This window comes from Urocitellus parryii, chromosome 4, assembly GCF_045843805.1.
Source record: "Urocitellus parryii isolate mUroPar1 chromosome 4, mUroPar1.hap1, whole genome shotgun sequence".
NCBI classification, from domain to species: domain Eukaryota; kingdom Metazoa; phylum Chordata; class Mammalia; order Rodentia; family Sciuridae; genus Urocitellus; species Urocitellus parryii.
The window spans coordinates 106,070,597-106,352,587 of NC_135534.1; the positions used below are offsets into that span (position 1 = coordinate 106,070,597).

The 281,991-nt window shown below is 44.9% G+C and overlaps 12 protein-coding genes, 1 non-coding gene and 1 pseudogene across 27 annotated transcripts in view; 6 read left to right on the plus strand and 8 right to left on the minus strand.

Annotated features, from left to right (window-relative positions):
- Hinfp (histone H4 transcription factor) overlaps window positions 1-3,786 on the plus strand; it is a 10,891-nt gene extending 7,105 nt beyond the window's left edge. Inside the window, exons 3-10 of the mRNA XM_026403453.2 lie at window positions 134-363; window positions 615-726; window positions 864-1,016; window positions 1,473-1,550; window positions 1,637-1,757; window positions 1,843-1,981; window positions 2,075-2,199; window positions 2,837-3,786. Coding sequence (XP_026259238.1) covers window positions 134-363; window positions 615-726; window positions 864-1,016; window positions 1,473-1,550; window positions 1,637-1,757; window positions 1,843-1,981; window positions 2,075-2,199; window positions 2,837-3,254 — 1,376 coding nt within the window. The 3' untranslated portion in view covers window positions 3,255-3,786. The remainder of the gene's footprint in view (window positions 1-133; window positions 364-614; window positions 727-863; window positions 1,017-1,472; window positions 1,551-1,636; window positions 1,758-1,842; window positions 1,982-2,074; window positions 2,200-2,836) is intronic.
- A 7,189-nt stretch (window positions 3,787-10,975) lies between these two features.
- Abcg4 (ATP binding cassette subfamily G member 4) lies at window positions 10,976-25,123 on the plus strand. Of its 2 annotated transcripts, none has more exons than XM_026403454.2 (15): window positions 10,976-11,183; window positions 11,892-12,164; window positions 16,840-16,957; window positions 17,071-17,203; window positions 17,337-17,387; window positions 17,584-17,729; window positions 18,807-18,930; window positions 19,054-19,168; window positions 19,359-19,501; window positions 20,316-20,414; window positions 20,631-20,799; window positions 20,899-20,999; window positions 22,783-22,941; window positions 23,095-23,213; window positions 23,432-25,123. In XM_026403454.2, the coding sequence occupies exons 2-15, from the start codon at window positions 11,927-11,929 to the stop codon at window positions 23,655-23,657; spliced, it is 1,941 nt and encodes a 646-aa protein (XP_026259239.1). In that variant the 5' UTR covers window positions 10,976-11,183; window positions 11,892-11,926; the 3' UTR covers window positions 23,658-25,123. The 2 variants fall into 2 exon arrangements, with proteins under 2 accessions (XP_026259239.1, XP_026259240.1); XM_026403455.2 differs by having other exon boundaries at window positions 11,907-12,164.
- Window positions 25,124-28,654: 3,531 nt separating this feature from the next.
- Nlrx1 (NLR family member X1) lies at window positions 28,655-40,815 on the plus strand. Of its 4 annotated transcripts, none has more exons than XM_026403448.2 (10): window positions 28,655-29,039; window positions 30,742-30,864; window positions 31,435-31,504; window positions 31,940-32,028; window positions 32,497-33,116; window positions 33,691-34,512; window positions 37,075-37,670; window positions 38,371-38,457; window positions 39,278-39,529; window positions 39,943-40,815. In XM_026403448.2, the coding sequence occupies exons 2-10, from the start codon at window positions 30,795-30,797 to the stop codon at window positions 40,262-40,264; spliced, it is 2,928 nt and encodes a 975-aa protein (XP_026259233.1). In that variant the 5' UTR covers window positions 28,655-29,039; window positions 30,742-30,794; the 3' UTR covers window positions 40,265-40,815. The 4 variants fall into 4 exon arrangements, with proteins under 4 accessions (XP_026259233.1, XP_026259232.1, XP_026259234.1 ...); XM_026403447.2 differs by having other exon boundaries at window positions 28,655-29,009; XM_026403449.2 differs by having other exon boundaries at window positions 28,655-28,975.
- An 824-nt stretch (window positions 40,816-41,639) lies between these two features.
- Window positions 41,640-45,767, plus strand: Nherf4 (NHERF family PDZ scaffold protein 4). The gene is made up of 11 exons (XM_026403495.2): window positions 41,640-41,655; window positions 42,583-42,610; window positions 42,746-42,819; window positions 43,128-43,339; window positions 43,601-43,790; window positions 43,900-44,036; window positions 44,275-44,479; window positions 44,633-44,829; window positions 44,915-45,142; window positions 45,286-45,486; window positions 45,738-45,767. The coding sequence occupies exons 1-11, from the start codon at window positions 41,640-41,642 to the stop codon at window positions 45,765-45,767; spliced, it is 1,518 nt and encodes a 505-aa protein (XP_026259280.2).
- A 971-nt stretch (window positions 45,768-46,738) lies between these two features.
- Window positions 46,739-50,702, minus strand: Drc12 (dynein regulatory complex subunit 12 homolog). Of its 2 annotated transcripts, none has more exons than XM_026403508.2 (6): window positions 50,633-50,702; window positions 50,398-50,463; window positions 49,827-49,946; window positions 49,104-49,196; window positions 47,153-47,283; window positions 46,739-46,879 (listed from the first exon to the last, which is right to left on the minus strand). In XM_026403508.2, the coding sequence occupies exons 1-6, from the start codon at window positions 50,700-50,702 to the stop codon at window positions 46,751-46,753; spliced, it is 609 nt and encodes a 202-aa protein (XP_026259293.1). In that variant the 3' UTR covers window positions 46,739-46,750. The 2 variants fall into 2 exon arrangements, with proteins under 2 accessions (XP_026259293.1, XP_026259292.1); XM_026403507.2 differs by having other exon boundaries at window positions 46,739-46,900.
- A 5,406-nt stretch (window positions 50,703-56,108) lies between these two features.
- On the plus strand, window positions 56,109-157,716 carry Cbl (Cbl proto-oncogene). The gene is made up of 16 exons (XM_026403500.2): window positions 56,109-56,351; window positions 85,284-85,531; window positions 128,676-128,822; window positions 130,497-130,653; window positions 131,410-131,531; window positions 132,449-132,586; window positions 133,620-133,707; window positions 133,979-134,110; window positions 134,450-134,653; window positions 141,577-141,708; window positions 141,797-142,174; window positions 144,267-144,361; window positions 150,723-150,863; window positions 151,226-151,323; window positions 152,249-152,431; window positions 153,396-157,716. Exons 1-16 carry the CDS (start codon window positions 56,160-56,162, stop codon window positions 153,683-153,685), a joined length of 2,745 nt encoding a protein of 914 aa, XP_026259285.2. The 5' UTR covers window positions 56,109-56,159; the 3' UTR covers window positions 153,686-157,716.
- LOC113193127 (non-histone chromosomal protein HMG-14 pseudogene) lies at window positions 100,347-100,645 on the minus strand (annotated as a pseudogene).
- A 97-nt stretch (window positions 157,717-157,813) lies between the features above and the next one.
- On the minus strand, window positions 157,814-173,979 carry Mcam (melanoma cell adhesion molecule). 2 transcript variants are annotated; one of them, XM_026403502.2, is made up of 18 exons: window positions 173,917-173,979; window positions 170,118-170,359; window positions 169,684-169,751; window positions 167,793-167,917; window positions 167,495-167,699; window positions 167,336-167,406; window positions 167,155-167,242; window positions 165,264-165,443; window positions 165,023-165,144; window positions 164,768-164,930; window positions 164,547-164,665; window positions 164,332-164,473; window positions 164,058-164,179; window positions 163,810-163,951; window positions 163,620-163,715; window positions 163,284-163,431; window positions 162,863-162,980; window positions 157,814-162,377 (listed from the first exon to the last, which is right to left on the minus strand). In XM_026403502.2, exons 3-18 carry the CDS (start codon window positions 169,748-169,750, stop codon window positions 162,348-162,350), a joined length of 1,938 nt encoding a protein of 645 aa, XP_026259287.1. In that variant the 5' UTR covers window position 169,751; window positions 170,118-170,359; window positions 173,917-173,979; the 3' UTR covers window positions 157,814-162,347. The 2 variants fall into 2 exon arrangements, with proteins under 2 accessions (XP_026259287.1, XP_026259288.1); XM_026403503.2 differs by lacking the exons at window positions 170,118-170,359; window positions 173,917-173,979 and adding an exon at window positions 170,033-170,063.
- A 12,031-nt stretch (window positions 173,980-186,010) lies between these two features.
- On the minus strand, window positions 186,011-186,116 carry LOC113193131 (U6 spliceosomal RNA). Its single transcript, XR_003302108.1, has one exon. It is a non-coding gene; the product is annotated as a U6 spliceosomal RNA (small nuclear RNA).
- A 5,430-nt stretch (window positions 186,117-191,546) lies between these two features.
- On the plus strand, window positions 191,547-194,246 carry Rnf26 (ring finger protein 26). Its single transcript, XM_026403462.2, has one exon. The coding sequence runs from the start codon at window positions 192,117-192,119 to the stop codon at window positions 193,416-193,418; it is 1,302 nt and encodes a 433-aa protein (XP_026259247.2). The 5' UTR covers window positions 191,547-192,116; the 3' UTR covers window positions 193,419-194,246.
- Window positions 194,247-195,946: 1,700 nt separating this feature from the next.
- Window positions 195,947-198,186, minus strand: C1qtnf5 (C1q and TNF related 5). Of its 2 annotated transcripts, none has more exons than XM_026403473.2 (3): window positions 197,712-198,186; window positions 197,168-197,424; window positions 195,947-196,808 (listed from the first exon to the last, which is right to left on the minus strand). In XM_026403473.2, exons 2-3 carry the CDS (start codon window positions 197,379-197,381, stop codon window positions 196,291-196,293), a joined length of 732 nt encoding a protein of 243 aa, XP_026259258.1. In that variant the 5' UTR covers window positions 197,382-197,424; window positions 197,712-198,186; the 3' UTR covers window positions 195,947-196,290. The 2 variants fall into 2 exon arrangements, with proteins under 2 accessions (XP_026259258.1, XP_026259259.1); XM_026403474.2 differs by having other exon boundaries at window positions 197,168-197,441.
- A 186-nt stretch (window positions 198,187-198,372) lies between these two features.
- Window positions 198,373-203,343, minus strand: Mfrp (membrane frizzled-related protein). 3 transcript variants are annotated; one of them, XM_026403492.2, is made up of 13 exons: window positions 203,290-203,343; window positions 203,070-203,172; window positions 202,848-202,961; window positions 202,606-202,758; window positions 202,265-202,478; window positions 201,761-201,891; window positions 201,512-201,637; window positions 201,190-201,266; window positions 200,473-200,621; window positions 199,882-200,012; window positions 199,615-199,749; window positions 198,900-199,027; window positions 198,373-198,808 (listed from the first exon to the last, which is right to left on the minus strand). In XM_026403492.2, the coding sequence occupies exons 1-13, from the start codon at window positions 203,341-203,343 to the stop codon at window positions 198,584-198,586; spliced, it is 1,740 nt and encodes a 579-aa protein (XP_026259277.1). In that variant the 3' UTR covers window positions 198,373-198,583. The 3 variants fall into 3 exon arrangements, with proteins under 3 accessions (XP_026259277.1, XP_026259278.1, XP_026259276.1); XM_026403493.2 differs by having other exon boundaries at window positions 199,615-199,733; window positions 199,878-200,012; XM_026403491.2 differs by having other exon boundaries at window positions 199,615-199,733; window positions 199,860-200,012.
- A 7,242-nt stretch (window positions 203,344-210,585) lies between these two features.
- Usp2 (ubiquitin specific peptidase 2) lies at window positions 210,586-236,320 on the minus strand. Of its 5 annotated transcripts, none has more exons than XM_077796954.1 (14): window positions 236,235-236,320; window positions 227,893-228,728; window positions 216,451-216,501; window positions 215,483-215,606; window positions 215,166-215,277; window positions 214,960-215,070; window positions 214,707-214,771; window positions 214,157-214,260; window positions 213,989-214,069; window positions 213,776-213,854; window positions 213,100-213,207; window positions 212,804-212,924; window positions 212,272-212,351; window positions 210,586-211,937 (listed from the first exon to the last, which is right to left on the minus strand). In XM_077796954.1, exons 2-14 carry the CDS (start codon window positions 228,685-228,687, stop codon window positions 211,816-211,818), a joined length of 1,953 nt encoding a protein of 650 aa, XP_077653080.1. In that variant the 5' UTR covers window positions 228,688-228,728; window positions 236,235-236,320; the 3' UTR covers window positions 210,586-211,815. The 5 variants fall into 5 exon arrangements, with proteins under 5 accessions (XP_077653080.1, XP_077653079.1, XP_077653081.1 ...); XM_077796953.1 differs by lacking the exon at window positions 236,235-236,320 and adding an exon at window positions 234,096-234,184; XM_077796955.1 differs by lacking the exon at window positions 236,235-236,320 and adding an exon at window positions 233,955-234,028.
- Window positions 236,321-256,156: 19,836 nt separating this feature from the next.
- On the minus strand, window positions 256,157-260,999 carry Thy1 (Thy-1 cell surface antigen). 2 transcript variants are annotated; one of them, XM_026403464.2, is made up of 5 exons: window positions 260,927-260,983; window positions 260,597-260,746; window positions 257,690-257,744; window positions 256,865-257,203; window positions 256,157-256,371 (listed from the first exon to the last, which is right to left on the minus strand). In XM_026403464.2, the coding sequence occupies exons 3-5, from the start codon at window positions 257,724-257,726 to the stop codon at window positions 256,259-256,261; spliced, it is 489 nt and encodes a 162-aa protein (XP_026259249.1). In that variant the 5' UTR covers window positions 257,727-257,744; window positions 260,597-260,746; window positions 260,927-260,983; the 3' UTR covers window positions 256,157-256,258. The 2 variants fall into 2 exon arrangements, with proteins under 2 accessions (XP_026259249.1, XP_026259248.1); XM_026403463.2 differs by lacking the exon at window positions 260,597-260,746 and having other exon boundaries at window positions 260,927-260,999.
- Window positions 261,000-281,991: the final 20,992 nt, after the last annotated feature.

Genomic DNA, 281,991 nt, shown 5'->3' on the forward strand with positions numbered 1-281,991 from the left:
GTGGTCATTAATTATCAGTATTTGTTGAATGAACTCATGATAACTTGATCAGAGTACTACTAAGTGCCTCAGGTGGAAGGCAAGCTGAGCCTTGGAAAGTATCAGACTCTTCCTTCTAAACCCCTTTCTGCAGAGGAAGAATTCTCCTGCCTGTGGCAGGAATGTGGCTTTTGCTCTCTGGACAGTTCTGCTGACCTCATCCGCCATGTCTACTTCCACTGCTACCACACCAAGCTGAAACAGTGGGGGCTGCAGGCCTTGCAAAACCAGGCTGACCTCAGCCCCTGCATCCTGGACTTCCAGAGCCGGAACGTCATTCCTGACATCCCTGACCACTTCCTGTGTCTATGGGAACATTGTGAGGTCAGCTGGCAGTACCAGAAAGAGGGGGGAGAGGAAGCTGGGGATCTTAACTCAAGATACCTTGCCTTGACTCTTTCCAGGGTGCTTTGTACTTCTGCTAGTATTTCTCTAATTCTCTGTAGTGCCTTTCCTCAGTTTCCCATCCCTACCAAGTTAATTTGGGAGAGATCTGAGAAGTCCCCCTTTGGACACATAGGGGTAAGAGTCCCTCCACCCAACCTCCGTCCTCACCCCAAGTTGCCCTGGCACAGAGCTCCTTCGACAATCCCGAGTGGTTCTATCGGCATGTGGAAGCACACAGCCTGTGCTGTGAAAACCAAGCAGTCGGCAAGGACAACCACGTGGTGCTGTGTGGCTGGAAAGGTAGGGCCACCTCTTTGCTCTGGCCTCTGCCAGAAACTTGGGGGTGCTGAGGTGCTAGGGGAGCCAGGGGTAGGACCAGTCCTGCAGACAAGCCTCAAGGGGAGGGGTGGCTAGCCTGACTAGGCCTTCCTTCCTAGGCTGTACCTGTACCTTCAAGGACCGCTGTAAGCTCCGAGAACACCTCCGTAGCCACACCCAGGAGAAGGTGGTGGCCTGCCCCACCTGCGGGGGCATGTTTGCCAACAATACCAAGTTCTTAGATCACATCCGTCGCCAGACCTCATTGGATCGTAAGCAGCCAGAGAGAACAGGGTGGTTGCAGGCTGTTCTGCTTGGAGAGGGGTTGAGGGCATTTTCCCAGGGGAGGTGGCCACTGAAGAAATCTGCACCTTGGCTACCTCCCTATTTTGGGTTCAGGTACTTCCCATAGTCTATGATCAGACATTGTTATACAGTTATCTAAGGAGTCCTCACAACAGCCCCATGAGGTAGGCTTCTTATCCCCCTTTTTGCAGATGAGGAAACTGAGGCTCAGAGAGGTTAAATCAGTTACCTGAGATCACACAGCTAGTAAGTGGTAAAACCGGACTTCCAACTCAGGTTCTCGACTCCAAGTCCCATCCATAGCTCCCTAAGCTCCCTTTTGTTCCTTGGGTGGTTCCTTTCTGCTGGGATGGTTCCCCTCACCTCTCCATGCCTCTCTACTGCTCTGCATAGTCCCCCTCTCTTCTGCTCACCCCACCCAGAGCAGCGCTTCCAGTGTTCTCACTGTTCCAAGAGATTTGCCACAGAGCGGCTATTGAGGGACCACATGCGCAACCATGGTGAGTGGCCTGCTGCCCCAATCTCCCTGCCTGCTCTACAAGTTTCTAGAGTCCTCAAATCTCAGCCTCCTCTCTGTTTCTCTCAGTGAATCACTATAAGTGCCCTCTGTGTGACATGACCTGCCCACTGCCTTCCTCTCTCCGCAATCACATGCGCTTTCGCCACAGTGAGGACCGGCCTTTTAAATGTGATTGTTGTGACTACAGGTAAGAGGAACTAGGGACCAGAAAAAAAGAGCTCATTTTCCATGGTCTCCCACGCCCTTCAACCCCTTCTGACCTCTCCTGGCAGCTGCAAGAATCTGATTGACCTGCGAAAGCACCTGGACACCCACAGCAAGGAACCAGCCTACAGGTGTGATTTTGAGAACTGCAGCTTCAGTGCCCGGTCCCTCTGCTCTATCAAGTCCCATTACCGCAAAGTGCATGAAGTGAGTGGGGCTGGTGGTGGGAAAGGGTTAGGAGCAGTGTGGGGGAACCTGGGGTGAAGAACTAGCCTCATTTCTCCCTCCCCTCCCCGTCAGGGAGACTCAGAGCCAAGGTACAAATGTCATGTGTGTGACAAATGCTTTACTCGTGGCAACAACCTCACCGTGCACCTTCGAAAGAAGCACCAGTTCAAGTGGCCCTCAGGACACCCCCGTTTTCGGTATGTCTTTTAACTCCCACCCCGCATTCACATTTTTTTCATATATTTTCTTTTTTAATTTTATTTATATTTTGGTGATGCTGGGGATTGAACCCAGGGCCTTGTGCATGCAAGGCAAGCACTCTGCCAACTGAGCTGTATCCCCAGCTCTTCATACATTTTCCAACAAGTTAAAAACTTTGAATTTGTTGGTTTGTTGATGTGTACCATCTAGACTAGATGTTAGGCTAGATCCTGAGAATAGAAGTGGAGCAAAGATTGTTTTTCTGATTTTTTTTTTTTTTTTAATATAAGGCACAGTGCCAAACCCAGCAAATGGTACATAAAGTCCTGTGACCAGAACTAGTGTTAAAACCTAAGGATCTTGACCCTTAGCTCCATGGTCTTCTCATAAACCCTTTGATGCTCCTGCCCTTTCACATAGGTGTCTCTCTCTCTCAGATTCAGTTTCTATATAAAATTTTTAATTTGGGGTAACAATTCTTCCCTTTTGTTTTTACTTTTACATAGTCCAATTTTTGACCTTTTGTCCTATCATTTTGAATCCTAGGACTTCCATCCCTCATGTCTGTCTCTTAACTTGCCAATATCCAGGCCATTTGCATCTTGCCTGTCTTTGCTGCTTCTCTTTCATCAGGTACAAGGAACATGAAGATGGCTACATGCGGCTGCAGCTGGTTCGCTATGAAAGTGTAGAGCTGACACAGCAACTACTGAGGCAGCCCCAAGAGGGATCAGGCCTGGGAGCATCACTGAATGAGAGCAGTCTGCAGGGCATCATTCTTGAAACAGTGCTGGGGGAGCCAGGACTTAAGGAAGAAGTGGAAGACCAGGGTAGGGGCAGTGAGGGGACAGCCCTCTCAGCCTCTCAGGACACCCCCAGCCCTGTCATCCATGTGGTGAATCAGACCAATGCCCAGGGCCAGCGAGAGATTGTCTACTATGTGCTGTCAGAAGCCCCAGGAGAGCCCCCCCCAACTCCTGAACCATCTTCAGTGGGCATCATGGAAAAGCTCCAAGGAATAGCTGAGGAACCGGAGGTCCAGATGGTCTGAATGCTTCAGAGCCTTCCCATTCCTTCCCTGGGCCTCAGGGTTTGAGCCAGACAGGTAGCAGTGCCCCTAGTGGGCAGCCCTTGCCAGTGGATGCCTTTAGGAGTGGTGCTGAGAGCAGTGTGGTCCCATCTGGCCCAGGCTTACATCATTTTGCAGACTAAGGACTTCATTTTTTTTGCCACACTGAATTTTATAGGGTATCCTGAGGAGTTTGGATTCTTTGAGGGGATCCTGGATGGGTGTGTTCTTACAGCAGCTGTAATCGGGCTTAACCATGAGCCCCTCAACATGCTGGACCTTGATTAAAATCCTTAGCTCACATCCATTCCCATATTTAGGAGTCCTTAGGCACAGGGATGGTGAGTGAGTGGTCCTGCATGGACCCTTTCCTCACCATCAGCTAAGACATTGAGATCCAGGCAGCCATTTTCCTCTTAAAAGAGTTCCTCCTGCACCCCAGGGACATTCATGGTTATCCTCAGGGACAGGATTGGAGGCACTGAGTATGTGACACTTGCTTTTGATAATAAAAGAAACACTTGGGCTGTTACTCATTTCTTCTTCATTAGGTAATGAGGAGATAAGCTGCCAAAGAGGAGCTGAGTAATTGCGCCTTTTCCCCTTTTAGTGACTCGTGGTTTGTTTAACAGTCATCTGTTGTTCTCCTTTGGTGGAATTTGTCCATTTCTTTTTAGAGCACCTGTCAGCTCCATGGAGGCCCCAGACACTTGACCATGAATGTAGATCTATCAAATGGATAAGAATGGGGCTCACCCAGGAAGGTAGAGCTACTGACCAGGGCTGTACTCTTAGTCTTTATTGGAACCCCTGTTCCTCTTGGATAGGGTTCTTCACCTATGGGACTGCTAAGGAAGCTAGGAAGAGGGTGGATTAGGATGCCTCCCAGGGAATGAATGCCAAGTACTCAAGGGGTCCAGGAACCAAATTAGAAAATTGTGCATCTGGCTGGGCATGGTGGTACACATCTGTAATCCCAGCAACTCGGAGGCTGAGGCAGGAGGATCACAAGTTTGAGGCTAACCTCAGCAGCTAAGCAAGGCCCTGAGCAACTTAGTGAGACCTCCATCTCAAAAAAAAAAAAAGAAAAAAAATTAAAAGGGCTGGGAGTCAGTCTCAGTGGAGCATTCCTGTAATCCCAGCAGCTCAGGAGAATCACAAATTCAAAGCCAGCCTCAGCAAAATAAAGGTGCTAAGCAACTCAGTGAGACATAATAGGGCTGGGGATATGGTTCAGTGGTCGAGTGCCCCTGAGTTCAATCCCTCATACTCTTTCCTCCTCCCAAAAAAAGGGCTGGAGATGTGACTCAATGGTTAGGTGCCTCTGGGTTCAATCCCAAATACCTTAAAATAAGAAAAGACAGTTGTGTCTTGATACATTTTTTCCTGGGGAAAAGATGTTTTTCATTAGATTCTCGAAGAGGTTGAAACCTTACAAAATAATGATTTCGTATCCATGTTCAGTCACTCCTCAGCACTCTGTTCCATTTTTGTGGTCTCTACCGTCTGGAGAGGTCAAGGAAATACTCTTAAGAGGTCTTGGATGAATAGTAAGCCGCCCAAAAAAGATTTCTGGGGGGCTGTGGCTGTGGCTCAGTGGTAGAGCACTTGCCCAGCATTCGTGAGGCACTGGGTATTGCCTGGGCAAAAGATTAGGGAAGAGGAAAGGCTTTACCCAGAAAGAGACTTCCTCCTGACCAAGACCAAATTAAGACTTTAAAAGACAGTCCTGAAAAGATTGTGGTGACCTACATTTCATCTGTATAATTCAAACAAAACATTAAGCCATGAATTATATAATATCTGAAGATTTAAGTAGATACCCTGTCTTATACTTTCTTAAAGGGTGTCAGGCAGGGAGCTTAGGAGTTGGAAGCTGGTGCCTGTTTCATCCTACAAGTCCACAATCAGAGAAGGGCACTGAAGTGCTAAGTGTATATGAAAGAGAAGTGATTCTCCAAGGTGAGAAGAGAGGAATAGTTAATAAGGAATAAGTTATTCCAAACTGTGAGATTATGACAGTGAATATGGGCACTCAATGAATGTTAAATGGATGAATGAATTTTGCTCAAGATTGGGAAGTGAATGAGGAACATACCCATTCCCTGTACAGTAGCAGAAGGAGTTAAGGCTGAGATGGAAAGGTAGGGGAGATTGTGAAAACTCCATATTATGCTAAATAGCTTGGATTTCTTGGTTAGAAAAGAAATGTGGAGGGCAAGTAAGTAAATAAAACTTGGAAAGGAATGGGAATATCTCTGTCCCCATGGAGCTTAGGGTTAAGTTCTCAAGGGGAAGGGACTGGAGTATATTTGAGGGTCAAGGAGAAAAAGCCAGCGAGATTTAGAAAATACAAGAGAAGGAATATTTGATAGAGTAAGATGCTAGATTTTGAGTGGGAAAGAAACAGAGAGGAAAAAGATAATACTTGGAAAGGACTGAAGATTCTCCCTTGAGAAAGAAGGGAAGAATGAAAGTGGGCATAGATTTAGTTTGTAGGAGGTATGAGTGGAATGTCAAGCTTGGTGGTCTCTCTTTACTTGATAAATTAAAGTTATCAAGGGGTAATGTGTTGGATTAAAAAGATTATAAGAAATGTCAACTTTCAGAAATGCTATTAAAAGATGAGTGCTGGGTATGGTGGCGCATACCTGTAATACCAGCAATTTGGGAGGCTGAGCAGCAGGACCACAAGATTGAGATCAGCGTGGGCAACTTAGACTCTGTCTCAAAATATAAAATAGAAAAAGGGCCAGGGTTGTACCTCAGTGGTAGAATGCTCCTAGGTTCACTAGCACCAAAGAAACAAAAAAGTATAGAAGTAGGCGGGGCATAGTAGCACACACCTCTAATCCCAGCTAGCTACTCAGGAAGCTGAGGCAGGATCACAAGTTTGAGGCAAGCTTGGGCAACTTAGCAAGACCATATCTCAAAAATTTTGAAAGGGCTAGGGGGATAACTCAGTATTAGAGCACTTGCCTAGCATGTATGAAGCCCTGGGGTTCAATTCCCAGTACCCCCCCCCCCAAAAAAAAAAAAGAGAAAGAAAGATATAGAAGTAAAACCACCCAAAGACCCAGCTAAGACTGAAAAACAAGTTGAGGCAGTGGCAACCTCAAAACAATCATATGACTTCTTGGCAGCAGGTACTAGCATCTTTGAAACAAAATAGAAGATACACTACAAGGTAGATCTATAGCAGTGGACAGGGCATGGATGATTACATGGTGCCAAGGAGCTGGGCAATTAGAGTAGCTGGAGAGGGATCATGAAGTCCAAACTGGACAGGGAGTGTCTGGGAGACTGAAAGGTAGTAGTTAGAACCAAAGCATGGGAGGTTTCAAAAGGCTTCTAAAGCTTAGCAGGTAGAAAGGAAAGTTCATGGTCAGAAATCAGACATTTTAAAATGGAACTATTTAGGGTCCAAAGGATGACCACAGGGAGGTAAGCTGCTAAGTGAGACAGGGGTCACTGGAGTAGAAGAGACCAAGGGAAATAAGGCATTTTGAACACCTACTAGCAGTGCCCTGTCTCATCAGCCCTGTGTTAGGGGAAGGGCAATAGGCCATAGAGCAAAGCTGGGTGGGAAAACGCCTGATTTAAGGCTGGTTCCACAAAAAAAAAAAAAAAAAAAAAAAAAAAAAAAGAAGCCAAAGAGTGTGGAGGGAGTTCAGGTTCTTTTATTTAAGTTTTAAATTTTTATTTTTATTTTTTGGTACTGGGGATTGGACCCAGGCATACTTTACCATTGAACCACATCCCTAATCCTTTTTATTTTTTATTTTGAGACAGGGTCTTGTTAAGTTGCTGAGGCTGGCCTCAAACTCGCAATCCTTCTGCCTCAGCCCCTGGAGTTACTCGGATTACAGACATGTGTCACCATGCCCAGCTGCAATTAAGTTTTTTTCTGTTTGTTTGTTTTGAGAAGGAATCTCACTAGGTTGCCCAGGATGACCTTGAACTCCTGGGCTCAAGTGTCGTCCTGTCTCAGCCTTCCAAGTAGCTAGGACTATAGTACATATCACTACACCTAGCTAATAAAGATTGAAAAAAGGTAACAGCAAAGCCCACCTAGTCCCCAAGAGATCAGGAAAGGCAATCAGTAGTTGCTCCTCCACAGTCCCAGATTCACTGTCTGCCTCTGGAACCAATAGAGAGAGTAGACTTTGCTGCCTTACCCTAAGATGGGCCTGAAAAAGGAGAGGGCTCTGTCAGTCTCCTTTATCCAGTCCTCCTTTGCAGACCTGGGTTGCACATCCCAAAATGACCAGTAGAGGGCCTTCCCATTGACAAATACTTCAAAATCTTTCTGTCTACAAATGAAATTCACAATGGGGCAAGGGATAAAAAACTTGGGAGTGGTGGAAGCAGAGCTGGGCCAGTTGACAAGTCCCAAGTGGAAGTCCTTTCCAGATCCTATAGGACCTTGTCACCCTCTTTGTACCCACAAGCCTTTAAATCTCCTTACTAACTGCTTCTCCCACAAATCCCTGCCCAGAGCAGCCTGAGTCTGTTAGATTAGCTCATGGCCCTAAGCTAAGACAAGAATTTTCTTCTGCCTTGCTTCTCTTAAGCCAATTATCATCAATCCTTGTTTGTGTGGGTTCAGGGAACATGCCCAGGAAGGATGCTGGGCTCTGGTGTAAGAGTTGTGACTATCTTTGAGAAAAGGGAGGATCAATCTCAGAGAATAGAAAGAAAATTGGGGAGGGTCCATTTGGACATTATATAACACAGAGGGTAGCTATGGTTGACAATAATTAATTGAATATTTCAAAATAGCTAGTAGAGGACTGGGGATATAGCTCAGTCAGTAGAGTTCTTGCCTTGCATGCACAAGGTCCTGAGTTCAATCCTCAGCACCAAAAAAAAAAAAAAAGCTAGTGGAGAGGATTTTGATTGTTTCCAACACAAATATGATAAATTTGTGAGGTAATGGGTATGTCAGTTACTCTGATAATTACACATTGCATACATGTATTGAAATATCACAGTCTACCCCATAAATATGACAAGTATTATATGTCCAATAATTTATTTTTAAATGGAAAAAAAGAATACAGAACTAGTAAAAGATATTGCCAAGGTTACAAAGCATATCTTTTTTTTCTTTAACCTTTTTTATTAATTTATTTTTTTATGTGTTGCTGAGGATCGAACCCAGATCCTCGACACATACTAGGCGAGTGTTCTACTGCTGAGCCACAAACCCAGTCCTCAAAGCTTATCTTTTTTTTTCTAATTTTTTTTAATGTTTATTTTTTAGTTTTCGGTGGACACAACATCTTTGTTTGTATGTGGTGCTGAGGATTGAACCCGGGCCGCACGCATGCCAGCGAGCGAGCTACCACTTGAGCCACATCCCCAGCCCTCAAAGCATATCTTTTGACTGAAGTTCAGGATGCGGAAGATCTGTTCACAAAACAAGGAGAGGGTATCCTAGAGAACAGGGAAATTTGTTCCAGAGAAGAAAGGGTTCTTTAGTGGGGCACAGGCACATGGCAGGTTTTTTGTTTATTTGTTTGTTTGTTTTGTTTTGTTGTGGTTCTGGGGATTGAATCCAGGGTCTTGTGCATGCAAGGTAAGCACTCTACCAACTGAGCTATATTCCAAGCCCTCAGGGGCTCAGGGGTTCTAACCCAAGGAATGGAAGGTTCATCTAGGTCAGTGGCTCTCAGCTTTGTCTGCTCAGCAGGATTACCGGGGGAGCTTCTAAAAATACTAATGTCTGGGTCCCACCCTTGGAGTTAGAATGACTGCATCTGGAGTGGTATTTGGACAACTTTTGAAAATTTTCCACGAGATGCCAACTGTCAGTCAAGGCTGAGGACCACTGTTCTAGGATATGGAGTATAAATCCCACAATGTGGAAAACTGATAGAAGACATGGAAATGTTGGTCTCAGAAGATGGGGAATGGGTGACTACATTCCTCAGAAAGGGTAGAAAATTTTCCTGGGAATTGAAAGTTATGTGATAGGGAATGGGGAGAAATGGTATTAAGAGATAAGGATGGGCTGGGGTTGCAGCTCAGTGGTGGAACACTTGCCTAGCATGTGTGAGGCACTGGGTTTGATTCTCCGCATTGCAAATAAATAAATAAATAAATATTGACAACTTAAAAAAAAAGAGGTGGGGAGGATAAGAAGCCTATTTAGAAAATGAACGGAGATCATCCATTTGGGTATAAGGCTCTTAAAGGACCAATTAGCAGAGTGGGTAAAAGCAGGGGCTTTGGGATTCAAGCCCAGCTTTTGCCTAGATGTTCCCCTTGAGCATATTGCTTAACTTTCCTATGTTTCAATTTCTTTATCTCTAAAGAAGGACTGAAAAACCTACCTCATTCGAGATATTATGAGGATTAAATGAGAAAATGCCTGGTGCATCTGCAGTAGTTGTTAAATAAATCCAATTGTTGGGGGATCAGGGCTTCTATAGTCGAGCACTGAAAGTTAACTTGGAGAATGCAGGGCCTATCTAGAAAATGGGAAGGTTAGTCTTAAGGAATGGTGGTGATATGGGGCAGCGGGTGGAGAGTAGTTAGGAAAAGAAAGGTCCAAAACCCACATAAACTTCACAGTTACAGGGTGGGGCCTGGAGATGCCCTGTAGGGGCCGCTAGCCCATCAAGCTGTGGAGAAGATGCTGTGGGGGGAGTGGAGGAGAAGTTTGACTGCTAGTAACCTCTCTGCTGCTGCAGTCTGGAGAAACCTCAGTGGTAGAAGCAAAGCCAGCAGCCTCTCTCCCATGCGTCTCTGCTGTGTGACAGGTGGGAACTTAAAAGCTCAGGTCACGTGTCTTGGCTGGCTAACCTACTTTACCCCTTGAAGACACAGAGGCTGGGGCAGGCAGGGGCTGAGGGCAATGGGCAAAGGTGAGACTGAGGGAGAGGGAATTCCAACAGCATTGTGGGGACAGAAGGCTGCAAGCTTGTAGGGTGAGGGAGAGAATGCACATGTGTATGATGTCCAAGGCAGTGTCCATGAGCCCTATGCATGTCCTGACACACAAAAGCCTTCAGGATCAACCTTGTGCTTGTTTTGGAGACCTGAATTGGCCTGACAGAATAAAGATTTCTACAGTCAGAGCAGGCTGAGTATGGGTACCAGTTTAATATTGGAGCTGCCTGCTACCTCTCCCCCAAGTCCAATCTTTTTTTTTTTTTTAAGTCTCATACAAGTTTAATCAACATTAATTCCCCCAAGTCCAATCTTAACTAGTGTCCTCCTCCTTAGAGAGGAAAAGTGTCAATGGGGTTGGAGGAAGGATATCCCAATGTCCCAAGACTCCGCTTCTTTGAAACCTTTTGTGCTTGGTTTGGGGATGGGAGAGGCTTTAGCTTAATAGCTAGAACCGGGGAAAATTGATGGGGATGGGCTCTGTGTGCGAAGACTGACAGCTTCACAATCCCTTAGAGTGACGGAATGTGCGCCCCACACCCCTCCACTACCATTGCCTAGACTATATTCCAGAGATCTGTCCCCCCTCACTCTAACATCCTTATCGCCCCCAAGTCGATTCTTCCCCGCCAACCCTCAGTCCTGGGTCCACAAACGCCTCCTCCAACCCTCGCGCCGCGGGCACTGCACTGGCCTTCGCCATCCTCGCGCCCCGAGGGCTGTGGAAAGGCACGGGCCCTTTAAGAGCGGCGGGACAGGCGAGCAGTAGCTTGCAGGAGAACGCAGTCGCCTGGCGGGTTCGGGAGGACACCAGCGCCGGAGACCAGGCTCGGGGATCTGGTGTGAGCAGCCAAGCGAAGCAGGGGCGCGACCCCAGCCGCCCCTCCCCACAACCTTGTCATCTCCTCTGACCTGGGGCCGGGCCCTCCCTTGCTGCTCATCCCGCCCCGGCCCCGCCCCGGCCCGGGCCACGGGGACCCGGAGCTGGGGCGCCGGTGCCGCAGCCCGAGGCAGGTAAGGAGAGCCCGGAGTCTCCATCTCTGGCCGGTGGCAGCGTTAAGCATCTCTGCCCGGCCAGGCCCTGGGGCGCGTCAAGGTGACTGAGCGTGCGGGAGATGGGGCGGGGGGCTCGCCCACCACAGGGGTGCTTACTTAGCGGTGGGGTGCGCCTGTCTTTGGGGACAGTCCGGAACACCCCGGGCCAGGGGCGCCTTCGGGAGGGGCCGGCGGAGGCTTATCGCCAGGCTTGGGGAGGGGGATGCAGTGGGAGCGCAGAGCCGCCTCCTCTCCGCCTCTGCCGGTCCACGCAGTGCTCTCCCTGCTACCCTGACCTCCTAGTGGGCAGCCTCCGCCGGCGCCCTCCCCGCCTCCACCCCTCCAACATCCAGTCCCCGGGGGTTTGCTGGCCTGCAGGGTAAGGAGATTAGAGGCGCGGGGTGGGGGGAGGAGCAGCTCAGGGCTTGGAGGGGCCAAGCTAGGGCCTGACTGGGGCCAGTCTGGGGCCAGGGGGGCTGGGGCTATCCCAGACCGAGAAGAGGTGGGGACTGAGCCTCGCTGAGTGGGGAGGGTGGGGCTAGGGGGAGGCAGATGACCGGACGAAGAGAGGGGTGCTAACAGTTGGGGATGTGTCCTGAGAAGCAGGCGGGGGAAGCGGGGGCTGGGCGGCATTAGACAACAGGGAGCTTTGAACTGGGGTTGGGGGATCTGTCTTAAACAGAGCAGGCCCTCTCTCTGCAGGCCAGCCAGCGGGCGGAGTGATGGCGGAGAAGGCGTTGGAGGCCGTGGGCTGTGGACTAGGGCCAGGGGCTGTGGCCATGGCCGTGGCACTGGAGGACGGGGCGGAGCCCCCTGTGCTGACCACGCATCTGAAGAAGGTGGAGAACCACATCACAGAAGCCCAGCGCTTCTCCCACCTACCCAAGCGGTCAGCGGTGGACATCGAGTTTGTGGAGCTGTCCTATTCCGTGCGGGAGGGGCCCTGCTGGCGAAAAAGGGGTAGGGAGCAGCCTGGTGGGGAACTGTGGGCTCTTGAGGAAGTGCCTCTCAGGAGCAATGAGGCCTGGATAGCCCCTGCTTTGCAAGTTTCTCAAGTTGGGTACTGCTGGGCCCTGTAGGAATGCTAAAATCTGGACCCCAGTCCCTCCCTCGCCATGCACACGGTTGAGGTACTAGGATCCCTGCTTCCCACATCTGTGAACACTTGTGGGCACCAAGTTCAATTAACCAGCTTTCTCTTCTAAATAGACCCTATGACCTCTGATCCTTGAGGGGTCCTTGATGAGTTTTCCTTTGTTTATTTTGGAGGATTCCTGTCTGTGAGGGGTGGTATGTAAAGGGTGTCTGCAGGACACCCTTTTTAACTATCCCCTTGCACCAAGTTTGAAAGATGTGCTTATTCTTGTTATCTTACTTCATTCTTGCCACAGTCCTCCCAAGAGAGAAGGGTGGAGGTTTGGCAGGATAGATGTCATCTTCATGTTACTAATAAGGAAACTGAGGTTCAGGGAAATTGAGTCACTTAACCAATATTGATTCCACAGCTAGTAAGTGGCAGAGCTGAACCAGAAGCCCAGTACAGGAGTTCCACCTCTTTCCCCTTAGGACCAGTTTCCCCATCCCTGAGTCCCTGATCATCTTTTGCATCCCTACTCTGCACATCCTGAGCTGGGAATGGAAAGGCTGGATTTGTTTCCCAGAGCTGGGTGTGGGCCAGGGGTGGAGCCGGGGTATTGTTCTCTGAGGTTTAAGAACTAGGTTTAGGGTGCTTCAGAGCCTGAGCTGTCTCTGCACTCTCCACCCTTGCTTCCATGGGTGACCAAAAGGCCACAGGGTGTGAGTCGATGGAAACTGAGGCTTCTGGGCTCCCTGCCCAGTGCCTGATCCCTGAGCAGTCTCTTTGTGTCCTGAGATTAGCTCTGGGCAAAATGATGAGGTACTTGTTATTTCCTTGGCCCTCTCATTTCTTCATAACTTTAAGCAGAAATGAAGAAAAATTTAGAAATGTGGCTTGATGGGCCTGCTCTCTACCTGCTTCTACTCACCAGCCACGTGTGGGTATCCCTGACCAGGGATTCTGTCTCCTTTTGACCTTGCCAGCCTCATTTCCACTTCATTGGCCATTTTGCCACCCCTTCCTTTGCCCCTTTTTCTGCTCTCTGCCCTCCTCTCTTGAGTTCTCTTTTCTCTGGATTCCTTCTTCCCTTCTCTGGAGGACAGAAAGCAAGTGGGGGGGGGGTGAGAAGGAAGGGATTTGGTGGGGGGAGAGTTCTGTCTCTCCCAAGTAAGGCTTATCACTGCTCTCCCCTAAATGTATATGGCATTTCTTATTTTTCAAAACACTTTCCTATTCATTATTATTAATGATTCACTTAATATTCATAATAACCCTATTAAGTCCTTGGGAGAAGATATTACTATCCTTCTTTTACAGATGGGAACAGGAGGCCCTAGAGATTAAGTGACTTGACAAAATTGCAGAGTTATTGACCGAGGCAGGACTAGAACACTTGATGTCTCTCCAGCCCGAAGGCCTGGCAGGCCCCTTGCAAGCTGAGCAGCTGTGGCACAGCCAAGAGTCCAGACATCCGCATTCCTAGCCACTTGGAAGCTGTGTGACCTTGGGCAGGGTGCTTAGCTTCCCTAGGCCTCACTTTCCCCATCTGTAGATAGGGATGATAATACTACCCACTGCACAGGCTTATTGGGAGAGCTCTGCTGAGTTGGTATCTGTGAAAGTCAAGCATGTATGTAAGATGATATTTATGCTAGACCAGCACCTGGCTGTGACTGAATGAGGGGAAAGTTCATCATCACCATATTCTTCCCTTTCACAAGAAATCACTTCCTGTGAGAGGCTCTGAAAAGCTTAGGCTAGTGCTTGCCACCCGCCCTACTGCTGGGTTTCTGTTCTCGAGACTAAAAGGCTCAGGGGTCACTCCAGTTAAACTGGGCTAACTGGGCTGCACGAAATAACCACACAAGAGACACAAATACCTTTTTCTTTGGGGTCGCTATGACGGCTCCTCTGACCTTAAGGGTCCAAAGAAAGAGAGTGAGACATGGGCTGACCCCTTTTATTGAGGAGAAGCTATTCAAATGAGTCAAGGGGTCAGGTTTCAGGGGGCTGAGTCTATCTTCATGATGTCCACTGTCAGCAGGTTGACTGACACCTGGGTAAGCCACACCCAAGAGCACAGTACGAGAAGGGGACACACACAAGGCACTTCCTTGGAAGATTCTACCCTAAACAGGGCAAGGGGGTATATTACAAAGGAACAGGTGAGCATAGATCCACCCACGGGGCTATAGCAAGACACACCCATGCACGAGACACTGACCCTCAGACCCAAGAAGGATGGGGAAAGCTCTGCCACATTTCTGTGACTGAGCGCCTCAGCACCCAGCCGGGGAGTGTGACTCAGTCACGTGCAAGGATGGTCCCCCACACCCTACATCTTTCTTGTTTCTTTTTTCCTTTTTTTGTTATTGGGGATTTAACCCAGGGATGCTTTGCTACTGAGCTCCATCCACTGCTCTTTTTATTTTTTATTTTGAAATAGGGTCTCTCTAATCTGCTTAGAGCCTCACTAAGTTGTTGAGGCTGGTCTCAAACTTGTATTCCTCCTGCCTCAGCCTCCCAGGTTGCTGGGATTACAGGCACACACCCCTGTGCCTGGCTCACCCAACATCTTTCTGATTGATGTGAGGATGACTGAGGCAGAGGGTTGAAACCCATGACTTTCTTACCCAGAGAATTTGCAGTGTGACCTTGGGTGAGTCACTTATGTGCCTGGTCCCAGTTGCCTCATTCATGTTGTTAAAAGAGCCTCTGACGGAATGAGCACCATCCAACTGATTGGTGTGTTCAGGCCCACGTAGTGGGCAGGAGGTTATTCCCCTTCTAACAGGATGTGCCCAGAGGGACAGCTGGATGGTGGGTTAAATAAGGTACCCATTCACTCTCTCTGTTATAGAGGTAGAGTAAAGAGGGACTGGGCTCTGCAGGGTTGGTGGAGGGTGCTAGGTGAAAGATAGGGGCTTGGTGTCTCCTCCTGACCAAGGCAGGTCTCAAGCACAGTAGGAAAGTCCCTCCATATTGGCTTCATCTTTCCAGGTAACTCTGTGCAGTCTCTGCCCTCTATTCTCTGGAATGAATACACACATATATATTTATACACACACACATACACGTATACATACATGTTTTTTGTTGTTATTGTTTTGTTTTGTTTTTCCTAGAGCAGAACAGCCTCTGTCTTTTGAAATCTTGCTCATCTTTAACTTAACTGCCACCTCTTCCAGGAAGCCCCTCCTGCTTTTCCCCTTCCTTTCTACCCTTATCAATTCCATTTGCTATAATCTCCTGGCACATTGTTTGTACTTCTCTTATAAACCTTACTTTACTTTTCTTCAGATTATCCATGATTTCTTGTCTGTCTTACCTAGATGATGACGCTCTTGAGTGCAAAAACTGTTCTTCCTTATTTTGGGGGTGGGTGGAGAGTTTGGTATATAGTAGATCTCAATAAGCATTTGCCGAGTGAAATTAATGATACAGTATCACCTTTTGTGTATGTGTGTGTGTGGTAGGAGGAATTGACCCCAGGGCCTCACGCATCCTAGACAAGCACTCTACCACTGAGCTACATTCCCCCCAGCCTTTTTTATTTTTATTTTTTGAGCCAGGGTCTTGCTGAGTTGACCAGGCAGGCCACATATTTGCAATCCTCCTGTCTGAGCCTCCCAAATTGCTGGGATTACAATTATGTACTGCCATGCCCAGCACAATGTTGCTTTTAAAAATCACTCTATGTGCCAAGTTGCACTGTGTCATATGCTTTACATAATTATTACATTTAATTTTCCTAACAACCCTATGAGATAGGCACTATCGTCCTCATTTTACAGACAAGGGACCTGGAGCTCAGAGAGGTTAAGCAACTTGCCTGAGTTCACACAGATGGTAAGTTTAGAGCCAGAATTTGAACCTAGATCTGCCTAACTCCATACTGGTGCTCTTTATGCATATCCCATTGAGTAAATGAAAAGTGGGATTTCGTTGGGCCATGTTAGGGGCTGGAGAGACAAGCTTGGAAGAGAGGGAAAACACAAAGAAGGCAGTTTTTCCAAACTGAGGCAAAAGCTCTGAGAATATGTACTTATAGAATGGACACTTACTGAGAATCTACTACATGCCAGACAGACTGTTAAGGTTACAAAGATGAATAAGACACAGGCCTTGCCCTTAAGGAGCTTACTAAGAAGTTGGGGAGGAGGGCAAGTGATGGGCACATCAGTTAACAGACATGCTGGCATACCAGAGGTGCTGTGGGAACCCAGAGACAGTCAGCCAGCTCAGACCGGATTGGTATGAAAACCTTCCCGGAGGCCCTGAGACAGGGAAGAAGAGCAGGGTTCTCTGGACTTTGATTCCTCCTCTACGGCTGTCGGTGAGATGCACAGGTATTCCCACAGCCTTCGGACTTTGACATTAGTGGGTGCCATTTCTGAAAGGGCAGGATGAGGCAAGACTTTGGGTCACTTTCGGGGCTCTGGGGGGTGCCACTTAACCCAATCACACTGAGCAGGAACTACGCATTTCACTGATCACCACAGGGGTGCCTCTGTTCACTACAGCCCTGACCCAAAATTCCTCCCTTCCTCACTACAGGTTATAAGACTCTTCTCAAGTGCCTATCTGGTAAATTCTGCCGCCGGGAGCTGATTGGCATCATGGGCCCCTCAGGGGCTGGCAAGTCCACATTCATGAACATCTTGGCAGGATACAGGTGAGGACAAAGATGGGGAAGGATGGAGACAGAACTCAAAAAGAAGAGTCTATTGGGGATCACAGGTGTCTTGAAGTGCCTTTGACCCTTGTCCTCAATGGATGTCCCTGCAGAGAGTCTGGAATGAAGGGGCAGATCCTGGTCAATGGAAGGCCGCGGGAGCTGAGGACCTTCCGCAAGATGTCCTGCTACATCATGCAGGATGACATGCTGCTGCCACACCTCACGGTGTTGGAAGCCATGATGGTGAGGGCTGGATGGCCACCCCCTCTTCCTAGCATCCCCTTCCATCTGCTGCCTGCATCCCCTTCCTCAGCTGAGGGGTCAAGGCAGTACCATCTCCCACACATGCATCTCTTTCCTGCCCTCTGGGCCCCAGGTCTCAGCCAACCTGAAGCTGAGTGAGAAGCAAGAGGTGAAGAAGGAACTGGTGAGTGGGACAGGGAAGGCCTAGGGACAGCTGCCCTCTGTGGAGCTAATGAATTGTAGGACCCAGAGTCAGGGGTGGAAGTATGGCAAACAAGTGGGGACAAAGGGCTTAAGGGAGATTCTTTGTGAAGTCAGGGTGGTGCCTGGGGGAAACCAAGACTCTGAAGCTGACTTGGGCTGGGTGGGGGTGGGTCCAGGTGACAGAGATCCTGACAGCACTGGGCCTGATGTCCTGCTCCCACACGAGGACAGCCCTGCTCTCTGGTGGGCAGAGGAAGCGTCTGGCCATCGCCCTGGAGCTGGTCAACAACCCGCCTGTCATGTTCTTTGATGAGCCCACCAGGTAGTTCTTTCCCACCTCTCACCTCAACTTCCCCACCCCTCAGCCCAAGCCAGGACCCAAGGCTGCATCCTCTATGTGGCTGGAGACTAGAGCCCCTGTTTGCAGCCTCCTGAAGCCAAGATAAGGGCCGACTCCTCATCTCCATCCTCGCCAATCCTGTTGTAACAAGCAGCCCCATCTTCACCCAGGCAGAGATCTGGATGTCTCCTTTGATTGTTGCCTCCCTCTCCTGTCCCCCACAGCCATTAGTCACCAAGTCCTGTTGGTTACACCTCCTTTTGGTAGCTCTCAGATTCGCTCTGCCCATCCCCAGTGCCCATGTTTGAGTTCAGGACATCATCGACAGATGCTCATCTCCTCACCTCCAGTCTCTCCCAAGCGATCCTTCCTCCAGCCTGCAGCCAGAGCTGACTTTCTAAAGACAACTCTGGCCTGACCCCTCCCCTCCCCTTCAAAATATGCAATGAGTCTCATTTACCCTCAGAACAAAGTCCTGCTCTGAACCCAGTTTGCCAGCCTTCTGTCTTGTATTTTATGCTCTAATAACACTGAGTTGCTTGTAACTCCCTGGTCAAACCATGTGCTTCATGCCTCTAAGCTTTGCCCATGCTGTGTCTTCTGCCTAGAATGCCCTTCACTGCCGCTCCTTCCCTTCCTCCTCACCAGCTCAGCTCTCACTTCTTCCAGACTCACTCAGGGATTTTCTCTGACTTCCCCCCAACTCCGCCCCCACCTGCCTCTCCCCCCTACCCTGCCTCTCCCCCATTGCTCCAGCACCTCCCACATTCCCTAACATCATCCATGAGCTTGTCTTTCTCTCCCTCCAGACCAATGTGGTATTTCTGCATCATCCTAATCACACAATAGGTGCATACAACAGGTGCTCAGTATAGGCTTGTTACATTTTACAGTGCTCTGGGCTTCTGGGGGTACCTCCAAGTGCCTGAGCCTGAAGGTCGTATAGGAGTATGGGGGTGTCCAGTTCTAGCCCTTCACAGCAGTTTCCCCACCGTGCACACTCCCTCTGCTTGGCCCCACCCACCTCACCAGGCCCGCTGGTGGCCTCTCTCTGGACAGTGGTCTGGACAGTGCTTCTTGTTTCCAAGTGGTGTCCCTCATGAAGTCCTTGGCCCATGGGGGACGTACCATCATCTGCACCATCCACCAGCCCAGTGCCAAGCTCTTTGAGATGTTTGACAAGGTGAGTGTCCTTGGGCCTCAAAAGTTGGCCTGAGAAGGAGGGATGAAAGGGCTCAGTGGAGGTGCTGGCAGGGCCCCTGCCTGTCCACTGGTTGTGTTTTCTTCATCCTTCTTTCTGCCTCAGCTCTACATCCTGAGCCAGGGTCAGTGCATCTTCAAGGGCATGGTCACCAACCTGATCCCCTATCTGAAGGGGCTTGGCTTGCATTGCCCCACCTACCACAACCCGGCTGACTTCAGTGAGTGGGGACAATGGCGGGGGTTAACATATAGTGCCAGGCCAAATCTGGGGGTGAAGGTCATGGGTTCAGCCCTCCTGGGGACAGAGGTCTCACTGTTACCTGCCCTAGCCACAGACCCAAGAGTGGTTGACTTGCCTTTGGGAAGCAAGGATAAATGTTAGCTGAGCCCTCTGCTCTGTGTCCCCAGTTATTGAGGTGGCCTCTGGAGAGTATGGAGACCTGAACCCCATGCTGTTCAGGGCTGTACAGAATGGACTTTGTGCCATGGCTGAGAAGAAGAGCAGCCCTGAGAAGAACGAGGTCCCTGCCCCCTGCCCCACTTGCCCTCCGGTAAGTAGGGTGGAGAGGACAAAGAGGGCAGAGCGGGGAGGGGAGATGGGACCATGGGTGATGTCCTGCCACAGAGGGGCACATGATGCTGTCTCCCAGAGGCACTGGGTACCAGGAGGAACCCGGAGTTGGAATGGACCTACTCTTTGTGGCTTATGTGACCTTGGGCACTTTGGCCTCATTGAGCTTCAGTTTTCTCATCCACTTAGTCATTCAGCAAACTCTTTCTGAACATTTGTTGGTGCTGTCCTCAGTGCTGGTACGGGCCCTTCTGGTAGGCAAAACCAACACAGTCACTGGCCTCATGGGCCAGTGTGGCTTTCTGTCATCTCTAACTTGGAGGTGATGATACTTAACTCACAAGGAGGCTGGGAGGACCCCACAGATAGCACACAAAGCTCTTAGGACACCCCAGGTTTTTGCCCAGTGCCAGGTCTCTTCCTTAGATGAGATACCCCTTGGTTATGGTTGTCATTTTCATCATTATTAAATATTATTGTGAAACTGGTGGCCTTAAGGACTTAGCCTTTTGGGTTAATGTTAATGATTAGAGAAGTGACTGTTCTGCACTGGTGAGCTACCACAGGTGTCCTAAGTGCCTTTCCATCTCCTCTCCTCCAAGCTTTTATCCCCTCCTCGCCTCCCTTTCACAGTCTCTCTGAGCCCCGCCTTCAGGTGCCTGCTTCACTGGTGAGGTTCTCCTTCTGTAGCCTGGGACCCTCCTTGGGAAAGGCTTAGGGTTTTCCCATGCACTGAGCTGGGTGGGTGGCAGGTGGGTGGGTTAACCTCACCTGGTCCCATTTCCTCTCCCCAGGAAGTGGATCCCATTGAAAGTCACACTTTTGCCACCAGCACTCTCACTCAGTTCTGCATCCTATTCAGGAGGACCTTCTTGTCCATCCTCAGGGACACGGTGAGGCATCAAGTTGGGGAACAGGAAGCATAGGTCTAGCCTTTGGGGCTATACGACAGCAGCAAGTGGAAAGGGAATTGGGGTCCCTGCCCGCAACCCTCCAATGCACCTCTGGGTCTATGTAACCCCCAGGACAATCCCAAGTTATTACCCTTGTGTTGTCTGCCTATCCCTGGCCTGGGACACATCCCTGTCCTGTGATGGTACTTCCCACAGGTCCTGACCCACTTGCGGTTTGTGTCTCACGTGGTAATTGGCGTGCTCATTGGTCTCCTCTACCTGCACATTGGCAACGATGCCAGCAAGGTCTTCAACAACACAGGCTGCCTCTTCTTCTCCATGCTGTTCCTCATGTTTGCTGCCCTCATGCCAACCGTGCTGACCTGTGAGCTGAGTTGCCTAGGGTGTGCAGTGTGGGTGCTGGAGCAAAAGGCAGAGGGGCCAGGGGGTTGGCCAGTGGTGCCTGATCTGCCTGTGCCCTCAGTCCCCTTAGAGATGGCGGTCTTCATGAGGGAGCACCTCAACTACTGGTACAGCCTCAAAGCGTATTACCTGGCCAAGACCATGGCCGATGTACCCTTTCAGGTGAGCCTTGTACTTCCTACCTGCCCACATTTACCAGCTCTCTTGCCCCCTCCTTCCTTGCTTGCCAGCTCCCTTAACCTTCTGGCCTTCCGCCCTTTCTCTTCCTTCTATTCACTAAGCAAATAGATGGTATATACCTTCATGCACCAGGCTCTACCCAGCCACTAAGGATGCGGCAACAGATTAGACTGATGATAGAAACTTTGTTCTGTGTAACATTTTAGTGGGAACAACTGGCAGTCAACAGAAAATGATGATAATAGTAACCCTGCAAATGACTCTAAATCTTCTTAAGGGTAGGAAGTTTATCTCAGTGGTAAGCTCTTTCTTAGCATGTATGAGGCCTGGGTTCAATCCCAAGCACTGAAAAAAGAAACAAAACAAAACAGATCTTATTAGAGGCAGTAGTATAGACTCTGGACTCTTACTACCACTCGCAAGATGCAAGGCACTGGGCAAGTCACCTTTGCTTCAATGTCCCCATCTATAAAATGGAATGACGACCCTAACTACCTCTGGATTATTTGAGAATGAAATGACTGGATGAATGCAAGGTTCTTAGAATAGTGCTTGGCATATACTAAGTGCTCAAGAAATGTTAGCTAATTTTGTTATTGCCACTATCACCTTGCTCCTACCACATTAAAAAAAAAGTGCTCTTTCCTCAGAGTGGACACTTCACTGTGTCAGAGCTCAGGGAGAAGAATACAAACTGGATCTTGGCCTCTGTTTGGGCATGTTTATGCAAGGAACAACTTGCACAACTGTACCTAGTGATATAGTGGGCTCAGTCCCTGCTTCTAGGAGTTTCTAGTCTAATTTTTTAAAAGTCATCTAAGAAACTCACATTTGTAGTTTATAATTCAAAACTCTACAGGATTTCCAAATCACAGTCTTTCTTTTAAAAAATTATTTTTGGGGACTGGGGTAGCTCAATGGTAGAACACTTGCCTAGCATGCATGAGGTCCTGGGTTCCATCTCCAGAACTGATAAAAAATTGTTTCCTTTTTGAGGTTTACAACATGATTATTTTGGGGGGTGGATACCTGGGATTGAACTCAGGGGCACTGGACCACTGAGCCACATCCCCAGCCCTATTTTGTATTTTATTTAGAGACAGGGTCTCATTGAGCTGCATAGTGCCTCGCTGCTGCTGAGGCTGGCTTTGAACTCGTGATCCTCTTGCCTCAGCCACCCTAGCTGCTTGGATTCCAGGCGTGCACCATGGCAACCAGCTAAAACATGATTTTATGGGAAACATATAATAGCAACATGAAGCAAATCAACATATCAGCTAAAATGTTTCTACTTAATAATATAATTTTATTAATAGTCTCCAGGTTGTATATTATATCTCTGGACTTGTTGTTCCTGAATCTGCTTCTTTGTGTCTACAGAGTTGATAGACTTCAGGAGGAACAAAACACTCTCCTAAGGAGAAATTAATTCATTAATAACATAAGAAAAAAAAATTTTAAAAATATGAGGAATGAGCTGGTGCAGAGAAGAAGGACTTTAGGCACTCAGAGGAGGGAGAAGTCACTGTGCCCAAACCAGTTAGAGAGGCCTCATGGAAGAGATGGTTTGGGAAGATGAGTGAGGTTCACATGGTCAGGGAGAAGGGGGACATGTGTCCATCTGAGGACAGCATGAATAAGAATGGAGGCAGGATAGGCATGGGGAATAGGTGTTCTAGGGGCTCATTCCCAGGTGGAATGGAGGATCTTGGCCACCATGCCCATGGCTCCAAGTTCCCTGCTCAGCTCTTTGCCCATTCTCCAGGTTGTGTGCCCAGTGGTGTACTGCAGCATTGTGTATTGGATGACAGGCCAGCCGCCTGAGACCAGCCGCTTCTTGCTCTTCTCGGCCCTGGCCACTGCCACTGCCTTAGTGGCCCAGTCTTTGGGACTATTGATTGGAGCTGCCTCCAACTCCTTACAGGTGGGAAGGTTGTCATGTGAGGATTCTCAAGCGGGGATGGGGTATCATGTGAGAAATCAAGGGCTGGCGTGAGTGGAATGGACACTTGGGCAACTGGGCCACCCTAGTCCTGGTCACCCCTGTGATGGCCTAGCTCCCTTGCTTCCCCTCCAGGTAGCCACCTTTGTGGGCCCAGTTACTGCCATCCCTGTCCTCTTGTTCTCTGGCTTCTTCGTCAGCTTCAAGACCATCCCCACTTACCTGCAGTGGAGCTCCTACCTCTCCTATGTCAGGTCGGTGCCTCTTTCCCCCTGCCCTCCCTGTCCCTCCCCTCTATGCAGGAGCGCCTGCCCAGCTCCTACTAGGCTGTGTACTGTCTGGTGCCTGCTCCACCACCCTTTGGGCAGGGGCACTCTGGTTGGCCCACAGGGATGAGGTTTGGGGTTTGGTGATTTGTTGAGAGAGCAGGTTTCCTGTGCTGTGTACTGCTCTGATGCCCCTGCCTGCCTAGGTATGGCTTTGAGGGTGTGATTCTTACCATCTATGGCATGGAGCGAGGAGACCTGACATGCTTAGAAGAGCGCTGTCAATTCCGGGAACCACAGAGTATCCTGCAAGCGCTGGATGTGGAGGATGCCAAGCTTTACATGGACTTCCTGGTCTTGGGCATCTTCTTCCTGGCCCTGCGACTGCTGGCATACCTTGTGCTCCGTTACCGGGTCAAGTCTGAGAGATAGAGTCTTGCACCTGGCCTGTGCCCAGCCCCCGCAGCAGTGCACACCCAGCCCTTTGGGACTGTTTTAACCTTGTAGAACTTGGGCACTGGTTGCTGGTGCAGCCACCTCCCCTCCCTCAGCTGCTCCACAGGCTGGCTGGAGGACTGTGCTCCCAGCCTTGGCCCTGGGGGTGGGGGCTCCAGCCCACCCTGCCACACCCAGGAGTCTTCCCAAGTTGATGCGGTTTGTAGCTTCCTCCCTACTCTCACCAACACCTGCATGCAAAGACTGGGAGGCTGCCCCCCCTTTCTGCCCACAGCACCCTCTTCTGTTGTCTGTTTTGGAAACCCAGGTTTTATGGGGCTTCCACTTAACAACTGACCAAAGTGGCTCCCTCTGGGGGGGTCCTCACCACACCAGTGTTTGTAAACCAGGCTGCTGTAAGGTTAGAGTTCCAGGGCTAGGTCCTGGGGGTGGGGTCCCCTGGGAGTCCCATTATGGACATTGGGATGGAATAGAAAGGGACTCTGGAAGTCTCTCCTCCCCACCCCCAGACCCTGGCTTATGTGGACAATCTGCTATGACAGAAGCTGGGCGTTCTGTCTGGGTCACCACTCCTAATCCTGGAGATTGGAGAGGTCATGGGAGATCTCATCCCCCTTCCCTATAGCTTTGGTGAGGGGTAGGGCCTGGTGGCATCTTTGCAATAACGTCTGTGTTTCTTTCCCACCTGTCACTGGAACTGGAGAATGCACTTTATTCTGGGGGGTGAGCAGGCGAAGATCCAACCCTCCTTTCTTGCTGCTCCTGACACACACAGTTCCACATGCTCCCTCCCTTCTCCAGAGTTACAGGCACATATACGCAAACAGGCAATCTCAGCCCCACACATGCATCATCCCCTGTGGTTCAGAGGAAGAGTGATGGTGGCGTGGTGGTGGCGGGTTCTGTGGGGAAGGCAGTGCCAGCCTCCTTCCTGGGGATCCCACTTTGGAAACTCGAAGGATGAGGCTGATTCTGCCCAGGGTGACTCCTCTCCATGGTTGGTAGGAGTCTACCCTCCAGTCTTCTGTCCCTCCAAGCCAGGGGTGGCACACAACAGCAGCTTTCTAGAGTTGAGGACCCCGTAAGCACAAGCATGGGAATAAGTTGGCTTGGCCACCGCCATCCCATGGCCCTCCTTTTGCACTCCAGGCTGGTATTCCACTGTCCTGCCCCTTTCCTGTCCACTTGCTGCTCATTCCAACTCTGTCCATGTCTCTCCACCTCCTTCCTATCAGCAGGTGGCCCCTGGGCAACAGAACACTGTGCCCTGGGCACCAAGGTGGCAGACATACCTACAGCATGTCTGGCTTTCCTGGTGGGTCTAGGCTCCTTCTACTTCTGGTTGCCCCTTCCCCCAGGGTTCTTTTCCCCCTTATTCCTATATACATACCTCTCTGCCTTCCCTCACCCTGCCACAGATTCTTCTCATTACACAGAGATGCCAGTTGTATTTGTGGGATTTCATCCATTATTAATAAAACCTATATTTATACAGTATGCTGTGTGTGAATGTGTGTGGGTTTGACACTCGGTAACACGGGCTGTAAGAGGGTCTTCAGAGCACTTGGTAAGATGTCAGCAGTTTTAGGGAGACTGTGGCAGGAGATGGTCCTGGATTATGTCAAGCTAGAAAATGAATATCTTTTGAAATATTTGTATCATGCTTTCCATCTTACCAATGCTTCATGTTCCTTATTTCAAGGGAGGCCCATGCCAACCCAGTCCTATCTATCCTTCATGACAATCTCACATTGTCATGGATTGACAGATGAGAGAACTGAAACTTGGGCTAAGTAACTTGCCAAGGGCTCTCAGGTAGTGGAGGTGGAACTAGGCCTAGAGACCAGATCCTCTGTCTCCAGTCTCACTCTTGGCATTGATCAAACTCCTTGTCCGTGGTGGATCTGCATGCTGCATGTGGGTACCTTGTATCCGTTACATGGATGTGTTCTTGTTCTTGCCTTAGTGATACATGACTCTCTTCGGGACTCACTGATTTCCAGCTGTGCTCATGGAGGAGGGTAACCTCATCCTAGGATGGGAGTGGCAGGGATCTCACTGGGCTTAATTCAACTTTTCCTTTTCTTCCTACTCAGTGACCCTTCCCAAGGCTGAATCATTGCCACCAGGACTTCAGGCCAGAGGTTTGGAGTAGGTAAGATTTAGAGGGCCTTGAGTACTAGTGGCAGGACAACCCAAGAAGCAGCACATTGTCTCACCCTCTGCTCTCCTTGGCCTGAAGCCTGGAGTTTGAAGGAAGGCACTGGCACCACTCCTGCCAGCTGCCTGGCACCCTAGGACTGTGGTCTAATATGACTGGTTGGGTGCTCAACTTCAAATGGACTCACTTTATATCCTTTGTGGTTTGTTTGTTTGTTTGTTATTTGCATTTACTGGGCATTGAACCCAGGAGTGTCCGGCTCTTGAGGTGCATTTCTAGCCCTCCATTTTCTTTTTTTAAAATATCTTTAGTTGTAGATGGACACAATACTTTTATTTCGTTCATTCATTTATTTATTTTTTTATGTGGTGCTGGGGATCAAACCCAGTGCCTCATGCGTGCTAGGCAAGTGCTTTACCACTGAGCCACAACCCCAGCCCTCCAGCCCTCCATTTTCTATGTTTTATTTTTGAGATAGTTTCTTGTGAAGTTGCCCAAGCTGGCCTTGAACTTGTGATCTTCCTGCCTCAACCTCCCAAGTCACTGGGATTATAGGCATGCATTACGATGGCCACTTTAACCATTTCTTTTATAGTTTGGGGCAAGAGTGGGAAATGGGAATATATCCTACTTCCTGGAATTCTCCTTAGATTTCAGAGACATTCTGGAGACTCCCTTTATCCCTGGAGTGATGCCAATAGATGGCTCCTTACAAGTCGAAAGGCATCAAGTGTCAGTGTCAGGTATTCATCTTATCCGGGAATGGTGGCACATACCTGTAATCCCAGCAACTCAGGGGGTGGAGGCAGGAGGATTGTAAACTCAGGGCCAGGCTTAGCAAGACTCTGTTTAAAAATTAAAATTAAAAAGGTCTGGGATATAGCTCAGTAGTAGCAAATACTCCTGAAAGGGTTAAAAATTCATAAATTCATATACTTATAATTCCTTCAGGAGCTAAAGAAGGCAAACATTCTGGACACTTCAAGGGTCATTCGGCCCAGAGAACATTTGTGGATTGGTATATATATTTGCAAAAGAAGCTCTTTTGATTCCTATAGCAACTCTGTGAGGTATCTCAGATAAGCAGTTTCATCTCCTCCTATTATAGAAAAGGAAACTGAGATTAAGAGAAATGACTAGAGCAAGCTCTCAGGACCCTGTGCTCTTTCCACTGTGACCCATCTGCTATGCTTCCCACTAGTACCAGTAACCTGCTGCATTGGGTCATAAATGTACCCTGCTCATGTAGGTAGGTTTGCAAATGAGTCCTCTTTCCCTAAAAGCCCACCTTTCAGGACTCATCGATCATGTTCATTAACACAACCACCTTCTCTGTGTCAGGGCCTAGGCAGAGTACTGGAGGGCAGAGCTGACCAAGGCAGTTCTCCATGTCGTGGTTCTTAGAGCACCTGGCATTCCATCCTGAGGCCAGACAAGAAAAGACCTGCCCACAGCATGATTCATGGTATTTCTGTCTACAAGGGGCCAAATTATATGTTATTAATAAAACCTATATGCCTGTCATACCCTTGGGGGAGGGGAGCAGCTTGCTCTGAGCTATATCCAGGTGACAGTCTGCCTTGCATGAGTAGGTAAGTGGAGTGATACTAGAGGAGTTTCCCAGGAAAATATCACCCCTGAGAACATTCATAGGGCTGTTCTACCTCCCCTCTCCCTGTTCCATTCAACTCCCCTTAAAGAACTTCTCGTGCAAGTATGCTATTTCCCCCACAGTCTGTAATGCTGGTCTCTTTCCTGACTTGTTTTTTTAACATCCAGTTCAAATGTCACCTCCTCTGCCAGAAGCAGTTAGTAACTTCCTCTTTCATGTTTTCCTGATGCTTTGACTTTGCCTCTGAAGTACATCATTTGTGAACATACTGGTCTGGCCCCTGCATGCCTTCTTCTGACTGATAGCCCAGGGCCTAGTGCTGGGCCAGGTAATTGAGGATGAGGTGCTTACTACTAATTCAATACCGCTGTTCAATGAATGGACAAATATCTACATGAAATATCAACACTGTCTTCAGTTGTTCCAGGGGGTAGACCACAAAGCCTTCTTCCCATTCCTACCCTGGGGAGCCTCTCAGGAGTTCCTTGTTGCACATATCTGTTCTGTGCATATTGCACACTTATGTTTGCATCTGGAGGTGTGCCTTGGCTGAAGGCAATGGGTGGTTCTTCCTGTGAACTAGGTGAGTCCTGGGTGTTCCTCCTGTGGAAGCACAAGTATAAGGGATAAGGGCTTAGAGGACCCGGAAGCCCCAGAGCTAAACCATGATGGGATGTCAGACAGGATTTGCTGGTTGGGGTGGGAACTGTCCACCAGCCACAATTCTTCCTCCTTCCTGATCAAAATGACCAGAAGTCACATACAGAGGTCTGGGGCCTGAAGAGGGCCAGATATAAAAGGGAGGAGCTGGGAAGGGCTCAGGTCTCTGCCTGGAATTAGGCTGAGAAGGGAAAGAATCCCTGGGGATGAGGTTCTCAGGAAGTCCCTGGGGGGAAGTAGGAGGACCCAGGATCCATCGGCTTGTTCTGTCTCCTGTGCTTTACAGTGGATCAACCTGCACAAGTCATTTCACCCCTCTGAGCTTCAGGGTCTTCGTCTGTAAAATGGGCGAATCAACAAGCCCAGCCTGAGAGGTGGTTAATGAGGTCATTGGACGTGACTGGCGCTTGGGACCTGCAGGGGGCAGGGTGACTAGCGCTTGGGACCTGCAGGGGGCAGGACAGCTTCAGGGCTCGCGGGGGTTGAGAGCTGTGCCCACGGAGGGGGCGGGGGCAGGCTGGGTGGGGCAAGAGTCTCCGCCCTGCGCGCCGCTCTCAAGGGCCTCCTCCGTCAGGACCCCGCAGCCCTAGCGCCTCTGCTCGCCTGCTCAGGTCCCGGCTACCCGGGGATGCCAGGGCGGGCGGGGCTCCTAGCAGGCGGGCGGAGGCGGGCAGGAAGCACAGCGCCGCGTCGCATCCAGCGAGCCTGGGACTCTGGGAGCCAGCTGGAGACGCCGGCGTCCGTCCCGCCGGGCCGCGGTGACCAGGCGCGGGTGAAGGCCTAGTTGGCTCGAGCGCCCCTCCGACCCCGGCTGGGCCGCTGCGCTTGGCCCCGGCAAGGGCGGACCGGGAGCCGGGACCGGCAAGTGTCACTGGGAGTTCGCGGTCGGAAACAAGTAAAAACGGAGTTGGGTCGCCGAATGGGGGCATGTGTCCTTTTTTCTCCTCAGTCTCCGCAGCCACCTGATACTAGTTGCCCTCTTTGGGACCCAGACTGGTGGGGCACCTCTGGACTTATGGGAATACTGTCCGTATTCTTTTCCTGCCGCACCCCCCCTTTTTTTAAATACTGTCCTGCCGACCTGGATGATCACTAGAGAACTGTCTCCCCTCAAGCTTCCTCGCGTCCTATGTGGCCCTGGATCTAACGCTAACCCAGAGCTTCCCCAGGTTTCAAGGACTCTCCCTTAACCCTTCTCCAGTCCCTGGAATTCCTGTCTTGAGCCCAGTCAACACCCCAGCCAGCTCCTGCACTGGTTGGCCCTGCTGAGGAAGGTCGCCCAATGCAGCCCCTTCTAAGTGAACCCTCCCCTGATCTTAGGGAAGGAGACCAGGTGCCACACAGGAGCAGGTTGCAGGTTAGGGCTCAGGAAGGACTTCTCAGGAGTGATAATCTTTGAGCAGAATCTTAAGATTGGGTGGAATTCTGGCTGGGTGCGGTGGACACATGGCTGCAATCCGAACAATTTAATAAGTTTGGATGCTGAGGTAGGAGGATCCTAGGTTCCAGGTCAGCTTGGGCAATTTAGCGAGATCTTATCTCAAAAAATATAAAGTGCTGGAGAAGGTAGTTTGGTGGTAGAGCGCCCCCTAGGCAAAAAAGAAAAAAGATTGGATGGGATTCTGAAAAAACAGAAAAGCCATTCCAAGCTGAGGAACGTGTATGAACCAAGTTAGGAAAGTGAGCCAGGGCAAGGAGGTGCCCACTGTGGGCAAGCTTAGAGAAATAGCTTGAATAGACCAGTTTTAAGTTAACCTAGACTTTAGGAAGGTGATTAGCACCTGGAACAAGGGGTTGGAATGGGCGAAACTGAAGTTAGAAAGGCCATGAGAAGATGGGAGTCCTGTAGATCCTGGGAGGTCCCAGTTAACTCTGGGATGATGCATTAGAGAACTAGAAGGCAAAGCAGTTGGGAGGAGTTGGTGTAACTCTTCCCACTGCCTGGAGGGGCATGGGAGGCAGGATTTGAGGGGGGTGAGGGAAGTAAATCCAGTGTAAATCCAGCATTTGGGAAGATCTGTAGCAAAGCACTCAAAGGACAGGGGAATGATGGTTCAGTTTTGCCTGGGTGAATTTGAAGCAGCAGCCGTATATCCTTTTGGAGATGCCAAATAGGAAGTTCGTTCACTCATTCATTTATTATTTATGTCAGCCTCAAAGACAGCTTACATAAAAGTCACAGAGAAGATAAAATGATAAAACCATTAAAACTCAGCTAAAAGGACCTGATGGCTAGGGAACAAAGGCAGAAGGGAGTGGATAATGATTACTGGGAAATGTAGGCCCAGAAAAGCTACTGAAAATGAACATGGGACTCCTATGTAAGCTTGCTAGTAGTCAAGGGGTGGGGGAAGATACCTAAAAGCAGATTATTGGGGTCTGGAACTTAGGACAAAGGTGTTTGTGAAGCCTCAGGGAAGAGGCAAGAGGTGGTAGGAGATAAAATGGGATCACTGTGGTGGTATTTTCAGGGAGGAGAGCTGAAGCTGGTCAGGGCTTCTATGGTGCTGACATCTGGAAAGGCTGAACTCTCCTGGGAGGTGGTCCCTCCTTAACTGGCATGGAGTAGGGGTGCGGGAGGATTGAGGTGGGGTGGTGGCAATGCATTTACACTAGTCTTCTTGCAGGGGAACTGGAGAGCAGGTGGTAAGTCTCCCAGGCTCTGACCTTCTCTCCCAGGATGAGGTGGGGCTGCTATTTGCCCAGAGCCTCTTGGTACTCTGGTCTGGGAAGAACATCTCAGCCACCAGGTAAGCAGGAAGCTGGGGTTTCTTTTCTTTCTTTCTTTCTTTTTTTCTTTTTTTTTTTTTTTACCTCTCCCTTCCTCTTCAGGGTCTTGATGGTGTCTCCAAGAGAGCTGGAATCCAGATACCAAGTGATCTAGTTCACTTGTGGTTCTGTAGCTGTTGACCTTGGGCATGTTACCTCACTTCTCTGAACTTCCTTTTGCCCCATCCTAAAGTAAGGGAGCTGCACTAGATGATTTTCCAGGGCCTCTTATAGCTGCATAAATCCAGGAATATTTGTCTGATTTCATTTTGCATTCAGCAGATATTTGTTGAGCTGGCCATGTGCCAGATCCTGGGTTAAATTTTAGGTATATAATTGTGAACAAAAACAGATGTAATTCCTGATCTCTATGAATGTTAATCAAACAATCATATAATGAAATATAAAATTGCATAATAACTTCTAAAAATGGGCAGTACAGCTGCTTTAAGAGCAAATAAGGGGGGATTTGGTATAGACATGGGGTCTGTGGTATTGGTGGGAAAATGTGCATAGTTTCTGTAGGTGTTGTTGCTTCCTTCTCTCTGTAGATGAGTGTCTCCCCTTCCTGACACACTGGAGTTGGCCCCTTAAAGGGGAGCGTCCCCTTGGACCCCTTAGGTGAGGCCTGGGTGTCATGCCTTAGATGTATCTGAGCTTGCCCTGGAGACTGGGAAGGGTCAGGACGTGGTGCTAGCTTGATCTGCTGACAGAGGGGGTTGGGCTTCTGGGGGCGGGGAGAGTACAGAAGTTGGCTTAGATCATCTAGGTAGAAATCATAGTGGAAGAGGAGTGGAGACCTGTGAGAAGTGGTTGGATCTGGCAGGGGCCAACCTGGGTTCCAGGGTGATGGTCAGCAGTGGGGGCTGGAGGGCCAGGGTCACATCCCCAGTACCTGTGCGGGGAGTCTCCCTAGCAAGAGTTAGACTAGCTCTTGGATGTCCAGTATCTCAGGAAGCTGGAAGTCCAGCAGTGCAGACTGGCCTGGACTCAGAGCTTGTGCAGGGACTGAGCTCTGTATTCTGGCCCCAACCCATCTCCTCTCCTCACTCCCAGGGCCTTTATACGCCACCATGGAAGCTCAGTGGACAGTGCTTCCCCATCAGGAAGGCATGGACAGGTGTTCCGGAGCATCTCTGCAGCTGGTAAAGGATTGTCTGGGATCCTGCTGGAGAGAGGGGGACAAAGGAAGAGGGCATTAGAAGGAGAAGCAGGATCCACTGCCATCCAGTAGTGGTCCCTCTGTGTGTGCATCCCTTCCTGCAACACTCACACAGTGCATACTTACCATGTATAAAGTACTTGGAGAGACACTCTCCCTACCTCATCTGATCCTGGCTCTAGCAGCCAGAGTAGGGTTGTGCACAGATAACCATGAAGCTAGGCTCGCATTATTTGTCTGGAAGTTCTCCATTTTCTGCCATAGGTATTCTAAACTTTCCAGACAATCTGCATTTTCGGAGGGAGTCTGGTGAATCTAGCAGCATTCTGGCCTCAGCATCTCTGGGTGCTGTGTTTTGACTCCCCAGCTAGACCTACCACCCCTGACTGGCCCTAAGCTCCAGCATCTCCTGCCCCTTTCCCTGATCCATGTCCCTTGTCTTCCCATCCAGAAGCTATCCAGCGGCACCGCAGGAATCTGGCTGAGTGGTTCATCCGGCTGCCCAGGGAGGAACGCCAGTTTGGTCCAACCTTTGCACTAGACACAGTCCATGTTGACCCTGTGATTCGTGAGAGCACCCCTGATGAGCTGCTTCTCCCATCTGCAGGGCTGGCCCAGGAGCATCAGCCACCCTCAGCTGGGCTCCCTGCACTGGCCCTGTCTCAGCTCTTTGACCCGGATGCCTGTGGGCGCAGGGTACAGACAGTAGTGCTTTATGGGACAGTGGGTACAGGCAAGAGCACATTGGTTCGCAAAATGGTCCTGGACTGGTGTTATGGGCGACTGCCAGCTTTTGAGCTACTCATCCCCTTCTCCTGTGAAGACCTGTCATCCCTGGGCCCTACCCCCACCTCTTTGTGCCAACTTGTGGCCCAGCGCTATACTCCCCTGAAGGAGGTTCTGCCCCTGATGACTACTGCTGGGTCCCGCCTGCTGTTTGTGCTCCATGGCTTGGAGCGACTCAACCTTGACTTCCGCTTGGCTGGTACGGGGCTTTGTAGTGATCCCGAGGAACCAGGGGCACCAGCTGCCATCATGGTCAACCTGCTGCGCAAATACATGCTGCCTGAGGTAGGTGGTCCCTTACCACATCTTTCCACTGCTGTCCCTTGGCCTGCCCCCTAAGGAGTTTTGTGTCCTGGGCCCACATGTTTCTTGGGTAGGGTAGGCACTAGGTTAGTTCAAATCCTAGCCCTTTCATTTCCCGGTTCTATGATCCCAAGCAAGTCACTAACTTCCCTTAGCTTTTGTTTCCTTCTGTCCTTGAATTGTGCTGATCTAATGAGATGCTGCATATAATACCTGGGACCATATTGATGCTCAGTAATTGTTATAGTTATTTGTAGTCATTGTCCCCTTCATCCTTGGACACTCAGTCCTCAGGGCCTTGAGGCCATCCAGGCCCTAAAGTCTGTCTGTCTTTCCTTCCTTTTTTGTTACTGAGGATTGAATACAGGGACTCTTTATCACTGAGCTACATCCACAGTTCTATTTAAATTTTGAGGCAGCGTCTTCCTAAGTTGCTGAGGCTGACCTTGAACTGAGATCCTCCAGCCTCAGCCTCCTGAGGCTCTGTGATTACAGGTATGGACCACTGCTCCAGACTCCTCAGGTCTTTCTTAACTCTCAATCATGCCCTTCCCAGGCCAGCATTCTGGTGACAACCCGCCCCTCTGCCATTGGCCGCATCCCCAGCAAGTATGTGGGCCGATATGGCGAGATCTGCGGCTTCTCTGACACCAACCTGCAAAAGCTCTATTTCCAGCTCCGTCTCAACCAGCCAGACTGTGGGGATGGCGCTGGGGGTGCCGGTGTCTCAGCCACACCAGCTCAGCGGGACAACCTGGTACAGATGCTCTCCCGAAATCTGGAAGGGCACCACCAGATTGCCGCCGCCTGTTTCCTGCCCTCCTATTGCTGGCTTGTCTGTGCCACCTTGCACTTCCTGCATGCCCCCACACCTGCCGGCCAGACCCTCACAAGCATCTATACCAGTTTCCTGCGCCTCAATTTCAGTGGAGAAACGCTGGAGAGCACTGACCCCTCCAATTTGTCCCTGATGGCCTATGCAGCCCGAACCATGGGCAAGTTGGCCTATCAAGGGGTGTCCTCCCGCAAGACCTACTTCTCTGAAGAGGATGTCCGAGGCTGCCTGGAGGCTAGCATCAAGACAGAGGAGGAGTTTCAGCTGCTGCACGTCTTCCGTCGGGATGCCCTAAGGTTTTTCCTGGCCCCGTGCGTGGAGCCAGGCCATCTGGGCACATTCGTGTTCACCGTGCCTGCCATGCAGGAATACCTGGCTGCCCTCTACATTGTGCTGGGTTTGCATAAGACGACCCTGCAGCGGGTGGGCAAGGAAGTGACTGAGGTCGTGGGCCGTGTGGGAGAGGACGTCAGCCTGGTACTGGGCATTGTAGCCAAGCTGCTGCCCCTGCGGATTCTGCCTGTGCTCTTCAACTTGCTCAAGGTAACAGCCCTGAGCTCCGACCCTTGCTCCTTCCCTCCCCAGGATCCTGTGTGCCTCATGGCTCCCCCTTCACCCCTTCCCCTCTCCCAGGAGGAAAGTGCTGCCTCTTACACAGGTGTGAATCCTCTGCTGGGCTCTGGTTCAGCTCTGGGCAGTTGGGGCCTAAGGAACAGGGAAAGAGAAGACACAGTCTGGGGAAGGCTTGGGGGCTGGAGGGTGGAATTTGAGGGCATAGGGACCTAATAACAATCCTACAGGATTCCTAACAAGTTTCCATTCTGCACTTCTCCTAGTCTTTGTTGCTGTGAGGCAGGGGTCACTAGAGTTCATGGTCTGTCCTTCGCTTTGTAGACCCAGAAACTCCATTGTATCTCTTTCCCCAAAGGTGATTAGGCTCAGGGAGCGATGACTCATCCAAACTAAATCACCGAGACAGGTTTATAAAGCAGATGCCATTTTATTCATTTATACTGGGAGGATGAATGGCATCTGTAATTGGTTTAGGACAGTCCATGCTGGGTGCAGGTCTGCTCCAGAAATCAAGTGTCAGGCCTGAGGGCTGGTGGGGAACTGGGCACTGGGCGGAGGCAGGAAGTTCCTGAGGGATGGAGGAGCCACTCTGCTGAGGTCTGCCCGGCACTTCCTCAGGGTTCTTGCTTTTTTTTTTTTCATTTTCAACCTTGGAAATGAACGACTATTGTGGCCTCTTTTTTAAGTGAGGAAACTGAGGCTCAGACAGGAGAAGGAACTTGTCCCAGGACACTCAGCAAGTAGAATAATTAGGATATGAGTTCGGGGTTTTGTGATTCTGAGTCCTCTGCTCTTTTTGCCTAACCATTCTGATGGTATTAGGAATATTTCTGTCAGGCCATGGTCCCTTGCTGGGGAATCCTGGTTTTCTAGGAACATGTTAGCAACTAGTCTTGAGAAGGCAGAGCCCTGGTTAGATCATCAGTAAGTGTTACATTTTTGTTTTTTCTGTTTTTTTTTTTTTTTAATACTGAGGCTTGAACCCAGGGATGCTTACCCCCTGAGCCACATCATAGCCATTTTTTTTTTTTTTTTTTGGTACCAGGGATTGAACTCAGGGGCACTTGACCACTGAGCCACATCCTGAGCCCCATTATGCATTGTTAATTAGAGACAGGGTCTCACTGAGTTGCTTAGTGCCTTGCCACTGCTGAGGCTGTTTTTGAACTCATGATCCTCCTGCCTCAGCTTCCTGAGCTCCTGGGATTATAAGCATGTGCCAGTGCACGGGGCATCCCAGCCATTTTTATATTTTAATATTTAAATTTTTATATTTTTATATTTTAATTGCTGTAATAATGAGGACGTTGAAGAAGGTAATATAGGGGCTGGCGTTGCGGCTCAGTGGCAGAGCGCTCACCTAATGAGTGTGAGGCACTGGGTTCAATCCTCAGCACCACATAAAAATAAATTAGAAATAAAGGGTTTGTGTCTATCTACAACTAAAAAAATGTTTAGAAAATGAAGGTAATGTATTTTTAACACCTATCCCAATCTCAAACTAATGGCATAATATAGCTGGCCTTCTGCATGCACTGGTTCCACAGCCATGGACTCAGCTAACTACAGGTTGGAATTATTTGGAGCTAGGCATGTGTAATCCCAGCGATGGGAGGCTGAGGCAGGGGGATCATAAGCTCAAGGCCAGCCTGGGCAAATTTAGTAAGGTCCTAACCAAGTTAGCAAGACCTTGTCTCAAAATAAAAAAGGGCTAGGTGATGTAGCTCAGTGGTTAAGCACATCAGGGTTCAATCCCTGGTACAAAAAAAGAAAAGAAAAAATTGCATTAGCCAGGCACAATGTTTCCTGCTTGTAATCACAGCAACTCAAGAGGCTAAGACAAGAGGATCATAAGTTCAAGGCCAACCCAGCCAACTTAGCGAGACCCTATCTAAAAGTAAAAAATAAAAGTATAGTTTACTATCTCAAAATAAAAAATAAAAAAGTATTTTTTTCATATTATTTGCATAGCGTGGTTATACTATAACAACTATTTACATAGTCTTTACATTGTACTAAGTATAATAAGTAATCTAGAGATGATTTAAAGTATGCAGGAGGATGTAAGTAGGCTATATGCAAATGCTGTGTCATTTTATATGTGGAACTTGAATGTCCATGGGTTTTGGGTATCCACAGGGGTTCACGAACCCATCCCCTGTGGAGACTGAGGGACAACTGTATATGCTCATTCCTTTTCACAATTAGAAAATGGATGGGTGCTTGGAAAAAATTAAAAAGTTCTTAATGTCTGGAGTGTATGAGACAAATGTTTGAGAGATGACCCTGGAAAAGTCAGACAGGCCAGATTATGAAATGTTTCATGTTCCACGCTAAATGCTTGGAGTTTGCCACGCAGGCAGTAGGGAGCCTGGAGAGTACTGTAGCAAGGGGTAGTGTGATCAGACAAATTGTGCTGCTCCCTCCAGGGAGATCATGAGGCTGGAGCAGTCTGGGTGCACCTTAAGCTGAACCTTGAAGACTGAACAGACTCATGGGAGGCCACTGCAACATCCCCTGCTTCTTTTCCAGGTGGTTCCACGAGTGTTTGGGCGCATGGTAGATAAAAGCCGGGAGGCAGTGGCCCAGGCCATGGTACTAGAGATGTTCCGAGAGGAGGACTACTACAATGATGACGTTCTAGACCAGATGGGTGCCAGTATCCTGGGTGTGGAGGGCCCCCGGCGCCACCCCGATGAGCCCCCTGAGGATGAAGTCTTTGAGCTCTTCCCCATATTCATGGGGGGCCTTCTCTCTGCCCACAACCGTGCTGTGTTGGCTCAGCTTGGCTGCCCCATCAAGAACCTGGATGCCTTGGAGAATGCCCAGGCCATCAAGAAGAAGCTGGGGAAACTGGGCCGGCAGGTGCTGCCCCCGTCGGAGCTTCTTGACCACCTCTTCTTCCACTATGAGTTCCAGAACCAGCGCTTCTCTGCTGAAGTGCTCAGCTCCCTGCGCCAGCTCAACTTAGCAGGTGTACGTATGACACCTCTTAAGTGCACAGTGGTGGCAGCTGTACTGGGCAGTGGAAGACATGCCCTGGATGAGGTGAATTTAGCTTCCTGCCAGCTGGATCCTGCTGGCCTGCGCACTCTCATGCCTGTCTTTCTACGTGCTCGGAAGTTGGGGTAAGGACCCATCCTCATGTGTAGGCATGAAGAGAGGATTGGAGTTTAAGAGGGGAAGAGAAATTGCCAGGGAAACAGGTACTCAGGTACTGAGGAAGGACCAGAAAGTCTGAAAGTCTGCTTTCTCTTGCTATAACAAAATACTTGAGGCTGGGTACTTTATAAAGAAAAGAGATTTACTCATCTCATAGTTTTGGAGGTTGAAAGTCCAAGATTGGGTACCTGGTTTGGTTTAGCTTCTGATGAGAGCCTCTTTGGCCCTTGCAACACGGCAAAAGAGCTGAAAAGGAAACAGCTGTATGCAAAGGAGGCTGAGAGCATAGAGTGGCCTTGTTTTACAACAACCCACTCTCATGAGGACTGACTCTCTGAGTCCAACATTCATCCCCTCCAGGAGCACCCCAATGACCTAATAACCTCATACCAAGCCTCATCTCTCAAAGGTTCTGCTCCCCTGAGCACCTCATATTGAGGATCAAGCCTCCAACTCATGAACCCTTGGGGGAAAAACTACCCAGACCGTAGCAGGGTGGGATGGTGAAGTCTGATGTGGTTGGAGGGATAGGAACAACAAAAGAAGTAAGGGCAGGTATGGATGGCACGAGGCAGGCTGGTGAGGAAGGGGCACGGGAGATGGAAACGTTCCATCTGATCTCCCTTCTTGGCCTCTCACCTCCCCTCTGGCCACCTTCTGCTCCAGCTTGCAGCTCAACAGCCTGGGCCCCGAGGCCTGCAGGGACCTCCGAGATCTGCTACTGCATGACCAGTGCCAAATTACCACCCTAAGGTGAGTGCCCTGGGAGAGGGGCTGGAGGGAGGCTCTGGCTATTGTGGGTGGCCAGCTCAGGTCAAGGGCGAGCTCCCTGCCTTACAACTTACCTGGCGCAGGCCCACCCATGCTGTAGTAAAGGGGGTGAGAGCTGAGGCCCTGATCTGTCCCTCCACCCCCAGTCCGGTCCATTATAAACCACAGGACAAAGGGAAGGATGCCATGAGTTCTAGGTGCTAAGAAAGCCTCTCTGGTGGCTAATGTCAGCTCGGGGGACAGGGAGGCTGCTCTAATACCTAGGCTGGTTGCCTGGTGACAGAGTCACGGATTCCCTCCCAGTATTTTCCCCCACAAGGCTGACTGTAATGCCGGGCAGTCTCACTAGCTGCTCTCAAGGTGTTGGTTGATTTTCTAGGACCCCAGATGTCTGGTTTTCCAATTTCTGGATGGAGTAAGGGGAGGTGAAGGAGGGAGGAGAAAGGAAGGACAGAAGGATGGTGTGACTAGAGGGGAAAGAAGAACAGGGACTGGGAAGAGGATGGGAAAGGGGGAAGAAGGGAAATAGTACTGTGAAGAAGAGGGAGGGAGTGGGAAGGAGGGATGATGGAGAATAGGAGATGGAAAGGATGGAGAGAGGAAAGGAGAAGCCAGCTTTCCCCACTCTTCCTTCTCTGCAGGGACTATAACTGGGTTTATCTGTCTCCTTCTCCTGGGCCGACACTTTCTTATTCAGTTTTGTCTCCACCCCAGGTTGTGCCCTTTTAAGGCCCAAGTCTTAAAGCCCAGCACAGGGCATTTGCAATGGGTCCTTATAACCTTAGGTTGCTTGTGGCCCTAGGTTGTCCAACAATCCACTGACTGCAGCTGGTGTTAGCCTGCTGATGGAGGGCCTGGTAGGAAACACCTCGCTGACACACCTGTCCCTGCTGCACACGGGCCTTGGGGATGAGGGGCTAGAGCTGCTGGCTGCCCAGCTGGATCGCAATCAGCAGCTGCAGGAGCTGAATGTGGCCTACAATGGTGCTGGTGACACAGCAGCCCTGGCCCTGGCCAAGGCTGCCTGGGAGCACCCTTCACTGGAGCTATTGCAGTGAGTCCTGCCCGTGGTCCCATAGGTCCCTGGCCGCTTGGTCTCCTCTCTCTACTGTGCTCTTCCTACCTCAGGGAGTGCTCTGGGCCTGGTGTCTGTCCTTTCTTTCTGGAATCTGACTGATCCTTGTTAACCCAGTTCTGAGCTGGTTCACCCACTTTGTGACTGGCTTTCACCTTGCCCCTGTTCCCTACCACCGTTTCTCTTAGGGGTCTGTTGTCACTGGTCCTGCTGAATTCTTACGTCAATCCTGCCTCCCATTGGCCACCACCCTCCTCCTCTAGTTTGCTGCAGACCCCTACCCCATCATGTCTGGCAGTAGGGGAGGAGCTGTGGGGCTCCTGACTGTCCATCCACCCCGGGCCCTCCTTTCCACACCCCTGATGAACGTCTACCCTTCTCTTTCCTGCTAGTCTCTACTTCAATGAACTCAGCTCAGAGGGCCGCCAGGTTCTTCGGGACCTGGGAGGCACTGCTGAAGGCAAGGCCCGGGTTGTGGCATCGCTGACAGAGGGGACAGCAGTGTCGGAGTACTGGTCAGTGATTCTCAGTGAAGTCCAGCGGAACCTCAACAGCTGGGATCCGGCCCGGGTTCGGCGCCACCTTGAGCTTCTGCTGCGGGACCTCGAGGACAGCCGAGGTGCCACCCTTAATCCGTGGCGCAAGGCTCAGCTGCTGCGAGTGGAGGGCGAGTTCAGGGCCCTCCTGGAGCAGCTAAAAGGCCCTGGAAGCTGAGACAGTGGCAGCTGAGACCCGGCTGTGGGATCACTGGCTCCAAAACCCTTCCTCTATGACCTCCCGGCTTGTACTACTCCTTCTAGAATGATCCCTTCAAGGCTGGTGACAAAGCAATGGGCACAGCTACATGGGGTGCCACCACCCCAGGACATATCCAACTAAGTCTAGATTTCCAGGGTCAAATACGGTCCATTGATACCACGGTCTTAAAAATCGAGTGTGTCTCCTCTCCCTTTGGCTAGAAGAACTGAGGATGTGGCATTTGGGTGACCAGATTGCCCTGTGGCATCACCACCAATTTTGATTCTCTCTCTGCTCAGAGAGCCTCTGATTGTACCACCAAAGGGTTCACTTCTTAAACCTGCCCTGCTGGGGGTGTTGCCATTCAGGAGATGTGCTGGAGGGCCTCTCCTCCTGCCTGTGCTTACTGTGACACTGAGGACGCCCTCACGTTGGTGCTTTCCCTCACACACATGCTTCTGTATCACACTGGTTCCATGGCTTGGTGGCCCAAGGGCCAGGTGTACCCAACTTGCTGCTATTAAAAAGCCTCATGTCTTCTACCTATTGTGGCCTTCTCTTCCTTACCTGATGCTCCCAAGAAAGGGCACTCTTCCTGGCCATTCTGGGTAAACTACTGACCACTTTGTACAGGCCACTTTTAACAACCCACTGATGGCAGCAGGTGTCTCCTTGTTTTTGGAGGGGCCAGCAGGAAATACTTCACTCACACTGTGTCCCTGCTATGCAGGGGCCTTGGGAATGAGGGGCTGCAGTTGTAGGAGCTGAACATGACCTACCTGGTGCAGGAGACACAACTCTAGGTTCTGAGGCCAGCAGTGGCTGGAGGGACCTATGTAGAAGATATTGGCCAGGCTGGGCCATAAAACTGCTATCACCCTTTTCATACCCTTCCCCCAGGCATGGGGTCACAGTGACCAGCAGTCTACCTTTCTCTGTCCAGAGGAGCAACTGGGTCAGCTGTAGGATCTCTGGAGAAAGTTGAAGCCCAGAGACTCCAGAGGCTGAGTCATAGAGGCTGAGTCTGAAGGATCCCACATTCTAGGCCAGCCTCAGCAACTTAGGTGAGACCCTGTCTCAAAAAAATTTAAAAGACTGGGGATGTAGCACCATTGGGTTCAATGCCCAGGACCAAAAGAAAAAAGAAAGAAAGAAAGTTAAAGCCCAGGAATGGGTGCAAGAGAAACAAACACTTCCCAGAGGATAAGAGTCTCATCTCCGTTAACCATTACCCCATTGCTTCCATAACAGCGTCTTCAAGGAGGCGGGACTTGGGAGGGGGCAGGTGGGAGGATCAGCTGGTTACGATGGACCTTGTCCCTACTCTTGAACACTGGTTGCTGATCTAACTATGGAGGCAGCTGCAGGTAGGAGGCTGGGAGATATAGCGGGATGGGACTTTGGGGGCAGTGAGAGGCCTGATTTGGAGGCTATGGGACTGGGGCACACTTGATATTGGGGCTTGCAGCCCTGAGGCAAACAGAAGTCAAGAAGAAGAAAGAGGTGAGTTGATATGTTTGTCTTCCTGGTCCACACCCTGTACTGATATGCTCAGATTTATGTGTCACAGACTTGGGGGGAGGGAAAAGGAGAGGGATATACGACATCCCTTTAAGTGTGACTTTAGTAAGAAGGTGAAACTTTGGGAGCAGAGCAGAGCACTAGCTCTGAGTTTGGGTGTTTCCCTAAGTCCTTTCAGTTTATGAATGTGGAAGAGGTGATATAGCTGGTTACCCTGCTGAGTCCTTGCTTCCAGAAAAGCTTAAGTATCATCCCTCCCCACCCCACTCCAGGAAGAGGGGATAGAAAGGCGGAATCCATGGGATGGGGAGGTCCTATCCCTTTTATATCTAAGGTCTTCTTTTATCCCCCTACATTCCTGTCCTTTATCTGGCTTATTTTCCTCTTTCCTTCTTGTGATTGTGGGGGAGGGGATGCTGGTGGGAAGGTGAAAAGGTGAAAAACTGGTGGGCCAATGGGGTGGGGGAGGAGTGATCTGGGCTGGAAGGTCCTAGGGTGATTTGATTAGCACCTCCCTATTTGCTGGGAGCTGCTTCACTAACAATTCTTTAGGATGGCCTGGGGCCTTGGGGACATTAACATTTCAATCTCCCTGGTGTAGTTCTGACCCCACGGGCTCAGATTGCACTCCATTTTCTTTATGGGCTCCATTTTCTTTATCAGACTCATTCCCTAGCTACCTAGCTACACTAACTACCTATCTTAAATCTGGCTTCAGAGGCATCTGGGGGCAGGAATGTGCCTCTCCTCTTACCCACTTCTTTGTCCAGTAGATCTTCAGGACACAGCCTCCTTAACTCTGTAAGTGGCTTGAGGGTTGGGTAAGGGGAGGGATGACCTGAAGGTGGGGCAGCTCTTCAGATGCCATTAGCTCCTGAGCCTGGGACTCAAGTCCAGCTGCCAGCTTCTCCTACCACTTCCCCTGCCTCCTTGCAGAAAGTTCAAATTTAACCCGAAGCTGGGCATTGACAATCCTGTTCTCTCCCTGGCCGAAGACCATGACTGCTCTGGTAACTCCCTCACCCCTTGGCAACCATTGCCTTTCCCTGGAGATACCACAGCTCCATTCAGCCTCCCATCTCCTTGGTAACCACTCTGCCTCCTTCTAATATCAGTAACTATGTGGAGGTAGGAGGGGGTCAGTGCTTCCTCTGTCTCAGCCACTCTGCCCACTTGGTGTTCAGCCACAGTGCTGCACCTCTCTCTGGGTAGACATCTGCCCAGTGCCCTGGCAGGAGGCGGGGCTGTCAGGTCAATCAGGCACTTGGGCTGTGCTCCCCTTCCCTGTCTCTTTTCTGCTGTCCATCTTCCCCTCCAGATCCATGGAACCTGAAGAGGCCTCGCTTCTGTTTGCTGAGCAAAGAGGAGGGCAGGAGTTTTGGTTTCCACCTGCAGCCCCAGTTGGGCAGGCCTGGGCATGTGGTGTGCAGGGTGGAGCCTGGCTCCTCTGCCCAGCGCCAGGGTCTCCAGGAAGGAGACCTGATCTTGGCGGTGAACAGTGATGTCGTGGAACATGAGGACTATGTGGTGGTGAGGCTGGGCTGGGGCTCCCAGTGGTAAAGGAGAGCATTCCACAGCATCTCAGGGGGAAAAGCCAGTGAGCCTCCTCCCTGGGCACTATAGCAACAGGGCCATAAATCTACCTACACCCTATGATTTAGGGGTGCCCAGGTAGGAAGGGTGGATGCATCTAGAGAGCTGGTTCCCCTGGTGAATAACACAGGTCCCCAGGAGGCCCTGGGAGTTGGCAAGAGGGGCCATCGCCCTTATCCTGATGTGCTCTCTATTTAGGTGGTGCGCCACATCCGGGCCAGTGGTCCCCGGGTTCTGCTGACAGTCTTGGCAAGGCATGTTTATGAAGTGGCCCGAGTTCAGCAAGGGAACAGTGGCCACCTCTGTCCTGTTCTAGACTCAGGGGTCCGGCCTCGGCTGTGCCACATAGTAAAAGATGAAGGTGGCTTTGGCTTCAGTGTCACCCATGGTGAGCTTAGAGTCTGGGAGAGCGGGGAGGCGGGGTAATCAGTCCTTGTTCTGGGTAAGTAGCAGTCTGGAGCTTGTGGTGGTTTTTTGTTTTTGTTTTTTTCTTCCAGGAGCTCAGGGTCCTTTCTGGTTGATGCTAAGTGCGGGAGGAGCGGCGGAGCGGGCAGGGGTGCCCCAAGGGGCTCGGCTGCTTGAGGTGAATGGGCTCAGTGTGGAGAAGTTTACTCACAACCAACTCAATAGGAAGGTATGGCTGCCCACTTCCCTCTCTCCCCAGTCATTGGCTGGGTCCATCACAGGTGGCAGGCTCCTCCCCATGTACCCAACCTCCCAATCTGATGGTCTGCGTTTGTTACCATCCCTCCTTTCAGGCCCTCCTTTTAGTGCCTCATTCCTGTGCCTTGGGAGGGGGTACCGTGAGGAGGTGCCCACCTCATCCCTCCCTACCCAATGGGTAATGCTGACACCCTGCTTGGTCCCCACAGCTTTTGCAGAGTGGAGAGCAGGTGACCCTGCTGGTGGCAGGGCCAGAAGTGGAGGAACAGTGTCGCCAGCTAGGAATGCCCCTAGCTGCACCCCTGGCAGAAGGCTGGGCACTGCCTGCCAAGCCTCGATGTCTGCACCTAGAGAAAGGGCCCCAGGGCTTTGGGTTCCTTCTGCGGGAGGAGAAGGGCCTCAATGGTCGCCTTGGTGAGTAGGAGCTTGCAGGTGGATGGGGAAGGTGTGCCTTGGAGTGTGCACTTGCTCACTTCTCAGTGCACCTGGGAGGGGCTGAGGGTTATTCCCTGGGTGTGCACCCTGGAGGTGAGGGGAAGAGGAACAGTGAGGATGTCTGTGTCCCAGGACAGTTCCTGTGGGAGGTGGACCCAGGACTACCAGCTGAGAAGGCCGGGATGCAGGCTGGGGACCGGTTGGTGGCTGTGGCTGGGGAGAGCGTGGAGGGGCTGGGCCATGAGGAGACAGTGTCCAGGATCCGGGCGCAGGGTTCTTGTGTTTCCCTCATTGTCGTCGACCGTGAGGCTGACCGCTTCTTCAGCATGGTGCGCGCTGAGGGACGGGGCAAGGGAGGGGGCAGGAATACAACAGGGCTCGGGTGAGACAGGTTTGCTCTGTCGGCTGGTCTAGGTTCGCCTATCCCCACTCCTCTTCTTGAAGTGCACAGAAGCTGCTGCCTCCCCCCAAGACACTGGCTCAGCTTTTCTGGTTGAGACCGAGGACCTACCAGATGAAAACACAACCATACCTCCTGGTCCTCTCGGCTCCTGCAAGCGCTTCCTGTACCCTGGGCCTGGTGGCGGCTATGGTTTCCGACTCAGCTTTGTGGCCAGTCGGCCTTGTCTTTTTGTCTCCCAGGTGACTGATGCCCCCGTGGATCTTGGATCCTTTCTATTATTTACCTCCTGAACAGCCTTCCTCTGTCTCCCTCCCAGAGTCCTAGAACACATAGCAAACATATCCATGATGTTCTGTGTTCCATCTGCCCTTTATACCACCAGGTGACCCCAGGAGGTTCAGCTGCCCGGGCAGGGCTGCAAATGGGAGATATGGTTCTGGAGGTGAACGGGTATCCTGTGGATGGAAATGATGGCTTGCAAAAGCTTCAGCAGCTGGCCGAGGCCAAGCCACCCCTCTGCCTAAAGCTGGCAGCCAGGTCTCAACAGAGCTTGGAAGCCTGGATTCCCCCAGGGATTAGAAAGGTAAGGAAAAGAGACATATGGAGGTGTGAACCACCAGAGAAGGGCAGAGAGGAGCCAGAGAGAAACATAGATTGGGAGGATTACTAGGTGACAGTGTGGGGTGTACAGGTGGGGACTTCAGGTCATGGGAGGTGAGGACAGAAGAATCCATGAAAAAAGTCCCATAACTGGGCATTCCAGGGCAGGTTGGGGGGAGGGTAAAGGAACTCTTCTAGCCTTAGAATGACCTTCTCCCTCTTCTATCTCTGTAGGACTGGACTCTGAACTCAGATCTGCTATAGGACACCCCTGCTTGCCGTAGTTCTGCCAAGTGGTTCTCCTGACTTCTCTCTGCAGCCTGAAGTGGTGGGAGCAGAGATGGTTTCTCTAATCCAGAAGTGGGAACTAGAGGTCTAGGACACCATCGATCACAGGAATGGCCAGGGACTCCCTCCCTTCCCATGGCATACCTCCCAGGAAAGGGTGTGGTCAGAGACCTCAGGGAGGGCCCTGAAGGAGCCTAGACTCCAGAGGATGCCAGGTGGGAGCTTTGCAGAGATGTGTCCCAAGGATGAAGTTCTGCCTGAGAAGGGGATGCTGTCGGGCTAGTTGTGGGGATGGATTGAAGCCATCTGGAACTTGCCCTAGTATGACTCCAGTGTAATACGCTACAAGAATGTGGAGAACAGCTATACCCTCCCTCCATGGATGCCTTAGACTGTGGGGGCTGATATCTGGTAACTGTTGGGTTTTATTATAGAAATGTACTTTCTCTATGAATCTGGCTGCCTGTGTTTCTATAGATGGGGACAAAAGGAGGTGATTTAAAGGGACCACAAGGGCCCTAGACCCTATCCCTGAACAGTCTCCAAAGGTACTAAAGAGGTCGTCTTGAGTGGGATTATTCCAGACTCCCCAGTTTCATTAAAGGGCGAAACCCAGGTTCTGTAGGAGAGGGATTGAGACCTTGTCAAATTTCTCTCCTACCTCTTAGTCTTTTTTTTTAATATTTATTTTTTAGTTGTATACAATACCTTTATTTTGTTTACTTATTTATTTATTTTTTTTTGTAGTGCAGAGGATTCAACCCAGGGCCTCATACATGCTAAGTGAATGCTCTGCCGCTGAGCCACAACTCCAGCCCACCTCTTAGTCTTCAGGATGTAGAGATGTTCCCAGAGGATGGGGATAACTCCTCTCTGCCAAAGACCACAGCCCACAGCTCTGCTGGGTTCAACATTAAAACACTTTATTACTGGGCCTCAGAGAGTAGAGGCTGGCAGCCTCAAAGATCCAGAGGGTTGAGGCCAAATTGGCGCAGCTGCTCCTTGTGCTTGGCATGAAGTCTCAGCACGGCCCCATCCCAGTGAGGCTTAACAGCTCTCAGTTTGGCCAAGAGCTGGTCCAGGCTGCCCTGCAGACACCAGGCTTTCAGCTCCCAAGAAGAGAGGATGGAGATAAGGGTTGCCCCAGGTTGGTTTGTAAGCTTTCCTTGCTTGCAAGGATTTCTTACTCTGCGCTGGTAGGCACAGCTGTATCCACTCTGTCCAACTTGAGGATAGAGCAGTGTTCCTTGGGGACACTTCTCCTTTCCCTTGGGTTATTAGTCATCACACTAGCTGTGGGCTGTGGGGATGGAGGAGTGCTGGGGTATTAGAGCAGCTGGGCCCTGGAGGGAAGTGCTTACATGTAAGATTTCCTGGTACTTGGCCTCCATGTCCACCACCTGGGCCCTAAGCTGAGTCAGGGTCTGGTCCCGCTCTCTGAGGGCTTGCTCAGCCTCTTCCCTTTCAGCCTTAGCCTCCTTCTGGCACATTTCTGGGGAACAGAAGGGAAGGATGAGAGGACAGAATGGTGGCACTCTATCCCTGAACAGTCTCCAAAGGTACTAAAAAGGTCGCCTTGAGTGGGATTATTCCAGACTCCCCCAGGTTCATCAAATTTCCTACAGTCCCAGTAAAGAGCTGAAGATACATCAAGGTATGATAGAGTGCAGAGGGCTTGATACAGGAGATGGGTCCAAAGTCTGGTCATTACTTACTCTTTGTATATTGTCAAATATGTCTCTTTCTGAGTCTCAATTTTTTAATCTTTCAAACCTCATGTATGTTGTGACCCTTAAATGTGAAATGGAAGGCAAAGTGCCTGGTATACAAGAGGTATTCTATAAATGTTGGTTGAATTTGAAATTGAAATAAGGCAAATATTGGGGAAGGAACCTAGGGACTACATGACAGATAAACAGCTCTTGGATATCTATAGCTAAACTGAAAATGAAAATATTTTAAGATTATAAAAAAAAACCTCAACAACTTTGAGGGCTGAGTTGTGGCTCAGTGGTAGAGCGCTTGCCTAGCACATGTGAGGCACTGGATTCGATTCTCAGTACCAAATAAATAAAGATATTGTGTCCATCTACAACTAAACAAATAAACAAACAAGCAAACAAAATTGAGGGTGGGGATGTAGCTAAGGGGTAGAGTGCTTGCCTGGCATGCATGAGCCCTAGATTCCATCCCCAGCAACACACACACACACACACACACACACGCGTGCAGGAAAAAAAGAAACGAAAGAAAACTTTGAGGCTAAAATTGTGAAAGAACTCATGTGCTATGCTGAGATATTTCAACTTTGTCCTGTAAGCAAGAGGAAAGGAAAGCAAAGGCTTCCTGTTTTTTTTTTTTTTTTTTTTGCTTATTTGGAAAGCTTATTCATTTATTTAGTAAGTGGTTTTTTAGGGCCTATCAGGTGCTAGCCTTGAAGATACAGAAGTAAATGACTAATATTTTCCTTAGTTTCTTTTTTTTTTAAATTTTTAATATTTATTTTTTAGTTTTCGGCGGACACAACATCTTTGTTTGTATGTGGTGCTGAGGATCAAACCAGGGCCGCATGCATGCCAGGCAAGCGCGCTATGGCTTGAGCCACATCTTCAGCCCTTCCTTAGTTTCATTACAAAAGTTAGCTTAATTTAGGGAATATGTTTTGCTCAGTAGAGATGTAGATTCAAGGCAGTGGAGAAGAATAAACATTGAATTTGGAGACACTAAGCAAAGGGGGAAGTCAGGTATGAGACCTTCTCTCTGTTGGTGTTTCTTTATTCCTCTCTCTCTCTTCCTTCCTCTCTTTCCTCCCTTCCTCCTTCCTTCTCCCTCCCTCTCTTTCTTTTGATTGAACTCAATGCCTCACACATGCTAGACAAGTGTTTTACCACTGAACTACATCCTGAGCCTGAAACCTACCTTTTCTTTACTTACATCTGTTTTTTTTATTGTTTGTTTGTTTAGTACTAGTGATTGAGCCCAGAGGCCCTTTCTCACTGAGCTCCATCCCCAGTACTTTTTATTTTTATTTTGAGACGGGGTTTCACTAAGTTGCTGAGGCCTTGTATTTGTGATCCTCCTGCCTCAGCCTCTGGAGAAGCTGGGATTACAGCCATGTGCCATCACTGGGGCTTCTTTACTTACATCTTAGAATTTCTTGTTGTCCTGAATTCTCTGCTCAGAGAACAGTCCAGAGAAAGGCATCTAAATTCAAATTCAACCAACAGACTGCAGCTTTCTAAGGAAGGACCCTCTAAAACCATCTGGACCTAGTCAATGACCTTTGGAGAAAAAGACCTGGATGGAACCTACCTAGCTGCTCCCGAAGACCCCTTACTTCCTCTTCCAGCTGATTGCTGCGGGTTTCCAACTTCTCCTTCAGGGCCTGATGCTGGCGGCTCATCTCTGAAGCAGGGGTAGTGGGTGGCCAGGAAGCCGTGTAGGCATGGAGACATGGAGAAAGGAAAGTTGTAGATGGAGAAGACTTTACTTAGTCCAGAGAGGCCGGAGCATAAGGACCTTCTTAATTTTTCTTGTGATGATGCTGAGAAGGTGGAAACCCCTGAAAATCTGGGGAAGGGATAGAAAACCGGACCCCTGCCTGATGCTGAAGTGCAAGCCTGTAATTCTAGCTACTCAGGAGGCTGAGGCAGGAGGAGGATCACAAGTTAGAGACCAGCATGGGCAACTTAGTGTGACCCTGCCTCAAAAATTGAAAGAACTAAGGATATGGTTCAGATTTTTAAAAAGAAAGAAAAGGAGAAGAAGAAAAAACAGAAAACCAAACTGCCTTCTCCCATACAGTTTGGGATGAGGAACCTAGCTTTTCTTTCCACTTATTCTCATTGGATAAATGAGATAATGGCTATGACTGGATTTTGTACCCCCACAAAGCAACACATGGCATCAGGGATTCTGGAAGGTGCATGCCTGGGATGCCAGGGATCTTCCTTGGATTCTTTGCTTCCTTGGGGCCCTTTGGTTGTCCTCTTTTAGGGCCTTGTCTTCTGCCCACCTGCTCACCCCGTCACATACCTGCATATATAGCCTTCTCTTCACTTCGGGCCTCTTTGAGTTCTGCCTCTAACCCTTGCAACTTTTGCTTCAGCAGCTCTTCGGAAGCCTTGGCTCTACGGGACTCATCCCTCCGCAGAGCTGTGAACAGCAGCAGAGCTGCCTTTAGGATTGGCTGTGACACAACCAGTCCCCATGGGCTGGATAAGCTCTTCCCACCCCTGAAGAACTGGTGGCAGGGCTTCCAGCCCTTTGCTCTGTTTGTTCCTCTAGAATCTCACAGGCTCTTCATTACTATGAAGGAAAAACTCCTTCTCTATTCTGGCCATGGAAAATAGCTTCCCTGGTACGTTGGCATAGCTCAGTGGTAGAGCCCTTGCCTAGCACATATGAGGCCCTGGGTTTGATCCCGGCCAGGGAATTTGGGAAGAAGCATCCCTCATCAACCCTCACTGCCTACCGCCCCCCCCCCCATAGTCCTTTTCCATTAGGGGCCGGTTAGAATTTGGCTTAGCCCTGTGCTTATCCCTTCGATCCCCCAAGGACCCAGAAATGCCACTTATGCTGTCCCCAGAGCCTTCACCCTTCTCACCCAAGTGGTCCAGGAGCAGCTCCTTCTCCAGCACCATCAGCCTGTGCTTGGCCTCGGCCTCCACATCTGCCCTGGCAAGTCAGCAGAGCCTTAGCTTATCATAATCTCAGTCCCACCCCCACCTTACCCCACCCCTGGACTTTCCTTCATGAGATCAGAGGACCACCCAAAGAAGGGTGCCTCCCTGATAGGACATGTAGAAGCAGGGGTCCCACCTGTACCCACTGTGACTTACCAACACTCAAGTTCTTTTTCTTCTTCTGTGTCCCAGATTTCCTACCTTTTTCTTTGGTCTTAGGTGGCATGTCCTGGCTGTCCTGAGGGAGGGGGGACTTTATAGTTCTAGACATAGGAATGCTTTCCTAACCCCTAGACTTAACCAGGAGACTTGAGTGATTTAGAATTCTAGTTTTCAAGTCTGTCTCACACTTGTTGGAAGCTTTACTTCTTGGTTTCCTGGGAACCCTAGGCAGGGCTGGAGTCTGCAGGAAGGGCTGCTCTATATAGAAAAGTCATTCCTCCCAATCCTCTGTTAGGGAAAATAAATCTCTGTACCAGTTTGCTCCCTTTTCCCTCCATCCTCACCCTACCTTTTCCTACCTATAGGATGTTTTCTTGCCTTTGTGGGGTCTCCTTGTGGAGTGACCCACTCACAGGGAAGGGCAGAGAGAGGCCCAGATAGAGCCTGAGGAGGAGCCTGTGTCCTGGAAACCAATCCAGGCTGGCAAACTTCCTTCAGGGGCAGGACAGAGAACCAGAAGGTTGGGTTTCTGGAGGCTACATGTTGTCCAGGCAACTGGAAAACACGGAATTCAAAGGAAGGTATAATGGGCTGTCAGCTCACAAAGCTAAAAATACAAAGATCCTTGAAGGTCACTTCTCCCCTTCTCCCAAAATCTTAAATATATTTTGAAGTGAAAGGGCTTTGGAGCTGATTAGCTAAGATGTACTTCCAGGTGGGTGCTGCCTGCAATTTGGAGAGTAAGGAATTATAGATGTACATAGTGTTGTGCTGATATAGAAGAAGACTGACATGGCCATCCTGGCAGTTTTCATCTCAAGATCCCACTGGCAAGAGGACATTAAACTTACAACTGAATATTCCCCTTCAGAAAGGCATTTTACAGTGTCTGAGGGAAATAATGCAGAAGCAGGTAGTTAAGAGAGTTTTCCACTTTAGAGAAGTGAGAACGGAGGAGAGGTGGATCCATGGACTCCAGGATATTGACCCAAAGGGATGCAAATGTCAAGGAAAAGGCAGTGGTTAGAGACAGGAGACATGAGTCCTAGTCCCCTCAATGGATGTATAAACTTGGGCAAGCTACTTAAATTTTCTCAGACTCTTTAAATCTTTGATTTTGAAACTCCTGAAAGTCCTGGATTTTTGCTGGGCATTTACAAGACCATTTTCTCTCACAGTACTTAATCTATGTCGGCATTTCCCCTATTCCTATATATAGATGATCTGCAGACAGCTGTTGAGAAACTACCTCTAGAGGTTCCCTGCCACAGAGAGTTGGTTGGCGCTCCCTCTAGTGGACACACTTGGCCTCCTGCATCTCCTCCATTTTTGCTTTATATTTATAGGACAGCGTTCTGGTGACTCCCTTTTGGGGATGCTTCCTAGAATCCTGCCAGAGTCACAAGTGGTTGGAAAGATAAATTTGGGGCAGAGAGTATGAAGGGTGGCTTGCTCTTGGCAGGTGGCCCCCACCCTCCCCCCAGCCCCGGGGGTGTCTGGAGCCATGTCATCTGTCAGTCACTTGGATCTCTGGGCCATATAGTAGGAATTTCAGAGCTTTTCTCCTTGCAGACTCTTTTTATAGGTACTTCTCTCTATCCCTGTTCCCCTAAACCTTTTTGGTCAATTGCCTATTGTCAGAAGTAGATCTTCAGAAATGAACATGAGATCTGGAAATGAAGTCTTGTCTCTGAGAAGCAGGCAGATGCAGGCAGAGGCCAATGCATATTTATTTGACCCTTTGGGCTGCAGGGTACTTCTCTGACCTTCTGGACATTTTATAGAGCAGAGGGAAGAGCCAGGTGTGTCTTTCCAGTGCTTACAGCTCCTGTAACTTAAGGCCAATTAACCTTGTACACATTTCCCAAATTTGGAGAATACTTTTATTTTGAATTTGCAGCATTTCTTCATTTACTCTCCCTCCAGAATCCCCTCCCTCTGTCCTAGAATATAGTGGGTGTTCTCAGTGTTTCTTCCTAGGAGCCTGTCTGGGGACTTATTCCACAGAATGATTATGTCTTTGTTTATGCTGATGCATAGAACGACATATTGAGGGTAAAAATTACAGAATATAAGCAACATATATGCCTCAGAAGAGCATTTACTTTACAAATATATTTACTCAAATAACTTTCAGGTGCAGAATGAGGATGTGGTTTGGGATGAAGGTGAAGTGGAAAGAAAAATGCCACATGTCACGTGATGTGATACAAGATGAAACAGCTCTAGCAAAACCCAGAATGTAAATGACATTATGATCAGCAATCCAACCCTATCTCTAGTACATTTTCAAAAACAAGCAAAATACAGTAAAAAAAAAAAACCAACTATAATGCACCACAAAAGAAAAAAGTCAAATAAAAAATGTGAGATAAAGGTAGATTTGTCTTTTTGCATTAAGTTTAATTTAGAGGGCTGGGGCTGTAGCTCAGTGGCAGAGTGCTTGCCTAACATGCATGAGGCACTGGGTTCGATCCTCAGCACCACATACAAATAGATAAAATAAAGGCATTCTGTCCATCTACAATTTTTTTTTAATTTAATTTAGGGCTGGGGTTGTGGCTCAGAGATAGATCGCTCACCTAGCACGTGCGAAGCCCTTGGTTTGATCCTCAGCACCACATAAAAAATATATATATATATTGTGTCCATCTACAACTAAAAAATAAAATATTATTTTTTTTTAAATTTAGAAGCAAAAATAGGAAAGATTATTCCAGCAGAAGTATCTTCCTTTGAATAAAATCCCACACATCTGTGGAAAGAAGGCTCATCCTTTCTCCTTTATTCAAACGTGAAAGATAGGCCATTTGTATATTAAAAGAAATAGGGCCTGCTACAGCAGATACCAAATGCACATTATTTAATTTTCTGTTATGCAGACCTTACTGAAGAGAATACAAATTGGATACCTTAAACCAAGCCAGAGAAGTGTACTGTATACCTAGACATGCACATTCACAGCTCCATGGGTTAACATTTTACCTGTATTCCTTTAAATCAAGGATTTAACTATGAAAAATACCCTGATAAATCTACCCTGTGTTAGGTACTGTGAAAGACCCAAAGTTGACAAGATAGTACAGCATAAATTAACATGTGGTATAAGAAATAAATGACTATGGGGCTGGGGTTGTGGCTCAGTGGTAGAACATTCACCTAGCATGTGCAAGGTGCTGGGTTCAATCCTCAGCACCACATAAAAATAAATAAAATAAAGGTATTGTGTCCAACTACAACTAAAAAAAAATTAAAATAAATAAAGTTTTTTAAAGAAGGAATAAATGACTAGGGAAATTTATAAGAGTGAAGGATTATTTCTAGCAGGAGGACAATATTTGAGCTGAGTTTTGAAGAATGAATTGGATTTTAGAAGCACACTTCAGGCAGAGGAAAAGCTCTGAGTAATGGTGATGAAAAAAGAAAGAATTGTGGTATTTTGTGACTTGATGAGTCACCTAGCACAGGATAGTTGTATCAGGGAGTAGTACAAAACTGCAAGATAGTTTGTTTATTTGTTTATTTTGTCATTCTGGGGATTGGACCAGGGCACTCTCACACTGAGCTATATTCCTAGCTCTTTTTATTTTTTATTTTTGAGACAAGGTCTTGCTAATTTTTGAGGCTGGCCTTGAACTTATCCTCCTGCCTCAGCCTCCCCAGAAGCATTGCCACTGTGCTCAGTGCCAAACACTGTGGTTTACTTATTTAAAAAAAATGTTTTTTTCAGTACTGGGGACCAAATATAGGGCCTCACCCTGGTAGGCAAGTACTCTATCATTAAGTTACATTTTCAGCTTTGCAAAGGAGTTTGGTTTTTGGGTTAGAACATGGCTGTTAGTTTTATTCCAGAGGCAATGGAGAGTGTTTAGTTTTTGTTTTTGTGGGGGTGTGATGCTGTCTTAACTATACTATAGGAAGCATATGGTGGCAAGATGGAATTAAGGCAGCAAGGAAACCAGTGAGAAAAATTTCAGTATCCCAGGGGAAAGAAAAGGAGGGCCTGCAGTGAAGGTAGTGGCTCTAGGGGTGGAAAGTTTTGACATTTAGGAGTTTGCCTAGATTCTCCTTTTTTTTTTTTTTTTTTTTTTTTTTTGAGAACTGATAAAAGGTAGGAACTGATAAAAGACATTCTATTGGTAGGAAATGATAATGTAGGCTTCTAAATCAGTCTTAGAGAAAAGCAATTGACTTGCAAACTCAGGATGACTGGCTGAATGATCCTCTAGTTCAAAGATATTTTGCTCTCTTGAAGTACTTGATGAACTTAATTTCCAAATCAGCCAAGGGCTTTGTGGAAGAGCTAGGAGGAAGATACAAAGCAGACCTAAATACTTATTTACACACCTGGGCCTGCAAACTCACAAAGCTGAAGCTCAGAATTAACAAATTAGGGCAGGGCACTTCCTTCTTTGGAAAGGAAGTTCCTATTTTTGTTCTTCCAACGGAATTTTTAGATTAGAGAAGTGGGAGTGATTGGGAACTACATTTCTATTCCCTAGACCGAGTGAGAGCCGCTCTGGCCACCACTTGCAGAGGTCTCACGATTTGTGGGCGGTGCAAGGGGTGCAAGGGGTGCAATGAGCTGAGCAGAAGATTCTTAAGTACATATTCAATTCCCAGAAAAGGGCAACTCCCCAGAAGCAGAAAGGGAAGTGCTTTGTGTTAAGAGGTCAAAAGCATGGAAGAAGTGCTCGTGGCCTGAGGGTTCCCAGCTTTTGAGCCTTTCTGGGGCCTAATCAGGTTGGAACAATCTTCAACGTTCTTTTTTCTGTACTCAGTCGCGTCTAATGAAGAATCTAAAATGCCAGAGAATGGAGACATGTTTCTTTTTTCTTCCATTTCCCACAATATGAAGCAAATAACTATAAGTTCAATTTCCACATTTGTCAGGCTTGAGGAAAGGACTTGTAAAGATTCTTTCCACTATGAATTGCTACCTGTCAATGACCCTCTCCTAAAGCACCAACCTCCAGCCAGCCCACAAAGAACATGGAGGTCTCGGCTTCCGCCTAGTGCGCAGGCTTCACATTGGATCCCACCCGCTTCCTTTTCGCGCGTCTCCAGCAGAGGGCGCAAGCACTGAGGTTTTGCTGGCCCCGCCCCCTTCCCGCCCTCGGGGATAGGGGCGAGGGAGGCGGGCACGGAAACTTGGCGGCTGCTTTCCCCGAGCTGTGGGCACGTGGGCGCTGGCGAGGGGGTGGGGTGGGGCGGGAGGTGGGGGGGGGGTCTCTCCCGGGTTCGGACGCTGCCGCCTGCTTTCCCCAGCTTTGGGATCAGCCGTCAGTCCCTGGCGCGCGCCCCCGCGCTCCGCCCGCCGGGCTCGTGCTCGCTAAAGGGGCGCGCCCTGCACCCCCCACTGCCGGCACCGCCCACTCCCCTCCCCGGGGCCGCTCCTCCCACCGCTCCGAGAGCCGGCGGCTGCTGCGGCCGCGAGAGGCCCCTCCTTCACGCCCTCCTTTCCCTCGCTCGCTGCCGAGCGGAGCCGGCCGTCCGGCTGGGCCACCGACTCTCCCCGGCCATGGCCGGTAACGTGAAAAAGAGCTCTGGCGCCGGGGGCGGTGGCGGCTCCGGAGGCTCGGGCTCGGGCGGCCTGATCGGGCTCATGAAGGACGCCTTCCAGCCGCACCACCACCACCACCACCTCAGCCCCCACCCGCCGGGGACTGTGGACAAGAAGATGGTGGAGAAGTGCTGGAAGCTCATGGACAAGGTGAAGGGCCTGCCGAGGACCCGCGGGAGCAGGGTGGGCGTGGGCGGAGGGCCTCGGCCAGCGCTGGGATCGGCGGAGGAAGCTGGGGGAGGTCTGGAGGCCGGGAGCTGGGGTGACCCGCCGGCCGAGGGGGGCTGGGGGCCGGGAGCCGGGGCAGGGGAGGAGGCAGGACGGTGGGTCGTTGGGGGGAAGGGCTGCCGTTGGGAGTTGGGGACGTTGAGGTGTTCGGGGAGCGAGACAAAGATGGGGTGGGGGCTGGGGTGAGGGTTGACTGGGAAGCCACCGGGGCGGAAGTGCAGTGGGGTTTGGGGCTCGGTGCGGGGTGTGGGGATGTGGGTCACGGAATTGGCCCTGGGAGACCGTCGTGAGGGGGTTAAGGAAGCGTTTGATTTACCGGCTGGTTCTCCTGCCTGGGTGAGGAGTGGACATCTGACTAGGGAATTGGGTTTATGGGCTCTCACTGAGGGACCTGGGGGCAGGACAACTCCACAGGCTAACTGTATTCTGGGTGAGCGTGAGGTTTTTTTCTCTTTAGGATGTAATACCAGGATAAAAGAAAGAGGGAGGTTTAAATGGGGGCAAGGAAGGAACTTTCCTCCACATCTAGCACTAGCTCAAGTTTTTTGACCCTTCGAAGCATTGGGATGTGATCCATTGCTGGTTTTGAGATAATGCACTGATTAAACCACAAGTTCTGGTTAGAACCATTATCTTCTGGAAGGTGGAATGACCGAATATGCCAAGCAGCAGATTTTGACTTTTTCATAACTTCCTCCCTCACCGCTTTTAGCTTGGCTCTACATTTTCTTGTAAGGGCCTACCTCCTTGTTATTGCAGGACCTGACTTGAGTTTGTTCCATGAGTCTTTTTGATTACTTTTTTTTAAGCAAGGCAAAAAAAAAAAAAAAAGACGTTATATTTAGTCATTTAAGTATGTCATGAGGGAGAATTTTACTTCCTTATAGTTGTGTCTATATAATTAAACATATTAAGTAACAGTCCCTTATACTTAAAAAGTGTATAAGCAGTCTAATGTTCTGTTAGAATTAAATATATCTTGATATTTATCATTCATTAATAACATTTTGGCAAAACTTATACTTCAGATTAAAAGTGGATAGGAGGATCTAGCATGCAAGAGAATGCTGTTATTTCCTCCAGGGTAAAATTGGTTTTCTTTGGTTCCTCTCGGGACCTAGGTTCCTCTTCTGAAAGTTTTTCATAGGTTGTTTGGACTAAAAACAGCTAATAAAATGATTATGAAGTACTTGGCAAATGTAAATGTGCTATATAATGCTTAACAAGTCCTGTGTAAGAATTAACACTCCTATAGTGTATACCAGTGATTTCAGAGCCACTTTTTTTTTTAAGTTGTTGATAGACCTTTATTTTATTTATTTATATGTGGTTCTGAGAATCTAACCCAGTGCCTCACACATGCCAGGCAGAGGGATGATTTTTCTCATGGTTAAATAATTGGTATTGCAAGAAGCTCTGGGTTCCATCTGCAGCACCGTAAATGGACAGACAAATTCGTATTGTAATTAATGACACAAATATTTGTTGATTATATCGGTGGTGTAGTGCTAATTTTATTATTAGAAATTATAATAAAAAAGGAAACTTTAAATATGTTGACATCTTTTAAAAAATAGTGTATTTAAAATTTGAAGTTTGTAAACTTGCGTTTTGGGGATTTACTATTATTAAGGACTAAAAGATTCCTCTGACAGAAAAATTATTTGCTTTTCTAATCAGTTTCTCATATAGGCCCAGTTGGTGAAGTGTATCAAAATTATGCCAATTTGTGACTTCTCCTTAGAAATAATGAACTTTTAATCAAACTTTTGTGTTTTGGTAAAGGATAAATGATGGTCCAAATAAAGTCTTCCCTATGTCTTATTGCTTCATCTCTTTGAAGTGTATTTAATTGAGTTCTCCTGCAGGTTGTTTAATTGTTTGGATGGAATAAAGAGGACTCAAAAGTTTTTGAGTTAAAATGCTTTTAGGTATAGGTAGTTTAAAGGACAGTATGCTTTTAGCTTTTCCATTTTAGTCTAGGAAAGGGATATTTATTCTTATACTCTGCTTGTCTTGGAAGATGGCTTCGATACTGTGTCCTGTATCACATATTACTAGCTGTGCTGAAATGAAAATTCAGTGTTTTCTGATGTGTTAGTCCTGTAGGTTAATATTGCTCTCTAGAGTATTTCTGAATACTTCTCTAGCATTGCTAGATTGTACCATGTCTTTACCCTTGATGTTTTAAGCATGGTGGGTTCTCTTTTTCTACTTTATTTTTATTGTTGAAAGTCTTTAGTAGGGTCGTTACACCTCCTTGACTTCATGTGATATTATAAAGGTAGTAAGAACTTACTGTCACAGCCACAGATGTACCTCATATTCATTGAATTTAGTCTTAAGTCATGATTTCATACCTGTTTTGTACTTGGTTGATTTAGCACTGGAAATTGTTAGTTTCCTCCCCTTCCCTCTGTTGGATATATGCAGTTGAAGTTGGTGTAAATCCTGGATTCTGGTCAGTATAAACTCAGTTTACTAATTTACTAACCCATTATAGATTAGTTGAGCAAAATGATTATGATAGAATGTTTGTTATTAAACAAAAGACATAGCCTCTAATAAATTTTTCTGTTTTAGTTTTTTTTTCCCATCCCCAGGATGTTGTAATAAATATTTGTGTAAATATTTCTATGTGAAGAAAAATAGTAAATAAAGAGACACATTGGGCATGGAGCAGAGAATGGAAAGAAAAATTGTACATATTGCCTTCAATGTAAATTTAAAAGTATCAAGGTTTAGTGAGAGATGTAAAATGCCATTGTGAAGTAGAGATTGACAAACTTTTTCTGTAAAGGGAGGGATTGTAAATATTAGGTTTTGCTGGGCACATAACTTAATACCATACTCTGTTGTTATTACAACTTTTTAAACATGTAAGAGCCATTATTATCATGCTGATGTACTGGAGGATAAAAGGCTTCTTCGGGTCATCTTCCCACCCTTGAAACTGAGCTGGTAGTATTTTGGATCTGTACTGTTTTATTTATTTATTTATTTTTATGATGCTGGGGATTAAACTCAGGGTCTTACCGTACTAGGCAGACATTCTACCAGTGAGATACACCCTCAGTCCTGTTTTATTTGAAATTAGCTGGCATCATTAAAATATTAAAGTATTGATTATTTTTTAATTGGATGTAACTTATTAAAAAATCCTTTCTTTCTTTCTTTCTTTCTTTCTTTCTTTCTTCCTTTCTTTCTTTCTTTCTTTCTGTTTTTTTAATATGGAGGATTGAACCCCAGCCCTTTTTAAATTTTGAGACAGGGTCTTGTTATATTGCTTAGGGACTTGCTAAATTGCTGAGGCTGACCTCAAACTTGTAATTCTCCTTCTTCAGCCTCCAGAATCACTGGAATTAAAGTTGTGCACCACCACACCTATCTAAAATTCTTCCCTTTAAAGCATGTGTTTATTTTATTTTTGGTACTGGGATTTGAACCCAGGGGCACCTTTATCACTGAACTACATCTCTGTTCCTTTCTATTTTTTATTTGGAGACAGGGTCTTGCTGAGTTACTTAAGGCCTCACTAAATTTTTAGCTGAGGCTGGCCTTGAATTTGAGATTCTCCTGCTCAGTGTTCTGAGTCCCTGGGATTACATACCTGTGCTACTGTGCCTGGCAAAGCATATGTTTAAGAAAGTATTTTTAGCTGGCTATAATGGCATGTAGGCCCAAAACTCTGGGAGGCTGAGACAGGAGAATGACTGGAGCCCAGGAGTTCAAGCCTGTGTGGGAGACCCCTTTTATTGTCTGTTAGTTTTTATTTTGGTACTAGGGATTGAACCCAGGGATGCTTTACCACCGAATTCCCCATCCCTTTTTAATTTTTTATTTTGAGACAGGGTCTTTTTTTTAAAATTCGTTTTAGTTATACATGGACACAATATTTTTATTTTGTTTATTTATTTTTATGTGGTGCTAAGGATTGAACCCAGTGCCTCACATATGCGAGGCAAGTGCTCTGTCACTGAGCCTGAGCCCCAGCCCCAGCTGGAGAACAGGTCTTGTTATTGTTAACTTGTTTCGGCCCTTGCTAAATTGCACAGCCTGGCTTTGAACATATAATCCTCCTGCCTCAGCCTCCCGAGTCCGTATGATTACAGACATAAACCACTATGGATGTCTTGTTTGAGTTTAAAAATGTATCCTCAAAAGATTATTTTTATTGGGCATGGTGGCACATACTTGTAATCCCAGTGGTCTTGGAGGCCTAGACAGGAAGAGGAAGGCTACAGCAGGATTGAAAAAAATTTTTTTGGGGGGGTACCAGGGATTGAGCTCAGGGGCACTCAACCACTGAGCCACATCCCCAGCCCTTTTTTGAAATTTTATTTAGACATATGGTCTCACTGAGTTGCTTAGCACCTCTCTGTTGCTGAGGCTGGCTTTGACTTGCTTCCCGACTCAGCTTCCTTGAGCTGCTGGGATTACAGGCGTGCACCACCGCACCCAGCAAGGTTGAAAATTTAAGGCAAGCTTGGTGACACACTTCTATAATCCCAGCAACTAAGGAGAATTGCAAGTTTGAGGCCAGCCTCAGCAAGTTTTTGAGACCCTGTTTCAAAATAAAAAATGAAAAGGGCTGGGGATGTGGCTCATTGATTAAGCACCACTGGTTCAATCCCTCGTACCCCAAACCAAACTAAAAAAAAAAAAAAGAATAGGGAAAATTAGTGGAGTTGAGGAAGGAGATTTATGGGGGTGGGAGGAAATGGGGAATGAAATTGACATATTGTACGTATGAGACCATATCACAGAGAATTCCACCTTTATGTGTATCTGTAAGGTACCAATTAAAAAAAAAACTGTTATGAAAGGAAGATCAGTGAAGTAGAGGAAGGGGAAATAGGTGGAGGGAGGAAGGAACTGGAGTCAGAAATGGAGCAAATTCTATTTTATTTATGTATGACTATGTCAAAGTGAATCCCATTATTATGTATAACTACAATATATTAATAAAAAAATTAAAAGACAGCCTGGGCAATTTAGTGAGGCCTTGTCTCAAGATAAAAAGGGCTTGGAGTGTATCTCAGTGGTAGAGCACCCCTGGGTTCAATTCCCAGTACTGCAGGGAATAAAACAACCATCTCCTTCTTCATCTACTGCTAACCCTACCTGTGCCCTGTCCCCAAAAGAATCTTAGGTAAATTCCTGTATTTTGGTAGTAAGAGGTACTTAGTTAAATTTTGTTTTGTTTTGGTACTAGGGATTGAACCCAGGGGTGCTTTATCCAGCCATTTTTTATTTTGAGGCAGGGTCTTGATAAGTTGCTTAGGGCCTTGCTGAATTGCTGAAGCTGACCTGAAACTTGAGATCCTCCTGCCTCATCCTACCAAGCTGCTGGGATTTTAGGCATGTGCCATCATGCCTGGCACTTAGTTGAATTTATAAATAAATATTTCATCTGTCTTCTTGCTCACTTCCTCCTTTCCTCTTTTTACATTTTTTTCTTCCTATGTTTGCATGCTCACTGAGTCCCAAGCCAGGTATTAGGTGTAAGTTCTTACATTCCAGGAATTGCATTATAAGTGATACATGTGATAAGTGACTACCAGAGAAGCATGTCCAAAGTGAGATCGCATCTCTTAAAGAGTTTACGCATGGAAACATATTTCTTCTGTGTTTATCTTAACCGCTGAAGCTTGTAAACTCCTGAGGGCAGCAGTATAACTGACTTATCTCCTGCAGTATCCAGTTAAGGGGGTTATTCAATAGAAGGTACTTTTTAAGTATTTGTTAAATTAATTGTGTGCCCCCGTGGAATTAACTGAAAGGAAAAGATATGGGGTTGAGAATTAATTTTAATCACATCAAGTTAATTTATTGCAGTAGCCCTTTATGGGTGTCATCCTTGTTTTATAGATGAAGATATTTAGGTTCAGAGAGAGTTAATAGTGGAGCCTAAATTCAGGATTACCCACTTCCAAGGCTAGTAAATTCTTCCATAGATTTCCTTCTCACATATTCAACAAAGCCTCAATCACAAAAGCCACCATAGTTATGTGCTACATAACAACTAGTCAGTCAACCACAGACCACACATACCTTGCTGGTCTCAGAAGATACTAATGAAGCCAAAAATTTTCTGTCTCCTTGTGAAATAATAGGGCAGTGCATTACTCCCATGTTTGTGGGGATTCTGGTGTAAACATACCTACTGTATGTCATTTGTACGAAAAGTATAGCACATGATACCATATGTTAATGAGTATGTTACTAGTTTATGTATTTACTGTGCTTTTTATTTTAGATTGTACTCCTTTAATCTACTTAAAAGATAACTAACTATAAAACAGTATGTCCTGTTAGCCCTGCATCTTGTATTTATTGTGTCTCTTCATTGTATCAAGAGGCCACAATGAGTGATTGACCTTCACCATGCCACCTAGGTCTATGTAAGTATACTCTGATATTTATACAGTGGTGATCTCCTCAAGATGCATTTCTCAGAGGGTAGTCCCATTAGGAGATTGTATTTAGAAGGTATCCTCTGCAGATTCAGAACAGCAGTCCTTACCCCCCTCACCCCCTCCACCCCCATTCATTAAAGCAAAGTGGACATTCTCTTTAATGATATGTCAAGATAATGTTTAAACTAGTACCATTTGATGAAATAACTGCTACCAAATGTATGTATGTATGTATGTATGTATGTATGTATTTATTATATGTGTGGTGCTGGGGATTGAACCCATGCTAGGCAAGCACTGTACCACTGAGTACATCCCCAGCCCCTGCTGTTGCCTACTTTTAAGTTAAGGATTAGTGTTTTCTTCAAATTAAGTGTGCTGATTATTTTTCATGGTGAACATAGAAGCTTATATATATAATTTTCCCATTATAGTTAATTCATGTTATCTATGGTGATATTTACCACTTTTTAATTTCAGTTTATCAATACATCTATCTCTTCTTCCACTAGAGCTCTTCAGGACTAAGGCATTGTCTTAACATAGTCCTTCATTTTCTGTCTTATTGGAAGAATCAGTCAGGAATTTGTTTTTGAGGGTTGAATTAAAGTAGCATTTACTTTATCTTATAAAGGTAGTATAACAGTCATCATAAAACATGAGTGTATTATTTTTATGTCTATTAAGAACTCCCCAAAGGATATAAAATTCTTTATAATTTTCTTACTGTGTGTGAAACATGAGTCAGTTCATGAGATTAGTGACTTTTTTTTTTTTTTTTTTTGGTACTACAAATTGAACTCAGGAGTGCTTTACCATTGAGCTACATCCCCAGCCCTTTTTATTTTTTATTTTCAGAGTAGGGTTAGGTCAGGAGAGAAGATAATCTGCTTTGTTCACTTGTGACTTTGGTTTTTGGTGACTCTGGTTATAGGAAAATCTATTTTTTATATGTTGTTTGCTAGCAGTATACTTACAGAGGACTGATAAATCGTGATCAGTTATTTCCTCAGTCGAATTCATGTTATGTTCAAATATACAGTAACATACTGTGCAAAGTTATTTTCCTAATGGTTAATTTAGAGCATTAACGGAATAATGAACTAAGTATTAATTTGAAAACTGAATCCAAATTCCACTTTACATTTTCCAATGAAGTTGCTAATTCTGATCTATATTAGGTTTGTTAGGAGAAGGGGATTATAACAAGCAAGTCATTGTGAAATGTTTTCATGATTAGCACATTTTGTGCTGGAAGGAAATAGGTGGGAGTAGTCAACCAGGAGCACTGGAAGCCAGCCTCAACTCTGTCCCCACAATGTTCCTTCCTGCAGAAGCTTCCAAAAGGAGGGAGAAAGGGTGCTAATGATGACATTGGCAGTGCATATCCACTGGGGAGATATGGTGCCACTACCATGATATAGCTGTCAGAAATCAATAGTGATTCTAGTTTTCTCTTTGCAACTTTTGGAATGGGCAGTGAGTCGTGCTTAGCATACTTCGCTGCCTGAGTACCTTCTCACAGCCACTGCTGACTGCTTGCTGCCTTCCCTCTGGCTTGGATTTGCCATGGAAGAATGCTTAAAATGAGGCCAGTTCATTGGTGCTTCATTGAGTGGGATTGGACCCTGATTCTTGACTCCTCTTTGTTCAGATTTATTTCGAACAGCAGTACTTAGCTGTAGCACTCTTTGAGAAAAACAAAAGCTATTTATGATTCATAAAATATACAGAACAAAATGTAAAAGTCCCCATTTCCTCTCATTCTCAAACGACTACCCTTTCCAGACATATCCAGTGTCTACAGTTGAATGTCTCTTCCTCTAGCCAGCCCTTGTATCTTTTCCTAAATGGCTCTGAGAAAATTGCATGGACAGCATCATCTTTGAGAGTGATTTATTGACTTGAGCAAGTAGTTGACCTCTTAGCATTTGCTACTTAAGACTGACAACCATTATTAAGTCCATATATTGTAGCTCAGTTTACAATTTCACATCTGTTAATATATAAGGAATTTCAGTGTATCTTATGAGATTTTTATAGATTAAGTAACCTTTCCAACTTGTTCAGCTTCTATTTAATGTGGATCTTGAACAGGTGTTCAGACAATATCAAGTGATATCTTGTAAAACTAGTGATTCTCAGACTGTGATGTGAATTCAGATCATTTGGGGGTTTTGCCAGAATGGAGAATCTGAGTAGGTCTGGGGTGGAGCCTGAGATTCTGCATTACTTACTGGCTCCTAGGAGACATGAATGCAGCTGGTCAAGGGACCATAGCTGATGTAGCAAGGCTCCATACTGCAGTTAGCTTTTATTTTAGAAAAATTTGGCAGTTTTTTTTTTTTTTAAGAAAACAGCAGTAAAATATTTATGTTTAAGATTTTAAAGACGAGGTGGGAGGGAGGGGGGAAATGCTGGGGAATTATATTGGCCAAATTATGTTTGTACATGTATGAATATGTAAGAATAAATCCCATCAATATGTACAACTAATGCACCAATAAAAAAAGTGGAAAAAGATCCACATAAAATATTGTTTTAGTTGTAGATGGACACAATACCTTTATTTATTTTTATGTGATGCTGAGGAGTGAACCCAGTGCCTCACCCATACGGACAAGTACTCCACCACTGAGCTATAACCCCAGTCCTGGAAAAAATATTTTAAAGACAATGTTCTTAAATTATGAAATTAATACATACTTAAACATTTTTAAGCAGAAGTAAAGATTTTTCTTAAAGGGTTCTGGAATTTGAAAAAATATTTGCTAAATTATAGCAAATTATTAATATGGAAATGTTATTAATATATATAGGTGTCCCTGAAAAACATTTTCTTTAAAAAAAAAAGGCTGTATAAGGGGCTGGGGATATATATAGCTCACTTGGTAGAGTGCTTGCCTTGTGTGCACAAGGCCCTGGGTTCAGTCCCCAGCATCAAAAAAAAAAAAAAAAAAACCACAAAAACACCAAAAGACAAAAAACTGTATAAAATTAAAGACTGTATAGAACTTAATGATGTGAATATATGTAGATTTATTTAATAAATTCATATTGATGATTTTCTAAGTTATTTCTGAGTTTTTTTAATACCTTTATTTAATTTATTTATTAATAGTTGGGCTGGGGTTGTGGCCCAGAGGTAGAGTGCTTGCCTACCATGTGTGAGGCACTGGATTCGATCCTCAGCACTACATAAAAATAAAATAAAGATATTGTGTCCATCTATAACTAAAAAAATAAATATTAAAAAAAATTAAGTGGTGCCAAAGATTGAACCCAGGGCCTCACATGTACTAGGCAAGCACTTTACCACTGAGCCACAACCCCAGCTCCCTTAATATTAGAAGCAATATAATAGTATTCATCATAGTTTCTTTCTTTTGTGAGTACTGGGGATTGAACCCAGGGGCACTTTACTACTAAGCCACATCTCTATAGCCACAAACTTGCTGAGGGCCTTGCTGAGTTGTTGAGGCTGGATTTGAACTTGCGTTCCTCTTGTCTCAGCCTCCCCAGTCTCTGGGATTACAGGTGTGGACCACCATGCCTGGCAGTATATAGTTTTAAAGTATTTCCGTTTCTTTTCTGAACTGGGCTTTAAAGCCAGGGCCTTGCACACTGAGTCCTTTTTATTTTTTATTTTGAAAGAGTTTCACTAAATTGCAGAGGTTGGCCTAGAACTTGTGATCCTCTAACCTTCGCTTCCTGAGTAGTTGGGATTACAGGTGCATGCCACCATGCCCAACTCTTAAGTATTTGCTTAGAAAATTCCTAGGAATGCTATTGTTGGGTTACAGGAATCATATATTAGAATTTTTAAAATCCTTATTTTGGCCAGGCACAGTGGTGCACATCTGTAATTCTAGCAACTCTGAAGGCTGAGGCGGAAGATTGCAGGTTTGAGGTTCAGCGACTAAGGGATCCCTGATTCAGATTTGGAAAGTAAAAATGACTGGGAATGTAGCTCAGTAGTAAATGCCCTGGGTTCACATCTTTTACCAACAAAACAAAACATATTTTACCACATTTCCCTCCAAAAAAAATCTGCTTCCACCATCATTTCTTGTCTGGCTTGTTGATTTAAATAAAGTAGCTGGTTCCTTTAGGTGAAAATTAGGTTGGGACCTCTCCACAGTCACAGGTTTTTTTTTTTTTTTGGTACTGGGATTTGAATCCAGGGGTCCTCTACTACTGAGCTATGTCCCCAGTTCTTTTATTTTTTGGGACAGGTTCTCATTAAGTTGCTGAGGCTGACCTCGAACTTGTGATCTTCTTGCCTCAACCTCCTGAGTTGCTGGGATTACAGGCATTGGCCTAGTTCACGTTCATGTTTTTATTGAGTACAAACCAGGTGTTGGGGTGTTAAAGATGAGCCAGGGTTCACAATTAACAGTTTGTGGGTATAGCTGAAGTGTGTAAACAGCTCTGGGGCTCCTCTGTGGGGTCATGAGCCAAACCATTACTTAATCCCTGAGGAGATAAGAGAGAAGATTGGGGAATGGAGGGCATAAACCAAGCTGGCACCTATGCAATGCTTTGATCCATATTTGTGTTGAAATTATTATATAGCATCCAAAAGCATTGCAAAATCATTTAACCTGTAGTTCATGTTAAGTATTTGATTTGAAGTTGTATTGATAACTCTGGATAAAGAATTATATTTTCCTTTTAAAAATAGACTCTATGGAGCTGGGTTGTAGCTCAGTGGTAGAGTGCTTGTCTAGCATGCATGAGGCGCTGGATTCAATCCTTGGCGCCACATGAAAATAATAAAGGTTCTGTGGGCTGGGGTTGTGGCTCAACGGTAGAGTGCTTGCCTAGCATGTACAAGGCTCTGGGATCAATCCTCAGCACCATGTGCAAATAAATAAAGTAAAAAAGGTGTTGTTTTCAGCCACAACCTAAATAAATATTTTAAGAAATAAAGAAAGGTATTGTGTCCATCTCCAAGTTAAAAAAAAATTAAAAAAATAATCCATGTATAAAAGCTGCAAGCTTAATCTATCAGAACATGTCAGCTATTTAATTTCATACATTATAGTGAATGTATTTTTTCTGCAGTTGATGTGATAAATGAAAGTAATGAGATTGGTATTGAGTTATAAATGGCATGGTGTTTTAAATAAACGCTCATGGGTAGTATTTGAGAAGTATTATGTAGTAATTACTATTCAAGAGCCTGAATGGGATTTTGATAAATCAGTAATGGAGAATAGTAATTAGAGGTGTAAGGCTTTTTTCTTAAGGCCATTATATAGTGATAATACTTTTTTTTAAGTATAGGTTTCTGATTTGTCTTTGAAAAATATGAATCATGAGTTGTTGTTTAAAGCCTTTACTTTATATTTGTACTTGTAAGACTATTGAACGTATTCAAATTTCTGAGATTATGGAATTTGTAAAATTTGAAGCTTTAAAAGACATTAGAAATAAATTGATTACTTTCATTTACAGGTACAGAAATTTAGATCTTGGGTGGCAAATAACAAATCTAAGGTCATATAGTTGGGAAATGCCAGTCACCAGACTAGATCCCAGGGCTCTGGACTTAAACACTATTATCCTTTGCCCTGTCCCTCCTGTTCTCTTGAGCAAGGTTGATTCTTTTAAAATGGTAACAAATTTTTACATGGTATATATATATCTCCACATCATGAGTATACATATATTTTTCATTTTTATTTTTTATTTTTGGTTTTACTAGAGATTGAGTGCAGAGCCATTCTATCACTGAACCACAACCCCCTAGACTTTTTAATTTAACTTTGAAACAGGGTCTTGCTCAAGTTGCCCAGGCTGGCCTCAAACTTGCAACCCTCCTTCATCATCCTCTGGAATCACTGGGATTACAGGCATGCACTACTGTATCCAGGTTTCTTCTTATTTTTAATTTTTTGTTCGTTTGTTTTTGGGTAGCAGGGATTGAACTCAGGGGCGCTTGACCACTGAGCCACATCCCTAGCCCTGTTTTGTATTTTATTAGAGACAGGGTCTCACTGAGTTGCTTAGCGCCTCACTTGAACTAGAGATCCTCCAGTCTCTGGGCTGCTGGGATTATAGGTGTGTGACACCATGCCCAGCCTCTTCTTATTTTTGTAGCATAGCACTTTAGGCATTTTTTTTTTTTTTTTAGATATGGAAAACTTTGAGATAATGAATAATTCTTCCACGGATAAGTTGGGGTCTACAGAGATAAAAGTACTTAAAGCAAAAACCCCACCTCATTCGTGAATTATGATAAGTGAATATTCATTCTCAAAATATTTATTGAGGTAACACTGTGTGTCATGTGGTTCTTGGAGCTGGAGTGCTCTTGTGAAGACAACAAATAAAAGTTCTCAACCTTAAAAAGAAGTCCTATAAGCATATAGTTCTGCCTAAATGGAAATAAAAATTCCTTAGTGTTAGTAAAATAACAGTAACAATAAAAATAAAATTAAAACAGATAACCCAATCAATAAATGGGCAAAGGAACTGAATAAGATTGCAGAAGAAATATAAATGATCAGCAAATATATTAAAAAATGTTTACCATCTCAAGCAGTTAGAGAAATGCAAATTAAAACTACACTGAGATTCCATCCCACTCTAGTTAGAATGGCAATTATCAAGAATACAAGTAAGGACTGGGGTTGTGGCTCAGTGGTAGAATGCTTGCCTCACATGTGTTAGGCACTGGGTTCAATTCTCAGCACCGCATATAAATAAGTGAATAGAATCAAAGTCCATCAACAACTTAAAAAAGAATATAAGTAACAGGACTTGGGGTGTGGCTGAGTGGTGGAGCACTTGCCTAGCATGTACAAGGCCCTGGATTCCATCCCCACATATCCATCAGCTGCAGTGAATCCACCTAATTTGAGTCCTGATTGAAAAAAAAAAACAGTAATAATTTAAAAAAAATACAAGTAACAATAAATGTTGGTGAAGAGTAGAGAAGAGGGCTGGGGATGTGGCTCAAGCGGTAGCGCGCTCGCCTGGCATGCGTGCGGCCCGGGTTCGATCCTCAGCACCACATACCAACAAAGATGTTGTGTCCGCCGAGAACTAAGAAATAAATATTAAAAATTCTCTCTCTCTCTCCGTCCCTCCCTCCCTCTCTCATTCTCTCTTTAAAAAAAAAAAAAAAAAAAAGAGTAGAGAAGAAGGTACACTCATACATTGCTGGTGGAACTGCAAATTGGTGCAACCACTCTGGAAAGCAGTGTGGAGATTCCTCAGAAAACTTGGAATAGAACCACCATTTGACCCAGCTATCCCACTTTTCCGTATATGCCCAAAGGACTTAAAATCAGCATGGAGTATCACAGCCACATTAATGTTTATAGAAACTCAATTCAGAATAGCTAAGCTCGGTGCCCTTCAAAAGATGAATGGATAAAGAAAATGTCGTATATCTACACAATGGAGTATTACTCAGCCATAAAGAATGACTTTATGACATTGCCAGCAAATGGATCTGGAGGCTATCATACTAACTCAGTGAAGTAAGTCAGTCCCAAAAACCAAAGGTAGTTTTCTTTGATATGTGAAGCTAACCCACAAAATGGCGGGGGGGGGGTGTAAAGGAATGAGTAGAAGTGCAGTAGATCAGACAATGGGGAATGGAGGTAAAGGAGAAGGGGATAAGCAAAAGGAAGACAGTGGAATGAATCTCATGTACACATATGAAAACAACACAGTGAATCCCACTACCATGTACATCCATAAGAATGAGACTCTAACTAGAATAAGATATATTCCATGCTTATATAATTATATCCAATAACTAAAAAGAACCAATAAATAAAAAAGTCATGATTGTGCCTGAAAATGGACAAAAAAGTTAAGCAATAACAAGAAAAGACATACTTTTAAACTGAAAACTGTTAACATTATTGTCCCTTATCTTGTGTAGTGATGACCAACAGACATTTATTAAACATCTTTATGGACAAGGAAGTTGTGAAACACTTGTGATGCTTGGTTAAATAAAATGGAATAATTGTCCTTGAAATTGAACATTTCACATGCATACAAATATAATCAAAGAGTCTACCCACTGTAATGCTGATGAAGGAGCTGGGCACAGAAAGTGAAATTAGTATCTATAGAACTTTTTCCTATGAAAAATGTGATAGGTCAAAACATCAAGTTTAGATATGTGATGTTTGTAAAGCTGCATTATACTTTTTGTGTATTTTGGCATACGGTAACGTTGTACTATATAATTATATAATTTGCGTAAAAACATTCTGCATTCAAAACAGAATTAGGTATAGATACTGTTGCTTATGTCTTTTGCTTTTTGTGATCATAACACTCTTCAATTTTTTTCTTTTGACCATTTAGCCTTGGCAGAAGCAAAGGGAGGAATGAAGCCAGTGAGAGGCTATTATGAATGTAGTATGTGGCAGCTGTACAAGGATACTCTTGGTTTCCCAGAGCTAAGCACGTTTCTAAATTGTTCTGAGTGATGCTGTAAATATACAGGGAAAAGTAAACAAAAAGCAGCCATTTTTGCTACTGTGAGACTTGGAAAGTGAAATAAAGTTGACCAAATGGAGGCCAAACTAAGCAAGAAAATATTTTATTATATTTTAGAAATTTTTTGGTGGATGTTTGTTAAGCTCAGAGGTTAACTGCCAATTTAAAATTCACTAAGTCAGCAAGGCAGGTCATTTTGACATTTGATGTTTGTTAACTATTCACTTGAATTACTCAGGTCCTTTTTTTGCAACCTTATTTTAAAGGTTACATATTTATGTTATTTTTTTCCCCCCAGAGTATATTCTAGGCCTCTTTTCCTTTCCCCTCCCCCTTTTCCCCCCAGTGCTGGGTTGAATCCAGGGCCTTGTAAACACTGTGTCACTGAGGTATAACTCCAGCCCTCCACTTTTTTTTTTTCCCCCTCCCTGGATACTGTGAATTGAACCCAGGGACACTTCACATATTGAGACAAGGTCTCACTAAGTTGCTTAGGGCCTTTTAAGTTGTTGAGGCTGCCCTTGAACTTGGAATCCTCCTTTGTCATTGGGATTACAGGTGTGTACCACCATGCCCAGCTCCAGCCTTTTTAAAAAAGTTTTATTTTAAGACAAGTCTCACAAAGTTGCCCAAGCTGGCCTTGAATTTGAAATCCTTCTGCCTTAGCCTTCTGAGTAGCTGTGATTACAGGTGTGTGCCCATCACACCTAGTTTATATCTTCTTTATGGTCTGTGTTAGTGTTCCATAGTTCAAGACTTGGTGGTGTTAGTGGAGTACTGATTTCCCTGGTCCTGCAATGATTCATCTTAAAAAGATCTTGAGTAAGTGGATGTTTTATCTTCAAATGATCTTTTCAAGGTCACATTCTAAGGAAGCACAAGTTTGTGGAAGGCACATTGCTTTAGTTTCAAAATGCATTTGAATCAAGTGTTTTAGAGACATTTTGTGGTGTAAGGGCTGGTATTTTTCAGTTCATTGTCATTAAACACTGATTGATTGCATATTGTAGGCTCACATTGTACGTGTAACACCAGAGCAATTTTAATTCAGTATTTTGGCAGTGTTGTTGAAGGGTAAAGGATAGTATACTTCTTTCCCAGAGATGTTAGACACATTTTAAAAAAATATTTATTTTTTAATTGTAGTTGGACATAATGCCTTTATTTACTTATTGATTATTTTATTGGTACTGGGGATTGAACCTAGGGCCTTGTGTATGTGAGGCAGATACTCTATCAATTGAGCTATATTCCTAGCCCCTATTTATTTTTATGTGGTGCTGAGGATTGAACCCAGGACCTTGCACATGCTAGGCGAGCACTCTACTGCTGAGCCACAATCCCAGCCCATGTTAGACACATTTTTTTTTTTTTAAAGAGAGAGTGAGAGAGGAGAGAGAGAGAGAGAGAGAGAGAGAGAGAATTTTTATTATTTATTTTTTAGTTCTCGGCGGACACAACATCTTTGTTGGTATGTGGTGCTGAGGATCGAACCCGGGCCGCACGCATGCCAGGCGAGCGCGCTACCGCTTGAGCCACATCCCCAGCCCTAGACACATTTTTTTAAAAAAATGTTTATTTTTTAGTTGTAGCTGGACACAATACCTTTATTTAATTTATTTATATGTGGTGCTGTGGATTGAACCCAGGGCCTCGCACATCCTAGGTGAATGTTCTACCACTGAGCCACAACCCCAGCCCCTAGACACATTTTAATTACATATTATGGCGTTAGCTGCATATTATTAGCCTGTATTTTAACCTCAGCTCTGGTGTTAATACATTAGGGGGAATATGGGTTGGTATGTGTATCTCTGGATATAAATACAATTTTTTTTTTTTTTTTTAAATATTGGAGATTCAACTCAGGGTGTTTTGTCACTGAGCTACATCCCTAGCCCTTTTTATTTTTTTATTTTTAGACGAAGTCTTACAAAATTGCCCAGGCTGGACTGCCAACTTGAGAGCCTCCTCCTTAGCTTTCCAAGACACTGGGATTATACACGTGTGCCTAGCTAAATTTAAATATTTTTATTAGGAGCTGTACTTCGTTTGGACCTTTGAAGGGGTGGATACCCTAGCTTTTGCAGGTTGTTGATTACCTTTTCTTGTGTTGCCTGCTTCCTTTTGCCTATTCCTTGTTTGCTAGAGACTGTAGGCTATATGCTCTAGGATGGTAGGAATAATGTTATCAGCTTTAGGGAGTTAACAGAAAAGCTGATGTGAGGTCTACCATTCTACCTTACCTCTCTCTCTCTCTCTCTTTTTTAATGTACAAATCAGTAAACTTCTGAATACATAAAAATCCAGAAAACAAACTTTTCTTAATTTTGAAGACATTGTTCACTGGCAAAGTGCCCTACGTCAAAAGAGGTGCAAAAGAGATGGGTATTGCTATATTACCTGGGCTGGAGTTGTAGTGGCTATTCATAGGTACATTTCCACTACTGATCAGCACAGGAGTTTTGTTTTGCTTCTGGCCTGGGCCAGTTCACCACTTCTTAGGCAGCCAGTGGTTCCCTCTCCCAAGAAATCACCATATTACTGCCAAAGTTAGTGTGGACGTCCCTTCTGCATCTGTAGAGCACCCTATAGCCTGGTACTCCTAGGCTCAAGTGATCCTCCTGAATAGCTGGAATAGCCAGTGTACACACTGCTCCTGGGTATTATTTGTCTTTCTATCAGCTCTTGCAGATAAATCTGGTCAAGTTCTAAGGAAATGGGGAGGGGAATTTATGGGTGTCAACCTTACTGGCAAATTTCAGGCTTTTCATAAACATTTTGTTATGAGATAGGCATTATCTTTCAGATAAAAGAACAGGCTCAGGTTAAGAAGTTTTCTCAAGGTTAATGACCTACGTTTTGATGTGGTTGTTTGATGCAGGTATTTTTTTGTTTGTTTGTTTAGTACTAGGGATCGAACCCAGGGGCACTTAACCACTAAACCCCATCACTATTCTTTTCTAATTTTTTTAAAAATTAGAATCCTTTAAACTTAGAATCCTTCTGTCTCAGGCTCCCGAGTTGCTGGGATTACAGTGTGCCACCACCACACTGGCTGTTTGATGCAGTCTTGTCAAAATATTAAAACTTTATTTAGTCCTTTTAAATTTTAATTGGAAACTTAAATTTAGGGCTTTATCATAATGTCTTCCTGGCAATTCCCTGCCTGTTCCACAAATCTCTTTTTTTTGCAGGGGAGGTGTTTATTGGGGGTTTAACCCAGGGCAGTTTACCACTGAGCTACTTGCTAAGTTGCTGAGGGTCTTGCAAACTCTGGCCTTGAACTTATGATTTTCCTATCTCAGCCTCTTGAGTTGCTGGGCTTACAGTTGTATGCCACTGAACCCAGCCACAAATCTCTTTTTTAAAAAATATTTTTTAATTGTCAGTGGATCTTTTATTTATTTATCTGTCTGTCTATTTATATGTGGTGCTGGGGATTGAATCCATGACCTCACACATGCCAGGCAATCGATTTACCACTGAGCCACAATTCCAGCCCCCACAAATCTCTTAGTTGGTCTCTCCACCTTATTGGCTACTGACCTTTGTATTGCTCAGACATATTCAACTTTTTCTCACTTGAGGATTATTGGAGTAGTTGTTTCCTCTGCTGGGGCTACTCTTCTGATTGTGTGTAGTTGTGTCTTTCCTGGAATTTCATCTCAGCCTCAGTGTCACTAGAGAGTTTTCCCTACTTTAAAATAGTCATCCAAGATCTTTTGTTACATTGCCTTAATTTAATTCTCAGCTGAGAACTGGATATTTTTCTTGTTGATTTCCTTTTTATTGTCTGATGCCTCTCAGATTCCGGACCTTGTACCTAGCCCCTGGTATATATTTGTTGAATGGGTGTGTTGAGAAAAACCACATCCTTTAATTTACTGGTCTCTATATCAGTTGTCTCTATCTGAACCTCACTCCCCCCACTTTTTTTTTTTTTTTTTTAATTGTACTTGGGGCTTCGGTTGTGGCTCAAAGTAGAGTGCTCACCTAGTATGTCTGAGGCCCTGGGTTTGATCCTCAGCCCCATATAAAAAAATAGATAAAATAAAGGTATTGTGTCCATCTACAAGTAAAAAATAAATATTAAAAAAATTGTTCTTTTTAGGTATACATGGTAATAGAGTGTATTTTGACATATTATACATACATGGAGTATAACTTCTCATTCTTTTGGTTGTACATGATATGGAGTTACACTGGTTGTGTATTCATATATGAATATAGTTATGTCTTGATTCATTCTACTGTCTTTCCTATTCCCACCCCCCTTCCCTTTTCTTCCCTTCATTCCCTTGTCTAATCCAATGAACTTCTTCATTGTGTGTTAGCATTCAACATTTTCAGAGAGAACATTAGGCCTTTGGTTTTTTGGGACTGGCTTATTTCACTTAGCTTGATAGTCTCCAGTTCCATCCATTTACCAGCAAATGTCATTAATTTCACTCTTGTTTATCGCTAATATTCCATTGTGTATATATACCACATTTTCTTTTCCATTCATCTGTTGAAGGGTACCTAAGTTGGTTCCATAACTTAGCTATTGTGAATTGAGCTGCTATAAACATTGGTGTGGTTGCATCACTATATATATAGTATATACTGATTTTAAATCCTTTGGGTATATACTAAGGATTTAGATAACTAGGTCAAATGGTGGTTCCATTCCAGGTTTTTTGAGGAATCTCCATACTACTTTCCAGAGAAGTTGCACCATTTTGAAATCCTACCAGCACTGTATGAGTGAACCTTTTTTCCCACATCCTTGCTGACATTTACTATTACTTGTGTTTTTGATAATTGCCATTCTGACTGGAGTGAGATGAAATCTCAGTGTAGTTTTAATTTGCATTTCTCTAATTGCTAGAGATTTTGAACATTTCTTCATATATTTGTTGACCTATAGTATTTCTTCTAACATGAGGTAGAAGAATGTATGTTTATAGTGCCCTTGTCTATTATGAGATAACTGTATTTATATGGGTTTATCTCTGTGTCTTCTATTCTGTACCATTGGTTTTCATGTCTGTTTTGGTGCCAGTACTATGCTGTTTTTGTTACTATAGCTCTGTAGTATAATTGAGGTCTGGTATTTGCCTCCTGCTTCACTTTTTTTTTTAATATATATTTTTTAATTGTAGATGGACACAATATTTATTTACGTGGTGCTGAATAACGAACCCAGTGCCTCATACATGTGAGGCAAGCACTCTGCCACTGAGCCACAATCCCAGCCCTTCCTGCTTCACTTTTCTTGCTAAGGATTGCTTCTGGGTCTCTTTATTTTTCCAAATGAATTTCATGACTGCTTTTTTCTTTTTCCATGAAGAACATCATTGGAGTTTTAATAGGAATTGCATTAAATCTGTATAGTGCTTTTGGTAGTATGGCCATTTTGACAATATTAATTCTGCTTATCAAAGAACTTGGAATATCTTTCCACCTTCTAAAGTCTTCTTCAGTTTGTTTGTTTCTTTCTTTCTTTCAGCTTGCTGACAGGCAAACTTTTTTTTTTTTAATTTATTTTTATGTGGTGCTGAAGATTGGCATGCCTCATGCATGCCAGGTGAGTGCTCTACCACTGAGCCCCAGCCCCAGCTCTTCAGTTTTTTTCTTTAGTGCTCTGTAGTTTTCATGTAGAAGTATTTCATCTTCATTGTTAGATTGATTCTCACATATTTTATTTTTAACACTTTTTTTTTAAATTGGTGCATTGTAGTTATCCTGGTTCTTTTTCAGAATAAAACATGTTCAGTTTTCTCTGAAAATAAAATAATCAATCCAAATCTTTCAATACTTTTCTTAAATTGACATATAAAATATTATATATTTATAGGTATCCTGGGTCCTTATTTCTTGGTTTTAATGTTAGACTCTTCTCCTGTATGAGCTAAACTAGGGATCTACTATATAAATATTTTTATTAACTATTTCTAAATTATCACTTGACTTTCAAATGAGGTTTTGGAATGTAACACTTCTTAATTGGGAACTGTTTGTTTTATTTATTTATTAGAGCTTTATAGTTACACATAGTATTTGGGTTCATTCCGACAAATTCATATATGCATGGACATTAATTTCAGTTCACGATAACCCCAGTGTTAGTTTTATTCTTAACTCGGCAGTTTTTAGAATATAATTCTTCTGTGATGGAGCCTTTTTTCTTAACTAAGTTGGTCCCTCTTGGTTTGAATACTGCATAAGATGAGCAGCTTCCTAAAATACAGTGAAAACATTCATGCATTGAATATTTTTGTTGATTCAACCTTTTATTTGCTGGGCTTATATAGGGCAGTTTTTCAAGATTTCTAGATATAGTCTAGGTGGAATGTCATGGACATCATTATACAAAATACATGTATGAAGACTTGAATTGAGTGTCAACATACTTTATATACAAACAGATATGAAAAATTGTGGCATATACGTGTATTAAGAATTGTAATGCAAAAAAAACCCAAAGTACATGTATAAAGGCATGAATTGGCAAGAACATACTTTATATACAGAGACATGAAAACTTCTACCCTATATGTGTAATAAGAATTGTAATGCATTCCATTGCTGTCGTGTATTTAAAAAAATGAAATCAATAAAAGATAAAAAAGAAGAAATAGTCTAGAGAGAATAATATACCTAGTTTTAAATTTTTCATATTGCCTTAACATTTGAAGAGTCCTTAACGATTAGTTAGTAACTGGAAATTTTGCAGTTGTTCTTTGTGTTCTATAAGCACATAGTTCACTTCTGAGGAATCTATTCTAAGGAAAAATCTGATGTATAGAAGAATAAAACGCCTTAGTGTGTTGATCACAGTAGTAATTGTAATAATGAAGACTTTAAAACAACAAAAGTATTTAGAAAAGATAATTAAAGATATGTTTTGGTATATCTATAGAGTGAAATCATTCAGACATCTTTTTTTTTTTCTTGGTACTGAGGATTGAACCCAGGGACACTCTCACCGAGCTATGGCCTCACTCCTTTTTTATTTTTTATTTTGAGACAGGGTCTGGCTAAGTTACTGAAGGTCTTAGATGTGTGATTGTCCTGCCTCAGAATGTGGATTTTCTGGTGTTACAGCCTTTGCCACCACACCTGATCTCATTTAGACATGTTAAGAGTTTGTAAAGAGTTTTTGATCACACAAGAAAACAGCTTTTTAAAATTTTTATTTTGTGATACTGGGGATTGAACCTGGGGATGCTTTACCACTGAGCACCTTAAAACCCTTTTAAAAACATTTTATTTTGATTCATGTTGTAAGTTGCCCAGCCTGACCTCAAATTTGCAGTCCTCCTGCCTCAGCCTCCTAAGTAGCTAAATAGGGGTGTGTTACTACATCTGGCTCAAAAACAACTTAAAAAAATTTTTTTTTAGAATGCATTTTATTTTAAATTAGCACAATAATTGTTAATATTATAAAATATGTACATATTTATTAGATACAGTGTAACATTTCAACATGTTTATAAAATGTAGTGATCAGATCAGGGAAGTAGTCATATTATTTCAAACGTGTATGATTTTGGGGGGGTCATAGAAAATTCTTCTTAAATTAATTATTAGTGTATATTGAACTAATTAATGTGTTTCCTTGCAAGATTTTTTTTCCCCTTAGTTCTGACAATTGAATCTAATGGAATTCTGCCTCTGAGCTACATTCTGAGTCTTTTTCATTTTATTTTGAGACAGGGTCTCACTAAGTTGCTGAGGCTGGTCTTGAACTTGTGATCTTCCTCCTTTAGCCTCTTTGAGTAGCTGGGATTACAGGCATGTGCCATTGCCCTGGGCCATTGCAAGATTTTCATACATTTCTATTTTTGTGGTGCTGGGAATTGATCCCAGGTCCTTGTGTATGCTTAGTAAGGCAGGTGCTCTACCCCTGAGTTATATGCCACCCTATTTGTTTTTTAAGGTGAAATGAGGATAATATCAGATGTCTGCTTCCATCAATATTAGGTTAGGTCATTAGGTCGTTTTGAATCAAATATACTCCTGACAGCTAGAAAAAACGTGAGAAATTTCAAGGTCAGGTTCTAAAAGGTGAGTGTAGCTATGAGAGGTAAATGTCCTATTTGAGGTTATCTTTCCCCTGGATGTCATTGCTGCAGCTGGAAGTGACAGCTGAGAAACTGAATAGACTTTCAAAATATTCATGTCAAGGAGGACTGAACATTGGAATTAGGATTTGCTAAGATGGAGGGCCTAGGGAAACACTAGGATTTGTTTGGTCCCAAAGGGCCTAAATCCTAAGAGTAAGGAAGGGATAGAGGTACACCAGTTGGTATAGGTAAATAAACCCAGTCTTTAATTTTCTCAATTCTGATTTGGAGTAGATGATCTGGGATTCCTAGTGTCCCTAGCCTAGCTGCTTACTAGAAGCAAAAGTAGATCCTTTCTGAATAATAGCAACCATAGCCTCAAAATGTCTCTAATTTTTTGTATATAATGTCCAACCTTCAATAAAAAAATAACTAGGCATATAAAAAGATAATCTGCAAGATCTAGCAGATTATCATGAAGAAAAATTGGCAATAGAAACAAAAAGGAATGGGGATATTACTTAGTGGTAGAGTACCCCTGGGTTTAGTTGCCAGTACCATGCATGTGCATGCATGCACATACCAGAACATAAGGAAACAAAATATAGATATAATTGTGTATTATGTGATATATTACTCTTAAATATGATTATATAGTATCTGCTTATATTGTATATATGTATACATATATATATGTATACATATATTATATATATATACTTAAAGCCTAAATTTTTAATTTTGACAGACTTGATAAAAAAGAATGAAGTGGGAATTCTAGAACTGAAAAAAAATATATGACTGATTATTAAAAGTCAGTGGATGGATAGACTTTGCAGCATAGATATAGTTGAAGAGAATTGTTGAAGTAGAAGGTTAAGTCAGGAAAAAATATTGATACTGAGATAGAAGAGTAGAGAATACTGAAAAGCATAAAGAGACAATAGGGTATATGTAATTAAAGTTTTAGAAGAGAAGAAGAAGAAAAAAGAAAAGGAGAAAAAGAATGGGGCAGAAACAATATTTGATGAGAATTTGGCTATGGATTTTCCCAAACTGATGAAAATTATCAAACCACCAATTAAAGCTGATCAGTGGTATCAAGCAGGAAAAATATCAAGAAAATCCGCCTGGGGAACATCATAGTAACATTGCAGAAAACAGGTCAAAGAAATCTTAAAGGCAATAAGAGAGTAAGGCATTTTACCTTCAACAGAGCCAGTAAGGTCGACAGCCTGACTTTTTAAATAGTAACATGGCATAGAGAAATAATAGCATTAAAGTGGTGACAGCGAATAACCACCAATCTTTACCAGTGAAAACATCCCTTAAAAATAGAAAGTAAAGATGTGTTCAGAGAAACAAAAATTGAGGAGAATGTGTAACCAGCAAAACCACCCTTAAAGGATATACTAAAGGTTGTTTAGAATGGAGGAAGATGATTCCAAATTGATGAAAATGTTGGGAAGGGACTGTTATGTGGGTAAATATGAGTGAATTTTAGTTGTATAAAATAATAGTAATAATGATGTGGACTTTAAAGGAATTATAGTATGTAACAGTAATAGCGCTGTATTTGAAAAGAAAGTAAATGGTGATAAATGTGTTCCAATGCCCTTGTATTGTCTGGGAAGTGGTAAAAGTGCTAATTTTATGGAGGAATTTGTAAATGAGAGATATATGTTATAATCACTTAGGTAACCACTGAAAGAATAGTAAAAGGATATGTATTTGATAAGCTAGTGGTGGAGAAAAATGGAAAAATAAAAATTAAAAAAATGTTTAAAACAAGAGGGCAAGAAAGGAGATACAACAGGCAAGGCACATAGAGAACAAATAGTAAATTATTTTATTATTTATATGAGGTTCAATACTTACTAGGTGAGCTATGTAAAATTGGCAATATTTAGCATAAAAATAGCAATTTTATAATACATTAAATGTAAATAGATCAAATTAATTAGAACCAGAGTATCTAATTAACTAACTATATTCTGTGTATAGAGTCACACATTAAATGTGAAAATACAGTGAAGTTGAAAGTAGAAAATGGAAGAAGATATATCATGTAAACACCAAGGTGAGAAAGTTGGTGAGAAATGTCAGATGAATCAAAAGATAAGATAAAAGATAAAATAGACATTAAGGCAGAAATGTTATTAGAGATAAAGAGAAATATTTAGTTGGCAAAGGGTGTATATAACTTTATAATTGCATTATTTAAAAAAAAAGAATGCAAAAACAGGAACTAACTCATTAATCCTTACATGTTACCATGACTTTGAAGGATTAGTTTTGTTAAGTTAACCAGTTTGGGGGATTGCATATGAGGCAGGTGCTCTTCCACTGAGTTATGTCCTACCACTTTTTAAAATTTATTTTGAGGCACAGTCTTTCTGAGTTGCCTACGCTGGCCTCTTAAGTAGTTGTCCTCTTGCTTCAGCCTGTCAAGTAACTGTGATTACAGGTGTACACCACTGCACCTGGCATGATTTGTGCTTTTTGTATTATTAAAAATCTTGCGCTGGGGCTGTGACTCAGTGGTAGAGCGCTTGCCTCACACATGTGAGGCACTGGGTTCAATCCTCGGCACCACCTAGAAATAAATAAACAAAATAAAGGTATTGAGTCCATTTTCAACTAAACAACAACAAAAACAAAAAAACCTTTTGAGATATAAAATTCAACTAATTCTGTTTTTTTCCTGAAAGCTTTAAAGTTTTTTCCTTTGAAATCTTTTGATTCATCTGACATTTGTTTATATAATGCATAACACACAATTTCATTTTATTTCCTGTAATTTGTCTCTTGAATTCTTGATTTGTAATGTCACATGATACTGAATTTCCATTTCTGCCTGGATCTCTATCAAGTTTGTCTTTCTGTTCCGTTTTGACCATTTGCCTTTGGCCAACATCATGCTAATTTTAACAATAAGTCTTGATAGCACTTTGGGTAAATACCTTATGATTTTTCAGAGTTTTTTGGCATGGGCTTTAGAATCACCTTAAGTTTCATTCTTTTTTTCCACCTTAAGTTTCATGGAAAATGTTGAAATTTTGATAGGTAATATAATGAATTTATATACTAATTTGGGAGATAATTGCAATTTTTTAAAATATAGAATCATTTTACCTATAAACAAGATAGATTTATTTGTCTTTTATCTTCCTCAGTGAAGTTTGAGTTTTTCTTTATAAAAGTCTTTTTTTTTTTTTTTTAAATACTGGTGATTGAACCCAGAGGCCCTTTACCATTGAGTCACATACTCAGCCCCCACCCCTTTTTAATTTTAAATTTTGAGACAGGATCACTAAATTGCTTAGGGCCTCACTAAATTGCTGAGGTTGGCTTCAAACTTGTGATCCTCCTGCCTCACCCTCCTGAATTGCAGGAATTAGAGGTGTGTGTCACCATGCCCAGCTTTAAAGTCTTTTATATCTTTTGGTAGATGTATTCTTAGAAACCTTAAATTTTTATTTAAATTTTAGAGCTGGGGCTGTAGCTTAGTGGTAGAGTGCTTGCCTAGCATGCTTGAGGCACTGGGTTCGATCCTTAGCACCACATAAAAATAAACAAGTAAAATAAAGGCATTCTGTCTATCTACAGGTACCAAAAAAAAAAAAAAAAAACCAATAAATAAATAAAAAGATTTTAAATGACAAAGTTATATTTAAAATTATTTATATAATATTTAGGGATGCTGTTGATTTTGGTGTGTCTATCTGAAATCACACTTCAACTAAACTCTTTTATCATTCTGATGTTTTGTTCTTTGATTTAATTTTCTTCATGATAAATTATGTCATCCACAAATAAAATTTATTTTTCCTTTCTATTATTATTTCACCACCTTTATATTTATACCTAAATAATATAGTCTAGATAGATATCTTTGAACAGTAATACATTCATGCATATGCAAATATTATATGTATTTTCTTTTTGGTTTATTTAGATCAACTAGGAAGGAGAAGTATCCATGTTTAATAGTTAGGCAGCTGCATATTTTAACGAATATACCACAAGTTTATGTATGTGTTGTTGATGGATATTTGGGCAGTTTCCTGTTTTCATGACAATGCTTTTTGTATGTTCTTGGGTATTTTTTTTATGACTTTCCATGCATGTTATCTGCAGGTTCATAAGAGTATACAAATCTTTAACCTGACAGTATAGTGCTGAACTGTTTTTCAAGCTGTTTGAATCAATTTAGATTTCCACTGACAGTATTTGAATGTTCCTTTTGTTCCATATCCTTGCCAGTGGTTGATGTCGCCAATTTGGTGTTCATGTAGCTGTGATCTTAGAATTTTCATTTTCCTGATTGATTAACGAGGTTAAACACTATTCATGTGAATGTTAATTGGTTATTTGAATATCATCTTTTGTGATGGTCCTATTCAAATCTTTTGTCCATTTTTGTATTAGATTATCTGTCTTACAGATTTTTAGATGTTCTTTATGTATTTTTCATACATATGTTTGGGTACATATTCTGGATATGTTCTGCACATGTCTTCTGATTCCATAACTTGTGTTTTTACTCTTTGTGATGTCTTGATTAAAAAAGTTAAATTATTTTTGTTTTAAATTTTTCCCTTTAAAGTAGTAGAATATAATTAATATTTTCCTTTATGATTAGTGCTTTTTATTGTCCTAATTTAAAAAGTTTAAAAAGGAAGTGATGCAGATAATTTTCTTCTACTATTTGCTAAACCTTTCTAGAGTTGCCTTTCACATTTAGGTCTCTAATGTATGTACATATATATGTATGTATGGTATAGGGTGAGAGTTTGGTTTTTGTTTTTTCCCATATGGATACTCACTTGTTCTATTTTTTTTAGGGGGGTGGGGGGAGAATAACACATATTTGTCATAAATATATCTGTGCTCGTGTAGATATATTTCTGGACTTTCTGTTCTGGTAGTGTCTGACACAGAAATCCACCTAAATGAAGCACATGCAAGAAGGTGGGAATAAATTACAAATTCAGTCATTGTAACTGATACAAAATGGACTAAATCCACCAGTTTAGAAACAGATTTTACATTGGATTTTTAAAACATGAGAACTCAGAAAAGTTTAAAGCAAAAGATGGGAAAAAGAATTAGGTAAATTCTGAGTGTCTTTCTCTTCTTTGGGAAGGAACAAGTGTCTCAATTCAACTTCATACATTGTTGGGTCTAAGGCCTCTCTGCTCCTGTCCCCTAGTGTTTATTAAAACTCAAGCCCTAACAGGTGCTGTGGCATATGGCTTGGGAGACTGAGGCAGGAGGATCACAAGTTCAAAGCCAGCCTTAGCAGCTTAGCAAGGTCCTAAGCAGCTTAGTAGACCCAGTCTCAAAATAAAAAGAGCTGTGGATGTGCCTTAGTGGTTAAGCGCCTCTGGGTTCAATTCCTGGTACCCCCCTAAATAATAATAACAATAAACAAATAAAAACAAAACTGCAAGCCCAAAGATTACAGAAATTTACCTCCCAGGACAGCCTTTTTTCCCCCCTGCCCCTGGAAATTTTCTTTATTGTGGGGTCAGCCATGTATTTAAAGCCCAATTTGCCATGTTTTATCTATCATGTTTTAGGCATTTGTAGGGACATTTTTCTCCTGTTTACTTCCAGTCATTTAGTCTGCTGTGTATTGTCTACTCCATTAGTCTTTTATAGAGTTTTTTGCTTTTTTTAAAAAAACTCTTGTTGCTAAGAATCAACTCAGGTCCTTGTGTCTGAGAATTTTAAGAACTAGAAATACAGTGATTGCCTGTGGTTGATAGGTTATGGATTATTTCTTATATTCGTGTGTTTTTCATGTTTCTACTACAGAGCACATATTTCATAACGTTATCTTAAAAAAAGAAATTGTCCTTAAGATCCTTCAAGTAATAGCCTTTCTTTTACATTTGTTGCAGGTGGTGCGGTTGTGTCAGAACCCAAAGCTGGCGCTGAAGAATAGCCCACCTTATATCTTAGACCTGTTGCCAGATACCTACCAGCATCTCCGTACTATCTTGTCAAGATATGAGGGGAAGATGGAGACACTTGGAGAAAATGAATATTTTAGGGTGTTCATGGAGAATTTGATGAAGAAAACTAAGCAGACCATAAGCCTCTTCAAGGAGGGGAAAGAAAGAATGTATGAGGAGAATTCTCAGCCTAGGTAATGGAGAAATACTACACAAATATTATTTAAGGTCTGTGACTGCCTGAATGGATAACCATACAAGTAGTTGAGTTTGTTTGAATTTTATATTATCTGGAATGGAACATGACAGTAGATTTTAAGGTGTGCTTTATGATGTAAAGGTTCTTTTGGAGGACATTGCACCATCTTCAAGTCTGGTATACTTGTTTTCCTAAAGTTATGGAAATGGTTGCAGACTGTAGACCTTTGAAGACCTGGGGGAACATGAAAGTTAATTGTATGTTGATGTTATTGTGTTTGGTTTTGACCAGTTGGAAAAAAAATTTAACTCATTTAGAACAAGTAACAAAATATAAATTCTACTAGGATTTTTTTAGTGAGTAATTTACTCTTGAGGGACACTTAATTGGAAGGAATAGTAATTTTTGAAGGCATTAAGTAACTATGCATGACTCTAGCAGTAATGTACTAATGGTATTTTTGTAGTTTACTATTTCTTAGTCTCTGATGGCTTCAATTTTGGCAACTCTGTCCCACTTAAAATTTTTTCCACATCATTACTCATATACTTTGACTGTAACTAATTATTCAGGTTTAATTCAAGTATCAATCTTCTTGAAATGATTTCTGGTGACTAAATTCAGTCTGTAGGAATTTATAACTTCTGGTTTACTTGCAAATGAACTTTATTCTTATTAAATGTAAAAGGGCTGGGGATGTAGCTCATTGTCTAGCCTTTGTAAGGCCCTGGGCTTGTTGGGGGTGGGGGGAGAAAGAAAAAGGAAGAAAGCAAGTAAAAAAGAAATGTTGAGTATATGGAACTCTAAGCTAACTAGTTATTTCATACTGCAGATTTCTTTTATTTCTTTTACAGCTCTGGGTACCGAAGTATTTTTTTTTTTTTTTTTAAAGAGAGTGAGGAGAGAGAGAGAGAGAGAGAGAGAGAGAGAATTTTAACATTTTATTTCTTAGTTTTCGGCAGACACAACATCTTTGTTGGTATGTGGTGCTGAGGATCGAACCCGGGCCGCGTGCATGCTAGACGGGCACGCTACCGCTTGAGCCACATCCCCAGCCCCGGTACTGAAGTATTTGAGAGTGTTTCTTTACCCTCCCTTCCCCCTGTGCTAGGGATAGAACCCAGGGCCTGGCACATGCTAGGCAAGAGCTATATCCTCAGCCCTTTTTATTTTATTTTAAAACAGCATCCCACTAAGTTGCTCAGGATGGCTTCATATTGGCGATCCTTGTGCCTCAGTCTCATGAGCGGCTGGGATTACAGATGTGTGCTAACAAGCCTGACAAGAGTTTTAAAAAATATAATCTCATACTACAGGGACACAGCCACATCAATGTTTATAGCAGCACGATTCACAATAGCTAAACTGTGGAACCAACCTAGGTGCCCTTCAGTAGGTGAATGGATAATGAAAATGTGGCATATATACACAGTGGAGTACTATTCAGCATTAAAAGAGAATAAAATCATGGCATTTGCAGGTAAATGGATGGAGCTGGAGAATATAATGCTAAATGAAGTTAGCCAATCCCAAAAAACCAAATGCCAAATGTTTTCTCTGATATAAGGTGGCTGATTCATAATGGAGTTGCGGTGGGGAGGGGAAGAGCATGGGAGGATTAGAAGAACTCTAGATAGACCAAATGGGAGGGAGGAGGTATGGGGGTAGGAAAGACATGGAATGAGATAGACATCTTTACTCTAAGTATATGTGAATGAAGACACGAATGATGTGACTCTACTGTGAGTACAACCAGAGATGTGAAAAATTGTGCTCTATATGTGTAATATGAGTTGTAATGCATTCTGCTGTCATTTATAACAAATAAGAACAAAAATATATTTGTAATCTCAATAAGTAAATCTTTATTACCTAACAAAACTTTAAAAATTTACCAACTACTATAGACTTTATTGTGGCTAATTCTAGGAAGGGAAAGAATTTTAAAAAGCATTTAAATATGATGTTAAGGGGCTAGGGTTGTGGCTCAGTGGTAGAGCACTTGCCTAGCCGGGTGCAAGGCCCTGGGTTCGATCCTCAGCACCACATAAAAATAAATGAACAAAATAAAGATATTGTGTCCAACTACAACTAAAAAATAAATTTTTTTAAAAAATATGATGTTAGTGTAACATCATCCAAATATGATATAATATGACTCAATAGAGATATATACAGGATGCTACAAGAATAGTTTTGCTTGGTGGCATAGAGTTAGCAGCAAAAAAGAAGTGTTATTTAAACTAGATTTTGTAGGATGTTTTATGAGTTTTCTATGTAGAGAAGTCAAGAGAAGACCTTTAACATAGTTGTATGAAAATACAGACTGCTTAAGGAACATGAGCAGTCTGGTTTGGCTAGAACTATGGTAGCTAGATAAGTGGAAATACAGTTGGAGTCTTGTTATAAAGGGCTGGACTTTGACCTGTAGACTTTCTGTCTTGTAGGTGACAGATTGTCATAAAACAGTTGGTGTGTATGTTGAGGGGAGGGGATTTGGGGGATTGAACCCAGGTTTGTTCTACACTAAACTATATATATATATATATATATATCCCCATCCCTTTTTAAAAATTAAATTATTTATTTATTATAATTTTTTATACATGACGGGAGAATGTAATTCATATTACACACATAGAGCATAATTTTTCAAGTCACTGTACACAAAATATTTTCACATCATTCATGTCTTCATACATGTACTTAGGGTGATGTCTAACTCATTCCACCATCATTCCTACCCCCTTACCCCACCTCATTACCCTCCTTCCCCTTTGCCCTATCTAAAGTTCTTCCATTCCTCCTGCCCCACCATCCCTTTTTATTTATTTTAATTTGGAGACAGGGTCTCTCTGAGCTGCCCAGATTGTCCTCCTTCTTGCAATTCTCCTGCCCCAGCCCGCCTAGTTGCTGGGATTATAGGCATGCACCACTGTGCCCATTCCTTTAATTTTTATTTAGAAACAGGATCTTGCTAAGTTGCTGAGGCTGGCCTTGAACTTGTCCTGCTTCAGCCTCCTAAGTCAGAATTACAGGAGTGCCCCACTAAGCCTGTTTTTTTTTTTTTTTTTTTTCCTTTTTCTCTCTCTCCTGATAAGGGAAAATTTATGAGCTTTAGTGTCTGATATTTTTGATCTATGTTTTGGCTTAGAAGTTTTTCTATTTTTTAATATGGATATAATTCATGTAGTGTAAAACTCACTCTCAAAGTATACGATTCAGGGTGCTGGAGTTGTGGCTCAGGGGTAGAGCGCTCACCTAGCACATCTTAGGCCCTGGGTTCGATCCTCAGCACCACATAAAAATAAATAAAATAAAGGTATTGTGTCCATCTACAACTAAAAAATAAAATTAAAAAGTATACAATTCAGTAATGTATACAAACTTGTGGTTTTTAGTTTATTCAGTTATGCAGTTGTCACCACTCTTCAATTCCAGATTATTTTAATCACCCCCAAAAGAAACCCATACTCGTTAGCAGTCACTCCTTACTCCCTTTTCCACCTCCCCTCTAGCCCATTCACTAATATCTGCTTTCTCTCTCAGTGGATTTACCTGTTCTAGACATTTTATAGAAATAGAATTGTACAACATGACCTTTTGTGTCTGGCTTCTTTTAGTATGCTTTCACAGTTCATACATATTTATATTGTAAGTCATTACTTCATTTTTTTATAGTTAAATGATTTTTCAATGTACGGTCATACACATTTTGATTATGGACATTGGGTTTGTTAACATTTTGGGGCTATTCAGAATAATGTAGCAGGCTGCAGTGGCACATACCTGTAATCTCAGCGGCTCTGGAGGCTGAGACAGGAGGATCACAAGTTTAAGGTTAGTCTGTGCAACTTATTGAGAACCTGTCTCAAAAAAACAAAAAAAGCTGGGGTGTACCTCAGTGGTAAAGTGCCCTTAGATTTGATCCCTAGGACTCCCCCCCCCAAAAAAAAAAAAAACTGCTGTTAATGTGCAAATTTTGTTTATTTATTTTTTTCACTCCTTTTTGGTCTATAACTAGGAAAGGAATTGCTAAATCATATGGTTATTCTGTGTTTAACTTTTTGAGGAACTTCCAAACTGCTTCGACAAGTGACTACAGCATTCTGCCTTCCTCTAGCAATGTATCAGGATTCTAATTTCTTACCAACATTTATTATTGTCATGGTCGTCGTCATCTTCTATTTTTCCGTACTAGGGATTTAACTCTGGGACACTCAAACACTGAGCCACATCCCCAGCCCTATTTTGTATTTTATTTAGAGACAGGGCCTCACTGAGTTGCTTAGTGCCTTGCTGTTGCTGAGGCTGGCTTTGAACTCACAATCCTTCTGTCTTAGACCCCTGAACTGCTGGGATTATAGGCATGCACCACCGTGCCTAGTTTATCATCTTCTTTATTATAGTTATCCTACTGGACTGTGAAGTGGTATCTCAAGGTTTTGCAATGTTTTTCTAATGAGTAATGTGAGTGTGAGCATCATTTCACGTACCTATTAGATATCTTCTTTGGAGAAATGTCTTATCAAAAGTTGTGCCCATTTTTTTATTGGGTTGTCTTTTTATTGTTGAATTGTAAGTTTTTTTTGCATGTTCTGTATACTGGACTACTATCATAAATCATATATACCATATGTAAGATTTGTAAAACTACTCCCATTCTGTGGGTCTTTGCACTTTCTCAGCATATGCTTTGAAACACAAAAGATTTTAATTTTAAATCTAATCCCCATCCTTTTTTTTTTTTTTTAAATTTTGAGACAGGGTCTCATTAAGTTGCTTAGGACCTTGCCAAGTTGCTGAGGCTGGCCTTGAACTTGTGATCCACCTGCCTCAGCCTCCTGAGCTGCAGAGATTACAAGCATGCCACACTCATACCTGGCTTGAAGTCTAATATTTTTTCTTTAATTGTTTGTGCTTTTAAGAAACATTTGCCTAATTTAAGATCATGAAGATTATGCCTTTTTTTTTTCCAGGAGTTTTATAGTTTTTGCCCTTGGATTTAAGTCTTTGATCCATTTTTAGTTAATTTTTGTGTATGGTACGGGATAGAGATCCAACTTCATTCTTTTTCATATAGATATCCCATTGTCTTGTACCAATCTTCCTTTCCTGTCTGGATACATTTTATTTTATTTTGCTTTTTCCTGCCTAATTACCCTGGAGAGACTTCTGTTGAATAGAAACTATGTTGAATAGGAGTGGCAAGAGTAGGCATCTTTGCCTTCTTCTTGCTATTAGGAGGAAAACTTTTAGTTTTTAACCATTGACTATGATGTTAGCAATAGAATTTTTTTTAAATTTATTTTTTAGTGTAGATGGACACAACACAATGCATTTTATTTTTATGTGGTGCTGAGGATTGAACTCGGGTCCTACCCGTGCTAGGCGAGTGCTCTACCGCTGAGCCACAATCCCAGCCCCAGCAATGGAATTTTTACAGATGCATATTTCAGGTTGAAGAAATTTCCTTCTATTTTTTATATATCAGAGTAGCCAGGCACAGTGACTGTGGAGGCTGAGGCAGGAGGATCACAAGTTTGAGACCAGTATCAGCGACTTAATGAGGTCCTGTCTCAAATTAAAAAACAAAAAAGGATGGGGATATAGCTTAGTGGTAAGGCGCTCTTCATTTTAATCCCCAGTACCGCAAAAAAAAAAAAAAAAAAAAAAAAAGGAAGAAGAAGAAAAATATTTATTCATTCATTCATTCATTTATGAATGAATAAATAAATAAATAAACTTGCTCCAGCTGGGCATGATGCATGATGGTGCATGCTTTTAATCCCTCTAATGTGTTATGTAAGACAGCAGAATGCATTACAATTCATTTTACACATATAGAGCACCATTTTTCATATCTCTGGTTATATACAAAGAGTTCCATTTTGAACCCATTTAAGTTTGAGGGTTGTTTGTTTTGTGGTACTGATGAACCCAGGGCCCTTTGCCACTAAACTACATCCCCAGCCCTTTTTATTTTTTGAGACAGGGTCTCTCTAGTTTGCTTAGGGCATTGCTAAGTTGCTGAGGCTGGCCTTGAATTTGCAGTCCTCTTGCCTCAGCTTATTGAGTTGCTGGAATTATAGGCAGGTACCACCAAGCCCAGCTTTAAGTTTGAGATATTCTTACGAACCTTCTAAGGAGAGACATCAGATAAGCAGATGGGTTGAGCCATTAGAATTTGACTTATAGCAGGAGAGATTTAGAATAAAGACAGAAAATTTCGTTTAGTAGAATATATGAGACTTCTCTACAGGATCATCTGGGAGGAGACAAGTCAGGTCAGCAGTGGAGACACAAAGGAAGCACCGCTGAGCGGGAGGAATAAAAACAGGAGAGAACCAATAAAGAAAAATTTTAAAAAACAAAACAAAAACAAAAAAACAGGGACTTGGGTATGTAGCTCAAGACCACCATCTGAAGTAGATATTTGGCAAAGGAAATGAATAGTCCCCAAGGAATACAAAAGGCCAGTGTGAATATGAAAATAACAATTCAGTTTGCAAGGCATAAAGTAATTTTCTTTTGGCTTATAAAAGTGGAAAATGTATGGGCTAGGGCTATAGCTCAGTTGATAGAGTGCTTGCCTTGCATGCACAAGACCCTGGGTTCAATCCCCAGCATCACCAAAAAAGAAAAATTTATAATTAGTGTTTTGAAAGAGGATGCAGGGAAATGAATTCTATATCTCATACCTGGTTGTTGTAGGAGTAAAATTGGTCCAACCTTTGAAAACATTTAGAGTTTTGCTTACTAGGTTCACTTTTAGGATAAATTTATCAATAATTTGTGTTAAAATATCACTATGAAGACGAGACATTTACTAAGATGCTGTCACAGAAAAAAAAATTAGAAACTTATATGTATAGCATCAGAAGATCAATCATATAAATAATAGAAGCTATGGTATATTTAGACATTAAACATTTTTGTTAATGAAAAATGACATGGCAAACAATATAATTAGATAAATATGCTACAAAATTTATGTTTAATATAATCCCTTTTTAATTTATAAGGTCCCATTTTTGTAAAAAAGTATTTTCTAAAAGAAATTATACCAAAATATCATCTTTAGTTTCTGCATATTAGAAATACAATGTTTTTTAATTTTCCTGTGTTTGTGTTCTTTAAATTATCTATAATGACAGACTTGGGGATGTAGCTCAGTGGTATAACACATCCCTAACAAGACTATGGGTTCTGTCCCTAGCACTGCAAAAGACAAATAAGTAAATAAATGTCCTACAGTGAATATGTAATTGACCAAATTTTTACTCTTTTTCTTTTTGCTACCAGAAATTGAACATAGGGACATTTAACCACTGAGCTACATCAGCAGCCCTTTTTATTTTTTGAGACAGGGTCTTACTAAGTTGCTTGGGGCAACTTACTAAATTGCCTTGCTAAGTTGCTGGCTGGCTTTGAACTTCTGAACCTCCTGCCTCAGCCTCCTGACCCACTGGGATTACAGGTGAGCGCCACGGTGCCTGGCTATCAAATTCTTTTTTTTTTCTTCCTTTTTTCCAAATTATTTTTTAAGAAGAAAATAAATTATATTTCTTAGGTAGCAAGGACAATCCTTCACAAGGATACTCCTGAAAAATTTCCTATTTATTTTTCTGACTTAATTGTTAGATTTAAGTGAACTAGTCAGAAATAGGGCTGAGTCTCTATCTTGAGAGGCTGGAAAACTTAGTCAAAATGAACAAGATGGAGTTTATGAAGGTGAAAAGTAATATTTAGTTCTATACTTTTAGAAGATCATAGTATATGTTAAAACAGTAGATCATAAATTAACTGTAGTCTAATTGTTTAAACAAGATCCTTTGTTTTCTTAGAAAATCTAATTAGGGATACAAAATAGGTTTGTGTTTCAAGTACTATTTTTTGTTCATTTTTTGAGGTGGGGATCTCACCAATGAATGTGAAGTTATACACATTTATGTATAATGTGTCAAAATATATTCTACTCTCATGTATAATTAGAACAAAAAAAATATAAAAAAATTAAAAAACCTTTTCAAATAAGACTTTTTTTTTTTTTAAGGGTGGTGAGGACAAAAGCTGCTATAAATGGTGTGTGACTTCCTTCCAAAATTCATGTCTTTGTTATTAGGGTGGTTTTCTTTTGTTTTGGATACCAGGAATTTAACCTAGAGGTGTTTAGCCACTAAACCACATCCCCAGCTCTCTATTTTTATTTTCAATTAATTAATTTTTGGTGCCAGGGATTGAATCACCGAGTCACATCCCCAGCCCTTGTTTATATTTTATTAGAGACAGGGTCTCACTGAGTTGCTTAGGGCCTTGCTAAGTTGGTGAGGCTGGCTTTGAACTCACAGTTCTCCTGCCTCAGAGAAATCCCTTGATTCTTCAAATCCCTTGATTCTTCTAAGGGAATTTTACTGCTGGGCTATGTCCTTAGCTCCCCTCCCCACAACCTTAAAAAAAATTATTTTGAGACAGGGACTGGCTAAGTTTCTCAGGCTGGCCACTGAGCCTAGCAAGTATGTTTCTTAAAAGGTTAATTGCAGTGTGAAATCCAAAAACAGTTCAGTGAGCATTTTGTATTTTGTTACTTTCAAATGCATTAGTTTATTCTGTACATGAGAGTCTAATTTTATTTTATGATTTTGGTGTAACATGTATGTGTCACTTGGAAGCTGCTGGTCAGTACACATGTAGATTTTTCCATATGTTGCTGTATCATTTTGCAATATCAAAACAGTCAACATGCATTAGTTAAGTCTCATTAAAAACTGGGCTCAATGGAGAGTGCTTATAATCCCAGCAACTTGGGTGGCCAGTCACAAGTTCAAGCCCAGCAGAGGCAAATAGTGAAACCCTGTCTCAAAGGAAAAAAATTTTCTCATTAGAAAAGTTTATTGGGAAACTGTTGTTGAGTACAATGGTGGTGGTTAGAAGTTTCAAAAATTTGAATTTAAACTTGAATTGTGTCATTGTTAACAAAACATCAGTTTTTTTTTTTTTTTAAACATCAGGTTACTTCCTTCATTTTGGAGGCAGTGCTATTTATCCTAGTTTGAGTAGTCATAAATTTGACAATTAGTCTTTCTTTTATTTTTTTAAAGTAAAAATGATGTTCTGTGTCATGTGAAAATCCACAGTTAAGGTAACCTATTTATGGTGAAAGAGTGAAAGCTTTTCCTTAATATCAGGAACCAGACAAAGAAGCCCACTTTTGCCACTTCTTTTCAACCTATTACTGACAGTTCTAACCAGAGCAGTCAAACAAGAAAAATAAATAAATAAATAAAAGGCATCCAAACAGGAAAGGATACCTGGTACCTGAGCTTGAATCAAGACAATAATACCAAACTGTACATGTAGTCAGTATTCATTGCCATTTGCACATGAAATGATCTTGTATTCAAGAAAGCCTAAGGAATGCATTAAAAAATTACCAGAGCCAATAAATGAGTTCAGCATAGTTGCAGAATACAGAATCAATTACATTTCTATATACAAGCAATGAACAATCCAGAAAGAGAATCAGCCATGAGTTTACCATGGAGGTAAAACACACACATTGAAAACTGAAAAGCATTACCAAAGATAGGAAAGAAGGTGCAAGTCAATGGAAAGATTTCCAGCGTTGATGAACTGGAAGACTTAGTGTTAAGATGGCAATACTCCCCAAACTGATCTACAGATTCATTGTAGTACCTGTCACAATTCCAGCGGCCCTTTATGCAGAAATTCACAAGCTGATCCTAAATTCAGACAGAAACTGAAGGGACCCAGAAGAGGCAAAACAATCTTGAAAAAGAATAGCAAATTTGGAGGACTCACACTTCCTAATTTCAAAACTTTACTAACAAAGCTATAGTAATCAAAATGGTGTGGTATAGGTATCAGAATAGATAAATAGATAATGAAACGGAATTGAGAATCCAGAAATAAGTCCTTAAATTTATGACCAATTTACTTTTAAAAAATAATTAATTAATTGATTAGTTTTCACAGGGTTGGGATCAAGCTCAAGGGTTCATGTGTGCTGGGCAAGGACTTTTATCACTGAACTGCAGTAGCTCATCAGTTTACTTTGAAAAGAATAATAAATCCATTTGTCTTTTGAACTAATGGTGCTCACATTAAGGGATATCAACATGGAAATGAATGAAGCTGGACCTTCCCTTATATCTTTTACAAAAACTATCTTAATAGATCAAGGAATTAAATTTAAGAGTTAAAACATACAAATTTAAAATCATGGCATTTGCAGGGAAATGGATGGCATTAGATCAGATTATGCTAAGTGAAGCTAGCCAATCCCTAAAAAACAAATGCAGAAGGTCTTCTTTGATATAAGCAGAGCGACTCAAAATAGAGGAGGGAGGAAGAGCATGAGAAGAAGATTACCATTAAATAAGGATGAGAGGTGTGTGGGAATGGGAGAGAAGGGGAATTGCACAGAAGGTGGTAGGAGACCCTCATTGTTATGCAAAATTACATATAAGATGGTGTGAGGGGGAAGAAAAAAGAGAGAAATGTGTCACAGTAGATTGGGTAGAAAGAGGTAATAGGAGGGGAGGGGAGTGGGGGATAGGAAGGGTAGCAGAATACAATAGACACTAGTATGGCCCTATGTATAAACGTGGCTGTATAACCAATGTGATCTTGCAATCTGTACACGTGGAAAAATAAGATTACGTACCCCATTTGAATCAAATGTATGATATGTCAAGACCATTGTAATGTTTTGAGCAACTAATAAAAAAATTTTAAAAAACATACAAATTTTAGGTAAAAAAGTAAATGAAAATCTCTGTGACCTTGGATTAAGCAATGGGTTTTTTTTTAAATTAATATTTTTTTAAATTGTAGTTGAACACAATATCTTTATTTATTTTTGTGTGGTGCTGAGGATTGAACCCAGTGCCTTAAACATGCGAGGCAAGTACTGTATCACTGAGCTACGACCCCAGCCCAAGCAATAAGTTTTTAAATATGACAACAAAAGTATATGTTGTGCAAGAAAAAGTAGATATATTGAACTTCATCAAAATTAGAAACTCTGCACATAGAGTGAAAAGATAGCCCCCAGAATGGGAAAAAAAGTATTTTAAAGTTATATTTCTGCAGGGATTAATATTCCAGAATATATGAAGAATGCCTATATATATAGCTCAACATCATAACAAACCAATTAAAAAATGCTGAAAACATTTAAGTAGACATATCTTCACTATAGGCCCATAAAAAGATGCTCTACTTATCATTAAGGAAATACAAATCAAAACCACAATGATATATTGTTTCATACTCACTAGTATGGATATTATCCCAAAAGTACTAAGTATCGGTTAAGCTATAGAGATACTGGGACCCTCGTGCTTTGCCTATGGAAATGTAAAATGGTACAACCACTAAGGAAAACAATTTTGGGATTTCCTCAGAAAGTTTCCTCTCCCTTCCGCTTCCCTCGGGTACTGGGGATGGAACCAAGGTGGGTCTCATGAAGTTACATAGACTGGCCTTGAATTTGTGATCTTCCTGCCTCAGTTTCTTAAGTTGGGATTACAGGTGTGTGCCACTACTCCTGACTTTTACATGTACCTATGTACAAGTAGTATTTTGTTTTTATTGCAAGTCATCGTTAAGAATACAGAACTGGGCTGGGGCTGTAGCTCAGTGGTAGAGCGCTTGCCTAGCAAGTGTGAGGCACTGGGTTTGATCCTCAGCACCTCATAAAGATAAATAAATAAAATAAAGGTATTGTATCCATCTAAACTACAAAAAAATATTTTTAAAAAAGAATACAGAACTGCTTACATGTACAGTTTGTTGTTATTGTCTTGATTCAAGCTCAAGTACCAGCAGTCTTAACCACCATGGCCTTTGTACCATCGGTATAAATGTACATACACTGGCGAAAAAGTTGTGTGGTGTTTTAGTGGTAATATGGAAGTAAAAATTTTAACATTGTGGACTTCCAGGAAGAACTGTGTATTGTATTTTAAAAACTACTATATTGATGTGCACATTTTTAAAATGCTATAACCATATTATAGAAAATTGAAAAAGTAACACAAGGGGAAAGAACTTAATACTACTGTCATTTGTGGGTAGTTCCTTCTAGTCTCTTAGAGAGTAGACTTTTTGTGATGCTATACTGTTCTGTATTCATAATTCTGGAGAATCATAGGCTAATCTTTTGTCTTTTTGTGGTTGAACCATTGTGCATTTCAAGGGAATAGAGTGTCAAGGCTGGTACATAGGTTTTAGTAAGTGTGCCAAGTCCTGTGGTAGCTGGTTAGGTTGCTGTGTTGAAAGGTTCAGTAGCAAAAAGTCCCAGTAATCCCAGCAGCTCAGAAGGGTGAGGAAGGAGGATTGTGAGTTCAAAGCCAGCTTCAACAATGGCGAGATGCTTAGCAACTCAATTAGACCCTGTCTCTAAAGAAAACGCAAAACAGGGCTGGGGTTGTGGCTCAGTGTTCCAGTGCCCCTGAGTTCAATCCCTGGCACCAAAGAAAAGAAATGTTTTCTGGTGGTCTTGTGAAGAGAGATGAGAGAATTATTATTTGTAATCTGTACTTTCTCTATCTAAAATGTAGAGTTTTCATCACATGTGGAAAAGATTTTACCTTATTATTTCTTCAAGATTAATTTTGTTCCTTCTCTACTTCCAGACTCCATTTACATGTAAATATCTCTTGATATCTCACTGGCCATTGGTGCTGTTCCCGCCCCCCCCCCCAGTGTTTTATTTTGGGTAGTTTATATTACTCTTAGTTATGGTTACTTAGCAATATTTAATTTGCTGAAAATCATTTCCATTAACATTTTCGTCTTTACAAGTTGGATTTTAATCTTTTTTATATCTTCCATGTGCTTAACATCTGCAAGTGATTCTCTGCCCTTTTGTATAAGGAATATAGTTAGAACAACTATTTTGTTATCTTTGTCTGCTAATTATGTTATCTGTGTCACTCATAGGTTTAATACTCTTTATTTTTGTCCTAAGAGTCATTTTCCTGCTCTATTGTGTGCTTGGTGATTTTTTAAAAAATTTTTTATTTTTTTAGTTGTACATGCACACAATATTTTTATTTATTTATTTTTATGTGGTGCTGAGAATAGAATCCAGTGCCTCACATGTGTGAGGCAAGCATTCTACCACTGAGCTACAGCCCTAGCACCTTGGTGATTTTTTTATTTTTTACTGGATGTCAGACAGCATTAGTTTTACCTTGTTGGGTGATAGATACTTTTGTATTTTTTTTATTCTTTCATAACTGAAATTTTATTGGTTGTATTGAGGATCAGTACACAGACATTTTACTTAGAATTATTAATTCATGTATTGAATTAATTATTAATGCATGTATTGAAAATCTAAAAAGCCTTATACTGTGATTCTTTCTCAGTTTTCCCAGTGACTTTCCAGCTTCAAATTTGGAGGCAGATTTTCCTTAGGAGGATCAAGTATGCTGGTGGGGGTTTTGTAATTCAAGAGACTGAGATAGGAGGATGCAAGTTCAAGGCCAGCCTCAGCAACTTAGTGAGGTCCTGAACAACTTAGTGATGATTATCTTTAAATAAAATATTTAAAAAGGGCTGGGGATATAGCTCAGTTGGTAGAGTGTTTGCCTTGCATCTTGCGTGCACAAGGCTCTGGGTTCAATCCCCAGTACCACACACACACACACAAAAAAAAAATAAAGAAAGAAAGAAAGAAAAAAAAAAGAACTGGGAATGTGGCTTAGAGGTTAATGGTTAAGAACCCCTGGATTCAATCCCTGGTACGGGGGTAGGGGTGGGGAATATATATATATATATATATAGTACCAGTATCTTCAAACATTGCTGAGCTGTTACTTAGGTCCCAGCAGTTCACAACTTTTTTATATACACTACATACTACATAAACAAATTTTCTGGTCTTTCATAGACCATTAAAAAAAATTGATTAGGAAAACTGAACTTCCACAACCAAAGATGTTACAGAGTACACATGATTCTATCAGAGCAGTGATCCAGGAGTAGTTTTCTTTAGGAAGTAATTCTACTAAAAAATAATACAGGAATAGAAATATTTTAAGATATTCAAGACATTAAGTACAGGACTGTGACTTCAAACTGCCATTTAATATGCTTTGCATTGTAAGATATAAAATTAACCCCCAACCTATGGAATGTTAAGCTTATACCCCAAGTCTGTCCAAGCCTCCCATAATGCAGTATGCTACTATTTTCTGGTTGTACCCCAAAATAAACAAATAGCAGTTGGTTTCATTTATTTATTTTTCTTTTTAATATTTATTTTTTTAGTTATAGGTGGATACAATATTTTATTATCTTTATGTGGTACCGAGGATCGATTGAACCCAATGCCTCACGCATGCAAGGTGAGCGCTATCCCTCTGAGCCACAATCCCAGCCCCTGGTTTTATTTCTTAACACAATCATTTATACTAAAAAAGTGGGGAAAAATTAGGATTCCTTTCTTTTAAAAAAATGCTTTTGGGGGCTGGGGATGTGGCTCAAGCGGTAGCGCGCTCGCCTGGCATGCGTGCGGCCCGGGTTCGATTCTCAGCACCACATACAAACAAAGATGTTGTGTCCGCCAATAACTAAAAAATAAATATTAAAATTCTCTCTCTCTCTCTTTCTCTCTCTCCCTCTCTCACTCTCTCTTTAAAAAAGATATTTTAAAAATAAATAAATAAATAAATGCTTTTGGAGCTATAAAAAGACTTGCACTTACAAAGTAGTTGATAAAAACATTTCTCTGGGTTGTACAAGGAGGAAGACAAAGACCTCTGATAAACCTATGATTAATCAGACTTGACTTCTTTCTCTTCCACTTCACCAGAGGCTGGAATCTCCTCATTTTTAGTTTCTCAGTTTTCTGAAGGTAAATCATCTTTAGTTTCTTGGTTAACCACTTCAGCCTGTTTTTCCTTTGCTCCCCTTTTCCCTTTTGTTTGCATTTTTTTTTTGCCCTAAGTGTTATCGTTTCCCTCCGCCTTCTTAGGCTTTGTGTCCACTTTTATAGGAGTAGATTTAACCTACAGCTTCACATGGGCTCCTCCTTTGCCACCCTTTTGGTAAAGCTGATCTTCCTCTTGGGCATACCGTGCTGTCTGTCCACTGCTGCTCCTCTGGCTGCCTGAGTTGTTGGTTTTTTTTGTTTTGTTTTGGTGTGTGTGTGTGTGTGGTGTGTGGTGTGCTGGGGATTAGAACCCAGGGCCTTGTGCATGTGAGGCAAGCATTTGCGTACCAACTGAGCTATATCCCCAGCCCCCCCTCTTTTTAATGTTCTTATAAACATTCTTGAACTGTGTTCTGTGACAAATCTGTGTTAGAGTACTTTGATCCTTTTAAACCTTAAGGCAGGACCAAATAGTCTTTAATCTAGGGCAAATTTTCCCTAATACCCACTGAATTATAAGATTTCCCCTTTTCTGCCCCTGTGTGAAAACTGGGGATTATTAATACTCCTTTTGGTTGGTTCTTCCCTGGGTTCAAGTATTTCTCTGTACTGATCAGTGCTCACTTGAAGACTTAGAAGGCCCCCTGTTTAGAACTTCAGAGATGGTTCTTTGTATGCAGTTGTCTTTTATGGAATTCTGCACTGTAAATGTTATCTGTCTCGGCTTCCCCAGACTTGCAGTCCTGTCTCATCCACCCAGGTTGCTTGGGTTCCCATCTTAGTGCTGAGACTTGTAAACTCTTTAGGCAGTAGGGTTAGGCCAGTCATAGGGTTTACCTCACTTGTTTTCCCTCTTCAGGGGTCGATTTCTCTGCTGCCTGATGTCTAGTGTCTAAAAGCCATTGTTTCATATATTTTGTTAAATATTTTTTTAATTTTTCAGGCAGGGAGAATCTATTCCCTGTAGGTTCTTCCAGTCTAAAATTTAATTTAGTGTATTTTCAAATTCAGATGAACTGAATATTTATTATGTTCTTGCTGTGTGAGTGATACATTCAAAACTCTATCTAGCAAGGTATGGATGGGTACACTTGTAATCCCAGCTGCTCAGGAATCTGAGGCAGGAGATTATAAATTTGAGGCCATCTTGGGCAATTTAGCTAGACCCTGTCTCAAAATAAAGAGGACTGGGGTGTAGCTCAGTGGTAGAGCACTTGTCTAGCATGGGTGAGGACCTTGGTTTAATTCCCAGTGGGGAAAAATCCCAAACTCAATCTAGTGTTTACTCTTAATCTTACTGCATACACCAGTTGAACACTTTCTGTGAGTCAGGCATTGCTTATTCTGTTCAGCAAAACAAGATGGCCTTTGTCTATATGCAAGGACAATAGTTTTTACTTTATAGATGTGGAAACTGAGGCTGAGAGAGTTAGAATGTCCCCCATATCCACTTAGCTAGTTAAGTGCCAGAGCCTTTTGTTTTTAAAGCTAGTCTCCAAAATATGTATTACCAATTATATTTTGTTTGTTTGAATGCCAAGGACTTTATTTCATTCCCTATTATAAAAATGATCCCTGGGAGGCCACACTTCAAGCATCACATCAAATGTTAAACTGCACAATGTGAGAGAAGTTAAAACATGTTTTAATAGGTGTGTATTTTGAATACAAAACAGTAATGTGATTTACCAAAGGATCATGTATTCATATAACAAGGAAATTCTACTCAAAATATTTCTGGTGAAGACATAGGCTTGATTATGCAGATTAAAAAATGGAATGTAGGTCTGGGGTTGTGGCTCAGTGGTAGAGTGCTTGCCTAGCACGTGCAAGGCCCTGGGTTTGATCCTCAGCACCACATAAAGATAAACAAATAAGGTATTGTATCCAACTAAAACTAAAAAATGTTTCTTAAAAAATTAATGTAAAGACATTGTCCTACACCTGCTCTGGAAGATTCAGTGATAACTTTTGTAAAACCAGAGCATTATAGAGAAATAGGCAGTGAATATCAAGTAGAATGTGCAAAAGCTTGTTCTAATCACTTTGTTCTAATAGTGCCAACTAAGATTTGGTCTAAATCCATAAGGCTTGTGAGGTCTACAACAGCATTTAAATGAGAACATCTTAAAGAACAAGCTCCAAAGCTGGCTACAAGAATGGAAGAATGTTTTTCTTGCCAGCCTGTTGTATACAAAGCCAGCAAATGCCTGCTAGTGATAACTAGTAGTATGAAAATGTTAGTAGCTTGAGAACTTCAGTCCTGGCAACTAATTTTTTTACTTTGGTTTTTCTGTGTATCAAACTTGAAATTTCTTCAGCAAGCTTAAATTCAGGGAATTAAATTTGTTTACGGAATGGAATAAAAAGCTTTTCTTAGCATTTTTCTTTCTTCTCTTTAAACCTTTTCCCTACTCCTTTTACGTGCAAAACACTCATCCAGCTTAGTATCTAATAAAATGTATGTAGATGGTTGAAATTCGTGTTTAAGTGTTGAGATTTACTGTTTCTTAACCGGTATTCTCATTTTTATGGTATTTTTCTCCAATTAGTATTTTATTTTCTCTGTAAAGTTGGACTAGATAATAGTGATCCCTTTTCTCCTGTTCTGCTAATTTAACTTGATTCAAAAGTCATTTGTAAAGAAAAATTCTTCCCTTGTTGTTTCTGTTAATAGTGACCTAAGTTTTGTTGAAATGAACCTTGGCGCATATTTCTTTAGACCTATGTATGACTAAAATATTATCTTTTTGGGGGGGGTACTGGGGATTGAACTCGGGCACTTAACCACTGAGCCACATCTCCAGCCCCTTTTATATTTTCATTTAGAGAAAGAGTCTCACTGAGTTGCTTTGTGCCTCATTAAGTTGTTGGGGCTGGCTTTGAACCCTATAATCCTCCTGCCTCAGCCTCCTGAGCCACTGGGATTACAGGCATGCACAGTGGCGCACGGCCTCTATTTTGTTTTTTAATCTCAATATCAAAGTTTTATAGATTATGTTCCTTGCAAAACCTAAATGGTTAAGGTACTGTTTCAAAACACTGTTTCCCAATTATTTTTTTACTCAGTGGCACACTTAAAATGTCAGAAAATATGTGGTATTGAAAATTAGGTCAAGTCCGTGACTGTGGAGTTGTTTTGCCCAGATTTAACTCCTTTGCCATTTATTATCTACAACCTTAAACAAGGTACTTCTTTTAAACTCAAATTTCTCATTTTAAAATGTTCTCATAGTTTGATAATTCCACAATGCAAATATATATCAAAACATCGTTTACAGTACATGCCTGTGATCCCAGCTAATTGGTAGACTGAAACAGAAAGATTACAAGTTCAAGGCTAACCTGAGAAATTTAGAAAGACCCTGTCTCAAAATAAAAAATAGAAGGGCTAAGGTTGTAGCTCAGTGATAAGAGTGCCACCAGGTTCAAAATCAAAACCAAGTGTACTTGTAGGATTGTTAGGTTATAGTAAATGTTAATAATATTTTTTAAATTATTATTTTAGTTTTTATGAGATACTGGGGATCAAACCCAGGACCTCTTGTGCATGCTAGGCAAGCACTTTACCACTGAACTATACCCTTAGCTCTAAGAAGATTTTTTTGTTTTTGTTTTTTCATTACTGAGTATTGATTTAATCCATGGCCTTACACATGCTAGGCAAGTGCTCTGCCACTGAGCTTTTACATTCAAGCCCTCCCCCATAAATTAATATTTAGAGAGCCCTTAATATAATCCTTGGTTTACAGAAAGCAGGACATAGGTATTTGATAAAAAGAAATTTTAGAAGAGTGTTCTCATTGATGATAGTCATGGAAAAGCTGGGTGTGGTGGGCACATGCCTGAAATCCCATCAACTCTGGAGGCTGGGGCAGGATCGAAAGTTCAAGGCCAGTCTCCGCATTTTAGCAAAGCCCTAAGCAACTTACAGTGAAACTCTGCCTCAAAATTTAAAAAAAACGGGGCTGGGGATGTGGCTCGCCTGGCATGCGTGCGACCCGGGTTCGATCCTCAGCACCACATACCAACAAAGATGTTGTGTCCGCCGAGAACTAAAAAATAAATATTAAAAAAAAAAAAAATTCTCTCTCTCCTCTCTCACTCTCTCTTTAAAAAAAAAAAAAAATTAAAAAAACGCCTGGGGACGCAGATCAGTGATAAAATGTCCCAATTCAATTCTCCCCCCCCCCATTAAAAAAAAAGGGCATGAAAAGGAGAAAAATATTAAAAGAAAAAAACTATGTGCACTGAATTATACACTTAAAATGGTTAAAATAGTAAATTTTGGGATATATATTTAACTATAATTTTTAAAAATAAATGTCTTAATTTACTGTGTGTGTGTGTGTGTGTGTTGCTGGAGTTTGAACCCAGGACCTTGTGCATGTTAGGCAAGTGCTGTACTGCTGAGCTACATCCCCAGCCTCTTTAATTTACTATTTTATTATTTTTTTAACTTTAAAAAAAATTGTTTTGTAGTTGTAGATTGACAGCATGCTTGTATTTGTTTATTTTTATGCGGTGATAAGGATTGAACCAAGCACCTCACACATACTAGGCAAGTTCTCTGCCATTGGAGCTATAGTCCCAGCCCCTGTTAATTTACTTTTTAGTCTTATTTTAAGAGTACTGGGCATTAAACCCATGACCTTGGGCATGTTAGGCAAGAACTGTACCACTAAGTATACTACCAACTCTTTCTTTAGGTAGGGTCTAGCTAAGTTGCTGGCCTTGACCTTCCAATCCTCTTGCCTCAGTCTCCCAAGTAGCTATGATTATACATATATGCTCTAAAAAGTCCTTTATGTAAGGAAATTTCTTTTTTTTTCCCCTTTATTTCACATATTTATTTGTATGTGGTGCTGAGGATCGAACCCAGGGTCTCACACGTGCAAGGCTCTAACACTGAGCCACAACCTCAGCCCTCTGCAAGTGTTTTTTGAGAACTTGTTTTCAGTAGACTCCAAGTGAGCACCAGTGCATCGTTTATACTGGAATACAGGGGCAGAAGGATGAGCAGGTCTGCAATCTCCTATTATGTTGTCCTGTGGAGAAGAATGCTTGGATTGGGGCACAGCTAGATATAGCATGAAACTGAACTTGGGGAATGGACTCTGCTTTTTCTGCCTCACCCCCCTGCATACTCCACATTATGGGGTTGAATCTAATAAGTCAGATAAAGGTTTGGGTTTGGGTACCAGTTGTTTGCAGGAGTTGCTGAGAATCAGCGACCTGTACTTAAGAGTCTGTGGGGAGGCCTTGGCAAGATGTTGAGGAGAAATTCCTGCCAGAGGTAGAGAAGAGCTCGAGGTTCTAGTTAACTCATTGCCAAGCAACTCAGAAAGAATAAGACCAGTCAGTCAGTTAGGAAATCCGAAGTGAGATGATGGGTGCGTTGCTCTTAGGTGAAAACCGGAGTAAGATGGAGACAGAAAGTTATTGGCATAATAAGATAAGCATATGTTTTCCATTATTGCAGTGAATTGTGTTAATGGGCTTGTAAATACTATCCTTGGAGAACAGGGAGTGTAGTTCAGTGGTAGCTTGTGTGAGGCCCTTAATTCAGTACCTAGCCTTGCAAAAACAAAACAAAAAAACTGTACTTGGATAAATCATAGTTTATAGTTATATATTATGTATATATAATTTTATTATTTTTTAACTTTTTTTGTGTGTGTACTGGGGATTGAACTAAGGGACACTCTACCACTGAGCCACATCCCTGACTTTATTTTGTATTTTATTTAAAGACAAGGTCTCCATGAGATGCTTACTGCCTCACTTTTGCTGAGGCTGGCTTTGAATTTATAATCCTCCTGCCTCAGCCTCCTGAGCTGCTGGGATTACAGGTGGCACCTGGCATATTTTACTATTTCAATGGATTCTATTTATAATCATTTTAATCTATATTTGTAAGAAAAGATAACAATTTTTTCACATTTTGTCTTATTATAGAAATATATTATTATTTCTGTATTTGTGAACAATTTATAGAAGATAAAATTACCTTTTGCAGAGAGTAATTTAACAAAAATTCTTTGGTAATACTGTCACTGTCTAATGTTTGTGCTTGTGTATACATTTATATATGATTGTGTCTGTATTAGGGATGGGGAGTGGGTGTTGGTAATAACTCTATTTAATAGTTACTGGATTACTCTGGGCTTTAAAAAATATTTATTATTTATAGCTTGGGTTTCCCTATGATCTCTTAGCCTCAAAGGATCCTTCTATCTCATCCTAACAAGTAGTTGGGACAACAGGCATACACCACCTGGTTATTCAGGGTTTTAGACTGTTTTCCATTTATTTATACATCTGTGAGTAGTAGCCGAGTATGGTGGTACTTACATACCTGTAATCTCACTACTGGGAGTTTGAGGCAGGAGGATTGAAAGTTCTAGGCCAGGCTGGGAAACTAAGTAAGACCTTGACTCAAAATTGTAAAAATAAAAAGATAGATAGATAGATAGATAGATAGATAGATAGATAGATAGATAGGGCTAGGGAGATATCTTAGTGGCAGAGCACCCCTGGGTTCAATTCCCAATACTCTAGAGAGCATACAATAGTCTTTGCTACATAATAGGCTCTCAAAATTTGTGGAAAGAATAAGTTAATGAATCTTGTTAGAATGGGGTTCACTATGTTGTTATTAAAACACCATCTAGGGCTGGGGCTGTAGCTCAGTGGCAGAGTGCTTGCCTTCCATGTGGGAGGCACTGGGTTTGATCCTCAGCACCACATAAAAAAAATACACAAATAAAATAAAGGCATGCTGTCCATCCACAACTGCAAAAACAAAACAATAAAAAAACCACCATCTAGGCTGGGGTTATAGCTCAGTTGCAGAGCACTTGCTTAGCATGTGTGAGGCTCTGGGTTTGATTCTCAGTATCGCAAAGAAGAGAGAGAGAGAGAGAGAGAGAGAGAGAGAGAGAGAGAGAGAGAGAGAGAGAGAAAGGTCCATTGGCAACTAAAAAGTATTTAAAAATAAAAATAAAACACCATCTATACTTATAGTTGTCTCATTTTAAGTGATTACACATTTTGAAGTTTTACTGATTTATCATGATTTAAGTTGGTATTCTTATGTAGCTTTTAAATTTCCTAAATTTCTGCTCTCTCTCTCTATATATATATGTATGTGTGTGTGTGTGTGAGATTTATATGTATATATTTTATTCTTATATTTCCTCATTTATTGAATGTACCTGTGCCTCATTGACAATATGGCAATTTTGTATGTGTTTATTTCCCTGAATTTAGTGAACACAGTAAATACTGTTTACTTTTGCATGGCGGCTCTAATATGCAAGTTCCATATAAGTTTTCCTGGTGAGAAGTATAATAGATAACTATTAGGTAGATATTAGAACCCCCAAAATTGAGACTCTATGAAATGATCAAGTCTGTATAAAAGTCAATGAAAAACAAAGATTAATTCAGAGGTAGCATTAATTTCTGCTTAGGTAAGAATATTAAAAAAAAGAGTTTTCTTATAAATGTAGCTCATCTGAGACATTGATATTTATCATTTGGTACAATCATATTGGTATCATTGATACCAGATACCAGGTATCTGATAGTTCCAGATACATCTCACATGGATTTATCTTAACCTTTGAAGTAGAAGCCTGTCAGTAGTTGTCTTTCCTGTGCTTCTGATTCTATCCCTCCTACCTGGCTCTACTCCCAAATAGGCAAACTTCTGATTCAATTTGTCTTGTGCAAGGAAATAGCGGATGGAACATTTCATCCCTAATGTTGCCAACAGTCTTACACGATTCAGATATCTGTTTCCCTATCTGTGACCTCTTTCCTAAGCTGCCTGCTTATCATTGCCTGCGAATATTTTTCAAATATCTCACGTCATCATCATGTCTGAACACACAATGTCTCCTCTTTATAGCAAACAAGCTCCCTCTTAGATGTTCCCTTATTCAGTTAGTGTAATGTTTGGTTGCCGCAATCTGGCTGGGCACAATTCAGGAGCCACTTGTCAAAAGAAACAAACTTTATTTTTAAAACTATAAACGCCAAACAAAACAGCTCCTCAGGAAAAACCCTCAGAGCCCAACTGCCACCACCGGCTTCCAGAAGCCTCTCCCACACACCAACAACCACCTCCCACAATCCTCCTGCTCTTGAGGCCGATTGGCTAGGTCGCGTGGGCGGAGCCAAAGAAGTCCCCCAATGAGCAGTTCCGTAGTCTGAAGGGCAGGGAAACAGCCCAATGAACATGACCGCAGAGGAGCCAATCAGCTAGATGTTGCTGGGGCCGCTGTGAGCCAATCATCAGCTGGCAGTCTGAAGGGCAGGGAAACAGCCCAATGAACATCACCACAGAGGAGCCAATCAGCTAGATGTTGCTGGGGCCACTGTGAGCCAATCATCAGCCGGCAGCTGGGAGTTTGCTGGCAGCTGGAAGTTTTCTGGGGCCCCTTTGGCTGTGGCTCTCAACATCTCCCCCTCTCTGTTTAAACAACAAGCATGTGGCTTAGGGACCGTGCCTGCCTTAGGTTGTCCAATACTACATATGGTCCTTACCCGTCTTCGGATGAGCTGACCTCAGGGCGTCAGCCTCCTGTCTTAGGTTGGTACCATTGTAATTGGATCTTACCCGTCATTGACTACCGGTCCAGTATACAGCCACACCTGTGGAGAGGTACCAGCGGGGGGGTGAGGTTCTTTGCCTCACCTCTGTTGGCCCCCAAATAGCTGAACGATCATGACAAGCAGAAGAGAGGAAGATATACCAAGCCAATTGACAGCTCTTGTTGGAAAAATTGTACCACCGATGACATCATCAGCAAAAATACTCCAACACTACCACAAGTCGCTGCACCAACAGATAGTTCACAATGCATACAAGTGAGTTCACAATGCATACATGTGACACATAGTTTAGGCAAGTTCTGTAAGCGGTTCAGTGATGGCTATTGCAGAGATTGTAGATTAGTTTTATCTTTGTCTTCACCGGCACAAGGATGAAGATAGGAATTCTGGCAATAATGGCTAAAGAAAAAATTATATAACATTCTAGAAGGTACTAAAAGAAAACAATTTTCTTAACAATTTACATTGTCTTCACTGGCACTGGGATGAAGATAGAAATTCTGGCAATAATAGCTAAAGAAAACATTGTGTAACATTCCAGAAGGCACTAAAAGAAAACAATTTTCTTAACAATTTACATTATCTTCACTGGCACTGGGATGAAGATAGGAATTTTGGCAATAATGGTTAATATTAATAATTGTGTAACATTCTAGAAGGCACTAAAAGAAAACAATTTTCTTAACAATTTACATTATTTTGAAAAGAATTATTAAATATAATGAAAAGAATAGGTGAAAGTAAACAAACAGATCTGTTAACCTTCTTAACAGTTATTTACCCAATTTAAATTAAACCATTTAAATCACGTGAATAAAAAAAAATTTTGGATCCATTTTTTTTTTTATGAGCGCTCAATCATATATGATATATGGACATATGTACATTCAAACATATAACACAAAACACAAGTGTGCACACATAATATAATACATACAACATATAACATAATAGTAAAGGCCTTATAACTTTTTACAGGTGAAATCTCCATTGCAATGTTTAAAAACTCTATAGTAAAAAAAAAAAAAAAATATATAGAACTGATCAGCAAAACATTAACCTAGGTCTATATGAGCTCAAAAAACAAAATAGAATAAAATAGATATTGAAAAAAGCATCCTGGTTCTGTTGCAGATGTAAGGATAGCCAAATTGGAGTTTTGGATATCAGCTGTTATGGATTTGAGCCAAATCATCTTCTTTTTGGTCTGTAGAAATTGCTTTAATTAATCTCTCTGGAATCCAAATCGGCTGCTGTTCTCCCTGTGGAAACACAAAAACAGGCCCCCGACTCCAGACAATCACTGGGTCAGGACTTTAGTTAATCTCTCCGGAATCCAAATCGGCTGCTGTTCTTCCTGTGGAAACACACAAACAGACCCCCGACTCCAGACAATTACACCAAGCATAGCCCAATCTACACCTGTGGAGCCTAATCCCTTGGAACCTCTTTCTACAACATGACTGGAAAATTTATCATGTAGGCTTGGTATTATTAGTAATTGTGCTATTCTATCTCCTGGTGAAATTACTGATATACCCTTTGGAGAACTGGCTATAATTTTTATTTCACCTTCATAATCGGGATCAATTACCCCAGGACTTATCAAAAGTCCTTTTAGAGTAGAAGAGCTGCGTCCCAATAATAAGCCTACTGTTCCTTTGGGAAGAGGTCCTTTCACCCCTGTGGGAATGATTTGAACTCCCATCTCTGGAGTTAGTACTGCTCTGGCAGAGGCGCAGATGTCCAACCCTGCGCTCCCTCTGGTTTGTCTGATGAGGGATCTGATGCCCTGGGCACTACCCTGATGGGGTTGCTGGGTTCCTCCAGAGCTCCGTATATTTGTGGTTTGGGGCCCCGGAGCATTGGGGCCCCCTGTCCGTTTTTTGGCAACGGAGCCCGATGCCTTTGTCCACGATATTGTGGATAAAAACCTTGTCCTTGTTCGTTTTTTGATAATGGAGTACCCTCTATGGTGGTTTGAGAACGGCATTCATTAGCCCAATGTCTCCCTCTACGGCATCGTGGGCAAATACCCGGTATTCTATTCCTTTGATACCTAGTATTGTTAAACCCTCCTCCTATGGGGCAATTCCTTTTAAAATGTCCTGCTTGTTGACAATTGTAGCATGTTCTTAGCCCGGCATCTAAAGCCTGTTTTACTGCAGCTGCCACAATTTGCCCTTGTTCATTAATGTCTCTGGCATCTAAAGCCTGTTTTACTGCAGCTGCCACAATTTGCCCTTGTTCATTAATGTCTCTGGCATCTAAAGCCTGTTTTACTGCAGCTGCCATGACTTGCTCTTGTTCATTAATGTCTCTACACAATTTAATATATTTGTTTAAATCTTCCTGTTTCCATGGTCTAATGATATCTCTGCACCAACGATTCGCTTGGTCATAAGCCAGTTGTTTTATTAATGGCATTGCTTGTTCTGTATTCCCAAAAACTCTGGTAGCTGTTTGAATAAGCCTATCTACAAATTCAGCATAAGGTTCATTAGCTCCTTGTATTATCTTAGATAATTGACCTTGTAAACCTCCATGTCCTTGTAAAGTCTTCCATGCCTTAAGTGCATCTATAGCAATTTGTGCGTATACACCAGGATCATATGCAAGTTGTTGCTGCCGATCCTCATAAGGTCCCTTTCCTAACAACATATCTAGATTTCTCTGAGGATAACCAGCTGCTGCATTTCCTATAGCTGTCTCCTTGCAAAATTCCTCATTAGCAACCTTCCATAACAGGTATTGTCCTCCAGTTAGCACAGCTTTACACATATTAGCCCAATCTGCTGGCGTCATGTTTAAGTTGGTAATGGATTCTATCAAGCTTACAGTGAAGGGTGCTTGAGGACCATAGGTTGTTACAGCCTCTTTTAGCTCCTTCACTGTTTTGTAAAATAAACCCTGGTGAATTCGCTGCCCTCCTACCTCAAATACAGGGCATACTTGAGATCCTGTCTCAGGATCCCAACTATCAACTGCGGGGGTTGGGAGTCTCTTAGCATATGGAGGTGGTGCTGTTGATTGGACACTTATGCCCTCTGGTGATAGAATGCTATTAGTAGCAGTCTCCTGTAGAGGTGGTGCTGTTGGTTGGAGACTTTCGCTCTCTGATAGAAAGGTGTTATTAGCAGTTTCCTGTTGTAACTTTTCCCCTGATGGCTTTTTCTGCTCTAAACTTCCTTCCTCTGTCTCACTAGCTTGAAAGACCTTCTCTTGTACTTGAATCTTTTCCTCATTCTGACTAACTTGAGAGACCTCTTTTACTTGAATCAATATGTCTTCTCCTTCCTCTACCTTTGTCTGATCTGAAGGCTTTGGACTAAGCAAACCAGATACGTTCGCCCACAATGTCAATGTGCCAACTGGCAGAGTCCCTGGGTTGTACTTTTCTATTCTTTTTAAATCTTCACCATGATGGTTCCATTGTGATATATCTAACAACTCCTCCTTAAAAAGCCATGGGCTATATTTTTGTATTGTATCAACGTATGCCCTGAGTATTCTTGATTTTACTGAGATGCCTCCTTCGTCTAACAATTTACTTAACACTCTTTCGGTTTGTTTTTTACTAATTGCTGATCCCGTATTTCTACTATAATACAACCCAGCAAGATAACACCAAACCAAACCGAGACAGAATCCAATAAAAATGGAACAACAAAATTTCATTATAGCCTTTCTATCCTCCTGACATGTGCATCCGTCCTTTCTCCCTATCTGTTCCTCAGACGCAAATAGTTTTTCCTCAGTTGTGAGCGGTTTTTCTTCCGTCTCACTCATCTCCAGGGACAGGCAACTTAAAACAAAAATGAAGCAAAACAAAAGAGTAAACTTAGAATGGCTACCCATCCTCTCGCCCTGCCCTCAGGGGCGAGCAGTTTACTTACCCTCAGTCGCTCCCCGTGCGAGCCACCAAATGCCGCAATCTGGCTGGGCACAATTCAGGAGCCACTTGTCAAAAGAAACAAACTTTATTTTTAAAACTATAAACGCCAAACAAAACAGCTCCTCAGGAAAAACCCTCAGAGCCCAACTGCCACCACCGGCTTCCAGAAGCCTCTCCCACACACCAACAACCACCTCCCACAATCCTCCTGCTCTTGAGGCCGATTGGCTAGGTCGCGTGGGCGGAGCCAAAGAAGTCCCCCAATGAGCAGTTCCGTAGTCTGAAGGGCAGGGAAACAGCCCAATGAACATGACCGCAGAGGAGCCAATCAGCTAGATGTTGCTGGGGCCGCTGTGAGCCAATCATCAGCTGGCAGTCTGAAGGGCAGGGAAACAGCCCAATGAACATCACCACAGAGGAGCCAATCAGCTAGATGTTGCTGGGGCCACTGTGAGCCAATCATCAGCCGGCAGCTGGGAGTTTGCTGGCAGCTGGAAGTTTTCTGGGGCCCCTTTGGCTGTGGCTCTCAACATTTGGTGATAACCATGAGTTACTTGGCTTGAACTTCTCTTTGTCTAGGTTTTCTCATCCATAAAATGGGGATAGTTAGTGCAATGTATCTCATAAGTTATAAGTAAAAATTAAATAATAAAACATGTCAAGTACTGGTACCTAGTAAGCTCTTAAAAGGGCTTTAGCTGGGGATGTGGCTCAGTGGTAGAGCATTTGGCTACCTAGGGAGACTCTGGCTATAAATAAACCAGTCAAAAATTTTTTTAAACCCAGACTAAACCAGTAACCATTAGAATTGTTACCAAAACCCACTTCCCGTCCCTCATACAGACATACATAAAAACGTGCACAAGCACAAACATTAGCATACATAAGGAACTGACTTCTCCAGAACCCAGAGGGGGGAAAAAAAGAAGTATTAGCTTTTAATGTTATTGATAATACCCTCCTTTCAATTGTGCAGGCTCAGTCACATTATTGATTCTACTTCTTGTGTTGTTTCTCAAATTTATTTTATTTTACTGTCTTTATTTCTTGGCTGTCCTGTCCTAATTGATTTCTCTACTTTTGTAATTTCCCCACTAATTCATCTTGTATACTGCTTTCATTTACAGCCTTAAAACAGATCAGAGGTCACTCCCCAGTTCCAAACCCTTAATGACTCCCCACTGTATTTGTGATATCTCTCACCCTCCCATGGTTTCAGTTTCACATGTTACCCATATCAGTCTTTTTTAAATTCTAATTATTTATTTATTTATTTATTTATTTATTTTTTTAGTTGTAGATGGACATAATATCTTTGTTTTTATGTGGTGCTGAGGATTGAACCCAGGGCCTCAGGCATTCAAGGCAAGCACTTAACCACCGAGCTACAACCCCAGCCCCCATATCAGCCAATTTAGCCAATTTCAGAGCTTTGCTACTGAGCCTTTCCTTTGCCTGGAATCTCTTTCCTATACTGTCTATTTAAATTCCATTCATTCTTTGAAGTCCAAGAAACTTAAATATTGATTATATATTTATTTAGTCTATTGGCACATTCCTATATGTTGAAAAAATGGCAGTGGTGAAGATTTTTCTCGCTTTGATCCCCACAAACAGATCCAGACAAGATATAAAAAATTATATACTCTTGGGGCTGGGGATGTGGCTCAAACGGTAGCACGCCCGCCTGGCATGCGTGCGGCCCGGGTTCGATCCTCAGCACCACATACCAACAAAGATGTTGTATCCGCCGAGAACTAAAAGATAAATATTAAAAATTCTCTCTCTCTCTCTCTCTCTCTCTCTCTCCCCCTCCCCCTCCCTCCCTCCCTCCCTCCCTCCTCTCTAAAAAAAAAATTATATACTCTTTCCCAAATTTTTAAAAAATATTTATTTTTTAGTTGTAGTATTTCACTTATTTATTTTTATTGGTGTTGAGGATCGAACCCAGGGTCTCGAATGTGTGAGGTAAGTGATCTACTGCTAAGCCCCAACCCCAACCCATCTTTCTCAAATTTTTGATAATAGCAAATTTAGTATTAATAGCTACTCTGTATTTGTTAGAAAAACTGTATTTAAATGAAAATTCATGAGTTGAGGGTGTAGCACAGTGGTAGAGCACTTGGCCCTGGTTATTCAATTCCCAGTAGCCCCCCCCCCAAAAAAAAAAGATAGTCTGATGTTTGTATAGTTAGGAATTAAATAATGATTAACTAGATAGACTCTTATATATTTGGTTACTTTCTATTAGAGGTATCTCATGCTCTGTATAATTTGTTTCGTCTGTGTACTTATTTATTTTTAGGTTCATGCCATGAGCCTTCTGAAAGGTACTTAGTGGCATTTGTCATTTATTAGGGATGGGTTTGAGAGTATGTTTATGTATCTCTTTAAGGAACTGGTATAGATAAGCAGTAGCCAGTACTCTGGGTTAATATGCTTTTAGCTGTGAACAAATTCTCCAGTGTATGTAACATTACTTATTGTAGTTCTCTTAGAATTTGAGTTGAGTAAATTCAGAAAGTATGTTGAAATATTGAGAAGTCTATATTCTTGAACTAGGATACACCATAGTATCATAGTATCATGGGTTGATGTAGTTAATTAACAGTTGCTAAATGCTCACAGTTATTCTTGAGCTATTTTTGTTATTTCCTAACCACACCTAAAACCCAAGAGTAGTAACTTAAAATATGCCTTACAAATGTGTGCTTTATTGAGACTCTATCACATTGATCATTTAAAATATAAGTGTAAGCCGGGCATGGTGGCGCACACCTGTAATCCCAGCAGCTCTGGAGGCAGAGGTGGGGGAGGATCACTAGTTCAAAACCAGCCTCAGCAACTCAGTGAGACCTTAAGCAACTCTAAATAAAATACAAAATAGGGTGGGGATGTGGCTCAGTGGTCAAGTCCCCGAGTTCAATCCTTGGTAGTCAAAAATATATATATTAAAAAAAAGTTAAAATATACGTGTAAGTGATCTGTTTAAAGTGAGGAATGTTTATGTGAAACTTTTCTGGCAACGATTGCCAGTGGAGAAGCATGGCAAGCATTACTCGAGTGGTTGAGGTAACATCTTCAATGGTGACATGAAGTTGTGATGATATGAAATGATGAAGGACACTTCACCTCTGTGATATTTTTTGTAAACTCATAACCCCAGTCAAAACATGAAAAAAACATCAGTCTGGCACATTAAAGGACATTCTACAAAATACTGGATCAGTCTTCTGCAAAATACTTCTTAGTATCATGAAAAATAAGGAAAGACTCTTAAGAAACTATTATAGATCATGAGGAGATAAGATGAGTAAATGTAATGTGGTATCCGTGATTGGATCCTGGAAGAGACAAGGATGCAAAGGGAAAGTGAAACCTGAATAAAGCCTGGGATTTTAGCCTAATGTTTTGTTGTTGTTGTTGCTGTTTTTTGTTGTTGTTGTTTTTGTTTTGTTTTGTTTTGGTGTTACTGGGGATTGGATCCAGGAGTGTTCTACCACTAAGCTATATCCCCACATCTTTTTATTTTATTTGAGCACGGTCTTGCTAAGTTGCCCACAGGCTGGCTTTGAACTTGGGATCCTCCTGTCTCAGCCTCCCCAGTGGCTCTGACTCATGGTGGAGTATACCTTCATGCCAGGCTCTAATGTTGATTTCTTTACTTTTTGTACTTTGGTGCTGGAGATTGGTCTTGCTAATAAATGTGCTGTTTCTTAGTTTTTTTAAAAAATATTTTGTTAGTTGTAGTTGGACACAATACCTTTATTTTATTTATTTGTTTTTTTTATGTGGTGCTGAGGATCGAACCCAGTGCCCCACAACATGTGAGGCAAGTGCTATATCACTGAGCCACAACCCCAGCCCCTGTTTCTTAGTTTTCACAAATGTACTGCAATAATATATGGGTAGTATTTGAGAAAGGAAACCAATTCAGTTGTTAAATGTGTGTTATGTGCAAGGCAATGTGCTTACCACCACAGAGGATAAAGTGCATATGAAGACACTTTCCTTGCCTCTGCCTTTAGGGATTATCATCCAAATGGGGAGAATAAGACAACTAATATGAAACAGAACATGACAGAGCCTATGAAAGTAGAAACAAGATGCTATGGGGGTTCAGAAGCTGAGAATAGGGCTGGGGATATAGCTCAGTTTGTAGAGCGTTTTGCCTTGCATGCAAGGTTCAATCCCCAGCACCACCACTCCTCCCTCCCAAAAAAATTTGCTCAGAAGCTGAGAATATATAGTTTAATGTTGACTGGTTAATTGTTTCTTTTCCTCCCCAAGGGGATATCATTTGAGAAGAACTTTGAAGAATAAGCAGGGTTTAGTTACCTTTAGTTACCAGATTCATTGGAAAGGAAATACATGCCTGGGCTCTTCAATATGACCAGCTCTATCACTTGTTAGTTCTGTGACCTTGGGCAGGTTATTTAATGCCACTGAGCCTTTGTTTCTCATTTGTAAGATTGGGTTAGTAACTCCTGCTTGAAAACATTCTTTTGAGAACCAAACAGAGGTAATGTTAGTTTAGTAAGGTGCCCATTATATATTTTTTGTAAAATATTTTTTAATTGTCAATGGACCTTTATTTATTTTTTACTTATTTAAATGTGGTGTCGAGAATTGAACCCAATGCCTCACACATGCTAGGCAAGCACTCTACCACTGAGCCACAACCCAACCCCATTGTAAGTTCTTAAAGCTATATGATATGGAAAGAATCATATATCCCTAAAGGCATGGGGCCTGGAGTACAAGTAGTGTTTAGAAAGGTGAATATGAACCATTTTATGAATGCTTTCATGGATTGAGCAGCTTGAATTTGTGTAGGAGTAAGGAGTTTGTGTGTTTTAAGATTGATTTAGGCTGGGCGAGGTGGCGCACACCTGTAATCCCAGTAGCTTGGGTGGGTAGGTGGGGTCTCTGATGCAGGAGGATCACAGATTCAAAGCCAGCTTCAGCAACTGAGTGAGACTCTGTCTCAAAAAGGTGTGGGGATGTGGCTCAGTGGTTAAGTGCCCGTGGGTTCAATCCCTTAATCCCTAGTACAAAGAAAGAGAGACAACAAGACAGAGACGGAGAAAGAAGATTGATTTGGTGGAGACGCATGTGGGCTGCTGATGCCTTCCTATTTCCTTGGTGAAGATTAGTGTCCCCTTAACATTAGGCCTCAGTAAACAATTAGCCCAGAATCCTCTAGATTATTAAAGGTGATTCATTACAATGTAATTTAGGAACCTCAAAAAACAGGACCATGAATATGCTGTTAGATACACTTAATTTGTATTTAGTAATAAAGGGCCTTTAATATTTTTAGATATATTGGCTGAAGCACCTTTCCTAGGTGATAGTTTTTGTTTTTCTTTTGACAATTTTAGTAGATACAGAGTTAAACAGCACATCATTGACTTCCTGTGAAGCTCTGTTGAAAGAAGTTCCGTTGTATCTATTTTTAAAACTGGTTACTATGAGGAGAGGATTCTGCTACTGAGTTATAAATGTCATCTCAGTATGTTCTCAGTCAGCATTCTTTGGAGGAAACTAGTATTTGTGTATAAGATTTTTGGAGTTTAACAAGAAGAGCAACAGTTGTCTCAGTGAAATGAAGTACTTCAAAGCATTGATCCCTTTGCCCTTCATCAGCAGTACAGTTAATTTACCATCACCTAAATGTGTCTTGGTAAGGAATAGGTTACATTGTAACCTTATTTTGGTGATACTTTACAACCCCAAAATAGTATGTTTTGCAGTTTGTTATTAACTACTATATTAAAACTGAAAGCATTTTTGGAATTTTCCCCTTGGAAAAGGTAGAATCATAGTCCTCAAATATTGTTAAAATAGATTTATGTCTAAATCACTGGGGGTTTTCCCCAATGTTTTGTTATGAAATTTTTCAATTACATGGAAAAGTTGAAAGAATTTTACAACCACTATATTACTGATCTACAGTTAACTAAGTTACTGCTTTTAAAAGGAAAGTTTTTAAAATTTTTTAATTCTAATTATATATGACAGCAGAATGCATTACAATTATATTACACATATAGAGCACAGTTTTTCATATTTCTGGTTGTATACAAAGTATATTCACACCATTGGTATTTTCATACATGTACTTTGGATAATGATGTCCACCATTATTTCTAACCCCTTGCCCCCTCCCTTCTGCTCCAACCCCTTTGCCTTATCTAGAATTCATCTATTCCTCCCATCTCCCCCTCCCTACCCCACTATGAATCATCTTCCTTATATCAGAGAAAACGTTCTGCATTTGGTTTTTTGGGATTGGCCAACTTCACTTAGCATTATATTCTCCAGCTCCATCCATTTATCTGCAAATGCCATGATTTTATTCTCTTTTATTGCTGAGTAATATTCCACTGTGTATATATACCACATATTTTAAATCCATTCGTCTACTGAAGGCCATTTAGGTTGGTTATACAATTTAGCTACTGTGAATTGTGCTTCTATAAACATTGATGTGGCTGTGTTCCTGTAGTATACTGTTTTTTAAGTCCTTTGCGTATAGACCAAGGAGAAGGATAGCTGGGTCAAATGGTGGTTCCATTTCCAGTTAGGGAAAGTTCATATAAAAATCAAACTTCTTCGGGCTGGGGTTGTGGCTCAGTGGTAGAGTGCTCGCCTAGCATGCACGAGGCACTGGGTTCGATCCTCAGCACCACATAAATGAAAAATAAAGATGTTATTTCCACCAAAACTTAAAAAAAAAAAATCAAACTTCTTTGAATCTTTGAGCCATTTTCATGTGAGTCTGATTTGAAATGGCTGAAGTAATTCTTGATGTTTCTGTAATATTTCTTTAGAATCTAAAATTCTTCAAGTAAACTACTTCACACATTCTGGGATTTAGCATATCCCTAGTGTACAAAATAGTATTTTAGTTTAACAGGTTAGATTTATTTTTCAGGCCCCTGGTAGGGTTCATGCAATTAACTGTTCATTTAAATTCAGTAAGACGTAAATTCACTTAAATTTCTAGACAGGCAGGAAGAAAATATATTTGTCGTGCTTGGTTATGAGAGGCTAGCACTGGCTTTCGCTCTCCTGTCTTTCTTTTTCAATTCTCTTATGAAATTAAACTCAATTTGATTCATTTTCCAGTTTCCAAATCAATGCTATGCCATACATTCATAGTTCAAAGAAAAATAACTTTCCTTTTAAAAAGTAGCACTTTAGTTAATTGAAGATCAGTATATAGGGCTGGGGATGTGGCTCAAGCTGTAGCGCGCTCGCCTGGCATGCACGGGGTACTGGGTTTGATCCTCAGCACCACATAAAAATAAAATAAAGGTGTTGTGTCCACCGAAAACTAAATAAAAATAAAATATTAAAAAATTCTCTCGTTCTTTCTCTCTTTAAAAAAAAAGAGTTACTTTCCAAAAAAAGATCAGTATTATATTTACAGTGGCTATAAAAAACTTTTTTCAACTTTTCTGTATAACTGAAAAATTTCATAACAAAACATTGGGGGAAACCCTCCAATAATTTAGGCATAAATCTACTTTAACAATATTTGAGGACCAATGGTATGTCTTTTCCAATGGGAGAATTTAAAAAATGTTTTTTAACAGTTTTAATACAATGGTTAACAAGCTGCAAAACATTACACATTATACCACTTTAGGGATTTTTTTTTTTTAATATTCCCTAAATGAGGTTACAGTGTAACACCTATTCCTTGCCAAGATACATTTAGGTGATGGTAAGTGGAATGAGATCTTTGAGAGTAATTGACTTCCTTTTATCATATCAAATAGAGAGGAGACCCAAAGAGGTTAAAAAATTGCCAAAGAAATAAAAGTTCATAGATCAGCAAATACATGTTAGTCCTCTAGATTTCTTAATTATTATCATACATATATTCAGGCACTGCTTTGTAGAAAGGAATAAGCAGATGCTGGACAATTCTAGTTATTCAGGAGGTCAACATTGAAATTTGAGGTCAGCCCAGGCTCTGTCTCAAAATAAAAAGGACTCCCGTGTAGCTCATTGGTATCTTACTTTCTTAGCATGTGCAAGGCCCTGAGTGATCCTCAATATCGAAGAAGGGGGAAGGAGAAAAAAAGGAGAAAGACTAAATAGACCACACATGTCAGTTGGAAATGTATTGCTGTCAAATGGAGTTTCAAAAAAAATGTAACCTTGATGGAGAATTTCTCTATGAAAACATTGGATTCATTACTTCATCTTACTACTTTTTCTGGAGGGCTTCAATCTCTTAATATTCATTTATCAGCCATCTTTTTCTTCTTGAAACCATTACAGTACTTCCAAAGGATGAAACATTCTCAACAAAGATGGGTGATACTACTCTCAGTACTTAAGTGTTAAATAATAAACACATTTTAAATAGAAGGGGCTAATTTATCTCCTCATGTATGTTCTTTTTTCCATTTCCCCTTTCTATGTTTTTGTGCAAAGCACTTTATAGTCAAGAGTTACATGACAGTTTTTTCAGTATTTTATAAAGTAGTGGGTGCACTAGTTGAAATCATTTGAGGGATTTTCTGTTTCTCTCTTTATTCATACAGAAGCTACTTTTCAGCTTCTCTCTTGCTTTAAATGATGTGGTTCCTGTCAAATTGTATTTATATTTTTACTTTTGAAGCTAAAACAGAAGCTATTATCCAGTTGTTTTTTAGTATACTTGTGTATTGGCATCATATAAATCTTAGCTCCTTATTAGCTGAAGTTTTACACAGAGTGGGATACTGCATTAGACCTGCTGTATAAAAGTGTGTTGGTGGGCTGGGGATATGGCTCAAGCAGTAGCGCGCTCGCCTGGGATGCGTTCGGCCCGGGTTCGATCCTCAACACCACATACAAACAAAGATGTTGTGTCTGCTGAAAACTAAAAAATAAATATTAAAAATTCTCTCTCTCTCTCTTTCTCTCTCTCTCTAAAAAAAAAAGTGTGTTGGTATTAAGAGTAGGATTTGTGATAGGAGGAAAAAAATCTGTCACCATCTTTTTTAAAATTTATTTTTAGTTGTAGATGGACAGAATACCTTTGTTGTATTTATTTGTTTTATGTAGTGCTGAGGATTGAACCCAGTGCCTCACATGGTGAAGCAAGTGCTCTACCACTGAGCTAACAACCCTAACCCAAACCTGTCACCAATCTTGACCTTCAAAAAAAATTGATAATGCATGTAGAATCAGCAGTTGATTTGGGGGAAGTTGTGAGAGGAAAAAAGATGGAGGTTGTAGAAAAGAAGTTGTGGTTGCTTAGATGTGGGTGTTTAGACTTAAAGGTAGTACAGAATGACCTCTTTTCTCAAACGTCTTATACAGAAAAACGTGTACTACTTGTTGCTATTGGAACTTAGGAAAGAAAAGTTCTATCTTCCAGACATTTATAAATTAATCGTTGTGCTTGTGCTTTGTGAAGAATTATAAAAACATGTTGTATGAATTGAAGTAATTGCTGACAAAATATTAAAGTGTTGCTTACCTCATAACAAGGTCTAACATCTGTATGCCTCATTGGTCTGTTCACTTGTTAAGACAGATTCTGGTGATTAAATTCTGCCCTATGCACTGTAGACACTGAACCATAAGCCTAAGGTCTTAAATGTTACTGAACACAATTGCAACTTAGATCAGTTACAAAATGGTCTGACCCATAGTCTTTTATAGATTTATTGTTTCCTTTTAAGAAGTGTGGTGCTTATAGTGCACATCTCTGGTGGTTTGAAGAAATGTATGCTGGCTTTATTTGGGGAAGGGGGATGCATTCTAGAGTAGGAAATGTCTTAAATTGATTTTCAGTAACTATTTCAGTCAGCACTTTGAACTGCTCTTAGGTATCTGGTGCCATTATATCTTTGTGGTCAATAACTTTCCCTTTTTGAGGCTTACTTCACAGATTTAAAAAAGCTTTCAGTCCATTATTATTTTGGTATATATATTTTGTCTCTGATCCAGAGTAATACTAGATGTCTGGTAGATTTTAAGTGGAAAATTAACTTGAAAAGATACATTGAGGCCCAGTTATTCCAAGATTTATTGCCTGTCTTTTCTTCAGATTCAGCTTAAACATCAACACTCTGAGAAGCCTCTAAGACCACCATCCCTGAACAACAACCTGCTCTGTTCTCTTCTCATACTGTTTCATTCCTCAAAACAATTTTCTTCCACCCCTGATACTCTCTAATGAGATCATGAATGCCATGAAACCTGGTATTTGTTTTGATCATTACTTTATTCATCCCCAGAGCCTGTCACATAGTAGACAATTGGGTGTTTTCCTGAAGGTATAGTGAAAGTTAGAAATAGTGCCAGCATCCAGAAATGGATGTAGTGCTTGTGAACACAGAAAACTATATCACAAATTGGATTTAGATGACATAAGAAATATACAGAGAAATTGCCATGATACAGCTTTTTAAAAAAATATTTTTAGATGTTGATGAACCTTTGTTTTATTCATTTATTTATATGTGGTGCTGAGAATCGAACCCAGTGCCTCACACTTGCTAGGCAAGTGCTCTACCACTGAGCCACAATCCCAGCCCCATGTGATACAGCTTAATCATATGTAGCTGGCTTCTTAAGAAATGACAGTTAAGCTGGATCTTATTTCAGACTAGAGAAATAGATGAGACATGAGAAATCAAAGAAGGGTGGTAGGTTTAAGAAATGGTGAAATATTCTGTGGGCTAGAACATACTAGTGAAGAATTAAGAAATTAAGGTTAGATTCAGGTTAGTGGAAAATCTTAAAATCCAAGCTGAGTTTGGATTTTATCCCATTTGCACTTTGTAAATTAATTTTTCCTCCCTCAAAAGGCAGTTCAGGGGCTGGGGTTGTGGCTCAGTGGTAGAGCGCTTGCTGAGCATGTGTGAGGCACTAGGTTTGATTCTCAGCACTACATATAAGTAAAATAAAGGTCCATTGACAATTAAAATAAAAATTTTTTTTTAAAAGGCAGTTCATATGGTTAGATTTGAGAACATAGGAAGAGACTGGAGACTGGAATTTAAATTATGGAAGGTGAAGGGTAACAAGGAATTTATATTAGAATAATAACATAATTCAAAGATAGGATTGACAACACAGTTGTCAGCAAATTGACAAATAAATCAGATATAGAGTACAAAGGAAATACAAGAAGCCAAGGCAGCTCTTGAGATTTTGAATTTGTCAGAAGAAAGACATGTTGCCATTAAATACAGAATAGGAAACCTGAAGGAAGAGCAGATTTGAGAAGGAAGATTAGTTTAATTCTGAGCATGTTGTGTGGTGCTGGCATGCTGGTGGGGAAGTATGTATGGTAGATAGTTGGAAAAATTTACCAAGGCCCAAGATTTGAGAATTATTTGCAAAGTAGCTTTTGATACTGCAGAGGAAGAAAAGAAAGTGCATGGAGAAATAATGGATAACAGCACAGAGCAAATTCTTGGGAAATACCTCTTAGAAAGATGGAGGGAAAGGGACTGGGGATATAGCTCAGTTGGTAGAATGCTTGCCTTGCATGCACAAGGCCCTGGGTTTAAAAAAAAAAAAAAAAGATGGGGAGAAAAGATAAAAAGGAACAAAAGCAAGAGAGGACAATATTTTCAAACGAAGAAAAGTTATCTCCATGAAGAAGTAAGATTCAAACTATTTTCTTCAGAGCTCTGCTGTAACCTAAAAGTGTAATGTACAGTTGTCCCTTGGTATCTAGGGGGCTTGTCCCTTATATAAAGTGGTTTAGTACTTGCATATAACCTGTGTACATCTTCCTGTGTACTGTATAAAGATCATCTCTGGATTATTCAGAATATCTGAAACAGTATAAATGTAACATAAATAGTTGTTATACTGTATTGTTTAGGGACTAATGACCAGAAAAGCCCGTACATATTCAGTAGATATGATTTCCATCCAACTGACCTTTCTTTCCTTCTTTTTTTCCTTTCCCCCAAAACCATAAAATAATTTTATTATACTAAAAATGTGCGCTTTTTTTATGTTGATTACTTTCCCCATTTCCCCACCACTAGAAAGTATCTTCATGGGTAAAATGCAGTCCATTTATTTAGACATACTCTTCTTAGGCAATTTTAACTTCTTCCTCTGTTGTAACACCACTCAATATTTATCACTTTTAGTCTTCTCTTCAGATACTTTTTTCTTCAGGATAATTTGCATCCTTGCCTCCATCTGTTTCTGCTTCGTTGTCCTCTCCAGTGGGAAAAGCCAATGTACCTTCTATTTTCACTTTTCTGCTTTTCTTCATTATTTTCTCCATTCAATCTGAACTCAACTTTTATAGAATGCATCTTCTGCATTATTTCTGCCAGTATCCAGGTCTGTTTTCAAGGTAACATTGTACTGAAAAGACTACAACTCTTTCCAGGTCTTTGTAGTCTGTTGTCACACTAGGGTCATTCATAAACTCCTCTTCCTGCTCACTCCTTGTCATGGTCACCTTTTTAAGTTGTTGATGGATCTTTATTTTATTCATTTATTTATATGTGGTGCTGAGAATCGAACCCAGTGCCTCACACATGCTAGGCATAGCTCTACCACTGAGACACAACCCAAGCCCCAAGTTTATACTACTTTTTGGTCTTATTGAAAATGGAAAAATACATTCTGGAGACATTAAAAGCCCTGGAATCTCAGGAAATATTATGGAAACATGTTTTATAATTTGATGCATTTAGCTTTGTACTAGAAAAAGATAAGTATTGATTCCAGGAAGCAGTATGAAGAAATGTGTCTCTTGAAGTATAACTCATGGTGTAGTCTAAGTGTCTAGCTTTGTTAAACACTGGTGAGCAGTCTGACACTAAACACAACCATAGTGCATATGACCTATGCATCAGGGTCGTTTGTCCCTCTCCAAGGCCCTGCTGACTGAATAGGTGAGTTTTCTTTGTAATGTTTTGGTCCTCAGTTGGTTGAATCCTTGTGTGTGGAGCCCACAGATACGGAGGGCCAACTATGTATTCTACATCTCATACATTATTTTGTTATACGTTTACATTATTCTTTACTCATCATAGTTCTCAGTTTTACACATCTTAAGGAATCATGAGCTTCTGTGCATTTTTTTTTTTCCTCTTCCAACCCGTCTTCCCCATACTGGGGATTGTACCTAGGGGTGCTCAGCTTTCCAATCTCTAGGATTAAAGACATGTGAAACATACCAGCTTCCTTGCCTTTAAATTGCTGAGGCTGGCTTTGAACTTGCGATCTTCCAGCCTCCACCTCCCCAGCCAATGGATTAATATTTGGCAGAATGTTGTATAGATAGTTGAAATCCAAGCCCCTGATTATGAAGTTTAGTGTCCTGTTGCAGAATTGAACATAAATTCACTGGGAGTAGTTTATGCTTGCAGGTTTTCTACCTAGTTATCTGCTTCATATACCATTTGTGATGTATTCTTTCTTTCTTTTTTTTTTAGCCGTGCTAGGTATAGAACTTGGGCTTCACACATGATAGGCAAGCTACACCTCCAGCTCTATGATGTAGTCTTGATCTTGTCTATTTTTGTTTTCTCTTTGGTAAATGATAGAAATTCTAACAGTACTCAAAAGAGCTTGAGTTGTAAGGAGGAAAAAGTTAAAGGGTTCTAGGGATTGGATATATGTATGTATTTTGATCTTACACTTGAATTATTTTAGAAAATCTTCTAAAATATTACTTTTACCAGCTTGGTGGGTGCCTTTGGAAATAAAATAGGAACCTAGAAAGGGAATAGCCTACTGAGCACAGTGTCACAGACCTGTAATCAAGGAACTGAAACAGCTATACAGGATGTCAAAGATGGTATGAAAAAAGAATGAAAAATATCTCATTAATGTTTTAATATTGATTACATGTTTAAATTATTATTGTTTGGGTATATTTGGTTTATATAAAATATATTAATTAACATTAATTTGACCTGTTTATATAAAATAAATTAATTAACATTTAAAAAAAAAGAAACTGAAACAGGAGAATCACAAGTTCGAGGCCAGCCCCAGCAACTTAGGGAAACCCTAAATAACTTAGTGAGACCCTGTCTCAAAATAAAAAAGGGCTGGAATGTGGCTTATTGGGAAAGTTCTACTGATTTCAATCCCCAGTACCAAAAAAAAAGGGGGGGTGGTGAATAGCTTGGTACAAGTGAGAAAAAGACAAAGAAGGTGATTTGTTGAAAAACTGACTAGAAAAATTTTAGCAACAGTTTGCAAAGGAATTAGGGTTAGTTAATTTTTTGCTGCATTTTATCCCGGAAAGACTCAAAGGTAGCACTGATGGTGACCCTCCAGTATAACATTTAAAAAAAAAAATCTGTTATTATTAAAGAGGATTTTTAGGCCATCAATAACTGATCATGACTTGAAATTTTATAGTAAGTCTACCTGTGTGATAAGAATAAAGTTTTGGATACATAAATACAAATTGCTGGGACCAGGGAAAATAAGCAAGAATAATGGATAGCTGGTTTGCTGTGTAAGAGTATCCAAAGCCTCTGTGTCTGATTCTGAATGATAGCAACATTAAAGATAGCATGCACCACCATGTCTATAATCTCAGCCACTCAAGAGACTGAGGCAGGAGGATTACGAGTTCAAACCCAGCCTCAGCAACTTAGTGAGGCTCTAAGCAACTCAGCAAGACCTTGTCTCTAATAAAAGATATAAAAGGGCTGGGGATGTGACTCAGTGGTTAAGCACCCCTGGCTTCAATCCCTGGTACCAAACTCCCTACCCACCCTCAAAAAAAAAAAAAAAAGCCCAGAATAAAAGATAAACTGGTCATAGTATACATCTAAAAGTAAAAACATTATCTGTTAAATTGCAGCATCTTTGCAGCAATTGTAATTATATCCGTTAAATAGGGGTTATTAAAACAAAGTTGACCAATTGTAATTGTTTACAACACTGGTAGCATATGCATTTATGTAGGAATTTTTGTGCGGTTTATCTCTTCAGAATCTGACTTAATGGAAACATTTGTCAGGTCTGGACATTTAATATTTCTTTAGATCAAGATTTTTAAATTTATCTTCAATTTGGGTGAGTTATGAATATATTTTTTAGAAATCCAAAATATCTCATATAAAGCAGGAAATAATACATTTTGCTTTTTTAACATTTCCTTTCTTCTGTGGTTGAGTGGTTAGAGCTGTGCACAAGTTCTTGTCTGTCAAATGAAAAAGCAAATTTACTCATGTTAGTTTATAATTTAGTTATTAGGTCTCATTAGTTTAAGATTCAAAACAGTAGGATATGTGACTATGACTGCCCCCCTTATTTACTATATAACATCTTTGGGCAGTTAAGAGGAAGCCTAGTAAATGCAGCACTCTCCATTATATTTGCATCTTTCACTGATGTTAAAGCAAAAACATTGAAGCCCTTTGTTCAACAAGGATATAACAGAATATTTAAGATTACCAGTAGCACATTCCATCCTTTCTTCTATAGTTTTGTATGTCTTTGAGTAATATTGATCAGAAAGTATATTTGAAAAGTTTCTTTTAAAATTTATTTTATTTATTTGTTTGTTTTTTGTAGTGCTGGAGATCAAATCCAGGACCTTACATGTGCTAGGGAAGTGTTTCACCACTGAGTTACACCCCCAGCCCTTTTTTATTTTAATGTTCATGTTAATTAGACCTCTTCTATAATTAATTCAGTGCATTTAAAATAAAAATAATTTATGAGTTTAATTATTTTACTTCTGATCATTTATAGGCGAAACCTAACCAAACTGTCCCTGATCTTCAGCCACATGCTGGCAGAACTAAAAGGCATCTTTCCAAGTGGACTTTTTCAAGGAGATACATTTCGGATTACTAAAGCAGATGCTGCAGAATTCTGGAGAAAAGCTTTTGGGGAAAAGTAAGTCTCAAAATAGTAAATATGAATTATGAAAAACTGAAACTTAGGAAGTTTTTGTTTACTGTTTTACTAATGAAATATTTAATATGTGAAAGAACTTTGAAAAAAACAAATATGTATACTTCCTACTTTTGATCACTGTTATTTGCCCTAATCATTTTTTTAAAGAAACAAAACTTTCACTTGAAACCTATGCTTTATGATTGATCAGTTCTGCTATTAGTGACATTTACATTTCAAATTATTTGCTCTTGTAAACAATGCTTCAATAAGCATTATCTAAGTTTCTTCAACCAAGATACCAGTTTATGTTTCTATAAGTAGTATGAGTGTAGCTCAGTGGTAGAGTGCTTGCCTAGTTTATGTGAGGTCCTGGGTTTGATTCTTAGCACCGGTAAAAATAAAAATAGAAATTATTTTATACATAAAATATAGACTAGTTGGGGCTGGGGATGTGGCTCAAGCGGTAGCGCGCTCGCCTGGCATGCGTGCGGCCCGGGTTCGATCCTCAGCACCACATACCAACAAAGATGTTGTGTCCGCCGAGAACTAAAAAATAAATATTAAAAAAGTTCTCTCTCTCTCTCTCTCCTCTCTCACTCTCTCTTTAAAAAAAAAAAAATATAGACTAGTTCATAATTTTAAAGGCCTAGTTGGGGGGTTAAAGGTGTAGCTTAAGTGGTAGGGTACATGTATGTGTGAGATACTGTGTTCAATCCCCAGTATTCCGCCTGCTGCCCCATAAAAAGCCTAGTTGAAGAAGATGGGTAGAAATGTTGATTTATTCCTTTAACTCAGTAACTGCATTGAAAAAGGCTTTAAGATGTTTTTTGGTCTCTTATTTTCAGACAGGTGAATATATAAACTTTGCAAAAGCAATAAGACTGTATTTATTTAAAGATCTTAAGAACAGAAATTCATAATATCTCTTGTTAGCCTTATCTGGGGTTTAATCACTCTTAGTTTAAATAATTTCTTCATCTCTGTCAGAATTCTGTTCTTTCAGTACCATAAGCCTATTTCTTCCTATACACCTTGATAATGTGGATTCCTTAGAGAATATAGAATGTTTTATATGTTTTTAAAAAGTTAGTTTAGCCAGGCACATTGGTACAGACCTATAATGCCAGCAACTCCATGAGACTGAGACAGGAGGATTGCAAGTTCAAGGCCAGCCTCGGCAGTTTAACAAGGCCCTTGGTAACTTAATGAGCTCCTGTCTCAAACTAAAAAAGAGAGCTGTGGATGTCACTCAGTGCTAAAGCATCCCTGAGTTCAATCTCCATTACCAAAAAAGAAAAAAAAAAAGAAGTTAGTTTAAATACAAGCTTCTAAATAGTAAAGGTCTGGCCAGTAATTACATTTATTATATTAAAAGGATAATCTCATTTCTCTTCTTTTGTTTCTCTAATAGAGTAGATGTACCAAGAATGATGAGAAAAAGGAATTAATTTGTGCCGTTCTGTAAAAGAATAGTGGAAAAAAACTTGTTACTAATTTACTCATTAGAGAGTTAAATATTCCTTTTTCCCATTCTACTCTCAATCTAAAATATAACTCAAAGAATTGATATTGAGAGCATAATGGGGCTTTTATTTTCCTTGATTATAGCAGTATCTGGAATTATCTCTGTTATCTCAAAATGCTTTCTCTTTCACCCCACCCCCACCACAGGACAATAGTCCCTTGGAAGAGCTTCCGACAGGCCCTACATGAAGTGCATCCCATCAGTTCTGGGCTGGAGGCCATGGCTCTGAAATCCACTATTGATCTGACCTGCAATGATTATATTTCAGTTTTTGAATTTGACATCTTTACACGACTCTTTCAGGTAGGATACTAAAACATACACTAATCTTGCTGTTTCTTCTTTTCTGAAGATAAACCTTTTTTAAAACAAAAAATAAAGTTTGGGGCTTTGTCTATTAAAGTGTTTTAATGCATTTAGAAACTATAAGCAATAAATTAAAACCACCATGTATCATACACACACACATTAATTACTATACAACCTACTTTATTCCCTCAGATCTTTCTTATTGAATATTCTTTTGTATCACTTTAATGGTTATAGAAGTCCCAGAATATGGATGTATTTGTTTAGTTCTCTGTTACTGGGCATTTGTGTTATATTTCCAACTTTTCTTCTATTGTGTCCAAATTCTTTACTTTTAATATCAATGTTGCAGAAAGAACTCATATCTTTCTCCTAAAATAATGTTTTCTCCAGTGTGTGTATGTCAACTTGCATAAGTATTTATTTGGAACTTACTGATTGCACATGAAGGCCCTATTCTATTTTCCTGACTTTTGTTTCTTGGTTAACCTCACTACTGGTAGTTAGAATTGCTTTACAATTTCTTAAGTTTCATTTTGTATAGTTAAATTTCTCCCTATAAGCATATATTCTTCTTAGCTTTTCAAGGTTTTAGTGTCCCAAACATTTGTCTTCTTCAAAATTGACAACATAATTGAGACTTTGTGACCTTGAATTAAAAATTTATAATTGAGAATTGAAGTTGTTGTTCTGTATTCTGAGAATAGTTGTGTATCTGAATAGTCTGCGATTAATCTCTTGTTTCTTTAGCCCTGGTCCTCCTTGCTCAGAAATTGGAACAGTCTTGCTGTAACTCATCCTGGTTACATGGCTTTCCTGACATATGATGAAGTGAAAGCCCGGCTCCAGAAATTCATTCACAAACCTGGCAGGTCAGTGTCATGAAGCAAAGAGGTTTATTCTCAAATTTTTCTCTTATGACTTCTAGAATAGAAGAAACATGATCTTGTTTTAGTTCACCAGTGGCCAAGATTCTGCAATAGGATTCATTCTGCTGGAATTGGCTTGCTTACATCCTATGATTTGATCAGTGTTTTCAAGCCATTCAAGGCCAGGGGCACCACCGTAAGTTCAGCTATATAGTGAGATCCTGTCTCAAACTGAAAAATGGAAAGGACTAAGGATATAGCCCAATGATAAAGTATCCTGTTTCCATTTCCAGTACCAAAAGACAAAAAAAAAAAAAAAAAAATGGGGATTGAGACAGCCTTTTTTTTTGGTCTGGAGTTATTGCTATTTGTTTTCTATAAATGTTATTTGGAGCTAAGTATTGAACTCAAATCCTCAGGTATGCACATACCTTCCCACTGAAATATATCTCCAGCCCCCTGAACATACACACACTCCCCCCACCCCCTTTTTGAGCTACATCCCCAGCCCTTTTTTCATATTTTGAGACAGGGTCTCACTAAGTTACCCAGGCTGACCTCAAATGTGTGATCCTCCTGTCTCGGCCTCCCAAGTAGCTGGGATTATAGGCATGTGTCACAGCACCAGGCTTAGAGAGTTGTCTCTCCCTACCCTAGTACTGTTTTTTCAACCTAGGGATGCTCTACCACTAAGCTACATTCCCAGCCCTTATTTTATTTTTTATTTTGAGACAGTGGTAGAGGCTGACCTCACACCTATAGTCCTGCCTCAGCCTCCTAAATAGCTGGGATTATAGGCATGCACCAACTTTCCCGACTGAAAAGTTATTCTTGATGGTCCTTTTGAATTTTGTCTCTAACTTGCATTCCACTCTAATACCAGAGTATATGTTAAAACTTCTTTTAATCTCTCTCCTCAGTTACATCTTCCGATTAAGCTGTACTCGTCTGGGTCAGTGGGCTATTGGGTATGTTACTGCTGATGGGAATATTCTCCAGACAATCCCTCACAATAAACCTCTCTTCCAAGCACTGATTGATGGCTTCAGAGAAGGCTTGTGAGTACTCACTGATTAGTATCTCCTAGAGTCTAGGAACTTAGGGACTGTAATTTTATCATAAATGACATATTAAGATTCAGGAAACATTAGCAAGTTATATTGATTTGTCCTTCAAATTCTGTAGACTTTTGTTTTTTATTTGATAGGGATTCCATAAGTGAAATTGTCTTTCTCTGTTGCTTCAGTTATTACCAGGAATAAATTTGTCTTTCTCCTTTTCCAAATATTAACTTACCTGCAAATCTGCACTAGATTTGAAAATACAAAATTAGCAGGAAATTTTATCAGTTACTTGACAGCCAAAATTAAAGTGACTAGATGTTCCCAATGAGAGTAGGCAGGCTTCAGTGGCCTGTCTGTCTTCATCTTAATTTCATTTTGACTCAGCAGCTTTTCTTCAGGCTTTGACTTTTGCTAGTAAGTTCTTGTTCCAGAATTGCTATTCCTTTGGAATCAAAGTACTTATCAGTAAGTTTTAAAAATACTAATTCTTTTTTTTTAATATATTTTAGTTGTAGTGGACCTTTATTTTGTTTATTTTATATGTGGTGCTGAGAATCGAACCCAGTGCCTCACACATGCTAGGCAAGCTCTCTACCACTGAGCCACAACCCCAGCCCTAAAAATAACTAATTCTTGACCATGTATTGCCTTCTATAGTTAGTTGGATTGAGTAGCCCCAAATTTCAGAGCAGTTTGATTGTAGAAGCTCCCTAGTTGATGATCTTAAGTGTCTTAATTTGTTTCTTGTTACATTCCTTTTAAATACATGTCTCCGTTTGTTCAACCTGTACACAGAAATACTTGAGATCTTTTTAAAAAATGCAGTTTAAACATTTATATCTTTAGGCTACCCATTGATTAAAATAGGGATTGGAAAACTATGGCCTATATGGACCAACTATTTTGGTATAGTCTGCAAGCCAAGATAGTTCTTTTTTTTAAAGTATGTTTGATATCATTTGTGTATATTAACCAGCACTGACAATTGACTTCAGTAAAACCACAAGGCTGGTTACTCTTTTTGCAGCTATTTGTTTCCTGATGGACGAAATCAGAATCCTGACCTGACGGGCTTATGTGAACCAACTCCCCAAGATCATATCAAAGTGACCCAGGTGAATTATGCTTTGTAATATAACCATATCACTGAAGCCAAGCTTTTGGATACCATTTACAGAAAATATAAGTTATTGAAATGTTTTAATTTTAAAATATTAACTGGATTAATGAATTTATGTGTGAGTGGTTTCTTCTTTAAATTGTGCAGCTTTAAATGGGACCCAAGATTAGATGTTTCTGATATAAATAAGTCTTTATTTTTTTTGTTTATGTTTATAGTTACTGTCATTCAATCAACAAATAATCTCTTTAATTTTTTAATCAAAGGAACAATATGAATTATACTGTGAGATGGGCTCTACATTCCAACTGTGTAAAATATGTGCTGAAAATGATAAAGATGTAAAGATTGAGCCCTGTGGACACCTCATGTGCACATCATGTCTTACATCGTGGCAGGTATAGATCCAAACCATGCATTTTCTCTGCTTTGAATTACTCTGAAGAATTAATTGGGTTTTATATATCCTTTATAGATACAAAGGGTGGGCTTACTTTGTGGGCTAGGCCTAAATTTTAAATCCATCCATCCATCTACTCTTCCTTCCTTTCTTCCTCCTTCTTCCTGTACTGAAGATTAAACTCAGGGCTTTGCAAATGCCAAGCATGTGTACTTTCACTGATCTATACACTCAACCATTTGATTTCATCTTTATGTCTAGGAAATAAATTTACTAGTAGAAAAATGTATTAAATACTTTTAGATGCATTCATTACTAACTTTTGCTTTCTCTGCAGGAATCAGAAGGTCAGGGCTGTCCATTCTGCCGATGTGAGATCAAAGGTACTGAGCCCATTGTGGTAGATCCGTTTGATCCTAGAGGAAGTGGCAGCCTATTGAGGCAAGGAGCAGAAGGAGCTCCCTCCCCAAATTATGATGATGATGATGATGAACGAGCTGATGATTCTCTGTTCATGATGAAGGAATTGGCAGGTGCCAAGGTAAGACTACAATTTCAAAGATTGGCAAGTATCATTATGAACTATTTTCTACAGCCAAGGAGCACTTTATGACATCCAAACTACAAAAGGGCACTAATAGCTGATATTTATTGAGCTCTTGCTGTAAGATACAGTGTTAAGCATTTTACTTATTTTAACTCATAATCTTTACAACAACCCTCTGAGACTATTGTTATCCTCATTTAACAATGAACCATTTGAGCCATAAAAAGAGAGGAATTTTCGAAGGATCACACAGCTAGTTAGGACCTGCCAGACTAACTTTAAGGCCCACATTCTTACTATATGTATCTGAGGGACTGGGTTTTAACACATATATCTTGGTGGAGAAATGGGGAAGGAAATAAAGAACTAAACCCTATTTTATATGCTACTGTGACTAGTACATGATTTTGTTTTTGTTTTTTCCTTCTATGAAGGAATCTTTCATTTGAAAGTCACTTAAGTTGGAGAAGGAAAAAAAGAGTCAGTAGTCAGATGGGTGGTAGGAAGTGCTATACCTTGTGCCCTGTAGAAGCTAAACAAACTGGAAAGGCTCTAGTAAAACAATGGGTTAATGATATGCTGTAGAGTCTATACCTTAGAGTGCTATGTACTCATGGGATACATTTCTGTGATACAAAAAGCTTTCTTTTATATCAGCATATGACTACCTGATGCAAAATAGGTGCTTGATAAAAATCCTGGAAGAGTGAATTTTATCTCCCCTTATTTCAGTTTCTCACCATCTTCTATTCTCCCTGCTACAGAATCGTTGATCTACAACACAAATCTGATCACCTCATCCCTTGACTTCACACTGTTTAATGTCTTCTCATTTCTTAACAACACCTTTATTTATTTATTTTTATGTGGTGCTGAGGATTGAACCCAGAGCCTCCCACATGCTAGGTGAGCACTCTACTGCTGAGCCACAAACCCAGCCCGACTTCTCATTTCTTAATGAGTGAAGTGTGTTCTCCTTTCTAGGTACCTGGCCTTGATAATTTCTTTCCTCTTTATTCTTTGTGGTCCAGCAAGGCTAACTCACTTAGAATTTCTCTCTGCTTTATCTTGGCAATTTCTGTGTAATTTAAAGTATTTTGCATTGTAAAATCTCAGAAGTGAAGAGCCATCGTTTTTTGTTTGTTTTAATTTTTATTTTTTTGTGGTCCTGGAGATTGAATCTAAAGGCCCTCTGCCGTGGAGCCATCTCTCCAGCCCTTTTTATTTTATATTATGAGACCTGGTCTCACTAAAGTTGTCAAGGTGGCCTCCAGCTTGGGATCCTCTAGCTTAAGCCTCCTAGGTCACTGGGTTTCAGGTGTATGCCACCATGCCTGGCATGGTATCTTATTTTTAATTAGCTACTAAAGAGTTGAACAAATATTAATTACTTTCAGTGTTTGACTATAATTGATATTACATCAAGCAGAATTGGATGAATTTATTAATAGATCAATAGTGAGTAATAGGAAATCTGGGCTTTTGAGTGATATATTCTTGGTATTTTGAAGGTGACAGTAGCCTTGGTCCATCACAAGACTTTGTCAAGATTTAAAGAGATTCCTTGACCCCTCATGCATTTTTTCATAGAATACTACCTGGTTATTCATTAAATGTTTACTGGCAGACAGGGGAGGTGGGGCATGCCTGTAATCACTGGGGCTCAGGAGGCTAAGGCAGGAGGATTGCAAGTTCAAATCTAGCCTCAGCAATTTAGCAAGACCCTGTCTCAAAATCAAAAATAAAATGGGCTGAATCAATAAATGGAGTGGACTCAAACTAAAAAGTTTCTTCTCAGCAAAAGAAACAAATCTGTGAGGTAAATAGAGAGCCTACATCTTGGGAGCAAATCTTTACCCCTCACACATCAATAGAGCACTAGTCTCTAGGGTATATAAAGAACTCAAAAAGCTAAACACCAAAAAAAAAAAAAAAAACACACCAAATAACCCAATCAATAAATGGGCCAAGGACGACTAGGAATTAGAGAAATGCAAATCAAAAACACAGTAAGATTTCATCTTACTGCAGTCAGAATGGCAGCTATTAGGCATTCAAACAATAATAAGTATTGGCAAGGATGTAGGGGAAAAGGCACACTCATACACTGCTGGAGGAACTGCAAATTGGTGCAGCCAATATGGAAAGCAGTATGGAAATTTCTTGGAAAATTAGGAATGGAACCACCATTTGACCCAGCTATCCCTCTCCTCAGTCTATACCCAAAGGACTTAAAAACAGCATACTACAGGGACACAGCCACATCAATGTTTATAGCAGCACAATTCACAATAGCTAAACTGTGGAATCAGCCTAGAAGCCCTTCAGTAGATGAATAAATTTAAAAAAAAAATGTGGCATATATACACAGTGGAATATTACTCAGCAATAAAAGAGAATAAAATCATGGCATTTGCAAGTCAATGGATGGAGTTAGAGAAGATAATGCTAAGTGAAGTTAGCCAATCCCAAAAAAACAAATGCTGAATTTTTTGTTTTTGTTTTTTTTTTTTTTTAATATAAGGAGACTGATTCATAGTGGGATAGGGAGTGGGAACATGGGAGGAATAGATGAACTCTAGATAGGAAGAGGGGTTGGAGGGGAAGAGAGAGGGCATAGGTTTATTAATGATGGTGGAATGTGATGATCATTATTATCCAAAGTACAGATATGAAAACACAAATTGGTATGAATATATTGTGTACACAACCAGAGATATGAAAAATTGTTCTCTATATGTGTAATATGAATTGTAATGCATTCTGCTGTCATAAAATACATAAAAGTAAATAAAAAATACTATAAATAAATAAAGTGGGCTAGGGATGTGGTTCGGTGGTTAAGCACCCCTGGGTTCAATCCCTGATACCACAAAAAAAAAAATAAAGAGGTGTATTTATGTATTATTTGAAATTAAAATGCCCTTTTTTCTTCATGGAATTATTATAGACGGGTAACAACACTCATTGTGGAGAAACAGACCTTCCCATTTATTATTGAGATGGGTACAGTTACTTTCATCTCTTCTTTTTTTTTTAAATATTTTTTTAATTGTTGATGGACCTTTTTATTTATATGTGGTGCTGAGAATTGACCCCAGCGCATCACGCATGCTAGGCAAGCATTCTACCACCGAGCCACAACCTCAGCCCCTAGTTCCATCTTTTTGATTGACAGTTTAATATCTGTTAAAATTTAATGTTTGACTTGAGCTGGGTATGGTAGTATATGCCTGTAATCCCAGTGACTCAGGAAGCTGAGGCAGGAGGATTCTAAGTTCAAGGCCAGCCTCAACAATTTAGCCTGAGTTTAATTTCTTGCAGTTATGAGATTAAGAGCCCATGTTCTTTGGTGGTTTTCAGCTAATGAAAACCATTGCCACATTCTAGGGTCTAGCCACATTCCTTGGCTTTGGGGCCCTTTTATCCCTTTTTCAGACCTTTTTGAGGACTGCTTTAAATAATGATTTGTGGTCTTAGCTTGGGCCCACCTGGATAACTTAAGATATTTCTCCCATGTTGACATTCAAGTCCTTAATCAAGGAAATTTCTTTTGTCAAGTTAAGGTCATATATTCACAGGTTGTGGGGATTAGGGGAATCATTGTTCTGCCCACCATATAACGCAATGCTCTGAAGAATGAGTTCAGTTTACTCTACTGGAAAGCTGTTTAATGTGCATTAAGTTTTAAAAGCACCTATAGACTTGTGATGTAGCTCAGTGTTAGCACTTGCCTAGAATGTGAAAAGCCTTGAGTTCCATCCCCAGCACAGCTAAATAAACCTTAAAAAAAAAAAAAAGACGAAGAAGAAGAAGTGAGGAGGGCAACTATATATACTAGGTATAATATGATCTCATTTCTCTGAAAATTTTTACTTATAAATTTTTTTTAATATACTGTTTTAGTCAGCTTTTTTATTGTGACTGAAAGACCTGGCAAGAACACAATTAGAGGAGGAGAAGTTTATTTTGGGGCTTTAGAGGTGTTAGTCCATAGATGGCTGACTTCAATTCCTCAGGGCCCAAGGCAGGGCAGACCATCATGGTGGAAGAATGTGGTGGAGGGGGCTGGGGATATGGCTCAAGCGGTAGCGTGCTCGCCTGGCATACGTGCGGCCCGGGTTCAATCCTCAGTACCACATACAAAGATGTTGTGTCCGCTAAAAACTAAAAAATAAATATTAAAAAATTCTCTCTCTCTCTCCCTCTCTCTTTAAAAAAAAAAAAAGAATGTGGTGGAGGAAAAGTGGCTCAAGACATCTTACCAAGAAACAGAGAGAGAAAGGAAGGGAGGGAGGGAGGGAGAGGCGCAAGCAGGGCAGAACATCATGGTGGAAGAGTGTAGTAGAGGAAAGTATCTCAAGACATCACACCAGGAAGCGGGGAGTGGGTGGGGGGAGATGCTCCACTCTTCAGGGATAAAATATATGCCCCAAAGGAATGCCTCCAATGACCCACCTCCTCCAGCCACACTTTACCTGCCTATAGTTAATGCCCATTTAATCCCCCCCCCCCCAGCATTGATTAGGTTAAAACTCTCATAACCCAAACATTTACCTCTATAATTTCTTGCATTGTCTCACACAAGAGCTCTTTGGGGACATTTAATATCTAAACTGTAACATAAACATAGGGAAAAAATTGGATAACTACACACCAAATTACTGTTATTTCTGAGGACAGAAGTTCTAAGTACTATAATTTTGTGGAATACAGTATTTGCAATTTTTTACAATTAGCAAATGTTAGTTTTGCAATGTGTTTGTTGTCTAGACAAGTAATTTACTGTGAAGTGCTGAATAGGACCAGAAAGCTAGAACAAGGCTCTTAAAGAGTAGAAGACTTTATTTGGGAATAGAATATAGAGGCAGGTGAAACACTGTTCAACACAAGGGAGACAGTGAACTTTATTCAAAATTGTTAGGTATATAATCTTTAAGTAAATAACCTTTTTGTTGAAGAAAAAAGAAATGAACATTTTCCCCCTAGCTGTGTAGAAATTCAAATAGAGAAGAAACAGCCTCATGTATGGATTGTCATTTGACTATTCCATAATTCAGTCTCTTCTTAAGGGACATGTTGATTCTAGGCTCCTACATACTGGCATATTTTGCAATCTGTCTGTAGGGTAAATTTCTAAAAGTGGGGGGCTGGGATTGTGGCTTAGTGGTAGAGTGCCTGCCTAGCATGCATGAGGCACTGGGTTCAATCCTCAGCACCACATAAATGCAAAATAAAGATATTGTGTCCACCTAAAACTAAAAAATAAATATTTAAAAAAAAATTTCTAAAAGTGGAACTGCTGTATAAAAGAAGGTGTAGAGCAGGGTGCACTGGTACACATTTGTAATCTCAGCTGCTCCTGAGGCAGAAGGATCACAAGTTTGAGGGCTAGTCTGGGCAGCTTTGCAAAAATCTCTCTCCAAAATAAAACAAAAAAAGAAGGACTCCCCAGTCCTTCTTTTTTTGTTTTATTTATTTATAGCTCAGAACTAGAATACTCCTGGGTTCAGTCTCCAGGACCTCCCATCTCCCACAAAACAAAACAAAACAAAACAGGTATGTATATTTAAACTCTATATGATAGAGGAGAGGGATGTAATCAGGGGAGGGGCACATGGGTATTTCATAAAATCAGTGGTATTTTATTTCTCAACTGAATGGTAGTTATGTGGATATTTTTATTTTTTGTACCTTGTGATTCATTGTATACTTTATGAATAAAATCTTTGAGTGAAAGTAATTAACTTTTGGGATAGATTTTTAAAATTTGTCCCAAAGTCATTCCTAAAGATGTATGAAAATATGAAAGTGCCTGTTTCTCCGCATCCTGATGGTAGTTTGTTATAATTTGTGGGGTGTGTGTGTGTGTGGTGGAATTGGGTTATCTCTACCACTGAGTTACATCCCCAGCCCTTTTTTAATTTTTGAGACATGGTCTTGCTGAGTTGCTGAGGGTCTCACTAAATTGCTGAAACTAACGTCGAAATTTAGATCCTCCTGACTCAACCTCCTCAGTCTCTGGAATTACAGGCAACACACCACTGTACCCAACTCCTGTCTCCCCATTTCTGAACCATACACTTGTATTACTTTCTCTTGATTATTATCTGTTCACCCCAGATGAACAGAGGAGAAGGACATAATATCTCTCATTATGTCCCTCCTTTCTACTCCATAACCACTTACTCTAGTTGTTTAAATAGGTTATTTGAAGGGTTTTGCCTAAATCAGTATTCAGTGTCTAAATGATTTTGCTCCCTATTGTGCCAGTTAGTATGCTATACTGTAATTACTTTTGCTTTCTTATACAACCTTCTGCTTTTCCTGGAATAATTCATTTTTATTCCCCTACTTTTCAGTTTGTACCTGTCACTACCAAGGCATACCATGCTTTCAGGAATCCCCTCAGTAAGACTGTCTATGATGTAAATTCTAGTAGTCTGCTGTATATAGTAGATACTATACTGATACATAATGGTATCCCTGTTCTCAGGGCCTCACACATGCTAGACAAACACTTTCCCTCTGAGTACTGTACCCCTAGCCCTATCCTTTTCTTTTTATCTGGGTTCCAGTTTTAATCTCCAAGGATTAAGAGATAGAAAATCGTAGTTTTTTTAAAATTAATAATGAACTAGGAAGGTTTCTGTAACACTGTCTTTCTAGATGCATTTGCTTGTAGTTTTGCCGTCTGCATGGTATTTCTGTGATTGAGAGTGCCCTCTTGTGATACAAAAAGTAGTTCTGGACATGTTAGAATCTCAGGAAGTTTCTGAGTTGTAAAGAGAGGTTTGTGTGATCCTAAGCTTAAGTCTGCCCTATTCGTTATTATATTACTATGTAATATAATAACATAATATTTGCCATCTTGGTTCCCTGAAAAAGACTAAACAGTTAAATTTCAATGGTTCTAGGTGGAACGTCCTCCTTCTCCATTCTCTATGGCTCCACAAGCTTCCCTTCCCCCAGTGCCACCACGACTTGACCTTCTGCAACAGCGAGTATCTGTTCCTTCAAGTACTTCTGGTCTGGGAACTGCTTCTAAGGTAAAGCATTATCCATTTCTATAGTTTTCTGATTCTTTATTGTGCATTAGTGGGTTTTGATTGATTTGCTTCTGTTTTGCTTCCACAGGCTGTTTCTGGCTCCCTTCACAAGGACAAACCATTGCCAATACCTCCCACACTTCGAGATCTTCCCCCACCACCTCCTCCAGACCGGCCATATTCTGTTGGAGCAGAGGCCCGGCCTCAGAGACGCCCCCTGCCTTGTACACCAGGCGACTGTCCATCCAGAGACAAACTGCCCCCTGTCCCCTCTAGCCGCCTTGGGGACTCATGGCTGCCCCGACCAATCCCCAAAGTACCAGTAGCTACTTCGAGCCCTAGTGACCCCTGGACAGGAAGAGAATTAACCAACCGGCACTCACTTCCATTTTCTTTGCCATCACAAATGGAGGCCAGAGCAGATGGGCCTAGGCTTGGAAGCACATTCAGTCTGGATACCTCCATGGTGAGCCCTAGTTTTATTTAGCCTAGTTTTATTTATTTTATTTTATATAGTTAACAAATATCTGTGAGTATCATTTTATAGATCTAAGTTTTTTGATAGGCTTTGTACAGAATAACAGGTAATAAAACATAATCCCTGTTTTCAAGAAATGTATATGTTCACCACTGAGCCATATCCCCAGCCCATATGTATGTATGCATGTTTTGAAGGCAAGGTCTCCCTAGGTTGCTCTCAGCTTCTTGAGCTGCTGGGATTACAGGCATGCACCAATGCTCCTAGATGGTTGTTTTTTTGTTGTTGTTGTTTGTTTTTTGTTTTTTGGGTTTTTTTTTTTTTTTTTTTTTTTGGTGGGGAGGGGGTTGGTAGTTTTTTACAGGAAAAAAGAACAAGCAAAACTGACTATACATGCCTAAGGCATGGGAGTATTAGGATCTGGTCTGAATATAGTTTCAAGATAGATCAGAAGTATAACAGAAAGGCTTAAGGCATATTGTGGAATGATATGTAGAGCAGAAAGTGTATATTGGATCAGGAGAAAGGGCTAGAATGGAGCAATAACACTACATTATAAGGTCTTGAATACTCCCAAAAAATTTGAATTTATTTCATAGGAAATGAGAACATTTAAAGGTTTAAATTAGTGCAATGATATGACCAAAATGATGGATTAAAGAGAATAATCTAATAGTAGGTTGCAAAGTAGATTAGAAAAAAGACAGGTTAATAATCCTTTGTCTAAGCATTCAATAAGGGGTTTGGAGCTGGGGGATGGGAGAGGAGGAATATTTATAATTTATTGATTCATTTGTGCACCCGGGAAAAAAAGATCTTGCTTTCACAAATTTATTTTCTAGCCAGAGAAAGATAAAATAAACAAGTGAGTAAAATATATAGTAAGTTTGTAATGATAAGGGCCATGGAAAAGAACAGCTCAAAGAAGACTATATAGAGAGAGTTGAGTGGAGGTAGATAGTACAGGATGGGGTGGGGTATAATTCTTAGCAAAGAACTGAGCAGTAGAAAGGTGATCCTGAGAGAAGACCATTCCAGGATGAAGGGAGAAGTGAGTTTGAAAGGGTATGTTTAAAAAATAAAGGGATATAGGCTGAGGTTATAGCTCAGTGGTAGAGTGCTTGCCTAGCATGTGTGAGGTACTGGGTTTGATTCTCAGCACCACATATAAATAAATAAAATAAAGGTCCACAGACAACTGTGAGTGTGTATGATACATACGTATTAAAAAGTTAAATAAAGGAGTATAATATAGATGGTACCAAGCAAACAAGTGGAATAGTCATTGTCTCTGAACAGAAGTGGCAGCCAGATTAGGTGGAGCCTTTAGAGAGCACGAAATAGGCGTAAATCAGGAAGCTAGCAGTATGTGGAAAAGGCAAGAAATCACATGCACGTGTACTCCAAGGTTTTGGAACTGGTAACGAGACATGTTGAATTTGAAATGGACCTTTTTTAAAATTTTTTTTAGATATTGATGAGCCTTTATTTTATTTATTTTTATGTGGTGCTGAGAATTAAACCCAGGGCCTCACACACACCTCAGCTGAGATGGACATTTGATAGAAGTGATTAGGTGGTTGGAAATCTGAACAGACAAAATGGGAAGGATGGAGTTGTGAAATGTCTTGGCACTTGACTATTTCTTGGTTGTAAGGAAAGATACTTGTAACCAAGTAATACTTAAATGGTACCTGTGTGCCTGGCAGTCTAATTAGAATGGATAGTTGTGACTTTCTGGTGGTATCAATACTGAATGACCATTTTGAGTTTGTGTATCCATCATTTAAGCTAGAAATAATATTTGTGTAGATAACCAATTTTCTTAAATCTTTTTAGAATTAAAACAATCTATTTATCTGGCTCTTTTGAAATCTGTCTCCCTCTCCCTTACATTTGAAAGTTCTTCAAAGCCTGACAGCAATGATGTTTTTGTCAGAGGTAATAACCTGTAGGCATGGCATTGATTAGTGAGGTCCCTGTTTGTATTATCATTCTTGTGATTTTGAAAAGGTTCAGTAAGAGAACATACTTAGCTATCCTAAGAAGATTCTTTTCAACACTTTTCTTTACTTTCCAGAGTATGAATAACAGCCCATTAGCAGGTCCAGAGTGTGAACACCCCAAAATCAAACCTTCCTCTTCTGCCAATGCCATTTATTCTCTGGCTGCCAGGTAAGTTTATTAAAGCTGTATTTCATTCACTGGAGTTAGTACTTTTAAACTGTTTGTTTGTAGAAAATCCAGAAAAGTGTAGAGGGAAATAAAAATTGCTTTGTATTTGTACAGTGTAGAAGTCATCATGTTTTGTTTTGGAATTTGTCTTTCTATTCTTTTTACTGTGTTTATAGATCTTTCTTGCTGGGCTTGTCACATGTATTTTTTCAAGGAAGCAATTTTGGTTCTGTTGATTTTTCTTAAATTCTTGCTGGGTGTCGGTTTTCTGTTTCATTGCTTTCTGACTTTCTAATTTTTTCCCCTCCAGTTCTGGGCATTGAGCCTAGGATTTTGCATACTGAGCTACATCCCTAGTTTGTATTTTTTATTTGAGGACAAGATCTCACTAAGGTGCCCAGGCTGGCCTTGAGGTTGTGATCTTCCTACCTTAGCTTCCCAAATAGTTGGATTTATAGGCATACATGTACTACCATGCCCCACCTCTTCTTTTTCTTTTAAATATATAGTTTCAATATGTTGTCCAGGCTGGTCTTAAACACATGAGCTCAAATGATCCTCCTGCCTCAGCCTCCCAGATAGCTAAGACTACAGGCATCTGCCACTGTTCCAAGCTTTTGCTCTTTTATCTTATTCTTCCAACTTTCTTCAGGCTTAATTTACTATTTTTCTAGCATCATGAAATGGATTCTGTGTTTTTTTGTTTTGTTTTGTTTTGTTTTTAAGAGAGAGAGAGAGAGAATTTTTTAATATTTATTTTTTAGTTTTTGGCGGACACAACATCTTTGTTTGTATGTGATGCTGAGGATCGAACCCGGGCCGCACGCATGCCAGGCAAGCGCGCTACCGCTTGAGCCACATCCCCAGCCCCAGGATTCTGTGTTATTCTGCTTGAGCTGCCATAACAAAATACCAAAGACTGGGTGCTTTAAACAGTGGAGATTTATTTACTGTTTAAATAATTCTAAAAAGATTTAAGAAAATTGGTTATCTACACAAATATTATTTCTAGCTTAAATGATGGCTACACAATTCTGGAGGCTGGAAATCTGGGATTAGTTTCTGGTGAGGTTCCATGTTCAAATATAACCGTACTGGGTATGAGGGCTTGAACATGTGAATTTTGGGAAGGACACAAACATACAGTTCATAACAAGTGTTTAGCTGCATTCCACAAATTTTGAGGTCATTTTCATTATTTTTTTTTAATTGTTGGTGGACCTTTATTCTTTAAATTTGGTGCTGAGAATCAAACCTAATGCTCAACCCCAGCCTCCATTTTCATTTAAGTTCAAAATATATGATTTTTCTGTTGTTAATAATTGAGTTATTTCTGTGTTACCCAATTTTCAAATATTTAAAGATTTTCTGTTTTTCTGTTCTACTTTCTGGCTTCATTCTAATGTGGTTAGAGACCATCTTCTTTATTGACTAGTTTGTGATAAGATCCAGTAATATGTGTCACCTTTATCTCATAAGATTGTATATTCTGCAGTTGTTGGGTATAGCATTCTGTACATGTTAGTGAAGTTGTGATCAAATCTTTTATTACTCAGATTTTTAACAATCTACCTATTCTATATTTTCAGATAACTGAAATGAGTTTGTTGAATTCTCCTCTATAATTGTGAATTTCTCTTTGTTCCTTTTAATTCTGTCCTTTTTTATTACATGGGTATTTAGTTTGTGTAATAATAGAAATTTAAAATTATTTATAGTAAATGGTGAGCATTTTTATTATCCTTAAATCTATTGTTTACTCAGTAGTTCTGTTTCTTGCTTGTCTTAAGTTTGCTTTTTCTTAATTAAAATGGCTTACATCAGCTGTCTTTTAGTTAGTATTTCTATGACCTTTCTCTACTCTTTTACTTTCAATTTTTCTATGACCTTTAAGGTATGTTTCCTGCAAGCAGTATATTTTGGGGTTTTCGTCCCTTAAATCCAGTCTGGCATTTTTGATCTTGAAGTAATCAGAATATTTGTTCTTACTCTTCTCCCCATTTTTCTAATCTTTTCTTGGTTCCTTTTTTCGTCTTTTTTTTACTTTCTTTTGTATTAAAGGTTTTTTCTTAGCCATTTCATCCCTTCAGTTATTCTTTTAATATTTATTCTGGAGAGCTGGGCATGGTGGTATACACCTGTAATCCCAACAACTTGGGAGGCTGAAGCAGGATGATCACAAGTTTGAGGCTAGCCTGAGCAATTTAGTGAAACGCTGTCTCACAATAAAAATGAAAAGGGCTAAAGGTATAGCTCAGTGGTAAGCATTCCTGAGTTCAGTCCTTGATACCAAAAAAAAAAAAAAAAAAAAGTTATCCTAGAGATTCCAACATGTACTCTTGATTTGTTAGAATATACTTGAAATCAGTGTCTCCTGATACTTGTGGACATTTAAATTTCTCTTGGATTTATCCTACAGTGTTCCTTACTTGTTCCTGCTGTTCTCTGAATGCTTTCCATCTCCCTAAAAAACTTTCTTTAGTGTGTGTGTGCTTACGTGTGTGATTGTGTGTTTAGTGCTCTTCTATCAGTTGATTCAAATTTTGTTTGACTGAAAATATCTTCATTGCACCCCCTCCCCCTGTACTGAGTATTAAACCTATGGTGCTCTACCACAGAGCTATATATGCCCAGCCCTTTTTATGTTTTATTTTGAGACAACATCTTCCTGAGTTTCCCAGGCTGGCCTCAAATTTGTAGCCTTCTGCATAAGCTGGGTTTTCAACACATGCCGCCACGCCCAACTTTACCTTATTTTTTTTCTTTTTGGTAGAACTGGGGATTGAACCCAGGGGGTGCTTTACCACTGAGTTCCATTTTTACATTTAAAAAAAAATTTATGACAGGGTCTCACTCTATTGCTGAGACTGGCCTTGATCTTGCAATCCTCCTCTCTCAGCCAATATTTCTTAAAACAGATTGAACTTTGTAATCTTTCTTTATCTGGGCCTCTAATTTCTTGAACATCATCAGATTCTTTTACTGTCTTCTACCGATCATTATAGGCTTGCTTGCATATTTTCCATTCTCTTTTCTCTTTACATTAATCTGAATGGTTTTTACTACATTCCAGTTCCTGAATGTTCTCTTCTGCTGTTTCTAATCTGCTCTAAATACAACCATTAAATTTTTATTGTGTTTAAGTTCTAGTGTTTCCATGTGATTTTTAAAAATTTATTGATTCCAGTTTTCTAACAAAATTCTTCATTATCTTGTTTCTTGAACATATGAATTATAATTATTTTAAAGGCTGTATCTGATAACTGTAGCTCTGACTCTAGAGATTAGCAAGACCACCACAGTAACTGCTTGGCTCTTCAGTTGCTCACGACTACCCGCTTGATTTCTCAGAATCTAGCCCCATGCATGAAGAGTTTAGGGATTAGTAATAGCTTTTGGTAATTACAGGCAGAATTTTAGGCCTACTTCTTTGCTGTTTCCTTCCCTAGGATTTTTTTTTTTAAGTTGTAGATGGACACAATGCTTTTATTTTATTTTTATGCAGTGCTGAGGATCGAACCCAGTGCCTCACATGTGTTAGGCAAGTGCTCTGTAGCTGAGCCACACTGAGGATTTTTGGCTCCCCACATCTTGGTTGTCATGACACCTCAAAATTCCAGTCTCTCTCCCTAATCCATTGAGATCTACTTCAAATCCCAAATTCGGAACTCCAAATTTGAGGCTTGCTTCAGTGTCATCATCATCGTTGTCATCGTATCGTCATTGGCATCGTCTTTGATGTTTTTTTTTTTTTTTTAGTTGCAGACACAATGCTTTTATTTTATTTTTATGTGGTGCTGAGGATCAAACCCAGTGCCTCATATGTGTTAGGCAAGCGCTCTGCCACTGAGCCACAACCCCAGCCCTGTATTTTTCTTGAATCTTGGTCTCTGAAGTTCTGGTTTCCTAGTTACTCTCCAGTACTTTTTTTAAAAGTATATATTGCCAAAATACTTTGTGACAAGGAAATACATTTATACTTTTATGGACTTCATCAAAGAGATGGGAGGAAGGGGTGCTGGGGGTAGAACCCAGGGTCTTTTGCATGCTAGGCAAGCGCTCTGCCACTGAGCTTTACACTGCAGCCCTAAAGTATTTTTGGATAGCTCTCTTAATGGGACTTCTTTTTTGTTAATTTTAGAAAACATAGATAAGCAATACTGAAGGAATAAGAGTTATCTGTAATCTTACTACCTAGAGTCAAATAGTAATTATTCACAATTTGATATATGTTCTTTGTTATTCGTATGTGTATGGAATCATCATTGAGGCTGGCTTTCGCTAGACATATTTGAACATTTTTGCATGTCATTACATATTCTTCTTCTATGTTGATTATTTTAGATTATTGTCAAGCAGTATGACTGACTCTAGGGGAACCCTGATTTGTAAGATAAGGATAGGTCTATGGTAGTGGAAGCAGAAGTAGGCTGTAGCCTCTTAGGTCCTGAGTAAAACCTCTAAAGGCCCCAAGAGCCAACAATTGGCACCAGCTCTCTTACTCTCTGTGTGGGTCTATTTATTCAGTACGATATTATTGGATATGTAGGTTGTACCACCACCACCCCCGCCCCGTGTTATAGGTAATGCTGTCATGAGTATTCTTGATTGCTTCCCAAGGGAAAACTCTTAGAAATGGAATTTCTGAGACCCAGGATGCACATGTGATGAAGTGCTTTTGTTGAATCATACTACAGAAAAGTTGTAACAACTTGTTTCTACAGCTATATATACTCATTTATTTCCTTACACTTTTGCTGACACTTGGTCTTTTCCACTTGTTAAAAATTACGAACTGAGCTAGGCGTGGTGGTGCATGCCTGTAATCCCAGCTGCTCAGGAGGCTGAGCAGGAGGATCACAAGTTCAAAGCCAGCCTCAGCAACTTAGTCCTTAAGCAACTTAGGGAGACCCTGTCTTAAAATCAAGGGATAAAAGGCGGGGTGATAGGGATGTGTCTTGGTGGTTTAGTGCCCCTGGGTTCAATCCCTAGTACCACCCAAAAAAAAAGGAAAAAATAATTACAAACAGAATAAAAGTGAAAGAATCCTAGACTGAACCCACCACCCGAATTCAAATTTTAGGTTTTTTTTTCTTTATCACATTATCTGTGTTTCATCCATTGCTCTCTCTTGGTTGTTTGTGTATTTCAAAGCAAATTGTAGATACTAGCACACTTCTGCTTAAGTCTTCAGCATGCATTGCATAAATCTTAAGAGAATATTTGCTGAATTTTTACGAGGCATACATAAGGGAAGTTTTTCAACAATAAAAGTGGTAGGTAGACATAAGAAAAAATCTCACATGAGATTTGATTGGAAAATTAAACATTAAATAAAGAGGGACAAATAAATGCAAGAGGTAGTCTGTAGAGAATTTAGAATATGATAACAAAAAGTGTAAAGAAAAAGAGAGGAGAAACTCAAATTCAAATTCAATTTGTATGTGTGTCTGTTTCTTTTTGGGGGGCCAGGGGAGTACTGGGAATTAAACCCAGGGGCACTTAACCACTGAGCCTCATCCCCAGCCCTTTTTAAATTTTATTTAGAGACAGAGTCTGACTGAGTTGCTTAAGGCCTCAGTCTCCCGAGTCACTGGGGTTACAGGTGGGTGCCACTGTGCCCAGCAGTGTGTGATTCTTACACAAAATTGGTTGGTGTTTTGTCTTCTTTCATAGGGTAGGATGGCAATTTTGTTTCAAAAGCTTCTGGGTAAAGAATTATGTGTTTAAAAAAAAAAAAAGAGTTATGTATGTAAGACCAAGATCCCTGAAATCAGAAACTTGGGATCTAGTCCCAAAATTGATGGTTAACTACCAAGTTACTTTTTTTCCTCTTTTTATTTTAGATTTTTTTTATGTCAAATATTGAAGAGAAAAAGTATTTATACTCTAAGGTAATATGTGAGAAAGATTTGGACAATCTATGTATTCTTTGAAACCATGGGTAGACTTTAGAATTAGAATTTGATATACATTCCTAGCATGTGAAGAAATGCCACCTGCCATTTCTTATTTCACACCCAGTGAAAGAAAAACTAAGGTAGTAGCTTTAAAACTGAGACACTATAATGGAACTTATTTGGAGGTTGGAACTAACTGGTGGTATGGCCGTAACTTAGGTATCTATCTCAATGTGACACATCTCAAAACATAAGAGCCACACCTTTGGTCATTTGAGCATAGTGTTTTTGGTGTGCTTTTTGCTAATCTCCTATCTTACCAGTAGAAACAGTAGTTTCTTAGATGGCATGTATTTGTTCTGTCAAATTTGAGTTGTGTCTGTTTTGAAACTGTTTATTTCATATTGGAAACTTTTCCAGCTATTGATTCTTTTTTCTTTTTTAAAAAATTTATCTTCCAGACCTCTTCCTGTGCCAAAACTGCCACCTGGGGAGCAGGGTGAGAATGAGGAGGACACAGAATATATGACTCCCTCTTCTAGGCCAATAGGGCTCCAAAAGCCAGAACCAAAACGGCCTTTAGAGGCAACCCAGAGTTCACGGTAAGTTCACAACAACCATGTAGGGTCAGATACCTTTATGTGGATAATTCAGTTGACATCCCTCACCTGCTTCACTTGCAAGTATGTACTGTTAGCCAGCCAGAAGTAACAGCAGAAAGATAAATCTGGTCCCTAAAAATCTCTTGAAGCAATAAACAGTTCCACTTACATTAGTATCACAGTAACTTCCAAAACATGAATTATCTGTAACTTGTAACAAGAGTTGATCTTAAAACATTTACTAGTTATTTTGGTACAAGGAGAATATGTTGTCTTTAGAGGATCAGGGTCTAGGGTAGTCTCAATAGGTTGCAGGTAACGTTTATTTCCAAAGATCATTTTGCTTCTTCCTTCTGGTTCAGAGTATGTGATTGTGACCTGCAGATTGATAGCTGTACCTATGAAGCAATGTATAATATTCAGTCCCAGGCGCCATCTGTCACCGAGAACAGCACCTTTGGTGAGTTGCTTCTCTGCTACTTAAAAATCAGTGATGTGCCAGAGGAATGAACCTATAATATTTAACTAATGAGATAGCTTGACATACAGAGAAAATTATTACTAAAATTACTAAAGATTACTAAAATCTTTTCTTTTTTGGACCAGGGATTGAACTCAGCGGCACTTGACCACTGAACCACATCCCCAGTCCTATTTTATATTTTATTTAGAGACAGGGTCTCATCGAGTTGTTTAGTGCCTCACTTTTGTTGAGGCTGGCTTTGAACTCACGATCCTCCTGTTTCAGTCTCCAAGCTGCTGGGATTATAGGCACGCACTACTGTGCCCAGCTATTTTGAGTAATCTTATTTGGCAAAACAAGGTGGGGCAGTCACCTTCCTTTTTTATATCCTTTCCACACAGCTAGTTCCTTTTGTGATTTTTCGTTCTCCCAAGGCCTAGAGACATTTGAATTATATGGCCTAGTCCTGCAATGCTGGCAGTCTCTTTTATTCCCATTGCATTGATGAAATTTTTGTGTGTGGGGATGATACATGCTCAATTCCCATGCTAACTAGCTTACCAAATTGAAAGTTCAAATAAGCTTGCACACATAGGACGCTTTGGCTGACCTCCTGAGGTGAAGTGCAGATAGAATTGCAATAAAATTGCACTTGAGTCTTTGGAATCAGTAGTTTCTAACCTTACAAGAGTGACCTTTGACAGGTTCAACAACAGAACTACAGAATTGGTACACATTTTATTTTTTTGTTTGTTCTGTCACCTTTAATAGTGTCTCATATTGGTGTCCAGCCTGCAGTAGACATTGAGTACTTATTAAGTGAAGTAAATGTGTGTGTGTGCATGAATGAATAGATGCTTCTGGGTTAAAATGTGTTAGAGTTGAGTTATGTCAGAAGATAATTTTATGAGCTTTTCTCCAGGTGAAGGGAATTTGGCTACAGCCCACACCAACACTGGCCCTGAGGAATCAGAAAATGAGGATGATGGATATGATGTCCCTAAGCCACCTGTGCCAGTTGTGCTGGCCCGCCGAACTCTCTCAGACATCTCTAATGCCAGCTCCTCCTTTGGCTGGTTGTCTCTGGATGGTGATCCCTCGACAAGTGAGTCTCCAGGCTCCCTTGGGCCTATCCTGAATTGCTGTCTAGCTCCTAATTTATACTGAAACAGATGATGTCCTCTCATGGCAGTAAGTCAGTAAGTAGTAGTGGTAGACTAAATAAATCCTGTGTCTGAATGGAAGAAAAGCTGGTTCTAGAACTCAAAGTAGGAAATGAAAGTAATCAGGCTCTTCAAGTTTTTGCCAGACTTAGATTTGAGGTTGTCCTTAAAATATGGCTCCTCCCATTCTGGGAGTAGGTAGGGTTTCTAGCTCTTCTGAGTAGGCCTGTGACAGAAGTAATTAAGCTTGATGGTTCAGACCACACATTCCTTTTTCCTGGCCCTGGCCCACTGGGAAGGAGGCATGCTGCCCTGGAACACAAACAAAATGGGCCAAGAGCCAGCCCACATTGAGCCTTGACTGTTGGGGCTCAACAGCACCTGTGGCAGCAGCCAGAGTTGCTGTCACTTTGGAAGTTGAAGAGAGCTTTCAGGACAGCTGGTGAAAAAGAGCTACAGCATCCAGTTGCCTAAACAGGTGGTGATCACCACTCAACCTGGCTTAAGGCATCTTCACTGCAACTTAGGCTAATTTCTGCCTTTTTGTTTGTAGGAGTTTAGTATCTGCTCTGGTCCATTCACAATTTTTAAAAATCCAGATGATTATGTGTGTGAAAACCTTGCTAAGTATAAATCATGATGCAGATGTTACATGCTCACAGCAACAGTTATTGTTGATAAAACAGGTGCATGGTATATTTAGAAGGTGGCACTTACTATAAGGAGGTGGCTAGATCCAAGAGCCTTTTAACCTCTAAAACCCAGGTTTGTGACAGGGGAGTACATGCCCCTAATTAACAAGGGTCAGTAATATCTTGATATTAATATATTGTTGTTACTATTATTACTGCCGTTAAATGAAGATTTCCCCCAGGTTTGCAAATATTTCTTTCCTATTTCTTCTAGACTTCACTGAGGGTTCCCAAGTTCCTGAGCGGCCCCCTAAACCATTCCCTCGGAGAATCAACTCTGAACGAAAAGCGGGTAGCTGTCAGCAAGGTGCCAGTGCTACCGCCACACCTCCTGCTGCCTCCTCACCTCAGCTCTCCAGTGAGATTGAGAACCTCATGAATCAGGGTTACTCCTATCAGGACATTCAGAAAGCTTTGGTCATTGCCCACAACAACATTGAAATGGCCAAAAACATCCTCCGGGAATTTGTTTCTATTTCTTCCCCTGCCCATGTGGCCACCTAGCACATCCCTCCTTGCAGCGGCTTCAGAGGACCCACGAGCCAGGCTCTTAAGGAGCACCTAGGAGGGCAGAGGCTCCTTTGGGGACTTCACAATGAGGTCCTGCCCTCTCTGTAGGTATCACACCTGTGGTTCCAAGATTTCAAAGCAGTGGAATGAAAGTGGAGCAGCTAGTGTGTTTTATTATTATATTGGTCTTGAGAGTGCATTTGAAGGTGTCCTTCAGTCCCCACCAGGAGAGTGAGTGGATTTTTATTACATGGTAGCCTACCTGGGGGAACAGTCCAGAAAGTAGTAGAACAGGTATTGTGCTGTAAACCCTAACGGAGGACATAAGACTTTTCTGGGTTAAGGATGTGACTGTGTGTGTGTGTGTGTCTGTCTGTCTGTCTGTCTGTGGTTGTATGTGTTCTGTGATTATGATGATCCTGCTGTGTGTGTTAATTCCAGGCGGGGAATTAGCACAAGAGATTCAGGAAGGAATCTTTTAAAGACTTCTATCTACTGTGGTATTACCCCCAACTCTAGTGTGTATTACAACTTCAACACTCCACTTTGGCTTAGATTATCATGTGCATAGCTCATATTTTTAGAATTCCCTTCCTCTGTTCTATCCCCTTGCTCTGTTCTTTCCCCTATCAGCTTCTTTCTCCTCCTCCTTGGTTTTCTGTCATTGTCAGCAGGCTTGCTGTGGCCAGCCTTCCTGAGGCTAAGCAGCTTTTATAGGATGTTCCTTATTATGTGTGATGGTGTTTGGTAGAGATAGTTGGGAGAGAGAGTACTGTTGCTACGTTGTTATGATTTTGTTTGACACTAGGAGCTAACACTGGTCACTCCAAAGCACTGTTTCTATAGGAACATTGAATTTGTTAAAATAAAATGTTTGAACTATCCTAATTACATAATGACTAATTGAGATAGAGGCCTTCAAATACATTCCATGTCCTCCCCAGAAAATAGTCTGAGGGAGTCCGTTGCCTTGGTGCCAGGTGTGTGTCCTGATATAGGTCATGAGTCTTTCTACTTAATGGAAAGGGAAGAACATTTGTTTCCAGGATAATTTTCTGGCCCTAATACCACAAAGTTTTTAGAAAGCTTCATTCACATGCTATTTAGATGCACAAAATAGATAGTAAGGATTTGGATTTATTTGTTCAGTTTTTCTTAAAGCTTAGGTATCCAGTTGGGAGTCCTGTTCTTCAGTTCGTGTGGATAGTGCTCTATGGCCCCTTGAGTTCAGTTCTCTGTCCTGAGTCTTTTGCTGACTTCCCTAATAGTGGTATCCTTCCTCCATGTCATAAGCAAGGCTGCTCTTGGATAAATTACCTTCCTTGGTATCTAAATCTTGCTTTTGTCATTAGGTTCAGACAAAAATGGCTCGCCTTAAACCTGCTTTCTTTCCATTCTTGGCATCTTTGGAACTGAAACCTTTACTAACTCTTCTCTTGGTATCCAGCTACTTCTAGATCTTTTATTTTTGTCCTCTTGTCTCTGAACTATTTATATTTCTGGAGCAGAGCAAACTCTAGTACAGGACCTCATATTGATTTGCATAGCCCACCAGCAGGTGCAGGAGGCCCTACTCTGGGGTGGAGGGAGGCAGGGAAAGTGGGCACTGAATGGCAAAGAGTAGTCTACCATCCTCTTCTAAAAACTGACAACATTCATTTTGCATTTTGTTTCAATATTTAAGGACTAGACAAAGAACTATAAAAAATGACAACAGTTTCCAGGCCTATCCATGGTGTAATTCTTCTTTCTCTACAGATACTGTCCATAGTCAAGATCTGTCAAGAAAACCAAGCAGTCACTGCATCTCTTTTGCCTGTCCAGTGTATTCACATCTTCTGTGGAGGTTATTGCTCATACTGGCTGGACTAAGGGTCATTTCATCCTTTATTTTCCTTAACACCTGTGTAGCTCTTCAAGTCAGCCCTGAAAAGAGTGTCTAGGTTGCTGGTGGAGCACATGCATTGTTGACTGGCTTGGGTAGTTTTAGTTTGTCAGGTGTGCATCTGCAGGCCCTGAAGGCTTTGAACCATTACATGAGGACCTATCCTTTGGATGTTCTAAGGACATATGTGGGCTTGTGCCTAAAATTGCCAGGTAAGCTTCAGGAAGGTTTTCATTTGGCTCTTGTTTTCAAGATAGTCTCAAAACTTGAATTTCTTACATTTTCTTTTGAATAAGGCACCATTAACCATTTCTTATCCTCCATATGGTAATTTTTAATTCTTTGGCACTTGCTTTGAATTTAACTAAAATTGCCCTTTCGGGCTTTTGAGTTTTCCCATGTTGGCAAGATCATCCCTTTCCCTCTCCTAATTACATATAGTCAATATGGTCAGGAGACCCACTTTAATGTTTTCCTTTTCATCAAATTAATTAAACCATTCTATTCAACCTAATTTCCTGTTTTCCCCACATTTTCCTGACTTGCTTTACATAGCCTGCCTCATTGCTGGGTCTTCCAGGTACTGTGACTGGACTTTTCCAGCTGCCTCTCCCCTGTTCCTTCTACTAAAATGAAAGGGTTTTAAGTGAACTCTATAATATACCTCCCTTTAGTTAAATAATAGACTCATCTCAGCATGTATCTGTTAATATTTATTTAAATATTGATCTCTACCTGTGGATGGCTATTCTCCTGTACTAGTCTTCTCTTTCTCTCCACAATCGCACCCTATATATTCTGCCTTTTTTTTTTTTTTCCTGTTCTCTTTCTCTTTGTAGACAGACTCTCATTGCCAGAGTCCAAGATGTGGGATACTATTAGTATCATTAGGTGTTCTGTGGATAAAGGGGGGGGGGGTTGCTATTCTTTATACTTAAAATATTTACTTCCTTTATAAAAAGTAAAATGTGTTTTATGGTCCCAAAAGCAACTTACAAATTAATTTTTGTAACACAACTTTCTTGCGAACTAGGGATCAGCTTTAAGACACCTTTAACAAGATCTAGTGTTTTTTGTAGGTGATTAGCAGTGGTGTTAATGCAGAATATTTTCCTACCTCATGTCATGAAAGTTAGAAGGTTATTGACCTTATACTTTGCTTTTGCTGTTGGCCTTTTTGACTCTGGAATGACCATTGTCCACTGAATACTGCCCTGGTTATAGCAGTTCAGTTGTTCACTCAGCAAATGTTTGGGTGATTAGCATGCACCAGGAATGTCAGCTATATGTTATTCCCTTCCACCACATGGTAGTTTACTGATGTTGAGGGATTGTACTTCAGGCTGTCTAGCACTTGAATTTGATCCTAAAATATCTCCTCCAAGTAAGATTGTACAATTTTATTCACAGATTTTATGCAGACTTAACTATTCTTAAAGATCTGTGCTGGTTAAAATCAGTCTAAGACTTTCCTCTGAAATCCCTGTTGTCTTCCTATAGCTTTTATAATATTGAGGAGATTCCTTGGTCTGAGTTTCATGGATACCCACCTTTGTTATGTCTTTCAGTGGCATCTATTTGGCTTAAGAGGTATGTTGGCTTAGAGTTGTATAGTAGGGCATTAAATGTTTAAGCAAAGGATCTGCCCACAGGCCCCTTTCAATCTAGTGCCTTCTTTGATCTTTTTACTGAGCTGCTTGTGTCCCTAATCCCCATTCTTGTGAAGGTTTCTCTTTTAGCCTTCTGTTACCTTTTACCATCCCTTACTACTGGGGATTTGTTTTCCAATCCTTCAGTGGCCTTTGCAGCTAATTCCATGTCATTGAAGGGGTGGAGATAGGAGGCACCTGTCTTTGGATCCTGATTTTCGGTGGATTGTGTGGTCTTCTGAGAGCCAGTCAGTAGTACAGACTGGACTCAGTGCTCTGTATCAGCATTTCCTTCAGAGCAGGGAACCACAGAGATGTCAGAGCTTAGTATCAACACCTTATTATTCTCCTAAACCCTAACACTTCAAAATTCAATCTAAAGTATTCTAACTTCACCTAAAACATTTCTATTACAACTTTGATCTTAGTCTACATTAGCAATCTTTCTTTAGGAAATGCACATAACCACTTAATTCATGAAGGAGGGCAGATGGTGGAACCAGGTTGAGATTGTATTTTAACTTTCCTGGTTACGGATCCTTTGGATACAAGAAATATTCCAGGTAAAGAAAGGAGGAAGTCAGTGATAAGGGCAGAATATTTTTATGGAACCCAGGATAGGAAGTACAGTTGATTCTTGCATGGTCCCTCCTACTTCATAGCCTGTTTGCATGGATAGCTTCCAAATAGGCACCCCAGTCCTCAAGTCCATGTGACCCTCCAGCTCTAGGGATCACCACAACCACGAACAGATTCCCAGTTCCTCTTAGTTCATATTCTTAAGAAAGAATAAACTCAGCCCAGCATGTTGATCAGATGTCCATCCCTGACCATTTGGCCTTCAGGAAGAACAGGAAGGTGTGGCAAATGGCAGCAGCATCAGAACTAGGGACTTCTACTCCAGTGGTAAAGCTGCTGTTGTCCTGCTTTTTTGAGAGTGGGAAGACAGACATCAGAAGGTGTCTGGGTCATCGAGTAAATCCTTAGAATCACTTTAATTCTGCTCACTGTCTTTGTTTCTTCTTTATTTCTTACTTTTCTTCGTCTTATGAGTCTTGGCATCCAAGATTTTTTTCCTCCCTCTTGAGGGCATGCTAGTCTGTTCCTAGGTGGCATTTCTTAGCCACCCTTCAACCTCAGGTCTTCAGCCTTCTTTCATGTCACTGAGAAGAGATCACGATTCCACTTAGCTACTACCCTTGAATTTGTGGACTCTTCAGGTTTTAGTGTTGAATATCTATCCATCCTTTGAGCTCCTGGCTATCTTGCATCTCCTCTTCTCCTCTTCCTTGTTGTCCTGTGTGAGGGAGCTCTGCAGTGTTGTTCCTAGGCACCTCAGAAACTGCTTTGCTGGAGCCAATAAAAATGGGTGAGAGTTGGGATGTTTCCAGGATATAGAGATTACAGTGTAGTATAGAGCTTCTACTGCAAGCTCCTTAGATAGGATGTCTGTATTTCCCTGTCCGATTGCTTTCCTTTATATTAAAGTTCCCCCCCCCCTTAAACTATGCTTCACCTTGCCTGGATCTATTGTTTTTCCCATCCTGAGCCTGTTTTGCATTATAAGGCATTTTATATGCCTTGCTTATAACTTTTTTAAACTACCAGAGTCATTTGATATACACAGAAGTAACCTAATAATCCAAAGACATACATCAAGGCACATGGAAGGGTAGGTCACCAGATTTTGTGTTTGATAGTCTAGTCTAGGCTCCTAAATTAAGGATTAGAGGGACAGTAGTGCCATGTGCCTTCACAGTGTCCCAGGAAATCTGGGTTGTTCCAAAGGGAAGAATCAGTATTCCTTGGTTCCAGAAAGTAGTAAAAGAGGAAGAGATGGAGAAATAAGGACGGAGAGAGCAGACCCTGCACATTCATTCAGCGTCAAATGGAAAGCCCCCAGGCAGAAGAGCCAGCTGTTGACTAACAGACTAACAGCTGTTTGGAGATCTTGCCACCCCTTTCCCTAGTATAGTGTTTGAGAAAAATGTGGCTGACCACTCCCTGTGTTTTACAGAGTCAAGGCTGAAAGCCAGCCTCAGATCTCCTGATCTGGCAGCTGAACAAATCAGCAGAGTTCTGATCACCTGGCTTTGTAATCCTGATTCAGTCCCAAAAGAGAATGTGAGCAGCAACCCTCCACATTGCCTTGCACATGTTTTTTCCTACCCTGAACCGGATGGAAGGCCAGAGAAGATGATTGCTCAGCACTTCTGCAAGCAGCTCCTCAGGCTTTACACTGCCTCCCTGCACAGGCCCTGAAGTGGGAGTGCTGGGTGCCTGTGTCACTTCTTCCTCCCTGCCTACCTCTGACCCCATGGTGGGTGAGGGTAGCCATGCTATGGCTGTCTTGAAACTGAAGAGGCAGAGAACTACTTGAGTCTGTAGACCATGTGTTCTCTCCCATGGCCTCTCTCTCCTGTCCTGTTGTTGGGGTAAAGGAGCCTATAGTACAATGCCTGTGGAGAGGAGATGGCTCCTGACCTACCCTGCTCAGTACTGTTTTAGTGTCTTGGCCTTGAATGACAAGCCCAATTTCCTGCTGAAACATGTGGCAGGGCATGGCAGCTATGAGGTACCTCCTACATCTGCTTTCTGGCTGTGGCTACTTGGGATTTTTAACCTTATATATCTTTTTCCTTTATTCAAAACAATTTTTAGCACACTGAAAAAAAAAAAAAAAAGCCAAACATTTTGTGCCTTTCTAAGGCAGCACTGTATCCAAGGCTGCATTTTAGGACTTAATATGGAAATGCCCGAGTCTGAGCTCCTCTACCTTGAGTATCCTTAGCCCTAGAGTCCAGGGAATAGGAAGAGTCTCTCTGTGGCTGGAGATGTGGCACACAAGATACAGTATGCCTGTGGTCCCTTTGCTCTATCATGAGGCTTTTTTGGAAGACAGCAGCATTGTACTTGGGATCACTTGTTTGGTTCCAATCAGCAGCTTAGTTATCAGATTGAATGCTTTGTCTCTTGCAAGAGACAAAATGTTCCACAATTTCCAGATATACTCTGGACCATTCCAAGTGCCCCAGCTCCCTGATCATATCAATGACCCTGTTGCATATGGAAAAGTATAGGGTGGACTCTCCTGAAAGGGGGAGGCAGTTCTTTTTTTTTTTTTTTTTTTTGCTGGATCCTGAGCCAGCCTAGACCTCCTGCTTCTTCCTCAGACTTGGCTTTCCTTTCATTTGAAGTCTTTAAACTTAAAAGCATTAAGTAGCTAGTGCCCTCTACAAGGTCTGCTTTTCCCCAGAGAAGGGCAGCAAGGAATATGTACCAGAAGCCTGTCGGTATTATTATTGTAATAGGTTTCAGCAGGAGGAAATTTTCTATATAGTGACATTTTACTTATCGTTTCCTCAATTCTTCCCTGCCTTTAACTAATAAAGAATTGGGAGATAGAAACAATTCTTTATAAAATCCTCCTTATTCAAGATTTTGAAATTCTTGACCTGCATGGGGCTGGAGAGAACTTGATGTTTTCTCTAGAATGAAGAGTCCCAATTTGTATATCAGTGTTAAGAAAACAAAACAGACACTTAGGTAAGATTTTTGTGGACTATTTTAAAAATGTGTCATTAATATAAAAAAAATTATATTAGCAGTATTTAATCATCCTCACCTGTAAAGAACAAGAAAAAACAGAAGGTAAATATTCTTACAGAGAATAGCAGAGCTTTAAGATTCATTTTCATTTTAAGTCCATTGTTTTGCCAATGTATTAATGTTTAGAGGTCTGTTATACTAATGTTATTTATTAATTATTTTTCATTTCCATACACAGTTAACTAAAGAGCTTTTCAAGCACCCATGTCTGTAAAAGAAGTATTTTTAAATAAAGTTTTTTTTTGTTGTAGCAGACTCGAGTTCTTGCTCATTTGGGAGGCAATATATGACCAGATACTGAGGTGGGTTCTGCTTGGCCAGCAGTCTGCCAGGCCCCCTGCTGCTGAGAAATGGCGGGGCTATCCTCTCTGGGGCAGAACTGGAACCAGAAGAAACCCTGGTCTCCACTGGCAGCTGCAAAAGGTTCTGTATTCTTTTGGGGGCAGGTGAGAAACCCCAGGTACCTGTGGTACCCATGATGAATGGAAAGCACTGCACAACTTCCAGGACAATTAAGCTTTATTTTTCTCTCACACACACACACACACGTACGCACACGCACACACATAGACACAATTTGCAGATTTACATACAACAAAACCACATGAGCAAGCATGCATGTGACTACACACTCACACACACCCCAAAGCTCTAGCCAGGCCCCTGGTTTTTCATCCCTAAGTACCATTCTCCTATTTGGGCCCTTGTAGAGTCTAGGCCCATTAGCTCAGTTTATAGAAATTTGGTGATAATATAACTATAGCCTTAATCCCCATAAAGGACAGGTCACCTCATCTCTCTCCCTCCATCTCTCATCTTTCAGTCTCACATGATCCTTTGAGGGCACTGGGAGCCATGTAAATGTAGAGGCTCAGGCTCAGAGGTCTTCACAGGAATGTCACCCGGCTTCCTCCCTGCAGGACATATTCTTGAGGAAATAACACCAGTTCCTGATTTATGCCCAAAGAGAAAATGTCACAAAAGAGGCAGGCAGGAAGTTATAGCAGCGACTCTGCCACTGCTTCCGGATACTACAGCATACTCTCCAGAGCCAGCAAAACTGACATTCTGTGACAGTGAACAGGCACCTGGGCCCTGGTGCCTTCTCATGTCAGGGGTACAAATGAATTACCAAAGCCAGCCTGGCGGGGGGTAGGCAGAAAACCAGCTCGGATAGGGGCTGGTAGAAGACAGGTATTTATAGCTATAGCATATTTAAGGAGAAAACATGTTCTACAAGAAACTTCAGTCACTTGTGGGGAACTGAGGCCTCTTCTGAATATCGCATAAGTGGAGATAGAGGTGGACTGGGCCCTAAAAGGGGGCCTCCAGGGCTAAGTGAGGTCCTTCTTGGGATGGCTCTGGCCCTAGCCCATAGCCCTCTAGAATTGATCTGTAGGTGTGCTGGAGCAGGGTCTTCTCTGTAGTCCCTTTGGGGGCTTTGGCTGGGGAAAAGAGTGAGCAGGGAGCCAGAAACTGTCCAGGTGAGGAGAGAACCAATGTGATTCCATGGCTAATGCCTCAGATCGATGTATTTCTCTCCCTAAAAATGGGTAGAAGAAAGGGAAACATGGAGACAGTTAGCAGAGTTCAAGGTGAGTACACTAAGAGGAAGGAGGGAGGAACTGAAGCAGAAGCTGATGAACTTGGTGCAGCATCATGGAGGGAAGAAGCTGGGGTGGGTATGAGGAGCAAGGAAGGACAGACAGCCCCTGATTCTGCCTCTGCACTGGGGAAATGGAGGCCACACTTCACGCTTCTGGCAGGAGCCACAGGCTTTGTTCAGGAAAGGTGATGGTGATGGGACCAGGGCTTTGCCCTCAGCCTTTCTACAGGGTCTCTCCGCCACTTGCCTCACCCTGCCATCTGTAAGTAGTGTTTAGTAGGCAAGATGGGCCTGCTCTGTTTCTCCAACCAAGAAGGAAGAAGGGCAGAAAGAGTTAGTGTTCGGAAACGAGCACCATTAGTCCCTGGCACCCCCAATCCCTGAAGATTTATCAGACACTGGCCATAGGAACTGCCTCCTACCTGGTCTCCTGGAGCCCTCTTGTCACCGCTGCTGCCCTGTAGGAGGCCCATCTCTTCTGGGAGCTTATCTGACTTAACTTCAACTACAAATTCGCTCTTATGAGACGGGGGCAGCGTGCTGGGAGGAGGGAGGCGAGAGGTTGGCAACTTAGGGGCAAAGGGGGGGGGACTGTTAGGAAGGATGCTTGGATGGATAGATGGTGGGCTCTTTGGGGGCTCTGGGGTCAGCTCAGAAAGGAAGCAGGCAATGAAAGAAGGTGTGGGGGTGGGTGCTGGGCAGGAAAGCAGGGCACACCCAACCCAGGGTCCCACTCTTGCTTCTAAGGGGTAAGTGGGCCTTGGGGCAGATGACATGTGCCTAAGGAGGCAGCAGGCGGGGCAGCAGGAGAGGGGGAGGGTAGCAGGGGTCTGTCATGCTTACATCTCTTGTTTGCCTGACCGCCCACACAGCAGCTTGCCCTTCTTGTAGAGGAAATAGAGGACAGCGCCCAGCACAGCCAGGACCAGGATGCACACGATCACAGCCACAATGACCACGCCCTTGCTCTCTTGCTCCCGCAGCTTTTTCTCTGTCAAATAAAGCCACTCCTAGTCACTCCTGGCCCCAGGCTGACACATTGCCATTGCTGCCCCACCCAGCCCAGAGCAGGCAGAAGATGGGCCGCCACTCACCTGTCTCAACATTGCTCCCCACTGTGGGGACAGGGCAGAAAGGGTGCCCTGGCACAGCCCTGTTCTCTTGCCAGGCCCGGCTTACCTGTGGAGGTGCTGTTGGCTCTGGCATGAGGACTGGCAGTGGAGGTGCTGAGGCCAGCTGTTTTGCTGGAGTCTGGTGTGAGGGTGGTTAAACTGACTGGGAGGCAGAGGGAGGGAGTTAGGAGAAGCTCACGTTAGTGCCCGTGCCTGGGCATGCCCCTGCCATCCTCTGCAGGGATGTGGCCCCTCACCCAGCTCCAGGATGATGATGGTGCTGTTTCTGCCCAGGGAGTTGGAAGCTGTGCATTCCGCGCCCCTCTCCAACAGCTCTGGGGTCACAAGGACATTCAGAGTGCTCAGCACCCTCTCTGAATCTTGGTATTCTTCACTTGCCTGTGAAGAAGGAGGCAGTTCAGTGGGTGGAAGGATCTCCGGTTATGGCTGCAAGGCCTGGGCAGGGATTAATAAGCGCAGAGGAAGAGGCCCCAGGCCTGCTTACAGAGCCGTTGATGTTCCAAGAGATGGTGGGCCGAGGATGTCCTGATGCTTCACAAGACAGATTAAGCATTGTATTCTCTTTCACCCACACCTTCCTCTTCTTTGATGCCATCCATGGGGGACCTGGGGGAGGTAGGAGAGGGTGTAGCAGCAAACTCAGCATGCTTGCCTCCCCTTCCCCACCAGAGCTCCCAGGGCAGCAGTGGCTTTCTGGCATCAAAGAGCTCAAAACCACCTGACTTGGGGTGATCTGGTCTCTGCCCAAAGGGCCTCACCAAAAATGGCCACATTGACTAGCTGTGTGCGGTTCAAGCCAGGTATGCTGGGCACAGATGCCACGCAGCGGTAGCCTCCTCCTATCTCCCGTTTCAGATGGTCAAAGTGAAGCACAGGCCCCTTTTCCAGCACTTGGCCTGTCTGGGGGAGAGGTCGTTCAGAAGGTCTCAGAAAGAATAAGCTGTTGCCCACAGCCCCAGATCCACCTGGATACCTTTTCTCTCAGCCACTGGAACTCGAGGGCCTGGTTACTCTCTGCCTTGCAGGTCAGTGTAAGGCTACTGCCTTCTTGGCCTGCAGGGGCTGCGGGACTCACGTCAACATCAGACACATCTAGGGGCACAGCAAGAGTGTCAGCCTGGGCAGGACAGGTCAGGGCCACTTCCCTCTTGCCCCAGTTCAGCCCCCCTGTCCTGGGGGCCCCCAGCCCCTCACAGTTCACCAGCAGCTCCTGGGGTTCACTCAACAGTGGTATCATGGTTTCTAGGTCCAGACCCTGGCATTCATAGAGCCCGCTATGCTGCTTCTGGGCAGGCTCCAGCACCAGGAGGCCATTGTCAGTGGATCTCTCTTCCTCCATCTCCCCGGTGCTGGGATTCTGGGAGAGGAAGAAGCAGTGAGCGGCACCGCCCAACCACTCTATCTGCATCTGCCTGCACCCACTCTGCAGCCAACACCAAGCCCTCACACCTGCTTGTGGATGCTGAAGGGAGGTGTGGGGTTGCCATCCGCCAAACATCTGATTTCCACACGATCCCCTTCCTTCAGCATTCCTGCAGGCTCCACTTCCAACCACACTTTTTCCGCTGGGTCTGTGTAGGCAAAGGGAGTTGTTCTCAGCCCAAGAGGTGCCCTGGGCTGGATGGGAACAGGTTGGCAGGAATTTCCACCAGGCCCACTTCAGTGAACAGATGGACAGGTCAGTACTCACAGAAAACGGGGACAGTGACTTCCCTAGATTCCTTCATGTGGTTCCCACTGGGCAGTCGGTAACTGAGCTCACAATAAAATCGGGCATCTTTGTCTTCCTTAACCAGCTGTACCTTCAGAACACTCTTCAAGGTGTATAAGCCACTTGACTCCACGATCTGCGAGGACTGAATGTGGACACCTGGGCAGGGAGGAAGGGGAGCAGGGCCTGGCCTCAGCCCCACCCTGTAGTTCCCACCATGTTGGCAGGGGAGCATCTAAAGACCCCTGCCAGCTGGGCATGGGTGGCACACACCTATAATCCCAGCTACTCAGGAAGCTGAGACAGGCAGGAGGAACGGCAGTTTGAGGCCAGGCTCAGCAAGTTAGCAAGACACCGTCTCAAAATAAATAAATAAATAAATAAATAGCCCTGCCCCTGTCAAGTGGCCAGGGTCAAATGCAACCTGGCAACTTTTCAACCCAGCACTTTTAATGTGCTAGAAAAACATTCACACAACAGCATATATACAAAGATGTATGCCAGTATTGCTGCAGCAACGTATGTGAGGTGCTTGGGAGTGCAGTCAGTGGTAGAGCACGTGCTTAGCATACACATAAGGGTCTGGCTTCACCCCAAGGGCCAAAAACAAAATAAATTACCCAAGGTGATTAGAAAAATGAGACACGCTAGACTCATCAAGCAGGAACAGCAGAGTCTAAAACTCTGCAATAGGCACAACAAGTACATCTACACAGACTGAGCTACAAAGATTACACAAAAGAAACTGTCTAGGGCTGCGGTTGTGGCTCAGTGGTAGACTACTTGCCTAGCACGTGTGAGGCACTGGGTTCAATTCTCAGCACCACATACAAATAAATGAATAAAATAAAGGTTCATCAACGATGAAAAAAATATATTTAAAAATAAATAAATAAAAGAAACTGTAGCAATGCATACCACACTTTAATGCTTCTCAGGGTTTGCCAACCTCACACTAATGATGTTTCAGGCTAAAAGTGAGTCTTTGTGGTGAGGCATCCTTTGCACCATACCAAGTGTAGCAGCATCCCACCTCTACTCACCAGATGCCAATAGCACCCCCTATACTTTTGATAACCAAAAATCCCACCAGACACTATCAAATATCCCCTGGTGGGGTGCAAAAGTCAATCCTGGTTAGAGACCACTGATTTAAATAATAAAATGCCTACATGCTTCTAGAGATATTTGTGTGTGTGAATAAATATACAGAAATAGGCCTGAAAGAACTGACAGCAGAGGTTACTTCTGATAGTAAATCAGAGGAACGTCTAACTTTTCTGTGCAATTCAAATTCTTGGGACTAGGGCTCTAACTCAGTGGTAGAGCACTTGCCTACTAGCAGGTACAACACCCTAGGTTCAACCCCAGCACAGGGGTGGCAGGGGGGCCGGTGATATCCTTTATCAAAATATTTCCAAACATCACTTGTTGCCGGGTGCACTGGCACATGCCTGTAATCCCAGCAGCTCAGGAGGCTGAGGTGGGAGGATCATGAGTTCAACACAGTGAGACCCTGTCTCTAAAATACAAAAAAGGGCTGAGGATGTGGCTCAGTGGTTGAGTGCCCCTTAGTTCGATCCCTGGTACAAAAAAAAAGAAAAAAAAATCACTTGTTGATTTATTTTTTACTTTTTCCAGTTCTGGGGATTGAAACCAAGGCCACTCTATCACTGAGCTATACTCCTAGCCCTTTTTACTTAATTTTTATTTTTGAGTCAGGGTCTTCCTAAGTAGCCCAAGCTAACCTCAAATTTGTGATCCTTCTGCTTTAGCTCCTAAGTCATATATTTTTTTCTTTTTTTAGTAAAAGCTAAAATAAGTGGTTAGTTAGTCCCTGTGTGGTACCACAGGCAAGAAGGGTACTCACGATTTTTCTCCTCCATCAGGGGTAGACGATTCTTGTACCAAATGACTTGAGGAATGGGGTACCCATTCCTCCCTATACAGGTGGCGACCTAAGAAGGAGAGGGTATGAGTCTCCCTGCCTGACACCCCACCAAGGCCCACCTTAGCTCCTGCTTACACTTGGTCAGCCCAGCATATCTCACCTCCTCAGGCTCCTTGCTGTTCACAGAGATGCCCAGGGCACTGGCCTGGATGGTTGGCTCCTCTGGAGCTTCTACAAGGGGAGGAAAATCAGCAGGAGCACTGGAGCCCGCTTCCCATGATCCATACTGACGTGAAGGCAGGAAGGGAGGGGCACTCACTGAAGACATGGAGCTGAATGCGGTGCTCCTGGGACCGAGGACGCTTACTCTGGCACAGGAAGATGCGCTCATCATGGGGCATGACCTGAGTCAGAGCCAGAGCCCCTGGGCCCTGGAGGCTGAGACGGTGCTGGTATTCCCCAGGCTCACTCTGACCCTGGCCCTGGCGCACACGGAAGATGAGTGTGGGCTTCTCCTTGTAGACCTGAGGGGATGGGACAGAGAGGTAAGGGTCCTGGGTCTGCATGGGGGGCAGAGCTTCCCACCTCCCACTGCCCCTGGGAGCTCAGGAACTCACAGAAAACCAGTCCACATGGCTGAGGTTGCCCAGGGAGTGCGAAGGGCCACACCTCAGAAGGGCCGTGTTGCCCACTTCCACCTCCACCAGCTCTGGTGTGGGCTGCTCCGCCTCTCCAGGCACACCTGGAGGGAGGAAGGGGTGTACCCCAGCAGCTGTGTCAGCTCCAGCTGCTCCCCATCCCTTCACACTACTCCCTGCAGCTGTTTTCCTGCCACTCAGGAGGGCCCGAAGAAGGCCCTATCCATTCCTAACCCTCAACCTCACCCTGCCTTCCCCCAACTCACAGTCAGCCCTCTCCTACTGCAGGGGGATCCTGGTCCTCAGAGCGAAGACTGAACATGGGGCACTTCCCAGATGAGGATGGCAGAGGGGAAGAGGGGCAACATGAATAGGCTCTGGGCCAAGAGGAAGGTTCCTTTCCTCCTAGGTCCCCTCCCCTGCTCTCTGAGTGAGCTCAGAGTGTGGGAATGCAAGGCATGTGCCAGGCTGGGGCACACAGGCCCCTTTGTGTCCCCATCCCCAGGGCAGACGTCACTATTCTACCCTCTGCCTACTCCCCAAGTCTCCTCCCTAAACCCCCAAGAAGACCTAATGAGCCAATCTGGCCACACTCTGATCTCATGCTCCCTAAGCTCCCTAAACATTCCACATACACTCAGGGGATCTCATCCTGGGAATCTGGTGAGTATGGAGGGGTCAGAGTCCCCCAGGGGTCAGGACAAGGGTCAGGGAGTGGGCAAGAGTGACATTAGTGGCATTAGTGGTGCCAGAGTGCTCCCAATCCTGTGAGGAAGTTATGTCACTTGACACCATCTGGCCGGACCCTAGGATGCCTGCCTTGAACTGGCTCCCAGGCAGGGAGGGCCAGTGCAATGGTCCTCAACCCAGAGCAGAAGCCTGCGATTCTTGACTCTTTTTCCCCAGAGCCAGAAGAGCAGGGCAGGGTGCTGCGGGACCCTCTGCAGCTATGGAGCCCTACTTAGCCCTTTCCCCAGAAATAAGGTCAGCCTAGGAGGCAGTAGACTGGAATACTCCAGGGATATGGCTGGCACTGGGCATGAGGCCAGCCAAGTGGGTAATGCCCAGTCCAACCCTTCCCCGGGCGGATAGCGGCTGTGATCAGGGTAGAAGCCAAGAGTAACACGCCATACCGCTGCGGGCCATACAAGGGCAGCAAGGACCCCGGGAGGGCCCAGCTACTAGGCGGTTCCAGAGAAAAGCTCCCAGGTGCTTGGGCGCTTTTCCCACCAGAATGTAGTCCTTAAACTAAGTCCACTGGTGCTTCCACTCTAGAAATGCTCCATCCCCCGTATCTACCATCTATGCCGGTCACCGAGGAGTCGCGAGGCGACCCACACTGCCTACAGCCTGTGCCAACGCCCAGCCCGGCAGGAGCAGCCGTTCCTCCTCCTCTTGCTCACCTCCAGCCTGGCGCGAGGCCCAGGCCGGAGGGGGAGGGGTCGGCGCACCCCTCCAGCTAGAAAAGCTGCCTTTTCCAGCAACAGGCGGGCGCCGGATTCAGGGGTTGGGGATGCGCGCTGGTTGCACCTCCCATCCCGGCTCCAAAAGCCGGTCCCCAGAGTGGGCACCTGCGGAAAAACTCTCCGAGAGCCTCAACTCCACCCTTTCTCTCGCGCGGCAGCAGCCTCCACCCGGTCTTCCCAGTCCTGATCCCGGATACTCTAGAATCCAGACTGCAAACTGGATGCAAAGAATAGTTGCACGCGCGCAAGGCGCCAGGGAGCCCGGCGCTCGGGCAGGGGAAGCGCCCACTGGGGCTCAAATCCCCGGTGCCGCCGCGCTCCCGGCTCTGCTCTCCCGCACGCTCCCCCTGAAGACCCTTGGCCCGGGCGCTGCGGGGCACGGGTCCCCCAGCCAACTCACTCACCAGTGGCGCGGCGACAGCAGCAGCAGACGACCAGCAAGAAGGCGCAGAGGAGTCCGGGTAGATCCATGCTTCCCGGCCGGAGGACGAGAGCCAAGTGAGGAGCTTGCGACTGCCGGGGGCTGACGTCAGGGGGGCGGGGGAGGGGGCCCAAGCGCTGGCCTGCCCCGCCCCGCGCAGCCCCCCGCCCCCGCCCCCGCGCGCAGCAGCCCTAGGGGGCGGTCCCCGGTGCGCCGGCCCCTAAGCCGAGCTCCAGAGCGCGGCCGGAGGTAGGCCGTAGCCCGCCTTCCAGCCCCCAGTTTGAGCACACCACGGGAGCAGTGACAGGTGTCTTGGGGCCGGACAGACTGACCGAGGAAGCAGCGAGGAGAAGCTGGTCCGGATGCCCAGAAAGGCCCAGATCGCCACAGCGGTGTTCACCCCAGCTCAGACCTTACCAGTGTAGCCCTGGGGGACCTCCTGGCGGAGGAATAGCGGATCAGGTCCTCTGTGTCCCTGATGGGAGCCTCCCATTCAAGCTCCTCTGCTCCGCCTCAGAGAAATTGGGCCAGCTTTGGACACCTCCCAGAATGATTGCTCCACTGCGCGGCTGCTGCCGGTCTGGCACTGCCCCCAGCCTGGCTGTCCTGGCAGCTTTGGGGGAAGAACCGTGCGCCAGGTTCCACAGACCCAGAGGTACCTGCAGGGGGGAGTGGAGAATGTGCCTTCCAGTCTGTCCCTTCAAGCCCAAACTCCCGCAAGTCCGTGTTTAACTAGAAAAGGGAGGGGGCTGAACTCAGTGACCAGAGGTGTTCATGCTTGTCCAACCCTGAGAATCCTGTTCCTACCATCTTTTCTCTTTAAACTTGACCTGGGAATCAGTTTCCTCCCACCAGAATAAGGAAAAGAGAGGGAAGATTTAAAGGATGCTGGATCCAGCTGAGCGCTGGTGATGCTTACCTGCAATCTCAACTACTAAAGAAGCTGAGACAGGAAGATAACACGTTTGAGATCAGCCTGGGCAGTTTAGCAGACCCTGATTAAAAAATGAAAAGGGCTGGGGCTGGGCTGGGGGTTGTGGCTCAGTGGTAGAGCACTTGCATCGCATGTGCTAGGCACTGGGTTCGTTGGATTCTCAGCATTGCATATAAATAAATGAATACAATAAAGGTCCGTCAACAACTAAAAAAAAAAGAAGAAGAAGAAAAGGACTGAGGGAGCTGGGGATGTAGCTCAGTTGGTAGAGTGCTTGTCTTGCATGCACAAGGTCCTTGGTTCAATCCCCAGCACTTGGGGAAAAAAAAATACAGAGTCTCCAGCTTGACCCCTAGAAATCTCTTGCTTTTCCTGATGGTTGAAAGGACCCCTGAGGCAGTGCTTTAACTGATCCCCAACTCCCCCCCACCCTACTGACTTGGTTCAGCAGCTGGAGGAGGAACACATGCAGGAGGGATCAGATCTGGTTGCAGAAAGCCCTGCCTGAGCTGGGTCAGTCATTCAGCATGGTGAGGGGAGCCCGACAGCTACCCTTTTCCCCAAACTGAGACTTCTACCTGAGTCTTCTGGCCTCCTAAGACTTCAGTACCCTGGCCTCTGGTAAGGATCCATATATTTTGGGACTTCTTCATCAGATATGGTCAGATTGGGGCCTAGATCTGGGGTGAAAGTCTGTCTCCCACCAGGCAGTCTTTCTGCTGGCTGGGGGGAGGAGCAGGGTGAGGCAGCAAATGCCAGAGATGGCCAGGTGACTTGAGAGAATGCTCTGGGTGGCGTTTTGATGACGCAGAGATGACTGGCAAACCACATCAGCCTTGTCTTTCAGAGCCTTGCTGACCCCTCCTCCCTGTCCATTAGTCTCCAGCCAGAGGCCATGCCAAGCCTGCCAGGCCAGGGGCTGGAACATGGACAGGAGAGAGCAAGAGGAGGACCCTGGCTCTCCTGACCCCTAAACTAAATGTATGGACTCTGGCCCAGGGCCCAGAGCAAAAGGGAACAGATGAAGGTTTTTGTATGCAGGGCAGGAGTGGGAATAGCTGAAGGTTGCTGTTTGCCCTGGCAGGCCAGGAGCTGGGCATGGACTGGCTTCCCTGCCCCCTCCCCTTCACTTAACACCATTAACTAATCATTCTCTTCTCTGGCAGCCTGAAAACACAGCCAGCTAACCACCAAGGACAGTCAGTTCTGAATTCTTCTTCCGCCCTTAGGAGACAGAAAGGGGGGTGTTGGGGGGGCGGTTGGAAGAGTCATCTCTGCAGTGAAAGAGAAATGAGATTAGAGCCCAGGGGTGACATCTCCTCCCCTGCATGGCCCCAGCAAACAAACATATGTCCTAGGAAAAGTCCATTAGGGAGTGAGTGGGAGAGGTCAAGGGACAGACAACATAGGGATGGTTCCACAAGAGGGTCACTTTGGGATTACAAACCAAAGAGGGGTCAGGACTTTGGAGAGGATTCAGAAGCCAATGGAAGCAGGAAGGACAGGAACAAAGTCAGGAGTGCAGGGCAGGTGGATGGTATCACTCCCGGCTCCTCTAAGACGCCAGAGGATACAGCTTTGGCAGCAACAGAATTTCCAGGACTGAGACTCAGCACACAGGGATATAAAGGAGAAGGCAGGGGAGGAGATGGAGGAGAAAGGGGCAGAGATGGGCCTTTCACCCCAGCAGAGACTCATGCACTCAAGGAAAACCCTTGTCAAGGGTAGGTAGGTCAAGGGTAGAAGAATAGGTCTCCCTGGCTGGGGGCTGGGGGGTGGGGTAGAGTCCTAATTCTTTGCCTCACTTCCCTCCAGGAAGTGGGGCTAGGACTGCAGCTTTTCTCCACCCCCATGGTAGACCTAGGCTCCTGAGCTGAGGGGGCTCTCTCCGTGCAGAATGCCTTTGGGTGCCTCTCTAGTATAGGTCTGATAAATAAGGTGGAGAAACTGAAGCTGGGTGAGGGAGGTAGCCTCCTGGGCAAGTGGGACTTTCCATCCATTATAAGGAAAAGTGGGGAAGAGTAGAGTTGGAGGCAAAGAGACAAAGTCACTCCACCAGCACCTTGTGGGGAGACTGGCCCCAGAGTTCTCTCCTAGCTAACTTTTCCTTAGTGGGCACAGTGGCTTCCGACCCACCTTCTGGTCCAGGAACCTTAACCAGAAGGATGTGACAAAGGCAGGCTGGGCTGAGGAAGGAAGCTGATAAAGACTAATTTGCAGCTGCCATGAGAAGGAGATGGGGGCGGAAGGGGTGGCCTAGCAATCTTGGCAACAATGAAGGTCGGGGAACCCCCTAGAAGATAGAAACTGGCCTGGGTCTTGGAGGGGATGCAGGAAACTTTCCAGATTTTTTTTTATGGGGGGGGGGGGGTTCTGATTGAGAGGAGATTGTGCTGAGAGTGAAAAACAGGGTGGGAGGAGGGTGGGGGACAGTAGCTGCCTAAGACATCTTTGGGCCTGCAAACCGGATACTGGGTGTGGGCTGGTGGAAGATGTGGGGGAAGAGATTGAATGGGGGGAAGCCGCCCCACTCCCTCCGGACATTCGTGTCCTTCGCACCTGACCTAGGGCAGGAGGAAGGAGGTGCAGTCTGGATGGAGGTGCACCCCAGCAGCACTGGTGGCTTTCTGGGGGGATGGGAGGGGTTATTTTTAAACTTGGAAAAACCGTGAGTTCATCTCCACCCTGGAGGCGGCAAAGGCCCCATTGTGTTGGGGTCCGGAGAAGGGGGAGGCTGAAGGGGGGGAGTGGCACAAAGGCGAGGATTATGTTGGAGCAGGCTAGGGGAGCACAGGGTGGGGGAGGGGCACCGTCGTCACAGCTGGCCTACTGAACTCTGGGGTCGGGCCAGGCTGGAGCTTGGGCTTAGACCAGTGGGGAGGCGAATTCCACCCTCACAAAGCCCCTGTTGGGGAGTTGGGGTCTCCCACACCCGACATCCGGTGGTTCATTCTGGGGAAGGGGCTGATGGTGGGATTCCCACTGCCTGGCTTTCCCAGGGACTGCAGGGTCTGTTCTCAGGCTCCCGGCATTCCGGGGACTCCCCTGGGAGCTACTGGCCTCTCAGTCCCTTCACTGCCGGGTGGGGGCAGGAAAAAGAGGATGTGGATGCAACATCTTCGGGGACTAGGAACCCTTAAGCCAGACAGTAGTGGGTGGGTCGGGCATTTGAAGCGGTCCCAACCCTCCCACCCCAGCCCCCTGATCTGCTGGACCCTTAGACCAAGGCTGGCCCGCATGTCCCCTCTGATCCCAGGGCTTTCTCCGCCTAGGACAGCCCACCTGCTCGACCTCAGCACCCAGGACCTCCTCCCGGGATCCAGCCCTGGCGGGAGGGCGCCGGTATAGGCTCCTCTGCGCGCCCCAGGAGCCCTACTCCGGAGGTCCAGCCGGCGGCGCCTGGGGGCGGGGCATCCGGCCGCGCGCACCAACCCAAACATTACCATAAATGCTCAGGCTGCAGCCTCGGGCCGCGCCGGGCTTGGCGGGGTTGGGGGGGGCGGCCTGGGGGCCCTCCCGGAGCCCTTTATCCGGTCCTTTGGCCCATCCCTGTGCGGCCGTCAGAGGTGATTCAATCTGTCCTGTCACCCCCTCTCCAAAGTGGGGTGGGTGCGGGGGAGGCCGGGAGAGAACTATCTGGATGGGCAGTGGGCTGTGATCCCAGGTCAGAGTCTCCAGGCAGGATTTCACCATCCGCGCAGAGTTGAGGGCTCTGCGGGACCCACTCCTCTCAGGAGTGATTTCTTGGGTCTCAGTACTCTGACCTCTGAACCCTAGATCCTCTCTTATTTCCCGGTGCCCCGACCTAAACTTGGAGAGTGAGGAATGATGGAGGCGGGCCAGGATGCTGGGAGTTTACACCTCTCCCCTTCTGGGAAGTTCACATCCGGTCCCCAAAATACCACCACGCAGGGAGAGGAATGTCCCCAGAGGGCTGTTTAAGTTTGACTTTGAGTTGTCCCTGAGAAAAAGCCAGCTGATGTACAGTTGGGAAGGCTGTGGGAAACCTGGGAGTGCCATATTCTGGGTCCCCTGGTCTTATTCTCTCTGAAGAATACTTGTGCATTTCTTTTGCCCTTAGCTTTAAGCCAGGAGATCGCATTGGAGGGGTGGGGTGTCTGGAAGCCCCCCTGTAGCTGCCCAGGCTCTGGCCTGCTCTCTCCCTGGACCTGGCACCCCAGTGGCTGGGGCCCTCTAGGGAATATGAAAAGTGGAGGGGACACAGGATTTGGACACAATGGTGGCTGTACTCTCTCACTGGCACCATCCCTTCACATGCCTGTCACATTGGAAACTGCTCCATCAACTATGGTCTCAAACAGCATGAAAGACTGATGGTTTTGCTACCAACTTAATGGGTCTCTTGTAAGTAAACTCTGACTCTTCAGAGGGAACACAGCAGTGCGCTGACCCAAGGAAAGAAACTATGCATATCTCAGGGCCTGTCTCATCTTTGCAGCATGCTTTACAGCTTAGACCTGTTCCTTAGGGTCATTTTCATGACCAGTACTTTTCTTGCTATTTACAACAAAAAATGAGGAAATGGGAAACACAAAGAGTTACGTACCTCGCTGATCATGGTGGTGAATGTCTGTAATCCCAGAGACTCAGGAGGCTGAGGCAGGAGGATTACAAATTCCAAGCCAGCCTTAACAATTTAGCAATGCCAGACTGGGGATGTGGCTCAAGCGGTGGCATTCTCCCCTCGCATGCGTGCAGCCCGGGTTTGATCCTCGGCACCATATGCAAGCAAAGATGTGTGTCCGCCGAAAAAACTAAAAAATAAAATATTGGAATTCTCTCTCTCTCTCTCTCTCAAAAAAAAAAAAATTTTTTTTTAAATTAACAATTTAGCAATGCCCTAAGTGTCTTACTGACACTCTCCTGTCTCAATAAAAAATAAAAAGGGTTGAGGATGTAGCTCAGAGATAAAGTGCCACTGGGTTCAATCTCCCCAATACAAAAGAAAGAGAGAGAGTTTCATGACCTAAAGTTACATAGGCAGTGAGTGATGGAATTACATTTTAAAAGTTATAGTTAGGCTGGGGTGTAGCTACAAAGCTCTAGGTGCAATCATAGCACTTAAAATGCACATAACACAGAATTTACAATTTTAAGCATCTTTAAGAGTACAATTCAGTAGTATTAAGTACATTCACTGTGTTGTGCAACTATCTCTACTATCTAGTTTCAGATTTTTTTTGGGGGGGTACTGGGGTGGTGGAACCCTGGCCTCCATCATACTAAGTATGTGCTCTATCCCTGAGTGACACCCCAGCCCCAGAACTTTTTCATCACCCCAAGGAACTTAAATTTGAAGGAAGATTTATCTAGCTCCAAACCCGTGCACTATGTCTGTAATTTTTATAGCTTGATGAAGAGCTGGATCCTGTGGCATAAACAGGAAGTGCAAAAGGGATTCAGAAAGGGAGTGTTAATGTAGACTTTGGGCTCCCTCCACTAACCAGGAAAGTCTTTTTGGAATGTGGAAGTTTCAATGAGAGGTCAGGTTCTGAGAGAGGAGGAGCGAGGGCTTGACATTCTGGGCAGGGAAAATGGTACAAGTAAAGAGGGATGGGAGCAGAGAAAGGGAGGGACACTTTCAGTGATGACTGCAGAAATTTCTGTACAGGTGGAGTTTCAGAGAGGCATCAGCCTTCAGAAGATGGAGTTGGCAGGAGGCTCAGGGACTTGTTTTGAATTGAAACCCTCTACTTTTATTTTAATCATGTTTACTTGGAGGCTCCACCAAAATTCTACCCATCTTGACACCACCATTGTGCAGACGGTCGGTGCTCAGTGAAGAGTGGTAAACTAGAAATTCAACAGGACATAACTGTCACCAGCATGGATCCACAAATTACTGACAGCATGTTGTCCTATCACCTCTGTTTACAGATGTTGCTTGCTTATGAGGTTTAAAGACTGAAGCCCCACAGGCATGGTGGCTTAGGCAGGAGAATCTCAAGTTCAAGGCCAGCTTCAGCAATATAGTAAGGCCCTGAGCCACATAGTGAAACCCTGTCTCAAAATAAAAAATAGAAAGGACTTGGGGATGTAGCTCAGTGGTTAAAACGCCCTGAGTTCAACCCCCAGTACTCCCCTGTGCACAGACACACAAAAAGAATGATTCCTCTGATTCCCAGAACCACATGCTTCAACTGTCATCCATGTGACCACAGAGCTGTCACTTCCTGAGAGGACCTCCAAGCGGGTTCCATATGGTTCTGGCATTGTGGTGACACCCTGGAAGGATGACCTTGGATTCGTTACAGTGATTAAAAAAAAAAAAAAAAAAAACCACCCAGTGAGGTGGCATACTGATCTCTGGAAATCTCCCTTGTGAAAGCTCTAATGACAGCATGCATGCCACACCCCCATCACCCAGCCTAGTACACACCCAAACCCCAGTCCTGCCAGGGAGAAGGTGCCTTTATAGCATGAACTCCTTTACTCCATTCATTCATTGGCCCTTGAATAAAATGTCCTGCCTGCTCCGGGGACTGTTTGGTTATTTATATACAGTATTGAGCAGAAAAGAGGGTGCATGTGTGTGGGAGCTCTGGCAGAGGAGGCAGAGTTAGGACATGGGGAAGAGCTTGGATCTTAAAATAGGTTAGGCAGTGCTGGGGACATAGCTCAGTGTAAAGTATTTGCCTAGCATGTGAAAGGCCTTGTGTTCAATCTGCAGCACTGCCAAGAAGAAGAAGAAGAAAAGAAATTAGGCAATAGAGAGCCACTGCAGGTTCTTGAGCAATGACCACATGGTGTGATGAAATTGGGATTTAAGTTTACAATGGTTTCTCCATTTCTTCCCGGCCTGGGAGCGCCCCCTGGTGCCCCTAGTTTTTTTTTTTAATTAAAAAATTTTATTGATGCATTTAGTGAGAGTCATTGTTACGTGTTCATACATGCACATGATCTAATAATACACTTTGGTCAGTATAATTCTCCGGTGTTTCCCTTCTTCCTCCCCTCCTCCCTGCCTTTGGCCCCTTTCCTCTACTGGTCTCCCTTTGATTTTCAGGAGGTGCCCTGTTCCCCCATAACTTTCTTTCCCTTTTCCTCTCTAGCTTCCACATAGGAGAGAAAACATACAACCCTTGACTTTCTGAGTTTGGCTTATTTCATTGATCATAATGGTCTCAAGTTCCATTCGTTTACTTGCCAGTGACATAATTTCATTCTCTTTTGTAGCTGAATAAAACTCCATTGTGTATATATACACCATATTTTCTTTATTCATTCATCCACTGACAGACACATAGGCTGGGTACGCATATATCTCCATAGTGTGATGACTTGAATACTTTTTTTTTTTTTTTTTAAAGAGAGAGGGAGAGGGCTGGGGTTGTGGCTCAGTGGTAGAGCGCTCGCCTCGAACATGCAAGGTCCTGGGTTCGATCCTCATCCCCACATAAAATAAATAAATAAAGTTATTGTGTACAACTACAAAAAAAATAAATATTTAAAAAAAAAGAGGGGCTGGGGATGTGGCTCAAGCGGTAGTGCGCTCGCCTGGCATGCGTGCGGCCCAGGTTCGATCCTCAGCACCACATACCAACAAAGATGTTGTGTCCGCCGAGAACTAGAAAATAAATATTAAAAATTCTCTCTCTCTCTCACTCTCTCTTTTAAAAAAATAAAAATAAAAAAAAAATAAAAAAAAGAGAGAGAGGGAGAGAGAATTTTTTTAATATTTATTTTTTAGTTTTTGGTGGACACAACATCTTTGTTGGTATGTGGTGCTGAGGATCGAACCTGGGGCGCACGCATGCCAGGCGAGCGCGCTACCGCTTGAGCCACATCCCCAGCCCCGACTTGAATTCTTTAGGATAAATACCGAAGAATGGGATAGCTGGGTTATATGTGATTCTATGCCTAGTCCTTTGAGGAACCTCCATACTGATTTTCATAATGGTTGCACTAGTTTACAATTCCACCAACAGCATGAAAGTTCCCTGCCCCTCTATAATGGCATCCCGAGTTTGAATTGTTCCCTCCTCAGATATGGAATAGGTGGAAAGATAGGGAGCCGATTGAATTGCAAAGCTGGGCTCTTGGAGGTAATGTGTAAAAAGAGACCTTTGAGGGTAAAGAGAGATTGCACCATAGAATTTCCTTCTCTCTGTGTCATAATTACTGTGTCTGTTGTGCTTTGGAAACTAGCACAGAAGTCAGGAAAGCTAGGGACTGAAGATGATGATATTAGAAAGGTCCATGTGTTTAAGAAACAGGCACTCTCATTAGGAGGACAGGTAAGTACTATAATGTTATACTACAAAGCACCAAGAACCAGGATGCAAGTATGCACATAGAACAGTTACCTGGAGCCAGGTTCAACGGTATACTCCTGTAATGCCAGAGACTGGGGAGGCTGAGGCAGGAAGATCACGTGTTTGAGACCAGCCTCTCAACTTAGCAAGACCCTCAGCAACTTAGTGAGACCCTGTCTCAAATAAAACAAAGAGGACTGGGGTAAAGCACTCCTGCGTTCAGTCCCTAGTATCAAATTAATAACAACAACAAAAGGGCTAGGGATGTATCCCAGTGCTAAAATGCACCTGGGTTCAATCCTCAATATTAAAACAAAACATCAATTCTCAATATTAAAACAAAAAATATTAAAACAAAAATCCCAGTTACTTGGAGTTGTGGGTGTAGCTCCTGGAAGAGTTGACATCTAGCATCATTTGTTTTTTGGTTTTTGGTGATTAGGATTGAACCCAGGGGCACTTACCATTGAACTACATCTCTAGCCCTTCTAACTTAGAGACAGGGTCTTGCTAAATTGTGGAGGCTGCCTGAGCCTTCTGAGTACCTGGGATTACAGGCATTCACCACCATGCCTGGCTCCACCTACCCTCATTTTAAGGGATGAGTTATAGGTAAGGAGCTGGACAGGTGTGGGTGGGCTTCGTAGAGTATGGCACAGCCTGCTCTGTGCAGGGGACTGTTAGCAGTTAATTCAAATCCCACAAGGGAGGAAAAAGGTTAGTTAGATTTACAAACCATATGATATGTCAATAGCTTTGTAATGTTGTGAACAACCAATAAAAAAAAATTAATTAAAAAAAAAAAGATTTACAAACCATAATTTTTTTTTCAGTTCTGGAGATTGAAACTAGGGTTGTTTTACCACTGAGCTACCTCCCCAGCCCTTTTTATTTATTTATTTTTTAATATTTATTTTTTTAGTTTTCAGCGGACACAACATCTTTGTATGTGGTGCTGAGGATCGAACCCGGGCCGCATGCATGCCAGGCCAGCGCGCTACCGCTTGAGCCACATCCCCAGCCCTTTATTTATTTCTTAAAAATTTAAGACAGGGTATAGGCAAATTGCTGAGGCTGGCCTTGAACTCACCTTTCTCCTGCCTCTGCCTCCCCAGTCACTGGGATTACTGGCGTCTGCCACAGCCCTGGATAATAATGATGAATTATTAACGGCAATAGAGTGTGTATGAATGGTTTTAAGCAAGAGCGCAATCAGAAGCCAGTTTAAATGCACTAGAATTCAGACTCCAGGAGGAACAGAAATAAAGGTCTTCTTTCGAAGATTCCATTTCCCTTGAAATCCCAAAGGATCAATCCTGTCTGGGAAGGCTGTCTCCTGCACACAAGGTGTGGCTCTCTTTTAACCTTGTTACCCTCATGTGATTGAGTTCCTCTTGGCAGCCTCTCCTTCCCACATCCAGCTTCAAGTGGGACACAACATTTCTCTGAGGTTTCTAAAAATAATCCTTGCATCAGTTCTAGCTATGGAGTACTATGCAGCTGTCAAAAGAATAAGGACAATCTCTGCACTGGAGATGATTGTCAGGAAGTTTTTTTGTTTTGTTTTATTTGCATTTGTGGGAATTAAACTCAGGGCATCCTAAATGTGAGTCAAGTGCTCTCCTGAGACCAACCTACTTCCTAGCCCCCCCCCTTTTAAATATTTTTTAGTTATCACTGGACCTTTATTTAATTAATTAATTTATATGCAGTGCTGAGAATCGAACCCAGTGCCTCACACATGCTAAGTGAGTGCTCTATCACTGAGTCACAACCCCAGTCCCCCAGGCCTTTTTAAGTTAAAAAATTTTTTTTTTCATCAGTACTGGGGACTAAATCCAGGAGCACTCTACAACTGAACTATATCCCCTGTCTTTTATTTTTTTATTTTGAGATGGGTTCTCTCTAAATTTCCAAGGTTGATTTAAAACTTGAGATCCTCCCACTTCAGCTTCCAGAGTTACAGGTGTGCACCACTATGCTGAGCCAGGAGATATTTTTCAATTAAAAAACTAGAGCTAGGTCTAGGGCTGGGGCTCAGCGGTAGAGCGCTCACCTAGCATGTGTGGGGCCCTGGGTTCAATCCTTAGCACCACATAAAAATAAATAAATAAAATAAAGATATACCTTTGTGTAAGAAATGGATATTTCACTGGGCCTGGTGGTTTGATTTGTAACCTCAGCTACTCAGGTGGCTGAAGCAGAAAAATTCTAAGTTTCAGTCCAGCCTGGGTAATATCAAGGCCCTGTTTGGGAAGATGTGGGGAAAAGGCACACTCATACATTGCTGGTGGGGCTGCAAATTGGTGTAATCAACATGGAAAGCAGTATGGAAATTTCTTGGAAAATTGGGAATGGAACCACCATTTGATCCAGCTATCCCTCTCCTCGGTCTATACCCAAAGGACATAAAAACAGCATACTACAGGGACACAGCCACATCAATGTTTGTAGCAGCACAATTCACAATAGCTAAACTGTGGAGCCAACCTAGATGCCCTTCAGTAGATGAATGAATTTTTAAAATGTGGCATATATACACAACGGAATATTACTCAGCAGTAAAAGAGAATAAAATCATGGCATTTGCAGGTAAATGGATGGAGTTAGAGAAGATAATGCTAAGTGAAGTTAGTCAATCCCCCAAAACCCAAATGCCAAATTTTTCTCTGATATAAGGAGGCTGATTCATAGTGGAATAGGGAGGGGGAGCATGGGAAGAATAGACCAACTCTAGATAGGGCAGAGGGGTTGGAGGGGAAGAGAGGAGGCATGGGGTTAGAAATGATGATGGAATGTGATGGTCATTATTATCCAAAGTACATGTATGAAGACATGAATTGGTATGAGTATACTTTGTATACAACCAGAGATATGAAAAATTGTGCTCTATTTGTGTAATAAGAGTTATAATGCATTCGCTGTCATATATAAATAAAAAATTAATTTTAAAAAAAGGGCTCAGCTGTAGAGGGCTTCCCTCGAATGCATGAAGCCTTATGTTCTGTCCCCAATAGTGGCGGGTTTTGGGGGGGTGGTGAAAATTGGCCAAAGTCTTTAGCAGACAACTTAGAAAAAAAGATATATAGATAGCAAATAAGTCTGTGAAAAGATGCTCCAGGGGTGGGGATGTGGCTCAAGCGGTAATACGCTTGCCTGGCATGCGCGGGGCGCTGGGTTGGATCCTTAGCACCACATAAAAATAAATAAATAAATAAAGATGTTGTGTCCGCCGAAAACTAAACAATTAAAAAAAAAAAAAAAAAGATGCTCCAGTCAGGTGCAGCCTGAGGTGGGAGAATGGAGTCTAGGAGTCCTAGGCAGCCTGGGCAACATAGCAGGACTCTAAAATTAATTAACTAGCTAATTAATTAATTAAAAGATGCTCTACATCATATGCCATCAGGAAAATGTACATTAAACAAATATGAGATACACTGTGTACCTATGAGAATGTCCAGAATCCAAAGTACCACCACCACTCAGAAAGCAACTCTTTTTTGTTTTGGAACTGGGATTGAACCCAGAGGCACTTAACCACTGAGCGACATTGAGACATCTCTAGCTCCCTCCACCCCCCCTTTTAAAAAATATTTTTTCAGTTGTAATTGGACACAATACCTTTATTTTATTTATTTGTCTTTGTGTGGTGCTGAGGCTTGAACCCAGTGCCTTGTACATACTAGGCAAGTGCTCTACTGCTGAGCTACAACCCCATCACCCCCTAGTCCTTTTTAAAATATTTTATTCAGGGACAGGGTCTCACTGAGTTGCTTAGGGCCTCGCTAAATTGCTGAGGCTGGGATTGAATTGGTGATCCTCCTGCCTCAGCCTCCCTAGCCACTAGGATTACAGGCATGCTCCATAAGAGCTCTTGCAAGGCTAGCGGGAATACAAAAAGATACAGCCACTGTGACAGTTTGATAGTTTCTTACACTTCCAACAACGCTTGTGTTCCTTTGGTATTTACCCAAATGAGTTGAAAAACGTGTCTACTCAGGACCCCTCCCAGGGGCACATGCCCTCCAGTCTCTGCCACTGTGTGCCTGTCACACTTCAGGCAGTCCTGCCCTAACTGCTGGACAGGGCACTGCTGTCCCTGAAGAAGGAGTTTCAGGCCAATGGTGACAGTGTGCAGCCCTCCCAGGGTGTTCTAGTGTCCAGTGGGTGGGGCAGGGCCACATCCCTGGATTCATTGCCACATGGCTACCCTAACTGAGCAATCAATATTGATTGCCACTTGATTTTTTTAAAATTTATATTTCTATTAAAAAATTTTTTAGTTACACATGGGCACAATATCTTTATTTTGTTTATTTATTTTTATGTGGTGCTGAGGATCGAACCCAGGGTCTCACATGTGAGATGCGAGTGCTCTACCGCTGAGCCACAACCCCAGCTCCAATTGCCACTTTATTTTAAAAAAGTAAAATAACCAAACTTAGTTTTTTTTTATGTTATGCTTTTTTCTTTCTTTCTTTCTTTCTTTCTTTTTTTTTTTTTTTTTTTTTTTTTTTTGGTCTGGGGATTTAACCCAGGGGTGCTTAACCATGGAGCTATATCCCCAACCCTTTTTATTTTTCATTTTATTTTGAGACAGAGTCTCACTAAGTAGCTGAGGGTCTCATTAAGTTGCTGAGACTGGCCACAGACTTGTGATCCTCCTGACTCAGCCTCTCGAGTCTCTGGGATTATAGGTGTGTGCTACCACACCTGGCTATAGTTTGGTTTTGAAATGGGGTCTTGCTGGGTTTCCAGGCTGGTCTCAAGCAATCCTCCTACCTCAGCGGAGGCAGATGCTTATTAGACTTTTGTCAATATTATTTACAATAAGCAACAGCCCATTTTGAATAACTGCAGGTAATGCACATTCAAGAGTAATTTCTTTGTCCACTTGAAACCATTATTTGCTCCTTATTTGCCACTCTTGTTGTCTTGCTTCACTCTTCTTGCTTTAGTTTCTTTTCTTTTTTGATACCAGAAATTAAACCTTTTATCTTGAGACAGGGTCTCACTGAGTTGCTTAGGCTGAGCCTAGCTTGAGATCTTCCTGCCTCAGCCTCCTGAGCTGCTGGGATTACAGGTGTGCACCACCACACCTAGCTTGCTTTAGTTTCTTGTCTAAATAAATCTACTTGTTTTAGCAACATGTAGCCAGCATTCCATCATGTATCCAAGAGAGTTGTAAAGTCAAATTTGATATGGATTTTTTCCAAGATGTTTCATTTTGAGCTGTTCCTGAACATTCCATTATAATCTTTTTATTAACCAAAGAATGTTAAGAATATCAGCACAGTTAGGCTGGGTTTCCTGACAAGTTCAACTATGTGCTATAGAGGACACATGGCCCCCAAAATGCTTCTGGATATTGGCTAAGATTCTGACTTGTTCACCTTAACTATTTATTTATAGTTCTGGGGATTGAATTCAGGGACTCATGTATTCTAGGCAAGTGTTATACCATTGAACTCTACCCCAGCACTTTTTTTTTAATATTTATTTTTTAGTTTTCGACGGACACAACATCTTTGTTTGTATGTGGTGCTGAGGATCGAACCAGGGCCGCATGCATGCCAGGCAAGTGTGCTACAGCTTGAGCCACATCCCCAGCCCAACCCCAGCACTTTTTAAATTTTATTTTGAGACAGGGTCTTGCTAAGTTGCCAAGGCTGGACTCAAACTTGTGATCTTCCTGCTCAGTCTTCCCATAGTTTTCCAAGAAGCTGGGGTGACAAGTGTGTGCTATCATGCCTGGCTACCTTTATCTTTATTAACCACATCAGTGCCATTACCATAGAATTTCCCTTAATAGTCTTTTAAAGCAATGCTTAAAATCAATAGTAGCTTCCCCAAAATCCTTCCTTTGAGTCAAACAGTTAAATACACATGCCTGTTTCATTTAGACCTACATAGGTATTGAAAGGGTAAAAGAAACTGAAGTTAAAATGTAAAGGACCAGGTATTGTAGAGTTTCTAAGCTGCAAAGCCAGAGTTAAAATGTAAAGGACCAGGTATTGTTAAGTTTCTAAGCTACACTCAAAGCCTGAAATTCCTGTAGCTGTTAAGACAATTCCCGGGACTGCCCATTAGATATGTGTAGGAATTCCCCCTGACCACTTAGTTGCTTAACAACTTGGGCCCAGTGCAGCTCAGCACGTAGGCACCTCAGGGCCTAAACCAATCAGTTTGAATGTATACCCCGCTTTAGGACTGACCTATCACCCCCGCCCGACCTGTTCCCACCAATGAATGTGCTAATCCTGTTTGAGAGTTGTTGTTCGATTCCCCCCCCATAACGATTTGCTCTGATTTATGCAAAGCCCCCCCCCCCCCCCCCCCCCCGCCCTCCCCCAAAAGTGTACTTAAGCACTGCTTAACCCCTGCTGGGGGCTCTTGGCCTCTCTCCCTTCTTGAGTGAGCACGGAGCCCCAGCGCGCTGGATCTGCAATAAACCCCCTTTTGCTGTTGCATGAGTCGGTCTCTTGGTGGTCTCTTCCTCCGTCGTTCGCCGGTCCCTTACAGTATGAATTTTAAAATAAATAGGAATTAATATTACAAAATGTTCCTCAGCTACTATTAAAAACACTATATTAATTTCTGAAGTACTTCTGGAGCCACAAACTGAGATAGGAAGAACAACAGTGAGAAAGATTTGACCAGTTAATTAATTTCTCTCTCTTTCATCATGGGGATTGAGCCCAGGAGTATTTTACCACCATGCTACATCCCCAGTCCTTTTTATTATTTATTTTCAGACAGGGTCTTCCCCCTACTGGGAACTGAACCCAGGGACACTCTATCACTGAGCTATATCCCCAGCTCTCTCTTTTTTTTTTTCCAAAGGAGAGAGAGAGAGAATCTTTTTTGTAGATGGACTAGGCGAGTGCTCTACCTCTGAGCCACAATCCCAGCCCCCAGCTTTTTTTATATTTAAATGTTTTTCATAGTATGGCTAATTTTATTAAGGGATACATTTCCTTACACACACATTTACCCCATACTTTGTCATGTGACCTCATAGATTCCTTTATGTGCATGTTCCCACCCCTCAACTTTTGGATAAGCATGAAATTTGCTTAGGGCAATGGAATGTTATTGGGAAAAATATGGAATGCTTCACAAATTGTGTGTCATTCTTGCTCAGGGGCCATGCAAATCTTCTCTGTGTTGTCCCAATTTTAGTATATGTGCTGCCGAAGTGAGCACTTTATGTTTAATTTTGAGACTGGGTCTTGCTAAGTTGATAAGGCTGGCCTTGCTGGCCTTGAACATGTCATCCTCCTCCTCAGTTTCCTGAGTTGCTCAGATTACAGGTGTGTGCCATCACACTAGACAGTTTTATCTATTTTCTTATCTAATTACTTCTGATCTCTTAAAATATTCTTGGTACAACCTACTGACCTTTGTGGCATTTGGAATCAGTGACATCGTGTTTCTAGGATGGCTTCTGAGATGTGTGGAAGCGCTTCTCTGGGCCTGAACCATGTTATTACCAGAGATGATGTTTTTAGAGTCACAGGCTCTTCTGCATCAGTGCCTAGTACTGGGTCCTGATCCACAGAGGAAGCCATGTGTTCTAATTTTTTTTTTTTTTTGCACTGGGGATTAAACCCAGGGGTGCTTTACCACTGGGCCCCCACTGGGGATTAAACCCAGGGGTGCTTTACCACCCCCCCTTTTTATTTTTTATTTTGAGACAGAGTCTCACTAAGACACTGAGAGTCTCATTAAATTCCTGAGGCTGGCCTTGAACTTGTGATCCTACTGCCTCAGCCTCCTGAGCCACTGAGATTGTGGGTGTGCACCACCGCTTCCAGCAGTCTTGTGTTCTTTTATGAAGACATTTTTAGTATGTTTGTGATCTGTGGGGTCCTCTAAAGCTTGGGTGCTACTGGAAGGATTCAGCATGGAAGGGGCCAGAATGAAAGTGTTCCTGTGAATGTACCTTTATAATATAGTTTTGACTTCGGGATCCTGAAAAATATCTGAATAATTTAAAAACAAAATTAAATTAAAAAACAATTCAACTCTAAAACCACTCCAGTAATATAGATTTTTACTGAAGGGACGGTGAAGAAATATACACATAACAGCACAAAACTCCTAAATTAGACATTCTTTCCTGGCTTTACCCAATCTCTTAACCTTCACCTGGCTGGGCACAAATCACAAGCCACTCAAACAGGAACAAACTTTATTTCCAACCTCACGCGAAAGCGAAATCGAAGGGCACCCACGCGGCCCTCCCAGGCACACCACACCAACCGGAACTCCCTCACCCTCCCCGGGGCTCAGCCAGAACTCAAGGGGAACTCTGGGAAAACTCCAAAGTAGCAGGCGCCTGAGCCGCCCTATTGCCAGATAGCAGGGGTCTATATACAATTGAATACATAGCCTGTTTCAATCCAGCATCATCCAGTCACAGCAATTATACACAGCTTAACTTAATTATCATCATCTTAATGGCTCGCTGGCTCACCTCAACCATTACTTCTGGCAAAATGCCAGGGGCCATTCTGACTCCAACATTCACCCCCTCATAACCTCTAGAAATCTCAGTTGGGCATGGTTGCACACACCTAAAACCACAGCAACTTGGGAGGCTGAGGCAGGAAGATGGAAAGTTCAAGGCCAGCCTGGGCAATTTAGCAAGACCTGTTCTCATAACAAAATTAAAAGGGCTGAGGGCCTCTGGATTCAATTTTTAATACCACAGGGGTGGCATGGGGTGGTGATGCCTTCTCTAGCCCCAGCTGGAATCTTTCACCAAGCAAAACAAAAGCCCTGTAGCTAGGACAGTAGATACCCACTAGTACTGAACAGGGCCTCAGTTCACCCCACTGCATCTTCCCTTACAAAATCCTGCAAGGATAGCACTTCTAGGCATTCAATTTTCTCAAGATCTGGTTTATGGATTTCTGGGACTCCCACTGGCAAGCAATTTGAACTTCCTCCCTGAGTCAGTTCCAGTCTTTGTCACTGTCCCCAGCTGGGTTTCCTGAAGGGCAAGGGCTGTGGCCAATTATGGGTGTTTGGATTAGTTAGTCTCAGGTCACTCAAAGGGAAGGTTTTGATCCCAAACTAATGGAAATCCTCTCTTAGAGGATCCTGCCAATTCTGAGATATTTATGTGATTCTTTGTACGGAAAGCTGACTGGTTGGTTAATTGTGTATGATGTAGGCACCACAACTTTGCCAAGTTTGATTTTTGGACAAATGGAGTGTGAATCACTAAAACCGGATTTTGAGATGGGATTAGATTCCTTGCTTCTCCAATTTTCTTCTGGGTTCTTGTCTTGCAAATTTGAAAAATGAAATCCACAGACAATAATGGAAGGGAAGAGTGAACAGAATAGGATTTATTTAAGTGAGAAGAGTTGGAGTACTAGAGATGTGGGAGAGGGCCAGATAGCAGGAAAACCCATTCTGGTGTGCTGGCTCAGGGGCTTACATGGTTTGGGGTATGAGAATTGATGGAAATTTTATGTTAAATAGACATTGAAAAGCATTGGCTGGGGCTGGGGATGTGGCTCAAGCGGTAGCGCGCTCGCCTGGCATGCGTGTGGTCCGGGTTCCATCCTCAGCACCACATACCAACAAAGATGTTGTGTCCGCCCAGAACTAAAAAATAAATATTAAAATTTATCTCTCTTAAAAAAAAAATTTCTCTCTCTTAAAAAAAAAAAATTAAAAAAAAAAAAAAAAAAGCATTGGCTGCTTCCTTTAGCCTGAGTTTTAATCCTTTCTGTAACTCCCATCTGCGTTCACTCCCACCTTCCATTTTCTTGCTTCTCTGGGCCCAAGGAGTTGGCTGGGGTGTTCCCACAGATGAACCTCATCATGGTCTTTTACATTTGAAATACGCCTTGATGGTACCCATTAGTATTTCTTCCAGTTAGCCTCCTGCTGTGGTCTCTGCCTTTGAATAAGACCTTAATTGAGACCCATTGCTTGACCACTACCTATTCTTTTTCAGCACTAGTAGGATGTCCAGGAGTGTGTCCAGGAAGCAATTGGAACCTGAAGTTTGCAGGACAGGTTCAGGCTGAAGGCACAGATTTAGAAATGATGTGGAGGGGAGAGGAGGCTATGATGGAAACCAAGGTCAAGCATGGAGGAAGTGGTCAGTTCTGTCAAGTGCTACAGGACATTTGATTAAGAGCAAAATAGTAGGGCTGGGGTTCTAGTTCAGTGGTAGAGCGCCTGCTTTACACGTGTGAGGCACTGAGTTTGAACCTCAGCAACACATTAAAAAATCCCACATAGATAAAACGATAAAATATGAAATTGTATCCATCTACAACTAAAAAATTAAAAAAAAAAAAAAAAGAGCAAAACAGTGTTCCTGGGACAAGTAAGATCCCTGAAGAATGAAGAAACAAGACACGGTGGGTGGAGCAGGCCTGTAACAACAGCAACTCAGGAAGCTGAGGCAGGAGGATGGCAAGTTCAAAGCCAGCAAATTAGTGAGGCCCTAAGCAACTCAGCAAGACCCTTTCTCTAAATAAAATACAAAAAAGGGGGCTGAAGATGTGGCTCATTGGTTAAGTGCCCCTGGGTTTAATCCCTGGTACCAAAAAGCAAGCAAACAAACAAACCAAAAACCAACCCTGAAGAGGAGGATAGGATTGGTGGGATAGAGTAGCTCAAAAGTGGGGTGCTTATATTCCCCAAGACCTGAAATTGGGGAAAGTACATAGTATGACAATAAAAACTACACCAGCAACAATAACCCCCACAACAAACCATGAATGGGCAGGGGAATAAAATGAATTTTCGTATGTTTTTTGTTTAGATAAATTTGCCGAAGCCAAGTGCCAATGACTCGGCTTGGCACAGAATCACGAGCCACCACACAGCTCTGTAGGTTCAAACAGCAATTCTTTATTCCGGATCTCACACCAGCCTCCACACACGTTCAGGGGCAGTCTCGTTCTGCCGCGCACTTCACCTACTCCACGAGGCTTTTTCCAAAATCCCATTTGAATCTCACGAGAACTCAACGGGAACAAGCAACAGGAACACCCTAATCCCAGCAGCAATAATCTTCAACCTCAACTTCCCTAAAACCCATATTCTTAAACCGGGAAACGCCTTAAACCGGGAACACCCTAAGCCCAAGGACCGGGATACTTCCTCAAACCTGCAGGATACTTCCTCAAACCTGGATCCACCCTCGATCACCTTGAGCAGGGTCATCTTTCTCAAACACACAAGCAAGGTCGCAGCAAATTTCCAAGGCAAGTCCATTTAACATGGGGTACACTGGCAAGGATTACGATGCGTCAATACCTACTTGGTAATGGCCCTCAGCATAAATTAACATTTTATGTTCACAGATTGGATTGGGCTAGAGTTAAAAATACACTATTTAGGGCTGGGGATGTGGCTCAAGCGGTGGCGCACTCGCCTGGCATGCGTGCGACCCGGGTTCGATCCTCAGCACCACATACCAACAAAGATGTTGTGTCCGCCGAGAACTAAAAAATAAATATTAAAAATTCTCTCTCTCTCTTTAAAAAAAAAATACACTATTTAGTATAATCAAGTAACAAAATTGAGGAGTTGGAGTCTAATGTTTAAAAAAAAAAGAGGGGAAATCACAAGAGAAAGACAATTATCTTGAATTGGTGCCTAACCAGTGTGTGTGTGTGGGGGGGGGAGGCTGGGGGGGGGAGTGCCTGGAAAATGGAATTGTAGAGACTGCAGTCCTTGCTCTGTACCACAGTGTAACCTCTACTGTGTCCCCAGTGCCTTAGTAAAGGTCTGCTGCACACCTGAACTTTGTATCAGCTTTGGGGAATGAAGGACTCCGAAAGACTGGGGTATTCAGGGTGGGGTGAAGGGAAACACTTTTAGGAACCCAAGTCAGAGAGGAGATGGAGAATTCAATTCAAGTAGGAAATTAGAGTAAAGTTGGTAAGTTACCCAAGTGTCCTTGGAGTTAGTGGAAAATACCAGGATTCCCGACATATTTGGAATATGGTTTCGAATATATTTCGAGTATGCATTTGAGCATTAAAGGACCACTTCCTAAGGAACCTGGAGCTTCCCAGGCGCAGATTCAACAACAGCGTGTAAAAGTAGACATTAGGGGCCGGGATAGGAAGCTGAGCTGCTTCTTTTTTCACAAGGACATCTACAGAGGACATTGGAAAACCTGATGAGAAAATTTGGAATAGCAATCTTGGAATCTCCTGGAACAATGTTTCCTCTTGTCTTATGAATAAATAAGTCGACGAGGCAGTGAGTATGAGCGGGATGCGGAGACGATGCTACCCCAGAGCCCAGCCCAGAGGAGACGACCTACCACTTGAGCCTAAAGAGCCCACTCTCCAACTCTGGGAAGAAGAAAAACAACCAAATGTAGCCTCATTCCAGGCCGGATCTTTTAGTGGGCGGGGCTGGAAGGGCGTATTCCGACACTTTCCGTCAATGGACCAATCATCACCTCAAAGGGGCGGGGATGTTAGTAGGTCTCCGCCCCTCTTTTTGGAACGCACAACTGTTTGGGCGCCCTTCAAACGGACCAATGAACGCTCGACATTCCTGGCTTGGCCCCTCACCGATTGGCCGGATATAGTCCTCCCTCCTTCCTTGTCACGCCTCTTGTCCCACCCCTTCGCACACAAGATGGCTGCGCCCAGCGAAGTAGAGGCTGCGCTCGGGGTTTGCTGAGGCCGGCTCCCTCTTCCATTCCCTCTTTGGGCGTCCAGCGCCGCGAGCGGGAGGACGGGGGCCGGGCGGGGACAGGGGCACCTGCGTAGCTGGACCGCGAGACGCGGCCAGCTAGCGCCGCCCCCACCCGGCCCCGGCCCGGCCCGATCCCATCCCATCCCATCGGTTCCCGGTCTCCTCCCGGTCTGACCCACTGCCTGGCGGTGGTACGCCACACCAGGCCTCCAAAGCCGAGGTCTCTCCTCCAGACTGTGCTCACCTTCACTTCAGAGATGTTTGGTTTCTTCCCTCCCAACCAGCCCGCCTTCAAAACCGGGACTCTTGGAGCGGCATCTGGCCCCCTTTCCCTCTATTAAGACTCCCCTTCTCTCTAACCCACTTTTCCCTTAGATTTTCGTTCCCCCTGAGTTGGAGACTGCTCACTTCCCTTCCAAATTAATTCCTGATCTCCCAAAATATTGACAACCTTGACAGCGCCCTCAACTGAGGAGCCAGCCTTTCTTTTGGACTGACCTCCATATCCCTATCATGGAGGCTGTGTACCTGGTAGTGAATGGGGTGGGCCTGGTGCTGGACGTGCTGACCTTGGTGTTGGATCTCAACTTCCTGCTGGTGTCCTCCCTCCTGGCTTCCCTGGCCTGGCTCCTGGCCTTCATCTACAACCTGCCGCACACGGTACTGACTAGTCTTCTGCACTTGGGCCGAGGTGTCCTGCTTTCACTGCTGGCCTTGATGGAAGCCTTGGTCCGGTTCACCTTTGGGGGCTTGCAGGCCTTGTGTACTCTGCTGTATAGCTGCTGCTCTGGCCTTGAGAGCCTGAAGCTCCTGGGGCACCTGGCATCTCATGGGGCACTACGGAGCCGGGAAATACTGCACAGGGGTATCCTCAATGTGGTCTCCAGTGGCCATTCTTTGCTGCGCCAGGCCTGTGACATCTGTACTATTGCTATGAGCCTGGTGGCCTATGTGATCAACAGCCTGGTCAACATCTGCCTCATTGGCACTCAGAACCTCTTCTCCCTGGTGCTGGCCCTCTGGGATACAGTTACGGGCCCTCTGTGGAGGATGACGGATGTAGTGGCTACCTTCCTGGCCCATATTTCCAGCAGTGCTGTGGCCATGGCCATCCTCCTTTGGACCCCCTGCCAACTAGTATTGGAACTGCTGGCCTCAGCTGCCCGACTCCTGGCCAGCTTTGTACTTGTCAATCTCACTGGCCTGGTGTTACTGGCTTGTGTGGTTGCAGTGACAGTGACTGTGTTGCACCCAGACTTCACCCTGAGACTGGTCACCCGAGCACTCAGTCAGCTTCATACCTGGCCATCATACCATCGACTGCGAGAGGACATTGTGAGGCTGTCTCGCCTTGCCCTGGGCTTGGAGGCCTGGCGCCAAGTATGGAGCCGCAGCCTACAGCTGGCGAGCTGGACATACCGGGGAGGGGCACCAGGGGCCCCTCAGGGTGGCCCTAGGAGGGTATTTTCAACCAGGACCCAGGGACAGGACACTCTTCCTGAAGCAGGGCCCAGATCAGAGGCAGAAGAGGAGGAGGCCAGTACCATAAGAGTGACACCTGCCCGGGGCCGGGAGAGGCTCAATGAGGAAGAGTCTACAGCTGGGCAAGACCCGTGGAAGTTGCTAAAGGAGCAAGAGGAGCGGAAGAAGTGTGTCATCTGCCAGGACCAGAGCAAGACTGTGCTGCTTCTGCCCTGCAGGCACCTGTGCTTGTGCCAGGCCTGCACTGAAATCCTGATGCGCCACCCCGTCTACCACCGCAACTGCCCGCTTTGCCGCCGCGGTATCCTGCAGACCCTCAATGTCTACCTCTGAAGACTCCCTCCCTGCCTGTCTACTCTCCACGCTCCACACAGGCACCTGCTCTGGGACAGAATTAACACCTCACTGCTGGGTCCTGGCCTGAAATCCTCTGCCCTTTGGTTGTCCTGCTAAGCCTCAAGCCATACATCCAGAACACAGAGATGGGACACTATGGAAGTCTTTGATCTGGGGGGGCAGGGCAACATAGCTTCTCTGTACCCAGTTGGGTCCCTTTGATGCTGAGGGTGGTGAGTATGTCACTATGCAAAGGTCCTGAGACTGTGTGCTGTGGGTTCTCCAACCTGCCCAGGCGCACCCACATACCAGCCTCTGGGGCTACCTGTCTCTGCTTCTGGTTTTCCTGTTGGAGATTTGTAGGTACTCCCCCTGCCTCTTTCCCACTTTCCCCCCAGCTTCTGCAGCACAACACATCAGTGTCACTTGGATATTTTGGCAACTCAGGGGCCTTGGAATGATCTTGAACCTTTGTGTTCAACCAGAGCCCCTGTGCCCTGGTAGGTTTGGGGGTGGAATCTCTCAGGTGCCCTTAGAGCCACTTCTGCCTGTCATGATCTTAAGAGGCTCTCTCCCAACCTGATCCAAAAGCTGGGATCAGTTTACCTCTGGGAGGGGTGTGCATCTGCACCTGATCTGGGGACCATGTAACCTCGGGCACCCCAGCTCCACAGGGAGCCTCAGGAGGGATAACCAGATTTCTACTCATTCCCCTTTTATTCCTCACTTTACATAGAAAAAATGGCATTCCTCTTTGTCTCTTCCTGACATTAGGGAGGGCAACTGTGCACATTTCACTAGGGTCCAAACAGAAGGGGCCAGGGCTTAGGGGCATGCAGCTCCCTGAGGGGTCTGTTTGCCCAGTTTCCAATGAATAAAGTTCTCTTGACAGCTCTGACCGCGTCTGCGTGCATCTCTGCAAAAGTTAATAGTTGATCAGGGTGACAGATGCTACAGAAGGATCTTTCAGTCCTGCTAGAGTCAGGCAGGTGTGTTCTCTGGTGGACCAGGCCTTGGACTGGCGCTTGGAGAAGAGGGGAAATAGGGAGGGTCTGTGCCAGGTGTGGCTGGGTTAGCTCTCACCCCTTCCAGTTAGTCCTTTCACACACAAGTTTCTAGGAAAACCTTCCCTGTCTTCCATTTCTGCCAGAATTAAGTCTTGGTAGAGCTGAATGTGAACTTCTTACTCTTTAAGTCTACCTTCTCAGCTTTCCCTCTGGTGCCATCCTTCCCAGGAGGGGCCTTGGGGTCCTGATGTCTGGAGGAGCTGGGGCTTTTCTCTGTTTCTTGGCACAGAGACTAGTGCTATGATGGGCTGGAGGAGGGCTGTGGGGCCTCCTGGTGGAGAGCAGGGAACTGAAGCTCAGGAGGCCTGAGGCCTATCTCTGGCTCCAGTGTGGCCCAATGCCCATGATCATAGCTGCCCTCACATGACCAGAGAGAAGGGGCACTCCCCCATAATTGTATGTTCCCTCTAAGAGTATAATGCCTGGGACTGTCTTCTGGAAGGGGAGGAGGTAGGTGGGTCCTGAAGAAACTGGTTTGAGGCCCCTCCACTCTCTAGTTGATAGGCTGAGCAGACTGGGACTGGCAAGCTCTGATTTGTTAGTCATTAGATTGAGGCTGGGCTCTCAAGGTCAGAGGAGGGGAGCTTCCAAGGGGCTTTGTGTTCAGCCTCAGACTTAGTGGTTTGGCCCACCCAGGCTGTGCCCAGCACAGTGGGGGAGAGTTCCCCACCTACATCAGAGGTGGGAGGCTTGTGGCTGGGTATGGCTCTTTCTCTTCCCTTCCCCCAACTCTGGAGAGGGAGCTAAACAAGGGGAGACTTGGCTCCTTCCAGTCTCTGTTTAATGTGGGGATAAACATTTTATGAGGGAAGATAAACTTCCTGAGATGGAAGTAAAGCACCCCATTTCCTCCACCCTCATCTGGAACTTCTTTGGCAGACCTTAATACCCTTCCTCTCCTTAATCACCCCAGAAGTGCTGACTGAGCTCAAGCTACCAATGCTTGTTGCATTCTGAAACTGGGGCGCCCCCTTGTGGTTTCCAAAGAAATAACTTATCTTGACATCCAAGAACATCATTCACCTAGCATGGTGATAGAGCAATAACTTTCCAGTAAACCAGGGACCAGACAAACAGCCAGAGTAGCCATAAATGAAAACCTTAGCCTTTTGTTGTTGGATCAGGGCAGGGTATGTGTGGTGAAGGCAGTGCCCATCTGATTTGGCATCTTTGAGTCAGAAAAGACACCCCTTTCTCTGGGTGGCCCCACAGCAGGAGAGTACCCCCTCCCCCAAACACCCCAAACACTCCTTTTCACAACTTCTGAAACCCATGTGACAGCTCTGTGAAGCAGGCTGTCATTCCTCTGGGCCTGCTTCCTGCATTTCCTACCCCATCCCATCCAAGAACGCCCAGTTTGCTTGCACAGCCCACCATGATACTCAGAGTATCCCCACCACTAAAGAAAGGCTGAAGCCAGTAAGAGGGTTTGTTAAATTTATTAAATGATCTCTGAGAAAAGGGTTGGTCCCTGAAGCAGGAGGGATGGAGGAGGATGCAGAGAAGCAGAGGACCAGGAAAAGAGCACCCCACCTTGGGCCAGAGCAACTAGGGGGACCCACATTTGCTAGTGCAGTACATTCCTTTAGTGTTGGGCAGAAATCCAGCCACTGCCCCATGCTGCCAGCACCAGACCTCAGACAGCCTGGGTCTCCATTTCTTGCCACAGGACGGAGAGGCCTCTACTCCACTTCCCTAGTCATTCACAATATTCCGGGGGGGCCAGCCCTCCCGAATGTGCCGCTGTCAGTGTTACACCCTTCTCTTGTAGAAGAGAGCGGGAGCTCACTTTCCAGTAGGCACTAAGCAAAGACTGGAGAGCTGTGCCAGTCGGAGTAGACAAGAAATCCAGAGAAGGTGCTGTCTGTCTTGATGCTGGCATAGATGCCAATGTAATCACCCACGCCCACCTGCACCCACACCTGGTCCTCTGGCTCCAGTCTCACCATGGCACCCCCGGAGAGCGAGGCTGGCTTGGGCCACCCTCCGAAAAACTGGAAGAAAGAAGCGATGGACTCGCCGTTCTTGACCAGATCGAACTGCAGACTGGCCCGGTAGACGGTGGCATGGACTGCGAAGTAGTAGACCCCCGGCACTTGGCAGGTGAATTTGCCGGTGGTGGCGTCGTAATGTCCCTGCTCGTTCACCAGCACGCGGTCAAAGGGTAGGGGCGCATCAGCAGGCGGAGGCACCCGGCTCTCAGAGCGCTTAGCGCTAAAGGCGGAGCGCGGAGGCACAGAGCACTCGCCTGCAGGCCCGGTTGCCCCCATGGGTCCCGCCTCTCCTCGCGGCCCGGGTTCCCCACGCGGCCCCGGCAGTCCTGCGGGAGAGGAGGAGGGTTAAGAATGGTGGCTGTTGCGGTGGGATCAGCCCGCAGCGGGGTGCAGGAGGGCGACTTCAAGAACTCCCACTCTCGCTCAGCCTCACTGAGCCTCCGAAAAGCCGCTTCCTCTCTCCGCCCCAGTCTCTGCCCCGGTTTTCTGCAGGGGTTGGGGTAGATCTGAGCGGCTGAGCAAAGAGGGTCTCAGGGGTGCCCCGCCCCGCCCCGCCCCGCCGACCTGAGTGGTTGGGCATTAGCGCCCCCTAGAGGGAGCCCCGAACCCTGCGGAACCCGAGGGCACAGGAGAACCACAGTGGCTCCAACATCCCATTTGGACCTCAACAAAGGTGCTTCCTTACCCGGCCTCCCGCCCTCGCCTTTCTCGCCGGGAGTCCCTGGCAAGCCGTCGCGGCCATCGCGGCCGTCGCGGCCAGGCAGGCCCTGGCTGCCATGGTGACCCGGTGTGCCTGGAAGGCCCGGGTGTCCCGGGCACAAGCTGGGGATCTTGTTATCTTCCAGTGGGGGCGAGCCGGACGCCAGGCTCAGGAGCAACAGGGCGAGGAGAGGCCTCATGATGCCGGCACCGGGAGCCCGAGCGCCGGTGTCCTCTCGTCGTCTGTGGGTCGGGCAGGGCTGGAGTCGGAACCCAGAATTCTGGCACCCGCCTCGCTCTCCACCCTTGCTCAGCCCAACCGGTCCCCACCCCACTGCCATGCCCCAGAGGCTGAGCGGGCGCGCTGGAGGATGGAAAAGGGGCTCCCCAGAACTCAGAAGCTGGAGAACACAGGCGAGAGGGAAAGGGAGGCCAGCCCTCCCTCCTTCCCTCCCTCCCACCCCAGCCGGCGCCCAGACTTTCCCACAGTCTCCTCCCTCACCCCATTCCCCCTCCTCTGCCAGACTCACCCACTCCCAGCTCCCCGGCGCTGCTGGCTCTCTCAATGGCCTCCTTTGGGACAGTCGCCACTCTGGACCCTCCTTTTGGCTTTGCTCCCGCCCTGCACTTCACCCTACCGAGGTACCCCCTTGTCCTCGTCGTTCCCCTGGTCCTGGTTCGCTCCTGGTCTGTTCTGCTCTGCTCCTCCCAGACTCCAGGAGGAAACCAGTTGTTCAAGGGCCAAGAGCTCCGGGCCGGGAAATAGCAGGGAAATAACTCGTGGTGTCGCCCGGCCGTCGGCCAAAGTTTGGGAGGAGAAGGGAGGGGGGAGAGAGAATTTGAGCAGGGCACTGAGAGGCAATTGGTGAGAGCCAGACGCTAAGGGCTCTGGTTCCCAGGAGCGGGAGGGAGAGATGGTGCAATGACAGAGACCAAGGACAAGACTCTAGACCATGGAGAAGTGGACCAGCGAAGAGCAGAGCGTGGAGAGTTTCAGAGACTGAGAGCCAGCAGGAACAGGGCCTTTGAATCTATAGGCACTCAATACAGTTTTGTTGACTAAATGAAAAAAACAAAGGGCAGGTGACAGAGAACCTGAAAAAGCAGATGGAAGAGAGAACGCAAAAGATAGGAAACTCTGCATGGAAAGCCTCTAGATTGTCCAGTGGCACAGTGTGAAGCCAGGTCAGCAGCCTTTGGCAAGTAAAGGAACAGGGAAGGAGAGTGAAGGTGGGAGGGCTCCATTAGCCAGGGACTGAGGACTTAGTCTCTCTTCCTACATAGGAGACCCAGAGAGGATGGACAGAGTCCTATGCAAATGTCCCCTCTTCCCTTGTCCTCTGCCTGCTTGTCCATAAAGGCAAAAGCCTGTGGGCAGGCAGAGGCAGGGCCAGCGTGAGGGTCAGGGCTGTGCACAGGCTTCCAAACCAGCTGCCTCAGGCAGCCTGTTGCAGTTGAAGGGCCAGGGGGTACCCAGTAGTGCTAGGCCAGATTGGCACTGTCTCTCTGCTTCCTGGCAGACAGAGCGGCAAGGGGGAAGGACACTGCCCAGCAGGGTGCAGCGGGGCACAAGCAGCCCACAAAGGAGCCTCCGAAAATTCTGGTAGCAGGGAAGGCTTGTTAGGCTCTGTGGGAAGAAGAGATCAGCCCTCAGGTGCTCAGCTCCTCAGGTTCCCTCCCCTTCCTGTGGCCTCCCTCCTTGTCTCTGTCCAGAGCACCTTGTAGCCTCTGAGGACATCTACCACCTCCTCCTGGGTGGCCATGCCCACCCAGATGTTAGGGAAGGCCGTGGTGTTGTAACTCAGACCGATGCACATCTCCACCTGGACAGGCTCACAGGCCAGCTCTGCAGGGATGGGAGAAGGGGTCACTGTGGGGACAAGTCACTTCATTACTCTGGGTCCTTACATAGGTCAGATGGAGATTGTTGTGAAAATCCAAAGAGTTAACAAGGAGAGAGGCTTTATACACATCAGGGATTCCTGTTCTTCTCAAGAGCCATCTCCAAGCAGCAGTTGCCAATCCTGGGCATCACGCAGCCACCTCTTTGATCTCAGGGAATGTGGGGTGCCCATATTTGCAGAAACTACTTGGGCATCTGTAATAAACTCACCCACTCTGTGTAAAATCTCATCTTCATCTTTGAAGTGGGTTGTGGAGAGGACTGTGTGTGACAAAGTGGCTGATTCTTGAAGCCCCAAACATTGATTCCCAGATTCCTGGGTCCTTTTGGCGTGACACTAAGTACCACTGCCCCCACCAGTTGAGAGTCTCTCCAGGACTCTGTGAAGTAGCCCCACAGTCAGGAGAGTAAGACTCAACTGTTCCCCCAACCCCAATCAGGGAGGAGGGAAAGGAATGTTGGGGAAGGTGCTGGACACCCAGTCTGCTCAGGATTGGGGCCCATTCAGGGTGTCAGTGCAGGCTTCTCACCTGGGGGTGGGAGCAAGGGACTGCTGCAATTCTTGTCATTGTTGCCATCTATACAGTCTCTCCACAAGTCACACATCCACTGCAGATCCCTACACCCTCCATTCTGGCACAAGAACTTTCTGGGTCCACAGGGGTCTGTAGGCACAGGGGGTATGGCAGTACCCTGGAACTTCCCCCGCTCCAGGGTGCCCTGACCAGGTCCAGAGCCCTCTTCTGTTCCGTGGAGGTGTCTCTACTGCCCACACCCACTTGCCCAGGGGTACTTACTCTCTGTGGCATTGAAGGCCTTGAAGGTGGCGGAGAAGCCCCCGCTGCTGATGCTATGATCTGTCCGGAAGAGCACAGCCAGTTCATGATGCGAGGAGACGAGATGTGGAGGTGTCTCTGCTCCACAGAACCTGCCCACAACAGAGTGTTGTTCTGGGCATGTGACCCCAGGGCCATCTGCTACATCTCTGAGCTGGGGCTCTGGGACTTGCCAGGGGTGATTGGAAACAGTTGCTGCTCTCAGAACTTAGGGTCTGGTGAGGAGGACATACAGAGTCAGTAGACAAAGTTTTAAACTACTTGGGCTTGAGTTGCTTCAGGAGGGCTTGTGGGGGAATGGAAATAGCCCCCCAGGGTGGTCGAAATGGGGGTGGAGAGGGGCTTGCCAAAGGACTTCCTGGGGTGGGGCAGTTGCAGGCATGAGGGCTTTGAGATAAGCATGCACAAGCCTTTTAGGGTGAAGGTAGAGACCCATGGCCTGGAGTGGCAGAAGAAAACGAAGTTGGGGAGTAAGTTGGGCCCATGTGTAGGGAGCCTGGTGTGTCAGCAGTGGAGGATGGGTTAGCTGCTCAGCTACTCTGGCTCCCGTACCTGCCCAGGAGGCTGAGGGCTCCTGAGCTGCTGGTCTCATACACCTCCACGTAGTCAAACTTGCACTCGTCCTGTGCTTCCAGGCTGAAGTTCCAGAATTGGAGTTCTATGCCATGTCCAACAGGCACGGAGATATGCCAGGTGCAAAGCTGGGGGAGGGTGCAGATGGAGAAACCTATGGGCCCTTCTCCTGTCCCACTCCGGGCATCCAGGATGAGCTTCAGAAGGGACTTCTTAGCCCAGCGCAAGCTTTTGCCCATCCAGCTTCCCAATGGAAAGCAAGAAGCCAGGTCTGCGTGATGGAGGCCTCCTGGGTCAGGGTGAGCCAGACTGGAGTTTGCCTGAGTGTGTGGTTGTGTTTCCTCAACCCCAGGGCTGGTCTTGATAAGATGAAAAGTCTCCTTTAATTTTTCAGGAAACTCTCGACTTTCCTGCACATGTGTCCTTACAGGGACATACGTGGGAAAGACAGGAGCCTCGTTTATAGATGAGGAAACTGAGGCTCTTAAAAGGGGAAGGATCTTTAATGTGGCTAGTCTCAGCAATAGATGGGTTTGCCCAACATAGGAATATCTGGGTACACAGTAGGTACTTAATAATGTTCCCTTTCGGTCTGCTTGAGTAATGACTTTCCCAAGTCCAAGGCAGTGTCTACCATGCTGTTCCCAGTCACACTAACCTGGGTGTTCTGCCAGCTCCCCTGGGCACCACACTTACCTGTTGGTGAGGGTGCTGCTGTAGGTCACTGGGCGTGGAGAAGGTGCCCTGCAGCCCGGTCAGATTCCCCCCACACCCTGTAGGGAGGCGGAAGGGCTCATGAGTTGCCAGGGCCTGTGCCTCCATCGTCTAATAGGGCCTGCAGCGGCCGCAAAGCAAGAGTTTGGACCCTGCTTGCAGGCAAGCAAGTTCCGGCCAACCAGGCAGGGAACGTTGGCAGGTAGGAATACAGATTTGGGGCTGGGCCAAGGTTGGGGAGCCCAGCTTGAACCTGGGGCAGTTGCCTGAAGACAGTACCTCCCCACACCTGGTGGATCCATACCCAAGAGCTTGGCACTACAGTTAGTCTCGTCACTGCCATCGGCACAGTTGGCAAAACCGTCACATACTGAGTCAGGCAGCAGGCAGACGAGCTGGTCACAGTGGAACTCTTCGTGGGCACAGCTCCCTGGTGGAGGGCATCTGGGGTCAGAAATCTCCAGAGTCTCCAGATCTTTTGCCAGTGCCGAGAATGACTGGAGGCTAGGAATGGGCGATAGGCAGCTGGGCACATGGTGGGGATGTCGCTCACCGTGCCCAGGGGCCACCGCTTGGTACCAGGCCTGGAAACCAGATCCTTCCACACTGCTGTCAGAAACGAAGGCCACCTGGAGGCGGCTGGCATTGGTGTTCAGTGTCGGGGGAGGCACCTTCCCACACACCCTGCAAGAAGCCAGGTCCCGTGATGGAGGCCTCCTGGGTCCGGGTGAGCCAGACTGGGGCTTGCCTGAGTGTGTGGCCTGTTTCCTCAACCCCAGGGCTGGTCTTGATAAGATGAAATTCTCCTTTAGTTTTCCAGGAAACTCTCGACTTTCCTGCACATGTGTCCTTACAGGGACTTACGTGGGAAAGATAGGAGCCTAGTTTATAGATGAGGAAACTGAGGTCAAAGAGGGGAAGCAAGGTCACACAGCAAGGTGGTGGCGGAGTGGGGCCCAGTGGTCCAGTCTCTCCCAGGCCTCCCCTGCAGCTTCCTGGTTCTGCCCTGCTCCCCCTAGCTTCCAGGGGGTGCTCTCCTGGGGGAAAAGGGACCCACCTGAGGAGGGGCCCTTCAGGCTCAGGAGAGATTTCCAATCGATCGAAAAGACAGGCAGCCACGCCCTCCACGCTGAGGGCTTCAATCTTGAGCTGTATCGTATGGTCAGTGGCCACCTGGATGTGCCACACGCAGTGGGCATTGGGTGGGTAAGGATCTGGGTAGTTGGGGCTGCTGAAGAAGCCCCTTGGACCAGGAAGGAGGCCCCCACAGGCTGCAGGAATGGAGGATAGAGTTCAGAGTTCACAAGGAGAGATCCTCTTTCCCCAAGGCAATACTTTCTGGCTTCCCCTCCAAGCTGCCATCTTGGGCCTTCCTAGAGAGCTGCGCTTAGTACTCACTGGCCTGGTGTGCGGGGCTCGTGTCTGCCCCCTGCTGCCCTGTGGTAGCTGGGGAGGTGGTGCTGGTGCTGGTGGTTGGGGTAGTAGTAGTGGTGAGGCCTTGGGCAGGCAGTGGGCTCTTGGTGGCCCCTGGTGGGGGTGCAGCCGGCAACTCTAGAGGAGGAAGATGAAGAGGCAGCATTCAGAGGAGCTGGATCCATAGGAGGTGGGTAGAGACCCACAGAGTCAGTCCAGGTACTCACGGGACAGGATGATGGCCGCGAGCAGCCCAAGTAGCAGGAGCAGCAGACTGGCGAGCAGGAGGATGCAGAGCCAGGAGAAGTGGCAGTCTGGCTGCAGCCCTCTGGGACGCCGGCCTATGGGCAGGAGGGGGGATTTAGAGCCCCCTTCCCTTTGGCCTCCTTCACACGGTGCTCAGCTTCTGGGCCCCTGTCTTACCCCCAGGTCACCCCTGAGAGGGTTACCGTGCCAGGGAGCTTGGATGTTGTGGCTGGCGTCCTGCCGGAGGGCTGCTGAAGGGCCGGGTAGCCCAGCTTCGGGCTCGAAGGCAGGATTGCAGAACTCGGTCTGGAAGGCAGAGGCTCGAGGCTGAGGGCAGGCAGTGGGCTCTTGGTGGCCCCAGGAGGGGGTGCAGCCTGAGGATGCTGGGTCTCGGGCGGGGGGGGGGTTCCTCATGGCCCTTACCTTGCTCAGTTCTGTCGCCTCCATGCAGAGGATGACATCCGAGTATTCCTTCATGGCCCAAAGCTCTGCATGGCTCTCTGGAGTCCCTGTGATAGCCCTAGACCCCCAAGGGCCCCCTCTCTGGCCACAGCTCCCTCCCAAATGGGGCAACCTTTACTCCCGGAGAGCAAAGGCTGTCTGGCTAGACCAGCTCTTGGGCTGCACTTGGCTGACTGATTGGGGCTATGGCTACTCTGTCTCCATGTGGGGGAAGGGATGGCAGCCAGAAGGAATTCACAGAGGCACGAAATGGTCCCTTAATCCAACTCAGCTGAGGAGCTGAGGGCAAGACCCTGGCACAGGGTGGCAGTTCTTAAAGGCACAGGCAGTGGCTGAGGAAGCTTCCAGTGGAGGAAGCAGGTACCCAGTGGGCACGTGTGAGCAAGCCCGCCACCCCTTCCCCACCTCACCCCAGGCTGAGGAAGCTCCTGGGGTGCCGGCAAGAAAACATGGGGCTGCTTTGCAGATATTAGGGAGACTCAAGGGGTCTGAGAGAGAGAGAGAAGCTGGGTGTAGGTTGGCAGCTTTAAGACCTCTGTGTCTCAAGGCCCTGGGCAAAGCCAACTGCCCACCAGTCTTCCCTGTCTGGGTGATGGGCATTAGCCAAGCCTGGGTCTTTGAAATGTCCCTATTAGATTACCTGTGTGACCAGGACAAGGAAGGGAACCATTATAGAAAGAGCATGGCGTGAACTGGAGGGGGCTGTCCTCCAGGGGGCCCCTCAGCCGACAGGAGACAGGATAGAGAATGGGGAGGTAGGTGCCCAAGGCCTTGCGCAGGCTGGGGTGGGCTGTCGGGCTGTTGCAGGGTGGGAAGCCCACACTGAAAATGAGATCACTTGATGTCTCTTCCTCATGAGTGAAGTTCTTTTGGAAAATCCAGTCTGGCCCAGCTGTCCTCAAGGGAGGAAAATAAGGGATTGCTAATCTGTTTTGTGTTAGCCATGCTCAGGCTGAGTTGGGCAGGGCAGAGGGGTGTGGAGTCAGACTAATTCTTATGGCTACTATTTGTAGAATGTCTTCTATGTTTTAGGGCAAGAGGTCTTACGTGCAATTTCTTTCCTTTCAAACTCTATGAGGTAACATAACTATTTTACAAATGATGGTGCTAGGGCTCTGAGAGGTTAAGTAACTTCCCCAGGGTCACACAGCTAATGAGATACAGAGAAAAATTTGCATCTACTAGGACTGGGTAAATACCAAATGCATGTTTTTTTGTGACATATTGCTTTTGTCCTGTGGTGAGAATGAGGCATGTTTGGAAAGAATAGGGGATAGAGTATACCAGAAGGGAGCAAAGTGAGGAAACTAGCAGGGGCAGAAGAACCAACACAGATTCTGTGTTCCTAAGGCAGCTATCCTTGTACTCAGGAGAGGGGATTCCCCCATCCCTACAGTCTTCTTCATCTACCCTCTTGAGGGCCTGAGGGGCTTCTGTCTGGGAGGTCAGACCTTTTCCAGGACCCTTGAGTCCAGCAGCACTTGGTCTTTAAGAAAAAAATTTTCTACCAATGGGGACTGAAGCAGGTGTTCTACCACTGAGTGACACTCCTGGCCTCCCCATCTTTTTTTGAGGAGGGCACTGGGGTTTGAACTCAGGGTCACTCGACAACTGAGCCACATCTCCAGCCCTATTTTGTATTTTATTTAGAGACAGGGTCTCACTACTGAGTTGCTTGGTTCCTCATCATTGCTGAGGCTGGCTTTGAACTTGTGATTCTCCTGTTTCAGCCTCCTGAGCTGCTGGGATTACAGGCATGTGCTACCATGCCTGGCTCTCCCCATTTTTAAAAAACATTTATTTTGAGACAGAGCCTTGCTAAGTTGCCCTAGCTGGCCTTGAATTTGTGATCCTCCTGCCTCAGCCTCCTGAGTTGTTGGGATTGTGTGTGTGCCCAGCTTTAGGGAAGGTCACTGTAGGGGCAAGTTTTCTTCTTATCATACTGGTTGGATCAGACCAAGTAGGGTTCCTTACCACACAAAGAGCCTGGGCCAGAGCCTGGCAGAGTGCTCTTGTGCTGAGCTTGGAGGAGAAGATGTGGAGTTGGAGGGCCACGCCCCTTGGGTCTGCTCCCGGAGACGTTCATTGAGAGGTTGCAGAGCCAGGCCTGGCTGGGAGCAGCGCTGACAGGATGACAGTTGTCCTTGTCTTAAGCAGCTCCTGGTTTAGTGTGGTGGTCCTCAAAGTGGGGCCCAGGGAATCATTTAGAGGGTTTGAGAGGTCAGAAGTGTTTTCCTGATGACACTAAGATGTTATTTGCCTTTCTTGGTTTCTGCACTCAATGCAGTTTTCCAGATGTTCTGTGATGTGTGATTTGGTGATGGGTGGAATGCAAAAGGGATGAGAGTCCAGCTGTTTCTGTTAGACCAGATGTTAAGGAGATTTGCAAATGTGTAAAACAATGCTACCCTTTTCAGTATGTTTTTTTGTTTTGTAAAAAGTATTTTAAAAATGCATGGTGGGGCATTCCTGTAATCCTAGGAGGCTGAGGCAGGAGGATCACAAGTTTGAGGACAGACTCAGTCATTTAGTGAGACTCTGTCTTGAAACAAAAAATAAAAAGGGTTGGGAATGTGACTCAGTGGTAGAGAACCCCTGGGCTCCATCCCCAACACCACAAATGAAAGAAAATGAAAACACAAAAGCCCCATATGAGTGAAATTGAAGGCAGACCCCTCAACTCATCATCGTATTTGACCCTCACACCTGTCCTGGGATATAAGGCCTCAAAGTGGGGCCCAGGGAAGTATTTAGAAGGATCCCATTTTCCACAGTTGCTGAGACCCTGGAAGTTAAGTGCTTTTGCCCAAAGTTGTACAGCTGTACAAAGAGCCAGGCTGAACATCAGAGCTGGCTCTTTTGGACTCCTGGTTTTCAATTTTACATTCTTTTGCCCATATTTTTTTTTCTCATTTTCTTTGCTATTTCCCATGTCTTTCCTATAGACTTGTACAATGGGCCGAGAGCAAGAAGACCTGTGAGCAAGGACACTTGTCTGGCGCCTGTGTGAAGAGGTTGGCCTGGGGCCTGAGGTGGGAGGTTTCTTGCTTCTGTCTGGCTGTCTCTTGGGAGTCCCTTTCCTCCTTCCCACAGGTCCCAGGGCCTGACCTTCTTGCCTTTTCCTTCTTACTGGTGTCTCCCGAGTCCCAACCTGTCTCAGCAGTGACACCATCCCTCCTGCTCTCTGTCCCTTACTGCTGTAGAGCTGTCCTCATGGGTTGTCCTGCCTATCACTGTGCCCTCGGCCCATTGTACGTTAACAAGACAGGGGACATGGCATGCTAATGTGGCTCCTGCATGAGACCCCACCTCCAGAGGCTCCCCTGGTTTGTGCCTTCATTCCTGAGACCATGGCTCCCTATGGCTCCCTATGGCTCCCTCGTGCTCATCTCTCCGTGGTTCACTCTCCTCCCCTCTGGAGGTCGGTGGGCGAGCAGCAGGTAGGGCCAGCCACTTGTGGTCCTGTTCTATTGCAGGACTCCAGCTCTCCAGCTTCCTCTGTGCCTAGTTCTCCAGCTCAAACCTTCCACTCCAACCAGGCTGGCCTCCGCTCTGTCCCTGGAACAGGCTGTGTTCATCCTGCCTGTCCATCTTCCTCCAATCGGAAATGGCCTCCCTTCTCCTTGCTACAGGACCACCATTATAGGTATGTGCTCAGTGCCCCCCTCCTTTTCTGCCAAACCTTCCAAATGGACTCCTTCTTCTCCTTGCTCACTGCCACCCTGGGTCTTGACCTTCATCCTCTGGTTCTTGACTCTTCCCTAGTCTTCAGGGGCCTAGAAGACAGTAGCTTAGTGGCCCTGGCTCACCAACAACTCCAAAAGGCAGGCAGATCACCCCAAAGATCAGGAGATCAAGGAAGCTCATGCCCTGGTTTTGGAATGCCCATCCAGTGACCCTAGCACACAGTTTCTGTCCAGTTTGGGCAGTGCTATGTCTACTAGGCATCCCTAGGATTATCCCTGAGCTGGGAAGAGGCTCTAAATATAAACCTCTGTCAATGTGCGATTCGAAGAAAGGTGGTACTCAGTATTCTCAAGGGAATTAAACATTTGCTGAGGATTATCTGCTAGGGGAATCTCAGTGGAGCTCTGATGGTTTAGTTTTGGAAATGGGGCTCAGATGGGAAATGGACATTTGTTGAGTACCTGCTATGTACCATACTGTTTTTGTTTGGTACTGGGGATTGAACCCAGGGGCACTTGACCACTGAGCCACATCCCCAGCCCTATTTTGTATTTTATTTAGAGACTGAGTTGCTTAGCCTCTCATCATTGCTGAGGCTGGCTTTGAACTCATGATCATGATTTGTCTCATCTTCCTGAGCTGCTGGGATTACAGGTGTGTGCCACCACGCCCGGCACCCTTTCTATATTTTATTTTGGGATAGGGTCTCATGAATTTGCTTAGGGCCTTGCTAAATTGCTGAGGCTGTCCTTGAACTTGTGATCCTCCTGCCTCAGCCTCCCAAGTTGCTAGGATTATAGGCATGTGACACCAAGCCCCGCCCAGTGAGATTAAATAATTTGCTTGGAGGATACTCACTAGTCCTTTTCTGTTGCCTTCCGTATCCCACACAGATACTTGTTTGTGCTTCAAGAGTGATGAAGGATGGGGACACTCAGAAGTGTCTAGCTCAAACCTAGCAGGGCTCAGGTGGATTTTGCTGGTTTTTCTATTGGACACGTGTGAACATAACCTTGCTGTTTAGCTAAATTCCTAATGATGCAGAGTAGGAAAAATTCCTGCAAAGCGCTGTTGATAATTCCACCAAAAGGTATAAAACTGTGATGAGAAGAGAACTGATGGGGTTCCATCCTGCCTCTGCCACTGATAGGCAATGGTGGCCTTAAAAAGGCCTTCTGAGAGCTCAGCAGACTGCCAAAATGAAATCATGGACAAGGGTGCCTTATTCTATTTTTTCTTTTATTTCTTATTTATATGTGGTGCCAAGAACTGAACCCACATGCTAGGCAAACACTCTGCCACTGAGCCACAACCCAAGTCCTCTAATTCTAAATCTTCATAGAAATAGGAATTTTTTTGAGCATTGATTCACTTAAATTAATTCTGCAAACTGGAACCGGGGAACCATTGGTATGTTAAGACCCAGTTCAAGGTCACACAAGAGCAACTGCACATGGAGCACCTCCCCTATGGGAAGGCCTGCAGGAATGCCAGCAAAGAATGGGAGAAGAAATCCAGGTTACTAAAGGGGGAAGCAGGATGCCAAACACGGGGACAGACCTGTTTGTGTTTGGTGTCTGTGTAACACCAGGGCCTGCTGCCACAGGGATGAGAAAGCACAGTAAACCAAGTGGAGAGCAGGGAGCAGAGGCGAGGGCCTGAGTTGGGTACCTACCTCTTCCTTACCATATGCTCCCCAGTAGGAGATAAGGAAAATGTACTGGGTGGCTTCTACCTCTGGTGAGAAGCTAGTGGGATAGGCAAGAGTTACAGTTCTTTGGGCCATCCACTTGGCTACAAGCCTATTGTTTCCATTTTGAAGAGGATCTTATCTACCTGTAGCTAGGGGGAAGTCATCAGCTTTAAAATCTTATCCTGGGTTGGGCCACCCACTTTGATGGAGGCCAGGGAAATCTGGGTCCCTCGAGGAGAAGTTGCAGGATTTGAGTTACTGCTTCCAATCCCGCCTTCTGCACTCTTGGACAATGCCCAGAAAAGTGCCCCCTCCATGAAGTGGGTTTAACAGCCATACTCAGGCCTCCACACAAGCTGGTGCTTGCCTCAGTGAGGATCGACTAGATAGGCTGTGGGTTTTCAAGTATGTGGAGCAGGGAAGGCAGGAAGAATCCCCATGAAATGCTAAGCTTACCTAGAGACTTCAGCTTCTTAATTCTAAAATCAGGGCTGGGGTGTGGTAGAGCTCTTGCCCAGCATATTGGAGGCCCTGGGTTCAATCCCCAGATGACACACAAAGCATTTTTTTTTTTTTTTTTATATTTATTTTTTAGTTTTCGGCAGACACAACATCTTTGTTTTGTATGTGGTGCTGAGGATCGAACCCGGGCCGCACGCATTCCAGGTGAGCGCGCTACCACTTGAGCCACATCCCCAGCCCCCACACAAAGCATTTGCCTAGTTCTAAAATCAGCAGAAATGGAAAAGCTGAATAGCAAGAATAATCAAGAGGAAAAAATCAGATATGGTGGAGCTTGCCTTCATCTCAGCAACTCAGGAGGATTGAAAGTTTGAGGCCAGCCTGGGCAACTAAGAGACCCTGTCTCAAAATGAAAAAAAGGACTGGGGATGCAGATGAGTGGTAAAGCACCTCTGGGTTCAATCTCCCACACAAACACCAAAAAGGGGGAAAAATAGAGAATGTTTCTGAGTGCCTCAAGGAGTTAATCCCTTTAAGGGGTTAAATCCAAGTCTTGGAAAAAAAAACAAAAAAAAAAAACCTTTAGGGGACTGGCTCCTGAAACTCAGGGGTACAAGCGCTTGCCTAGCATGTGCAAGGTTCTGGGATCCATTCCTAGCACCACAAAAAAAGGTAAAAACAAAGCCCCTCAGGGAACCAAACCTTTAACATAAAGGCAGCTGTTCCTATTTTAAAGAGGAAAGAAGCTGAGGTCTTTATCAAGGACCAGGCTGGATCATTTCAGGTCAAGCCACTCTGCTCCAAGAGTGAGCTGTCCTGTGTTCAATGCCCACTGGAGAGGCTTGATTTAGCTCACTGTAGGCCTGCATGGGCCCCATACATTTCAGCAAAGAACTGTGTACCCAGACCAGCAAATTCATTTGAAGGTGTTTTAGGTAATTATCCCAGGTGTAAAAAAGGTGTCATGAAGGAGAATGATCTAAGACATGCTGAGATCTTTAGAAGTGTGATATGACACCTCACCCCTAAATATTTTGGCCAAAATAAAGGATGTATAAACAAATATAAGGGGTTGGGGTTGTAGCTCAGTAGTAGAGTGCATGCCTAGCATATGTGAGGCACTGGGTTTGATCCTCAGCACCATATAAAAATAAATAAAATAAAGGTAACGTGTACGTCTAAAAATAAAAAAAAAAATTAAAAAAATGCAGGAAAAAATCAGTAATCAGTGAATCTTGATGAATAATATACTGTTCAAAATGCACTCTTTCAGCTTTTCTATAGAATTGAAAAATTTAACAAGTGAATAACTTTTTCCAGAACTTACTTGGAGAATGAATTACATGGCCCTTAATATGCTTGGAGCCCTTCCTGCATTCACACCCTTCCCAAATCAAGATTCCACCATTACCAGCTTCTTTCTCAAAGCTATTATTTATTCTGTACAAGGTTCCACTGTACATTAGACATTCTTCTACTCTTGCTTACACAGTAAACAAGTGTACACCAGCCCTTGGGCTCAGATTCACAGGTCTTCCCTAGAAAAGGGTGTCAGGCCAGGTAAAACTCAGGGTGTCTTTCTCTAGTGCCTGGTCCCAGGAGCACTGGGATGGTCCAGGCTCCCTGGGGCACAGGCTGGGCCCAGCTGTGGAGTGTGCAAAGTGCACAGTGCTCCATGCCTCAGTGCTGAACAACTTTGCTCTCTGGGATGGCATGGAGTTTTGTCTAACAACTTAGGGCAAAACCCAGGAATCATACAACAGAGGCAAGATGTCCCCAGACACCCAGGCTCCAGCTCCTAAGGAAGGACCAAAGGCCAACACCAAGAGGAGCTGAGGGGTGGCATGGGCATCCCTGAGAAACTCGGTCCAGAGGGCCTGTGTCTAGGAGGCTCTGAGAAGGGGCAGGTGGCAGGAAGGCAAGGGGAAAGGGATGTTAAAAGAGAATAAATTAAAGGAGAGAAGCTCGAGGGACAGGGGGCTTGTGCTATCCTTCAAACAGCTAGGGAGTAGACCAGGGTAGGTAAGAGGTGGCGGACAGGAAGGACTGATAACACTATCGTAAGAAATCGTTTTACCTACTTCCCTCTTAGCCTCACTGCAATGCACAACGTACCAGGGGCTCAGGGCGGGACCCTATTTCCCCCAGTGGGTTTGAACATGGCACTGGGGAAAAGGGAAGGGACTGAGGGATATTTCAGGGAGGGGCAGTTACCCCCTGGTCCCCAAATGCTATAAGGCACAATTCTTGGAGGCAACTAGATTCCATCCAAAACAAAATGAAAAACCCAAAACAAAAACTTGTTTAGATCCCAGGTCTACTGTGGTGTGCTTGGGCCTGGCCAACCCCGCCTAGCACCACAGGGGACTAGCACTGGGAAAGTTCTACTTGAAGAATTACACAAAAAGGACCAGCCCAACATGCCAGCTGTGAAGGGGTGTGGAGGAGAGGGTCTCCAGTCTGAACACTTTCATTACGGTAAGTAAAAAAAGCTGGGCTTTAAAAAAAAACCCAAACCAGCTTTCCTCAAAGATGTCCCCTTGCCTGTGCCCTTGGAGTTAGCAGCGTTAAGAGGGCTCTTGGCTCATGGGTGCTTCCTGCTCTGGACTGGTGAACAGGTCCAGGTAGAGACAGGCGCCAGCTCCTCAACGGTGCCATGATGCAGGCAATGGTGCTCCCAAGAAGGCTCCAGAGGGTGCTGTCTTCCCAGGAGGCGCAGGGGCTGGAGAGGACGGCAGGTGGACGAAGATCTTCTCCCCACAGACTGCTGTTGTTTATTACACACAGGAAAAAACCACAAGCTTAAAAATGCAAACAAGAGAAGCCGAGGGAGCACTCTGCTGACTCCGGTCTCTGTGTCCAGTGGATCTTCCCGCCAGGCCATGGCTTGGGGGCACCCAGCTCCTTGCTCCAGACCCTGACCAGGCTGCATCAACTCCTGCTCAGCAGCTTTATTTTAGTTTATTTTTCTCTTATTTGTCAGGTTTTTTTTTTGTTGTTGTTGTTTTGTGTTTTTTTTTTTTTTTGTCTTTTTAAAAAACTTAGGGTGTGGGGCCACCACGGGGAAGGGGAAAGGGCTGTAGCTCCTTGCTGCTACATACGGGAGGGTGGACTGGCCAACTCGTAGAAGAGCAAATAGGCGTCGCTGGTGCGGACTTGGCTGGAGGACATGGGCGTGACACTGTGAAGAGAGCAGGGAAAAGTCAGAGTCCTGGCCTGGGAGGCCATCAGGTTCACAGAGCTGAGTGGCTGAAGAAGTGTGAGGCCCCTGTTTCTCACTTCTCTATTACACACCCACAGCCAAACTCTGTTGGTTTGGTTAGGTTAATACTGGGGGTTGAACTCAGGGGAACTTTACCACTGAGCCACATCCCCAGCCCTTTTTATTTTTTAAAAAAAATTTGAGACAGGACCTCCCTTAGTTGCTAAGGTGGCCTCAAACCTGGAATCCTCTTGCATCAGCCTCCCAAGTTGCTGGGACTACAAGGCATGCGCCACCAGGCTTGGCCCAACTTCTGTGTCTTTTGATAGCCTCAGAATGGGCAGACTTGTGTGTGTTAAGTAGCTTTTGAGCATGCACTGAGAGACTTGTGGTCTGACAGCCAGGAGCCCTGCCTGAGCCCCCTCTCCCACCTGGAGTCATTGAAAGTGTGCCATTCGCCTGTCACTGGACTTCGGCAGTAGGCTGTATAATGGCCGCCCATGGTGGTTCCGGAGTGATTGGACACAGCATACAGGTTGTAAACAGCGTGGTCTGGGGAGGAAATGCAAGGCATTGAGTCCAGGGGCACTCTCTATGGCCCTATTCCCTCCTCCTGCCTCTTCTTCCCAATGTTTTGCTAACTCATGTTAGCTTCCTGCCATTTCCTTGCTTCCCATCTGTATCTTAGACACTGTGCCCTGATTCTTCACTTCTTGAAGATACTCACTGGTGTTTTCTGAGGCAAATTCTCTCAAGTCCAGGTCTCTTAGTGGGAAATTCACAAATGTTGTGAGCTTGCTGGTTCGTATCCTGGATTCTGAGAACCGCTTCAGGTCTGGGATTGATGAGTTAAGGACAGACGGCATGGCAAGAACAGAGGCAACTAGATGAGACCACACAAGCAACTGCACCTTCCTCAGGAAGCAGAAAAGCAAACACAAGGAAGTCTACAAGTTTCAAATTTTCCTACTCTGCTCCCCCCACCAAAATTTTGGTGATTTTTGATGATCTCTTTGTCATCGGTCATTCTCATAAGTCAGGTCCCTGCTAGGTGCAGTGGCACAGGAGGTCGAGGCAGGAGGACTGCTATTTCAGTCAGCCTCAGCAACTTAGAGGAGACCCTGTCTCTAAATAAAATTTAAAAAGGGCTAGGGCCAGGTGCAGCAGTGCAAGTCTGTAATCCCAGTGGCTCAGGAGGATGAGATAAGAGAATCACAAGTTCAAAGCCAGCCTCAGTAATGGCGAGGTGCAAAGCAATTCAGTGAGATCCTGTCTCTAAATAAAATACAAAATAGGACTGGGGATGTGTCTCAGTGGTCGAGTGCCACTGAGTTCAATCCCAAGTACTCCCCCAACCCCCCCCCCCAAAAAAAAAAGCCAAGGCCCAGGGACCTTAAGGATACGGAGCACCAAGATCTTTGGGAACCTCTGGATGGAGAATTTCTTTATACATCTTTTTCTGGCTCGGCAGCGACAGCATGTCTGAAAGACAAGATAAACAGAGCTAAAGAACCTGTGGGAGAAATCAAAGGGCAAGTCTAGTAACTCCTCGGCTGGACCTTTCCCAGAGAAGTCTCATGGAAATATGTTGTTGCTGTCACCAAAGGATGACTTACTGGCTTTTCATCACCATCAAGCACATCCTCTTTGGTGAAGAGCCTCATGCAGTCCATTAGTGTTACCTCAGGATAACCTCGCTGGAGAGAAAAAAAAGTAAAGGTCAGCTGTTGATGACATGGAAGGACAGGAGAGAGCTCCAAACGTGGGGCAACAGTAGTGCGTACCTTAGCAATGGGCAGTGAGAGGTCCCAGAAGGGATCAAAGACTGTAGAGCAGTAACCACAGTCGGTACATGTCAGGGAGCTCTTTAGCTGCCCAACAAAGAGATCTGGGAAGAGAAGGTCAGGAGATGCTGAACACGGAGGGTGCACACAGTCTTCTCACTGTTCCTGCCTCAGTTTGTTGGATGTGGGCAGAAGCAGAGTTCCCCGCAGAATGAATCTTAAGGCTTTTCTTTTTTGCAGTGCTGGTGGGACCCAGGGCTTCACACGTGCTAGGCAAGTGCTCCCCCACTGGGCTGACCACAGATCTACTCAGGGCTTTTCTTTCTTTTTTTTTTTTTTGAGAGAATTTTAATATTTATTTTTTAGTTTTCAGCGGACACAACATCTTTGTTTGTATGTGGTGCTGAGGATCGAACCCGGGCCGCACGCATGCCAGGCGAGCGCGCTACGGCTTGAGCCACATCCCCAGCCCATACTCAGGGCTTTTCATGCTCCGCTCAGGTGAAACAGGTTACAATAAGACAGCCATTTTTTCCGTCTGTGCACTTACCCCCAATCCGACTGTCTTCTCGTTCTAGATATTTCCTCCACATCTGTCGCCCTTTTTCATCATCACTGGGAACCAAAGAAGGAAGAAAACTGGGTCAGAGCTCTAACCATGTTAAGCTTAAGGGTATGTCAATGTGGATCTTTGATCTTCAAAAGCAAATCTGGTTCTCCCCAAAATCATTTGCCCCAAAGAAACAGGCTGAAAATTCAAGTTCACAAAAGGTTTGTTTCCCTATAGCATCCTCCCTACTTACGGGAGATGATCAAGGTTCTCAGGGTTGGACTTAGGCCTCACTGTCACTCGGTTCACCTCATTGTGGAGCCCATCCAGAAGAAAGCGGAGGAACTCCTGAGCATCCTGCTGACTAACCCAGAGAAAAAAGTGTGAGCAACACTTCTGTATCAAGACTCTGCTCTTGCTGCCACCCACCTTGGGAGGACATGTTTGCAGGGCCCTTACTTATAACCAACGAAGCGTGGTGCATATCTCTGGATCTGGGTCTTGAACTCAGAAGGGCTCACCACATCATTGGGGGATGAAGTCCATATGGTCTGGATTAGTTTTGCAAACTCTGTTGGAAGAAGAGAGCAGAGAAAGGGTGTGGAGGGCAGGTGAGATATTTTCTATAAGAAACTCAAACTAGAATCCCAACAAAAAGTAGGCAAAGACAGAAAAGTAGAGAGGTATTTCTAAAACACAACTATTTGCACTATTAGAGTGGAGTGTAAAAAGCATCAAGTGAGGAAGCAGGGCCATGTCCATGCACGGTTCCTCACCTTCCATGAGGGTTGTGTGTGCATTGCTGGTGTGGCTGAGGTCCCGCATATAGAGCCTCTGGAGGCAGTAATCTCTCAGCTCCCGGGTGTTGCTCAGGCACTGCAGAATCGAGTTCATGAAGCACTGCAAGAGATGATCCAGAAAATCAGCGGGTACCACAGTATCGACCTTAAATGTCCCCCAAAGGTTAGAAACTTGGACCCCAGCCCATGGTGCTGGACATTTTAAGTGGGGCTCTAGGGGAGGTCTTTAGGTTACTGGGAATACACCCTTGAAGGGGACTGTGGGACCCCAGTCTCTTTTCTCTTTCGTGTCCTGGCCATGAGGTGAGTGGTTTTGCTTTACCATGTTCCTGCCATGATGTGCTGCCTCACTGTAAGCTCAAATAGGGCCAATTAATTGTTCATGAACTGAAACCTCTGTGAGCCAAAAACCGTGTTGTCTTTATAAGCTGATTTATCTCTGGTATATATTTATCTATACAGTGGGGGAGATCAAACTTTTATGTGGCATCTCTATTACTTAGCACCAAAGGCTCTTTGTTTTCATGTACCCAGAAATGAACTTCTTACAGCCTCAAGTTTCTCTTTTTCTATGTGAAAGGGGTGAAGTAAAGCAAATTGCTACTATTGACCCAGGAGACATAACTGGTTGTTTACAACTGAGGTGAGTAAAAGGGAGTGGGTACGCTGGACAGAAGGGGTGGGAAGCAATGGGTATCCTCAAGGAGAAGGATCCAGGAGAGGAGCAAGCTGACAGTTAAAAGGGGAACTTCCTTTTGGCAGTGCTTCCTGCTGGGGGCGGGTGAGGCAGAGCCTAGCAATTCTATGAAACACTCGCCAGGAAGGACAGGTACCAACTGCCCTAGAGGGCAGGGAGTCAGTTGGAGCCAGGAAGGGACTCTGGTTAAATTTTCCCAGAAGAATAGGAGTGGCCCCAGGAAAAAGGTAGGCTAGGAAGAACTCACCGTGTTCCCAAGGTTTCGAAGACCAGCCAGACCCTGGGCACTCTTAGAATTCTGTAAGCAAAGAACACAAAATATGTAAGAATGAGGCAAAGTGGCTGGCCCTCTGCTGGGCTCTCTCATGCAACTGTCTGCCAGCTGGAGCCATAGCAGCAGGCCACACCTGTTTTCTTTTCAACCTTAGTCCTTGTACCTTGGAGGAAAGAGGGCTGAAGAAGGCTTATTAATTTCAACACACAACAAAAAATGTTCTTCAGGGGTTTTCTTTCTTGTATGTACTACATATTCCCCATCTTTATGTTATTGTAGTGACTGGAGATTAGAACTACAGACTAGGAATTCATATATTAGGGTATTTAAGTCCCAAATCCAGGCCTGTCTCAAATGACCTACATTTAGACTAGATGTCCAATATAAAAAGCAGCTATCCTAACAGGCACTTCAAGGAGCTTATGAAAAGTTAAATGACAAAACACCCAATTAAGTTTCGATATTCAGCTGGGAAAAACTCAAGTCGTCTACCATTCTGAATTGCCAGAGACAGGTGGAATTCCTTCCAGCTGAGCTCAGCTCCTAAGGGCTGATGAAAGGCTGGGAGAATCCTCCCTGCCTGGTTCCTGTTTCAACATCCTGACTGGCCACTGACTGAGAATCCTTCTGATGGCATACTGCAGCCAAGCCGAGGTGAGCACCTGGCTGAAGGTGCCACTCTTGCTCTTGTCTCTATTGTGGAGGTTGGTGAGGGGGCTGGAGAGAGAGCAGGTGCTAGATTGCGGACTCTGAGCATTGTTTGTCAAGGGATCTTGGCTAATCCTGGGCATACCTCCAAAGGAATCAGAAGACCTTCAGCCCAAAGGGTTAAAGAAACAGTTTGCAGGTGAGTCTGCCGCTCCCTCTTTCAGGAAGGGCACCTGGGAGCAGGCAACTCTGGAGCAACACTGGCTGGGGCATGCGTGGGGCCAGCTCAACCCTGATCAGAACAGGAGCCTGAAATAACTCAGCTAAAATTACTCATGCCATGTGCTGACAGCCTCATAGGCTGTCAGCAGCTCAAAGCCCGTGAGATTGTCAGTTGGGGGGGTGGGGAGGAGCAGGTTGAAGGAGGGCTTTTCTCAAGAACTGCCTTGCCCATCCCACAAGTAAGAGGATCCCTCCCCTGGCCAGTTGTCAGGTCCAATCCTAACAGGTAAGGGAGAAAATACACCCAGAAGAGAGACCTGATTTAAAACTGGGGCTGGAAAGAACGCCTACTGGCAGCAGGTGGGGTGTGAGCATCCTGCTTGCTGGAGATGGCAGGATGCAGCCACAAACAAAATCTGAATTTTACCTCACTGACAGTCTAAACCTCAATGTTCCAGGAAAAGGGCCACCAGAGATGATTCCCCAGGACAGAGATCTTATCAGCATTTTCAGGCAGAATTGATGAAAGATTCCCAGGGGGCCCAACAACAACTACAACAAAAAGGCTACAGAAGTCTCCATGTTGCCCATTTGGAACCAAACTTAAATGTTAAGTGTGCCCACACAGAATGCCCACTCTTACACCTATTTTTGGCAGTGCTTTATTAGCTCTTATCCTCTGTGCCTCAGACGACATCTGTCTAAACAGGCTGTATATGCAAAGCATTCTACCACTGGGGACCATGTCCATATACACCAAAGCAGACCCTCAGCTGAGACAATATCACACCAAGCACTAGTGGGGGTGGGGAAAGGGACACCAGAGTCATCTGCCTACAGAGGCACTCCTGTTTTCACTCTGACCCAGCAGTGGGAGGTAAAGGAGGGTGTTTCATCTCCCATGGTTACTATTCCTAAGGATCTAATACTTCTGTGGGTCTTGGGTGGGGAAAGGAGAGAGGATCCTTTAAGGCATCACTAGACCCCTCTGCTAATTTTAATTTTTCTTTTTTAGGATGGGGAGTTGTGCTTTTGTCTAAAATTTCCTGAGTTTAAAACTGCATGCCAATTTCTGAGCACTCTGTGTGGAATGTGGGGGGTAGCAGTAGGGGTAAGAGACTAGGGGAGATCAGGGCTGCTCTATGCCCAGCCAGATATTCTTCTGCCATGAATAGGAAATCAGGAGCTCTAGGGAAAGTCAGCACTTTCCATTCCAGAGAGGAACAAAATGTCCCAGGAGTGACCTTTCTTACAGGGCAAACAATCCTACCTCAGCCTGGCAGGGAGAGTGAGGCTAGAACTTGAGGAGGTGGGATAGAGACCCTGTAAAGGCAGCCTTTTACAGGGAAAGCAGAAGGAAAGCTGTTATGCTGAGACTCATGTGCAAAGAGTTGAGAAAGTTTGGACCCTGTGCTCCCTTACACTAAGCCATCAACAAACCTAGTTTTGACTCTGTAGCAAGCTCTGTTCTAGAGAGCAGATGCCACCTCCAGAGTTGGTAAATAGCACTCCTTTCCCAGGGCAGGAGCCAGGGCTCAAAGAGCTGTCGCCTGGGTTAATGCAGAGGTGTCATCTTGGGTATGGGGCCTACTGAGGTTTTTGTCTTCATACTGGAGACCCCAGTCTTCATACTGGAGACGCTTACTTTACCTGCGCAGGGAGGGTCAGCCATGAGTCCTGGCTGCAGCCAAGGAGCCCAGTGTGGCCCTGGCACGGGGCAGGACACGCACTGCCAACACGGGAGCTGCTGCCTGTTACATAAGACCTGTCAAGCTCAGGCCCCTTCTCCCTTCCCCAAGGGGACGGTGCCCAGCCTCAGTCCCAGCATTACTCAGGGCAGCTGCTTCAATTGAGGGATCCCCTGCCTACTTCCCACACCTGGAGGGCCTGCAAGAGAAAGGAAGTTGCCCCCTTTTACCTGTCTGCAACTCCTCTGCCCTTCACGGGGTCAAAGGACCCCGTCACCAACCCCTGGGAGAGAGCCCTTTGGGAACAGAGTGGGAGGCAGCCCCTTGGACCAGCCTTCCTTGCTGGGGTCTGGCCTTGGAGGAGTCACCCGGCAGAGTCCAGCGTGCTGCCGGTTCCCTCACACACCAGCCCTAGTCAAGGTTACGCTTTCCTGCACCTGTCCTGATAGGTGCCCGGAATTAAGAAACCGAGAGCCACCTGGTGCCCAGGTCACCAACAGGGAGGGTAAGGGGGACTTGGAAGTTGGGACCTGGACAAGGGGAGGGGGCCGCGAGTAAGAGTGTGATCACCTGGGGAGGGGGCATTCCTTGCTGGGAGACCATGGGAAAGGAGGGGTGGGGGCTGGGAAGAATCCGTCCCCCCCGCCGAGGGGCGCGTGGCGGTCCGGGGACATCCTGGGGAGGAGGCGGGACCCCAGACCCTTGGCGTGGGGGGTCCCGAAAGGGGCCCGCGTACCTTGGCTTTGTTGAGCAGAAGCCCCACGAAGGTGGAGAGCAGCAGGGACGGGGAGAGAGGGGAGCGCGGCCTCAGCTCCTTGGCGAGGGCGGGAAAGGGGGCGGCCGGGGGCTCCTCGGGCAGGGTCACCGTGTACGAGGTGCGCATGCTGGGGGGCGGGCGGCGGGCTCGGCCCCACGTCTAACGTTGGTCAAGGGGGCACGGGGAGTCCCCGCGCGGTGCCACAGCCGGCACAGCAAGGCCGGCGAGGCTGCCACAGGACACGGTCCGCGGCGCCCGGCGGTAACCGTTACCGCGGGGCGGACCGCGCGCCCCTCCACCTCAACCTCCCCACCGCGCGCCGCCAACCGCCCCGGCTCGGCTCTCGCGCTCCCGCGGACTGCCAGCCCCGCCGGCGCCTCGGGCCCCGCGACGTCAGCGCCTGGGCGGAGCCAGGCCCGAAGCCCCGCCCATCCCCGGCACGCGGACACCAGCGAGGCCGCAGGGCCTGCCCCCCGCAGCTCGCCGGTTCTGCTCCGCGCCGGGCACCTAGGTGACCCCCGGCCCGACCCGGCCCGTCCAGGTCCGCCAGCAGCAAAGGGCTGCAGGTCCCCCGGAGGGGCGAAACCGAAACACGCAGCCCCAACTCAGAACAAGTTGTCGTTGGGGGCCGCAGAGGACGCCTCCTCAAGACCCAGCGTCACGCGGGTGAGCTTCCGCCCAGGCAGCATAGAACCCCGAACTTTTGGGTGCAGCAGATCATTTCGAGACCCTCACGAGAGCTCCCTACTATTTTCAGGGCAAAATGCATAGATGGCATAAACTTGTGTTCAGCATTCAGGGGAACCCAGGCCCTCAATCTGTGTGGGTGGATGGGCCCAGGTAAAGAAGAAAGATTTCCACCGCCTTGGCACTGAGTTTCCTTCCTCCAAGCTTAGTTTGGCCCATCATCAAGAGAGGCAGTACTCGTTTTATAAGGTACAATAGGTCACCCGCCCTTTTGGCCCCAGGAAAGAACCTTTTTTGGGTACCCAATTACTCAACTCCATCTCTGAGAATCTCAAATTTGAGTCGTTTGTGGGAGGTGGGGAGATCAGGGCTCAGCTGGTGTGGGGGTGAGCATTCTGCTCAGACCCCAAGTGCAGCAGTACTTGGAAGAACCAGGGGGTCTTGAGAGGCGGGTTTTTTATGCTCCGCCCCCTCACCTAACAGGGAAGTGCACGAATCAGCCTAGAGAAAGTATCTTGTTTGGAGCTTGCTGGCTATTTTTAGCCAGTATCTTTAGCGTTTAAAAATACTCTGAGAGGCAGCAGTGTGTGCTGTTGTTACTCATCTGTGGGCTCCTTCTGTTCCTCCTGGCGTGCTCATCCCCACATGTACACGAGCATTGCACACATGACCACAGACACATGGAGATTGGGCCTGGGACACATGTGTGGGCTAGGCCACCCACAAAACAGCAATTTAGTGATAATGGGAGGGAGCAGGGAGAGTATCATCACCATGACCTCTTCTAGTACTGGTGACAGCAGGAGGGGGCAGGTGACAGGAACAGAAGGCTGCTGTGCTCTGTGATCCTTGAGGGCAGTCTTGTCTGGAGTGTGATCTCCAGACTCTGACCTAACCTGGACAGGGCAACAGCCTTTTCCTCCAAGCTTCCTTCTCTCCAGCTACACCCTTTAGAGCAGGTCCTGTATTGTCTGTACAAAGCTTGAATTCAATAGCATTGTGTCTTCTCTGAAACAACTACAGTGTCTTACATCCAGTCGGGGGAAGACTCAGGTAATGCCTAAGGCCATTCTCCATGGCCTCCCTACACTGTCACCATTCTCCTGCTTTTCTGCTCCCTACCACCAACTGAACTGCTCTTATTCTCTGCTTAAAAAGAAAACTGCCAAACAACAACAGACCTGCCACTGATTAAGTCCTTATTAAATGTCAGACACTATTCTAAGGGCTTTATGTATATTATCCAAGTTAATTTCCATAATTACATGGTGAAGTAGTAACTATTATCTCTATATTACAGATGAAGCCCATAGAGGTCAAATGACTTGCCAGGATCCGAAGGCTAATAAATGATGACACTGTGGAATTTTGAGTCCAGACCTGTCTAATAACTCATACTTTTAACAATTGCTAAGAAATTCTGGGATGCCCTTTCTGCTCTCTGCCAATTACTTACTTGTAAATTCTGCTCAAAATTTATATCTTCCACAGTCTTCTCTAATTAACTCCACCCAGTTCTAAACACCCCATTACTGCATATCCTCAGTCTACTACTAGCATTCAGTTTGCATGCTATTAATTTATCTTAATGTGTTTATTTTTGTTTTATAAGTGTCTCTAAACTTTCGTAAATGGTCTTAGATTGTGTGTGGTTTGTCTTGGTTGTGCCAGCATGCGAAGCCTCCTCAAGGGCAGGGTTGTGGATTCTCTTAATGAGGTCTTAATGAAGACAGTCAGACCAGGCTCTGCTGGGAATCCTGCAAGTCCCACTGAGCCTCAAAGGGTGGGGTGTGAGTCTGGTTCTGCATGTTGAGCAAGTGTGCTGTGGGTGGGGGGGCACTGCCCAAGAGTGTTCACCTACTGCAGCATTTGGCCTGTGTCCCCATGACTTAGAGCCAGTGACGTGAGCATTCCTGCCCCAGGACACCTTGGCATTCTGCCATGAACATTCTCAATCTTTCCTGGGATGCAGGAGATTGGCAGGGAGCAGCTCGCCGGGACCAGGGTGGGCCAGATGGGGAAAGCTCTAGTATGCGAGTGCTTTGAGAAGTCTGGGGTGAGTAGAAAGACTTCACACAGGATTCAGTCTTATCCAGAAGGTCTGGCTGCTCCCAGACACAGCCAACAAATAATTACAGCTTGTTTCTCAACTAGCCCAGTCCCTGGGAGACCCTTTTTCCCTAGTGCCATTTCTTGAAGTGGGCTTTGCACAAAGGAGATCATCTTTTGGGATCTGAGTGTGGCCTAGGCTCTGTGACTTTCTATGCTTAGGTATATCAAGATAATCTGAGCTGGGCTCATTTCTGAAGACCAATACTCCCATTTCTCAAAAACTTGGGCTTGCCTGCTTCCCATGTAGGATGTCATTTTCTTCACCTCACATCCTTCCTGGCAAGAGATGGAGTATGAATACATTAAACTCTGAGTTAGCTCTGTGAGACCAGGACCTAAGATTGTCCTCTTTCAGATCTGAATATTGGTCCAGAGTTTGGTGACATTGCTTGGGCTTAGGCATATGTCTCAAGGCCAGTGACCTGGTTCCTAGCAAGTACCTACAGTTGCTATAGATAGACTGGTGGCCTGATTGACTGACAGATGAAAAGGTAGAGGCTCTGCATCCTTGTTAGGGGTTGAGCTTGTAGTCCACAGTGTGCCTTGGGAGGAGGGTCAGTCTGCTTCCCTCACTAGCTGGAGGAAGTTCTGTGTCCCTGTATGACTTGGATCCCCCCCCTCCACACACACAAGAGGCCAAGATAATTCTCTGTACTCTTTTAAGCCCCAGGCAGTCTGGCCTGAACCAGCTGGATTCCAGAAGCCCATATACTTCCTTCTCTTGCTTATACCTCTGTCCGGGGTGCCAGTTTTACTTATCCATTGAGGTAAGGGGGGCAGGCAAAGAGCCACGTGTGCAGCTCTGGGATTTGAACATGATGTTTATTTCTAAAGCCGATGGTCAGTGGAGCGGCTCCCCCAGGGGCAGGGAACATTTTGCCAGGCTTGGATTAACTTCTGCATTGCTGAGCCCCACCCCAGCACCACATTAACTCCTAAAGATGTTGTGGGGTAGGGGCAGAGGAAAAGGCAGGGAGGATGGATGGTTCTGGTCACTGATTGAGAAATCAAACCTGGGTTTGGCAGTGCTAAGGCCACCAACCAGGTCACAGCCCACAGCCAGTCTTCAAGGAATGGAGACATCAGTATCTTGCTGATTCTAATCAAACCACAAACTAGCTGCCCTTTCCTTCTCAGCAGCTAGTACTGGCCCTCCCTGGCTGTGAGAACTCTCCATTAATGCTTTCCCTGAGTGACCTTCCTGTGCTGGCAGCACAGATTCAAGTCCTCTGGAATTCTGATCTCCTCAGGGAAGCTGAGTGAGCCTGGGGTGGGTATGGGTGAGGATGGGCCCCAGGGTCTCAAGCTGCCAAGCTGGACAAGCCAGCAGGGATGTAGTCCAATGTGGCCAAGTCAACAGGAGTAAGGGATGAGAGAGGAAGGTCAGCTTCTCTCTCACCTAGGAGCTCTTGGGCAGTCCTGCCATCCTCAGCTGCTCTCCCTGGAGAACCACCACTTGCTGCAGGGCAGCATTCAAGTCCAAAGTCCCACCTGAGAGGAAAATCACATGACCTCCGTTTATATAATCTCCCTGTCATTGAACAGCTGGAACCCAAGGCCTCAGAAGATGAGTCAGCAGCCCCAGGGGCAAATAGGACCCAGGTACTCAGGTTCCATCATAGGAACAGTACTCTAAACTGAGAACAAGGGTGTACAGGAGAATAGGCTGGGTCAGACTCTGAGCCTTGGTCTCTGACTCTCTGTTGAGGAGCAGGTGCCCAGCCTGCTGACTGTGCTCAGGAAGGCCCTGGGCCAACCCCTGGCTCTTCTTGGGGAGAGAGGGGGAGTCTGGGAGGGGCGAGTGTAGGGCTGATGCCAACAGGCAGAATGCCAGGGCTGGCAAGGAGCAGCTGGAGGGGTGGAGCTGAGGAGGATTAGGAAGGATTGTAGGGGTTAAAGCGCAGCCTGGCAGGGCTCAGTGGGAACAGCTTGTCCTTCTACAGGCCCCAGGAACAGGAGAGGTGGGGCAGAGTGGGGAGATGATGGGTCGGTGCTCCAGCTCCTGGCTCCGCAGGGCCTAGCCACCTGGGCTGGCTTGTAGTCCCCACTGGGGGTAACCAGCTATTATTTTTCACCATCACTGCCCTGGCTCACCTGTCTGCATTTTTAGCCGAAAGTGAAGCCTCTGGGCAGACCCTCATTGTCCTAGGGCTGTGCTGCACCCCAGAGACTGGCATTTTGTTGGTGCCTGCACAGGCACGGGGAGGGGGTTGTTCAGAATTCATGTTCCTCCCCACCAGTTCTTTACTCATACTCAGTGGAGTCTGTAATATTCCAAGTTCATGATGGCTGTTACTGTTAATTAGGGGAAGGAGTCTCGTTGGAACAGTTCTATTCCTGCTCAGGGCTTGCGTCTGACCTCCCTTTTTCTTTGAAAACCAACTGTAGGTCAGGTTAGCCCTTTGAGAGTCCTGGGGTATAGGACACACTTTCTCACTTGTTCCTCCTACAGGGGGGCCTCTCCCCACTGTAAAACACACCCCCCCCCTTTATCATCTCCATCCCATCTCAAGTTTATTTTTGGTGTTGGGGATGGAATCCAGGGCCTTATGCATGCTAGGTAAGTGCTCTACCACAGAGCCACATCCCCAGCCCTGCCTTTTACGTTTGAATGAACTATTCCATAGCATTTTACTGATTTTAGATTCCCCACATTCATTATTTGTTTTGAGCCTCGTGGCATTCCTGTGAGGTGGGCAGGGCAGGTGTGATCATTCCCTTTTATAGATGAGGAAATACAGCTCAGCTGATAGGTGTCCAAGGTTTACAAACTGTACCTTCCAGAGGTCATGGGAAGCCTGCCTCAGCCTCAGATGACCTCTTCCTTTCTCACCACTGACTGCACTTAAACACACCCAGGACAACCTCCTATTGTTATTATTTGAGAACTGATTTCTCCAAGTGAATTGTGAATACAACAAAGGCAAACCAATGGCTTGCGCATCTCTTGCCTTCCAAAGCACCTGGAAGAGTACAAAGAGGATTGACATTTACTGAGCACCTATAATGTGCCAGGCACTTTCACATACATTACTGTTAATTCCTCACAAAATGTATGAAGTGGGAACTTATGATCACTCTTCATTTTACAGAACAGGAAACAGGTTCAGAAGTTAAGAAACCTACTCAAGTAAGCTAGATGCTGAGCACTCAGTACTAGGCTAGTAAGCATGAATGAATGGATGAAAAGATGAAAAGATACCCACACCCCAAATGGAGATCTAAAGAGAAACTGGACCTGATTTTAGAAAGAAGTGGACTAGGCCACATGAGCCGGGTTGTTCTCACCTGTATAGGACACAATCAGCTTCCAGAAGTGAGAACAAAAGGAGTGAGGTAAACAAAGGTCTTAGGCCTCTGAGCCCCCTGAAGTCACTGTAGGGCATCCCTGACCACTTAAGAGTGTTGTGAATTGCTTCTGGATGGGGGCAGAGGGGAAGGATGTTAGGGCCACTGTGTTTGTCCCAGGGCAGTGTGCCATTCCTCTGAGGACCTCTCTCAAAGCTTCTCTCTCCCTGGTCCTGGGGGTTGGGGTGGGGCCAGTTGGGCCCTTGGGAAGGGCAGCAGACTCCAGGGAGAGCTGGCTGTGAGGAAGGAGGCAAAGTCCCAGTGGAGTTTGACTCCTAGTTGAGACACCCTGCTCTCTCATGATAGGGTATTGGGGTAGGGTCTATAATTCAGTATTTGGGGAGCAGGTTTTCAACTTGAACATGCTTAGAAATCACACGAAGAACTTGTGACAAGGGCAGATTCCCAGGCATTATCTCCATAGAATTTGTGTCAGTGGGTCTGGGTACACTGTTAAGTCCTGCAGGTGATTTTTGATATGGGTAATCTGCAGACTCCTCTTGGAGAAACACTGCTTACCGGAATGTTCTGTTTTGAGCAAAGGGAGGCAGTCCTCAGAAGCTTCTAGGACCTATGCCACCTCTTGAACAACATCTGACTTGTCTAAGTGAATCCTGCTCCACCTTAAGCATACCTTAAGCACAGTTCTGTGAGAGCAGGTGTTTCTCTTCCGGGTCAGCTCTCCTGACACAGTCTCACACTTGCTTCTACACTAGCTCTACTAGTTCTACTAGCTCTTTAGTACAGCCAACCCTGCCTTGTGGGGGTCTAAATGACCTGGGAGACTCCAGCTTATCTGTCTTCTTTGGTACTTCCCAGATGGCCCAGCAAGGCCAAGGCTCTCTAAGTAATGCCATCAGAATTGTTTTCTCAAATCTTTAGTTATGACACACTTTACAGTGCTCTGTCTCTAGAGCTGGACCCTTACTCCCTTTGCCTAGGCAAGAGCTCTAAGCATCATTTTTTGCTGTGGCACAGCTGTTGTTCACAAAAGGCACATGACCTATGAGAGGGAGTAAATAAGGTAATGGAGCTCACACAGCATCCAGCCCTCTTGCCTGTATGCTTGCCTGTATGCCTATCTACCTGTCCATCCAGCTCTCCATGAATCCATTCACCCAACTCTCCATCCACCCACCCACCCACCCACTCATCCATCCATCCATGCAGTCAGCAGGTCAGCTGAGTTCCATGCTCTATGAGGCACAAGAGGGATCCAGAGACAGGATCTTTTCCAGTCTCTGACAACTTGCCATCTAATGGGCACACTAATAACTACAGAAAAGGTGGAATATAGTTAATGCCTCTGGAGAGGTATTTTTAGGAATTAGATATGAGGGAGACCATGCTAGTCAATTGTTCAGTCTCCAGCAAAGCTGCTTTCTTGGTTCCAACCCACACAGGAATATAGAGATATTAGATTGTCTCAAGCCCTAGTAAAAAATGTCTCCACAATTTTCTCCAAAGGCACTTTAGTCCTTGTGTCCAGACATGCCTTAGCCCATTAGTGTCCATCAGAGGAAACTTCCTCTTCCTCTGGTGTCTTAGGCCCAGATGTAAAGCCTGAACAAGAGAGACGCAGCCAGAGCAGACAGGACCCATTTGCCACAAGGAGCCCTGGTAGTCTGGAGGCTCCAGCATCTAGCTCCCTGGCATTTTGGCCAGAACAGGATAGGTGGAGAATAGCAGTGTGTGTGTGTGTGTGTGTGTGTGTGTTTGGGGAGTAGCCAGGTCATTTGGAGAGTGATGCTGAAGTACCTCCAAGCATACAGGTCCTTGGGAGAACGGGAACCCTCTTACCCTGGCAGTGTGACAGGAGGGCACCAGACATGCTGTCTCCACCAGGCTTGCCATCCACCATCAGTTAGGTTGGGAGTCCTGACCTTAACCTGGCTCTTCTGCATTAGCAGCTGTCTCCCCAGCCCATCACTGGGTCCCCAAGGGTAAACTCACCAAGGCCTCTCGTACTGGTGAGCTGGAGCGGCTGGGCCCAGGGGCCTGGCCCTTGCTCTTCTCCCACAGTGTGTAGCGGCCACTGGGTCGGAAGGTGGGACTGAGAACTTCAGGGACTCGTGAGGAAGGGGTTTGCGTGAGCACCTGAGGTGCACTGCCCTTGCGACCATAGTTCTCTAGGTAGTCCGTCAGGTACTCCGAGCGGCTGGCTGCCTGGTAGAGCCCCTGCAGGGCACAGAGCTCCTTGCGTGTGCGGGCCAGCATAGGGCTGCGGCCTAGGTTCCCGGGGTCTATCCGATAGCCATCTGAGGTCCGGTAGCTATCTGAAGTCCGGAGGCTGGAGAAATCCCGAGCCAGGTCTGATTGGCTATTCGATTTCTTCTGGGTCAAGGTTACCCCCTGGTCACGAGCATTCACAGGCAGGTAGCTGAGGGAGTTACTGGTCACTCCGTAAGGGAATCCACTGCCCCCACTAAGTCCACTGCCTGAAGACCGCTCAGTGCCCCGGGTCTGGCTCTCTGCTCGCTTACTACCCCTGACGATGTCAGGTCTCAGCAGGGGGCGTCCCCGGTCATAGTCCAGGATGGAGGAGGGGCCGTAAGTGCGGGGACGGGGGAGGAAGCCCGTGGGGGGACTTGGCTTGAAACCAAGCTTCTCCTTCTCCAGAAAGGAGGCGGCCAGGTTGGCCCCATAGGAGGAGGGGGTATAGGTGCCATAGCCCGATTTGGCATAAGGGACATCTGTGTAGCAGGCCGATTCTGTGTAGCGCTTCAGGGTGGAGGAGAGCTGGGACATCCTTCAGGGCGGCACTCAGTGGGGTCTGGGAGCCTCATGGGCTGAAAGACAAGGAAAGCAGTTGTCAAAGGGCCCTGTCATGTGCCAGCCCTCTGTTGTGCCTACCATCCATCCCAGATAGACCAGGACGTTAGGGCTTAACTGGGCCATCCAGTCCACAAGAGGCTAGCTGGCTGCCAAGAAACGCACACACGCATTCAGGTGTGCCCTTGTAGTCACACCAACATTCATGCATTCACAAAAGAAATCAGCATCTGCTCTCCTGTCCTCACCTCTGCAACCTTCTAAGCCACACACCCTTCTCCAGCCAAATCCTATCTGGTTCCTGTGCTCAGATTCTGAAGAAACTTCTGAGCTGGGAATGCTAGGTTCCCGGGGTCTAGCCTGTAGCCCACTGAGATCTAATAGCTATGTGAGGTCTGGAAGCTGGAGAAATCCCACTCCCACCCCCTGACTGAGAACTCTGGACTTTTTTCAAGAGTCACCATGGATTCTTGCCCTCTGACTTAAGTAATGAGCAGGAGCTCTTTGGCATTGTAGACTGTCTGCTGTGATGACCTGAAGATCATGGGGTGAGATCTCTCACGAGGAAAAAAGGCTCCTGAGAAGAAGTGATGGGGATTAGTGGGCAGGGGAGGTGGTGAGGGAGCATTCAGCAGAGGGACTGGACATCAGTCTCCACACTGCACCCCAGAGTGCTTCCCTGAGAATGGAAACCTGCTGCTTGGTCCTGCAGTGGGGATACTGCTATGGCCAAACCCGCCTTCTTTACTGAGCTTAGCCTTCTGCGGAGTTAGGGCCTCAGGGCCTCCCAGGGATTCTTCTCCCAACAAGGATGCTAAATTGCTCCTGTTAAAACTTGATTTGGGCAAAGGGGCCCCCTAGAGGCCAAAATCCTGCACTGCAGGTGACACCACTCCTCCCTGGCCAGTGGATCTGATGAAGGAACACAGAAATCACAGAATGTGGAGCTTGGAGGTCCCTAAATGATCATGCATTTTAACTTCTCTGTTGGACAGATAGTAAAAATGATGTTGGTTTGATCAAGGCCACACTCTGGCAAAGTCAGGATTGGAATCCATGTCTTTTAGCATGTGACCCAGCATTCTTTCCATTTTTCTCCCCCTTCAAAGTTAGGCTCAGCTGGGGATACCTATAGTGCCACCATCACCCCAGCATGCAGGCTTCATCTCCACTTTAGCAGGAGTGGCAGGAATGCTTCAGAGAGAGGAGCAAGTAGGCTCAGGCCCCTTTCCTCAAGGGTCCTCAGGGGCTCTTGGGGAGTTCCTTTGGTGTGGGGATGAAGACCTTTCTAAGACTCTCAAGGTAGTGTGTGTGAGGGGCCAGCTTTGATTCCCCATGACAGACTAGCTGGGCAGTTTTTTTACTACTCTTTTAACCTCTTTGAGCCCAATTTCTTCACCTGTAAATGAGTATAATGATTATCATCATGATTCCTATCTCACAGGGTTGTTGTGAGGAATAAATGAGATAATAACACGTGAAAGCCCCTAACAATGACTGGTTATTATCTCCTCTCCCAGCCCCTGCCAGGCAGCCTGGCTCTTCCCTATAATAATAATGTCAGGACAGGCCATCTCCCAGCCTGGCCGGCTCCTGACCTCAGCATAGGCACCAGGCTTCCTCCTGCAGCCCCCAGAGAGATTAGTGGGCAGTGGGCAGACACCTAGTTGTTGAACAGACACTGGCTCAGGCAGCCCACAGCCTGCCTGCGTTAGACCAGCAACCCAGCTCATTAGAGCAGAGAGGACCTGGTGCCAAGCCCCAAATGCTTAACAGCTTGGCAGAAATCTCTAGAAATCCAATCCATGCAAGACTTGGGATAGGTGTAGGGGTGGGAGATGAGCAAGTGGTGACTTCCATGTAGGACCCAGAAAATCACTCTGTGACTCTGCTAGAGGTTTCTAGCAGTTTTAATTCCAGGCTGGCCTCAGGAAGGCCTATCCACCTTACTCTCTGCCCGTACTTGCTTGGCCCACAAAACCCCTGCTACCTTTCATGTACTCTTCCTTGTCCCCTGGCTCCCACCTCCAGCACAACTTCCACTCTTATCTAGGAAAAAGTAACTGGGGGACCATCTCATCCAGGGAAATGATGGGAGAGACAGAGGCTCAGGAGTGAGGGCAGAGGACCAGACCTGCTGTTTCACTTTGGAGAACTCCATCAATAATGCAAAGTCAAAGAGACTCCAGGTCTCTGGAGCTGGGCTCTGGACACCCTGCCACCAATCAGATATTCCCTCACCTCCAGGGCATGAGCTCATGGCTAGTCTTTAACAGCTCACCCTCCCCTCCCCAACACTCCCGGGGGAATTGGTATTCTGCGGCAGTGCCTTAAGCCCATGACCTCTCCAGCCCTGCTGATGATGCAGAAGTACTGGGCCAAACAAGGTACAGCAGATAGGAACAGGCAGCCCTGGAAGAGGGGGGGGATGTGGAGGTGGAGCCATACCTTCTGTCCCAAAGAATCCCAGGAGGGATCCCAGATCCTGGCTCTCCCGTCTTCTCTAATCTGGCAGGCAACTGCCAGGCCTCCGCCCTCCCCCAGCAACCTGGGAGACATGCCATCACTAACACCCCCTAGAAGCTGCCACTCAGCTCTGATATCTGTCGAACAGTTCTCATGTCTAGGGAGAGGGTCCTTACTGGGGCTTGAACACATCCCCCTACCCTCACCAAACCCAAGTCTCATTCTTCAGAAGAGTCCCAGCACTTTCCATGTGATAAGACAGCTTGGGTTGACATTACCTGGCACTGCTGTCCCTGGAGGCTGCAGAATGCACCATGGGCGGGAGCTTGGGCTGGGGCCCTGGTGGTGGCCTTGCTGCGCAAGACAGGGACAGAGCGGGCACTCACATGGCTGCGAGTTTCCCTGTTGCCACAGGAACAGCCTGGACTGAATGGCCCTTTCATGGGGCAGTGGGAGGCCAGCCGATTGGCTGGGATCCCCCGTACTCCTCCCTACCCAGTGTGGGGCCCCTGCTGCCCAGCTCCTTTCACTGTTTACCCAGAGCTGGCAAGTATAGGCATGCGGCTTCAGGCAGCACCTCCCCAGGTGCCCGCCACCTTGGACAACAGGGGCAGTCCCCTACCCACACTCCTCCTTCATGCCATCTTTTCCAAGGTTCCCAGCTCTTCCTTTCTCTGAGATTCCCTATCACTTTGATCAGTTTACCCCTCTTGAGAGGTACACTAGCATTCCTCTGCACAGTGGAACTCAGCTTCCTGTAGGGGACATCTGATCCAAGCAGCTGTCACCTGGCCAGCTGGTGCTCTACACCTATGGACTAGGCACCAAGCACACTGAGGACTTCACATTGCAGTTTCTGTTTTCACCTTCTCGGCAGCCCTATACCAACACATGCGGCCCTCACCATGCGTCCCGCTGCCTTCTGAGAGTTCTTATCAGCAGAACCCCAGAAGTCTCAGTGCAGGGGTGAGCTGAACTTTTTCAAACAGAGGGCTGCCTCACACTTACAAACATTGTTGGAAAGGTCAAATTATTACAAAATTAAGAATTTATTCACAATTCAAAAATAAATGTACAAGAAATTTAATAAGTGAAACTTTCAAATGAAGTTTTTAGCATTATATTTGTGAAGGTATTAAAGCTTAAAATGACATTAAGACTTGGGGCACAGTGTTGATGTGGTCCTCCGGCTACGTAATAGCAAGAGGTGTTGTTACGATGCTCATTTGCTGACAAGGAAACTAAGATCCCTGGAGTGATGTGGCTGTCCCAGAGCCTTGCTGGAGCAGTCACAGAGTCGGGTTAGGACTCTGATGCCGAGATCCCTACTTGATACTTTCTTGGGCTGAGGTAGGGCTAGGGACCTGTGAGGTGGGCGTGGGGAGAGGACCACTGTAGGATCCGGGTGTCCACTCTCCAGCAACAGAATGGGGGTTACCGACTCTCACAGGAGCAGCCCTCTGGATTTTTTCCTGCAGGCGAATGAAAATGAAGCCAGGTGCAACCTGAGCCCCAGAATAATACTGATTGGCCATGAGATGGTCTAGGAGGCCTCCATTTCACTCATGGTGCCAAATTCCTTTGTGTCCCCTGGCACCAGCATCTACCCCAGCTCAAGGTCCTTGGCCCCCTGGCTGTTTGAACATGTCCCCCAGTCTCCTAATCTGACTGCCGTTCAGCCCACTCCCCAAGGTACCTATGCTAGGTGAATAAGGGGTTAATGAGCCCTGTCCCCTTGGGGCAGCCATCTCCTTGCGTCAGCCACTGTCATTTCCTGTAGCTCACGTGAAGGGCTCCCTAACCTGCCCAGCCAGGGGAGGGACTTGCTCCCCAAGAATCCCAGGCACTCCTAGCCCTGGGGGCAGGAGATGGGTGATGCCCCACATCCCAGCAATCTTCACTTGCCCAGATCTGCTTGGCTCTCTGGAGTGAAGATATGTTGGCTTCCTGGCCACAGAGCCCCAAGTAGCTTCAGGGTCACACCTAAACAGGGTTAAGTCTCTTCCTTCCTACCCAGGTGATCAGAGCAGGTGAGTGAGGAGTTCTAGTTAGTCTTGCTGGGTGCTCTCCGTGGTGGTGATGACCTCAGAGCTTCCGAAAGCTGCTTGCTAACCGCATCAGAATGTGCTGACCCTGAAGGCTAAGGGGGGTGAGATGGGGCCCTGTTTCCCTCCACCTACACTCTCTGATTCTTAGTCTGGCTGCCTTGGTCCCCTGCTCCCCTGTCTGGATACAAGCATCCAATTCTGGAAGGTGGGGAAGATGCAGGTTGAGGATGGGGGTGGGGCATAGTTATGTGCCCATACTGTCTACTTCTAGGTCCCAGGAGCCTCAACCTATACCCCCTCCTCTAACCTGTCACTAGCAGCTCTCCCTTATCAGGAGCTAGCACCGAGGGACCCACTAGCTTATCTGTCATAGCAAGGGGTCATCCAAGGGAATTTGGATTCATCTCTATCTTTCTGGCTGCTGGTAATAGTCCAGGGGGTGGCAGTGGGAGGGGAGATAAAGAGATTGGAGATTAAGGCAAGCATCCTGACTGGTGGAGAATAAGTGGGTGGGCCCAGGGCAGCATCTCTATAGGGTGCTTCTTGACTTGGGTTTGGGCATCTACAGGTCCAAGAAAAGGCAAAGAAATGGGCTCCAGACAGTATTGTTGTCCTTACATTCTCTTTTGCACCTACTTCTGCCCAGGCACTCTCCAGGTGCCCCTTCCCCAGGGAAGAGTTCTGTCCTCCTCTCTCTCCTCTAGGGCTTTAGCTGTCCTCTTTACTCACCTCCTGAGGAGCTTTTGGTCTTGCCAACTGCACCCACCAGGCCCAACGGTGGCCTCTCATGAGCTCCCCCAAACTCATTCATGTCTGTCATCTGGACAGCTGCCCAGGCAAAGCTCAGACACCAAAGGGGCTGCTACTGACCTGTGTCCAGGGACACTGGATGGGACCTGGGGGCTTCCTCCCCGGGAGGGCAGAGAACGCAGTGGAGAGCCCAGAAGCTGGAGTCTGACTCCGGGCTGGGTAATCCGGAGCTCAGGTTACGCTGGATATATATAGTATCTTATCTGACCTCCCAGAGAAGGCAACTTGCATTCCAAGCCCTGGGAGAATTAAAGGGGCAGTGGCATGCCCACTCTTCATGGGCCACTTGGTTTGACTGGTGCCAGCCAAGGAGTCCTACTAAGACTCTCGGGAGGAGGCATTTTGAAGTGGAACAGTGGGGGAATTCAAGGGGAAACTGGATGGTAGAGGACTGGGGTGGAAATTGAGACAAAAATAGGAAGAGGCTGGATTCTGTGGAGCTGTCAGTCATAGAATTAGAGAACAGGAAGAAGCCTTACTGCTAGTTACAGCTCCTGGAATTTTGAGATGGAGTAGACCTAGCTCAAGGGCACACAAACAGCTAGAGGCAGACAAGACCAGTACTCAGGTTTCAGTTCACTACTTTTTTACGATAGACTTCTAAGTCTAAGCCTGAATTCCAGTTCTTCTCCCTATTGGATCTGAGTCAGTGAGCAAGTCACTTAAGCTTTCTGAATCTCATTTAGTCTGTAAAACATGATTAATAAAATATAATAATAACAACAATAATAGTATACCTCAAAGTTGTGAGGATGAAATAAAATAATATTTGTAAATTTCCTGGCATATAGTAAGAGTTCAGAAAATGATGATTGTATTGAATACTTCCACTTCTTGTTTTAGTGAACAGCAGTATTAGTAGTAGCAGTTGGTGATCCTTCCTAGAAGAGGACCCTAACCTAGAAGAAAAAGGCCTCAGGCCACCCCTCAGGGAGTGCTCTGTTTTAATGCCAGAGAATAGCCCTGTGGTTTTCTGAACTGGCCCACATCCCAAAAGTGGGAAGGACAAATGCCAGTTGTCATATTCCCAGATGTCCAGTCCACCAAAGTGAGACAGGACAAGCCCATTTGGGTTCCCTCCCCATTTATCTAGAAAAATATAGCAAGTGTAGCTTCCCCCAGACTGCCAGGAGACTCTCTGGCCCCTCTGGAGTGGTTCCACTCTACCTGCTGGAGGGCTCGGGATTCCTGGGCCGCAGAGCTGTGCTGGGCAGGGTCACAAGGAGGAGCAGGGTTCTTGGCCTTTCTGGCCTTGGTGCACCTGTCTGCTCTCAGGATGAGTCTCCTGTTTCTCGATGGCTCTCCCTGAGGACTGGGAGGACCCGTGCTGGTGCCTCCACCCTGTCTCAGCACAGGCCACTGACTCAGCCTGGGTCCTGATGATGCACTTCAGAGGACGCCCTCATTCCAGTCCTCATTCCAGTCACCATGCATCTGTCTACAGCATCAAAAGAGCAGGGGAATGCCCCAACACTAGATCATCAATCCTCTCCTTTCCTCTGGCTTTGCGGGTGGATTTGGGGGGTGTTCTCATGCTTGGTCCCTGGGGAGATGAGCAGCCCCTACAGCTTTCCAACTCAGCCCTGTTTTAAAAGCATCCAGGTTAAGAGCTAGGACTCTCCTCAGAGGAGAGCAAGGATGGGTTGGCCTGGGTGTCCCTTGGTTAAGTTGCTTGCCTGGAGCACCACATGTCCACTTCTGGTTTGGGATTTAGGAGAATTTCAAAGTTGCCTCTTTCTGATTTGGGATTGGTGGAAAATCTCTCCTTCCGTTTAACTGCTGCGCTCCCCCAAACCCCTCCCCCCTTTGGCAAACTGATGGAGACAGCCCCCAGGAGCTTTAGGAGCAGGTAGTAAGTGAGCTACACGCACACGTGGGGAGGGGGTTCGTCAGCGTCCAGGCATCACTCTCGGGCCACATATTACACTGGGCACAGCGACCTGGACCCTCCGAAGCAGCATTTCCTTAGAACACACTGATCTGTGCACAGATGGCTCTTCCTGGCATCCTGGGCTGTCAGCTGGCAGCCCCCCTTACATAGTGGGACCCACAGCTGGAGCTCCCCCGCACAGCTGGCCCTCGCCCTACATTTCTAATGTCCATTCTGCCCAGACTATCGTTGACACCTCACTTTATGAGCTTCAAACCGGCAGTGACCCCCACATCCCTCTTCCCGGATCTCCGACAGGTGGCACGTACCTGCCTCTTCTCGGAGGATGGACGACGAGTCGAACCGGGCACAAGCATGGAGCTGCGGGTGAGTCCTGGCTGGCACTGGCGCGGCGCAGCGAGCAGCAGCTGACGCAGAGGGCTCCCTGGCCTCGGCTCCTGCCCGCCTCTCCCCCACCTCCGCCGGGGGCCCAGAAAGGACCTCCCCGGGAAATCGGCGCCACCCAGCGGGCAGCAGCCTCATCGCGCCAGGGCCGGCAAAGCCACACCCCGCGTCTCTCGTCACTGACCAACGTCAAGGCTATTGGCTTGTTCCTATTGTGACATCACTAGAGCCCCGCCTGGCTAGGGTCTCCCAGGCAACCAATATCTACAGAGAACCACGTGGAGGGAAAGCACGCCAGTTTGGAGGGCGTGGAGCACGGAAAGAAGTGGACTGGAATGTGACACGATGTGGCAGGTGGAAGGTATTGGAAAAGAAGCGGGGTCACTGGAGAAGGTTGGAACTTGAGCCCCGGGGCATAACAACTTTCAGATCTTAGAGAAGGCTTCTTGTTCTCTGTTTCTTCCCATCTGGGCTGAGGGAGGTCCTGATCTTGATCCTCTTCTCTTTTCCTCTACTATCTACTCCCACCCTCGCCTTTTTTGTATCGGGGATTGAACCCACGGGCGCCTAACTACTGAGCCACATCCCCAGTCCTTTTTATATTTTAATTTATAGTCAGGGTCTCTCTAAATTGCTAAGGGCCTCGCTAAATTGCTGAGGTTGGCTTTGAACTTGTAATCCTCCTACCTCAGTCTCCCAGGTCGCTGGGATTACAGTCCTGCACCGCCACACTTGTTCTTTTCCTCTGGTAAGTTTCACTTCCAGGGGACCAGAGGTTAGTAATGGCTGCTCAGATGGGGTAAACGGAGGCACCCAGTCAGTGGAAAGAATTTTCTTTGAACTTTTAAGAAAAAGCTAAGACAAAATTTGAATTATTTTTGCTGCTTCCCTTCTTAGTATATAGCCTCCCACATCTCCTGCAGGCTGGTATACAAAACCACCCAACCAGCTAAGCTGGTGTCCAGGCAAATCCAGGTTTTCATCTTCACTTGGACTGTCCATCCTTCCCAGTGCCCTTAGCTCCTCCTTTCTCTAAGACTGGATGTCACCAGTCACCACAACCCTCAAGGTCTTTCTCTTGTATTTCCCAAAGAAATTAGCGGCAACCAGGAGGGGAATACTTACATTTCTACCTATAAACACATTTGAATCCATCTGCTCTAGCAGTAGTGAAAGAGCTGTCTCTCTTCTGGCCCAAGAGAGTCCCATCTGGGTCTCAAATCTTTGTTTCCTTGGGGCCCTCATTTCACTGCTTCATTTTACAGGTAGGTGAACAGGGGATACAGGAATGAACAGAACAGGCACAATCCCTGCCCTCAAGGAGCTTACATTCTAGTAGAAGAAGGAGGGCAATAACCAAAAAGTAATAGATAGTGTGCTAGGGGCTGGGATTGTGGCTCAGTGGTGGAGCGCTCGCCTGGCACGGGTGGGACCCAGGTTCGATCCTCAGCACCACATAAAAGTAAAGGCATTGTGTTGTGTCCATCTATACCTAAAAATAAATAAATAAATAAATATTAAAAAAAGATAGTGTGCTAGTTGGCACTAAGGGCTTAGGAGGCCAGTCAAGCAGAGAGGGGGATATGGAGTGTGTAGAGGGTGGTCTGAGATGCCCAATGAGAAGGTGACATTTGAGTGGTCTGAAGAAAGTGAAGAATGAACCATGTACATATCTGGAGAAAGACTGCTCTAGGTAGAGGGGACAGTAAATGCAAAGGACCTGAGGTGGGAGCTACCTACAACTTTTGAGGAAGAACAAGATTGTTGTATGTTGGATACAGCTTGACATGACTGCAGCCATCCTGAGTCATAACTGCTGGGATTGCCCCTGAGTAACTCTAGCTGGTTTCCCTTGTAGTTTCCCAGCAGACCATAAATAGATGAAACCATTAGAGTCACATGTGGGGCTTTACAATAGGACTCTGGCTCCAGGGATATGCCTGACTCTTTGGTATTATCTTAAAAGAAATCTTGAGAGGCATGATGGTGCCTACCTAGAATCCTGGCTATTTGGGAGGCTGAGGCAGGAAGATTGCAAATTTGAGGCCAGCCTCTGCAACTTAGTGAGACCCTGTCTCAAAAATGAATGAATGAATGAATGAATGAATAAGCTGGAGTATATAGTTCAGTGATAGAGAGCCCCTGGTTTCAATCCCCACTTCTACCAAAAAATAAAATAAAGAAAAAAGAAAAAAACTCCTGTTATTTTGTGTGTCTATATGAATATGTAACAATCTCACCATTATGTATAGTTATGATGTACCAATAAAAAGGAAAAAAAAAAGAGAGAAACCAGGTACATTACATCCAGTTACTTTTGTCCTGTTAAATATGACCCACTTGCTGACCCAAATAGTGAGAATCCAACTGATCTTGATGCTTCCTAGAACCAGCCTCTGTCAGTAAATCCCCCAATAAATTGGTTCTGTGCAGTCCTGGATCTGTCTGCTCTCTTATTCAGTCTCACAGCAACTTGGGGCCAATCCTCAAACACTGGGACCTAGATGTTTGGAACAAGTAGAGATAGAGATAGAGGGGGAGGGGGCATGGGGATGGAGTGGGGAGGAAGAGAGTGGAAGATGAGGCCAAAGAGATGAGGAATTGATGGGCTTGCCTTGGAGGACCTTAAGGTCCTTCTGATGACCTTGGCTTTTACTCTGATATGGAAGCCATTGGAAAGTTTGGAGTGGAGAAGGGACATGGGTCTGATTTTTTTAAATATTTATTTTTTAGTTTTAGGTGAACACAATATCTTTTTAAAAAAATATTTATTTTTTAGTTGCAGTTGGACACAATACCTTTATTTATTTTCATGTGGTGCTGAGGATCGAACCCAGGGCCTTGTATGTGCTAGGCAAGCGCTCTACTGCTAAGCCACAAACCCAGCCCCTGGACACAATATCTTTATTTTACATGTATGTGGTGCTGAGGATCGAACCCAGTGTTTCTTGCATACTAGGCGAGCACTCTACCATTGAGCCATAACCCCAGTCCATGGATCTGATTTCTTTTTAAAACAGAATCTCTTTAGCTATTATATGGAAAAAATATTTGAAGAGATGCAGAATAGTAGCAAGAGTCCATTTAGGAGGTGACTGAGTTTTCTTCTGAACATTAACTGAGAAGGGGAAGGCTGTGGAAGGAGCAGGTTTTGGTGGTGAGTTGGAGAGGAGGAAGTAGATCAGATACAACATCAATTTGAGATGTCTATTAGGCATCCCAATGGAGATGTCAAGAAAGCAGGTAGAGCCTGTTATGGTGGTGCACACCTGCAATCCCAGCTACCTGGAGGCTGGGGCAGGAGGATCATTCATTCTAGGCCAGCATCTGCAATTTAATGAGACCCTGTCTCAAAATATGAAAGGGGGCTAGGGATGTAGCTCAGTGGTAGAGTGCCCCTGGGATCAATTAAAAGAAAAAAAAAAAGCAAGTAAGCATTTGGATGTGCAAGTTTGGTGTGGTCTAGACTAGGGATATAAAATTGAGAATTTCCAGGCATAGTGGTGCACACCTATAATCCTAGGGACTTGGGAGGCTGGGGCAGGAGGATCACAAATTCAAAGCCAGCCTCAGCAATTTAGCGAGGCTCTGTCTCTAAGCCAAATATAAAAGGGTTGGGGACATGGCTCAGCAGTTAAGCGCCCTTGGGTTCAATACCCTGTACAAAAAAAAAAAAAAAAATTGAGAATCATCATTGTATGGATGTTATTTAAAACCATGTGATTAGAAGAGATTACCTTACCAAGGGAACAAGTGTAGATAGAAAAACATGCAAAACATGCAAGGACTGAGTTCTTGGTCTCTCCAATATCAAGTAATTTCACAGATGAGTTGGAACCATCAGAGAGACAAGGAACAGTAAGTGTAGTGGGGAAAATAATTCCAGGAGATGGCAGTCTTCTGGCAGCCAACAGAAGGAAATTTATTCGGAGAAGGGAAAGATCAAATGCCGCCTATAGATTAAGTGAGATGAGTTTGAGAATTGATTTAGAAGGTTGTTGGCGACCTCAAGAATACTTTGGATAGAGTGGTGGGGTGAAAATTTGAGTGTGGATGAGTTCAAGAAAGATTGGGAGGAGAGGAGGAAACAGCAGAGACAACTCTTTGGGGGAGTTTTGTTGTAAGAAAGGAAAGAAATTGTGTGAGAGCTAAAAGGAGAAGTAAGGTCAAGAGGAATTTTAAGTGGGCATAAAACTATGTGTTGTTTGTTGATGGTGAAGAGCACGGGCAGAAATGGAGCTGGGCATGGTGATGCTTGCTGTAATCCCAGCGGCTTGGGAGGCTGAGGTAGGAGGATCACAGGTTTGAGGTCAACCTCAGCAACTTAGTGAGGCTGTGAGCAAACTAGTGAGATTGCTCAAAATAAAAAATATAAAGGGCTGAAGATGTGGTTAAGCACCCTTGGGTTCAATCTCTGATATCAAAAAAAAAAAAAAAAAAAAAACAAACAAACAAAAAACAACAAAGAGACAAAGCTGATGCTGCTGGAGAGTGTGAGGACGATGTCCAGAGTGGTGTTCCTGGATTAGGTGAGGAGGGCTGGGATTGGGTATGGAGAAGGACAGGCTGCTTTGGTTAGGGGCATACATGGTTCATCCAAGTGAAAAGAGAACACATAGTATTTGGGGACAGGTGCAGGGAGATGGACGGACATAGTGGAAGCTTGTGGGGATTCTCTGTGGATGGCCTCTGCTCTCCTAGTGAATCAGGAAGCCAGGTCAGTGGAGTGAGGGTGGAGGAAAGGCTAGTCATCTAGGTGCACCAGAATCATCTGAGGGCCTGTGAAAGCCTTCCCACCTGCAGGTGTTCTATTCAGGAGGTCCACGGTGGGCCTTAGATTTTGCTTTTTTTTTTTTTTTTTCCAGCACCAGGGATTGAATCCAGGGGCACTTAACTACTGAGCCACATCTCCAGCCCTTTTTTTGTATATTATTTAGAGACAGGGTCTTGCTAAGTTGCTGAACTTTGAACTTGCAACCCTCCTGCTCAGCCTCCCGACATTGGGATTACAGGTATGTCTCGCTGTGCCCCACAGTTTTGTATTTCTAATAAGTCTTCAGTCACAGCTGCAGCTGCTGGTCTGGGAATGACTCTGAGGATTACTGAGCTGGAGAAGGACAGTGAATGGACTGCAGGATGCAGCATGGTCACCAGGCAGCATCAAGGGCCCGTTTGAGGTTAGGAATCATGACTCCAAAGCATCTCTGATCAGCATTCTTTTTCATCTCATCCACAATCACTTGTGCAGGCAAGTCGATTGACTTGCCCTGGGGCATATAACAGGCTCCACATTTCTTCCTCTTTAAAAAAACAACAATTTTGTAGGGCACAGTGGCATATGCCTATAATCCAGTGGCTTGGGAGGCTGAAACAGGAGGATCTCAAGTGCAAGGCCTGCCTTGGTGACTTAGCAAGCCCCTAAACAACTTAGTGAGACCTTGTCTCATAAAAGAAAAAGGGCTGGGGATGTAGCTCAGTAGTAAAGTGCTTATAACAATGTCCAACAATGTCTGGCACACGGGGAGTGCCCAAGATCACTGCCATCCACCAGCTTCTACCTGCCTGGGGCTGATGATGCTTAATCTGCATCTTCGGTAGACCTCATTCCTGAGCACCAGTCATGATTACCCATCTGCATCTTGACATGCCCTTGAAGGTCCCATCAGATCCCAACCTTAACAGGAGCCCAAACCTTAAACTCATCATTTTCTATTCAGTTTCTTCCCTTTTTTTCCCCCATATCCTTTCTTTTTTTTAGAGAGAGAATTTTTTTTTAATATTTATTTTTTAGTTCTCGGCAGACACAACATCTTTGTTGGTATGTGGTGCTGAGGATCGAACCCGGGCCGCACGCATGCCAGGCGAGCGCGCTACCGCTTGAGCCACATCCCCAGCCCCCCATATCCTTTCAAGGTGCCATATCATCTATCCCATTCTCCAGCCAGAAATTTGGTGGTTTCTAGGGTTCTAGTTTTTCTCACTTCACTAATTTCCTTCCTTCCTTCCTTCCTTCCTTCCTTCCTTCCTTCCTTCCTTCCTTCCTTTTTTCTTTCTTCCCTCTGCCCCTTGTACTGGGGATTGAACCCAGGGTGCTTAACCACTGTGCTACATCCCCAACACTTTTTTAAAAATTTGAGAAAGGGTCTTACTTAGTTGCTTAGAGCCTTGCTAAGTTGCTGAGGGTGTTTCAAACTTGCGATCCTCCTGCCTCAGCCTCTCCACTTGCTGGGATTACAGGGGTGCACCACCAAGCCAAGCTCATCCACTAATTCTTATAAAAATATTATCATAACTCAGATATGCATAAAACATTACACCTGTTTTCTGTGATATATCTACATCTCTATTTTGAGTCAGTCCCTATTCTACTGGAGTGGTGGACACTTAATTTTAGTCAGCTGGAGGAATCTTGCCTCCTCTTTCCAGGATTTGCCCAACTTCTAGAAGGATGGTTCATATGTATTTTTTTTCCCCAAAGCACAAGAGGAAGAAGATCCTGTTACTAGAATGGCCACCTTGTGTCCACTGAGACACCTTGTGTCTACTGCCTGATTCCTGCTCATGTGGCTTCTGTAGGTCTCGTGTCACTATGTCACTCCTGGACACATGAACATCATCCTGCTGCTACTTTTTCCTGGAGTGGAGTGAGAAGGTGTGATGCTTTCTGTGGCTCTAGCTGCCTTCAAAATGGTTGCCCTCTGCAGTTTTTCTCTTTCTGGGCCTTGTCTCCTTTCTGTCTCTAGCCAGGACTTGGCCTGGGGCTCTGTCAGACCTCTAACACCTATGTGGGGGTCTGCTGCCTCTTCATGCTCAGGAGTCCAAGGACAGAGCCACTGACCTCCATGTCTGTCACTGCTTTCCCAAGGCTGGCTCCTGTCTGTGGTGCTAACACCAATGTGAGGCTTTGGCTTGTCCAAGGTTATGTTCTCCATATTTTTGTCCAGGTGGGAATCCTGCCTGTTTTCTGAAGACCCTGAAAGGCCTAGGCAATTGGAATTTAAAAGCCAGAAGAGTTTCCCATTTCCCACTTGTTTTTTTCTTTCCTCCTCCTCCTTCTTCTTTCTTCTTTCTTCTTCTTTCTTCTTCTTCTTCTTCTTCTTCTTCTTTTTCTTCTTCTTCTTCTTCTTCCTTCTTCCTTCTTCCTTCTTCCTTCTTCCTTCTTCCTTCTTCCTTCTTCCTTCTTTCTTCTTTCTTCTTTGGTACTGGGGGTTGAACCCAGGGTTGGTTTACCACTGAGCTATATCCCCAGCCCTTTTAATTTTTTTTTTTTTTTTGAGATAGGGACTTGCAGAGTTGCTGAGGCTGGCCTTGAACTTGAGATCCTCCTGCCTCAGCCTCCCAAGTTGCTGAAATTACAGATGAGCCCCAACACACCCAGCTCCTCTCCTTCTTTTAAGCCCCATGCTGTCTGAAGCTCCTGGCGTCTGGTCATGCTACAACCAGCCTTACTTGTGGCTGTCAACTGTGGGCACATGGTATCTTTCCACCCTTCTCCCTCATCATTCTCAGTGATTTCAGTCTCCCTTTCAGCCTGCGAGGCCCCTGATCCCCCCCTTTCTCACTATGTGTCATCTGCTTGCCCAAGAACAATTTCACATTCTTACCCAGTCTGGACTCTAAAAGGTCTCCTCACCTCCTTCAGTATTGGGGATTGAATCCAGGGATACTATACCCTAGCTAGCCCTTTATATTTAATTTTAAAATTTTGAGACAGGGTCTATATTCATGATGACAAATCTCAGATGGACATAGAGCTGCCCAGGTATTTCTATCATGTCTGGCTGCTATGATTATTTTCCCACTGAATTTAGCTTTCTATTGCCACATATCACATACTCAGAAATGTGGTGGCTTAAAAAAACAATACTTGTTGCCTCACAGTCTGTAGGTCAGAAATCCTGGTGGGCTCAGCTGGTTCTCTGGGTAGGCGCTCACAAGGCCAAAATCAAGGTGCCAGCTGGGCTGGATCCTGTCTGGAGGTTTGTTCAGGTAGTTGGCAGGACCTAGTTCCTCAGGACTGCAGGGGTGAAGGCCCTGTTTCCTCACTAGCTGCCAGCTGGGTCTGTCGTCTGCTCCTAGTGGCTAGGAGTATTCTTTCTGTGGCCAGCTGTGGCACATTGAATCACCTTTGTGCTTTGATCTTTCCTAGACCACTGGCCAGAGAAAGGGCTCTGATTTTAAGGGCTCATGTGATTGGATGAGGCCTACCCAGATAATCCCCGCCTTTTAAGTATGCCATACACACTAGAAAGCACGGGGATCAGATGAGATCTGATGCCCAGACTCCAGGGGTTAGGGGTATGTGATCATGGAAGGCTATTTTTAGAATTCTGCTACCACTATGACTTTCTGATATGATGAGTTTCTATTATTTCCTTAAAATTTTGGGAGCATTGAGCCTTGAGAGGTTAAGATCACTTAACCAGGATTTGAAGCTAGATCTCTCTGACTCCTGGAAATAAGCATTTGCCCGTGCTGCTTGGAGTATTACTTCCTTTTTTCAAAATGCCCCCACATCCCTCCATCTCTTTAGTGTCTATGGTTTAGCTGATGACCTTTTCATGTACTTCCTTGAGAAAATTGTGGCTTCTCATATGCAAAGCCCTGTCCTTTCCTGTTTTCTGTTGCTATGACTTAATTCTCCAAACTAGGAAATAAAAAAATTGATTTGATTCTGGGTTCTGGAGGCTGGGAGATCCAAGTGTATAGGGCCGGCATCTGCTTGTCATCTGGGAAGGGCCTTCTGGCTGCATCATGACATGTCAGAGGCCCTCTTAGGGTGAGAGAGCAAGTGTGGCTTCTTATAAAGCCACCAATGCCATCATGGGGTCCCACTCTCATGACCTTATCTACTCCTTACTACCTTCAGAGCCCCCACTTTCAATTACCACTAACATATTTGGGGATTAAGTTTACAAAATGAACTTTTTTGGGGGGGACACATTTAAACCATAGTAAGCCCCAAAACTTTGAGTCACAAACCTCCTCCTTCTACACCGATTTTGTCTTTTTTTTTCCTGACTCTAGATCCCTCCTTTCTTGCTTTCCCAATGACTCCCATTTTTCATGTTCTTCTCTTTCTCCTTCCTTAGCCTTTCCCTGTCTCCACAACCTCAGCAGCAACACACAACCATGCTCTAGTACTGCCTGTCTTAGAAACAAATGAAGATGGGTGCAGAGGTGCACTCCTATAATCCCAACCACTCAGGAGGCTGAGACAGAAGGATCACAAGTTAGAGGCCAACCTGGACAACTTAGTGAGGCCCTGTCTCAAAATTTAAAAGAAAAGAAAAGAAACCAAGCAAATGCTCCTGGACTCTACCTCCCACATCAGTCACAGCCACACTTCCTGAATAAAAGTCTACATTAGCCATTCAGTCTCATGCACCCACTCCAATCTGGCTTCTGTTACCACCACTCCATTGAACTGCTCTGCCAGTTATCATCCCTGCATAAATTTAGTGTCTTTAAAAAACAATTTATTGTTGTGTCTCATTCTTCTGTGGTTGGCTGGGCTCAGCTGGGAAATTCTCACTTGGGTTTCTTTCTTGTGAGATTGCAACCAATGACTGGAACTGGAGTCATCTGAAGGCTCAGCCTTGCTGGAAGTCCAAGGCAGTTCACACACGGCTGGCAGTTGACCCTGGCTGTTGGCTGGGAGCTTAGCCGGTGCTGGTGACTGGAGGGCCTCCATGCGTACTCTGCGTAACTTGCAGAATGGCAGCTGGGTTCTAAGAGGGAGTGTCTCAGGGCTTTCTGGGGGAACCCGCTGGAAGCAAGTCTTCTCAAGAGTGAGTGTTGGCATCTGATGTGGCCCTTCTTGCAGCTTCATGACACGACAGAGGCCCACACATGGTGTGAGAGCATGCCATCCTGGGGTCCCACCTCATGACCCCATCTCATCCTAATCATGTAGTCATGCAGCTTCACTTCCCCACAAACTCTTGGACATAAGCAAGACACAGTCCACATGAGACTCAGTGGGAAGGGATTACACAAGAGTGCAGTTGATTTAGGGGGCCATCTTTCACGGATTGCTACTATAGTCACCAACAACTTGGTCCTCATCTTACTTGAGTTCTTAACAGTAGTTGACTTGGTTGAACATTATTTTTTCCCCCAAAATCTCTCCCTTCTCCGTCTCCGTAGGCCCCTGGCTTTTCTCTTTTCTCACTGCTGCTCTTCCATATCCTTTCCTTCTCTTGCTGAAACCTAAAAGTTCGACAACTTCAAATTCTAGGCCTAGAATTCTAGAATCATTTGCAGAATTATTTTTCTGAAGTGTTTCCCTGCACCCTCTTCTTTGTCCTATAGTCAATGCTGACTGTACAAATGCTCTCTTCTGCTAGATATTACCTTTAACTTTGACCTCTGATCTGTGCTCAGGACTGGGATATAGTCTGTCTTCTCTTTTGGGGAGTAGAAGTCATTTTTTTTAATACTATTTAGTATTAAATAAATAATTTATATGGCCACATATAAATTATTAACCATACATAGTGATTGGCAAACAAGTATATATTGTGTGTATATGTTCTTTTTTTTCATTTCCAGTATCTTTCATTTCCTCCCCTCCTCCTCCTCCATCTACTTGCTCTACTCCACCATCACTCTTCTGTTATTATTTTTCAAATTAATGCATCCAGCTGTCTTCTTGTTTGGGGGCGTGGGTACTGGGATTAAATCCAAGGGTGTGCTACCACTGAGTTATATCCATGACCGGTTTTTAAAAGACAGGGTCTTGCTAAGTTGTTGAGGTTGGCCTTGAACTTGCAATCCTCTGCCTCAGTCTCCTGAGTAGCTGAAATTACAGGTGTGAGCCATGCACCATTAGAGCCATGTCCTCTAGGTTGCTTTTGTTTTTTTGTTTGTTTTTCTTTTTGCAGTGCTAGGGATTAAACCCAGGATCTTGCACATACCGAGCAAGTGCTCTGCAGTGGAGCTGCATCCCAGCCCCACTGTCTTTTGATAGCTCCGTGTAGAAGTCTAGTGGCGATTCAGACTTAATACATCCAGCTCTCCACTTCCACATCCTCCAGCCTGTTCTCTCTCAACAGATGCATCATTGCTCTCTCATATTTAAGCAAACACACAGGGGATACCAGATTCCATCTAGATCCTAGATTCTGTCTCACTAGTCTTAACCCCCTCTCCCCAACTTCCAATAAGCAAGTCCTGTTTTTTTTTGTCTGTTTTTTTTTTTTTTTTTTTTGTGTGTGTGTGTGTATGGGGGTGGGGAGAACTTTAATATATTTTTCCAAATATATTTGATTTTGATTGTTTAGAAAATTAATACATTTAGCTAGACTTGGTGGCACATGCCTATAACCCTAGCAATTTGGGTCACTGAGGCAGGATCACAAGTTTAAAGTCAGCCCTAGCAGCTTAGGGAGGCCCTAGGCAACTTATCAAGACCCTGAATCAAAAGTAAAAAATATAAAAAAGGGCTGGGGTTAAGCACCCCTGATCTGGTACCAAATAAATAAATAAAAAGTAAAAAAAAAAAAGAATATGAAAGTGATCTGTGACCTTATCTTACATTCTCACTCATCAAAACATACTCCCAGTTAATTAGCTATTTCTTTTGTTATTTATTTCTCTACTTAAAATTTTCATAGGTATGTTTTTTCTTAATTGTCTAGTGTTAAGTATTATATATTGACTTTCAACTATGGAAAATGTGGTGTTTAATGGTGTTTAACACTTTAATATGCCCATTTCTTCCACAACCAAATATATTCACTTATCATTTTCCATTGCTTCCCAAATAGTTTTATCACAATTTTTAGTAAAGTCATTACCTAATGCTGTGTTAGTCCATTTAGGCTGCTATTACAAAGTTCCATGAACAGGGTAGTTTATCAACAATAGAAGTTTGTTTCTCATGGTCTGGGAAGTCAAAGATTGAGGGCCCACATTTGGTGAGGGCCTTCTCTTTTTTTAAAATTTATTTTTTAGTTTTAGGTGGACACTCCAGCCCAGTGAGAGCCTTCTTGTGCTGTATCATGACATGGCAGAAGGCATCACATGGTGAGGGAGAGAGGGAGGTATGCCTGTTGAGAGCAAGAGAGCAAAAGAACCCTCCCATCCCTTCTACAGTTGGCATGAACCCACACAAGAGGATGGAGCCCTCAGGACCTGAACACCTCGCATTAGGCCCCACCCCCAATACTGTGGCATTGGGGATTAAGTTTCCAACACATGCTTTTTTGGGGTACATTCAAACACTGAAACTTCTCAAGAGTACCCTCTTCAAATCCTGTCACCTTGGGGGTTAAGGATTTTAACCTAGGAATTTTTGAGGGAAACAAACATTCAGGCTCTAGCAAGCATTTATATTAATACGATTATATAAATATTATTTGCAGATAAACCATGTAATGGGCTATGGTTATCATTTTTCCCTATGGAGTGAATATTTGCCATTTTGGGGGGATTTTGTTAAGAATTATATTTTAAAAATTTTGAAATAATTACAGATTTATAAGGAATTACAAAAATAGTGCAGGAGGTCCTGTTTGTACCCTTGAACAGTTTCAAGGCCTCCTGTATTCCTTACCCATTTCTCTAGTGGTAACATCTTGATCAGCTGCTGTGCACTAGCTAAGGTGGGAACTAATGCTGGTATAATACTTGGACCTTACTCAGATTTCACCAGTCCTCTGTTTTAGCTCTCTGTCTCTCAAAGCTACCACTTCCCTTTGTTTTTACCACTACAACATTGTTCTGAGCTGCCACATCTCTGTTAGGACTACTGCAGCATCCTCCTGACTTCTTGCTATTCTCCAGTCTGTTTCCACATAGCAGCAAGAGGAAGCTTCTAATCCCAAGAGTAGATCAAGTCCTTTAACACTTTCCTGTTGCTCTTAGAATACAATTCAAACTCTTCATTATGACCTCCAAGACCCTGTGGGATATGGCTATTTTACCTCCTTATTTTATTCTTTCTTTCTCTACCTTATTTATTTTCTTTCTTTCTTTCTTTCTTTCTTTCTTTCTTTCTTTCTTTCTTTCTTTCTTTCTTTCTTTCTTTCTTTCTTCTTTCCTTCCTTCCTTCCTTCCTTCCTTCCTTCCTTCCTTCCTTCCTTCCTTCCTTCCTTCCTTCCTTCCTTCCTTCCTTTCTTTCTTTCTTTCTTTCTTTCTTTCTTTCTTTCTTTCTTTCTCTTTCTCTCTCTCTTTCTTTCTTTCGTTTTTTGCAGTACTGAGGATTGAAACCAGAACTCTGCAGATGCAAGGCAAACATTCTACCACAGAGCTACATCCCCAGCCCATTTATTTATTTATTTAAATAATTTTTTTAGTTGTAGATGGACACAATATCTTTATTTTATTTATTCATTTTTTATGTGGTGCTGAGGATTGAACCCAGCGCCTCACATATACAAGGCAAGCGCTCTGCCACTGAGCCACAACCCCAGTCCCATTTATTTATTTTTGAGACAGGATCTTGCTGTGTTGCCCAGGCTGACCTTGCACTTGTGATCCTCAAGACCCAGCTTCCTGAGTGGCTGGGACACAGGTATGTGCTTCTGTACCCAGCAGTGTCTCCCTCTTTAATGACATCTCAGACCCCTCCTTGTCTTCAGGCCTTGAGTGACCCTGACTGTTCCCTCCACCTTGTGCCTCCAGCAGTCCTTAGTGGCTGGCTTTTTGTTCTTTTTCAGGCCTCAGCTCAGAGGCCAGCCCCTCAGGCTCTCTCTGATTACCCTAACTAAAGTGTCATCTGTTTTTCAACATCAAATCTGTAGGTAAGTCCTATTGGTTCTATTTCAAAATATATACAAAATAGGATTGCATCATGCCTTGTCAGCTACCGAGGCCAGCTCTAGTCTAAGCTCTCATCATTTCTGGCCTGGACTGCTGCAGCAAGTTAGCTGGTGTCCTTTCTTACACTCCTACAACACTTTCTTCACAAGCCAAAGTAGTCTTTAAAAATGCAAATGGAGGGGGGGGGGCTGGGGTTGTGGCTCAGCAGTAGAGCATAGCCCTAGAGTGTTCCTCTAGCCTGGGGGAGGCCCTGGGTTTGATCCTTACTCCGCACCACAGAAAAATAGATTAATTAAAGATTTAAAAAAGATGCAAATCAAAAAAAAAAGCATGAATCTATAATTAATGGATGTATTTATTGGTTTTCTTGCTTAATGTCCATTTCCCAGTCTAGAGTATAAGATTCCCTACTTTTTTTTTAGGTGCTGGGAGTGGAACCCAGGGCCTTATACATGCTAGGCAAGTACTTTACCACTGAACCCACTTCCAGCTCTTTTAAAGACTTTTTTTTTTTTTTTTTTTTTTGAGGCAGGGTCTCACTACGTTTCCCAAGCTGGTCTTGAACTTGAGAGCCTTCTGCCTCAGACCCCTGAGTTGCTAGAGTTACAGGGGTGCAGCATGACACTCGGAAAAATAAGTTCTATTGGGTGTGTTAGTCAGCTTTTTATCACTGTGACAAAATAAGATAACCAAATAAGATAAACAGCCTACAAAGGGGAACGATTTATTTTGGCTCATTTTGGTTTCAGAGGTTTCAGTCTATGGTTCCACTAGTGCCCAGAGTTCCACTGTCCTCTTCAAGGTGGGGTTCTGTTTATTTTGTATAGTTTTTAATTGTGTAAAACATATTTAACAAAAATTTTGCCATCTCAACTCTCTTTAAAAATAAAGTATAGTAGTGTTAAATACATTCACATTGTTATATTACATCACCACAGTTATCCACAGAACCCTATAACTCCCCATTTCTGTTCCGTCTCAACCCCTGGCAACTTTCTTTCTTTTTATTTAATTTATTTTTTAGTTTTCGGCGGACACAACATCTTTATTTGTATGTGGTGCTGAGGATCGAACCCGGGCCACATGCATGCCAGGCAAGCGCGCTACCACTTGAGCCACATCCCCAGCTGGCAACTTTCATTCTGCATTTTGTCTCCAGGAATCTGACTTTAATCAAAATTTTTTTCAGGGGCTGGGGATGTGGCTCAAGCGGTAGCACGCTCGCCTGGCATGCGTGCGACCCGGGTTCGATCCTCAGCACCACATACAAACAAAGATGTTGTGTCTGCCGAGAACTAAAAAATAAATATTAAAAATTCTCTCTCTCTCTCTCTCTCTCTTTCTAAAAAAAAAAAAATTTTTTTTTCAATCAAAATCTGCCATCTTACCCACTTTTTTTCTAAATTTATTAATTAATTTATTTTGTAGTAGAACATCTTACCCACTTTTAAGTGTATAGTTCAAGTAGCTATTTTTTTTTCCAGTACCAGAGATTGAACCCAGGGCCTCATGCATGCTAGCCACTACTGAACTATACACCCAGTTATGTGTTCAGTTCAGTGGTGTTAAGCAGTGGCTTCTTTTAAAGGTAATTTTAGGTTTAGCTGTGAGTGTAGAAAAACCTCAAATAATAGTAGCGTAAATAAGAAGGTTCATTATCACCAAGGAACCAGGCTCCTGTTTATGCTTCATCATTTGTAACACACAGTTTGCCATCTCAAAGTTCAAGATGGCTATTCCAGTTATACATTCCCGCTGATATGAACATGAAACGGGGAGAAAGGCAAATTTTCTCTCTCTTAGAGCACTTCATAGAAATTACACTTATTTTGTACTTATGTCCCGTTGAACAGAGCCTAGCAATATAGGTTCATCCTGCAGCAAGGAAGTTGGGAGATGTGGTCTTCATTTTGGGCCACATATTTCAGTTTTAATTTATACGTCCTACTGCTGAGAAAGAAGAGAAGGCATGTTGGGGATCCTCTCTTCCCCAGTGTTTGCCATTTCTTCCCTGCCTCAAGGCACTGGTCACTGCACTGAAACCAATTCCTCGCTTCCTTGAGTTTGGACTCTCAGCCAAGGGATATCTTTTTAAAAAATATTTATTTTTTAGTTTTAGGTGGACACAATATCTTTTATTTTATATTTATGTGGTGCTGAGGATCGAACCCAGTGCCTCATGCATGCTAGGCGAGTGCCCTGCCACTGAGCCACAATCCCAGCCCCCCAGGGGATGTCTTTTATCCCTGAGCATGGAAGCAGGTGTTCAGGTTGCATAAATAAGTGATTCCAGCCCAACCATCTTATTTTAATAATTATTGAAAGGAAGTTCTGAAGCCTAGTGACTAGGATCTTTTAGTGTCATCCAGTTCAAGTTCCACTGAATTTAGGAAACTGCTTTATGCATAACTGGTGGATGGCTTCCACCAGGCCATACCCACTGCCAGGATTCCCTGACCCCACTGCTGGGCAGGCTCTTCCTGGAGCCCCACGCGGCCTTCATGGTACTCTGCCATTGGTCCACCTGCCCTCCATAGTCTGCATCCAATTCCACACCTCCTCCTGCTTCCAGGCCTTCTTTTTGCAGGAGAGAAACCTCCCACCAAATCTATACAAGCTGTTTCCCCTTGAGGGGTGGGGGTCATACTGGGCCTAATAGTCTCCTGAGGCCAAGAATCTGGGCAGGAAATTTGTCCTACCTTTGTTGCAAAGCCCTCCTGGATGGAGCAGAAGAGAGCCAACAGCCCTCACACCTTGCCAGGAATCTGAAGGAATCCAGACTCAGTGTTCTCGTACCAATGAAAGAGGAAATGAGTTCACTAAGGATTTGCTTCTTTCACATGTGAAGACACATATGCCCTCCCCAGTATGAAAACTGCAAATTCAGGGAGAAGACAGATGTCCTGCCAAGGAAGTAAGAGAATGTGTATCATAGGCCCCCTGATGCTGTGCAGATTTCTTGGTAGTCCAGTGAAAGTCTCCCCATGTCTCCTGGAGATCCCTTTCCCTGCCCAAGGGAGTTCCTGGAAGTCAGGGAGAGCCTACCCTGGCACCCTGTGCAGCTGTCGTCAGTGAATCGTCCAATCCAAACTGGGGACTCAGAGGGGCATCTGATGCTCTTGGGCAAGAATTCTAGACCATAAGGTAGGAAATAATGTGGCTGAAGAGCCAGGTGGGAAAGAGGTGAGGAGCAGAAAAAAGGTGGGTGGGGCGATGTCTTTGGCAAATGTGTGTCTCCATGAGACATGGGGATTTTCACTGGCCAACCAAGAAATCTACACTCAGGCTGCGGTTGAGGCTCAGTGGTAGAGCACTCGCCTAACATGTGTGAGACACTGGGTTCAATCCTCAGCACTGCATAAAAATAAATAAAGGTCCAACAACAACTAATAAAATATAAAAAAAGAAAGAAATCTGCACAGCATCAGGGGACCTGTGACAAACATCCTCCTGCTCCCTTGGAATGATGTCCATCTCCTCCCTGAATTTGCAGTTTTCATGTCCTTTCTAAATACTGTCCCACGGCCTCCACAGACCTGCTGGCCTGATCAGAGAGGCCTATCTCTAAAAACCTGTGGCCATCTGCTCATGGCCTGGTCTTTCTGGGTTGGTTTGTGTTGCGAGGTCTGAAGACCTCTTCCTTCACCTTTCCTGCCTTCCCATAGTCCATCATCCTCTGCTGGCCTCCTTAGGCTAACCCTACCTGCTCCACGCCTCAGGGATGCTCCCCTGAGATGATTGCAGCGGGCAGTCCCATCTCTGGGGCCCTTGTCTGAGTGTCGCTAAGCTTCAGGGAGATAGTGTCAGGTGTGACAAAGGGCATAGAGGAGGCATCATGCAGGTGCCAGGGTCACACACTGGCCTCTCAAATGGGGCTTCACACCTGGCCTCCCAATTCTTTCCTGAAAGACATTTGAGTTTGATCTCTCACTACCCTGAACTTGGCATCTGAACTCCATTCCCCCTTGATGTCTCTTCTCACCAAGTCTTCTTTCCTAGCCCCAGGAGTGCTGAGCAAGAACCAGGGTCACAAGGGTGTCCCGTCCCCAGAGAGCTCAGGGCTGGCTGCATCAACTGACTGCCCTGCAGTCTCATGTTCTGTGATGGGAAGTTTCTTCTGCTTTATTTTGGACATGGTCACCAGAGGGGCCAATGCAGGGCAGAGGCGTGGGCGGGAGATAGTGGAAGAGTGGGAGCAAGTGGCATTAATTTAGACGTGAGCCTTTAAGAAAAATGCTCAGAGAGAACCATCCTAGCCAGTGCTAAATATCAAATGAGTCAGCCTCCTCCCCACATTCCCTGGTAGAGTGGGGCAGGCTGGCGCAGCTGCCTCGCTAACTCACAGCAATGGAGCCCCAGTCCCAGGATGACCCTGATACTTGTTTGTATTTTACTCATTACTTTCAGGGGCGGGAGACAGGGGTGAGGCTTTGTTACTTTTCCAATTCAGGGGGACAGTATTTGGCTCCCACCCTTTCTTTGGCTATTATTGCCTTTTGGGTTGAAGAATTCACGTGGGTCCTGTCACCTTGATGGCATGGACATCTCCCACCAAACCTCCATCCTGTGCTCCAGTGTCTGCCTTCTCAATGGTAAATGGGACTCAGGGGGCATTTCTGAACAAACAAGGTGAGAAGAAAAAGCAGACTGCATGCCTCAGCGCTTGCTCATGCAAAGTTGCTTGCAGAGCCAGGGTCGCGAGGCTCGGCCCACACATTGGCAGGTGGGTCCCTTGTTGCAGCCAGGTGAGTCAGCAAAGAGGGAACTTCCATTTATCTGGGCAAATATGTCTTATTAGAGTGATTCTGAAAAGAAACCCAGCCTGCAGAGGCTTGTCCCTGAGGATGGGGTTTGCAGAGAGTGGTGGGAGGGGAGAGGACAAGGACAGAGGAAGGGCTTGTGTCCCCCAGGGTCTCCTCAGATCTCTAGCCCACGGAGATCCCCAGCCAAGGGAGGAAGCAGCCCGGGGACCGCAAAAGCAGATTGGACACAAGGACAGACTCCAGAGGCTTGGTTTTATTGTGCAGTTTGCTTTTTCCTCAATGAGATGCCATTAAGCTGTGGCACTATACACAGTCACGGGACAGGCAGAGCTGCCGGGTGGGGAGCTGGGTGTTGGGAAAAGCCGTCTCCCAAGGAGTGTGCTACTTCAGGGTCTCACTCCATGGCCTGCCTTGGGGCCCCCTCGGTTCCGGAGGAGGCAAGTCTGCGGGGCAGGGGCTGTCTGGGGGCTCAAGGCCCAGCCAGCAGGGGCTGGCACTTATAGGCAAGGGAAAGAAGAGCCTCCCTTAGGAACTTGGGCCAAGCTGTGTGGCTCTGGGACTCTCTCCTTCTTCCCTGCAGAGCCTGCAGGTTAGTGATCTGGAAGCTCTTGGGAGCTTGGGACAATCCAGGAAGGGGTTTGTCCTCCTCTGCCACCCTTACAACTGCAGGCTGCAGCAGTGAGGGACGGTAGCCTCACATTTCAGCGTCTTTCATTGTGGAGGGGTGATGCGCCCTTACCTCCCACCCGCTTCTCCACCCCTCCATTTTATGCTGCTGCTTCCTGGCCGACTCTGCATCTCCACTGATCAGGCCTCTGGCCCAATGTCCCTAGGAGACTTCTGCTATGGCAAGAGGGTGGCTTTTTTGCTGTGGCTGAGAATGTTCCTGGAGACGCTCAGTTCTCACCCTCACGCCATGGCTACACATGCTGGGCGGTGCCCTCACATCGGGGTCTTGAGGTGCCAGGTCTCAGAACAGAGCATGTCTGCCAGACCCAGACATACCTCACCCCCTCCCTGTCCAGGTCTCTCCCAGGCCTGTGGTTCTGGTGGGTGTGGATAGACTCACCCAGAGACTGGTACCCTCTACTGGTCACATGATCTCACTCTCCACCATCTCTCCTACCCTGGCTTCCCTTGTCACAAACTCCCAAAGAAAAGGAAGGATAAACCCTAAATAAACCAGACAGAAGCAGCTCTGGAACAAAGAGTACAAAAAGACAGCCAGTGGCGTGCAGAGAGGGTGAAGTGGCAGTGGGTTAGGTGGGTGGATGATGGCATGCAGCACTGGGATTCCTTACAAGGGGAATCCCAAGGTGTGAGAGGGACTGGGAGGAGAGGGTCAGCCAACTCAGAGAAGCAGGACCTTCTCTGCACTGGGCCTTGAGGCTTCCTGTGTCCTCCGTGGGCCCAACCAGTCACAGGGAAATGAAATCCGTGGCCTGGAGGAGGGAGAGTGAGAGCAGGAGCAGCAGCAGCCATGAAGTATTCTGAGCCAGCAGGCTTATGCCCTCACACTTGACCAGCTTGTCTGTGAAGAGAGAATGGGGTGGGGGAGGGAACAGGACTCAGGCAGGCAAAGGCCCAAAGTAAGAGTGTGTTCCCTTCAGAGGAATTGGTGCCATGATTGTTAGCTAGACCAAGCTGGTCTAGAAGAATCAGCTGTCTTTCCCATTTGCAGATTTCTGAGCCCCTTGAACACATATCTTATGAAAATCTTGGTAAACATCATCACAAGAAAACTAGGTGAGGGAGGTAAGGTCATTTCTGCTTTCCAGGTGGGGGAAAGGGTTGGGAGGCCAAATGTCTGTAGTTGCAGTAGAAGTGGCTACTACACTGCTCTGTTGGCTGACAGGCTGCTCTTCTCCCATCCACACTGAAGGCAATGGCACCCCAGGGGACAAGGCAGCAGTAAGGAGAGGGGAAGGGAGCTATGGGCTCCTTGCCTTTCCAGCTAGCTAAGGACACTAACTGCTGTCCTCACCAGCCTGTTGTTCTCAGCCTTGTTTGGGGACTTGTCTCACCTCTGAGCACAGAGATGTTCTGTGACTGGGGCATGGTTTGAGGCTGACCGGAGAGGCGGAGTTCGCATGTGTAGATCCCCTCATCCTTGTTGGTAAAGTCGGCTAAGTAGAGGACCTTCATGTTGTACTTGCTGGTGAAGTTGGTCCGGGAGCGGTATGAGTGCTCGGGTACCCCCACGGTGCCAAAGAGCACGTGCTTCTTTTTCTCACGGGTCAGGCTGAATTCGTACTGGATGGGCGAGGTGGTGGTATTCTCATGGTGGCAGTCCAGACGGAGGCTCTGGTTCACCAGGCAGGCCGTTAGGCTGGTCACCTTCTGCCCTCGGGATACCTGTAAGACTGGCACCAGCAGTGCCCCCCCTTCGAATTGGGGGAGAGCTGACAGAGCAGGGGGCCTCCCACCCACATTAAGAGTAGACATGGGCCAGGCTCAGCAGAACATAGGGGTCACTCATTGAGTGCCTCCTCCCAAACCAGGGGCCCTAGAGGGACAGTCCACCCTGCCAGACTCCAGACTCCTTCCCTAGTCTGTGTGAGCCCTGGGTCTTGTGTGTGTGTGTTTCAAGGACAGGAGGTCTTGGGGGACCAGTGAGGGTCTTATTCCTCATCAGAGAGTCCAGTTCACTAGTATGGGGCAGGGCTCAATGGATGTTTCTAAAGACCACCTCTGGCAGTCCGCAGGTCACTAGGTCGAGTGACTTGGGATGAAAAAGAGCCCTCTGTCCTTCAGTCACCTGCACTTTCTGAGGTTGCAAGAAAGATATTAGCTTCTCTGAAGGATAAGCCAGTATGCCTAGAATGCTAGCCCTGTCCCTTGCCCAGTACCTGCCAGCAGGACAGCGATGCCGATGGCCGGGTTCATGGTGCCACGAGCTCAGTCCTGGATATGGGGTGGGACGAGATGGGAATCAGCCAAGAGATGGGGCAAGTGTGCCCATACTTACTGCTAGGACATGGGCTCCTGAGGAACATGGTGGACATCTAAGCCCCTCCTTCCACCCCTCTTCCTCTCCCCATTTTTCTCAGAAGGTGGAACTGCCCTTGCTCTTTCCCCCTCAAGCACAGCAAGGAGGCAGGAGAACGCACCCTGGAATGGTGTGTCTGTGCTTGACCACCGAGCACTTCCTAGTAGAGCTTCCATCCTTGACTTTATTATTTAAGTTTGTGGTGCTGGGGATTTAACCTGGGGTGCTCTACCACTGAGTTACTCCCCTAGCCCCCCTCCCCCCACCAGGAACTGAACCAGGGGCACTCGACCACTGAGCCACATCCCCAACCCTTTTTATATTTTGAGACAGGGTCTCCCTAAGTTGCTTAGAGCATGGCTAAGTTGCTGAGGCTGGCTTTGAATTCACGATCCTCTTGCCTCCTCTTCCCCAATCTCTGGCATTACTGCTGTGTGCCACTTCGTTCAGTCCCAGCCCTTTTAAAATTTTTACTTTGAAACAGGATCCCACTAAATTGCCAAGGCAGGCCTCAAACTTGCAACCTTGAATTTGTGATCTTCCTGCCTCAGCTGAAAGTTGCTGGGATTACACTGTACCCAGCTAGATGAATCTCTCTTTACCACTTTTTTTTTTTTCCAGGAATGTAAGACCTATGAGGGCAGGACTCACTATTTAATTTTTTAAAAGTTTACTTTGATAAAAAAATATATATAACATTTACTATCTTAACCATTTTTGGCAGTGGTGTACTAGGGATAGAACCCAGGAGTACTTACCATTGAGCTACACCCCCAGTCTTTTTTCCCCTTCTTTTTATTTTTAGAGACAGAGTCTCACTAAGTTGCCTACCTGGCCTACTTGTAATCTTCCTGCCTCAGCATCTGAGTTGTTGGGATTAAAGATGTGCACCATAGTGGTAGGCTCTTAGTCAATTTTTAATTTTTTCATGGTGTCTAAGATTGAACTCAGGCTCTCAATTATGCCAGGCAAGCATTCTACTACTGAGCTGCATCCTCAGTCCTCCTGACCTTTTTTTTTTTTTTTTTTTTTTTACCAGGGATTGAGCTCAGGGGCACTCAACCACTGAGCCACATCCCCAGCCCTATTTTGTATTTTATTTAGAGACAGGAGTTGCTTAGTGTTTCGACTGGCTTTGAACCTGCCATCCTCCTGTTTCAGCCTCCTGAGCCGCTGGGATTACAGGTTTATGCCGCTATGCCCTGCTTGACCATTTTTTGAAAGGTTCAATTCATTAAGGTTTAGTACATTCACATTGCTGTGTAACCAAATCTACAGGACTCTTTTTGTCTTTCAAAATGAAAACTCTAATGAGCAAGTGAACAAAATTTCCTCATTCAGAGACTTATTTCCATTTGTTTGAAAAATTTTTTTTTACCAATATCTAGAATATTTCCTGGTATATTAACAGATATTCAAAAGATATTTATTTATTTATTGGTACCAGGGATTGAATCCAGGGGCGCTTAACCACTAACTCACATCCCCAGCACTTTTAAAAAAAATCATTTTATTTAGAGACAGGGTCTTGAGTTGCTCAGGGCCATGATAAATTGCTGAGGCTGGCTTTGAACTTGCGATTCTCCTGCCTCAGCCTCCCGCTGGGATTACCAGCCACGTGTTTGGCAGAAGATACTTATTGAATGAATGAAGAAATGAGATTCTTTTGGAGCCTTAGATACCCAATGGGGTTTGGTGAGGATTAGAAAAATGACAAACATTTGGCAGCACATTGCTGCATAAATGATCCTGAAATCATGATCAGGCTAGGGATGCTGTCAGGTGTGTCTGGTCAATGAGCTCCGAGATAGGCTTCCACTGGGTGCTCAGTTAAGGTGTTACCCCATGTGTTTAAGGGAAAGAAACAGTGTTCTCTGTACACGAGCCAAAAATGCTTCCAAACCTCAAGCGCTCTGGGATTTCAGGGGTTGTAGTTTTCTAGCCTGGCTTCAACAGGCTCCTTGCCTTATCTTTTAAAGCATCTTCGCGAGGTGACAAGGAATGGTAGTCTAGACTGTCCGCAGCAGGGCTAGCCTGAGAGCGGTCTCTGGAGGGGCGCGAGGTCACTGGAGGGGCGCGCGCCTGAGAAAGCGCTCAGGCCCTGCGTTGGTTCCCTGCGCCCGGGGGCTCCGGGAGCGCCTTTCACAGCCTAGGATACCTGCCGCTCAGCCCCTGGGCGGGCGAGGCTAGGGTGCCCTCTCCTTCCGGGGTACGGCTGCCGCCCCGTGCCGAATCCTGGGGCTCTGCAGCTGAGGAGCCTGGGCTGGCGCAGGTCTTTGATTTGAGGGCACTGGGTTATGGAGGAGGAGTACGGGCTTGGGAACTAGCAGAGGAAGGGGAGCGGTGGCCAGAGAAAGAAAGGGAAGAAATTCTTTGGGGCTGGGGCTGGGGATGTAAAGCCAAAGGGAGGGTAGAGAGTGGTTAAGGAGGGGCAGTCTATTTTTTTCCTCTGCTGGGTGTCATTGCAGTCCAAACCCAGAGAAGCGCTGCGCTGCTTTGCTTTCCAGCCCCCGCTCGGCTGGCCCCACCCTTCTTTGGTTTCTGTATTCTAATCCTCTCCTTTTCCAATTGAGGTTCCCCTTCCCCCTCTCTCATCCTTTTCAGATCTCCCCTCCCCCGTCTGCCCGCTTCCACCCAGTCCCCGCCCGCGGCACTGCGGTTTCCCTACCTCTGGTGCCCCACACCCAGCCCGCGGCGAGGTCACTCTGCAGAGATTCCCTATAGCTTGCCACCCTGTCTTCTCCCCCCATTTTTGCCCCGTTCCCACCTTTGCGAACTGGGCTCGGTGGAGAGCCAGTGGAGAGTCTGGGTGGAGAGCAGAACCAAAGGCTGTCTTTAGTGTCCTTCCTCTCGGTTCTTCTCCAGCGCCCCAGCCCCAGATGACCGTCCTCCAGCAGTAAAAACTACCGAGCGTCTTCTGTAAAAGGCGGGCTGCGGCGTGGCTGCTACCCTGCAGCGCGTCCCACTCCCGCCCCGGCCTGGGAAGCAGATCCTTCCCCGGCGCCCTCAGTTTCCCGAAGCCTTGGGCTGAGAAGGCTTGTAGGGGCACCTGGTGGCTCTCCCTGCGACCCAGGTCCAGCCTGGCTCTAGCTCTCACCTGCGCTCTGTTGCTCTGCTGCAGCAGCCTCCTCTGGATGCACCGCCGCCTCCAGTTGCTGCACCCTGGAAAGAGCCCGCAGTTTTCACCAGGGGTGGGAGAAGGGGGAGCAGGGAGGGCCTCAGGGCTCAGCCAATCAGAGGCTGAGGGGAAAGGATGGAGGGGGCGGGCAGAGAAGGGGGGAGGAGGTGGTTGGGTCTTGGTGTGGGAAGGTGGCTGACTGCTGCAGAAGGGGGGGGGGGTGGTCCTCAGCCGTGTGACTGGCTGGCTTGGCCAGGGACACGAGAGTGTTGGACCCTGAGATCAGGGTGGGGCAGCCCCCCCAAAAAACGTTAGCCGCTTCCCCGAGCCCCCGCAATGATTCTCTCCTTTTAAGGCTCTAACCCTTTCTTCTGAAACGGTCTTCAGAAATCAGTAGGAAAACCAAAAGGGAAGGAATGCAGGAGGGAGGTCGGCTACACTTCCTTCTTGACTTCTCGGCTGGGGCCATCTTCCTCCCGAGCCACCCGTGAGAGGTTTCTATGTGGGAAAGTCCCAGTCTCTAAAGCCCGTTGGAAGAAGGTAGGGGTTGCTCCCTTCCTTGGTTCCCAGCCTAGCCCAGCCCAGCCCGCTTCCGGTACTCCAGTGGAGGCTTCGGGTTATTTCTGCAGTCTGGTACTCCTGTCTTCCTCCTGTGCTGGCACCTCCCCAACCAAAGGGCTGGTAGGTTCCTCTCACTTTTGTGAAAACTGTCTGGTCTTCAGACAAACCCGTGTTGTTTTTTACCAAGCACTGTGCTGGGCACTTTACATCAATGGTCACATTTCACCCCTGCAATCCCACTTCTGGGTTGGCCAGTTGCTGGTCTTGGAACCCAAGCCCTCAGTGCTGAGCCATTCCACTCTGCTGCGGGCAGCCTAGTGGGAGAGGAAATAGGGAGAACTCTGGGAAAGGGGTGGAGACTATGAAAAATCTGGAAAAAGAATAGGCCGAGATCTAGCTTCTGATTTCCTGGAGTACCTCTTCTACTTCATCAGTGTTTTCCACAGTACTGGGGATTGAATCCAGAGGTACTTTACCACTGAGGTGCTTCCACAGCACTTTTTATTTTGAGACTGGGTCTCACTAATTTGCCCAGGATGTCCTTGAACTCGCAATCCTCCTGCCTCCCCCTGCTCCTCCTGCCTCCCCCTACAGAGTAGCTGGGATTACAGGTGTGCACCACCAGGCCTGGCTACCCCATCAATGTGGTGTCACCAGAAGGAGTCCTTTTTTCACATCTGGTGCTGATGACTTGCCCACCCACCCACAAGTATGCCAATACATTTTTTAAAAAATAAAAGTTTATTTGATTGATTTGATCCTTCTGTCCTGTGTGAATTCTGGACATGGTTTACTGTGAGCTGACCCTGCCCTCCAGCTCTCTGCCTGCCCATTCTCCTGTTTCTTCATAGAAGTCAACCCTGGCATCTTCACTGTAGTTTCCAATACTGTAAAGGCACTGTTGGACTCTCTCCCTTGTCACACAAGTGGGAGTTTCATTCTCCTCTTTATCCCTTGGAGAGCAGTTAGGTGGTCTTCCAGAGCTTAGGGTGATGAACTACTCCAACTAGAATGAGCCTTGCAGATAGCCCAGTCCAAAGCGGGTGATTTCACTTTGGTAAACTACAGAAACTTTATGAAAATTGCAGTTCCCCACCCACCACCTAGGCCCCTCTCACTGTAGTTCTCAGTCTGCACTTTCCCCAAGCTCTGCAGGGTCTCAGACTATGAAACACTTGTCTGCTAAGGCAACCCCTTTGCAAGGATGAGTCTACCTGGTTTTTCATTGTCCATAGGGAAAATTTTTAGGCCCTGGAATGGCCTGGCTTCTGGCTGCTGACCCCTACCACCCCATTTTTCCTGTTCATCTTCCTGCTGCATTCCTGACATGCTGGCCTCCTCTCTGTCCCTCCATGGCGGGGTGTTTCCTTCTACTTGGCAGTTTTCTGATTCTTAAATCAGGGATTTTTCCTATTAGAACACAATTTGGCATCTAACTCTTTTTTTTTGCTTGCTTTCTCTTGTTTATGTACGCGCGCGCGCGTGCGCGCGCACACACACACACACACACACACACACACACACACACCACAGCTGGAGATGGGAATACCCAGAGGTCTCTTAACCATACCCAGTGGTCCAGCCAATCATGTCTCTGGCTGGCCAAAGCCCTTGGTGCTTCATCTCCCACCCTGCTGCCTTGTCTCTGAGTATTGCTGGGCACAAGGCCTTGCTGTGCTACTTTGATAAAGTTAAGAGAACCTGGCCTACTTTCTGAGTCCCTAGGCATTTTGCATTCAGGAAGGGGAGGGGGAGTGGCCTGTTAGGGCATGTAACTGTGCTTCTGCCTGAACAAGGTCTCCAGTGGGATGGAGTGAAAGACTCAAGTGGGATGAGATGAGGTTTGGGGACAGACCCAGGGTGATAAAGGGGAGGAGGAGATTTTAAAACTCCCACTTCCTAATGGATAGTCAGAATGCTAAAAGCAAGAGGGAATCCAGCCAAAGCAACAGTTCCTGCTACACTGGGGCTGCTTGGCTGCTTCCTTAGCCTTCCCTTCTCCCTCTATCTCCTGCTGCCCCAGCTAGATTTCTTTAGGGCAACAAATATGGCCAGCCATTCCCTCTTCATATTCACAGGTTTCACAGAATGTCCTTGTAGACCCATGGAGGTGGTAGAGTCACCCCATTGTTTTTAAAGGGGATCTGAAGTCCAAGAAGGGAGATAATCTGTCAGAAGTCAGACACATACTTTGGGAAAGAGCCAGGCCTATGGATCTCATCTCCTGACTTCATGCATAGTGCTCCCCAGTGCTCCCAAGGTGGTCGTCAGACCTTACTAGACTGATTTCACTGGTCCAGTATGAAAATGTGGGGCACCCTGGGCATGTCTGTTAGATGGTTACTCTTGTTTGGATCCCCTCCTCTTTAGCCTATTGATGGGGGAAAGGTCCTTACCCTAGGGTTATGGGGATGCCTGAATACATGACACCACCCTAGACAGGTAAGATCAATAGCAGGTTGTAGGTCACATTTACTCACAGTCCAGAGGAGGACATCAGACACCATGAATTATCACACAGGACTTGCACTCAGAAATAGCATGTGCAGGAGGCAGGCTTTGTAGTATCAGAAAGGTTAGGATGTCCCCCATTTCCTCCTGGAAGGTGTGATTGGCAGTTCGAATAATTCCAAAGGCAGGTAGAAAAATGAAGCCCACTATTCAAGGATAAGCAGGAACTGTGCCTGGTCCTCTTAATAAAGAGGATTGTTTGAGCAGGGGTCTTATCAACAGACGGGGAGGAGCACTTGCGTTTCCCTTCTGATTTTTAAAAATATTTATTCTTAAATTTTAGGTGGACACAATATTTTATATTTATGTGGTGCTGGGGATCGAACCCAGTGCCTCGTGCATGCTAGGTGAGCACTCTTTCACTGCGCCACAACCCTAGCCCTCCCTTCTGATTTTGTCAGATGTCAAAACATTTAAGGCTCTCCTGATTTTTTTAGCTGTCAAGTCTACACCCAGTTTTGGGTTAATTGATACCACATACCTGCTCTTTCTTTCTTTACCAGGGATGGTCAAACCTAGGGGCACTTAACCACTGAGACACATTCCCAGCCCTTTTAATTTTTTTTTTTTTTTTTTTAATTTTGAGTCAAGGTCTCACTAAGTTGCTTAGGGCCTTGCTAAGTTGCTGAGGCTGGGATCCTCAGCCTCCCCAGTTGATGGGATTACAGGTGTGAACCACTGCACCTGGCCATACCTGCCCTTTCTGTAATTCATTTCTAAGATTGTATCTTCCACTTTTCTGAAGTGGCTGTGGTAGATGGTATGTGCATTTAAAAAATTATAATTATAGGTGGACAACATTTTTTTTTATTCGGTGCTCAGGATCAAATCCAGTGCCTCACACATACTAGGTAAGTGGTTCTGCCACTGAGCTATAGCCCCAGCCTGGTATATAAATTTTTAATGTCCTTACTTGGGGGCGGAGAGAAAGAAAATTAGCTACTTTTGCTTGATACTCAATCTCCTCTAGAAATATAGTCTATGGAATTAAAAACTCTTGGAACTATTGCTCATCACCCTGCCACCTCCTAATTCTAGGTGAGGTCAGCTCCCCAAAGACTGGTTGTTCGGTTTGAGAATAGAACATAAAAAATAAAGATTATTTCTTAGGATTCAGAGCATCCATAAGTTGAGAGGAGAAAGCACCAATGGAGCTAGAACTTCATTTTCAACAGGTATTATTTAAAAATTTTACTCATGGATGTTTACTTCATCAAATAATTAAAAGACATATTGGCATCAACAATGTTTCAGGACAGGACTCAACCCTACAAATATGAAGATTAAAAGAACAATCTGCCCTCAAAGGCTTGTTCCTTTTTATTTTGTTTTATTTTTTATTTTTTAATTGCTTTTATTTTTTAAATACATGATATCAGAATGCATCACAATTCTTATTACACATATAGAATACATTTTTTCATATCTCTGTATATAAAGTATGTTGACACCAATTCATGTCTTCATACATGTACTTCGGATAATGATGTCCATCACATTCCACCATCATTGCTAATCCCCTGCCCCCTCCCTTCCCCTCCCACCCCTCTGCCCTATCTAGAGTTCCTTTATTCCTCCCATGCTCCCTCTCCCTACTCCACTATGAGTCAGTCACCTTATATCAGAGAAAACATTTGGCATTTGTTTTTTTGGGCTAACTTCACTTAGCATTATCTTCTCCAACTGCATCTATTTACCTGCAAATGCCATGAATTTATTCTCTCTTATTTTTTTTTTAAAGAGAGAGTGAGAGAGGAGAGAGGAGAGAGGAGAGAGAGAGAGAGAGAGAGAGAGAGAGAGAGAGAGAGAGAGGAGGGAGAATTTTTAATATTTATTTTTTAGTTCTCGGCGGACACAACATCTTTGTTGGTATGTGGTGCTGAGGATCGAACCCGGGTCGCATGCATGCCAGGCGAGCGCGCTACCGCTTGAGCCACATCCCCAGCCCCTTATTCTCTCTTATTGCAGAGTAATATTCCATTGTGTATATATGCCGCATTTTTTTAATCCATTTATCTACTGAAGGGCATCTAGGTTGGGTCCACAGTTTAGCTATTGTGAATTGTGCTGCTATAAACATTGATGTGGCTGTGTCCATGTAGTATGCTGTTTTTAAGTCCTTTGGGTATAGACTGAGGAGTTGGATAGCTGGGTCAAATGGTGGTTCTATTCCAAGTTTTCTAAGGAATCTCCATACTGCTTTCCATACTGGCTGCACAAATTTGCAGTCCCACCAGCAATGTATAAGTGTGCCTTTTTCCTCACATCCTCACCAACGCTTATTATTGTTTGTCTTCCTAATAGCTGCCATTCTGACTGGAGTGAGATGGTATCTTAGAGTAGTTTTGATTTGCATTTCTCTAATTGCTAGAGATGATGAACATTTTTTTTCATATATTTGTTGATTGACAAAAGCTTGTTCCAAAGTGAGAGAGAGAGAGAGACATGAATAGATAGGTTATGTAGATAATTAGAAAACAGGAGGTGTGGATATGGTACTGTGGGAGTCTAAAAAAGGGCCAGCGGGTGGTCTAGTCTGTCAAAAAGGGCTCCCTGGAGGAGATGAGGCATGAACTGAGTCTTCATCTATGAATGGGAGTGGCCCAGAAATGGCAGATTGCCACATCATGCCTCCTGGTATCCACCCCTTCATGTGATCCCCTTCCTTGTGGATTCTGGGTGTGGCCATGGGCTTTGCTTTGACCCACAGGCCATCACCAAATATGATGCCAACAGAAGCTAAGAAGTGTTTGTACATAGGGACTTGCCTTCTTGGAATTTGGTTGCTGTGTGAGGAAGTCTGAGCTAGCCACATGGACAACTGAGGTGTCCCAGTTCACATCAGTCACCATTTGGGATCAGCCACCTCCCAGTTGACTTGCTATACGATCACAGAAGCACGTGTGATTCCAACTGATGCCACATAGAACACAAATGAATCATGCCAGATCAACCTGTCAGGAAGTGAAGTCTATGTCCCCTCTTCCTGAATCTCCAGGGCTGGGACTGCTTCAGCTACTAGAGTATGGCAGAGTGATGCTGAGAGTCTTCTACATGTAGGTCTCAGAAGGTCATATAGCTTTGACCTTGTTTGCAGGAGTACTTTCTCCTGGAGACAGCATGTAAAACATCTGCCTACCCTGTAGCTACCATGCATGGCTCCTAGCTGTTCCCGAGTAAGAAAACTGCTTAGCAGGTGGGACAAGGGCAACTTGTGTTATGTGGTGGTGGAACAATTGGCAAAAATATGATAGAAAATATGCCTGTTATGGTTTGGATATGGTTTGAGTGAGTCTCCTGAAAGTTTGTGTGCTAGATGCTTGGTACCCAGCATATCACGATTTCGAGGTGGCAGGACTTTTAAGAGGTGAGGACTAGTGGAGCATAATTAGGTCAAAGGGGCTCTACCCTCATGTATGGTTAGTGGCTCAGGTTTCCTGGGACTGGATTAGTCTTAACTCACCATTGCTTCCTCTCTCACCACATGATCTCTCTCCTCTGCACTTCTGTCATGTGATGCCATCTACCACATTGTGACACAGCCACAAGACCCTCACCAGATACTGACCAGATACGGTCACTAATCTTGGATCTGCAGCCTCCAAAAACTGTAAGCTAAATAAACCTATTTTCTTTCTGAATTGCCCAGCCTCACGTATTTTCTATAGCAACACAAAATGGATTGAGATAGCACCTGAAAAAATCTGTGGACTTGGTTAAAGGAATCTAGAGATGAAATACTATTTGGGTGCTTATATCTGGCATGATAAAGTATAATAAACGAGAGATGAGCTAAATGGGAAAAGAAAACCAGTTTGGAAAAGAAAACCAGTTCTCATGTCCAGTCTCTTCAGCAGGCAGTGAGGCAGTGGATTCTCAATGTAAGAACTGGCCTAAGCCAGGCTCAGTGGCGCCTGCCTGAATCCCAGCAACTCAGGAGGCTGAGATAGGAGGATAGTGAGTTCAAAGCCAGCCTCAGCAAAAGCGAGGTGCTAAGCAGCTCAGTGAGATCACACTGTTCTCACTGCTGTGTACAAAATAGGGCTGTGGATGTGACTAAGTGGTTGAGTGCTAATGAGTCTAATCCCCAGTACTAAGAGAGAGAGAGAGAGAGAGAGAGAGAGAGAGAGAGAGAGAGAGAGAGAGAGAGAGAGAGAGAGAACTGGTCTAAAGAGAAAGGGTAAATCAAGGGTATGTCTGGAGAGAGAGAGAGAGAGAACTGGTCTAAAGAGAAAGGGTAAATCCAGGGTATGTCTGTAGAACCTTTGTTGAGATGCCAGGAAGATTTAAGTGATAATTAGTAGACCTTCTGAACAAAACAAAAGTGTTTCAAAGAATATTAAGGATATTGTTCCACAGCTGAAGTACTGTCTTCTTGAAATTAACCATGTATGTGGCATCTTGCCCACAAAGTGGACCCATAATATTCACAGAAAACCCATAAAATTTTAAAGAGTATTGTATTGGCAATAGCTCCAGCAGTTTGGACTGAAAAGTGCTGAGACAGTTCGAAATGAAAAAGAAGCCTCTGGGTCCCCAGCCTCCTCTGGGCAGGAAGCTGATCCATATACACATGTTTTTTTACTTAGGGAAAAGACAGGCCTCTCCGGGGACAGGAGTGAGACTCTAAAGGGTGTAACTAAAAGCCTGGCAGAACCACACCCTCTTTGAGTAACACTCCCTGCCACTAGAGTAGTGGTGCTGATTACTTGGGCCTGACTGTGGTTCAGAATTGCTTTGGCCCAGGTTTGCTAATGCCGCCCGTTTCTTCCCTTTTTACTGGAGCTCCTATTGGATGCAGCCTACTCTTGCTTCATCGTTGAACACCAGTCACATGGGGCAGATAACTTGTCTTAGTTCAGGGGTTTTTGAGTCAAAAGGAGGTACATCTGAGGAGTGTACCCAAGAGGACTCAGCCACGTCCAGACCGGCTTCATATTATGAACTCCTGGACTTGGAGCCCGATAGCATAATTGGGTAATATTATGGGTATTTTGGGAAGTGTGGGACATTTCACACATAGGAGGGCTGCACTCTTTAGGAGGAGAGGGTGGACTGTGTAGACTGCTACACTAAAGGCTCCACATCGACTCCACATCCACTGTGGGCTTGGCCATGGTGGGACTCCAGATAACATGATGGAAGTAGAGACCTCCCAAGTGCCAGCCCATTAGGACTTGCTTCCTGGAAACTGGCTGCCACGTGAGCCCCAGCTAGCCACATGGGCAGACATGAACTAGTGCGCTAGCCGACAGCCCTGCCAATTGCCAGATAGATTGCCAGGGAGACCCTCCGGGAAGCAGAGATGAGCTGTCCCAGCTGAGCTCTGAGCAAACTGCTGACCCCCAGAATTGTGCCTTTGGTTCTTGGTTGGGGAAGTTTGTTAAACAGCAACAGACAACCAGGTAGGAGAGGGAAGGGAATTTAAGACAGAGGTGGCAAAAGGAGCAAAGTCGTGGAGAAAAAATAAAGCCAAATGGAGATAGGAAATGCAGTTCATTTGGGTTGAGAGGAGACCCTGGAGAAATGGGGAAGAGCCTGCGAGGAAGCCCTGTCTGTTTGGACTTGGTAATGGGGAGGCATGGAAGGTTTATGGGAGGATGTGAAACGGCTAGATAGATAGACCCTTCACAACGGTGGCTCTGGGAGGAGGGGGCGGGCAACTGCAGGCCAGCTGTACCCTCTCCTTCCCCGGGGCGGTTCTTTGGTCTTGCAGTCTGTTCAGAGGAGGGCAGGGGAGGTAGGCAAGGTGGTTTCTGGGGAGGAAGATGGCATGATAGGCATGAAAAACTGTTCCTTGAGGTCATGTCTGTCTTGGTTATTGCTGTCTCTGGAGTTGCCAGGTCCTGGCACAAAGTAGATTCTCAAGAAATATTTTTGAATGACTATAATAAGAAATGAGAGCAAACCAGTGTTGTAGGTGCTGCATATGAGGCAAAAAGCAGGGACTTTGAAGGAGAGTTTTGGGGAAAAAATGGGTGATTTCTGGACAGGGGAAGAAGGGCGTTCCCAGTTGAGGGATGCTCAGAAGCAAAGGGATGGAGGTGTGCAGGATGCCCTGGCTGTCGCAGTGCGCACGGTGATCATGTGGCTGGAGCATGGGGTGCAGGAAGGAGAGAGCCTGAGATGCAAGTGGGGAGGGAGAAGAACAGTCACAAAAAACTGGATTTGCTGGGCGCTGTGGTGCATGCCTGTAATCCCAGCGGCTCCGGAGGCTAAGGCAGGAGGATTGCAAGTTCAAAGCAATTTAGCAAGGCCCTAAGCAACTCAGCAAGACCCTGTCTCTAAATAAAAAATAATAAGGGCTGAAGATGTGGCTCAGTGATTAAGTGCCCCTGGGTTCAATCCCTGATACTAAAAAGAAAAAAAAAAAGACTAGATTTATCAGGCTGAAGAGCTTAGACTATCCACGTAGCAGTGGGGAGCCACGCAGGGCCCTAAAGAAGTGGAGATGTATGAGGAAGTATTTGGGGGCAACAGGGTGCAGTTGGAGGGATTCATAGGAGTAGATGCAGAGAAATCAGAGCCCAGGGCTGGAGCCCCGTTGAAAGGGTGAGGGTCTGATGTGGGGCAGCCGCAGTAGAAGTGGAGATGAGGGGCGGAGGATACGTATCACCTCGGCACTCCCTGGCGCTTGGACAATCAGCCATGCAGGCTCCCAGGTCTCTGGTGAGGCTGCTCTGAAAAGTGAGAAGAAAGAAGGCAGCTTTGGGGCAAAAGATCATGAATTCAGTGTCGGCGGTGTCGAGCTTGAGGGGCATGTGGAGCAGAGGAGCGAGGTGGGTGTCTAGTGGTGGTTGCACAGTTGGTAATGAGCACCTGGAGCGCCTGTGTGGACCAGAAGCAAACAGGATGCAGGGCAAGTCCCCATATTCAAGGGAGTTTCAGCCAGCAGAAGAGTCTTTGAAGGAGTGGCCAGAGGGGTAGGACCCCAGAGAGGGACACCACAGAAACAGGGGCACTTCAGTGAGGAAGTGGGGAGTGCTATGGTGTACTCAAGTGTACCCAACAGACCTGGCCATCAGGAGGTGTGGCAGTCTGGTGAGGATGGTTTCAGGAGAGGACGGGAGCTGAAGTCTGAGGTCATTGTTTCAAAATCATTTATTATAATTTCCTTATAATGTAGGTATCATTTATTATTCATCGTATATTATTATGAATAATATATCATAACATTACAATAAATAATAAATTATTATTCTTCTTATTATAAATTTATTATTATTTGGAAATGGCAAGGCCAACAGATGAGAGGTGGCCACCACTGAAAAATAATGTGTTATGCTCACAAATCTCCAGAGGAGGCACATGCCTCCCCAGGGGGAAGCAACAGACACCAGAGGAGGAGACTGGGGGCCAGAGCCTTCTTTTGGTCTCTGGGGAAGAAGTGAGAAAGGCATTGTGGACAGGTTTGGGGTCAGCTGTCATGTTGCTCTCGACGAAAACACTCAGGGTCACTCGAGGGGAACTGGGCTGCGCGAAATAACCACACAAGAGACAGAAATACCTTTTTTTTGGGGGGGTGCTGTGGCGGCTCCTCTGACCTTAAGGGTCCAGAGAGAGAGAGAGAGACAGAGAGAGAGAGAGGGAGAGAGTGAGTGAGCCCATGCTGACCACTTTTATTGAGGAGAAGCCATTCAAATGAGGCAAGGGGTCAGGTTTCAGGGGTTCAGTCTAGCTTCCTGGAATCTGCTGTCAGGTGGACTGATATCTAGGAAGGCCACACTCAAGGGCAGAGTAAGAGAAGGGGACACACAAAGGGTATTTCCATGGAACATTCTATCCCAAACAGGGCAAGGGGTAATATCACAAAGGAACAGGTGAGCTTAGCTCCACCCATGGGGCTGCAGGAAGGCACACCTACGCATGAAGACACTTTTACTACTCTCAAGGTTGGAGCTACCATCTTTGGCTACTTAAAGGCAGCGACAGTGCCTCAACCAATCAGGAGAGGAAAACCCTGGTCACAGGATGGGACGGCCTCCCACTGTCGGCTGGTCTGAACCACTTCAGTGGGCTCCGAGGCATAGGCATAGTCCCTGGCTGTCTGGTAGCTGGCCCTGAGGCGAATAGGGTTGGTGATAATGGCCCCGAGGGTGGAACCCCAAGAAAGGATGTGATTGGGGTATGGGCCCTGGATTAGTTGGGGTGAGAGTCTCCTGTTTAGGAACTGGCTAGTCCTGAGAGAGGCAGTCACCCCAGGTGGCAGGGCATCAGAACACAGAGACATGGCCAATGTGGTGGAGGATGGAGGAGGGGCAGGGGGACAGGACAAAAGTGTAAAGCAAAGAGGAACCTTGTCCAGGAAGGGCTGCTGGTGGAGGCCCCTGGGCCCCTTTTCCCGTCAGGGGTGCTTGGCCAGGGGAGGTGGGTTTCTGGCTACCACAGTGCAGGAACTGAGAGAGTCGTATGGGAGGCCGAGACCTGCTTCTGGTGAGATCTTCTGTGGGCCCGTCTGCTGGGCTGCAGCTCCTGGCAAAGATCCTCGACAACATGCTCTGGGAGGCTGCCTGGACCATCAGCCTCAACCTCAGGGTTTTGATTCGGCTGAGCTCAGCTGTTCTCAGTCTGCATGAAGCTGGGGAGGGCCGGGAAGGGCTGCCCCAGGGGTGAGAACAGCTGCCCAAGTCCTGACTCAGTCTCTCAGGTTAAAGGAAAATAAATTGGTAGTTTTTTTTTTTTTTTTTTTTGGAAGGGATAACTATGCCCAGGAATGAACAAGACTCATCCTTGTGGAATGTGAGCAGAGTAACTTAAAATTTTTTTTTTAAATTGTTTTTTGAGAAAAAATATAGGTCTGCCCAAGGCCATTTCCACCTCCACTTTCCATAGTCAGGTCCATCTCAGGCAAAACCTCTTTATAAGCAAGCGGCTCTCCTCCTGATCTACTGCTCACCCTACACACTCACCAGATCCCTAACTTCTTGGGAAGAGGCGGAGCCTTTCCCAGCACCCCTTGCCAGTTGGCTTCAGCCAGTAGCAGCAGCATGCAAATACAGCATCCGGCAGCTCCTCTGGCTGCTGTGCCAAAGTGAGGGCCAGGCAACTTTCAGACGGGAGGAGGAGAAAAACCCCAAGTATTTTCTTTATGTTGGAGGCATTTCTGCTGCTCATGGGCAGGAAGAATAATGCTAATGGGTATTTTTCCTCCAAAGTGCACTGTGTAGGAGAGTATATAATTTTAATTTATCTGAGTGAGCGCATGAGGAATAGCCCATGAGACCACATGATAGTGAGTGTGTGTGGTGTGTGTGTGTGTGTGTGTGTGTGTGTGTGTGTGTAGGGGGGAGAGGGGGAGGAGATGACGTGTTTGGGGTGGGGAGGGTCAGTGGTCAGACTCTCTGTTCACGCAGGTATACCCTCAGCCCTGGACACCTACCTCTCTCTTCAGTTCACCCAGGCAGATCTCTGTCCTGTACTGGAGGAAGGGACAGACCCGGAGTGAGTGACCCCAAGCATGAAATCTCCCTCAGCTAAAATCCTGGGAGCCATCCTTCCTCATCTTCACTTACTTATCCATTTACTCATCCTAGTTTGGGTTCTGTCTGGAAAATGAGCTTTGGAGTCTTTCCAACTTAACTGACACGGCTCTGGCTGTGTAGCCTTCCTTCCCTTCCTCCCTTTCCTCCTCCCCGCCTCTCCTTCCTTCCTTCCTTCCTTCCTTCCTTCCTTCCTTCCTTCCTTTCTCCTTTTCTTTCCTTGATATTGAGAATTGATCCCAGGGGCTACATCCAGCCCTTTTTATTTTTTAATTTTGAGAGGCTTTTGCTGAGTTGCCAAGGCTGGCCTCAAACATGTGATTCTCCTGCCTCAGCCTCCCAAGTTGCTGGTATTACAGGTTCGTTCATCTTCTTTCTTGCTTGGACTATTGCAGTAGCCTGCCAGATGTCATTCTGCTCTAGTCTCTTCTTCCACATCGCTACCAGAGTAACTTTTTTCCTAAACCACTTTTTTTTTTTTTTTAAATGAAGCTGGGTATAGTGCCTACCTGTAGTTCCACATAGCTCCAGGTACTTGGGAGGCTGAGACAGGAGGATTGCCTGATGCTAGGTGTTCAAGACCAGACTGGGCGACATAGTAAAATCCTGCCCCCCCCCCCAAAAAAAATTATATACTTGTCCTTCAGTATCCAGTGGGGATTTGTTCCAGGACCCCTATAAATACCAAAATCTATGAATGCTAAAGTCTCTTACATAAAATGGTGTAGTATTTGTGTATAACCTATGGATATCTTCCTATATACTTTAAGTCATCTCTAGATTATGTATACAACCTAATGCAATATAAATGCTTTGTAAATGATTGTTGGATTGTATTGTTTATAGAGTAATGACAAGAGAAAAGTCTGTATGTGTTTAGGACAGGCACAGTTTTTCCCCAAACACTTTCATTTGGAAGATAGTTGAATCCATGGACACAGAAGCTGTGGGTAAAGAGGGCTGACTTGACTTAAAAAGGAGGGGATGGGAACAGAAAAGACAGTAGAATGAATTGGACATCACTTTCCTATGTCCACATGTGAATTAGTGGAACTCCACGTCATGTTCAACCACAGAATGGGACCTTAATTAGAATAAGTTATACTCCATGTATGTATAATATGTCACTCTACTGTCATTTATACCTAAAAAGAACACATTTTTAAAAATTGTCGTACATGCATGTGGTTCCAAATACAATGGTGTGAAAGAACATAGAGTAAAACGTAAAAATTTCAGCTCCCATTCTTTAACCATTACTAAAGTGGTTAGCAACTGTGTATCCTTCCAGAAATATTCCATGCATGTAACAGTGTTAGCAAATCCTGTTCTCTTCCTGGGGGCATGAGAATATACTACTGTAGTCTGTTACACATTTTATTATATACCTTTATCATTTTTTTAACCAATGTCTCTTGTGGGTAATGCTATATTAGGGCATATTAAATTGCTTTATTCTTTTATCGGTTGTATAATATTCCATTTATGGACCTATTACAATGTATTTAATCAGTCCTCTAGGTGCTTGACAAACTATGTTCTTACAAGCAATACTTCAATGAATGATTGGCACAAATGTAATTTTACACATTTGTTCTATTTGCAGGACCAATTTCTTAGAATTTGAATGTCTTTAAATAGTATTATTATTATTTTTTAATATTTATTTTTTAGTTGTAGTTGAATACAATACTGTTATTTTATTTATTTATTTTATGTGGTGCTGAGGATTGGACCCAGCCCCCTACCCACATGCTAGGGGAGCACTCTATTGCTGAGTCACAATAGTATTATTATTATAATGAGTTTTTTGTTTTGTTTTGTTTTGTTTTTAATGAAAATAGCAACAGTGGCTTGGGCTGGGAGTGTGGCTCAGTGAGAAAGTGCTTACTTAGCATGCACAAGGGCCTGGATGCAATCCCCGGCACCAAAAATATCCAAACAAATCCAAAAACCTTAGTGAGTTTATTTGGGTCATTTATTGTCTTTAAAAACTTGTCCAAATAACATATTTTTGATTCTCCTTTGATTGTGATCTAGTTATACTTTCTAACCTATCAGCGTGATCAGTGAAGCAGGTGTGAGTGTTGGAGAAGTACGCCTATCAAACTGGAAAGACTTTGCCAGTTAATGCTGAGTGAATAAAGTCTTTGCATAATGCTATCTAGATCAGTATTTAATACAGTAGCCATTAACCACATGTGATTATTTAAATAAATTTAAATGTAAACTAATTAAAATTAGAAATTCAGTGACCTAGACACACTAGCTATATTTCAAATGCTCAATGGGCAGTTGTGGCTAACGACACAGTATGGATAGCGGGGATATATGACATTTCCATAAGAAATTTCTTTTGGACAGTGTTGTCTCAAAATGATTCCATTTAAATATAAAGCATAAGTTAGGTGTGGTGGCGTACACCTGTAATCCCAGAAGCCTGGGAGGCTGAGGCAGGAGAGTCACAAGTTTGAGGCCAGCCTCAGCAACTTAGTGAGGCTCTGTCTGTTCCATGGTAGAGCCTCTGGGTTCAGTTGGTGCCTAAAACATAAAAACAAAACAGAACCCCAACTCTATTCCCATTGAACACTTACTTTCTATTCTCCCTGCCTCCAGCCCCTGGCAAGATCCATCAGTGTTTTGTCTCTAGGGATTTACCTATTCTGTTTATTCCATGTAAATGGAATCACCTTTTGCCTCTACTTCTTTAGTGCAGCATAATGTCTTCAGTGTGGGAGGCCAACCTTACGGGTGACTGAGTTACACTCCCCAGCTGGGTGCTGAGGCATTCAGTCACAGAAATGGGTGTGTCTTGCTACAGCCCCATGGGTGAAGCTATGCTCACCTGTTCCTTTGTAATATAACCCCTTGCCCTGTTTAGGATAGAATCTTCCATGGAAGTGCCTTGTGTGTGTCCCCTTCTCTTACTGTGCCCTTGGGTGTGGCCTACCCAGGTGTCAGTCAACCTGCTGACAGTGGACATCATGAAGATACTCAGCCCCCTGAAACCTGACCCCTTGCCTCATTTGAATAGCTTCTCCTCAATAAGAGGGGTCCGCGCGTGCTCTCTCTCTCTCTCTTTCTGTGGACCCTTAAGGTCAGAGGAGCTGCAACAGCAACCCCAAAGAAAAAGGTATTTGTGTCTCTTGTGTGGTTATTTCGTGCAGCCCAGTTAGCCCAGTTTAACTAGAGTGACCCCTGAGCCTTTTAGTCGCGAGAACAGAAACCCAGAACTTCAGGGTTCATCCATTTGTGGCATGTATCAGCACCCCATTCCTTTTTACGGCTGAGTAATAGTCCATTGTGTGCACATAGTGCATTCCATTTACTCATCAGTCAATAGACATTTGAGTTGTTTCTATTTTGACTATTGTGAATAGTGCTTCTGTGAACCTTCAGTACAACTGCTTCTGTGAACCTTCAGAACTGTTTACAATTCTTTTGGCCTCAGTCTCCTGAGTAGCTGAGGTTATAGGTCTGTGCCACCATGCCCAGGTTCTTCTAAAAGTTTTAGAGTCTTAGCTCTTACATTTAGGTTGTTGACCCATTTATTTATTTATTTATTGGGTTGTAGTTGGACACAATACCTCTGTTTTATTAATTTATTTTTTTATGTGGTGCTGAGGATGGAACCCAGGGCCTCGCATGTACTTGGTGAGCACTCTACCGCTGAGCCACAACCCCAGCCCAGGTTGTTGACCCATTTGATTTAACTTTTATGCCTAGTGTGATGTAGGGGTCCGGCTTCCTTCTTGCGTGTGGATGTCCAGTTGTCCCACCACCATTTGTTGAAGACTGTTTTCCCCCATGGAATGGTCTTGGCCCCCTTGTTGAAAATTAGTTAGCCATAGACATGGGTTACTTACTGTGGACCCTCAGTTTTATTCCAGTGGTCTATGTGACTGTCTGTCTATCCTGTGCCAGAACCACACTGTTTTGGTTAGTGTAGCTTTGAAGCAAGTTTTGAGATTGGTTTATGAGAGTCTCTTGGTCTGACTTTGAGAGTCATGGGTTAATTTGCCTCATTGAGCAGTTTGGACCAGTGGACTCCTGTGATAGGCGCCCCTTCTGTCTGCCTTCTTCCAGTTAATATTATGTTTGAGAGCTACCTTTTAAAATCAGTTTAAAAAAACTTTAATTGACACATTTAAATGACTTTAAAACTTCAAGTAGGGTGGGGAGATCTCTGTGAAGAGTAGAGCAGAGACCACCCGTGTCCGTTTCTTGAGCACTTCTGAGACCCGTTAGGCAGGACCAGTCCTCTGACAGGCTCCCCCAGAGAGATGGTCTCATGGCTGCAGATGGAAGGTTCCCTTCTAGAACATTCCTCAGCTGGCTCACTACCTCTGCAGCCTTTGTCATTTGCACCCCATCTTTAAAGAGTGCACTCTGTCGACTGCCACCGCTGTGGGGTGGTTTGACGCTTCCTCATGATTACACTTGGATTATGCTTTGGAGGCTGTCAACACCACAGAAGCGACTGTGCCCTCCGCCCAGCCCACCGCAGGCGCTTCCTGTCAGCCCCGTGCTGTCACTAGCCCAGTGAAGTGTGATCACTTGGTAAGGATGGGGTCTGCCAGGCTTCTCCCCGGCAAGATCACCCATGTTTCTCTAATGAATAAGGAATCTGTGGGGAGACTCTTTGAGGTGATGTCTGTCTCATTATTCATCAAAGTTCCCTTATAGGCTTTAACGTCGGCTAGTGATTTTTGTCTCAGTCAACCACTGTGATGATGGCAAGATGGTTTGTGTCAATTAGATGTGCATCCTCCTTGACTCTGTGAACTCCAGAGCCAGACTGGGTCACGGAAGCTGTGAGGTGCCTGGCCGTACCCCTCCCCATCTCTGCCTCCTGATCTGGCCTACCATCTCCAGAAGGCTCCAGTGGAGTTCCAGAGCAATGCTGGAGACTCAGGAAGAGTGAAGGAGAGATTGAGGGCCCAGGGTGACAACATCAGATCCACAGAACTTGTCTCTAGGCCTCATTCCTGGCTCCAGGTAAACCAGGGGTTTGTGGGTGAGGCTGGGGCCATTTGTGCAGCCTCTGCACCTTGAACCCTCTGTTGTGTCCCAGTCTGATTCTTGTTGAAGGCCTCCGCAGATTTTTCCTCTGAGCTGGTATATTAGGGTTCTCTAGAGGGACAGGACCAACAGAGTGTGTAGGTAATTATGAGAGGGGATTTATTAGATGGGCTTAAGTGATCAAAGTCTGGATAGTCCTACAAGGGCAGTCTGAAGGCCGGAGAACCAGAGAAACCTGCAGCTGCCAATCCAAGAAGCTAAAAATTTCAGGACAAGAGGATCCAATGATGCAGCTCTTGTCTGAAACTCGAGGCTTCCTGGAGAGTGGCTGGTGTGAATTTGCACTCAAAGGCTGAAGAATCTGGAGTCAGATGACTGTGGGCAAAGGCAGCAGCAAGATCCACTGGCACTTGAGAAGAGTCCAGCTTGCTTGTGACTCCGAGCTTCCCCCTTCCTCCACTTTGTGTTCTCCCCGGGCTCCCAGCCTGCTGGATGGTGCTGGCTGCATTCGGGGGCAGCTCTTCCTCACTCAGTTTGCTAATCCACATGCCCAGGGTATGTGGAAACACCCTCACAGACACACCCAGACGTGTGCTTGGCTAATGTTCTAGGTGTTTCCCAATCCAGCCAAGTTGATAACAAAGATCAACCATCACAACCAGGAACCTCCATCTTCCTTTTTGAAACACAAAATTGAGTCTTGGCTCCAGAAGCCCACTTTCTTGAGCGAGTTGTCCTGTGGGGTCAATGCTAAAGTAGGAGTTGTTCCTAGAGACACGGAGGAGGGTGTGTAACTGGGAGAAAGTGAGTGCCATATGACACCATCTGGCTTCTCTCCCGCGAATCTTCTCTTCAGGGTGATTTTTGTCTGTGGTCTTGGCCTAGTTCTAAGCCTCGATAGGCTCTGGTTATCTCTGGTGTAGGTGCTCAGCTCCTTGACTATGAAGCTAAATTTGGATTTTAGACTCATCAGTGTTGGTTTCTAAAGCAAGGTTTTGTTTGGAAGCACAACCTGGGTAAGGATTTGGTTGAATAGATCAATAAGGCTTTTCAATGGCACCTCTGGGAATCTGGTGCAACTGGGTCTAGCTATAGTCTTGTTTGGAGAGTTGTCCTGGGGATGTTGGAAGAGAGTCCTGGCATCCATCCTAGGATATGGCAAGCCAGAGTGATCTTTTCAAAATGCATATCTGACTAGTCATGTGCCCCACAGAAGATCCTTAGGTAGCCTCTTTCTTAGGAAGCCGTCCAGTTCCTGCAGCAGTCCTCGTTTTAGGTCACCCACCCCTGGCATCCATTGTCATGGATGCATCCAGTAGTGTCATTTTGGCCTTTATTTAGCACCAAAAATATGAGATGTGAAAAATTGATGCAGAGATCATTATAACTAATAATCCATACAAAGCATTGCTGGATTCATCGTAGCCTCAATCTGTGGATTCTAAAAATGTGATTGCTATGTTGGTGGGATATTGAAATTATTTTGGCATTAAAAAGGGACTTGGGGGCTGAGGATGGCTCAAGTGGTAACGTGCTCGCCTGGCATGAACGGGGCGCTGGGTTCGATCCTCAGCACCACATAAAAATAAAATAAAGAGTTGTGTCCACTGAAAACTAAAAAAAAAAAAATTAAAAAATTCTCTCTCTCTTAAAAAAAGGGGGGAGGGGGACTCAGATTCAGACATTGGACTATTATTCAATACCAAAAAGAAACGAGCTCTCAGTCATGATGAAGCCAGGAGGAAGAGATAAGGCTGTGTAGATAGGGAAATGGGCCCTGGGTGACTTCCTAAGCAACAGAGCACAAACAGGCAGCTGGAGGTTTTTTGCTGAGAAACTTGCAAAAAGGTTGTTTTAAAATTGGGACAATTTGGAGTCCATGGCCTCTCCAAAGAAGGAAAAACCTGATCAATATTTTGATTGGTCTAGAGACTGCATGACCACCTTGTAGACACCGAGCACCTTACCCAGAATTGGTGGGGGCTGACTTCCTTCACCCTGGAGATCCACGGGAACCTCTAGACAAGAGCCATCCCTGGTGCATTAGTCAGCTCTTTCACTGCTGTGACTAACGGACCCAACCAGAGGAGGAGAGTTTATTTAGGGGCTCATGGTTTCAGAGTTGTCAGTCTCTAGACAGCAGGCTCCATTCCTCAGATCTCGAGGTGAGGCAGGACATCATGGTGGAAGAGTGCAGCTCTATGGTGATCAGAAAGCAGAGAGAGAGAGTCCCCTCACAGGATACAAATATATGCCCCAAAGCCATGGCCCCAGTTCCCACCTCCTCCAGCCACACCCCACCTGCCTCCAGTGACCACTCAGTTACTCCCTTCAGGGGTTAATTCACTGATTGGGTCAAGGCTCTCGCAACCTAATCATTTCTCCTCTGAATTGTCTCACATTGTCTCACACGTGAGCTTTTGGGGGACACCACAGCTAAACCCTAACAATCAAACCTAGCGATGAGGGCTTTGCTTCATTTTGCTTTAATAAGTCCTTATACTTCACTGTCACCCACTGTCGTCGGTGAATCTCATTCTTTGAATGCATGAGGCAAAACCCCCACCTGCCTCCACACTGTGTGTTACCATGAAAGACAGAGAGACCTTAGGTGGATTTCTGTAAGTGAAAAAAAATCCAAACTGAAAGACAGCATGCTGTTTGCTTCCAACCACATGGAAAAGGCAGAATTATGGACGCAGTGAAAAGATCAGGGGCTACGGGGGATGAGAGGAGCGAGGGATGAACAGGCAGAGCATGGAGGGGACTTTAGGCCAGTGCCATCCATCATTCTGTGTGATATTGCAAGGGTAGATGCGTGGCGTCAGTTTGTGAAAACCCACGGACCTCCGCTGCCAGCCCTGATGTAAACTAGGTCCCTGGGTGATAACGATGTCCCATGCGGGTTCATCCTCTGTAAAAACTGTGCACCGTGATGGGCGTGTGGATGGTGGGGGAGGCTGTGTGTGGGCAGGGAGCTTATGGGAACTCTCTGCTCAATTTTGCTGTGAATCTAAAACTGCTGTACAACATAAAGTCTATTATTTTTTTAAGGGGATTTAAGCTCCCCTCGATGGGCTCTGGGCTATGCTGGTCTCTTGCTGTCCAAGTTCCTCCTTGCATCAAGCCATTGTCACTCTGTCCTGAGGACTTGCCTTTCCTCTCCCCCTCTGCCTGGTGAACTCCTGCCCATCCTTTGGCTCAGCTCAGGTGTCTGGTCCATGGTGAGGTTTTCCTTAAAGCATCCTGTTCAGGGCACAGCTTTGCCCCTGAAGCAAAGTGTGCTTTAGAGCAGCCTCTTTGACAGATATGACTGTGCTTTGAAGTCTATTCTTGTTCATTATCTATGATTTATGCACCTTTTCCCCAGCTGAATCTTTCATTTGAAGGGAAATGGCCTGGAATGAGACGAGGAGGTCTGTGTGCATGAAGCTAGGCAAGGGCGAAGTTTCCCAAGCTCTGAAGCCCAGG

Coding starts and splice junctions, on each gene's coding strand:
- Nherf4 (XM_026403495.2), top strand. Junction 42,820..43,127: donor CGAAGACCATGACTGCTCTG/GTAACTCCCTCA, acceptor CTTCCCCTCCAG/ATCCATGGAACCTGAAGAGG. Junction 43,791..43,899: donor TGGCTTCAGTGTCACCCATG/GTGAGCTTAGAG, acceptor TTTTTCTTCCAG/GAGCTCAGGGTCCTTTCTGG.
- Thy1 (XM_026403463.2), bottom strand. CDS start 257,726: ATGAACCCGGCCATCGGCATCGCTGTCCTGCTGGCAG. Junction 257,204..257,689: donor CATCGCTGTCCTGCTGGCAG/GTACTGGGCAAG, acceptor TGCTGGTGCCAG/TCTTACAGGTATCCCGAGGG. Junction 256,372..256,864: donor GAACATCTCTGTGCTCAGAG/GTGAGACAAGTC, acceptor CTCTCTTCACAG/ACAAGCTGGTCAAGTGTGAG.
- Mcam (XM_026403502.2), bottom strand. CDS start 169,750: ATGGATCTACCCGGACTCCTCTGCGCCTTCTTGCTGGTCGTCTGCTGC. Junction 165,444..167,154: donor CCTGATGGAGGAGAAAAATC/GTGAGTACCCTT, acceptor CTCCCTGCCCAG/GTGTCCACATTCAGTCCTCG. Junction 163,432..163,619: donor AGCCAACAGCACCTCCACAG/GTAAGCCGGGCC, acceptor TTTATTTGACAG/AGAAAAAGCTGCGGGAGCAA.
- Usp2 (XM_077796954.1), bottom strand. CDS start 228,687: ATGTCCCAGCTCTCCTCCACCCTGAAGCGCTACACAGAATCGGCCTGC. Junction 214,772..214,959: donor GAGAACCTTGATCATCTCCC/GTAAGTAGGGAG, acceptor TTTGGTTCCCAG/TGATGATGAAAAAGGGCGAC. Junction 213,208..213,775: donor CCCAAAGATCTTGGTGCTCC/GTATCCTTAAGG, acceptor CATCAATCCCAG/ACCTGAAGCGGTTCTCAGAA.
- Abcg4 (XM_026403454.2), top strand. CDS start 11,927: ATGGCGGAGAAGGCGTTGGAGGCCGTGGGCTGTGGACTAGGGCCAGGG. Junction 17,730..18,806: donor TTCTTTGATGAGCCCACCAG/GTAGTTCTTTCC, acceptor CTCTCTGGACAG/TGGTCTGGACAGTGCTTCTT. Junction 18,931..19,053: donor TCTTTGAGATGTTTGACAAG/GTGAGTGTCCTT, acceptor TTTCTGCCTCAG/CTCTACATCCTGAGCCAGGG.
- Mfrp (XM_026403491.2), bottom strand. CDS start 203,343: ATGAAGGAATACTCGGATGTCATCCTCTGCATGGAGGCGACAGAACTG. Junction 202,759..202,847: donor CGCGGCCATCATCCTGTCCC/GTGAGTACCTGG, acceptor TTCCTCCTCTAG/AGTTGCCGGCTGCACCCCCA. Junction 202,479..202,605: donor GAGCCCCGCACACCAGGCCA/GTGAGTACTAAG, acceptor CCATTCCTGCAG/CCTGTGGGGGCCTCCTTCCT.
- Rnf26 (XM_026403462.2), top strand. CDS start 192,117: ATGGAGGCTGTGTACCTGGTAGTGAATGGGGTGGGCCTGGTGCTGGAC.
- C1qtnf5 (XM_026403473.2), bottom strand. CDS start 197,381: ATGAGGCCTCTCCTCGCCCTGTTGCTCCTGAGCCTGGCGTCCGGCTCG. Junction 196,809..197,167: donor AGGCGAGGGCGGGAGGCCGG/GTAAGGAAGCAC, acceptor CCTCTCCCGCAG/GACTGCCGGGGCCGCGTGGG.
- Cbl (XM_026403500.2), top strand. CDS start 56,160: ATGGCCGGTAACGTGAAAAAGAGCTCTGGCGCCGGGGGCGGTGGCGGC. Junction 142,175..144,266: donor TCAGTCTGGATACCTCCATG/GTGAGCCCTAGT, acceptor TTTACTTTCCAG/AGTATGAATAACAGCCCATT. Junction 151,324..152,248: donor CACCGAGAACAGCACCTTTG/GTGAGTTGCTTC, acceptor GCTTTTCTCCAG/GTGAAGGGAATTTGGCTACA.
- Nlrx1 (XM_026403448.2), top strand. CDS start 30,795: ATGAGGTGGGGCTGCTATTTGCCCAGAGCCTCTTGGTACTCTGGTCTG. Junction 34,513..37,074: donor TGCTCTTCAACTTGCTCAAG/GTAACAGCCCTG, acceptor CTTCTTTTCCAG/GTGGTTCCACGAGTGTTTGG. Junction 37,671..38,370: donor CTACGTGCTCGGAAGTTGGG/GTAAGGACCCAT, acceptor CTTCTGCTCCAG/CTTGCAGCTCAACAGCCTGG.
- Drc12 (XM_026403507.2), bottom strand. CDS start 50,702: ATGCCACCTAAGACCAAAGAAAAAGGTAGGAAATCTGGGACACAGAAG. Junction 49,197..49,826: donor AGAGAAGGCTATATATGCAG/GTATGTGACGGG, acceptor CCCCTGCTTCAG/AGATGAGCCGCCAGCATCAG. Junction 46,901..47,152: donor AGTACCAGGAAATCTTACAT/GTAAGCACTTCC, acceptor TCTTCTTGGGAG/CTGAAAGCCTGGTGTCTGCA.